The following is a 288,358-nucleotide window of genomic DNA, read 5'->3' as shown; positions in this document are numbered from 1 at the left end:
AAAAATAACATTCTTCTAAAAGCCTGCATAGATATATTTTTCAAGTGGGAGTAATATATGTTAATACAGACCTCTCAGATCAAACCATTTAGAAATGGCTTCTTGGAAAACTAACTGGGCATATTTGACATCTGTTTCAAGCCCTGCCAACAGAAGACTCAGGCAGTCTTACATTAGTACATTAGTTACACTCCTTACAGTAGTACAGATGTAGAGAGTTAAATTGTAGAATGTAAAATTGGTAAATTTAATTTAACTTGCTCTTATTCCTGTGGATGGGGGAGGAGGGAGAGTTCGTAAAAACTTTGGGGATATAGAGCCTAGGGATAAAAATAACATCTACTCTCTGGGTCTGTCAGCCCCCTGCCAGGTTTGGGGGAGCAGCAGTCCTCCCTGCTCCGCCCCCCTCAGCTGAGCACACCGCCTGCTCACGCTACTCCAAGCAACCAAATGGAAAGAGGTTAACAGAATCATTGAGCTGTTTCCGAGGCTGCCATTGAAAGGATGCACGCGATTTGGTAATTATCAGAATTAATTATCAGAAATAACTGGACTGTGTCTTTCATGAAACTGTGGACTGGCCAACAGTCAGGAATGGTCCCAGATGTGGACTTAGAGGACTAAAAACCAGATCCAGAGGTTGTAGATGAATGCTGCCAGGCCACCTTTCTTCAATACAAGGTTTTCTTCAAAAGCATTAAGTAGATTTGCATGGCTGAAAAGTACACATGAAATACTAATCTATGGTTTTTGGTTTTCTCCCAGTATTCTCCTTATTCAAACAGATAGTTGGCACCAAGGTTCATTGTTTCAGGGGAGGGAAATGATGGGACAAAATGACCAAAAAAAAAAAAAAAATTGCCCATCACATTCTCTGGTTCTTACATTCCAAAAGCCTAAGCCACACACATACACATACACGTATGAATACAGTTGTGTGTGGTTTTTTTAGTGGGTTTTGAGGGAAAGATGCCATGGAAAAGCAAAGTCTAGAAAAACTCTCTAGGGTGGAAACATGAGGGGAAAGAATCTCTTCCTCTTTGACTACAACTCAACTCCCAAGGCTGGAAAGAAGAAGAGGTTCAACAGCAGAAAGGCTGCAGGTCAGCGAGGACCCCTGCACTGGCAAAATTGTAGGGCCGAGAGAAGAAGGCCTGCATGGTGTTCCTTTGCTGGCAAAAAGCCTCAGTCCCTGGGGCGTCTTGCAGGGCAGCAGAAAGATCTCCACGCCTCAACTCATGCTACAGAAACAGCAGAGTGAGCAAGGCAGTGGGGCAGAATGGGAGTTTAGTTGAGTCAGAGAAAAATAAAATTTGAAACATGCAGTTGTGGACTGAGATTTATTGTATTTGCTTTTGTAGCAAATCTAAAATCACGTTTTATCTGTTTTGTAAGGCAGTTGGAATGGAGGGCTGGAGGGAGAAAGAGCTGCCCCTACAAATGCAAAGTTATTGCCAAGGAAGCACCAACAGAGTTGTTGGCAACTGACAAGGCCCCACTCCAATATCAGGGGCCCTCAGCATCCAAAAGAGCAAGGTTCCTCAGCAGGTCTCTTCCATCAGGGTCCCAAACTCCCTCCCCTTGGATGTGGAAGCCGTTTTGACAGAGGGGAGTTTGGTTCCTCGCACTGACCAGGGCCCCATTCGCTGCAAATAAACCAAATGTGTCCCCCACCAGGTTCCGTATCCTCCCTTCTACTGGCTTCTGGGGGTTAGGCAACTCCCCTCCCTTTTTGCCAGTGGCTGCACTAGTCCCACTGCCTGCTTTAGCTAGCCAGCAGAAGATGCCTCCCACTAAATGCAGATTAGAACCAAATGCAGACTTAGAACTGTAAATGGTTTCTTTAAATAATCTTCATAAGGAACATAACAGGCCAACAGTTCACTGAATGCCTCACCCTCCATCACACACATACATGCCCTCAGCTACAATCCCTTCTCCTGCTCTAGCTCATGTAAGCACCTAGCTCAGCCACCCTGGACAGTCTCAGACTGTAATGTATGTAAGTACCCTGTGAGTGACTGGTGAACTTGTGGATGTCCGGGCCTGGCCGAAGAATTACTGACCCAGGAAGAAGAGTGCAGGCTCAGGAATCTGCATTTTGACAAGCTTTCAAAAGGATTCTGATACAAAGAGCCTATGGATCATTCTTTGAAAATTATTCTAAGGAGTTTCATCTTATTCTGAGATCCTTACTCTAAGAATCTGGCTCTAAAACTCTGATATATAATCTGACTAAAATTAAAAGCTGTCGGTTTGGTCCCTAAATTGAATAGATGGAAACCTAGAAATAGGTAGTAGTTATGAAAGCTTCCACCCCACCCCCAGGTAGCTTCACTTTAGAACAGAGGTGTGTGACTTGGGGTACACAAAGATAAGTCCATGAACAAGGAAGGGAAAAATTATAGCCTTATTTTAACTGACTTCTAACTGAAATTGAACACGTCCTCCAATTTTGAATGTGAGCACCTAACCAGTGTGATGATGGCAGGCCCTGTGGCTTGTTCCCCATGAAGACCCAAGGCTTCCCCAGTTGCAGATCCCTCAAAACCCTTGCACTTGGGAAGCACTTGAGTTGCTATCAGGACCACGTGGCTCAATCTTGAAACTTAATGCACTAATGGGGAAGAATACATACCTATTACTGTTTCCAAAGTTGAGTATTTAGATAACTACATTGGTTTCCCTTATAATAAAATGTATTTTACCATATGCACTTAGAGTTATTTAAAATATTTAAAGTTATTCTGAAAAGGGATTCATAGACCTCCCCAAACTGCAAAGGAGTCCATGGCACACAATAATCAGTTAAAGAAATCTTGTCCTAGGATTATATCATACACAAGGGCAGCTGCAAATCTGGGGCAAACTCAAAGTCAAAATTAAGCTTGGGACACTTTCTCACATCACCTTATATTCTTTTGAGATCACCTGGGATTCAGCAGCGTCACTCTGAGTCCTAGATCAACACTGCGATTAGAAAGAAGCAAATTGCTTAGGTCTGCATCACATGCCTTCATCTGCCATGCGACGGGGCTGGTGAAGTGATTGCCAGCATCCCCTGAAACATTAAAAATTCTGTTTCCCTGACCACAGTTCTGAAGGCAAGGCAGCTCCTGTAAATGCTTCTGTTTTGGAGACATTCAAATGAGGGACAGTACACAGATTTTCTCCTACTAAGGAGAACTATCTCCCTGCTAGAGAGTAAAGCTTACTAACAATACATTTCTTTATGCATTCATGAATTTCACACACTGCTTAAAATTCCAGTTGATTTGGGTTTTTGAAGACCATAAGAAAAAATAGAATGACCTAAAATTTCTCTTTACTCCCATTTTTAAATGAAAAATTCAATGTGTTCATGTCAAGATTGGCCCTTTAAAAAAACAAACTAGTCTCATGAAAATTTCAAAAATTGCTTTGAATGAGAAATAGTTCAAAAAATAAAAACAGAGCCAACAGTGTTTAAAAATGAAATCAGTGAAGTATAAATCAAAAGAATTTTACATTCTTATGTAGATTCAGTTTGCTATTAATGAATGTATCAGCACTTTAGATGTCTGGCACCAATGTGCTAATTACTAAGCTAATATTCTAAAATATTCAATAACTAATATTGTCAATGATTTTACAAAGAAATCTGATGGATAAATTGTCAAATGTATTTATCATCACAACCTTACAATATTCACCAGCAGACTCTGAAATAAATCTACGGGAATTTTATCTATAGCACCAACAACGGTTGTCCAGTCATTTTTGTCATTCGTTATTTTCACTTCTAAAATGTACTTAGAGACAAGCGAGGTAAGCTTTTCTTAAGAAGGTGAGACTGTGGAAACAGAACTTTCTAAAGGAAGGAACCTGGTTAGTTCCTGTTAAATCTGTCCCAGAAAGAATGTTTCCTGTCTGAATGGAGCATCGGTTTGTAGAGAACCTAAAAAGCCCCCAAGTCCACATCCCCACCCTCTCAAGACTCCATATTTATTCACAATGTGTCCTCTTGTTCTCACCAACTAATACAAGGTAAGCTTCCCAGATCCTTCTTTACAAATGGAGCAAGCAAGGACTCTGAGAAGTGGAAGGGACAATAAGTTGCTGAAGGTCACATGGCTAACAGCTGGTTGAGCCAGACTTTAAACCTAGATCAATCTGACCACACAGCTATGCTCTCCCCATTAAATCAGAAGACCTTGAGGTAAAACCTAAAAGGGAATCAACAGCGTAGATGAAACCTTGCCCAGTGTAGCATCTCCAGCCCCAATCAGCTGAGATCACCCACAAAGCTAAATTCAACCATTTTTAAAATCTGTACTCACCAAATAATTGTGTCACATTAGTCCTCACAATGAGAGACAGTCTGGTGTCATGACCATGGGAAATACAGAATAAATCCATCTGCTATAGGAATAAGCAACACGAAGTTGTATAGGAATACAACTGATGGTTGTATTCCACCCCACAATCTAGCATTTGCCAAAGGAGAACTTGAGAGTGATAATATTCAAGACCAACTTAAAGGTCATTTTAAATATCCACAGTTTTTAGAATTTCTAATTTTATTCTGCATTAGGTTATGCTGTTGAGAAGCAATGTATTCAAACCAAATTCCTTCAGCTTCCTTTAGAAATATGCCTTCACTGAATTAAGATTTAATGTTATGCCCTCAGCTTTTAAAGAGGATCAATATGAGAAATCGCAAAGTTTGTCTGCCATAAATCTATATTAACGGTAGGTGTCCATTACATTACTCATGTGTTTTCTTAGCTAGGGAACCGTGAGACCAGTTTTTCCAGAATTCAAGGCCAGGGTCCTTGACAGCAATTATTTGATCTTGGATTTGATACTGACTCTTCAAAGAATGAGTACTTATTTTTGTTTTGTTTTGCTTTAGCTTCCAGGAAACTCACCTAATGCAGGCTCAAGTTGAGGAATAAGGGAAGAGCAAAACATAGGCACAGGCTACTCTCTGCATTTAACTCTCCTTATGGGCTCATCACAACAATTCAGTGAGGTGGTTTCAATTCATGTCTGCTTCGGTCAAGGAATGTGTACTGAGATAACTTTCCTAAGGCTGTCAGCTAGGAAACACTCAGCATTCAAGCCTGGGTCTGCTTCAACATTCAACTCTTCCAACACGTGGAAAGAATTGTCTCCCTTTCACTCCCTGGTAACAACCATCCCCCTGCTCTTTAGTTTTGTATTGTTTTTATTAATAAACAACCTTAAAGCCTTTTTTTAAGCCAGTAATATATGAGGCCCATGGAAGTAAAATATTCCCTCAAGACATATGTGATCGAGCTAACTCTGTGATACACCAGCATACGTACCTACCGCTTCTCTAAACAATACAAGGGCCACACCGGACACCCGGAGTTTTAGGTCCATACTAGCCAGATACTCTTCAGTGGCATAACCCACAGAGTCGGACACAGGTATCCTTCAATCCCACTTCGGCCCCTCAGCACCCATGGAGAGAGGGAAGGACGGTTTTCCAGTCTCCCTTTAGAACACATTTTTGTCTAAAGAACTGAGACCACCAGCATGAAGAGCTCTCAGAGTTAAATTTCTGTTGAGTTTTTCAATTCTCCTTTAATGATAGATCCAGCATTTCCTATCATCACATTAGCTAATATTGAGCACTTACTAGGTACAAAGCATTTTATTAGAGAGAGAAAGCTTAAGCTTAAAGACATTACCTAACTCACCCAAACTCATTCATTATTAAGTGGTGGAAGTAGGATTCAACCAGTCTGGCCCCAGGGCCTATGCCTTTTACTACCTGCCTACAAGCCTATTCATAAGCCCTTCAGCATAAATAACCTAAAAAGTTATAAAGCTCATCCAACAACTAAACCCAAGTAGCATTTATGTGTAAATTTTAAATCTGTGTTAATCTAGAATAAATTCAGTGGGATATAGTAATGAATATTTAATTCTCATAATGTCACAAGATGGTCTAAATATTCAGAACAGTAAGAAATTAAAGTTATTAAATAGTTTGTCTTACGCTTAACTCAAAATCTAATAAAGAACTATACACTAAATGTATCCCCAGAAAGTTCATATGTTGAAATGTAATCCACAAAGTGATGGTATTAGGAGGTGGGGCTTTGAGGAAGCGATTAGGTCACAGGATGGAGCCCTTATGAATGGGATTAGTGCCCTTATAAAAGAGACCCCAGAGAGCGGTCCTTGCCTCTTGCACCACGGGAGGTCACAGCAAGAAGACGGCCACTACAAACCAGGAAGCAGCTTCTCACCAGACACTGAATCTGCCAGCTCCCTGATCTTGGACTTTCTAGCCTCCAGAACATTGAAAAATAAACTATTGTAAATTTATAAGCCACCCAGTCTGTAGTATTTTGTTACAGCATCCGAACATACTAAGACAGTTATCCTCTAGAGTTGTGCTTAATTGCTCTTGATTCAGTTACAGTGGTGATCTAAAACTGCTCTATTGTCAATAAACTCCCCTTCCTTGCCATTTTTTCTGGACAAATCCCTCCTCCTTCTCACCTTAAATGAAAACTAGTTTTCCTTGATGATTCCGCACTCCTTGAAACCTTCTAGGCATCAGGCCAGAAGAAGTATAGGCTATCTCCAGGCTCCCCACCATCTGTTTCCAGACCATTGTTCTGACTCTTTTACCAACCTTCTCCTTTGTGACATTAACCCACTTTGTTCTCCTGGATGTAGCCATCTTTCTTTCCCCTCACTTAATATTTATCCTGTTTTCTTCTCCAAGATGATTGGACGGGTTGAATAGCAACTAGGATGTGGTCTAATCCTTATGGCACAGTCCATGGCAATTACAAGAATCAAGAGAACATTTCCCCAAGATCTGGTTCAGTACAGGTTGCAATGACTGATTGCCAATTCAGCCACTGTTTTCACCTATAGTAATTATTTAAACAAATGCTATTGCCTGTGTACAAATATGCCACCCCCATCACATCCAGACATAAGTAGCTTAAATTTCTAATTGTATACAGAAAATATCTTGAAGTGATAATGTTACCACAGTTATCAATTTTTTGATAAACAGATCACATCTCAGTCTAAAATTTCTGTCCTTGGGTTAATTCCTTGCAATTCAGGACTTATACTAGGAGGAAGGCTATCTCCTACCACAAAGGGAAGGTCTATCCTAGAAATCAGCAACTACTTAAAACCCCCAAAACTGCAGTTTTCCAACTTTAAGGGTTTTTTTAATACAATCTTCATATTTGTTTAAAAAATACATAATACAATCACACACATAAACACACAATCAGTATATATACTAAAATTTCAAAGTTAATAGAAAAAGTGGTCAGTTAATTTTCTTGTACATTTCATTTTCTAATTCTTGTACACTGATTACTCTGATAAATCAGAAAATTTGTTTTTAACAAGAAACAGTTTTCTGGGCACAGAAGTCCATGAAAAGAAAAAGATAAAATATCTTCAGGGCCTATATTATGCTTATTTCCACTATGTCTGCTCTTTCCTTAACCCAGCACATCCCAGCAGCCTCTCAAATGTTCTAACTCCAGAATTTCCTGTCAATTCATCGTCCACCCACACTGATAACTTAAGATGTTGTTTGTCTCTTTTATTCTGTTTTAAAGTGTAAAATTATGAATTTACTTTTTATTTTTGACAGAACCTAAGTGTGCTACTACTATTGTGAGAATATAATTAACATGCACACTTGTGGCCCTGGGGGCTCAACATCATTCATTAAAATTAAACCAATTTTAATAAACCGTTGGTTCATCCTCCATCCCTGGCCTCCTCCTCTTACCAAGCTCTGGATAGTCATACTACTACTTCTGGTCCTAACCTTCATTCTATGGTACTTGAAAAGCCCATAATTCTTTATTTAATCACTCAGTTTCTACTGAGTACGTACCATGTGCTGAGCACTGTGGTACAGGTTGGACAGACAGCTAGACAGTGGTGCCCAAGAAAGACCCCCTCCTGCCCCCATGGAGCTCCCTGTCAACTTCTGCTTGTCCAACAATTCCTTTAAGCCTCCAAGCCTGCCAGCCTACCAACTCCACTCCAGGTACATCTTGTGCACACAGATACAAACTCACAGCATTTTTCAAAAAGCATGTTTTTGTGGAGGTCTAGGACACCTACAGTAAAATGTACCAATTTTAAGGGTAGATTTCGATAAATGTGACAAACATAAAGCCGTGTAGCCAATATTTCAATCAAGATAGGGAACATTTTCATCGCCCAAACCATTTCCTCAAACCCCTTAACAGTCAATCATCCCCTTCCAACCTGGCCCTTGGTAACCACTGATATGTGTTCTGTCTCCATAGATCTCTTCTTCTAGAATTTTGTATAAATAGCTTCATACAGTATGTAATCCTTTTGCATCTGGCTTCTTACACTAAGTGTAATGCACAGGAGATTCATCCATGTTGTTGCATGGGTCAGTAATTCATTTCTCTAAATTGCCAAACATTCCATTGTATAGATTCTCTACAGTGTTGGCCATTCCTCAGTTGATACACATTGACTTATTTTCAATTAGGAACTTTTACAAATAAAACTGCTATGAAAAGTCATCTATGTCTTTGCATGAAAATGTATTTTCACATCTCTTGGGAAGTACCTAGTTAGTGGCTTTGGTGGATCTTAGGGTAAATGTGGGTTTTACTTTCATAAAAAACCATGAAACTGTATTTTGCATGAGAGCTTGTATAGAACTCTCATTCTCTAATATGTAGAGGTCTAGACACCTATGGTAAAATGTACCAATTTTAAGTGTAGATTTCAATAGATATGCTAATATGAGAGTTCTGGTTACTCCATATCCCTGCCAACATCTTCCATTGCCATGGCGACTGAAATATTTTAAACTCCATTTGATCATTGCATTCACCTCCTCGGGCTGCTGTAACAGAATGCTAGTGACTGGGTGGCTTAAACAACAGAAACTTATTTTCTCACATTAATATCTTTTTAATCTCATCCATTCATTCTAAAGAGATATGTAGTGACATCTCACTGAAGTTTTAATTTGGATTTCCTTCATAGCCAATGATGTTGTCGATCTTTTTATGTGCTTATTTTCTATTTTTCTCTATTTGGTGAAATAGCTATTCATATCTTTCATCATTTCTATATCAGGTTATTTGTGTTCTTATTATTGTGCTGTAAGAGTTCCTCTTATATTATGGGCACAGTCCTTTATTAGATATAAGTTTATCAGTCTTTGCCTTGTCTTTTCATTTTCTTAACAGTAAATTCTGATAAGCAAGTTTTCATTATGATGAAATCAAATTTATCACTTTCAATTTTGGGTGGTTCTTGATTTTCTGTCTTATCTAAAAAATCTTTGCTTAACCTAAGTTCACAAAAAATTTATCTTGTGTTTATAAGCTTTCATTTCTCTTGCATAGATACATAGGAATGTAGGTGCTAGAACCTATAGTATATATATATAGATTTTTTTTTCCTGAGTGAGCTTCAGTCAGAATTTATTAAGTTCAGTTGTCAAATTTATTGGCCTGGAGTTGTTAATAATATTTCCTTACTATTTTTTAAATTTCTGTAGTAACCTTCCCTGTCATTCTTGAAGTTAGCGATTTTTGCCTTCTATCTTTGTTTCTTGATCACTCTACTTAAATGTTAATTACTTTTATTGGTTCTTTTCAAATAACTAGCTTTCAATTTCAGTAATTTTCTCTACTTTTGTCCATTTTCTATTTCTTGATTTCTGTTATCATTATTCTTCTTCTCCTCTGATTACTTTGTTTCATTTACTCCTTAAGGTAGCATTCAGTTTAAAGCATTTTTAAATTTTACTTGTGATTTCTTCTTTCATCTTTGTGTCCCTGAAAAGTGTGTTGTCTAATTTACAGATATTTGGAAATCTTTCCAGATATCTTCCTACTTATTTTTATTTTAAATTCCAGGGAACATGATTTCAACCCTTTTTGATTTATTAAGCATTTTTCTGGCCCACAATGTGGTCTGCCTTGTTGAGTGTTCCATGAACACCTGAAAAGAATTCCTATCTTACTGTTGTTGGGTGAAATGTTCTAGAAATATTAGCTAGGTCCATTATATTGAGAGGAAATGCTGAAACTCCAATTATAAATGTGGGTTTGTTTATTTTTTCTTTAAATATTATACTGTTTTTGCTTCATATGCTGAAACTCTGTTAAGTATACATATTTAGGATTGTTAATATTAACTAACTGACCTCTTTATTATTATGAAATGTCTTTTTAAATCTGTTATGATAATATTCCTTACACTGATATCAATTTATCTCATATTAATATTAACGATATGAATCATTTGGTTATGATTGCATAGTATACTTTTTATATTCTTTTCTATTTGGTGAAATAGATCTTTATATTTGGATAGATTTGGATCTTTATATTTAAAGTTGATTTTCTGACTCCTAAAAGAAAATATAAGCAGTAAGCTCTTAAGACCTTGGCCTTAGCAGTTTCTGGGCATGTCTCATGAGGCAAGGAAAACAAAAGCAAAAATAAATAATTGGGACTACATCAAACCAAAGAACATCTGCACAGTGAAGGAAATCATCAACAAAACAAAAAGGCAACCTACTGAATGGGAAAAGATATTTGGAAATGATATATCCAACAAGGGGCTAATATCTTATATATATATATATTAATATATTTTATATATGTTAAGTATATATAAAAGCTTATCAACTCAATACCAAAAAAAAAATCAAATAATCCAATTTAAAAATGGTCAGAGGACCTGTAGACATTTTTCCAAAGACAACATACAGATGGCCTATAGGCACATGAAAAAAATGCTCAACATCACTAATCACCAGGGAAATGCAAACCAAAACCACAGTGAGGTATCACCTCACACCAGTCAGACTGGCTAACATCAACAAGGCATGAAATAACAAGTGTTGGCAGGGATGTGGGGAAAAGGGAATCCCTGCATGCTGGTGGTAGGAATTAAATTGTGCAGCCCTTATGGAAAGCAGTAGGGAGGTTTCTCAAAAAACTAAAAATAGAATTACCATACTCCCAGTAATTCCACTTCTGGGAATTTACCCAAAGAAAATAAAACCGTTAATTTGCAAAGATATTTATCACAGCATTAGTTATAGTAGCCAAGATATGGAAGCAACCTAAGTGTCCATCAATAGATGAGTGGATAAAGAAACGTGTGTGTGTGTGTGTGTGTGTGTGTGTGTGTGTGTAATGGAATGTTATTCAGTCATAAAAAACGAATGAAATATTGCCATTGTGACAACATGGATGGATGAACCTAGAGGGTATTATGGTAAGTGAAATAAGTCAGACAAAGAAAGATAAATGCCATATGATTTCACTTATATGTGGAATCTAAAAAACAAAACAAATGAATAAACAAACAAACAAAACAGAAATAGACTCTTAAACACAGAGAACAGACTGGTGGTTACCATAGGGGAGGAGTTGGGATAATGGGTGAAATAGGTGAAGGCATAAAGCACAGCATCCAATTATAAATAAATTAGTCATGGGAATGAAAGTACAGCATAGGAAATACAGTTAATAATAATGTAATCTCTTTGTTAGTTGACAGATGGTAACTACACATACCATGGTGAGCATTTAGTAATTATACAATTGTCAAACTATGTTATATACCTGAAACCAACATAATATTGTATAGCAACAATATTTTAAATTTAAAAACATTTTTAAGAGAAAAAAATAAAAATTAAAGTTGGTTCTTGGAGAAAGCTTACCATTGCCTCCAGTCAATTGGGCATAAACAGAAGCCTGTGGAATAGTTGCTCATAGAGGAGACTAAAAAACAACTACCAGTTAGACTGGAGGAGAACAGTCAGGATGTTACAAAATCAAGTAAGCAAGCATTTTAAGAAGAGAGCATTCAGCTAGAACATCAAGTAGGATGAAGAACAGTCCACAGTGGATTGAAAGTCATGATAACTTTCATCAGACCAATTTCAGGGCAGGGGTGAGGGCAGAAGCCACACATAGGAGGAAATAACAATTGGGAGAACAGAAGGCAGAAGCAATGCCCTTTTTATTTATTTATTTATTTATTTTTCAAGGGCACACATCTTAGGCATAGAGCACAGATCTGAGGAACCACCAAAGAGCTCAAGATGTAGGACATTTCCTGCATTCCAGGAGGCCCCCTCAGCTCCCTCCCAGTTACCCGCACTCTAGGGGTCACTGCTAGTCTGACCTCTATCACCATAGATCAGTTTTGCCTGTTCTTCACCTCCATATACATGACATCAAACAGTTCATACTCTTGCTTCTGGCTTCTGTCACTCAGCATAATGACCTGGAGATTCACCTGTGCTTCCTTTAACAGAAGTCTTATTCCTGTTCAGCAATGACCTTTTTAAATTGTGGAGGTAAGGAGGCAAGAACACGGATCATGGGAAGAGGGTCAAAGTTTTAGTTTACTTATTTCAAGATGAGAGATAATCTAATGATTATGGACTGAGGGGAAATCATTTGAAAGAGAGAGGCTAGATAGTCACTACCTGCTAGGGATGGGGAGGAGGGCAGATGTGGTATCTGTGGTGTGGGAGGATGCCACAGGGTGAAGTGAGCATGTGTGTGTGCACGCACATTTTGGAGAAAGAGAACAGATCCCAGGACAGAGGAGATCGGTTGGGTGATAAGCTGGAAGGGAACCTGAGAAGGCAGAACTTGCTTTGGACAAAACGGATAACTCTTCCCAGCCATCCCAACCACCATGAAAAACTGAGCCTAAGAGAAAAGAAGGGGAATTGGCAAAGGATTTATAGAGAGTGGTGGATGTTTGGAAGGAGTGGAAAAGAGCTGATTTCATATATTCATTCCAGAAAACTGGTCCTCACATCCTATTTGGTTTAGAGCCCCTCCTCAATGGTTCCAGTAGCTCTCTCAGCCTACAGCTGCCCAAATGCTTCACACTGACCTTTAACTTCCAATTTCTTGTCTGTCCCATACATAACTACAAGCTTCTTTTGTCAGGGGCTGTTTTATATGTACATGTCATAATACCTAGAGTTTAAAAGATAGCCAATAGAAATGCTTGCTCAATAAATGACAAAAATTATTGCCAAGTATTAAAGGGTCTATACCACTTGCTTCGTGGTTAATTCAGAATTTTAGGTACTGAATCTAGACTCCATAATGCAAGAATCTGCCAAACTCCAGTGTTCTATAGTACAGTGAGTGAGGCATAAAAAGCTCCAAATTTCAATTCAATACTAACTGTCGATTATGTTATAATAATAATAATAACAAATACCTATTTACAGGAAGAATACCAACAGGAGACTTAAAAATATTCATAAAGTATAAGCAAAATATAAAAGCAAGGGATTGAAATATAAGATTCAGCAAAATGTTGAGATAGAAATACTGTTTTTTAATGAAGGGGGCCAGAAGTGAGAATGCAAATTAAAGTAAGCATTTTGAATCCAGTGTCCCCAAATGAAATCACCAGTATCTCAGCTGTAGGTCAAAGAATAGGACTATTAAATAATGCATATTTCAATTCAAAGGCTTTCATCTGGATAAATTGGGTCACGAACTTACTATTAATGCCTTGTCCTTCTGTATTTCAACAGAAATACCCTAGAGTATACAAATATCTTCCTAAATCACCTATAGCCTAACTGTTGGGAAACTACACAGCATATACCTCTAACCAAGAGCAATACCTCTACCTTTTATTGTTTATAACATCAATCTCATTGTTTCCCAATCCCCAAAAAAATCTAAGATTTTTCATGTGTATTTTAACAAGTATATGCCTCAGGATATTTATTTTAAATGTATCTAATAGTGAGACACATCACATACAGGAATATTTTCACCAGGGAAGCTACAGATAGTCCACTTATGGAACTTTCCAGTGTAAGAAAGCACACTGGTTTTCTGAAGTAAAGGATTGTGCCCTGGCTGTGACACTGATTTATTGTGGAGCGGTCACACAGCTTCAGTTTCCTCACCTACTAAATGGAGGATTGAACTAGCTCAGCACTGCTTAAGGAATGTTCATTGAAAACTAAATTTGAAAAGAGTCTTCAAAAAAAGCTCCATGCTCAAATGAGAGTAAGAACTGCTCTACCCTATAGCAGTGCACAGCAGGATACTCAAGAATCTATCTGACAGGCAGGGTGAGGTGACACTGAAGTCAGAGCAGAGACAGCGAGGGAGAGTTGCTCTATCCGTGGAACAGGAAGACTGAGCCTGAGACTCCCAGCAAGGGGGACAAGCTGAATCTGCAGCTCCCACATTTAATCCTGAGTTAGTTCTCCTGCGTGGCTGAAGTGATCCCAGGTCGGTGTTGGCTCCATCAGCACCGAAAGCAAATCGTCTCTAGGGGAAGCATCTTCGATTTGGCATCTCAGGATTCCCACAGGTCAAGTTCAATGACATACGAGCTCTCAATTTTAAAGGTTACAACACACACAAGTAAAAAATTCATTTTCACTCTCCTGAGAGGGAATTAAATAAAAATAAATAAATTTTGACTCAAAAGATAGAGAAATGTAGTTATAAGAAATACTCAAAGGAATGACAGTTTCCAAAACTAAAGGATTTGAGGAATAAGAGACTATCAAAAATCACCAACTATTTTTGAAAGACAAAACACCCGAAAACATCTAGAAATACCAGTGTTGAAATTAAAAACTCAAGGACAGATGTGTTTTACAGCTGATTAGGCTCAGCAAAAGAGAGAATTACTAGCCACTTAATAGATGCTAAGTGTAGCACAGTCAAAGATATGGAACCTGAAAAAAAGTTAAGAGATATGGAGAACAGAGGAAAGAGGTCTAAAATATATCTAGTAACAGTCTCAAAGGGAATAACAGAAAAGGAATAGGAGAGTAATTCTAAATTTTCCAAAGGCTACATGAAAGACATGAACCCATGGATGCATAAAACACAACTTACTGTAACATATCTTCATCTTTAATTTCATAATATTAAAGACCAAAAACAAAGAAAATATTTAAAGGCAGCCAGATAGAAGAGAAAGACTGGTTACAAGCGTATAGCAATTACAGTTATAATTAATTCCTCATCAACAGCTGTTGAAGACAGTAGTATATCTTCAAAGCTCTGATAATGTATCTGTAAATTTGGAAATATTTGCTCAGAAAAGCAACAGTCAACAACAAGCATGAAATAAAAGAATTTCTTTTTCTTTTTAAAGTGACTTTGTGGAAGTCACTAAAGGAAGATGAATAATGATCGCTAAAGCAAAGTCTGAGATATAAGAAGGATAGTAAGCCAAGAAATCTGCAAATCTTAGGTGAATCTAAATAAGAATTATCTGATACAACAGAACAGGACTGAAATGAGCTATCAAGCTACGAAAAGACACGGAGGAACTTTAAACGCATACTGCTAAGTCAAAGAAGTCAACCTGAGAACACACATAATGAGTGATTCCAACTATATGACATTCGGGAAAAGGAAAAAGTACAGACACAGTAAAAGATCAATGGTTGCCAGGGTTTAGGAGGAGAAGGGGAGAATGAATAGGAGGAGCACAGGGGATATTAAAGGCAATGAAAACATTTTCTGTTATAATACTGCAGTGGTGGATACACGTTATTATACATTTGTTGATAATATCAAAATCCATACAATGTACAACAGAGTGAACTTCTAATGTAAAACTATGGACTTTAGTTGATAATAATGTATTAAAATTGGTCCAGCAATTGTAACAAATATACCACACTAATTCAGGATGTTATAAACAGAGGAAATTGGGGGTGAGGTGAATATATGGGAACTATACTTTTTGCCCAATTTTTTTGTAAGCCTAAAACTACTTAAAAAGTATATTAATTTAAAAGAAAAGCACAGAACTGAAATATGAGATCATTCAAGTTGTGGGAGTAGAGCTAAGGTGATCCAAGCTCTTTGTACTCTTTGAAAAGAAGATCAAGTTCTGGTTAACATATTTAGAGCCCTTCAACCAACAATTAGAGAATAGTCATGGTTTTCAACCACACATGGAACACTTAAAAAGAGAAAAGCTAATCACATATTTTTATTATGCTATAAAATTTTACAGAACTAGTATCATACCTGTATGTTCTCTGAGAATAATGAAATTTATTTATAAAACAAAAACAAGTATAAATGAAAATCTTCTGACAGGTAGAAATTAAATGAATGCCTAAATAAGGCTTGGGTCAAATAAAAATAATTGAAATTTTAAAATATTCAGAAATAATGAAAGTTCTACATATCAAAATTTTGGGAGACACAGCTAATGCAATAGTGAGAAGGTAATGTGCTGCTCCATCTCCTATTACAAATTCCCACCTCTCCAACCACAGAGATGCTTATTCTTTTAGACATCTGCATAGTATGCCTTTGTGTGGCAGCATCATAGTTTGATAAACCATTCTCCTATCCATGGACACTTATGTTGTTTCAAATCCTGTAATTTCTCATAAAAGTTGACAAAAATTAGTATACATTCTTAAATTGCTGAAGTCTGTATAATACTATATGGAATAAATAGGACATTCTAGATACATGAGTGTGGAAATATTGCTAAAAGGCCCTTTTCTGCATATACATAAGTTCCTGAAATGAAATAGTGAGACAGCTATAGGTTAATTAACCACAAAAGTAAATGAAGGAAAGCACAGACACATAAAATTCTTATACAATCCAAAAGATCCCTCCAACTAATTTCCCCTGAAATACAATTTTTGTAATTCCTGTAATCACAAACCCACCAAAGATGTTAATCCATTAGCATAAGTGTGTGTTTTCAGGGTTCAGGGTTGGGACTATTTGTTTAGTTATATTAGTTGGGCAAGCTTACATAAGTATTAAGTGATGTTTGTAGGATAAAGTATATTGGGAACCTATATGGTATGCCTTTAATTATAAAACTATTTCAAAAGTGCTAAAATGTTTGTTGAAAGAAAAGATTTTTTGTCTCAATTATTGGGCTACACAAGAAAATAATCAAGATGTCTTTGGAATTCATTTTCTCTTATTTCAAATCATGAAATTAAATCCATCAAGCATTTTCATGTGATAATATTTCTAATCAGAGGTATAAGGTCTCAGTATAAATAAGGACTTTCAAACATGTACTAAAGTCAGAGTCAGTAGTGGATGCTGTTTGTTCTTTTCTATATCCAACATTAGCTCAGCTTATTCATGAACTGTAATATACTTAACATATGCCAGTTACGGTATTTGTTTCATTCCAAACTACTTGCTAAATTTCTTGTTCAATTAAAATTTTGCTGAGCATTCTGGATACTTTAAGTGACATTGCTTAAACCTACTTTATCAGGAACATCTGTTGGAGGACTCTGATGAACTCACTGATTCAAGTTCCAGCAACTGTTGAGTGTGAATGAGCAGAGACCTTCACAGAGCAGGGAATGGCCCTGTGTCTGCATGTAGTGCCCCCAGCGCACAGGACAACCCAAAGGGCTCCCTCTCATACTCCAGGTACGTGCCATCCAATAAAAGCCTCTCTAGTAAGGTTATCTTCCTGACAGCTTTCAAACGGACTCCAGTACTTCGTTCTTCCCAAAGCATTTGAGTGTGTACTAGATGTCAGTCTCAACTGGGCTTTCAGAGAATGTAATTTAAAAACAATTATTTGTCTTCTATTAGTGAGGTAAAGAAAGACTTTCAGACAATTAACACAGAATATAAAATAGGAACAAGTGAAAGCATGTCCGTGACGCAGAAGCAGGGCAGAGGAGGCGGTAGCTGACTGTGGGCTGCTGATGACAGAGGCAAACCATTAAAGAACAAATGATGCTAGAGAAAGAATAGGAGTTGAAAGGCAATTTTTTGTATGAGACTTTGTACTTAGAATCATATAACATTTGCTGACGCTAGGCTTTTGCACCAAGCATGAGGATGCTACACTTACTGAGACAGGGTCAGCCTCGTCATATAAACTCCCTTTGCCCCACAGTGAGGTGTAGGTGTACCCAGACCCAGCTCCTGGAATTGTAGCATCTTGGAACACCTGGGAAATCTTTTCTACAAGATTGTTTAATCCAAGTCTTAGCTTCCTACTCTACAAAATTAGGAATTATTCTTATAATTTAAGAGTTGTAAAAAAAAAAAAAGATAATATTACAATTTAGGTATTAAATAAGGAATTTCCTCCAACCCATCTAACCCATCCATCTTATATATGAGTAAAGGAAAATACACATAGAGAAATTCCATGAGGATATTTAATCTAAATGTATTTTGGTTTTAAATTCAAGAATATTTAATTTCCAAATATTTGTGATCATTATTCTGTTTAAAATATGCTGAGATTTTCTTTGATTCTAGGTTTAGAAAACTAAAGGTGAGATGTTTGAAAATTCCCAAGTTCACAACCAGAGAATACAGTGTCCTTGTACATTTCAAATCCTGCTCCCTGGTTTTTCTGAAGAATTCGGATTTTTAAAAATATTCTTCCATTAGGATCTGAATAGACACTTCTCCAAAGAAGAAATACAGATGGCCAACAGGCACATGAGAAAATGCTCCACATTGCTAATTATCATGGAAATGCAAATTAAAACCTCACACTAGTTAGAACAGCCAATATCCAAAAGACAAGAAGCAACAAATGCTGATGAGGATGCAGAGTATGGGGAACCCTCCCATACTGTTGGTGAATGTAAATTGGTTCAACCAATGTGGAAACAATAAAAAGGTTCCTCAAAAACTAAAAATAGAAATACCATTTGACCCAGTAATTCCACTCCTAGGAATTTACCCAAAGAAAACAAGATCCCTGATTCAAAAAGACATATCCATCTCTATGTTTATCACAGCACTATTTACACTAGCCAAGATATGGAGGCAACCTAAGTGTCCAGCAATAAATGACTGGATAAAAAAGATGTGGTACATATACACAATGTAATATTATTCAACCCTTAAAAAACAAATCCTACCATTTACAACAACATGGATGGACTGGAGGGTATTATGTTCAGCGAAATAAGTCAGGTGGAGAAAGACAAATATCAAATGATTTCACTCATTTGTGGAGTATAAAAACAAAGCAAAACAGAAGGAACAAAGTAGCAGTAGACTCACAGACACTGAGGGACTAGTGGTTATGAAAGGGGAGGGGCTGGGGAGGAGGAAAGGGATTAAGGGGCACTATAATTCACAATCACAATATAGGTAGGTCACAGGGAAGGCAGCACAGCATGGAGAAGACAATTAATGACTATAACATCTTACTTCGCTGATAGACAGTGACCACAATGGAGGGGGTGAGGACTTAATAACAGGGGTGAATGTTGAAACCACTGTGTTGTTTATGTGAAAACATAAGATTGTATATCAATGACACTTTAATTAAAAAAATAATCTATTGTGGATAAAAATTTTAAAATAGTTGGCTGAAGGAGAAGGAAAATTTCTGGGGTGATGGACATGTTTCCTATCTTATTTTAAGTGGCAATTATAGGAGTGAAAATTCATCATACTGAACACATAAGATCTTTGCATTCTATTTTATGTTACTCCTTTATAAAAAGTTATTTTAATCTCCTGCTCAAACTTCCATTTCCATTAAGCACTTATATTTTTCCAAAGCAAAATTCACATCAATAATTTTTTCCTTTGTTGTTGTCATACTTGGTTTAAAAAAATCATTCTGGGATAGTTTCCTCTTTCAGTCAATATTGCTAGTGGAATTATTTGAACCATGTATGTCTCTTTCCTTCCAGATTATCAGGGCCAAAGTCGAACAAAACCAAGACCAGATCTGCTGACCTGTAGATGAACCTGGGTCTCCATGGAACACTGATTCAGGCAGAGAGATCCATCACTGTGCGCCTGCAGCCTACTGATTAGTTTTTCAGTCATACTAATCAAATATAAGCTTATTTAATTCTTATAATAGTATCATGAGAAAATATACTGACCAGTTTGTTAAAATTCAAATGTATTTACTAGTTTAGAAAATAAATGTGGAAAAAAAAATAGGCATCTTCAGTGTGTTTCAATCTTCCCTGACCATGAGTTTTCAGGACTTCTCCATTATTGAACCAGAAGATGAAATATGTATCACAACTAAATCAAACTCCCCTATGTCCAACTGATCCACAAACCAACAGAACCAGAAATCCAAGAAGTCTTGCTAATTCTTGAAAATAGGAAATTAACAATGTTGAGTACAAGGGAATTAAGAAAACTTGAGCTGTCAAATGGATAAAGACAAATGGGTTGAAAGGGAGAGAGGAAGAGAGAAGCAAAAGAATAAGTAGAACCTGGAAAAACTCTTATCTTCTAGCTTCTAAACTACATAGAGAAGTTTCAGTGATAGCTAATCATACTTTCAGACTAATTGTAGTCATAATTTGTAATTAACATCAAGCTATAAAAGTCCTACAGAAAAATCTTAGCTAAAAAGCCCATGGGAACAATAGGAAAAGTTCTGCCTTTTAATGTGGAAAAACATATATAACAATGAGCATATACTATGGAGGCCTTAAGAAAAGCCCTAGATCATTAAAATCTACAGAGTTATAATGTTCTAGAGTTGAAATAGTACGTATGCATTTCTGTAAGAAGTTACAGCAAATTCAGGCTATTGGCTCTATACACTTACCATATACTAGTAAGTTGGAAGGTAGCCAGAGATCATTATTTCATGCAACGATTCAGTGCGTCTGTCTTAAGTCATCTAACAATCCCCTAACTTACTTTTGAAATAATAATAGAAAGCTGACTCGAATAAGTGTTACAATATTGGAATAACTAACATGCTGTGGGAATTCAGAGGAAATTGAAGGAGGGAAGGAAACTGCAGAATATTACAACAAATTGGCTTTTATGTGGGCCTTCAAAGATGGGCAGATCTTGGAAACTATTTTTTCTTATACATAAATAACACATATTCATAGAAATATTACAAAATGTTGATCAGCAGGAAAAAGCATAGCTTCAGAAAAAACTCATCATCCCATCATTTAAAAATGCCATCGTTAACATGGACTTATTTCTATATACAGAGGCATGAAAACATAAAATAAACATACAGCAAAGAATGTATGTTTATTATACAAACAGAATGAAGAAAATTCTGGGGTAGCATCACAATTTAATTAGGTATCTTAATTTAATTAACTTAAGTTTCTCTTAATATGTGGTAAGCATGTTTACATCTTTCTGGTATTTACTTTCAGGTAATAATAACCTTTATAGGTGCATATTTTAACTTATTAACCAATTATTGTTTTATGGGGTTTTTAAATTTTTCCTATTGTTTGTTATTATAGACATTTAAGGTGTGTTTAAACATCTTCCGCCAACACATCCCTTCGAGTATTCATCAGTTTCCTCAGGACAAATTCCTACAAGTGGGATCTCTGAGGGTTGACATACACTGATGTGTAATTCTCTCTATAATCTGTTAATTTGCTCTGTTTTAGTATATAAGTCTCTTGACTATTTCTCTGTCCAGCTCTTCCACCATTTCTTTACTCCCCTTTCAAGCAAAAGACCATAATTTGTTATATTCAGTATCTCCAATTCTTCTCCTCCTTTTCTCTCTCATAACCATTCTAATCAGGCTTTTTCCCAGCCGCTCTACCAAGGCTGCTCTTGTCCAAATAACCAATGCCAATCCTCCCCCCATCTCATTAAGTCAAATCGTAAATCTCATTTAGCCTTTGAGCCTCTTACTTGGTGATACAGTAGATGTGAGACAGAGGATCATGCCCTCCTTCGAGAAACATTTTCTTCCCCTGGATTCCAGGACATTACACCCTCTTGGTTTCTTTCATGTCTTGCTGACCACTCTGTCTCCCCATCCTGTTGACACTCATTCTCTTGGTAATCTCATTAGACCTTGTAGCTTTAAGTGCCATCTCCCTGCCAATGAGTTCCAATTATTATCAACAGTCTAGTCTTTACTCCTAAACTCCAAATTCAAATATCCAAGCTCACACAAGTTGCAAATTTACCATGCCCAAAAATCAACACCTGACTTTACTCCTCTTGCTTAAAAAAGCAAAGCAAAACCAGCTGCCCCATCCAGTCTTTCCCTCTCCCTATAAAGGACAATAGTCATCCATCCTGTTACTCAAGCCTAAAACAGAATCCTTCTTGGTCTTTTTTCATCTTGTATCACCTTTGGATTTTCAAGAGATCTTGTTGGCTCTATCCCTAAAATATATCTAGAGTCTAGAATCTCACCACCTCCATTGCTACTACTCTGGTCCGTTATTTCTCCCCTGAATTATTAAAAGAGCCCCTGACTTGTCTTACAACTTTTGCCCTTAATCCTGATATCCTATTTCCAAATGCAGAGGCCTAAGTGATCCTTTTAAAAGGAAGTTAGATCTTATCTCTCCTCTGCTTAAATGGCTCCTCCATTTTACTTAAAAGTCAAAATTTTTACGATGCTCTATATGCCCTGCACTCTGTGCTGCCCTACCACCTCCCACATATCCTCTCTGACCTCTCCTACTTTTTTTTCTGGTTCTCTGCTCCAGCCATCCTGACCTACAAGCCATTCTGAGAACTTAACAGACATGCTACTGCCTCAGGACCTTTGCACTGGCTATTTCCTTGGTCTGCAATGTTCTTTCCTCCAATACCTTCATGGCTCAATCCCTTGCATCCTTCAGCTTTTTGTGCAAATATCACTTTCTTTATGAGGTCCTGACTTTCCCACTAAAAATGCCCCTTCCCTTCAGCATTTACTCTGTTCCTTCTCTGCTTTTTCTCTGCAGTATTTATCACCTCCTGATATATTATGTTTTATTTGTGTAATTTGTTTGGTACCCCAAAACATACACATAAAAGCAGGAATCTTTGTCTGATTCTTTCAATGCAGGAGGAGGGTCAACATTATAGGTGCATATTTTATGTTTTTGATCTAGACTCCCAATTTGTTTCTCAAGAAATGAAGGCATTTAACTAAGCCCATAAGGTGGGGAAGGAATTGAGTGCATAGCATTGGGAAAGCCACCAGCAGGCGAACAAGCAAAACAGTGCATCGGCCACCAGGCGCTTTGGTGCATCTGTGGGTGGATTCAGGGCTGACTTAAAGCAGGAACATGATCAGTGGAACAAGGCAACATTTTACCTTTTTGAAAAGTGCAAAATCAACTTACTCTATGATAGGAAATAAAAGGATGAAATGACAAAGAAGTTCCACATTAGGATACGGGATTGAAGCGTTGGAAAGCTTAGTGAAAACTTTTACGACAAAGAAGTTTGGCAAAGTGCCAGATTGTATTAGGGAGGGTAGCTGTTTTAAAAAGGTAAGGAAAACTATGGATTCTCCCATGAAAATTCTATTATCTAATATATCCCTGAAACCTATTCATAGACCACAATGGGCCAGTGGTTAGAAATCCTAATTAAGGAAAAAATTCCCAGGTAGGAAATATTATTTCAGCATCATGACAATCACTTGGAAATAATGCTTAAATAAGGAAATAGGTAGCTGCAATATCAAGTTATAACATACTGAGTAAATATCTGAGGCTGAACTTCACTCCACTGAAAGACAGAATCTAGCCCGTGTCTCAGGTGTTAAATTCTCAATAAATAGGTCGAATTAAACATCCCAAAGTTACCACAGTGAATTTTCAAACTGAAAGTTTCTTATTTGAAGCTTGATACCAACAGTTTTATAAAGTTCACAAGATAATCAGAAGGAAGACTACTTAGGTATTGGTGATTTGATTGTTTTTAAAAATTAAAACAGGTTAACATTCCTTCCAAACAATCTGAGCTATTGTCTGTCTGGCTTCTGTACAACTTTATCATTAGCGTCTTTCATCTAAATTATTCACTAAAAGGTTATTAATGAGTCTTGCTTCTCTACCAAATACCCCTTCCCTATGTGCCATGGAATCCAGAAATAATTAGAGGAAATTCAGCTTGGGTAGTTTTTCTTACTCAGCTGTATCTCTGGAGAGGGATGTGGGGAGGGAAAGGAGAGGGTCTTATTTATATCTAAATATAAATAGCTTTTGTTCACTGAGACCATTCATTCCACTGTAAGGCTAACGCAGAGAATTGCTCAGTCTGATCTATTCCATATCTGATATCTGATGCTAAGCCTTACAGTGATAAAGGCCACGAAAACAAATCCAGAGGCACTGAATTTAAATACAGTCAGTCCTGCGAGGTCTTTGCCTGGTTTCGTTCCCCTGCTGCCACTCATCAGAGAACGAGCTTACCAACAGCCATCAGCCGGGCATCTCCAAGCTGGACCCAGGCCAAGAACAGGAAGTATTGTTGAAGTCGGGGCAGCAAGGTGGAAAGGTGACCGGTGCATCAGTCGGATGACAACATGCGGGGACTGACGGGCAGCAGCTGGAGGAAGTTTGGACATGCTGGCAGGGGGACATACGAGTGGTTAACCAGCGAACCAAGCCTACCTCTTCTGGAAACCCAGCTGCAGGTCTGTACCTATGACTTATGCCTTTTCTTCCCCAAAGTATCTTTGTCAGTTTTAAAAACCAAGAATGCCTAAGTTATAGGATCTTAAAACTTAGTGGCAACATTTTGCATTCTGTCATGACAAAAACATGAACTCACTGACTGGCATGGTCTAAGGAAATAACTTGAAAGTTATATTCTCTTGATAATGACAAATCTAAGTGAAACTTGCCAAGATATATTCTGAGAACACCTGAGACATCAAATATAGCACCTAGCACCAGAAGCTAGGAGTTCACATGTTCTTATGCCTTGGTTTTTCAACTTAGTTCTTTGTTCAGTGAGCAGTGTCTACACATACAACCAGAAGAGATGCCCTTTGGCTCTCCGGCTGAATAATAACACAATTTCTAAGAGTTGAAAGCCAAGAATCTCACTTCAGAAAGGGTAGCAGAGGGTTAAGGAGGTTTCATTGCTCACTGAGATACAGCAGCTGTGTTGCTCCATCTGGGAAATCACCAAAGAAGCCTCAAGACCAGGCAGTGTTAAGGAAAATATTCATAAAAACCTATAAACTCAATTTTACGATCAAAAGGAAAGTGAGTGATACCACTTTTCCACAAGAAAGAGGGAAAACCTATTTTTTTGTCATCTGGAAAATAAACTGGTGAGAATGGTATTTAAGTACTCCCAAAACCACCTTTTACAGAAGGTTAAGTAAATACACATATAAAATGACATATCCTTCAGCAGTTACACTTTAACTGGTAGTGCTTTAAAACACTCTCTGAAAAAGCTTGAGTCAATATTAAAAGTTAAGAAATAACTGTTTAGAAACTTATTATCTATATAATTGATGGAAAACAAAACTGAGCTATGCAAAATGGTCCATGTTTATCAAGGTTAAAGAGTGATTAAGTACTAAAAGAAATAAAAGCTTTACCATTTCAAGTTTTTCTAATACCATATAGAGAAATCACTTCCACTGATTTCTAAAATATCATTGGTCCACAAACAACCATGTTTGCTCAGCAAAACCACTAATAATATTCACTTGGCTACTTTGGAAAACCAAAGGGCATATTGAACTTAAAGAGTATAACAGAGTATTTAAAATTTGATGCCCACAACTGTTTAGAAATGTATCATCTATGTAATTGACGGAAAACAAAGAAAACTAAGTTATGCAAAATAGTGCTTATTAAAGTTGAAGAATGATTGTTTTAAGTACTAAAAGAAATAATAGCTTTAATATTTTAAGTGATTCATCTAGAAGGAAGAAATAAACATAGTTAAATTTCTTTTTGACTCCAACTTGATTTCTTAGTAATTGTAGTAAATTTATTTATGAGTTCATCTATTCTTAGAGCTTTTATAATCAGTCCTGATGACAGATTTTGATATTTCTGATAAACTAGATTGCATGTGAGAAAACAGAAAGAATCCATAGTTTAAAAATATAACAACCACACACATAAAATATATTGTCACAAAAATTTTTTTCTGAAAAAACATATTAAAATATAAACTTAGTGATGCTAGATTTCTTATGTTCACTGTATTTTCCAGCTTTATCAATAAACTCCTAGACTTCTGCTTATCCTTAGCATTTTATTTTTATAGTAAATTTGACCATTGAGTCCCTGAGATAAAATATATAAATGTGTACTATACACATTGATTCATTAAATACTCATGCCAATTGCCTAAGAAAGATGTTATTGCTTCCATTTCAAGGAGAAGAAAACCTAGACCCAAAGGGAATAAGTGAATAGTCTGGGGTCACACAGGTATTAGAAGGTCATACTGGAATTCAAAGCCAGAGCTATCAAACCCTAAGATGATGCTCTGATACCCAAGAAAACCTTTCATTTTTATGCACTTTAAGCTAAAATATCTGAATTCCTATCTTACCAAGGACAAGATATCTGGAGTATAAACAGTAAATAAACCACCTAATTTTGAGCAAAAATAACACACATAGTTATAAATTCTTCAGGAAGTAAAAAGGATTATACAAACAACCCTGGATAAGTCAGTCTCTTAAGAGGTCATGATTAGCCAAACAGTTGTCCTTTCCACCAAAATCATGGAGAGACTCCCAGCTCTCAGTTTCATTGTAATTTTATTTTAAATAAGTAGATAAAGAGCTTAGTATTTTGTTTGTTTTAAACAATTGTAAGGTTTTCAATTTTTTTCCTCTGTAGTAGTGGATACAAACATTCATATTTGTTGATGTACGCTTTGTATAATAGAGAAGTTTTTTAATACTTCATTATTTCCTATTAGTTTATTTAAAACAATGTCTGTGCAACTGGCACAATATTTTTTTTGTGTGTGTTATTTTTCTACCTTGCTGTTGAAGCATCATTTCATGCCTATTATTTACTCCACTGGGAACTATCATTATCTTGTGAGCTAACACAATAAAATCAATACCCTTTAGGTTGCTCAAGAATTTATTTGCAGTTCTTTTTTTTATTAACTAGTGAACTTCCAAGAATGTTTTGTTTCAAGTTGACATTAAAGTTTGGGTTAGACTGGAAGCCCCACAGATTATGAATATCATAATAATAAAGCCCCAAATATGCTTGCATTTTAAGGATTTTAGTAGAAGAAAACAACCAAATAATTAGCATATATACCATCTAGAGTTCATCAATGACTTACACTGTCAAAGTACAGGTATTGTGGTGACCTCCTCACTTCTAGTTCAATGATACCTAGACCAGACCTTCGCATTTTGTTTTTTTTTTAGATTTTGTAGTACTTAATTTTTTTCCTCTTTAAACATATGTAAGTATTACGTTGCAGGAATTTGGCTGCAAATAGTTGCTGCAAGGTCACTTAGAGAAATTTTACTCTGCAGTTGGATACAATTATTTTTCTCTTAAAAAGTTCAAAAACTTCCATATTGATCCTACAAATATTGCAAAACCAAACAAGAAATTATAAATACCACAAGCATCAGCTATCAACTCAGATTTCAAATGCTATTTATATATGATATGAACATATAACAATGTCAGATTTCATTCCAAAATTAAATAACTTAAATAAATACTATTGTTCCTTTTGCAACATTAAAACATTATTAGTCTAATGCTAAATGAGTACATAAATAGTAAGAGTTCTCATGCACAGAATGAGTGGTAGCCTAGCAGCAAAAATTTATTCTCACATTTTTACTTTTGCAGAAATATTGTAGTGTTTTGTCAATGTATATTTTTGACATTCTGAGTGTATGCTTTACCACATAAATTCCCTTGATTTCAGGTAGGCCCAAGATCATTGGCATACACAAATGACCACAGTGATTTTTAGAGTGAGTCATGATAAAAGGAATAAAAGATAGAGACAGGCCTTAAAAAGGCAGAGGTCTTCTTTCTGCATCTCCTCACTCGATTTCATTTCCTAACTCCAGGGCACCCAGAAGATAAGCTCCACCAAGGAAGATGTGGAGCCCTTCCTGTGCATCCTTCTTCCAGCCACCGTCCTGCTCTTCTTGGCCTTCCTGCTGCTTTTCCTGTACCGCCACTGCAAGGCCCCACGGCCCCAGGCGCAGGTTTTCAGCGTAGACCTCGCAGAGCACCCAGCCCCCGGGGAGGTGACCGACTTGCGGCCAGGCTTCCCCTGGAGCAGGGAGCCCACCTTCACGTACTCCCCTCTGCCCCGGCAGGCGGCGCTCCTCCCCGCCTGTTTACCGCCCTCCTATGAGGAGGCCACCAGGCAGGCCCCTGGTGCCGGGGCTCCTGCCGCAGGCCCTCCGTGTGGAGAGGCTCCGCCTGGACTGAATGAGCGAATGTAAACACTGCTCTGGGAAACCATTTAAAACACAGCCCTCAACCCTTAACAGAGCCCACCTGCGAAGGGACAAGGTGAGCTAGACCTAAAAAGCTGCTATTCCCTGGCGGACTCCTGGAAGAATGGACCCTTTAAGCTGGGTAAAAGCTTGAGAAATGTCAACCTACCTAGTCCATTTGCAAGTTCCCCAGGTTGTTCTAAAGAGGACTGGGCTCCTCTAAAATGTAGAGCACCCCAGAGAGAAATAGGAAAATTCTATGTGAGCTGAGGAAAAAGAAAATTAGGCTAGCTAGCGGCCACAGGAACTAGCTCTGATGGAAAAAAAAATGCTGATAAGCCAAAAGGAACTGCTTTTGCCACACACAAAAAATAAAACTTTTCTTCCTAAACAGGTTTTTCAGGGTCTCATGGTTTTACTTCTATCTGAGTGCTTCCAGAAGCAGAGAGTTCTAGAAGGATGAAAAACATACTCTAGAGCAGCAGGGGTCAATTGCATTGTAAACAATGGTGATGTTTCACTATTAAGAAATAAACTAGAGACACTTGCAAACATTTTAGTTTAAAAATAATAAAGCTCTCCAAAATTATCTCCTCCATAACGTCACTCTTGCTTGTCTTCTGATTTGCTTCCCAGAAGGGGAGAAGGATGTGGCTTTGCTGCTGGGAATGTCTCGCAGGGATGCTGTCCACCAGTGCTGTAGCAGGACAGCGTTGCTGTTCTAACACGTTCTCTTAGGGGACGCTCTGTCGATGTGCAGCCTTCACCCAGCAGCAGTAACCGAGTAGAAATTAACCTCGAAACGGAAAGGTCAAAATTTGGGATCACATGGTCAAGAGAAACACAGATTAGCTCTAACAGAGACCTGTGAATCATATAGTGCAAACTCTTGCTTCCCAGATGTCAGAACTAGAGCTCAGAGAGGTTAAATACATTGTCTGATGTTAAATACCTCGTAAGGGGCAAAGCCGAGATCAGAAGGCTGCTTCTCTGTCCTGGGCTAGAGCGCCTTCCACTGCACCAGATTTCTTCCAAGAAAATTGCAAATGCGGAATTTCAGGCCATGCTCCTGACTGGGGGTTAGGGCTCTTGATAGGATGAGCGCAGCCGAGTTTGGAACAGATACAAATCTCCCTCTCTGAGTTTCAAATGGAGTGATAGAGGTGGGTCATGGCCCACCTTGGAGGCCTACCAAAATACCCACAGAGGGGTTGGGCAGGAGGGTGACATGTATGACTCTAAGACTTTTGTTAAATACTATTCTTTTCTGGGAAACTTTTTTTACTTCTTTTCCCACTACAAAATGCAAGCCTAGACAACCCTTTGATGGCTTAAAATGAACCAGAAGAAAGGTGGCTTTTTTAAACTTTTTTTGACATGCATGTTTTATGCTACATATACAATGCAGTTTCAGGAAAATAGCAAAGGAAGTCAAAACAGGATACATTTCTTCTCAAATGTAATCTGATGGAAAGAATAATAGCATCTTTGAGGACTGAAGCAAAATATAACCTGTTTGAGTGAAAATCAATAAAGTTTCAGGGAAATTGTATTGAGCAATTCCCTAATGGTCTTTAAGGGAAGTAAGTAAACAAATGGAAATGAGAAGCTCAACAGGCAGGCTTCCTCATATTTCTTTTTAAATCCTAATTAACTAGTTTTGTATAAAACTATGTTGATTCTTTCCCAGCTGCCATTCCTTTTTCTTCTTTGCTAACAGAACCCTGATTTAGTTCTGGGATCCTAGGCCACCTGTGTAAGGTGGACCAGATCCTTCCCAACACCAGGAGATGTGGCACAATAATCATGGTGTTCTCAATTCCCTCACCAGGGATTTGGTCTTTGGAACCTAAAGAGAGAGCCACACAGGAGGAGAGGCTTGTTCTAGAGAAAGTTGTCTCATATTTTTAAAAAGAAAATGGAAGGAAATACTCTGCCTCTTTGCTGGATACTATGTGTCTGCATGTGATGCCTGGGGCTGCAACAGCCATCTTGCAAACCATGAGGCAAGACATCAGCCATGACTTGTAGTGAGGACAGTAGAAAGATTGGCTGATGACATTGTAGAGCAGCTGAATTAGCCCTTTGACTGTCTATATTTTAATGAAAGAATGTCTTTCCTGCTGTTTTAAGCCAATTAAGCCAGGCGTATTACTTGTAGACAAAAGCATCCAAACCGTTACAATTTCTAAGGCTGTTAAGGAAATATGTTGTCATACTTACAAATGTTCTGATAAGACTTAAAAGAAGTAGTCAAAGCTAGGACTTATTTAAAATATTACCAGTGATCTGGGGAAGAAAACATTTTCTCTTATGAATCAAACTGAAGCAGTAAAGCGAATATTAACTGGAGGTCGCCAAACTACAAACTCACAACCTGTTACTGTATATCCAGTGAGACAAGAATGGTTTTAACGTTTCCAAATATTTGGAAAAACAAAAAAGCATCAAAAGACTATTTTATGACATGTGGAAATTACATGAATTCAAATTTTGGTAATAGAAATGAAGTTATTGGAACACTTGCCTACGACTGCTCTCTCAGAGTTGAGTAATTGCAACAGAGACTATATGACCTTCAAAGCCTAAAATACTTACAATCTGTAAGCCCTTTAAAGAAAAAGTTTGCTGCTGTCGAACTACTCGAGGATCATTTAGAAATACACCAGGACCCATGTAGACCAATTAACTAGAAATAGAGCCACTGACTGTAATATGGATGCCAGGTTGTCGTTACTCTAAGGAATGGGAGGAGGCCACAAAATGCCTGTGAGCTTCAGTGAAGCTGAGACAAAAATACATCTGTACATGTAGCTTTGAGCCATCATTCATCACAAACATTCTCTGTCAACTCTTTCCTAAAGCCAGCAGCCTAACACAGCTGCAGTCAATTCAATTCACAAAGCTGGGTTTGCAGGCAGAATATGAGGAGCAGTGTAAACAGTACCTCCTTGTTTAAATGTTGACACAACTGGCAAACACGGGTAGTACTGGTTGTTAGCACTCCAAGGAAGAGTGGAGTTGACGAAAATCCACAAATGAAAGAACCACATTGTTAACAGCTAAGACCCATTTGGGAAAGAAATAAGTGTAACCAGAAAAGATTAAGAATGGGAGGAATATAAGAGAAATAGTGACCTGGATGTGGACATTTTCACTAAAATCTACACCGTGCCAGAAAATATCATAAGGCACCACTTCATAAAAAGGTACACAAGTCCAGTTTTGTAGCCCAGTACATAAGGAGCTTGGAAGTCATCCCTACAGTTTAACAAGACATAGCTGAATGAACTGCAAAATCAACACCTCTTCTTAGATCCTTCAGAGAACTGAGGCCACAGGGCAAACCTCTGCCCCCAGAGGAGAGACAAGCAAACAGAATTGCAACTTACCGGATGTGGATAAAGTGAAGGTTCCTGTGGCCAGGATTCTCACCTGGCCCTGGTTGGCTAGCTCACTACACATGTGTGGACAATACGTTGTTGTTGACTCTATATAAAGAGCTCTGCCCAGTGCTTTGGGCAACACGGTGGAATGGCTGTAGCTGCAAGGCCGCAGGAGAACAGAGACGAGACGAGTGGTGGCAGCACCGAGGACAGAGACTGAGATGACAGCAGGGGCACAGAGGCCCAGAGACAGAGACCAGCTTGCTGCATGCAGACTTGCTTTGAGTAGACGGGATTCTTGTGATTGACGTGCCACCATGGGAATAAAGTTGGGTATAAACCCTTTTGCCCCAGGAACATTCCATTGTCATTCCTCAGTGTCTTGCCAATGGGTTTCAGCCCTGGGCAAGTTCACTATGAATTCAGTGAGACCAAGGAATGACAATGAAACATTCCTGGGGTGAAAGGGTTTATTACCCAGCTTGTTCTCCCAGGCGAGCACTAGAATTACATCTGCATCCAACAGTCTGCAGGTCTGTAATCCTCCTTCATCTCTGCTTCTGCCCAGAGCACTGGGCAGAGCTCTTTATATAGTGACTCCGTCAGTAATAGCTTATTGTCTACAGGCGTGGAAGCAGTAGCCTAGCAGCAGGCCAGTTACATCACGAGGTAGTTTCGGTTCAGGTAAGGATCCTGGCCATAGGAATTACAACCTTCATTTTATCCACACCCGGTCTCACTGAATCCATAGTGAACATGTCCGGGGCTGAAGCCCATGGGCAAGACACGGGAGTGGAATTCCACCGGCACAAACCCAGTCAGGAGCCAGGCAGGGCAGGAAAACCAGAACTGTAGTTGCTGGGCTGCTGGAGGCTCCAAGTGGAGCAACTTAAGAATTAAAAACACCAAAGGGGAGAGAGGGGCGGAAGATGGCGGCGTGAGTAGAGCAGCGGAAATCTCCTCCCAAAACAACATATATCTATGAAAATATAACAAAGACAACCCTTCCTAGAATAAAGACCAGAGGACACAGGACAATATCCAGACCACATCCGCACCTGAGAGAACCCAGCGCCTCGCGAAGGGGGTAAGATACAAGCCCCGGCCCCGCGGGAGCCGAGCGCCCCTCCCCCCAGCTCCCGGCGGGAGAAGAGCAGGCAGAGCGGGAGGGAGACAGCCCAGGACTGCCGAACACCCAGCCCCAGCCATCCGGCCAGAGTGCAGGGCGCTCGATACTGGGAAAACAGGGCAGCAAGAACAGTGAGCAGGCACTGGAGGCTGGGCGACAGAGGGCATAAGAAAAGCGCGAGACCATTTTTTTTTTTTTGCTTTTTTGCTGTTTTGTTTTGGCGAGCGCTTTTTGGAAGTCTTAAAGGGATAGGGACCCCAATACTAGGGAAACAGGGCAGCAAGAACAGTGAGCAGGCACTGGAGGCTGGGCGACAGAGGACATAAGAAAAGCGCGCAACCATTTTTTTTTTGCTTTTTTGCTGTTTTGTTTTGGCGAGCGCTTTTTGGAAGTGTTAAAGGGATAGGGACCCCAATACTAGGGAAACAGGGCAGCAAGAACAGTGAGCGGGCACTGGAGGCTGGGCGACAGAGGACATAAGAAAAGCGCACGACCATTTTTTTTTTTTTTTTGCTTTTTTGCTGTTTTGTTTTGGCAAGCGTTTTTTGGAAGTCTTAAAGGGATAGGGACCCCAATACTAGGGAAACAGGGCAGAAAGACCGGTGAGCAGAGGCCTGAGGCTGGCACCGGAGAATAAAGAAAAACGAACGACCACCCCCTTTTTTTTTTTTTTTTTTTATTAAAAACTTTTTTTTTTTTTTTAATTAAAAACTTTTTTTTTCTTATTTTTTTTTTTTTGTGGTCGTTGTTTTGTTTTGGCGGGTGCTTTTTGGAAGTCTTAAAGGGGCAGGGCGGGTCACTTAATCCAGAGGTAGGGAATCCGGGATCTCTGGGCACCCTAACCCCTGGGCTGCAGGGAGCAGGGAGGCCCCTTACGGAGATAAATAGCCTCCCAGCAGCTCCTGCTCCAACGCGACTCCACCATTTTGGAGTAGCTGCCCGAGCCAGGCCACGCCCACAGCAACAGCGGAGATTAACTCCATAGCAGCCGGGCAGGAAGCAGGAACCCTGTCTGCGCGCTGCGCAGCACAAGCCACTAGAGGCCGCTGTTCTCCCAGGAGAGGAGGGCCACAAACCAACAAGAAAGGAAGTCCTTCCAGCCGCCACTCGTCCCAGTTCTGCAGACTATTCCTATCACCATGAAAAGGCAAAGCTACAGGCAGACAAAGATCACAGAGACAACACCAGAGAAGGAGACAGACCTAACCAGTCTTCCGGACAAAGAATTCAAAATAAGAATCATAAACATGCTGACAGACATGCAGAGAAATACGCAAGAGAAATGGGATGAAGTCCGGAAGGAGATCACAGATGCCAGAAAGGAGATCGCAGAAATGAAACAAACTCTGGAAGGGTTTATAAGCAGAATGGATAGAATGCAAGAGGCCATTGATGGAATTGAAATCAGAGAACAGGAACGCATAGAAGCTGACATAGAGAGAGACAAAAGGATCTCCAGGAATGAAACAATGTTAAGAGAACTGTGTGACCAATCCAAAAGGAACAATATCCGTATTATAGGGGTCCCAGAAGAAGAAGAGAGAGGAAAAGAGATGGAAAGTATCTTAGAAGAAATAATTGCTGAAAACTTCCCCACACTGGGGGAGGAAGTAATCGAACAGACCACGGAAATACACAGAACCCCCAACAGAAAGGATCCAAGAAGGGCAACACCAAGACACATAATAATTAAAATGGCAAAGATCAAGGACAAGGAAAGAGTGTTAAAGGCAGCTAGAGAGAAAAAGGTCACCTATAAAGGGAAACCCATCAGGCTAACGTCAGATTTCTCAACAGAAACTTTACATGCCAGAAGAGAATGGCATGATATATTTAATACAATGAAACAGAAGGGCCTTGAACCAAGGATACTGTATCCAGCACGACTATCATTCAAATATGACGGTGGGATTAAACAATTCCCAGACAAACAAAAGCTGAGGGAATTTGCTTTCCACAAACCACCACTACAGAACATCTTACAGGGACTGCTCTAGATGGGAGCACTCCTAGAAAGAGCACAGCACAAAACACCCAACATATGAAGAATCGAGGAGGAGGAATAAGAAGGGAGAGAAGAAAAGAATCTCCAGACAGTGTATATAACAGCTCAATAAGCGAGCTAAGTTAGGCAGTAAGATACTAAAGAGGCTAACCTTGAACCTTTGGTAACCACGAATTTAAAGCCTGCAATGGCAATAAGTACATATCTTTCAATAGTCACCCTAAATGTTAATGGGTTGAATGCACCAATCAAAAGACACAGAGTAACAGAATGGATAAAAAAGCAAGACCCATCTATATGCTGCTTACAAGAAACTCACCTCAAACCCAAAGACATGTACAGACTAAAAGTCAAGGGATGGAAAAACATATTTCAAGCAAACAACAGTGAGAAGAAAGCAGGGGTTGCAGTACTAATATCAGACAAAATAGACTTCAAAACAAAGAAAGTAACAAGAGATAAAGAAGGACACTACATAATGATAAAGGGCTCAGTCAAACAAGAGGATATAACCATTCTAAATATATATGCACCCAACACAGGAGCACCAGCATATGTGAAACAAATACTAACAGAACTAAAGGGGGATATAGACTGCAATGCATTCATTCTAGGAGACTTCAACACACCACTCACCCCAAAGGATAGATCCACTGGGCAGAAAATAAGTAAGGACACGGAAGCACTGAACAACACAGTAGAGCAGATGGACCTAATAGACATCTATAGAACTCTACATCCAAAAGCAGCGGGATATACATTCTTCTCAAGTGCACATGGAACATTCTCCAGAATAGACCACATACTAGGCCACAAAAAGAGCCTCAGAAAATTCCAAAAGATTGAAATCCTACCAACCAACTTTTCAGACCACAAAGGCATAAAACTAGAAATAAACTGTACAAAGAAAGCAAAGAGGCTCACAAACACATGGAGGCTTAACAACACGCTCCTAAATAATCAATGGATCAATGACCAAATCAAAATGGAGATCCAGCAATATATGGAAACAAATGACAACAACAACACTAAGCCCCAACTTCTGTGGGACGCAGCAAAAGCAGTCTTAAGAGGAAAGTATATAGCAATCCAAGCATATTTAAAAAAGGAAGAGCAATCCCAAATGAATGGTCTAATGTCACAATTATCGAAATTGGAAAAAGAAGAACAGATGAGGCCTAAGGTCAGCAGAAGGAGGGACATAATAAAGATCAGAGAAGAAATAAATAAAATTGAGAAGAATAAAACAATAGCAAAAATCAATGAAACCAAGAGCTGGTTCTTCGAGAAAATAAACAAAATAGATAAGCCTCTAGCCAGACTTATTAAGAAGAAAAGAGAGTCAACACAAATCAACAGTATCAGAAACGAGAAAGGAAAAATCACGACGGACCCCACAGAAATGCAAAGAATTATTGGAGAATACTATGAAAACCTATATGCTAACAAGCTGGGAAACCTAGGAGAAATGGACAACTTCTTAGAAAAATATAACCTTCCAAGATTGACCCAGGAAGAAACAGAAAATCTAAACAGACCAATTACCAACAACGAAATTGAAGAGGTAATCAAAAAACTACCAAAGAACAAAACCCCCGGGCCAGATGGATTTACCTCAGAATTTTATCAGACATACAGGGAAGACATAATACCCATTCTCCTTAGAGTTTTCCAAAAAATAGAGGAGGAGGGGATACTCCCAAACTCATTCTATGAAGCTAACATCACCCTAATACCAAAACCAGGCAAAGACCCCACCAAAAAAGAAAACTACAGACCAATATCCCTGATGAACGTAGATGCAAAAATACTCAACAAAATATTAGCAAACCGAATTCAAAAATACATCAAAAGGATCATACACCATGACCAAGTGGGATTCATCCCAGGGATGCAAGGATGGTACAACATTCGAAAGTCCATCAACATCATCCACCACATCAACAAAAAGAAAGACAAAAACCACATGATCATCTCCATAGATGCTGAAAAAGCATTTGACAAAGTTCAACATCCATTCATGTTAAAAACTCTCAGCAAAATGGAATAGAGGCCAAGTACCTCAACATAATAAAGGCCATCTATGATAAACCCACAGCCAACATTATATTGAACAGCGAGAAGCTGAAAGCATTTCCTCTGAGATCAGGAACTAGACAGGGATGCCCACTCTCTCCACTGTTATTTAACATAGTACTGGAGGTCCTAGCCACGGCAATCAGACAAAATAAAGAAATACAAGGAATCCAGATTGGTAAAGAAGAAGTTAAACTGTCACTATTTGCAGATGACATGATACTGTACATAAAAAACCCTAAAGACTCCACCCCAAAACTACTAGAACTGATATCGGAATACAGCAAAGTTGCAGGATACAAAATCAACACACAGAAATCTGTGGCTTTCCTGTATACTAACAATGAACCAACAGAAAGAGAAATCAGGAAAACAACTCCATTCACAATTGCATCAAAAAAAATAAAATACCTAGGAATAAACCTAACCAAAGAAGTGAAAGACTTATACTCTGAAAACTACAAGTCACTCTTAAGAGAAATTAAAGGGGACACTAACAGATGGAAACTCATCCCATGCTCGTGGCTAGGAAGAATTAATATCGTCAAAATGGCCATCCTGCCCAAAGCAATATACAGATTTGATGCAATCCCTATGAAACTACCAGCAACATTCTTCAATGAACTGGAACAAATAATTCAAAAATTCATATGGAAACACCAAAGACCCCGAATAGCCAAAGCAATCCTGAGAAAGAAGAATAAAGTAGGGGGGATCTCACTCCCCAACTTCAAGCTCTACTATAAAGCCATAGTAATCAAGACAATTTGGTACTGGCACAAGAGCAGAGCCACAGACCAATGGAACAGACTAGAGAATCCAGACATTAACCCAGACATATATGGTCAATTAATATTTGATAAAGGAGCCATGGACATACAATGGCGAAATGACAGTCTCTTCAACAGGTGGTGCTGGCAAAACTGGACAGCTACATGTAGGAGAATGAAACTGGACCATTGTCTAACCCCATATACAAAAGTAAACTCAAAATGGATCAAAGACCTGAATGTAAGCCATGAAACCATTAAACTCTTGGAAGAAAACATAGGCAAAAACCTCTTAGACATAAACATGAGTGACCTCTTCTTGAACATATCTCCCCGGGCAAGGAAAACAACAGCAAAAATGAGTAAGTGGGACTATATTAAGCTGAAAAGCTTCTGTACAGCAAAAGACACCATCAATAGAACAAGAAGGATCCCTACAGTATGGGAGAATATATTTGAAAATGACACATCCGGTAAAGGCTTGACGTCCAGAATATATAAGGAGCTCACACGCCTCAACAAACAAAAAACAAATAACCCAATTAAAAAATGGGCAGAGGAACTGAACACACAGTTCTCCAAAAAAGAAATACAGATGGCCAACAGACACATGAAAAGATGCTCCACATCGCTAATTATCAGAGAAATGCAAATTAAAACTACAATGAGGTATCACCTCACATCAGTAAGGATGGCTGCCATCCAAAAGACAAACAACAACAAATGTTGGCGAGGCTGTGGAGAAAGGGGAACCCTCCTACACTGCTGGTGGGAATGTAAGTTAGTTCAACTATTGTGGAAAGCAGTATGGAGGTACATCAAAATGCTCAAAACAGACCTACCATTTGACCCAGGAATTGCACTCCTAGGAATTTACCCTAAGAACGCAGCAATCAAGTTTGAGAAAGACAGATGCACCCCTATGTTTATTGCAGCACTATTTACAATAGCCAAGAATTGGAAGCAACCTAAATGTCCATCAATAGATGAATGGATAAAGAAGATGTGGTACATATACACAATGGAATACTACTCGGCCATAAGAAAAGGGCAAATCCTACCATTTGCAGCAACATGGATGGAGCTGGAGGGTATTATGCTCAGTGAAACAAGCCAAGTGGAGAAAGAGAAATACCAAATGATTTCACTTATCTGTGGAATATAAGAACAAAGGAAAAACTGAAGGAACAAAACAGCAGCAGAATCACAGAACTCAAGAATGGACTAACAGGTACCAAAGGGAAAGGGACTGGGGAGGATGGGTGGGTAGGGAGGGATAAGGGGGGGAGAAGTAGGGGGGTATTAAGAGTAACATGCAAGGGGGGGTAGGAGAAAAGGGAGTGCTGTACAACACAGAGAAGGCAAGTAGTGATTCTACAACATTTTGCTATGCTGATGGACAATGACTGTAAAGGGGTTTATAGGGGAGACCTGGTATAGGGGAGAACCTAGTAAGCATAATATCCATCATGTAAGTGTAGATTAGTGATACCAAAAACAAAGAAAAAAAAAAAAAAAGGGCAGTTCCTGTGTGGTAACCTCCAACGAGTTCTACACAAGGGTATAAAGGGCATATAAAAGTGTAGGCAAAGGGTCTGTTTGTGTTTATACAGAGGATCAAAGCCTAATTGGGCTACCCCAAAAATGAACTAAGATACGATATGAAAAAGAACTTCCAACATCAGCACTCTCTGGAAGACTCATGCCAGAAGATGATCATCAAAAAACCCCAACAAAGATCCACGCACTGGTACAGCTGTAGATGTACTCATCCCACCCGTTCCTGGACTTGCCATGGGAATGAGGAAGGAGATATCTAAACTGGCCTGTGCATACAGTAAAACAACAAATTTGACTGGATCTATACTGTTGGAACTCAACCAAGAATTTGGAGAAGTGCAAATTGTAGCGCTCCAAAGTCTTACAACTACAGACTATTTACTGTTAAAAGAACATATGGCATGTGAACAGTCCCCAGGAATGGGTTGTTTTAATTTGTCTGATTTCTCTCAGACTGTTCAAGTTCAGTTGGACAATATCCAGCATGTCATAGATAAGTTTTCACAAATGCCTAAGGTGCCTAACTCGTTTTCTTGGTTTCACTGCAGATGGCTGGTAATTACAGATATGCTTTGGTTATGTAACTATACTCCTATTATGTTAATGTGTGTGCGCAATTTAAGTAGTAGCTTAAAACCTATTCATGCTGAAGTACTCTACAAGAAGATATGCCAAAGAAATAATCAATCTTCCCATGTTTTCTTCCGCCTGCTACTTCTATAGCCTTTCTTCTTCCTTCCTAATTACAACCCTTAAATAGAATTCGTGCCTCGTATCAAATTTATCGAGTATCATAATTCTTCCAAGTGGTAAAGATACCTCAAGACAAATGCTGGGCATAGAAGCCACAGGGCATAAATATGCAAAGAAGTAAAAAGCTAACCTTTTCAAACAATAAGGCTTCCCTCTCACTTACCAACTTCACATTTCCCTGTATGGCCCCGGAAGATGACTGGTTAGCCAGAGACGGGTAAGATTCCTCAAGGGAGGAACAACCTAAGACAGGCACAGTCGCAGGGGGGCCATCAGGTGAGAAATTGGGGATCAACAGAGGTGAGGCTTAGAACCTCACCCCCCCTGTTCTGAGAGAAATCTTCTGCATACGTGGATGTTGTATTGCCCTGGTCTAGCTTGGATTAACACATAGTCTACAGGCACACACCTGATCATCTACATTTGCTCTCTTACAACACTAAACTATGTTTTCTACCTTTATCTTGTATCTACCTACCACTTCAGCATTTTATTAAAAATAATAATAATAAAGAGAGAAATGTAGTATCCACACATAAATCAAGTATAAAAACCAAATGAGTATTCATATTTGAACTGACTGTTTAGAGTTCATAGTGCATGAGCAAAACCGAAAGTTTCTGTGATGACTGCCCTTGTACTGTTCACTATGTAACTTATTCATTATGTAAGAATTTGTTCTCCATGTAAGAACTTGTTTGTTATGCCTCAGAAGATTGGAGACTGACGAAAATTAGGCTTGGGGTGGATTAATGATTGTGCATTGAGCATTGACTCCCCTATACAGAATTTTATTGTCGTTAACAATCATTTGATCAATAAATATGAGAGATGCCCTCACAAAAAAAAAAAAAAAAAGGACAGACTTCCAATGGTAATATAAATAAGTAACCGGGATGTAATGTATAGCATAAGGAATATAGTCAAGATAATGTAACAGCTTGGTAGGGTGATAGCTGGAACCTCGAATTATGTATATAAATGTTCTACCACTGTGTTGTACACTTGAAACTAATGTAATGTAATACTGTGCGTCAACTACCCTTCAATAAAAAAAAATAATTATTTAAAAAAAAAAAAAAAAAAAAAAAACACCAAAGGGGTCCCACACTTGGTGAGTTTTGCCTCTAGGAGCCGTGCCAGGTTTTCACAGTGAAGAGCTGAGAAAAAGCCTGTGGATAAAGGGAAGGTTCCTGTGACCAGGATTCTCACTTGGCCCTGGTTGGCTAGCTCCCTACACATGTGTAGGCAAACGTTGTTTTTGACTCTATATAAAGAGCTCCTCCCAGTGCTCTGGGCGACACAGTGGCATGGCTGCAAGGCCGAAGGAGAGCAGAGCAGAGGCTGGAGTGGTGGCAGCACCAAGGACAGAGACTGAGACGGCTGCTGGGGCAGAGAGGCCCAGAGGCAGAGACTGGCTTGCTGCATGCAGACTTGCTCTGAGTGGATGGGATTCTAGTGATGGACCTGTCACCATGGGAATGAAGTTGGGTATAAACCCTTTCACCCCAAGAATGTTCCACTGTCATTCTTTGGTCTCATTGAATCCATAGTGAACTTGCCTGGGGCTGAAACCCATTGGCAAGACAAAGCCCCTAACACACTTCCAGCAGGGACAGAGAAAATGGAACCATTTTGAAATAAGCCAGAGCATTCTGTTCTTCTTAACAAGCTCTGCCCTCCAGAGAAACCACTTTACCTATGTGTATTCTGCTGGGTTTTAGCAGAGCCTAACTGACCTGGGGGGAGGGAAATTCCCGGCCCCAGCTGGCTCTAGCCTTACCCTGGGGAAGGGAAATGTCCACCATCAGCCCCTCTAGCCATCTTGTTTCATTTGAGAGGATGAAGAAAAAAAAAGGAAAAGCACTTGTGAAGTTCACAGCCTATGGCATAGATTCACTAAAAGACTGAGACCTAATCATAGGACTGGAGAACACTTCCTCTGCCTTGACAAGTCACCAACACATTAATAAAGGCCTATCTGCTGCAGTTCCTTTCACCCAGTGCATCAAGCCCACGCCCACCTTTCAACAAAAATTGCAAGGCATCCAAAAGGCAAAAAACACAGTTTGAAGACACAGAGCAAACATCACAACCAGGCTCAGATATACCAGAATCATCAGACCAGGAATGTGAAATAACTACGATTAAGGAGCAAAGGGCTCACGTGGAAAAAAATACACAACATGCAGGAACAGATGCGCAAGGTCAGCAGAATGATGAAAACTTCCAGAATGAAACAAAAAGAATTGCTAGAGATCAAAAATACTGTAACAGAAATGAAGAATGCCTTGGATGGGCTCATTAGCAGACTGTGCACAGTTAAGGCAAGAATCTCTAAGCGTAAGGGTAGGTTAACAGAAACTTCCAAACAGAAAAGCAAAGGGAAAAATTAAAAGCTGGAAAAATGGAACAGAACACCCACGAACTGTGGGACAACAACAAAGGTGTTACATACGTGTCATAGGAATGCCAGAAAGAGAAGAAAAAGGAACCGAAGAAATATCTGACACCATAATAACAGCAAATCTCCCCAAATTAATGTCAAACTACAGATTTAGGAAGTTCAGAGAACACCAAGCAGGAGTAATGCCAGAAAGACAAACCAACAACCCCTGGAACAAAGATAAGAATCACACCTGTCAAGAGGAATGTCAAGAGGAAAAAATCCACCAGCCTGAATTCTGTACACGGCAAAATGATTCTTCAAAATGGAAGGAGAAATAGAGACTTTCTCAAACCAACAGAAACTGGGGGAATTTGTCTCCAAAGACCTACTTTGCAAGAAATGTTTAACAAAAATGTTCTTCAAAGAGAAGAAAAATGATATAGGCTGGACTTAAAGAGAGGAAGAGGGTTAGAGAAAAAAATGAGTGAAGGTAAAATAAACATGTTTATTTTTCTTATTTGAATTGACCTAACAGATAACAGTTTGCTCAAAGTAATAATAGCAAAAGTGTATTCAATAATTATAGCTTATGTGTAAGTAAAATGAATGACAGCATAGATAAAAGAAACAGGAGGGAGAAATGAAGAATATTTTGTTACTATAAGGTACTTGCACTACCCATGAACCAGTACAGTGCTCTTGGAAAGCAGACTTAGATTAGTTGTAAATGTGTATTGTAAACTCTAGGGCAACCACTACAAGAACTTTTAAAAAAGTATAATTGATATGCTAAGAAATGAGAGGAAATGGAATCCAGTAAAGTGCTCAATTAAAACCACAAAAGGAAGGAAGAGAAAGGAAGACAAAAATAGGAACAAAGAATAGGGCAATGAATAGAAGAAAGTAACAAATATGGTAGATATTAATCCAATTATAACAATAATCACTTTAAACTTCAACAAAACCCAACTACGTCTTGTTTACAAGAAACTCACCATAAATATAGAACACATATAGATTAAAAGTAAAGGGATGGAGAAAGACATGCCATGTGAACACTAACTGAAAGATAGTAGAAGTAGTTATATTAATTTCAGACGAAGCAGGTTTCAGAGCAAGGGAAGTTATCAGAGATAAAAAGAAGTATTACATAATGTTACAGGGTCAGTTCTCCAAGAAGACAATAATAATCTTCAATGTCTATACACTTAACAACAGAATGTCACAATACTTGAGTAAGGACATAGTTGAATTCAACACCACCATCTAACTGGATATAATGGAATTCTGAAAATCATACGTAAGAGTTTAAGGGAACATTTTAGCTGCCCCAATTTTTAGAAAATGGCCTGTAATCTAAAAACATTTCCTTAGCTGCATCAAGGATTTAGTTTCTTTTAAGAGCTTTTTGAGAACATGCTAGACTACCTACTCATGGTGTCTTTGCTTGTCTACTTTTACTTAAAAACATAAACTTTTAAAATCTCCTTTTGATAAACACCACGGTCTCAGAAGTAATATCAAGCCTAATGTTGATTAAAATAGATGTTTTAATTTTTAAAACCATTCCCAGCTTTAGACCTTAGCTTTCTTATCCTCAACCCCACATTTAATAAATGTCTCCTTCATTTCTTGTGGTGTATGAGACAGGTGGCTCACAGGTGCTCCTCCAAACAGTCAATCACTATCTATGTGTCTGATTAATTCTGACTGGCATTCATTCAACATTTATCAAGCAATTACATGTCAGGCAGTGAGCAAAGGGCTAAGTATAAAAGGGGCTTCACAGGTTGTTTCATATCTAAATAGTGAATGAATATTAATAATTCTCACCAAAATGAAAGAAGCCAGGCAAAAGAAAAGATTACATTTCTTGTTAGAATACCAAGTTGCCACCCATTTTACAGTTATCACTTTTAAGATAGTGGTAACTATGAAAAGACAAAATATTTCATTGCATTGTGGGTGTAAGAGTGCCTTAGAGGGAACAGTGACCTGACTGTAAAATATGTGAAGACTAGGACCAAACTTTATTCATGGCTAAAATGTATCAACACTTCTCACAGCACTGTGCATAGAAGATACTCTTCCAGTTATTATCCCTGAAAAACAAATCACCCAAACTTAGTGGTATTTTTAAAAAAGTAACCATTTTACTATGATTACAGATTCTGTGGGTAGTTCAGGGATAGCTTGTATCTGCTCCATGAACTTTGGGGCCTCAATCTAAAAGAATCAAGGATATTTGGAGATGACTTGATGGTGGGGAGCTGGCATCATACAAACATTTGATCACTCACATGTGTGGTGGTTGATACCAGGACCTCAGGTACATGACACACCATGGAGCTGCTTGGGCTTCCCTTCAGCATGGCGGGCAGGTTCTAAGAGTAAGTGTCCCAATGAGAATGAGATGGAAATCTTTAATGATCCAGCCTTGGAAGTCATAGTGCTACTTCTACTCTAGTCACAAGCCTCCCTGTTTCAAGGAAAGGGAACAATAGGTCTCCAGTTCTTAATGGGAGGTGTGTCCAAGTCACATTATAAGAACACTGTGTTGGATGGACAATGATGTTGTAACTATCTTTGGGAAATAAAACATGCCACAAGTACACAGTTATAGACATGAGTGCTTCTCTCAAGCACTTGAGTTCTTTGAGAACACAGTGTGATTGCTGCTTCCCACCCTCTTTGGGTCAGTCAAGGCCCTGTGATTGCCTTTGGTGGATGAAATATGGATGGAAGTGACTTATGTAACTTACTGCAGGAAGCAAGGACAGTTGATCTTCATTAGTCACACATTCTGTATTTGCAAATTTACCTACTTGCCAATATATATTTATTACTCCAAAATCCATACTCATAGCACTTTTTCATGATGGTGAACATGTGCATGTGTACAGTGGTTAAAAAATCTGAGTCCCAGATGCAAACATTCCCAGCTGAGGCGGAACAAGGCAAAACTCTGCCTTGTAGTTTCAGCTCACATACAGTAAACAAGTATCCTTTTCATAGGCTATTTAGTGCCCTGTTCTCACATTTTTGTGGTTTCAGTGGTGATTTTGCTGTCAAAAATGGCTCTGTAGCATAGTGCTAAACTACTGTCTAGTGTGGCCAGGAAGTGCAGGAAGGCTCTGATGTGCCCTTTGGAGAAGATATATGTGTTTTAAAGGCTTCATTAAGGCATGAATTATAGTGTTGTTGGTTGTGAGTTCAAAGTTAAAGAATCAACAGTATATACTCAATAACACACATAAAACGAGGTCATGTTTTGATTGGTCAATGAAAATGTTGTACCAGAGGCTCACAGGAACCTGACCGTCTTTCCTCTAGAAATAATGGTTCAGTATTTACATATTCAATGTTCATGGTGACTTTATAGAACACAGCAGTCACAAATAAAAACTCCCTGTAGGGACACTCCAGGGCTCTCCTCCCCTGCTGGGGGTGAATGAGGACACACCTATTGTTATAAACATGTCTCCCTGCATCATCATATGTGCTGTAGAGCCCAACTAAAGTGTCTTCTTCTTAATGTCACATAAACATTAAATGTGAGCTAATAGAAAGAATAATTTTACCACAATTAATCAAGAAATATAGATTATTTTGACATACGGGTATAAAACTTGAGCCTTCCGAATTTTATTAAATTTGTTCTGAAATCCTATTATCGAAATAAATCCTTTTCTTTCCTTCTGTTCCTTTATATGACTAATTAACATCTTGTAAATATAGATAATTAAGCTTAGTCACCTACTGTTATTTTCATTAACTGTATATTCCACAACCTATAAAATGAATGTCTCCAAATTTAGCCTTTCTACCAATAAAATGTCCCCAAAGCATTGATAACTGTAAAAGGCACTCTGCATGTTTTACAATAGGTTTCTTAAACAATGTAAATTGCCTTTCCCTCTTTAAAATAAAAACTTCCTATAAAGTAAAATTATATTCTCAGCCTAGCAAAGTCACCTAAGCAATGTATCACATCTGTTACCTAAGTTAAAATAAACAGGCTATTTAAAAAATAAGTCAAAATTCATTATTTAGGCTTCACTAAATAATTCAGACTTAGCTCTGCATAATAATAGATTTGATATAAACACTAGAAAGTGTCATGTGTCCAGAGGCCATTGCATGCTTCTTTGGGCAGGGAAGGGCAAGGAAAAGAGAGGAAATCAATTGCTTTAAAAACACTAGGACCATACAATGGCATTTCATTCAGCAATAAAAAGGAATGAAGTGGGTGACTATCGAAAATCTCACATTAAATGAAAGAAGCCAGTCAAAAAATATATATTATACTATTCTATTTATATGAAATATCCAGAAAAGGCAAATGCGGAGAGAAAGAAAGTAGATTCGCGATTGCCAGGGGCTGGGAGGTGTTGGAGACTGGGAGGACTGCTAAACTATACAGGGTTTCTTTTTGGAAGGATAGAATGTTCTGAAATTAGTGATGATTGTACAACACAATGAATATACTGAAAGCTACTGAATTGTATACTTTAAAATGGTGAATTTTATGTTACGTAAATTATATCTAAAAAAAAAAAGTGTTTTAAAACACTAGGTACACCAACTAGGATGGCTCAACTCAAAAACCCAGAAAATAACAAGTGCCAGTGAGGATGTGGAGAAGCAGGATCCTTATAACTGCTAAAAATGCATGCAAAATGGTAAAACTGCAAAAATGTAAAATGGTACAGCTGCTTTAAAAAGCAGTCTGTCAGTTTCTCAAAAAGTTAAATATAGCAATTCCACTCTTGGGTATTTGCCCAGCAGAAATGAAAACATAGATTCTGTACATAATTTTATAGCAGCATTATTCCTAAGAGACACAAGTTCGGAACAACTCAAATGTCCATTAGTTAATGAATGGATAAACAAAATATTTATCCAATGGAACATTTCTCAGCCAGAAAAAGGAATGAGGTCCTGATACATGCTACAACATGGGTGAAACCTGAAATATTTTACTAAGTGAAAGAAGCATTAGATGCTGAAAACCTAATGCTCAGTGTGATGGTGTTAGGGGGTGGGGCCTCGGGGAGGTAATTAGGTCATGAGGCGGACCCCCTCCTGAATGGAATTAGTGCCCTTACAAAAGAGATCAGAGAAAGCTGCCTTCTCCCTTCCACCAGGTCCTGAGGATACCACCAGAAGCCTGCCACCAGGAAGGGGGCACTCACACAATCTTGCTGGCACTCTGATTTCAGACTTTCAGCTCCCAGAACTTTGAGAAATGTCTGTTGCTTATAAACTACCAGTCTGTGGTATTCGTTAGAGCTGCTCCAATGCCTTAAGACATTGTAGGATTTCATTTACATGAAATGTCCAGAACTAGGCAAACCTATAAACAGCAGATTAGTAGTTACCTAGGACTGGAATATGGAGAAATGGGGAGTGATCGCTCAAATGTATATGGTTTATTTTTTGGGGGCTGAGAGGGGTTTTTAAGTGATGACAGTATTCTAAAATTGTAGTAATGGTTGCACAACTGTGAATATACTAAAACGTGATATGGGTGAATTATATGGTCTGTGAATTATATCTTAATAAATCTCTTAGAAAAAACAAATAACACTAACCCTTCAAAACTGTAAAACCACAGGGTAGGGCCACTGTCCCCACCCTTTCTCTGCTCTGTCCCTCCCCTCCCCCTCCTTCCTTTCCTCCCGGCCTGGTAGGTAGGTAATGACTCAGAGGTTTGGGGGTCATTTCGGGAAAAGATCAAGAAACCAAGAAAGTTCTCTCCTGGCGTGACTGTGCGGCCAGCCACCTCCTTCTGCGAGGGGCCCTGGAGGCTGCGATCTCGGATACCTTCTAAGTGTGGCTGGGCCCCCGAATCCAACCGGCGCACGGAGCCCTCCGCTCCACGGCTCGCGGGGGCGCCGAGGTTGGAGTCGGCAGCCAGGCTCCCTCCCGCCTGTCCCTGAGTGCTCCCACGACGTCAGGCGGCGCTCTCGCCCCTCCCCAGGGGGAACCCCAGCGGCAGAACCGGCTCCCAGGGCGGGGGGGCCGTGGGAGGCTCCCGGACAGGTCAGAAGCCCCGCAGGCCAGTTGCCCTGTCCTCCGCCGGCTCGCACACTTGTGCCTGCCTGTTAATTAAAAACAAGGGCGCGGGTGGGAGGGGCTCGCAAAGAGGGCCGAGCCCCAGCGAGCCCTGCAGTCCCCCCGCCCTCAGCGCTGCGGAGGGGACGCGGCAGGAAGGCGGGGACCCGCCGGGAGGCGCCGGCCGGCCGGCGCTGCTGGGTGGGATTGGCGTCCCTCGCGGTCGCAGCGCCCCCTCTCGGCCCAGGGCCAGGCGGCGTCCTGCGGACTCGCGCCTCTGGCCCCGCCGGCAGGAGGGACGCGCCTGCGGGGCGGCGGGGCCCGGCGACCACGGCGGGCAGGTTGTGCGCCCCTGCAGGCGGCACCTTCCCGGCGCAGCTCTCCAGCCTCTTTCCCCGGAGCATCGGCGCCACCCATGGCGGAGGGGCTCGAGCCAAATCCCGGGGCGGCCGACGGCGCGGCGGCCCGAGACGTGGAGACCCCGGGCTGGCACGTTCCCGAGGACGCGGGCCCCCAGGTAGGCGCCTGCCGCGGGCGCGGAGGGTGCGGGCCGGCGGCGCGGGGCTGTCGGGCTGATTTGCAGTGCGGTCCGAAGGTCCCATAGATTTAAGTAAAAAGTAAAAAATTTTGAATGGTTTGAGCCCCAGCTCCATTCCTGCACAAACGGGAAAATTCTGTCGGTTAGCTGGAATCTCGGGTTTTGGCCACATCTCAATTTCTTTACTTTGCGGTTAAAAAAAATTTTTTTTTTTTTAAGAATCGGTCACGTCCCAGAACCCGCTGTGGAGCCCTCCGGGTCGAGGGGGCATAACAGAGGCTTGGTTTTTATGTGAATTGAGCCAACACCCCCAATCCCTGGATGTGTGGGCCAAGGCCGAGGGCGTCTCCAATCCAATGATGCGAGCCTGGGGCAGGGGCCCTGCTGGGGCTAAGGAGCCAGAACCTGGGGTCGGATCCAGCGGGGCGCGGCCGCTGGACAGGACGTCCCCAGGGGACCTGAGATCAAAGCACCTGTACTGTTCCTCTCTCCTCCTACCGTTTTAGAATTGCTTCCCCAGGTTTTCTCTGCTCCATTTTAGCCCGGAAGTTACGAGATCCGACACTATGGACCAGCCAAGTGGGTCAGCACTTCCGTTGAGTCTATGGACTGGGATTCAGCCATCCAGACTGGCTTTACAAGGTTGAACAGCTACATTCAAGGCAAAAACGAGAAAGGTGAAGGCAGTTTACCTTGTAATTATATATATTGTGGTTGAGTCCCTGGCTTATTCCTGAGTTTTAGCTTATCAAAGAAATATCCTTTAGAATAGAAAAATAACCAGGTTACCAAACACTTAAATGTTTGAAGACAAAGATTCTGCTGGGGACCCTAGTTCTGGACAGTGCTTTTCAGCTTCTGTTCTCCTCGTCTGTGTTTGTGCTGGATGAACCTGCCCTCTGTGTAACTAGCGTTAAATCCTTTTCATGGCTAATACTTGGGGACAGGTTAGAGCGTGGGCAGGAACGTTCAAAGAACACAAAATCCGGTGTCTCAGGACATAACTTCTGGTTCTGCCTCTGATGCTATTTGTATTTTATCAGGCTGCTTGGACAGGTTTTGAACTGTAAAAAATAAAGGATGGGCTGGACTATGTGATCTCAAATTTCCCCTTCTAGCCCTAAAGCTCTGGAATTTATTAGCCAAGTTTACTAATAGTACAGAAAGTGTTTAATGTGGGCACTTTCTTGGCCTTATTTTTTAAAGATGAAGATTATCTTAAAAGTAAATATTTATGTCAGTAGCATAAAGTCAGGAAACTCAGGTTAAAAAAATAGGGTAAGTTTTTAAAAGTCACCATAAATAATACAAAATCTGCTTTGACAGTCTCTGTTGAATTTAAATACATATTTTCATGGCACAGAGATGAAAATAAAGATGACAGCTCCAGTGACAAGCTATGTGGAGCCCGGTTCAGGTCCTTTTAGTGAGTCTACCATTACCATTTCCCTGTACATCCCCTCTGAGCAGCAACTGGATCCGCCCCAGCCATCAGAGTCAGATGTCTTCATTGAAGATAGAGCTGAAATGACTGTGTTTGTACGGTAAGTGGTAGATAATTTATAACCCTGCTGACTGCTAGTTTTACTTGCCTGCACTTACCGTTTAGTTCCTATGCAATTTCAGTCGACTTTTTGCCCTTCCCTAAAAACAGGTTTAATGCATTTTGCAGTGTTTTCCTACTGGCTTAGTTTTATATGTTAAGGCTCTGTTGCAAGATACAATCAATTCTTCTAATGAAAAGTCTGTCGCATACCTCCAGCAAGTAAGAAACCATACACATTATTCCGCCCAAAGCCTAAGACTATTCTTACCTGCCATTTGGTGAACCTGACCAAAAAGACTCTCACACACAGTACCCGGTACCCCTCCTCACGGCTTCTGGGTTCTGATAACCTCAAACTCTTGCCTTTGTCCCCCAGCCCAAGGGATGGCAGGTGCTTGCTGCAGTTCTTACCTGTTCATTTAGTGGTTCCTTTTTCAGCCTCCTAATACCTGTTTAACTCATTCCTTATATTAAATTCTGTTGAAATTTTAAACAGACACATGGTACATGATAATCGTCTCATATTGGAGTCCCTTTCATAGTGCCTTTCCCTCCCTCTCGTCACCACCGACCCCCTGAAGGAATCTGTCTCTGTCTCTGCTTCCTCAGCTCCCTCGTACTCCTCAGACCAGCAGTCTGGCACAGCCCACACTGCCTCTGTGGAACTGCTCCTGTCACCCTCGCAGTGCCCTGGCACTTGTCGCATGAAGGCAGTCCCTTCCCAGGTGACCCCGGGTGCAGCCTTTGGGTGGCCACTGATTTGCCCTCTGGACACTTGCTTGTCTGCTGGCTCTCAGAATGTCACTCTTGTCCTTCCTGCCCACCTATTTTTTCCTTCTGTTGGCTCCTCATCTGCTCCTCTCCCCAGGAGCCACTGTTGATGCATGTTATTGACCCTGTGTCGGGGCAGACTTGCTCTGAGCAATCTGCTCACAATGCTTCAATTACCTGCATCTAGTGACTCTCAAATTTAGTGTCCCCTGTCCTGACTTACCTACATGTTAAACATTTCCATGTGGTGTAGGGATCAAACTCAGCAGCTCTAAAAATGAGTCTTCCCTCAGTTCCCTATGTATACGGGCAGTGACCTGCTTAGTGCCTGTCTCAGTAAAGGGCCTCATCAGCCAGCCAGCCACCCCAGCAAGGGCCTTCGCGGCCATCATCAGCACACTTCTCCCTGACAGCCGGTCACCATCTCTAGCCCATTCTCCTTAGAAATGATCCGTGATTCTGTTCTCTTCCCTCCTTCCCCATTGTTACTTCCTCAAGTCCTCATCTTATAGGAACCACACCTGTCATCTTTTTATCCCCATTTGCTTGACACATGCCTGACATACAGTAGATACTTGGATGTTTACTGATCTTGAATCTTGACTGTTCACCTCAGTAGGCTCCCAGCTGTTCTGTCTCCACTTTCTTCCTTCTCTGCTCCATGCTGGAACCGATGATTGTTGTTACACCAACAGCACTAAAAACCCAACTTACTACTTAATTTAAAAATCTCTATGGTTTCCTCTTGCCTCGGGGTGATGTTCAGATTGTTCTCATGGTACACAATGCCTCTTCAGTGTGGCCCAACCCTGTCGCCCCTACCAGTTGTTTTCCACTGACCTTCCCACCCTTCCCTGAGTAGGCCATGTTCTTTCAATCTGTTTACCTTTGACCTCAGGCAAGTTACTCAAATTTTCCTTGCCAAAATCTCTTCACTTAGAAATGTGTTTGATCTTGGTACGTACCTACCTATCTCATAAGGTTACCATGAAGTTTCAATGACTTTATATAAAATGCTTAGAACTTGCACATTACTACAAGTTGTGGCTCCTTCTTCTCTTCCTGGAGTCCACTTTCATCCTTCAAGACTTAGATCGAAGGATACTTCATCCTTGATTCCTTCTTCAGTTTCACCAGTCAGCTAGCCACCCTGTCCTTCTATTATTCCAAATTATAATGACCTATTTATAGACTGTAACTTCCTTAAGAATGCAGAAAATATTATTCTCCATATCTTTCAGCTCCTAGCAAGACAGGTGTGTGTGGGAGATTCACATATGTTTGTATACTGTATAAAGCTATGGATAGATCATTGTAGAATAATATGTATTCAGAGAACAAGGGGTTTCTAATTAGGGGGTTCAAGATTTGATTTCAAAGAAGAAGTAGGATCTGAAAACAAATTACCTTTAGGCAAAACATAGGAAGAGTTGGCTGTTCATTAAGGAAATAAGTAATAAATTTAGAAGACAAACTATTTATTAACACATAGTTCAGAATTATCATTAGCAGTCAACCTGCTGAAAATTATAGAACAGTCTTATCAATGCATCTTCAGTGCTTTATTTTATATATGTGTGCATACATAGATTCCTACACTTACTCAACAAGGACTTAAAAGATACTGCATAGCAGGAATGATTCTAGGGGCCTGACAGACAATGTTAAATAAAATAGACACAGTTTGTACCTTTGAGAGCTTACATCTTATCTGAAGAATGGTAGGACTGATCTTTTGATTGGCACATTGATAATAAACCTTATGAGAAAGAAGGCATATTAGAAATATTTGTGTTTCCTGTTCTGAACCTTCAAAATCAAATTCATCATGTTTACACGTCAGCAACTGAGCTGGGTCTGTGTGCTGTAATGATTTAATCTCAGGATATTTCTGTTTATATACTTTAAAATATATAGTTAAACTTTTATTCTCTTTCCCCACTTCTTATTTATTTAAGTCTTCATCTTTTCTTCCCCACCCCCATAGTAACCCCCTAACTGGCTCCTGCCCTCCAGTCTGTTTTCCATCTGTCTTACCTGGATCTGATCAAGTTACTTTTCTGCCCAACATCCTTCAGATTAATCTCCAAAGGCCTCAGGATGGTATACCAGGGGCTTACTTCCGGCTCTGACTCACTTTTCTGAGCTCATTCCGTGTCTCACTATGAAGTTGCTTTGTATTTTTGGACTCTCGTTCCTTTTCTTATCCCCTCCCTGTCTCCACCGAGCAAAACCATCCTCCATTCCAGAGCCAACTCACATAACACCTCTCACTCCAGTGTAATCATGTCCTCAGTGTTCCCAAGCACTTTGGTCCTGTTTCTGTTAAAACTCTTCTTAGCCTATATGGACAGAGCTTCCAAAATGTTTGTCTCTTCCATTAGACTGTAAGCTCTTAGGGTCAAAACTATGTTATACTCATCTGACATACAGTGCAATACTTTTTTCCGAAGGAGAAGGAAAAGGGGAAAATTTTCAAGAGAAATTTTCAATAGAAAAGTCTAGAAGGGAGGCTTCTAAGGGAGTTTCAGTGTGGTCCTCTGATGAGCAATATCAGCATTATTGGGAACTTATTCCAAATGCAGATTCTCTGGCCCTGCCCCAGACCTCTGAACCTACACTTTAGCGAGATTCCCAGGTGTCTCCAATGCACACTGAAGTTTGAGAAGCACAGTTAGGGCACAAGATGGTATAAATCCCAAGTCTGCCTGCCAACAGATGGAACGTGTGCCTCGTCCTGGGCTCCTCAGTGGGTTCAGGTCACATTGTTGAGCCCAGGAACTAGAGGAAGGGAATGGTCAGCTCAGCGGCCAAGAGCCAGGAGCTTTGAAGCTGCACTCTATCCAGCTTTCATGGTATCAGCCTCTGCTTTTTTTTTTTAGACTGACATTTGCATCAGTATTAAAATCATTCATGATTATTTACTTTCTCCTTTGTAGGTCTTTTGATGGGTTCTCTAGTGCCCAAAAGAATCAAGAACAACTTTTGACATTAGCAAGCATTTTGAGGGAAGAAGGAAAAGTTTTCAATGAAAAGGTTTACTACACTGCAGGCTACGACAGTCCCTTCCAATTGCTTAACAGAAATAATGAAGTGTGGTTGATTCAGAAAAATGAGTGCTCCAAAGAAAATGAATGAGAACATGAAAGGAGTTTCCATTGCCAGGGGCAAACTTCTGTTTACTATAGACATCAACTCCACCTGTAAGTCAAATGCGCAGCTAGAATCTCTGCCTGAGAGCACTGCTTTGAATCAAGCTTATCTCCAATGTGCCTTTTTAATACCTGAAGCTTTATCTAGATACACAGGTAACAGGCGACAATATTCTATAACCGTGCAAAGCAGTCATACCTCTGGAGGTCTTTATTTCAGTGAGGCACCAGGGTGAATCACATTATGCCCCTCTTCTCCACTGTATTATAATCATATTGCCTTTTTCTTCTTGGATTTGTGTCAGTTGGATATTACCCTCTCCAGATATTAGTAAAAATGCTGAAGATTTATCCTGTGTGGAACTACTCGGCTGCTAGATGGGGAAGTTGAAGTTTGGTTGAAATAAAAATCAAATTGTCATTGGCGGCTGCCACTGTTAGATTCACTGTTGAGTCCTCTTCATCATTTGCCTGCTACCACCAGCACACAAGAAAATTCTCATAGTACCCAGAAGTGTTGGTAATATTTCATGAAAAAGTAAATTTATGAAGTTAGGGACTTCCTATTTCCTATTTTGATACTCAATGAAGGCTTTTTTTTTTTTCTGAAGAAATGTATACAGTCATTAGTTTTAAAATTCACTTAAATTCTTTAAGCATTTCACATAATATTTCCAGAGGTTGTATAAAAATTAATTATTGCTAAGTTGGTCATAGGGATGGTAGGACAGCATGGAGAATAGTCAGTGATTCTATAACATCTTTCTACCTTGAAACAGTAACCACACTACAGGGGGTGAGGATTTGATAATGTGGGTAACTGTTGAACCACTGTGTTGTACATCTGAAACCAGCATAAGATTGTATATCAACCATACTTTGATTTAAAAAAACATTACTCATTGCAAGAGTGGGTTTCCCCCAAAATCAAGGAGGTTGAAATCCTCACCTAATTGTGTTGGAACATGCTTGTCCTGGAGAAGACAGTTGCATTCAGTCGCCTGGAAGGCCGCTGTGGGAAGGGCACTGACTTCCCTGTGGGCTCTTAGAGGATGATGGTTGTAGGAGTGAAGGAGAAAAGCAGGATGGAGTTCAGTAACTTCCCAACATTACAGCTGCCCATGAATGACACTACTTCCAGGTCGCATCATTGTGTGTTTAAGCAGAGACCATGAGGGGGATTTGAGTATCCAGTGGGTAAGAGGATGAAGCCAGGTGATGATGCTTCAGGTCCCTTTTATCCCAGCATTACATTACATAATACCATTGTAATTTTAATATTAAAACTAACCTCTCTAACCTGGATAAAATAGCCATACCTACGATTAGTGGTTTCCATAGCTGACATTTATGGGTTACCTTCCAGGTGCACCATTCTAAGTGCTTCACCTGAAATACCAGATTTGACACTCAGAAAATGCTGTGTGCTACACTGTATCATCTCCATTTTATAGATGGGAACATTGAGGCACAGAGGTAGTAGATAACTTGCCCCAGTGGAAACTGTAAAGAAAGAGGCTGAACTGAGCCCAAGCGGTGTGACTCCTGGATCCATGCTGTTAACCACTACGCCCACTGGCAGACGTCTGTGCAAGAGCGCAGCTTTCTCAGGCCATGAGGGGGCTGGGATCACGTGGAGGTGTTCTTCCTGCAAAGCAGACATGCATAATCCACGTGATTATAACCCCAGAGGCACCTTTTAGACTGTAATTTTTGATACAAAACCGGGTAGATTTCTGGTTTTTAAATTATTATGGATATAAATCTTTAAATCTCAGACAACTATATCCCCAAGGTAATTGCTTGCATTATTTATTGACTGCATTTTTATGCTTACCAAAAAGAAATTAAATTTCTTTTTTAAAATTCACTTAAATTTGCTCATTTACCAAAACCAACTGGAGAACATCTTCTGGCCCTCCTGATGAGTGTCCACAGTACTAGTTTTTACTGGTATGAGATAAATATGTCTAAGATTTATGCTATAGTCCTATATAAAACTGGCATCTTTTATGAAATAAATTCCATTCTGAATGAGAGAAGCATATTTCCGATGACTAAGATTTAGTTGTAATCTGAAACATGTTCAATTAAAAAATCAATTTTGTGCTATTCAAGGCTAGGATATCCCATTTTTCTCTCTTCTATAAATTGTAAACTAAAACATTTTTCAGCCCCAAATTGATCAGCCCAGAGAGTGTTTCTTACAGCAGTGAATCAGTAATTTTAATTATGTGGCTGGCACTAATTATAAAGTATCCCTTATGTCAACATTTCTATTGAGATTTTTCTACTCATATGATTATGAAATTCTTGTCCAGGCTCTTCTAAGGCCCAGCCTTCCACCTTTGCTGTTAGCTAATTTTGCCCCATCTGGTCCCTCTCCTCTGGTCTCCAGCCTCCCCCCTCCATGCGCTCTAATCCCTCTGCTCATCCACACACTCAGATTCTGTCTGATCCTTCCCACCCCCAAAAATAAAATCCTAGTTCCCTCTAGACCCTTTTGTAGGACAAGAATTCCCACCCAGTTTTCTCTGGAAAGAGTTACCCAAAGTCTTTCTTGGAGCTTTAGGCTGTAAGGAGGTGTCCCAGGGAATTAAGGTGGGCAGTCCCCACCCTCCCCTTTTTCCCACAGAGCCATCCACACTTGTCTCTGTGTATGCCAATTTTTCATAAGATTATACATTTTTAAAAGTCTGAAAACAATTCATTTCAACTCAGTGCATCCATTCTATTTTAGTCATCACTTAACCCCTTAAAAACTTGTTTCCCCCCAAATCTTTCACTGAAATGCCACTTTTTTTCATTCCTTCTTAAATAAGTCAGGAAGGCGTCCCCCCAAGGTTCCAGGCACTGCACTGTGTTCCAGGGGCTGGGATGGGTGTGAACAGAAATGGTCTCTCATCAGTGGCTTCCTAGCATCAAATCCATTGTCTCTCACTCTTCTGTTTCGTGCACCTTCCTACTGAATATCCAGGACACACACAAGGCCCCTGTCCTCCTGGAGTTTACATTCTGGAGAGTGTGCAAGAGTGTGAACACAAAGGAAAGGGGGCACTGCGCTGTCATGGGGCTTGGCAGAGGGCAGAGGACGGCAGCACATGGGGGCTTGGGCAAGGCCTCTCTGAGGAAGAGATATCTGAGGCTTGGCTGATGAGAAGGGGCCAGTCAGGGCAGGTGGGGGCGGGCATCCTGGGCAGAGGTGACAGTGTCAAAGCAGAGGCCGCTTTCAGTACCCGGAACAAAAAGCTGCCCGTGCGCAGGAGAGAGCTGTGCTTGCACGCCGGGGTCTCCCTAGACAAAGGAAACTGCTGACCCTGACGGGGTTTCAGGAAGCACAGAGATCAAGGATTGGCAGGCTTTCGGAATCACGTGGGAACTGACTGAGCTCTGGATTCGGAGGTGTGGTTCCCGGAGCGAGGTTGCTGCTGGCGAGCGCGGTTTAGGATGCAACGTCATCGCTGCTTGTTTCTGGTACTTATTTGTTAACTGTGGCCGAAGAACAGTCATTTCCTTTCCGGACTCGAGTTGCGGCCGGCCAGCAGGTGGAGGTGCGCCACTCAGATCCGCCTTCAAGAGAGGACCAGCTGCCTGGCTGCGAGGACTATGGATAGCTGACCTTTCCCGCTGATACTGTTTTCAAGGTCCCCTGCATATTTCAGTATAAGGACACACTATTCTCAAAGGCAAATCTTGCCTGTGGCCGAGCAAGGCAGTGGGAGCTCGCAGTGGATGTTTCTTCCATCCTCCCGCCAAAGACTGAGCAGGGTGGTGGTACAGGTACAGGGACCTAGCTGCTTCTTCCAAGTCAGGAGCCTTCTACTGAACAGTCTTTGCTCTGGAACTTCCTGGTGCGGGTGCAGGAGCTTTATCACATCTGTAATGTAGTCTGACAGCTCCTCCATTCTCTCCTGCTTTTCCTTTACCCTTGCAGAGGTGTGATTTTGCCATACATCTTCTGTGTCCCTAACTCCATCTCAGCATCAGGTTGGTACAGCTGGGATCAGAGTTGCCCAAGATCATGGGTGGTGAGACAGCATTTTGAGACTGGGTCACACACCATCTGGCTGGTTATGAGGCTCCCATCCCTGGTAGCTAGAGGGTGAATAGCCAGCTCCTGGCACAAGGAGGCTGTCTCATTTTTTAAATTTTTGAATGAAAAGCCTACTGGTGGAGAGGAATGAAATAGCTGGTGGATGATGATTCAGGCATCTCATATGGGGGCAGAGTGCGGATAAAGACAACAAGAACAATAGATTCAAATAGTTAGGACTGACTTGATGCCCTACAGGTAGATAATGGAAACCTGAGGTCAATTAACAATTTACAGCTGAGTTAGAGAGCCAAGGCCCCTTTGGTAACTTGCTAACAAGTCCTCACTCACGTCGTGCAGAAGGCAAGCAGAAAAAGCTGAAGGTCAAGCACAGGACTTAATGGTCAAAGTAGTAACTGCCAACAAATGTTCAACCAAGCCAGGTCTGCTACATCAAGGTCAGGACCAAACCTGGAATATGACATGACGACATCTGGTGAATGCCCCCAACAATTTTGACTCCCTAAAATTCCTGGACATTCTGGGCCTACGCCTTTCCCCCAGTAAGAGCTAGAACTACCCTCCCTCCTTTTTCCCATCCCAGCACGACAAAATGCAATACAGAGGTCTTGCCCCCATAAGGCACAGGTGCCCCTGGAAGCCATCACCATGTATATTATGTTTTTTCCTCTACATATACCTATGAAAAAGTTTAATTTATAAATCAGGTACAGTAAGAGATTAACAACAATAACTAATAATTAAATAGAACAATTGTAACAATGTACTGCAATGAAAGCTATGCAAATGTGGCCTCTTTCAAAATATCTTACTGTACTGTACCCACTCCTTTTCTTCTTGTGATGATGTGAGATGATAACATGCCTAAGGGATGAGATGAAGTGAAGACATAGCATTAAGGCACTACTGACCCTCTGAGCATACATCAGAAGGAAGATCATCTACTTCTGGACTGTGGTTGACTGTGGGAACTGAAAACATGCATAAGGGGAGGGCAATTGTAAACTTTGAAGATTCTGGCATGTGGGTGCAGAAAACTACATGTAGCCACCCAAAACAAGCCTCATAAATAAGTTCCTCTGTTCATTAAAACTGCCACTTACCAGTCTGGAGTGGTCAATGTCTTTCCTGAGTTTATTTCTGCCCTCCAAGTACAGGGGCCAGTCTCAGATTACCCAGGAAGTTCTGAGGAAATTGGGAACCCACAAGAAGTAGCTCTGGCCTCTTCCTCTTCTTGTAAGGACACTAATCTCATCCTGGGGGCACCACCTCATGACCTCATCAAACCTGATTGTCTCCCAAAGGCCCCATCTCCAAATACCATCCCACTGGAGGCTAGGGCTTCATCATATGGATCAGGGAGGGTGGGGGATGCAATTCAGTCCATAGCCATGATGTTCCCCGGGAAGACCCAGAGCACCCACCATTCCCAAGGCGCCCGGGAATACAGTGTTGAGAGGGTGTGAGCAAAACCACATTGCTCAGCAGTGGCTCTCCTCTGCAGGCTGATGGAAAGACTTGGGATGGATGCTGGCTTGCTGACAGGAGTGTGGATGATGAAGCCTTGAAGAGCCCAGGGGACAGTGCTAACCCCAGAGGCCAGGGTGCAATAACCATTAAAAGGTCAAAATGGCAGCAAAGGGGACCTAGACTGTAGAGTCTCACAGCAATGGTGAATAGAACATGGTCGTATAGACAAGCTAGGTGGGGTACCCAACAAGCGTAATGCTTTATATACAATAGAAAGAGAACAAGAATGGATAAGCAGGGGCTGAGATCACCCCTAATAATAAAAAAAAAAAACAATACATGATCCTCTACCCAGTTTCCAGAGTTGAGCCACTTTTCAAACTCAAAACTCACTGACTGAAGAGATGACTGTGTACCGAGGGGAAAGGTCACTGCAATATTACAGCAAGTGGGCACAGTAATTTTTCCCTGAGTGTTTTCATAAAGGGACCTATACCCATTTATTCAGGTCTCCACACATTGGAGAAAGAGAAAGACCAGCAATGATGGGGTCCAACCTGACATTTGGTACCCAGAAACCCAAAGTGTCCTCATAGTTCCCCCTCCTCTATTAAAGTGGGGGCATATTGAGGTCAGAAAATACATAGAATTCTAATCCAAATTTGGCTTACAGCAGGTCCACTGGGTCTGCAGATCCACCATTATTTCCCCAGTCCCCGATTACATAATTGAGATTGACATACTTGGCAGGTAGAATAACCCACACTGGTTCTTTGATCTGTGAGGAATGACTTTAGCTTCTAAACCCCCCCTCTTCCCCCAACCAAGGCACTAAATCAAAAACAGCATTCCTTTGAGCAATGTTTTTAAAGCTCCCCAAATGAACATCCACTTCTGGCAACTATGGCAAAACAGGACCCAGACATTGACAGTGCACAGGACCGTGGTCTCTCTGAAAGACGGGGAAAAGGTGAGTGAAATGATTATTCAAGCTCATGGTGTGGAGGAAGTTTCTAGGCGGCAAACAGACCCGTAGTCTCACTGAGCTGAGGAGTCAGAGGTCAGTGCTAGGGGCTGCCGAGGTGGATAGAATTTGTTGGGCAGTGTAAGGAGAAGAGGAAGAAACAGAGAGAGAGGCCTGCAGATCTGCAGCAAGTCCCCTCGAGTCCTTGGTTGAGCAAAGATCTGTGAAGGTGTAAGAGGAAACTACCCAAGTCAAGAAATGAACGACTACGAAGTAGTAGAACAAATCATCCCCAGATCACCTTTGGAACTGGGGATAGTTTTGTTCCCACTAGCACGAGTGGAATGACTCATAATGCATGGGCATCAGGTAGAGTCCTCAAAAGGCTATTATTGCCCTTAGTAATGAGGTTAAACCGTCTCTAAAGCAAAGGCTTCTCTGGACCTTCCCTAACAAAGATTTCAAGTATTCCTTAAAAGGATCAAACTAATTTCAAGAATCTTGGCTGTGCACCAGAATAAAAGCCCAGTGTTATTTAAAGGAATAGAACAAAATCCATCAATAATCTAATAATCACAGTTCCCAACATTCAATAAAAAATTACTAGAAAGATATGTAAAGGAACAGAAAAATATGACCTGTAATCAGGAGGGGAAAAAATCAGTCACTAGAAACAGACCCAGAAGTAACAGACACAAAGGAATTAGCAGCTTGGCCCATGTGATCTGGCCGACCTTTGGGGCTGGAAGTGTCAGCAGTGAAAACACAAGGTGTGGAATTTATGATAAGAACCAATGGGAGAATCACAGAGCAGGCCTTGGGCTCCTGAAGCAAGGCTATGCTAGCTGCAGGGGGGTATTACATAGTTTTGAAAAACAGCTTCTGTTATGCTACTGGGCCCTTGTAGAGATAAAACCATTCGACACCAAGTGGTTACCTACCCAGACCTGCCCACCTTAGTGAGGTCCTGTCAGAACTGCCACATCAAAAAGTTGGCAGGACCAGCAGCAATTCCATCTTAAGATGGAAAGGACACATTCAGGAGCAACCGTGAGTGGGACCAGAGTAATAAGCAAGCCGCAGGAGCAGGCAGCCTGGATGTCCTTGCTGTCGCGGTTGCACACCCTCCCTCTTCCCCACCCTGTGGTTGTTTGGAGGGCCTGCACTATCAGCTGAAGGAAGAAGAAAAAGCTTGAACTTGGTTTACCAAAGAGCTGGCTTACTATGTGGGTGCAAGCTGAAAGTGGACAGCAACTACATCACATCCTTTTGGGGATGACTTTGAAAGACAGCTACAAGAAAAAAAATAGCTGCAATCTTCCTTTTGGTAATGGACCTGGTCACTCATTTTGTAAGGAAGGAAAGGTGAAATATATATGGAATCATGGCAGTGGCAAATGAGCTGGCCAGCTGGTCAGGAGTTTGGAAAGAAAAAGAAGGGATAATTGAGACAAGGAGGTCTGGGCATAGAGTCATGTGGACAGACATACAGGAGTGGGCAGAGAACATGAAAACCTGTGTATCACCTATTGATGCCCACCAGAAAGCACCCAGCCCAGAAGAGGCACTAAGATACCAAGTAGACAAAATGATATAGCCTGTTGCTGTTAGCATCTGCTGATGCCCGCCCAGTGCTGGCACAACGTGCACACCAACAAAGTGGCAGTGGTGGCAAAGACAGAGGCCATGCACGGACTCCCAATGACAGGGACTCCCAGTTACAAGGCTGCCCTAAATACTGCTGACTCTAAATATCTAACTTGCAGCAAGAGATACCAGTGCTGAGACACTGGTGAGGCTGTGACAAGACCAACTGGTCATTTGATGCCAAAGTGACTGTATTGGGCCCATTCTTTCCAGGAAGGACCAGTTGATTTGCACAAAGGTATCTTCGGTATGCAGTTTCCCTTCCTGCTTGTAGGGCCTTGAAGGCACCACAATCGAGGGCCTCACCAAATCTCTGCTCTCCTGGCATGGATTTACTGCTCTACACATCGTAATGTCCAATCAGGGAGAGTTAGCCTATGGTTGCAGGATCCACCGGTCCTCTCACATGGTGCATCACCCAGAAGATGCTAGCTGGGTTGGAAGCCATACCCTGCCAAGATAGGGCACTGTCTCCTGGACACAGTATCCTTACTAAATCAGAGAGCCTACATAGTGCTAGATCCACAGTAGGAAGGATACATGGATCTGGGAACCAAGGCGTGGAAACAAGTGACCCCACTTACTATCACTTCCTTTGAACCACTGAGGGACATAGGACTTCCCACACTACGGTTCTGGGCTCTGTGAACCCAGAGGTCCTTGTTCTCAAAGGTGTGTATCCACCCTAGGCAACCCAGCAAGGGTCCCGCCGAACTGCAACCTACTGTTGCCACCTGGGACTTTGGACTCCTTGTGTCCAGGGACAGCAGGCAAGAAGAGCCATAACCTTGTCAGAGGTAATTGACCCCGAAGGTCAGGGGGAGGTGAGCCTGCTGTCACATGACTCAGAGGACCCCCTGGGACACCCTTGTTCTCCCCACCCAATTGTAACTGTGAGTGGACATGGGCAGCAGCCCAGGTCTGAGAAGAGTTCGGCTCTCAGGGTCTTAGAGCCCTCAGGAACGAGAGCTTGGGCCAGACCAGCGGAAAGCCACCAAGCCCGGCAGAGGTGGCAGTTGAAAGGGAGAGGAGTGGATGGGGGGCTGATGAGTACCAGATGTGGCCTGAGCCCAGCGCTGTGGTTGGCCCCACCAAACTCCTCTTTCCAAATTCCTCCTCAGGAAAGAAGTCCACCAGAGCCCTGGAGGAGTGGCTCTCTGTATGTTCATGGGGAAGCGGATCCACATGCAGCAAGGGCTGGACTGTGGCAGACGTGGAGATATGCCACTTAGATCCCCTTTCAAGAAATGACTGGCCATCCAGCCTCGAGAACGGTGGTCAGCTGACAGCCTCTAACTGCCGACTTCATCGGGTCCGCCTTAGCTTTCAAGCTGAGGTCACGTTATTCTCTAGGCAGGAAAGGCTGGTAGCCAGTGATTTCACCATGCTGTGGGACTTGAGGGCACGCTTGTCTCAGGGCGTCACTTGCCAAGGCCAAGCAAAGAAGTGGTCGAAGATCTGGCCATTTCTGCCCAGCACAGGACTCCTGCAATGTGCCATCTTCCCCAGCAGCCCTGCCGGGCAGATTTGCAAGGCCAGCACCGCAGTCTGATAGCTCCCCCACCTCATCCGCCTTCCTCCCTTCTCCAAGGTGTTACACTCCAGTAGAACATGTGGCGTTCCTGACTGTCTCTGCCTACTGCCTGAGGAGCCTAAACCGGCATCGAAATACAGGAACTTTTCTTCCCAATAGTTAAAGTGGAGGCTCTGAGGTGGGAAGCATATTCTGTCAAGAAACAGAAAGGAGAATGAGGCCCAATCTTTTGAGTGAGGGAACAGCGACAGTTCTTAAAGGCCTTGCAGATGACAGCAAGGAGTTAGAGTCCTGTTCCAATTATAATATTCAGTTCTGGAGGATTTCATTCAGGGGACTGCTATGAATTATTTTTAACAGCTTATTTTGTAATGTGAACTGAGAGCGGCCGAAGTTGCTTAGTAAAGGTAAGACCAGTTGGGAGGCTTTGGGTCGGGACATAATAGTTTGGGCCTGTGGGTAGCAGCAGAAATGGTGAGAAATGCCTGGATTTGTGAAATCCTCTGGCAGTATGCCTGACATGACTTGCTTAAGGGTCAGATGTGGGGTGGAAAGGACACAGAGGTGACAGGATGAGCCCAGGTTTGGGGCCCGAGCCCTTGTGTGACTAGTAATGCCATTAACTGATAAGGTAGGATGTGGGGGGAAGTATGATTTAGAGATAGTAAATTTAAAAACCTCTAAATGCAGATTTTGAGTAAGCAGTTGGTATACTCATCTGGAGTTCATAGAGGAAGTAAGGACAGGAAATATTCAGGAGCTACCAGTATATATATTTTGCTAATGCTATGGGATTAGATACAGTCACTAAGGGAGAGTGTAGATATAGAACCAAACCAGGTCATATCATTCCCCTTCTTTAAAAAAAACCTTCACTGTTTCCCAATACTACAAAACAACACCCAGATTCCTTGGAAGGACATCCCAGGTCCTCGACATTGTTGCCTGAGATGACCTTTCCAGTCTCATGACCCACTGCTTTTCTAGAAACATCCTTTCAGTTACATGGCTTCCCCTGAACATATCGCCTCGTGCCTTGCCCCTGCTATTCCCTCCATCCAGAGCATCCTTCTTTTGCCAACTTCCCCTGCTTGATGAAGTCATCCTCATCCTTAGTCTTAGCTTCGATTCACCACAACCAATCCCTCCCCCGTCTACCTAGTCAGAAACAATAACATCTTCTGAGAACTGTATGACTCCACTGTGAAGTGCGTGAGACCTGACTTACCCAATGGCTCTGGAGGTAGACAGCCCGAGGCTGGTGTGGTGGCTCTAATGTGATCAGTGGACCAGGCTCCTTTCTCTCCATCTTCCACAACATGTGACTCCCATCCTCATTCATGCCTAAAGGTCGCAAGAATCTTGTTCCTCCTCCAGCCTCCCATCCCTTCAGGGAGAAACAGGAGGGAGGAAGCCCCAAGAGGGGGTGCTGGCACCTAAGTAAGGAAAGGGCCTTTCCTGAAGAGTCTCAGACTACTGCTCGTGTCTCATTGGCCCACACTGTGCCCTCTTGACTACAGAGGAGGCTGCAAGGTACCACGTTTAGGTCCAGAGCATTGCCAGCCTGAACCAATTTCAGGCATTCTGATGGCAAGAACGCATGTTGGGTGGGGGGCCAGCAGGGTGTGTGGTGGGGTCTGGAGTGTTCTTCCTTTTCCTCTGTGTTCACACAGATGGGTCTTGTGGGACAGTTAGTTGTTTGGGTCTTTCTCACTAGATCTGAAGCCCCTTCCTGATACTCACCCACCTTTTTCTGTTCTAGGACTCCCTCATCCTTACTGAGCACATGAGAAGCATTTAATAAAGGGCCTTTTTTTTATTGCTGAACAAATGACTTCAGATTTGGTAGACCTTGTTCTGTGAAGGAAGGCTGGCCTGTGTGGGAGGCAGTTTAGAGCAGCTCATTGAAAGAAACTGTATTCAGTAACACAATAGCTCATTACAGGAGAACAGAGCACAGGAATCAAATGGGCCTCAAGAACCAGGCCCATGTTTTATCCGAAACACCGTCTTCTCCAACAATATTCTAATATTTGCCAAAGTAAATTAGCCTGCTGTGCTCATTTCATGATGGAATCTCAGAAACATAATTGCTCGTATTCGATAATTGTGCTGAAAACACATTAAGGCAGAGCCAGTAAAGCCACCCTGTTCTCCTAGGATGCCTACCATGGAGTTGCTTGTGGGGTTGGCAGGTGGGGAATAAGATCATGATACAGAAATGCCTCCTATTCTTTGCTTGTCATGATTCTCCAAGAATATACTCTCACCCTTACATGAGCAGGGGTGGTTTCCATCAACATTCTTCAGCAACAGGAGGGCAGAAGTCAGATTGAAGTTGAGGCTGCTTCCAACCAACAGACCAAATGGTCCTTGGCTTTCCTCTCAACTCTTAGGAAAAACAGGATGGAAATCATTTAGCCAGGCGTTTCTGTCTGTGACTGTCTGGCACTTCAAGTCTCAGGGCTTCAGGAAGGGCTAACAAGTCTATCCTCACTGAGTGTTAAAATAGGATATGGTCTGTTAAGGGTAGCGAGCCCCCACTGAGGAAACAAGTAGCAAAGCCAAAGATGCTGTGTGTTTCAGGAATGAGTCTAGGTTCCCGTTTCCCTACAACACAGCCATGCTTCTGAAGTTCTCAGTCTCTCCATGTGTCACCCATCTGAGCTATCCATCAACACACTAGTCATATGTTTTCAAAAGTCCATAGGACGTATTATTGAGAGTTGTTGTCCCATATGTCCTTTTAGATGGCACCATCCACAGTGTCTGTGATGTTCTCTCTCCTCTCTGTTGGGTCCCCACCTCCCACAGGCACCGTCTGGTCTTCACTGCTGTTCTGTTTGTATCCAGCAAAGCACTCCACAGTTCTGTACCAGAAGACCTCATTATTCAAAAATGCATGTACAAATAAAAAGAAATAAGGTTCAAGCATTTACTTTACAACTGTTTTATTCAAAGCAAATTTTAAAAACCTGATATATTTTTCCTTGAAAGAAATGGGGGTTTTCAAAATAGTTTTATAATTAGTTTTGATGTTGTTTATCTTACCTTCAACATAAATGATTTATATATTAAGTTAAAGTTTTGTGGTATCCACATACATTCTAATCTTTGTTTAGGTAAATAAGCGATTTCATATTCAAAACAACAATACTTCTCTAAAATTTAGAAGCAAAGATCCTTGTGCCCCATGGAGTAGACAATTGCTCCAAATGGGAAAAAGTCTTTTTGCCTTTGGCCAAATGTCAGGTCTTGATTTCTTGTTGTGTCAAAAGAAGTGTTTCGTTTTCTTCAGAGAACAGAAGGAGCCTCAATTCATTAGGTATGTTTCTGTCTCAAAGATGCATCTAAAATGTCTATTTAAGGTTTTATTGTATAAGCCTTAGGATGATTTGACCTGGCAGTCCAACTTTTAGAAGATATTTTCATACCCAAAAAGCTGAGAATTGGCAGCTGCACTGTAGTTAAGGCCAAGAATCCTGGTACTGTCATCTAAGGTCCTTCTAATGAAGAAGACAAGACTCTGATTTTATTTAACCACAAATAAGGGAATCTTAAGTACACAGCAGTTGGAGGGGAGCGGGGGAAGGAGCCACAAGAATATGACATAAAAATAAATACTTTACACACTTTTTTCCCCCAAGTCTAAAAGTGTTAAAATTCTAACTGGAGAAGATTAGAAGCTAATTAGCCAATTCAATTATTTATAAAAAATATAAAAACTCACAAACCAAATGATGCAAAAATCCTTTTAATCTAAAAACTCATGTCCCAGGGCTAAGTAATAGCCAAACCCTGCCATTTTTAAATCAGTTTTTTTGACCAATGAGAGCTAATCAGCATTTCCTTCAAAGTAAGATAATATATACTAGATTTTGATAAACCTTTCTAGATGAGGACATGATACTGCAGGCAGTTCAAGGAAAAATAGCTGTAACTTTTTCTTTGGTGAAACCAAATGGATATCCAAAAGTTAGCAAATGTTGACATTCCTGGTGATAAGAAATTGCCAAATGGAAATTTAAGCTCTGGTAAGAACAGGTGTAGAAGGAAAAGCCCCACCCACAGTTCTGTAGTGCAAGTTTTCAAATTTAGTTTGGAAAAATAATTTTATTTAACAAGTAGGAAACAAATTCCAGCAGTGTATCACTCAACGCCTCTTCTCTCCTCTCTCCTACCCTCTCTGGATGTGTGCACCATCATTCCAATTCTCAAAGAAGGTCTCAGCCGCTACTCAAGGAGGAAGTTCATTACAAAATTACCCATATTTCTAAACATCAGGCTAATAGTTTGTGTGTGTGTGTGGCTGCACAGCAGCAGGCTCCAAGTTACAGCGTTGCCACTTCCACGTTTGTCATTTTTACAAAAAAGAAACAAAGCCTTTTTTCCCCAGAAAAAAGTACCTGAACCAATCACTGAGCCCTTTCCCAGGTTTTTGGGATAAGCACAACAGGGCTCACCTCAACAGCACACCTGTGCATATACCCATGCGTTCTGCACATTGAGAACCAGCAAACCTACTACCTTTCTCAGAAGTAATGGTCTTGTCCCTTCTTCTGGAGCTCACTAACTTCCATAAACATGACACTTCAACAAAGCAATTACCAACTAGACCAGAAGATTCCATTACTCAACCTAGCTTAACTCTCTTTCTCCTATTTCTGTACATGTTGTATGTGTGTGTTTGTATTTTTTTAACACAGGAAGCATTCAAAACACACACACACATCCACCCCTCCACACATAACCCAGCATTTAGCAAAGAAAAAAAAAAAAGTCTTCCCTAGGAAGCACTTTCAGAAGTTAAGCTTCTACTTGCTTTTAAGCCACAGGGCAAGTGCCAAGTGAGTCCTCAGTAACCCTCCCCTTCCACTGCAGGGCTGGCAGTGCCTGGGGCCGCAGCACAAATGCTGGGTGGGATCCACGGGCAAGGCAGCAAAGGGTACCTGTCAGGCTTCCTAGAGTGAAATGTGGCGCAGCTCCCCCATATCACTGGGGAAATGCAGTCTTGCCCCTAGCTCTCTCCTCTCGGAGGACCTCCGCTCTGTTCCGACGGACCCCTGCCCTGTGCGCTGGCCGTCCCATCTGCAGGGCCGGGAGCCGGTGCCTGTAGCAAGGCGGCGGGCCCCCCTCCACAGAGCAGGCTGCCTTTGTCCATTTCATCCCCCACCAGTCCATCCAGTGAGCCTCCCCTGGCAGCACCCAGGGCCCGGCGAGCCTTGTTGTCTACGGGCTCCAGGGCTTCCCCTTCGCCTTCCGAGATGACGGTCATGGGGCTGCTGTGGATCCGGTTCCGCAGGCTGTATCTGCTACTGGCTGCAGAGGGCGGCGTTCGGCTGCGGCCGTACCTGGGGCCGGAAAAGGACAGACTCCGAGGCATCAAGCCTTCGTTCCTGGCCCACTCCTCCTGGGCCCTTCTGTTCTTGCTTGGGGAACAGCTGGATGGGCTCTCCGGAGTGTCCGGTGCAGGCTCTGACCTTGACCTCTGGAATCTAGGGTCTGTGTTCTTGAGCATCTCAGCAGCTGACATGCGGGCACTGGTGTCTGACCGACTCCCCTTTTTCAGCAGCAAAGCTTTGAAGTTGTCGCTGCTGGTACTGCTCTTACGGACGCTTCTCTGAATCGATCCCACTTGCTTCGGGGAGGCCAGGCTGGGAGCAGCACCGGTAGGCGTCACTGGTGGGGAGGGAGAATGGTTTTGGGAGTGATCATCATCTGAATCTTTACGGCCAAGGACTTTCCTCTTGGATCTAAAATTTAGTAACATTAAGATAAAGGTTAACTCCTAACAGGCAACAGGATGTCAGTCACAACTGCCCAGCTTCTCTTCTCTTACTGAGTATTCAGGTCACCATTTATTAAGAGTTACTGTAAAACACTTGTTTTTACTATGGAAAATCACCTGTGCAAAAATAATTCATTTTACTACTATGTGTGCCCATGACTCCACTATGATAACTATTAACTTACGGCCATCCTTTTCTCACCTCCACCCTCACTGGATTATTTTGAAACAAACCTCAGACATCATATTAATAATGTTGGATAGGACTGTTTCAAAGTTTCTAATAATTGCCATTTTTTGTTTAACTCTTTTATATTGAACTGGTCCTGAGTAAATTTCCCTGCAAGGACCACACTTTCTGCTCTTCCTTTTCATGTTTGGTGTTAGCTTGAACAGGCCTGATAAGTAAGCCAACTCCTCAAATATCCTCTATCCTCAAGCAGGTCCCCACCTTAGGTTTTAGAACGACTCTACAACTCTACATTCTAAGTCACTCCAGAGTTTGAGATAAAACCATTCTTCCTTAGCTCATATGTCAACTTCTAGAGATCCAGTTTTCCAGAAAACAAAGGTGAACCTTCTGCAACAGATCCTGTTCCCTAACTTTAGAGAACCGCTAACTGATCAAGAAAAATCTGAGCAATGTGGGTGGAGTGTGAAAGAGGAGGAGCCTTCAGGGAATGGGAAATGTTCCCTGGGGGTGTTTCTTGCCCTTAGTCTCTAATAGCCTCCCAGTCCAACGGGTTTTCTACCGTGAATGAATCAGAGATAATAAACAGATGAGCCATCTGGACCCTGGTTGGTCCCTCCATAATGTCTCTCAGCTAAGTGTAGGGGAATTGCCTTAAGGACACTTAGTACATTTAATAAAATAAATGCTGTCAAATTCTAGAATGTGCAACAGAGAAAGTTTGAGCGGATACTACCTGTACATACAGATTGAGACTTGAGTCTGGGCATTACCAGATTTTAGCTGTGTGAGCTTCGACCAGTCACTCACCTATGCTGCACCTTGGTTTTCACACTTGTAAAATGGGGATGATGATACTAACCTCACCAGGTTGTGAGGATTCAATGACAGAAAGAAGCCCTGGGCTAAATCTCAGAGATCTGAGTTAAATCCCATATAATATGCCCTTGCTCTGTGACCTTGGGCAAGTTAATGTTTCTGATCCTGTTTCCTATCTAGAAAGAGTAATGACAGTAGATAGCTTGTAGCTTATTAGTAAAGATGAATCCAGTAATAGCCATAAGGTGTCAGGCACAGAGCAGGTACTTGTCATTTAGACAAATATAATTCTTTCTTCCTGCCACCAGGTCAGGCCTCAGTGCTGTCTTCACACAGCCTACACAGCCTGCACAGCCAGGCACCAGAGAGGATGGGCCCACAGAGGCTGCCCTGGGCTCAGCTCCCAGGGTCCTGTCCATGCTTCTGGCCAAAAAGAAGCCACCAAAGCAGAAGACAGGAAGTGGTAAGGACCCTATAATAGTCTGAAGGGTGGCCAGAACTGACATGGTACCGTCCCTTTGGGACTGCAGAGCCTGGCCTATGATACTTCAGTTTAATGTCACTGCTCAGCTGTCACCAAGAGCACTGCTCTGAAATAAGTAAATGACCAACTGACAAAAACCACAGAAATAACAACACCTCAGCATCTGAGAGCTGGGAAAGACTTCGGATGGTTTGGTCTGACCAGAGAAGGTAACCGAAATCTATAGCATGAAGTTACATGCCTTAATGCAAGAACTAGGACCTGATGGAGTTCTACCTTGACCTTGCACTTATAGAGGTTGCTCCTCAAAAGCAGCTCTGCTCATCTCATTCTTGTAGGAATTGGCTTGTGGCATCATTTTTTATTTTGTGTTTTTAAATGGTGAGGGTGTGCAGAGGTCCACAGAAGCCACAGCTATACTTGTTTAAAGCTATGGCCTTTAACTGTAGACTTAGAATTAAAAGACAAGATGGGCATTTATGAAAGTATTGTTGTTTCTCAAGAGTAGCAGCCCTCTCAGATGAGAGTTAAATCTACACCTATGAATACTATGCATATATGCATTGCCATATGTGTATGGTGTGTATGTGTGTATTTCTCAAGGAGATGACTATAAAAAGTGCTTAAACAGTTAACACTGGCTTAAAAACTAATTACTTCAATAAATATAAAAATTTCACACCTCAACTGGTGTTCCACATTTTCCATCTGGCTTTAAATCTGAAGTGAATTAATTTGTACCATAAAATTTGAAAGCTGTGCTTCAATTTAGATACTCTTTTTTCTAGATTATTAGCTTAGGTGCTAAAAGATATAAAACAAACCTTAAAAATCACAGACTTTAGTTGGATTTTTATTATGTCTGCTAATACATTACCAACACTAACACAAAAATTAGCAGGTGTTCTTGATCCCTTTTTGCAACCCCATACCCTACTTGGCTTTTATTTTTATTATGTGTACACAGAACAATATAGGCTGGCTGATTTCTACATCTGCAGTAAATATAACTCTCTAGGAGGAGAAACCACAGATTCTTCAGCACCTTAAGGTGCCCAAAAGAAAATACAGAAGAGACCTTTGCCGTATTTTTAGGAAATGCACATAGAAATTTGGCCCTACAACAGTTGCTTTCTCACTGAGTGAGACCAAGTATTTAGTACACAGTAACCAGGCAACACATCTTTGTGGACTATGACAAATAAATATGCCTGCATAGTTAGCAACCCAGTGCATTCCATACTAAATGAAAGACATCGAGTCTTGAAGGAATGAAAGAATTTCCTAGGAGTTAAATTCCAATTGGTTTCATTTAATTCAGAAAATATTTATTGAGTGCTTATTATGTGTCAAGCATGGTTAGAGTTAGAAACATCTGTGTAAATTTCTAGAAACGCCACTAAAGTTGGTTCAAAGGATGCAACACTGTTCATTTCCTGGTGTTGAGAAATAATTTGCTAAATAGTTTGCTAACTTCGTACTTCTAATGAGATCAAAGAAACCAGTCAGACAATGTTAAAATGGCAGTCTTTAGGATCTTTTGGGATATTAAGCCAATACTTGAGCCAAGAAGTAAAGAACATAATTCTTCACAAACAACTTAATTTACCAGTTAAGTTTTTCCCTGCCAAGTCAGATATGTATATATTGCAAGTGGAAGTTCAGGAAGGGACGGCACTATGCTTTTCATCTCATGTGGTAGTCTTTTCAGTTAGAATCCAAGAATTGGAAGAACAGTCTTGATGCAAGGTTATTAATAGAAAATCCAATGATTTTATAGCATGTTTTGTTTCAGGAGGAAAAAAGGGACCTTGACTCAGGGCAATATAAGGCCTTGGCAGCATAAACGCATTCGTAAGAGTTATCTGAAAATACCATGGTAAAGAAGTCTAGAAGAAAGCAAAGGGTTTATATAGCATTATGGTTTAAAGTACTCACACATATATGTCATTTTTATAATGACACTGTTGTGGGAACACTCGGCTGTTTATAGTAAGAAAAATAAGGCTGTAAGTAAAACTTTGGTAATAAATCATATTCATTCTTCAAGGAGATCACAGGCAAACAGTTCAGGCAGTTATTTTTAAACATTTACATTTTTTTAAGCCCTAAATTTCTGATGCCAGTAGATGGCACTAGCAGTATACACTAACAAACATTTCATTCTTTCTTCTGCTGTAAAAAGATTGTACTCTTGTTTAGAGACATTTACGTAGTCCAAAAAACTGCATTAGAAAATCCTGTTTTTTCTCTAAAATGAAAATAACAATAAAAATAAAACACCCTTAGAAAAGATAAAGTCCTAGAGAGCTAGTCTGTGCGTCTTACATCCACAGAACACAGCCTTCTTTACTGTGGACTAGACCATCCGCTGCTCTAATCCAGTTCTTGTAAATATTCTGTCAACTGATTGACAGACTGCACGTCTTGCCAGCAAGAGCAGCGCTGAGCAGAAGGCATTGCACTGAACCTGTCCCCCACATCATCATAACGATCAGTGCAACGAAGTAAAATGCAAATTAGGAATCAAAGGAAATAAAATATAGAAATATAATCAAGCTAATGAATCCTAACTGGGTGACAGAAGAAACCTCAAGGAAGAAAAATAAATTGAGGAACCATTTGCAAAGGAGGGAATCATCAAGTCGATTAAAATAAGGAGTCTGGGATACCTGTGAATAGCTGCAAAAAGGTCTTCTGTGGTCCGGGGCCTACTGGGGGTCATCACCTCATCGCTCTCTTCCTCCTTAAGGAAGTCACAAGCCTCTGCGGAAGACCCGGCTCTGTCTGTCTCCGGCACTCCAGCTACAGAGGAACAAGCAGACAAGCCCGAGACTCGCAAGTGACTTGGATTTCAGTCGGCAGCGAAGCTCCTGAATACCTCCCTTGCCCTTCCCCACAGGGCGAGACCAGAGGGAGGCGGGTGAGGTCTGCAGTTTGATATTTTACAAAGACAGGAGGAAATGGTAAGAGCTCCTTCTTTTCTGTTAAAGTAGAGAACTCCTGGAGCTCTCTTAAATTTTGTTGTAACATTTCTTTCCAGCTCTCCTGCTGGGCGATTAGTCATTGCTACTCATACCCAGCCTGTTGCAGATCCCCCCCTCCTCTGTTTTCTGACCTTCTGTAAGCTCTACTCTTAGATGTAGATATTTTTTAATTTCATAAAATGCCACGTTGGTAACCCAAGTGTGAGGCAGCACGGGAAGCCCACATACTGTTTGAACATGAACATGCACCAGCCGCTTGCCTCAGCTGCATATGGTCGGAGGGGAGTTAAGAGAGAAAAACCATACTCACGCCCTGGGTCCTGTAGAGATGGGCCGCCCTCCACGTTGTCCCCGCCGTCCGCACTGTTCTCGGGGCCTGGCTCCTTCCTGGGGGCTGGCAAGGCAGGGGGCTGCACCATACGGACACTGGCTCCCACGCGGCTGGGGGACGTGGACCCTGCAGCTCCTCCCTCCGGAACTGAGCTGCCCGCATCGGGCTCATGAGAGCCAGCCCCGGCTGCACAACTCTCTTGCGCCTCTCCCCTCGTGGGGCTGGGCACCGCTTCGCTCACGTGCCCCGTGGGCTCCGCTGGGAAATTGCTCTGCGGAGGTGGCACCACAAGGAACAGTTTGGGCTTCTTGGAGATGGGGGGCGGCTTCCTGCTGGGCGCAGGACCGTCGGGCTCCTGCCGAGGCGCGCTCCTGTGCCCGGGCCCAGCCTCTGCCCGGTCGGCGCGGCCTGGGCTGCAGCTCCGGAGGCCACGCTCGGCTGCACTGTCCTGGTGACCCTGACTCACGCTCTTGGCAGGAGACAGGAGCGAGCTTGTCAGGGAGGCAGGCTGGCTTTCACTCTCCATTTCATTTATGCTATTTCGGGACTTCAGGAGAGCAGATGGCTTTAAAGGATACTGGGGAACGACTGGAGTTAGTTTTTCCTGAGATACTTGTTCATGTAACAGTGCTTCCTGGGTTCCTGAGTTCTTCCTCACCGGCCTCAACTGCACCATCTGCAACACCTCCGCGGTTACCAGAAGCACGGGGGGCCCACCGCCCTCCTTGCTGGAAGGCTGCCTACAGGCCTCTGGGGAGGATCCCGGCTGGCCAGATTTTTTGAAAGAGGGCCTGGCATCCTTCACCAATTTGGGGTCCAGAGGTGGGGCAGGTGGGGGAACTGAGGATGCTAAGGAAGGTGGGGGCAGGGGAGCCGATGAAGCCAGAAGAAGGGGGCTAAGTGCTGTGGGGGGAGGGGCATAGCACGTGGTGGGGGCGGGGCCAAAGGGAGGAAGCACTTCCGGTGGCGGAGGTGGGAAAGTGGGAGAGTGAGGCAGAGGGGAAGCTTCGGGGGAATCGGCTACAGGTGGGGGAGGAGGAAGAAGAGGAGGCTTGTCAGCAGGACGCAGAGATGGCAGAGAAGGGCGAGGAGGGGCGGCAAGGGGGGAGGCCAGCCCGGAATCCAGCTTCCTCACTGTTCCGCTTCCCTCAGTGGAGGTGCTGGACGAGAGAGACGTGGAGGACGAGGAGACAGACACGGAGGATATGAGAGAGGACTTCCGTTCCGGCACCTTGGGCTTGGTCTTCCCCTTCCCATTTACTGGTGACACCGACTTTAAAAACACAGGCACAGGGGTGAGTGCCGTGGGCGTGTTGGACTGGCTGGAATACCCACTGGATGGAGACGTGACTCTGTGGGACTTCTCTGGTGATGGGATCTTTGGTTTGACTGCGCCACTGGGCCCTGGGGGCACCGCGGCCCTGGCCGCGTCCCGCACGGGGCCGTTTGGCCCATTGCCAGCAGGTGCCCCATTGCTGGCTGAAGGGCCCCCGCCCAGGTTCCGCGGGTCTTCCTGTGCGCCGGTGTAGTCAATGTAGTAGCCCCATGGGTCCGTGTACTCGGACTTGATGCTGCTGGTGTCGCTCTGCGAGGGCGTGACCCCACACAGCGAGTGGACGTTGGGGGTGGTGGCGGAAGTCATGCTGCTCGCCGCACTGGCTGTGCTCTGGCTGCGCGAGCGAGGCAGCCAGGGCTCTTCAAAGTCACTGCAGGGGCTCTGGGAGGGCGAGCTGCCGCCCTTGCCCGGCAGGTTCAGCCGCAGCGAGTGCTGCAGCGAGGCAATCAGGCTTTCGTTGAGCTCCTGCCCGTTGGACTGGATGCTCCTCTTGGGCATCCTGCGCAGGGAGTCCGTCCGAGAAGGTGGCAGAGGAGGCTTCTTTGCTTTCTTCAAAGAGATGTTTCTCGAAAGGGGTCTGTCATGATAGTTTAGCTGGTCCCCTTGGTTCTTCTCAGCTCTTCCATCAAAAACACTGACCACGCTGTGCCTGGGGTTCCCAAAGCCATCGCTGCTATTGCACAGATTCCCGGACCCACGTGCAGCGTCCGTGTGCAGAGGTGTGCAGGAGCCGTCCTGGGCCTCTGCATACAGAAACCCGGTGTCATCTTTGTTGAATGCTTGGTCCAAACTGCCACTGCCCATGTTACCTACAGGTGTGGAGTGACCAGGAGTTGCCGAAAGTGGCTTCGGTGGGGACACCTGCCCGTTCCCTGAGGCACTGTACTCCCAGGGCTCTGTGCTGCCATGATGCCCCCTGCCTCCTGAATAACTGGACTCACTCTTGCCATCCGCATCCAGGGGGTGCACTGGGAAGCTCAGGTTGTTTCTACAGTTATAGGCTATGGCTTGGGATCCATTCTCCCGAATTGCTGGGGTATTGAAAGGTACAGCTGAATCACAGAGGGACAACAGCGTCTTTGCATTGGAGGAATGGGAATCTAAGGCTTGTGGAAGAATGGTGGAGTGACCCTCATTCCAGTAACCACAAGGAGCCAGACGGTCATCTTTACCAGCATGCCTGGAGAGCAGGTGGTCTCTGGATTTTATCTTGGGGTATGAAGATGAGCTGGTAAGTTTACTGTCCAGCTGCCCTGAACTCTGGGCAGTGTGAATAATAATAACCTCTGAAGAGGAAGAGAGTGTGGCATTTGGGATGATGCTGGTGGAGAACGTCGCATGAGGAGAAACCACACACGCTGGGCTTGTTACATTCTCACTCTCAAAAAGCCTCAGCTCCTGGGACTTGGGCCTCAAAAGTGCTCCAGTGCCTGAGGCTCCTCCTAAATGTACGAAGTTTTCATCTACTTGTAGGTAATCCCTCTGGTAGGGGAAAGTGCCGTCCAAGTCTTCTGTAGGGCCCAGGGCACCGAGCCGTGGCTCCAGGGGAATGTTTGCCCTTGCTCCTGAGCGTGGGAGACTGTGGAAGCCAGCATCGTTGTTGAGGCGAGAAGGGAACACAATGCCTGCAGAGTCGCTCAGCACAGACATGTTCCCGGAGGAGCCCGGGAAGTGGCTCATCTGGGCAGCAATGCCTTGTCCCTTTTGCGCTCTGATTCTTCTCATTGAAGGGGGTACGACTTTCACTTCCTCAGTCTGACAGCTGGAGTCCCTGGTTGCTGAGCATGGCCCAGGTGACTGACAGCTGTCAAGCCTTCCTAGTGTAGAGTAGTGCTCTGGGGTGTACACTGGGTGACCACCCACATCATCGCAGCCTATGCCGGATGCTGGAAAGAAGGCAGAAAGAGGCTGGTTACCTAAAAATAAAATTTAGTATCTCAGTTCATCACCCTGTACCCTCACCCCCTTCTGGCTCTACTGTACTTAAAAACAAACAAACAAGACAGCACTTTTCTTCCTACTTGATCTAGTTTTTTTTCCTCCTTTGGCAGCTGAGAGTTTAGTTACTGAGAGCTCCCAAAATAAAAACTCTTATTATGAATTTCATGTACTTCTCTTAATTTGTATGTCAAATCCTCTTATTGATGAAGTGGTACAGATGGTATTCTCAGGCACTCCGTCTGAGATCAAGGCCGAGCGCTCTGTGGAAGTAAGCTCCTTTTGGTAAAGATTTCAAGGTAGCCCTCCACTCACTGGCTGACTGCACAGATCATCTGTCAAGCAGTGACCGTCTTCCTCAAAGACAGATGAACGCACTGGTTCAATGACAGGGCTACGGAGATACCATTTATGAGGGATATTGGTAGAAAATGGTGTTAATTACATTAATTTTTTATGTCAGGAGGAAATCCTAAGAAAAGATGATTTACAGGCCCATCTGTGTTTCAAACATCTCATTATCCATCTTGAGCCGCTATCATCTGTCAGTGACATTCAAAATTCAATAGCAATCTGTTGCGTTCTTGTGGGAAAAGAGCAGCAGGAACTGATCCAGTGAACAGTTCCTCCAGTTAGGGTTATTCATATCTTGGAGCTTTACAACCAACCAAACAGAGAGTACTATGTTTAAAAAAAAAAAAGAATCACAAGGAAAGCCAAACCAAGCAGGATGGATGAGAAAAAAGCCTTAAGTGTAGATGATAGATTTCAAGCTACCTGGGAAGGAGCAGATGCTTTAAAAAAAAAAAAATCATCAGGCTAAGAACTTTCCCAATGTGCAAAGAGAAAAAAATCAACCCATGCACAGTAGTCATTAGAACACATTAATTTGTGAAAAATAGTGGCAGAACCATAGTTCTCTCTACATTGTTATCTTCCAACAAGGACTTGGAAAGACCTCAAGCACAGGGCTGCTGGGCAAGGTGAGCTGAACACCTGCAGCATCGCTGCCAACCTGGGCAGAGACGGCGGTGGTGGGGTTGGTTCCCTACCCCACAGAGTTCAGCCACCACCTGCCATATGTCCCTGACTGTGGGACACACACATGGCCTTTTACTCATCCAAATAGCAAAGGTCATTACTAACATGGCAGTAATGTTCTGTATCAACCACACAGATGTCATCATGCAAGGAATAAAGCGTGAAGCCCCTTCCTTCACCATGACGATGGAGAATCGTTTTTACACCTATACCTTTAGCCAAGAGGATCTATTTCCCCTCTGTAGCCTCTGCCAAGTACACTCACTGAAGACACACACCCAGTCATACATGTTCACACAGTCACACATATACACACGAGGTTCTCCCTCAGGAAGAAGGGAAATGGGCAAAAGGGAAGGCACAGAAGAAAAGCCCATTTTGAGGGAAGAAAACAAAAGATGAGTTTTTGCCATTTGGTATTTTAGAAGGTGGGAGTTTGACTTCTGTGGCTGTATCAGTTTGCACCAGTATCTTCCAAATATTTAAGATACCTTATTCTATTCAACAATGGATTTTATTATCTTTTTCTTTCAAAATCATAGTATTGGCATGGTTTCAGTGGTAGACTTTTTAACTGTCTTTAAGAGCCATAAACAAAGTCCTAATTCTTTCAGGTAACATTTTTGAACATGAAATCATTCCAAGGGGGATGTAGCCATTTCTTCACCATCTGCGACCTAGTACAACTTTCTCATAAAAAAAAAAGTTTTCTAAAGATTTAAGTATAAAACAACTCATATGTCATTTATCATAGGGACCACCAATATTCTATTCCCAAAAAGATCCTCCAACATTTTCATAGTACAAAAAGTGTCACAGTATTATAGGACACAGATGAATGTTATATCGATTAGAGTTAAATAGCAAAAACATACAAAAAGAGAAGTACAAACAAACACAGCACTCAGGTGCTGCTAAAAATCTTGATGGCTTTTTATCTGATTTTACAACATAATATAAAGAAATAATGATATATTTTTTCTTTAACTTATATAATACTACAAAGGGATGCCTAACTTAAAAGATACAATCAATGATAAAAATCAACTAGTTAGTTTATTTAAGGTTTAGTACATCAACTTTCAAAAAATCTTGTCAGGTCTCTAGTAATGTTCTTAGTACAAACTATCAAAACTTATTCAGAATGGGATTCCTTTAAGTGAGGCTTTTACTGCTTGGAGAATATGCACGGGCATAAGTTCTGGAGTATCCAAACTATTTATTCAGTAGCCAAATGTAATGATATACCAACAAAATAATCTTATCTGATTCTAAAAGATGAAACCTTTTAACAGGTTGTTCAAATACATTTCTATGTATTAGATAGTAAGAGTAAAGAAAAAATCAGAAATTTTGTCTGATTCATTTAAACGGAAGGGAACAAATGATAAGCCATAAATACATATTCAACAGTGAACATCACACCTGGATTTGAAAGTATTATATACTAGCTAGTCTCTAGATTTCACTATTTATGGATTTTGAAGTAAAAACTACATATAATTAGGCACAATATAACTGTAATTCTAGAAGGATTTGTGGCTAGATTATTTTTGAAATCCTAAGTCCCAACAACTCGGTTAGTGTCTAGTGGACGCTATGCTTCATATGACCTATGCTTCATACTCAGAGAAGAGTAATTATTAAAATATGAAGTGTTTGTTTTGATAATCATTAGTTAAGTAATACAAAGCTTTCAAACCAGACAGTACAAAATATTGGGAGAAAGGGCAAGGTCAACCAGAAGTCATAAAATAAATGAAAAAAATACATGATCCATTTTTTTTACTATATATTACTATATTCAAATGTTATTTTCCCTTACTCTATCCACCAATCCTTCTAACTAGTCTATAAAACTAGAGTCATTGTCTAGTTGTCTTATTTTCTTTTTAAACTAGCTCTAACTTAGATATAACTATCTCACTTGACCTTTAATGGTGATCCATGTCCTATCACCGGCTGTGCAATGACATCACCTGTCTGACGTCTGGCAACAGTTACAACACAGATGATGTGGGGAAAGCTATTTTCTGTCCTCCAGCATTAGTGGTGTTTCTACATTACGTATGAAAGAGACACGAATGTAGGCTCCAGGGACTCAATCACTGATTTAAAAAAATATTAAAATTACAGAATATAGGACTTACTAGCTGGTGATCATCCAGTAAGATCAAAGAGGCAACTGAATTCTTTGCTCCATACTGGGTGTTTCAGTAATAAAGGTATTTTATAAAAGTGTATATTTCTGAGGTTCTAGAACACAGTATATAGATAGATAACTCATATTGAACACTGATGTGTATATGTACCTTTATCTAGGTCAAACTATTTTTGGACTCTTTGCACAAAGCCATCTCAAACCTACTGATTTTGGTTGGAAAGCCACTTAAAATGAAGCCTACCTTAAAACATCAACCTTGTTATCTCACAAAGCGCCTGTCTTTAAAGTCACTCCTTTAAAAGATCTTCTTCTAAAAGATCACATCTTCTAAAAGATCAGTTAAAGTATAAATGTTACCTGGGTGCTATTAAGAAATTAACCTACTAGGCATCTACTGAATATATGAATACATGTTGTTTCTCCAATTAGTTAACAGTCACCTAAAGGAGGGGAAAAAAAAAAGCCTGGAAGAATGAGACACAGGAGGGCTGGCCCAGATCTAGAAGCAGATGCAGGGGCATGAACCAGACAAACTTCATAAATCCTGTGGATGCAATCCTGCCTTTGTAATAAATCCCTGTGTCATGGGATAAGATGAGCACCTGCTTGTCATCTGGGTCACCTGTGCTACCTAGAGCAGAGGCAAAGGGTTACTATTCTTGTCCCATTGCTGCTACAGTCTGGAAGGCACAGCATACCTATTGCAGAAGTGGAATGCAGAAAAGAAGAAAATGCCAGGTAAAGTAGAGTGAGCCTTCCTTCCCTAATACAAGGCATTCAAGCAGGGGTGTTGGGTTAAAAGACACAGGAACAAGGTCTGTAGCACCTGGAAGCTGAAGGGCCACCTCAAATTGCTATAAGAGGTATGTCACTATTATTAGGCTGAATAGGCAAAAGACTATAAGCAAAAGACCAAAAGACAAGCTGGCAAATTAAGAAATAATGTGCTGAGTTTCTAGAGTACAACCTTCAATAGCAAATAGAAGTAAAAGCATCAGGTGAAAGTAACTCTAAGGAAATAAGCCCATAGGTGGCAGAAGAGAAAGAGGCAAATCTCAAAACAGGTAGTCTACGTGTTCCACAATAATTACACTTAGCAATTACTGTTTATTGTAGTACCAGGCACCAAGTGCTTCACCTGTATAAATTCATTAACTGCACAACCAGATGAGGTAGGTTCTAGTAACATCACCAACCCCCTTCTGTGAATGAGGAAGTAGACCCAAAGAGGGGCAGAAGCCAGCTTGGAGCCACCCAGAAGGGAAGGGGCAAAACCAGGCCTCAAATCCAAGCAGTTCGGTCCCAGAGTCCCTGCGCCCCACCCAGGATGCTGTGCTGGGCTGCCCCGGCAGACATTCCCTATGAGCTGTTAAAAACCAGGGAGAAGTGAACAGAGCAAGAAAAGAATGAAAGGATTCTCTAAAGTATATATAAAGATAAGCAGAAACAAAACTTTTAAGTGAAAAATGAAGTAAACAACCCTCCTCACTAGCACCCACTGCCAAATTTTTTTGTTTGTTTTCTGTTTTATCACAGGTTGAAAACTATGAATCAAAAAGTTTCGTGGAAGTACTATGCAGGCACTGTCCGACATAAACGACTGTGTCCTATCGTGCTGGTATTTCCTAATCAGCCCACAACACTACTGTTTCTTTGACGACAAAATGGCACCAAGGTTGGCAGTATAACTAATGGAGTCCATATTCATAATCGGAAGTCCTAGAGTGTGTTTCTGGATTTACCAAAACGTAAGATCTAAATGAAAAGTGCATTTAGCTGTGGAAATACCCAATGCTCAAGGTACGTGGAGATGATGACATACTGTAAATGTCCATCATCCCCGTTACTAGTTTTCGATAAGTTCTTACTCTCACCTTCTCACCAAAATTCAATAAATCATCTGCATGGGTTGTTAAGGTTTATACCCAACACCTCATTCAGGAACGAAGCTGGGCCTTTGGGGGCACCGACGGCTATCAGAATGTATTGATGTCGTAAGCAGCACAGATGAGGTTAGCATAGTAATGCTGAGCAGCAGTGACGGGCAACAGAATACAGTTCTGATGAGCCATACCTAGCTCCTTCTGTATGTTGTCAAGGACGCCTGTAATAGTCTTTCTCCTTTTGACTTTCTTCGGTCGTCTTACCAGAGTGTCTGTGTAAATAAGAGACCGCCGAAGGCTGGCCTGGCGATCGAAATTCTCCCCTAATGCAGAGCAGCAGAACAAGCACAGCAATGTTATTTTCAAGCAAGCTGACACCATGCATTTCTTCCAGAAGCTTGTTGTAAAATGATAAGAAGATAGTAATAATGATGTTAGCCAGTCATATGATGGATGAATGCTGAAGGGAAAAAAGGAAGGGAAGCACATTATCATCATAAGGCTCTTTTCCAATGTCTAGGTGTGTGTCCTTCCAAAGGGAGCAACTTCATCTCATTTCCAAATGGGCTAGAGTGGCAAATGCAAACTGGAGAATAACACACTGAAAAGAGTGACTCTGTGTTCTTTAAAAAAGGGATTATCTTGAAGTGTTTTCACACAGGCCCTCTGGTCACAGAAATCACTCTTTATATCAGCATGCATGTAGTGACAGAAGTGAATATATTTTATTCCTCTGATCAATTCCAGACACCAATATAATGTCTTCTCCTATGTGATGAAACAAATAATAAAGAATTCTTAGATGAAGAGCTTTTTCTTTTAATCAAGGAGGTGGACAATTTGGATAGGCTCTGGTAACTGCTATGGTGTGAGACACAGCTACAATGAAAAACAATAAGCCTTATAATGAGAAAGTACTTTTATCACAATGAGACTCAGTAGCACTGCTGTTACTAAAGCTGAGCTGCTTCTCTCCATTTCATAATCACTTTGTAAAGTTTGACTTTAATCCGGTATTCCAGGTAATGCTGCCATCAACCTGGAATGCCACATCCACAGAGCTTTCTTCTTTCTTTCTAGAGTGCAAGCTTGTGTGATTAACCCACCATGGGAAACTATGATAGAATCAAGTATCAGTTATTGATTGGTTTGCTTTAAATTACTTGCCAACTTAATTAAGTTGGCATTGACCTTGTTAAATGGTTATCCTCCTGAAAAAGAGATCTTAAAAATAAATATATGCACACAAATTATATACTTCCATCATTCTTCTGTTGTAAGACAAGTTATAAGAACATTCACTCTTTTTAGCAATAGACACTTATTCAAAGTGGGTATATTGTGCATAATGTACCTTCTATTTAAACTGGAAGAAAGTTTGAAGAGAATGGTATCTGATCAAAACAGGATAAAAGATCTGAATGATTAAACCCATTTTACCTGCTAAGGCGCTAAGTTAAATAAACACTTGTAAATTTGAAAATGCTTGCAAATTTGTTCCTAATGGAGAAAAACAGAAATGACTGAGAGACCTTGGAACCATCACTGTGATAAATGGGTCACTATGTATAATAGCATATATGGCATTTGGAAGGGGCAAGTCATGACTTCAAAGGTCCATGAATGCCCTGCAACACATGAAAAAATATTCCTTACATCAAGACATTAAGATTGGACAAAACAGTAATAGAGAGTTGCATTTAATCTTCAGTTTCTCTTCCTAAGCAAAAACAAAAGATGAACCACCCAAGCTCCAGGGAAATTAAGAAACAAAGCACGAGGATGGATATCTAAGACACACCATCTAAGGCACCAAATTCTCCATCCTGCATCATGATCTAAAAGGTGTCTCCCCTGCTGGGCTATATATTTTTTTGAGGGTAGGGACCATAATTCATGTACTTTAGCATACCCTGTGGCACTCAGCTCAATGTCTGACACAAAGTACTTATTCAGTAAATATCTGTTGAATTGAGAGCAACTGAATCACTCCCTTGCATTGAAAAAGGCATGAGTTAGCCTTGGATATACTAAGAAATAAACTTAGCTAGCTCAACATCAGCACAAAGCCAGCTTGTAAAAACTGTTTAGGTATGCTTACCCACCCTATTTCTTCTAGGTGAAAGAACTGTCATCCCACATGACAGATTATGGAACATACTCATATGTATATTTTATTTAAAACGTTTTTTTTCCTTCTCAACTCTTATAACATGATGAGGCCCTACTATGACTACAAAGATTCAAGCTATTTTCAAGCTGGCAGCTCACTGTACTAATGTTCTATACCTCCATGCCTACTGGGATTTACTCTAGATTGGAAATAAATCAGCATTTCCCCTGCTGAGCCTTACTGAAAATCAAACTAAAGGGTCAATGTTCACCCAAATAAAGGAACACATAACAATTCCCTACCGGAGGTTACTTTTATCTCAACAAGCTTTGAGGGCTTTAGAAATATATCATTTAAAGAGCAAGAAGCTGCATAACCTATGTCAATTTGACCACTGAAAGTGAAAATTTTAAATTTAATGCTTTCTTATACCAGAATATTAGAAAAAAAAGTCTCTTTATGAAATACATATATGTATATGTGAACACACAGATCCAGAAAAGGGATTGATAAATATGTAATTAGGTTATTACATTTAATTTCTACATTTCTGAAAATGTTAGTTATTGGATTAAAAGTAAATTGTATTTTGACATAACTTACATTGCTCATTTCTGTACTGTCATTTACCTTTTCTGAGTGGCATTTTGAAGCCTCCTTTTAAACTCTGTGTAATTCATATCTACTTATCGATCAGGAGAGACATAAAGTTCAAAGAAATGATACTGTCTATTGTAACAATGTATTTCATTGCAAATAATTCTTTATTTCTGAAACTCTAGTTCCTCTATTTTAAATTTCCTAATCTCATGACAGTGCATTTTATCCTGATTCTATTAAGGATTGTCATATTTCATAGCACAATCTTCTCATCTTACTATGCCATTTATGAGGCATTTAATCTAGCCAATGTAACTACATTTCTGCTGCATATAATCAATCAAATAATGTAATGTATTTTCTTATAGGAAATATGCACCCATGTATTTCATCAAGCAATAAACAATATACTTGTTCTGAAACATAACTACTTACAAAAATAATCTTTAAAAAAATATGATCTGAGTGAATGAGAATCACATTAAGAAAGATCAGCAATGTTATTTGCAAAGGAAGTGGAATAAAATGCAATAGTATTCCTGTAAGGCTTAAGTACAATAAAAGTGGAAAAATGTACAGATTTAAAAACAACTGATACAACTGATACATTTACTAAATTTCTCCAGAATTCAAAATAGAGTTCTAGCTGTAATTTTTAAATGTCTGGTAAGGTTTTAAAAATATTTTTTAGTAACTATCAAAATGCTACTAGTCCTTTATAAGCTCACCTGTGCCATGGCAAAAAATCTAACAGCAGTCAACAGCAGTAGCCTCAGAAGTACAGCAAAGGTGCTCTGGGTTTTCATCCTGATTTTTTTATGAAAACTCATTCTTATTGGTCACATGATTTTATAAAGATCTGGCCCTACAGGCCATGTTTTGTACAGACTGATTATCAATGATGAACATTAGTACTAGTCATTAGACTATTAGATGAATATTAGCAATCTATTTCTCTTGAACACACAGCCCAATGGTTGAAGTTATTAGCTCTTAACATGTTTATTTTATACTTTTTACATTCCCCAAACACTGACCTATCCTCTTTGTGGGCTATGAAAGTGATAAAGCAGGAAAATTTTGGCATCTTTTAGCAACTCTCCTGTTTGTGAAATACCATCTTTGAGCTTTACATACCTTATCTGACTCTTTATTATCACAGATGATTCAAACCTGAGCATAATATTCCATAAGAACTTGAATTTCACATTTGGCAACTAATATTCATACTCCAGCTTAAAGTAACATATTCTAAAAATTTTATATTCAAAGGAATATATTTTTATTTCAAGATCGTAGAATTCAAATTATGGAGACAAAAATATAATCTTACCATCCTATTAAGTCTTTAAAAATATTTTTATAGTTAATACTGTTAATTTGCTTGATATCTTAAAGTAATTTTTCCCCTTTTCTATTTGAGAAAACAAGAAGATGAGAAAATCTACCATTCAAAAATCTCACAGATCTTACATCCTCACTTCTAAAAATATTACATAAAATAGGCTTTTAGGAGGGAAACAATTTTTTTTCTTACCTGGGATCATATTTAGAAGATGTTGCCATATAAACAAAATACTTTTTAAAAGCAATTCAATTTAAAAAGACACGCACTTGAGATGAACGGCTAGACCACTGAGTTGTTTGACATCAGCCTTTAGTGACACAGTCTTCTAATCTAACAAGCAACATACTTGATACACACGATTCATATATGTATATATATATATGTTTTAGTATTCCCTTCATTAAACAAAGAGAAGGAAGCCAGACTGCAGCTATTTACCTTTGATTTATAAATGAAATGCTAAGAGCATACAACAAACAAAAGCCAGTCATTCTCCCAAACACATCTGGGATCTGCCCAGCAGAGCATACCCGTGATGTTAATAGGAACCACATCAGCCTGGACTGTTTGGGCTTGCTGCCGCATCTTCTCTTCTGGTGTCGGCAGGGGAAGTGACTTGGTCCAGTTTGTCTGAGTATTAAGGTCAGAGAATTCACTTGAGGTTGGCGTTTTAGGTCTCCTGCTGGAAATGGGTCTTTCTTCTTCGGACAAAAAAATAGAGCACTGCAGGGAAAAAACAGTGAGAAGAAGCCATAGTGTGTAAAGAGCTAGCAAAAACATTTACAAATATACTTATTAAAAAAAAATTAAACTGACTGAAGGCCAAACATTTTTAAAAATCAGTCATTTTTAAAGAACAGAAGCAATGATTTACAAGAAAACTACTCCTCGTCTTGGACATGACCCATGATATATATGATTAACACTGGCCTTCGTCTCTAAACCATGAGGCCTGCAAAAGGTTTTGCTGATCCACAGATCTTGTTTAAGCTCTTCCTGTTCTTCCTGTATTTATTGTGGTCAGAAAGCATATGGATTTTGTTTAACACTAGAAGCCCAGAGAAATATCACGGCTGTGGCCGTTGGTTTCCATTTTTATTAAAATTTAGTTTTGCTCAAAGTAATTTCTAGCTTCAATCTCATTTCCTTCAAGCTCTGACCTCAAGAAACATTTCTGAAATGATAAAGCTATTGCTCAACTAGTTGTCCTCTTCAGAAACCATTTATATGAAAAGAAAATCAGTGTGAAATTGTTAAATTATAAGAAACTGACTGAAAGCTCTCCTCTGAGCCTTATCAGAATTCCATGAAAACATTTCTTGGCAGTGTCTGTTTTGATACAGATTAACATCCCAACTGGAGAGCCCTTCTTCAATGCCTTTCTTCCCATAACATCTTAAAAAGCATAAGCAAGAAAATTGTTTGGGCGAGCATTTTATGATGGGCTTTACCAGGGTCCCACACACAGTCTTGGAGTTTCTATGACAAGGAAACTCCAAGAACTCACAAACAAACAAACAAACAAACCATAACGTGCTCAGGAACAACAACAGAAAGGGTAGCTGCCTTTTGTTGGAAGTGACAGTTTATAATACGCAATAAATGTCAAAGAACTCTTCAAGATAAAAACATTCAAACTACCACCTGTGAAAATAACGCATTTAAAAAGGTTTTACTTAAGAATAAAAAGGGGATAATAGGTATAAACTTCCAATTATAAAATAAATAAGATACAGGGATGAAAAATACAGCATAGGAAGTATAATCGATATTTAGTAACTTTGTATGGTGACAGGTGGCAATTACACCTATCATGGGGAGCATTTTGTAATATCTGCAATTGTCAAATCACTAAGTTGTAAAACTGAAACTAATGTAATATAGTATATCAACTACATTTTAATAACAAGTTAATTGAAAAATTAAAAGGGGAGAGGTTTCTAGAACATCAAAAATTTCTCTAGCCTCTCTGAAACAAGTTATGGTAGTATATGCTGTGTTTGAGAACATGCAGCTTGCTGTTGGGAGTCCATTAAAGAAAAACAAAGTAAAAAGTCAATGAAACTTCTCAAAGGAACACCTGTTTTAAACAGCAAACCAGGTCAATTCAAACCCCCTGCCCCCATCACAACCATATGCCCCCGGGGCAAAGATAACTTCTCACACCACAGCTTTGTTTGCCTGTATTTGAACTTTCTCCAAAGGGAATCATGCCCTGTGCTCTTTGGTGACTTACTTCGTTCACTCAGCACTATGTTTGTGAGGATTTATCTATCATTGAAAAACAGGTGCAGATGCCTTTTTGGACTTAACTCAAGTTTCTAAGAGGACATTGGTAAGAAATGTACAGAAATGTTTTGGTTAGGAATCTCAAACACTTAGAAGAACACTGTTTACTGCTATTGAATTAATCTTGCTGAAAAATATCTATATTTATTCTACAACTCCAGCACGTCACAAATCTGAAAACGACTCCCCAAGAGCTAGTAAACATAGTTTGGTGTGAGTGAGAAGGTTCTACGCTAGGAATCCAAAGACCTGAGTCTACACACTTAATTCCTTACAGTCAAGTGACCTCGAGGCTGTTCCGAAACTCTGAAGTTTTCTTTGCTGTAAAATGGGACAATATGCCAATCTCCTGAATCCCACAAGAGGTACTCTTAGGATCTAATGACATCTGTATTGTCTGTAACTGTTAAATATCATGGATACAGAGGTGGTGGTGATCTAAATTTGACTTTAGGAAAGCAAAATCATGAACTGACAGGTATCCAATTATTTTCTTTAACTGAAAGGAGATCAACTATAATAAAGGCACTGTGGAAATAAAAAATATAAAATAAATCATTACTAAATATCTCAATATATTTTGACTTTACATTCTTAGTACATAAAACATGTAAAGTGATAACCTAATTTCTTTTCCACTTAAGGAAAATGTGAAATGTTTCTAATTAAGCTGACAAATAAATACACTAAATTTTTAATAAAAATGTTACTGACATCTGATTAGGATACTAAACTATACCATATCCATTCACGTTTCATCTGATTCTGTTAAAATGATTACAACTCCTATAGATTCCTGAAAGAAAATCAAAGCAAATCTTGCTGCTAAGCCAAAAATGGCTACCACTAAGCCATTCTGATGTAAATCAATTTTTTCTAGCCTTTTTGCAGTTGTAACAATCTTGTTAAGTTTTGATTTATAATGTATATTCTCTTCCCTTAAGGTGCAGACATACACACACACAAATAAATTACAACTAATTTTATTTGAGAAGGTCATGACAGTTTGTGTAAAGGTCACATGTCTAAGATTGAATCTCAGTCTAATGAATGAGAAAGTTACTCCAATTTTCTGATATACCAACAGAAATAATTTTTCAGGCAACCTTGCTATATAGCACAAATTTTGAAAGGCCGTAAGAAAACAAATCCTAACCAAAAAGGTTTCAAACAAATAAAAGTAAAGCTGCACCTTGATGGAGAAAAAAATAGCACAGTGACATCCTACAGAGAGGGTCCCCTTTTCTGTGTGACGTCCACCTGGGAGATGGTGTGAAGTGCAGTTTTACTTCATCTGCCCTAGTAACCTACTTTTCTTTTAGTTGACTGATCGTGTCAGAATTAATAACTCTCACAGTGAAACAGTACTTCAGTTTAGCCTCCTCGTTGCCATGGGATGATCACTGGGGACAGCTAGAGTACACAACTGACAAAGATAATCTATTTTATAACTTGCCCCATCATTTGCAAGAAAATGTCCCAGACAAGCAGGGCATAAAGTTATATGCAAATGTGAGTGACTGTTATTCAGTGCCACAAACCTACTGAAGAAAAATTTAAAAACTAGGATGGTGTGACTTCTAGAATGATCCGACTCCCATCCCTCCCAGTATTTAGGGACATAGGAAAAATCTCCTGCATATCAATGGCAGAATATATAATTACATTAAAATGTAATTATATATTAAAATGGATATTGTAACTCTGGACTATTTCCTTGTCCTCTTCACTGGTTTCCATGCTTCTGCCTTTCTTAACTACCTCTTTTATTGTTCTCCATCTCACAGGCTAATTTCTCAACACAGCAGCCAGAGGGATCTTTCTAAAATGTTGCTCTTCTGCTCAAACCCTCCAACATTCTTACTGTGATCTGCAAGACCCTACATGATCTATGAACTGGCCCACTGCTATCTCTGAACCCATCTCCTACTATTCTATCTCTTAACATTGTTTCAACTCTAGCCACACTATCCTCTCTGTGCAGTCCTTGTACATGCCATGTACTCTGTTGCCTCAGGGCCTTTGCACTTGCTGTTCCCACTGAATGAAATGCTCTTCCCTTAGACATTCACACATATTGCACCTTCTTTTTCTTCAGGTGTTTACTCTAGCCCTTTTGTTGAGTTCTTACCTGTTCACCCTACCTAGAATGTCAACTTCCCCCAGTATTTTATATCCCCCTTCTCTACTTTCTTTCTTCTCTTTAGTACATATCACTAGTATTTTAGTTATTTATGTCTCACCCAGGAGACTGTAAGTTCCGGGATGCTTTAAAAATTGTGCACAGAACTATTTCAGAATTTTAGCTACAAAAGGGTCACCATTTACTAAGCGATTACTTATGGTTTGCCCTGCATTGCAGGGTTTAGAGGAATTGGTACCTCATTTAATCTTCACAGCATTAGCCTGTGAAATGGAGTGAAGTAACTTGACTTCTGGAAAGTTCACAAGTGGGCAACTGGGATTAAAACCCAGACTTGGCCTCAAAGTCTCTGTTATTAAATGGTGTAAAATAACGACTGGGCAATATTTGCAAAAAATTTCTAGGTTGTCTGATCTAAAAACATAATATCCATTTATATCTTTACATAGGAACAAAGCCTTTTGAAAATCTGTAAATGCCAGCAGTGTGGTGCAGTGGCTAGAACACTACCCTCTGGAGTAAACCAGGAAGGATCAGCAGCTTGCCTCTGTCATTTGTGAGAGGTTGATTTTGAGCAACTCAAGCTTCTCTGTATTGAGACAGAGCCACCCAGAGAGCTTCACCATGCTTCATGTCATTGGAATTCCTCAGGGTAAGGTGAATTATTTGTTTAAATATTAAATTTAAAGTTGCCCTGGGCTTTTGGAACTTAAATGCAACTTTTAATCCTATCAATTGGCCAATACTGTTCATCAATGCCCCATACCAACGGAGAGTCACGAATGATAAGAAAGCACAATTCTTTGTGTCAAATTACTTAACTTAGAAAGGGAGATCACCTGCCATACCAGCGGTTGTTTCATAAATTTTGGATGCTGTATGACCTGCCTTTCCAAGATGACTAGGTCCCGTCTCGAAATCGAACAAGTTCCCACCAGATGGACAGCAGTGCCTGAAATATGGTCCCTCAGGCAGACAGCCAAGTTACCAAAGAGTGCACATAACTATGAAACACAGATTAGCCAAGGCTTTTTTCTTTTTGTTTTAAATCTGCTATGCTTTTAAAAATAAGAAAATATAATTATGACCAGAGCTAAACTTATAATTCATTTAGCATTTATTACATAAAAATAGATGTAAAACAGACGAACCTATACAGAGCACTATTTAAGAGCACACCAATCTTCAATCCTTTGTGGGTTTTTTTTGCAGTACAGTTACTCAGGCTGTAGTATTTTTCTCCCAGAATTAAACTTCTCCTGGTTGTCTCTTGGTTTTCAAGATTCTAGTTTTATAAGGTATCAAAACTTTTGTAGCCTTTTATGGCTGTAGGTTTCTTCTGCCTTCAGTGTATCAGACATGGGAGAGCCTGACTTGTGTTCTCTCCTAGTCCTTTCTTCCCCACTGAACCAAACAAAACTCACCAAAGCCAGGGGTGGGGGAAAGGGACCCATACAGAAGCACAGTTCGTGGTCCACCCAGTCACTCTACAATGGCCGGGAGACAGTGCCCACATCCGCATCACTAAATAAATTTAACTGTTCCTTCTCTCAGTCAGTACCTCAGTCCCTTTCCCACAAACCTAGCCCCTTTACCAAAGGCTCTAAACTGCCTTACCACATAGTGGATTAAAATGTTTTGGATTGAAACTATCCCATATTAAGTGATCTTCTCCTTAAAGTAAATGAAAATATTAATTAGAGCATGTGTTTAAATTGATACAGTCATTTCTTGCTTTCAATAATATTTTTGTTATATTAAATGACATGTGCAAAGCATTTAGCATAACATAATGAATATTTAAGAACTCACTACCCAACCAATGAGTTAAAATGTTACCGATAATTGCATCTACCTCCATGCTCCTCCCTGTTTCCCTCGAGGTTAACTATTCTCCTGAATCCTGTGTTACTCTTCCCTAAATTTCTGTTATGTGTGTGTATAAAAACATCTAAATTACATATTTATATTTGCTTTGACTTTTATAAAAATGGTATCATTCTCTCTGTCGTTTACTTTTCATTATGTCTCTAAGACACATCCATGGTGTTGCACGAGCCCATAATTCATTCATTTTACTGGAGTATACGTTTCACTCCAATACCACATTTATTTATCTATTCTTTTATCAATGGATAATTGGGTTGTAAAAGTTGACTTTTCTATTATCTCATCAGTACTCTCATCAGAGAGAGGCCAGGAGGAAGGGGCTGTAGCCCAGGTTCAATTACCCATATAGTCATTGTTAGAGGGACGACAGGGTTCCAGAGCCACAGATCTGATTCCAATTCTGGTTCACGCTGGGGGCAAGTGGACGTATTCACTATCTGATTGTGGTGATGGACTCGTGTGCACACATATATCAAAGATTATTGAACTGTATAATTTAAATAGGTGTCATTTATTGTGTGTAAATTACACCTAAATAATGCTGTTTGAAAAAAAGAGAAAGAATCCTCAATTTCAATATTTAAAAACTATGTGATCTTAAGCAAGTGATGTAATCTCTCCAAGACACATTTTCCTCATCTTGGATATAGGCACGATCCAAGCTACCTCGCATGGTTGCAATAGCTATTAAATAGACTCACACACAGCACTGAGTCCTGTCTCTGGCTCCTGAGCTTTCCCATGTGCCCGGTGCTTGGCTCCATGTTGAGAAGACAGAGATTAACAAGAGAGGGATGTTGTCACCAGTACTTAGGAGGGAAGGTGGATATGAATGGGATGCAATGGAATGTGTGCCACAAAAAAAACTGACACAAGTTACTAGAGATATCCTCACTGGTTTGAATGCATAAAGGCCTGGAAATGACTGTCTCCCATCTTCTCATTCTTGCCTGCAACGGTGCAGAGTCACAAGGTGCCCAAATGGCAGAGCAGTGACCACCCAGAGCTAGAATTGACTCCTTTGGGTTTCCACTCTGTCCTGAAATTCATACACAGAGACCCAGTGACAAAAGACTACATTGGGAGTCATCATCTAAATGCTTTCTAGACCATAGGCTCCTCTAGGCCAGGGACTGTGTCCATAGACTGGGACCAAGTAGACTTAAATGGTTTTTTAAAAAACAGCATGAACAAATGAGTACCAGACAAGTTGAAGATGGAATGAGAAATGTCAATAGCAGCATAATGAGAAGGTAATTGAGTAATTGAGTAACCTTGTCCTTTTATTTACCCAATATGGTGCAGTGAACAGAGATGGAATATGAAGTGAGGAGCCCTGTGTTCACATCCTCCCTGATGCATTTGAGCTATGTGATTTTGGAAAAGGAATCTCATAATTCTGTTTCCCAGTAGTTACAAAATACTCCTTCACAGGAGTGTTTATGGAAAATGAGATATAATTTGTCAAAAAGCTCTGAAAATGTTCTAAAGTGTTTCTAGTATCATAAAGTTAGTACTAGTATAACCACGAGTAATTCCACATGGATATAACCTGCAAACATTTCATTGTTTTAGGCAAGAAGTTCTATGTGGGTGGAGTAACACAGAATGATTGGGATAATGGCCAAATTATAAAAAAACACCATCCATTGAGTCATTTTCTTTGAAGTCCAGTTTTTCAAACCAAGCAGTTCAATAATATAATAACATACTAATCTCATTATTTGAGCATATATTATGTACCAGGCACTATACTAAGGATTTCACAAACATTAATTCGCTTCAGTTACACAATATCCCTCCAAAGTAGGTTAGGTTAGCCGTGTAGTTTACCATCAAAACCAGAACTCCTCTGAGAGTGAAAGGGGGTGCTATTAATAATTACCAAGGACAGAACCATTCAGAGCAAACCAGAATATGTGATTTATAACCCCTTACAGGTGAGGAAACTGAAGCTCAGAGGGAAACAATTTACCTAAGGTCACCCACCTTCAACAGGTGGAAAAGATGCCCCAAACCGGCACTGTCAAGCATCATATTATATATAGCCAGCCTCATATTATATGACATTTGCAGTTACAGAGCAAGGCTACTGTCCCTCTTCAAAGTCCCCCTTTGATTTAAATATTTAAATATCTCTTATCATGAAGATAAAACAGAACCTGAGATGCCAGTTCAAAGAAAAACAGGGAGCAGAATAGAAAATTTCAGTTTCTATCATACCATTAAAGCTAACCTTTTATTGCCATAATCCCAGTCTAATTTATCTGTTTGATTTTGGGGGTGAATTTTACACGAAAGATTGAGTAACTCATGATTGACATCCTTTCTGCTGAGATAATAGGGCCTCTATGAATGTTTCCATGACTCAGTGAACATATCATCAAACATTACCTCCAACAATGGCAGTTGGAGAAATGCCCTATTGACCCACAGGAAATATTTTGGCATCTATAACCAAACTTCCTTCAAATACCTGAATAACCTGTTTGGGGAGTAACTAGTACACACTGCAAACTGAAAGAACAAAAAAATGTCGAGACGAGAACAATGCTAAAGCAGTGACTCACCTGTGATTTTGCAGTTGAATTAAAAGGTATTTAGTGAAATTTCTAAATTTCTAAATTTCTCTACAGACAGCGTTTTTAACACAGCATCTTTAAATTTAGATGATATATATAACATAAATAGTTTAAAAAGCTTCAAACAATTTTTTTCTTGCTATACTACATCACCACTTTGAAAGATATGTGTGGGTATCATTAGCACAATACCTTTCTTTGTGCCATGAACACGAGTCCTACTTGGTCATGTTTTGCATAATTATTCCAGAATAATTCTCCAGAATAAACAACCAGAACAGATGTCCCCTAGGTTCTTTGTTCTATGTCCTTAACCTTTGCCTTATTAGTAACTCTTATTTTATGAGTGCTTCTATACTAAGCACATAATAAACGCTTACTATTTGTTGAATGTAAATTAGATGCTTTTAATTCCATGTAACCTTTGATGCCAGAGCATTTGTTATCTAGGCATTTCTTAACTCATGTGTCCCTCCTTCTGTGTGGTCCACTACGCTCCTCACCATACCCCAACTCCCACCACTTGTCCAGGAAATACAAAGAAATTCCCAGTAGGATTTTCCATCTCATTTGACCTCTATATACTCTGAATTTAAAATGATCTCAACTGTAAGAGTCACTTTTAAGAAACTGAATTGCAGTCAGGGGTCTCGGTCTCAACATGAGACCATAGGCAGCTGGGTTAGAGCCGTTTCTACAGTTACAGGAGTCCCACCTGATTTCAAATGCCAGCTTGATCATATGCTAAATCCTGGTAAGATTTAGGTCGATTCCTGCTTTTTAGAAACAGAGTACTTCATATTCTCTTTTTAATGTTCTGTCCTACAGGTCTATACATTCAGGTGCCATGCTGGACAAAGTCCTGACTCATTTATGTTTTAATACCTGATAAGAATAGTTCTGCTTTCTCACTGCAATCTTATTTTACAGCTTTCCTAGCTATGAACCTAAGATTAGGTTTCTAGCCTTCTCCCTCCTCCTCCCATCCTCCCAAATAACTCCAAACTAAAACTAAACTACTCCACTTTTTATTGGTATTGTGTTAATTTTATAAATTAACTTGGGCAGAATAGACAGCTTTTGAGTTCTCTAAGAGCATGATACCTCTTCTTATTTCTTCAAATCTTATTTGTGTTCTTCAGGAGTATTTTAAAGTTTATTCATATAGATCTTGTATTTTTCTTATTAAATTTATCCCTACTTTATCTACTGCAGCATTTTAAATTTTTTCAGTTGTATCTTCTAACTTGCCTTTGTAGATGCGAAAATTATCAATTTCTACATATTTTATAGCTTACTATGTCATTGAATTCTACTATCGATAGTAGTTCAAAATTTTTATTTTCTTGGACTCACCAAGTATACAAACTTACGATGCACAAAGAATGATAATACAATCCCAGTCTTTTCCTATTCTTGAACCTCTTTTTCTATAGCTTTCCTTATTGTGCTGGCTAATTCTTCCCATGCAATGTGGCAATAATGACAGTGAATGTCCCTGCCTTATTCCTCCATTTAATGAGAATGGCCTATAAAAAATTAGTTGAATTTCGTGACAAGGCAGATACATTTTGTTAAATTATGACTATCCACCTGTTCCTGTATTATTAAGTGTTTTTATCAAGAATGGCTGCTAAACTGTTATCAAATACCTCGTCAGTATCTATGGCTTTGATCTGATTTTTCTCCTCACATCTACTAATATGGTTGACATGACTGGAATTCCTAATACTGAACATCCTTACATTACTATTGGAATCCATCCAGGTTGAGTTTGGAGTATCTGCTTTGTAACAAGCTGTTAGATTATGTCGCCTAACATTTTGTTTCTGACATCTAATGACAGTGTGCATGAATGAGACTGGTTGGTTGATTTTCTGCTTTTGTATAGTCTTTGTCAGGTGTTGTTGGCCTCAGTGTGAGACTATTCACTTTTTTAAATTGTACCTTTTCCTTCTTTCTCTTTGCTCTAGGACAGGTGTCAGCACTGGATTACCTGCTCTTTAAAAGCCTTCGCAGAGCCCTCTCTGTGCAGCCACATGAGCTTGGAGCTTTTTGTCAGTTTGATCCAGTTTTTCTTTTCCTATTTTTTTTTAACTGGTTTCATTTCCAGCTTTATTAAGATAAAACTGCCATGTAATATTGTGTCAATTTAAGGTATGTGATGTGATGATTTGTATATGTGTATGTTGTTAAAATGATGACCACAGTAAGGTTAGTTAACACATCCATCACCTCACGTTACCTCATAGTGACCATTTTTTTTCAACTTGGTGCAATGTTTTGATAAAATTTCTTTTTTTAAATAAAAATCATTCTGTTAAAATATTCTTCCACTAGTCAGGTTTGACAAATTACATGAATTAGAAAATCAGTTTCAATATTATCTGTATGTCTTCTAGCAAAAGAAGATATACACAATTTTTATTTCTAATCATAAAATCCTCTGCTTAAAAAATGTGTTGGTGACTTCCTATTGGCTATGGAATAAAAGCTAAGTCCTTCCCTTAGCACTGCTCCTCTATGATCCTACCTCAGCCTCCTTCCGTGATTACTCTTGTTACCACTTTTGGTGAATCCAGTACCCACAGAGCTATTCCATCCACCACCTGCTTCGATCCTTCACAACCTCACCATCACTGCACCTCAGCCATCCACTCTCAGGGATATACCTTGGACTTGATCATTACATGACGTCTGAACTGAGGTTTTCAGAAGTGGTTATATAATTGGTAATCCTATAGAATTTGCTAACTCCTACACAATTTGCTGAGAAAAAAGAAAAAAATCAAGAATGTGTCAATGTTTAATGTTTTTGACCTAAGCATCTGGTAGAATGAAGTTGTGGCTTTCTGAGGTGAGGAAAGGAGAAGGTACTCTTTTGGAAAATGGGTAAGGATGTTAGAATCAGATATTTGGATTTGGATAAGTCTGAGATCCTGGTAAGATATTTAAGTGGAGATGGATAGTAAGACATAAATGCGTGAGTCCAGACTAGAGATAGAAATTTAGGAAACTTCAATGCATGAAATTTAAAACCATGGGACTCAGTGGAATTGCTCAAGGAGTGAGTCTGTTCTGGAGGAGCAGAGGTGCAACATCACACTGATGTTTACATATATGGGAGAAGAGCATCTAACAAATGGCTGGGAAGCAAGCAATGGTTAGTGAGAAGGAAAACCAGGAGTGTGTAGTCTCATGAATGCCTAGTAAAGAAAGAGAGAAAAAGACTAATAAACCATGTCAAATGCTGCTGAGAGGTTGAGTAAGAGGAGACCTAAGAACTGACAATTAGCTCTGGCACGGTAGAGGTGGTAGGTGGGCTTGACAAGAGTGGCTGCAGTAGCATGCTGGGGATGAAAGCTGGCCTGCAGGGGTACAAAGGAGATTGTGAGGCAAGCCAGTATTGACAGCACACGGAGGCAGTTCTTCAGAGAAGTTCTATTACAAAGAGGAACTGAAAAATGTGGCAGAATTTGGAGGGGGATGAAAGATCAAAGGAGGGTTTCTTCAAGATGAAAGAAAATGCAGCATGTTTGTATAGTGATGGTAATAATGCAATAGAGAGAAAAAAATTATTGCAAAAGTGAGTTGAAGTGCAGGCATGAAGCCCTTAAGAGGCTGGCCTTAATCATTCCACTGGAAAAATATTGAGTGCCTAATGTGTACCAGGCCCTAATCTAAGCTCTTTGGATACAAAGGGCAGAAAAGCAGCAAGGACTGTACCCTCACTGAAATGGCAGGAAAGGTGAGTAGATACAGAAGGAACAGATGTAAGCAGTTAGAAAGGCTTGGTTCTGAGAGGACATGTCTTCTGATTGCTTTTTCTTTTTTCCCAGTGTAGTAAACATCACAGTATTAAAAGGAAGCACAGAAAGTGGTGTCTGGAGATTTGAGACGAAGGTGCGAGATATAATTTGGGAGAGTTTAAGAGTGAATTAGTGAGTTAATATAGCAGGATTGCTGGGCAGCACTTGTGGTTTGAGGTCATACATTTATAGTGAGACTAGCTAATAATAGCACCTGGTGTTTTTCTCCAGCCTTAAGCTGCTCAGGCTGTAGTGCAAAGCAGAGGGACAGTTGGATCAAACTGGGGTTGGGATTTCTCCAGGAAATTTGCAGAAGAAGAGAGAGGCCAGCAGAGTTGAATGTGTGTGCAAAGTGAGTACAATGGGTCATGGAATGTAAACTGGGGAAGGATGACTGAGGACATGAAGAGGGTAGGAGTAGAATTTCTCATGGGATGGAATAATTTCTGTCATGGGACTCTGGAGGGATTAAGCTGGAAAAATAGTAGATGGAATTATCCTTGGCTCTTCTTTTTATTGTAACTTCAGCAAATTCTGTGGTCTCCACTTTCAGAATCAACCCAGACTCTCTGCCACTGGTCCCAGACCCCGTCATCTGTATCTTGCCAGGGTTACTGCAATGGCCCACTGCCTTGAAGCTCTGCTTCCCTCTTCTACTCTCTATGGTCTTGTTTCTATACAGTTCCCAGACAAACAGCATTACACACTCAATCAGATCCTGCTACTTCCCACCTCAGTTCCTCCAGTGGCTCCCTGTTTCACCCAGGAACAACAGACGCAGTCCTTAGCATGGCCGACTAGGTCCTATGTGGTCTGGCCCTTGGTCATTTCCCCAAAGTCACTGTCACCTCTCCTCCCCTGGCTCACTATGGGCTACTTCTGTGTCTGGCCATGGCTCACACAGGATGACCATATGACTGTCTCCAGGCCTTTGCACATACTATCCCCTCTTCCCAGAACTCTAGCTCTTTGCAGAGATACTCACGTGGGGTATTCCTACACTTCATTCTGAGGTCTGCTCTAATGACACCCTCACAGAGTCCCTTTTGAACACTCAAATATAAAATAGCAGCCCTGTCACTCTAAACCTCTCTTTACTATTGTTTCATCCTTCTTCATAACACTTACCACCACTTCGTGTTACATTATACTTGTTTGTCTGTTGTCGCTGTCCCTCCCATGGAAGCGACTTTCTCTTTTTGACTCGATCGGTCCTCGGAGCCTACAATGGTGCTCGGCATACTGGAGATGCTGAGTAAATATTTCTTGAGTAAATGAATAAAGGAACAGCCCATTCAAAAAGATCTCAGAGATCAATCTTCTTCCACCCCCCACTACCTACATAAAGGCCCAAATAACACATCCAAAGAAACAGAGCAAGTGGCAAAGCTAAGACCAGAATTTTACCTTCTACCTCCCAGAATGTTACCATCTTTTAACTGCCCCCTTCCTCACCATTCACACAGACATTCTTTTGACCTAAGTCCTGCAAATAGGAACAGCCCTCTAACTATTGTTACATACCTTACCCTCTCCCACTTCCTGACTGCAACTCAGAAGAATTTCTCTTTCACGTTACTAAACAACAAACACTTATTGTAACATGTAATATACATATATATGTAACTTCATATTGTGGTTAGTTCTCCCTACCCAAGAGCTCTAAATCAATCAGGTTACTGATCTTTGTGTTGTGCAGTATCTGGTACACAGCACATATCCTTAAGAAACATGTATTGCACAGGCTGCTGCTTCTTGTTGGAATGTTCTTCGAGGTTTTCACATGGCTCACACTTTTAATCCCTTCACCTCTTTGCTCAGGAAGGCCTACCCTTTCAGCTTAAAACTGCAGCCTCACCTCTGTCTTATTTTGCTGTATTTTACTCCAGAGCACACATCACTTTCTAAAACAACACCACAGCTTTTTTACTTTTGGTACTTGCCCATCCAATCAAAGCACCACCACGAGCAGGCATTTCTTTTGTTTGCTTCACTGTTAACATCTCCAGCACCTAGAAGAGTTCCTGGCACAGGCAGGTGCTTAATTACTTGTTTTAAAAATGAATTACAAATCTGTGCTTGGAGTAGCTCTGTTTAGGAACACATTGAGAGGGAGAAAACAACATATCTGGGCTCCAAATGATATCACTGATGGCCGCACAGCTTGGAAGCATCAGCCCATGACATGATATGTGAACAGTGATGAGGGCCACAAAGATTAATAAATACTTCTGATTTGGGGTGGTAGATATTTACTTAGTAGTAATAGTTCAATAAATGACTGTTGAATGATCTGGCTAAGCAGGCAATCAGGCGCTTCAGCATGGTGTGCGGTACACACAGGTGAAACCCTCGCCTTAACCTGAAGACTACTGAGCACTAGTTAGGATGAGGCAGCCTTAAGAAGTGGTAGAGAAAGCACAGGAACATATAAAGGTTAATTTCCACACCAATTTCAGGACCTTTGTCAGTGAAAGTAGCACTGAGTCCTGTTAATTTTATATAGTTCATAAGAAAAAAGCACATTGGCTGGTAGAGAGCACTGTAATTAATGCAGTAATTATGAATAAACAAAAAGATGGATGATGTGTTCCAAGATTATCAAATTGGATCTGCAATAGTGGGATGGCAAGTGAGTTTCTCATGTTCCATGGAACGAAAAAATTGCAAAAGTTCATGCAACATTGAATGAGATAGCCTAACAGAGAAGAGGATGGGTGGAGGGCAGGGAAGTGAGTGAGATAGTCAGTATGATGCTGTAATTTAGTAGTTAATATTTAATTCATATGTAATTTTTAATGGCATTACATGATTTGATATTTATTTTATTCTGAAAAAAAGTTTCTTAACAAACTGTCTTGAGAAGATATTCAGAACTATGATTTAAGAAATTTTAAACATAATTCAACTTGCTTCTAAATACTTAAGAAAAAAAAGGTTTCCCTTAAATATCACTAATAGTATATCCCAAAGTTTTCAAAATACTTTCAACCAAGAATATATAGCAGTGAAGGAAGGTAAGGTTTGAAAGCAGCTATGTGCCTTGTGAGGGTCCAAATTTAGGAAGGCCATGGGTGCAGACATGAAGGAGCCTGGAACTCAGGGAGGGTCCTCAGTGAGCCCGGGGGGTACACAGTGTGTTCTTCCTCCCAGCACACACACCAGGGAAGATCCTCTGCAGCCCCTCTGCCTTCAACAGAAGGCGCATTTGGCCGCAAGAGGAGATCTGTCTAAGGTCCCACAGTCATCCCTGGCTCCTGCTCTAGTGGATCCCAGGGCTACAAAATCACAGTAAAGTACTTCCTTGCTGTGCTTAGCAGATATGTCATAGGTCACGCTATGTCATATGAAGGATAACTTTTATGCACGTGCGCATACACACACCACACACAATAAATATGTAATCATCTGCCAACTCATTTTCAACCTGACAGGAGCCCTGTTTTCTCAGAAGTAATGATTTGTCCACACTCTCTCACACACGTTTGGGAGAGGACTGGTTACAGGGGCCTGCAGCAATGCACATGGGAGTAGAAAAACTAGCCCATAGGTACCCAATTTCCCTCAGATATGAGCATCATGCTAAGTATATAGTTATGTGAGAATTTAGACACAATGTTTCCATTTTCCAGAAGATCTTAGGAGGTTGTCTTGGTAACGCCAATTTGCCACCAGGGGACTCTCTACTCCTGGACACTCACAACTTGTACAATCACACTGTACTTGAACCACCTAGGCCTCACGGGGCCCCATGATATACTGAATTTCCTTCATCCTCTGAGCATCAGTGAAAGGCTGAGGTATCTATCTGGATAAAAAAGAAAGTCCGGGAAGATGGAGAGATGCTGGTCAAAGGGTAGAAGCCTTCAGTGTCAGATGAATAAGCTCTGGGAATCTAAAGTACAGCATGGTGACTATAGTTAGCAATACTGTGTGGTGTACTTGAAATTTGCTAAGAGAGTAGAACTTAAGGGTTCTCACCACATACAAAAGAAAGGTAACTATGTGAAGCGATGCATGTGTCAACTAAAGTGATTGTGACGGTCTTTCACAAAGTATATGCATGTCAAATCATCACACTTTGAATATATACAATTTGTCATTTATACTTCAATAAGACTGAAAAAATTTTTTTAATAAAAACAAAACAAAATCCTCAGTATATAATCCATCTCCTGGTTTTTATTTGCCTTACTCATGTCAACAGGAGAAAAATAAGTTTTAAATTAAAAACCAGATCAACTTTGAAACAGATGCTTTTTTAGTAACAGACCTTCTTCATACATTTTAGAGACTCAAAGGACTAACCTAATATGTGACAATATCTTTAAAGAAATAGAAAAATGTAATTACATTCTGTAATTACAACATGGGTCCAATCTCCATTACAAGACTCAAAATTTAAGGTAGTAATTTCCCATTTTTGATCAAATGTTATCTACTTTTTTCTCTGATGTTACTTATTTGAGGAAGGATAATCAGTTTTGAATGATGTTCTCCAAATGATAAGACATTAACATATTGACCTAATTCCACTTAAACTTCTTGGATTATGTAAACAATAGTTTCTACACCAAACCCTGTTCATCAAACTTTGTCAGCCCACATTACTAAATAAGATGAAAATAGAACTATATAAGTCAAAATCTCCATATATTTTCACTCTTTCATGTGCATTTATTAAGAAAATAAATGTGTCTTATTGTGCATATCCTGAGATGGCAGGAGAAAAAGGAGGGCAAAGATGAAAGAGCATTACAAAAGTGACTGACCGGGGCTCTAACAGCGAGTGAAAATGCTGCTCGATCTGTACGCAAAACATCCACCACTTATGAAACACGGGCTTTTTGCTGTTTTACTTACAGCTCTTCTTTGTAATCTAACTGGGTTCTTAGTCAAATGAAAATAAAACAAAACAACAGAAATACAACCTTTATTTCTTGGACCCAAAAGAGAATATTCAAAATGCAGAAGCATTCTGATGATGTCTGTTCAAGGAATTCACTGGATTGCGACTTTAACTTTTTTAAAATTGTAGACTACTTTTAGACTTACAGAGAAGTTGCAAGGAGAGTACTGAAAATTCTTTGTGTGCCCTTGTCCAAGTTTCCCCTAACACTGAGATGTCTCCTAATCATGGTGTCTTTGTCAAAGCTAAGACACTAACTTGGGATAATACTATTAACTTACAAACAGGCTTTCTTCTAATTTCACTAGTATTTCAACATATGTTCTTTTTTGGTCCTGGGATCCAATCCAGGACCCCAAGCTGAGTTTAGAAGCCTTACCTTTTGATCTGCTTCTTCATCCTCATCCTGACAATCATCACAGAGCGGGCTGGAGGTGGCTGCGAAGGTGGGTCCCTGGGAGTAGTACTGAGAACTTCGGCAGCCATCCCGCCGCAGTTTATCACATTCTGTGGAGCAAACAGGCCGAGGAGACGAGAGAGGGTGTTAAAAATCACAATGCGTTTACTCTGCTTCATTTACCTTTTTTAGTAATATTTTCCCAGGCATAATAATAGTATGAGTAATGAAAATGATGATAAAAACTACTAAGAATTAGTGAAGCACCTAGTACACACTACATGTCATGTTAACGTACTTTAAAAGGATTACCTTTAGACCGAACACAGCTCCCTGAGTCACTTTATGGTTCTTCAGTTATTTATCTGTAATGTTTTACAAGTAAGCAGTGACTCAGAATTTGAACCCAAGGTCTTAATTACCATAATTTTGGACACACAGCATTTGATTATGTAATTCCTCATCAAAAAATACAAGAAATTCTCAAGCAGTGCTTGTTTCCTAGATTCATCAGCTGTAAGTGACATGAGAAATCATGGGATATAATGCTCCATTTTATTTTTAGTCTCAGCTTCACTTCGATGCCCAACAGCCTATCATCACTGCGAATTTATTATGAAGCCGGTGGTAGTCTGGGATGTCTGGCAGTGTACAGAGGAAGGCATAGCACCACCGGGTGGAAGGTAACTAGGGGCATGGTGCCCTGCATCACAGCGGGGCTGGGGCCCCTGGCTGCTTGGAGACCAGCGATTCCCTTCGAGGAGGAACCAGCGTGCTGATTACTCTCATCAGCAGGACAAGTGCAGCAAGAAAAGTACTGGTGGCTTTTTAAAGCCTCAGGAGCAGGAGCTTTCCTGTTACCCAGACACCGTGACCTTAGAGGAGCACATGCCTTACAAAAGGATTCACCACAGGATTCCTTTAAATATCCAGCTTGCTCAAGGAGTACAAGACATTAGGTTTTGGAAAAGTTTCCTCTTTGCAGAGCTTTACAAAACCATGTACCTAATGGCACAGAACTAAAGGCAGATCATCTTAAGAGTTCCTTTCTAATACTAGGATATGCGTTTCTTCCTCAAAGAGGAGGGGAGCAAACACTTTCATGGAGGGATAAATATTTTCCACCTGGAGAATAAAAAATTCCTTTCTCTCTTTTTGCTACCTGACAAGTGGGAATGCAAAGAGAGCCTCAGACCAGATTTTTAAAAATCCCACAGAAGTAGTCATGAAGAATTTTTAGAATGCCAAACTAACTAAAAAATGCATATGTAATCATAAGATAGTAAATACTATTTCAGTTACTTGTGGTAAACAATGTGTGGCATAGGCTGGAAACCACTCTTAATATTGAGTAAAATGGAAATTTAAAAAAGAAATTCTGAAACTTCCAGAACACAACGTGTTTTTTAATGAAGAGTTACTCATACTATCTACCTCTTTCACTGAGAAATGTTTTCACATTTTCTCCAATACTTGACAATTTCTCTAGAAAAGTAAATAGTACAATCAGAATCTATACTCTCATTCTTCAGAGATATGTTCCATAAAGTATAATCAGTAGTTTTGAAACTGTTCTGTGCAGAGTTTTGGGATTTTATTTATTTTTTTATCCTAGCTTTTCTTGGATCTTCTTTCAAGAAAAGCTAGGATAAAAAAAAATAGCTCTCAAGTACAATAGTTTTACATTTCATTAACTTGTGCTGTGAAACTGACTTTTCTGTGGCCCTGTAAAATTGAGGTCTCCTATGGATTCAGGGTGAATCTTGTAAAATGACTTAATACTGTTACCCCTCAAAGCTACTTAATTATATAATTCAGTATTTTCAAAAACTTGACAAAGTACAAAGTGAAGACCCAGAGGCCCTTTTAAGCTAAGTCCTTCTGTTGTTCAACACTGTCTTTTTTTCCTCACTAAATTATAGAATTTTATAATATTAAACATCTGTTTTACCTGTTGGGTGCCATGTATGATTCTGTGCTTGAAAGATTCCTATGCTAGGAAATAAGGAAGGACTGCTGGGCTAGATCTTCTCTAAGGGCTTGACAATAATGTTAAAAATGGCTAAAATGACTAATACTTATTAAATCTCAAAAGAACAAAATATTACAAACTATCATCCCCATGTTAAAAGGTTGAAAGTCTGGCAGTTATTAGTATCTGCCTTGTACATCACCTTTCGAGCCTAGTTTAAAAGACAATACCTCTTTTTCACACAAGGAAGTTTATGTCACAGAAATGTTTGAAGAGTGGTATGACGAACAGTAGTCTATCAAATGAAATATGATGCTGGGTCTAAGATTAAACAAGGCAGTATAACTTCACAACAGGTGACCAATTTTTTTTTCCTTATCAAATGCCTGAATCTAGTAAACTCATTCCATTGTTACTTATCTTACTCCAGCTCCAGGGGAAATCTAGGAAAATTTTCTCTTGTCAAGTTGCAATGGCTCTTTGAGTTTTGAAAGCTGTGGCTTTGTTCTTTAAAAACTGAGTTTATTGTCTATAGAGTGAGACATAAGTCCATGCAAGCCATCATGAATAAAGAAAGACTTTTCAAACACTAAATTGAGAGCTACTGCAAGGCAAAGCCTAATTTAAAGCCAGGTTATGCCAGCAACTACAGGCTAGAAACAGGATACTAAATGTAATAGAAGATCTATCTTAACACATACTCTTCTTGCAACAGAAAGAGCAAAACCAGGTACTGTTCTCACAGTAATGCTTGGATAAAGGTGTCACTGTTCATTGTGTCCTCTGGTTTCCCAACCACCAATTTCCTCCTCTTTCCTGTCATGTCAAACTATTTTCTTTAGCACAAGAACAAACATTTCTTGGTAGACCAAAGTTTTTAATATAGAAGAGAAAAAATAAATGTCATATTACTGGATGGTCATCTATTCATTTTGTGAATTTAATTCATCTTTGGTCTCCAAACCTTCATGCATTAAGCTATCCTTTAGGATTTTCTTTTTAATAATTTAGACATGTTAACAGAATCTACTGCAAGACACTTTAAAGAGTTATTTTCAAAATAATTTTCTCTGCTGGAAATCCTTGATAAATTTGCACTTTCTAAGTTGTGCTCCTAAATTTGTATAGGAATAAATCAGGCACAGTGAGCTAGAATATGCAGCAGTTACAAACAGTTTCAAAATCCCAGTGGCTTAACCCAACTAGAAGAATTTTTCCCGCACATTCTTCTCATTCAGGCAGCGCTAGCAGGGGCTCTGCTCATCAGCAGCACTCAGGGGCCAGGCAGAGGACATTTCAAGTCAACTTGTGTTTGCGCGATCACACAGCAGTGCCGTGAGAATGCGGCACATCTCAGGCTGGCTCCTGGAACTTCTGCCCGAGTTCCTGTTTCTTTGGACAAAACAAACCACATGGCCAAAACTAGCTTCAAAAGGGACAAAAAGGGCAATCCCACCTCATGAGAAAGGAAATGAGAATATTCAAAACAGCTCAAATGACTCTTCCAAAAAGAGGAATAATACCAAATATAAGACTTTTCAGATTCTTATTCCACTTATTTAATGTTTATTTCCAGTTCATGAAAGAGATTGAGAGCCTTTTGGTATAGAACCTACAGGAACAATGAAAAGCAATCCTTCTGTGTTTTAGGAACAGGAGGTAAACCATTGGGAGGGTCTCTGTATGGAGGAGGTGAGTATCTGGAAGTCAGAGGGTACTGACACCACTTACTACCCACGAAACCTAGCAGGAAGCATTTTAACCTCCTAGAAACTCAGATTCTACCTCTGTAAAGTGGGGACATTACTCCATCTCTGTAGCTGTTATGAGAGTCACTGAACAAGCATTAAGAGTGTCCTGCTCTCTGAAGTGAGACCAGGTACTGCAAGTCAAACTCTGCACAGAAGTATCTGGGTGGCGGGTGCTCAAAAAATGGTCTGTCAGAACTGACCACATAAAACATAACTACCTCAAACTCTTCCACTTCTAAAAGCCAGTAGCAATTCCATAACAAGATGTGGCTTTAAGACTGTACAATTTACCAAGCCTTTGGCTACATCTTTATTAAAATATCATAAGGCTGTATTTCTTTTCCTAAGTAGGTATTAACACCCATACCGGGATTCTCTTACTGTCAGTGGCTGGAACATTTACTTCTAACTCCTCTGAGTCCAAAATAGAGCTAAAATATTTGAACTGATTGAACTGCAGAATTTATAGTTATGAGCTCATGAGTTTTACATGACAAGAAGCCTCATACCTAAGCATGTTTTTACACTGGAAGATTATAAGCCAGGTACTTGGTAAATGTATTTGATAGAGTATAATTATTAAAGCAAGGAGAGGAAAGGTTCTTTGAAAAGCCCAGAATGTATTTTGGGGTGAACTGTGTCCCCCCAAAGACCTGGGACCTGTGAATGTGATCTCATCTGCAAATAGGTCATTCCAGATGTAATCATGTTATAATGAGGCCATTAGGGTGGGCCCTAATCCAATATGACTGACGTCCTTATGAGAGACATTGGCACCATGTGACAACACAGAGACACACAGACACAGAAGGAAGAAAGTCATGTGAAGACAGAGACAGAGACTGGAGTTACACTGCCAAAAAACCAAATGCCTGGGGCCACCAGAAGCTGGAAGGAAAGGAGGGATTCTCCCCTAGAGATCAAAGGGGGCAGCCCTGCCGACACCTTGATATTGGACTTCCAGCCTCCAAATCTGTAAGACAAGGATTTCTAATATTTTAAGCCACCTAGTTTGTGGAAATTTATCACGGTAGCCTTAGTAAATTACATAGTATGGAACCAGGAAATGGTAATATGTGGAAGAAATTTATAAGGATCTTCAAGGAAACAGAAGGAGATTGCCCCTTGGCAGGAACTTCAGAGCATCATGGAAAGAAACTGGGACAGGAATTAGATAAGAACAGATACCCACTCAGCTCCTGAAGAGCTGTGCAACTCTGGGCAAGTTTGTCAGCCTCAGGGACTCATCTCTAAGGTCCTAGAAGTTTTCCTTCATGATGGAGGAAAGCAAGATGTGGTAACAGCTCTCAGCAGACAAAACAGTAACTACTGCATATTAACAATATTAACTGTGATCAAGGGCTCGCTATGACTCTTGGCACTGGCTCTAAGAGACAGGGATTATAGTTATCCACGTTTTACACATGCACACTTTGAGACACAAAAATAAACTTGCTCCAAGTAATGAGGACAACATTAGAATCCAGATACTCTGGCCCCCAAACTGGGGTTCTTTCCTGAAAGTAACAACTTGCAGACTACCCTGCTTATGATGAGAAACTCCCCTCCGCCATTTCTCTCTATACCATACTTAGCAGCTTATGAAAGAACACTAGCCTTTATCTAGCAAATCAATACTTCCAATTTGGGGTTTTAGTGTCCTTTAACTCTTTCCTAAAGAGAAAAGATGTTGAACTAGTGCTATTACAGTTTTTTATCCTACACTTACATTTTCACAACAAAAAGAAAAAATAAGTACAAAATGAAATAAGTATACATTCATCCTAAAGAATATTGGTATTTAAGGTCTTCTGAAATTAACTTTAGGAAAGGACTCTTCTCTCTTCCTCGAGGGGAAAGCAGGGCTGTATCTCACAGGAATAATGAAAACAGCAGACTCAGTCTTTTAAGATGGAGAAGAAAATCCTTTAATTCCCTTTTGGATATTATTTTATAAATTCTTCAATTTTTGCCAATTATACATATTAATATGGGATATATATTACATTATCACTTCCCAAGCCGTCTTACAGATGACGGCAGTCCAGGTCCTACTGGCCTGTAGTGGCAGCCACCGTGCTGGCAGGGAGCTCAACTCACTGTGCTATTTCAAGACAGCTTATTCAAAACGCCACCCCTCCTTTGAGGCTTACCTCAAATCTTATCTCCCACAAAGCCTTCCCTAGTCACTCCACCTTCCAGGCCTGAGTGCTTCGATACTGTAAACCGTATTGCATACTTCCTTAGGTTCTCTGATGTGCCTTACATAGTACAAAGGTTCAGCTCACATAGTGACAGTACAACTACTGCCAAAGAGGCAGAATCATAGTTGCAAAAAGTCACTGGCCCCTAAGATAATTCTCTCTCCTCAGTAACTCATGTATTATGACTCCAAGGCAAAGCACCTTCATCTGCATTTATCCATTAATTCACAAATATTTATGAAACCTCTTCTACCTGCCAAGTACTGTTAGAAGCACAGGAGATGCCACAGTGAACAGAGCAAAACTCCTGTCCTCATAGAGCACAGACAACAAAGAGATGCGAGAAAGTTCTAAGTGCTAAGAGAAAAATAAAGCAGGGAAGAGAAGAGGGAATGGTGCTGGAGTAGGCCTCATGGAGTGGTGACATCTGCACAGAAATGGGTTCATCACCCTGAGGAAGAGCTGGGGGGAAGTGGTTTCGGCTGAGTGAGGAGGGAGAATGGTAGTAGAAACAGACAGGTGGGGAGGGTCAGACTGTAGGGCCTCATAGGTCACTGTGGATTATAAGGACTCTGGCTTTACCCATGAGGCCAAGGGGTAGCTCCTGAAGACCTTGAACAGAGAAGTGACGTGATCTTCTTGCATGTATCACCTTCTTCCTCCCTACCTCCCACCCCAAAATGCTAGAACTCAGCTCAGGAAGAGTTTGAATGTTATCAATATGAGAAAAAAGCAAATCACTTAGTGCTGCTTATAAAAAAACATGGGCATTTTTACCACTGGTTGCTGTAATTTGCATAATTGATTTCCTCACATTTATAATTCCATGAGAGAAAACATACTACACAGTAAAACGTTTTCTGAATTTATTATGAAGATTTTGAAACATACTCTGATAGAACAAAATTCTTAAATGATGCTTAATAAGTCTGACTTCCTTAAATGAGAAGGAGAAGGAGCTAGAAACTGTATGCAAAGTGGGACACGGGGCTTGTTTATCTGTTCCCCAAGGAGATCATAGTACTTAGAACAAGCACTGCTGCATTAAAAGCCAGAGGCCAGTAAAAAAGGCTATTTTGTAATTTTTCAGGTCATACAGGTAGTGTTGGTGTGTATGGATATGAATTGCCTAGGCAAGGTTCGAAACATTCAGATCAAAAGCACAATTTTGGTATTTCACAGCAGCATAGCATTCCAGGCGTACCATATTTTAAAGTCGAATGTGGTTTCTTTTTACTATTATTAAATCTTTCCTCCTGCTATACTTCAAGATCACTAAAAATTGGAACGACTCCACTTACAAAGTCAATCATAAAAATAATGGTCATCATGTGCTGTCTCATTTGACTGCAATGAACCAGTCTAAAAAAATCTTTTTTTTGGATCATTGATTGTTAGAGCCATTACTATTGACACTAAGTAAATATATTATTTTCTAAACTGAAAGCCCTTTGCCATCCTTATTTGATTTTTGTTTAAAATATTTCTGCAGGAGTTGGAGGAAAACAGATATTATATCTGTCTTATGGATTACAAAATTTAGGTGTAATTTCTGGAAGACCCAGGTTTCCAAATTTCTAACCCAGTTATTTATCCATCATATTATCAACAATAGGGTAGAAGGCCATTTCTATTCTTTATCTTTGCCCAGTAGTGGAGTGGTGAGGACCCACAGGACTACAAACATGTATGTTTAAAAGAAAATCAATTTCAGTCCAACAGCTGTAATGGCTATTATATGGCTAAAGAATTTATTTGAAGCTTTCAATGAAGCACAAAGGAAAAATGTACAGCACTCAAATATTTTGCATGGTAAACATTAGAGAACTTATTTACTTAATGATAATTGAACCAAAATGCATTTTAAAATACAAAGGGTTGACCTTCTAGTTCATTAATTTATTGGCAACACTGGAAAGGAAAAAAATCATACTGTCTCTGTCATTAAGATTTGCCAGTCATGCATCTTAGATTTTCCAAAAACACATCTGGACTTTCCATAAACTTTCAAAACAGTTGAGCTTCAGCTTACTTAAACTGTCTTCAAGACTCAAAAATTAGAAAATAATTAAGGAACCATAGATGTTCAAACATTTTTTAATTACTCAGTTATTTGTAGCCTATCAAGTATGTTGCAAGCTGTGTTAAATCTTAAAGACACTATGGATTTAATACAGCTCTTTTCAATTATATTTTCCTAGGTAATTTGGTAATTAGACTAATGATTATTTCTTTTCTCCCTTCTCATCTGCATAGATTTCATGTAGCTGTACAGGAATATTTACAATGGCACAAAAGCACGTTATTTTATGCAAAGTAATAAACTCAAATTTATCTTCCAGTAAACGCATATTTGAGTGCATAAGATTATTTCTTTACCAATCATCACTTCAATGATACTTAACATCTAAAGCACTATAAACATTAGAGGATAAAGAGGAAATGTATGGCTTTAATGATTAAGCCTGAGCCTCTCTAAAAGTTCTGGAAGTAAATATCTCTTCTCTTAACTGTGCACATAAGAAAAAATGCCCAGGTGCTAGAGTATAATTTGCTTTACTATGTGTTAGAAAAAAAGAGAGGGCCAATCAGAAAATGTGTCAGCTATCACCCAGGTGCCCAGACAAAGGAAGCTCTCCTGAAGGGAGCTCGCCTTCAGCTAACAGCCTGAGCAGAGAGGTGACGGCAGCAACAAGAACACAAACTCTGAAAGCGGATAGTAGCGTGTCCGCATCCTGACTTGCAATGAGCTAGACGGGTTGAAGAGCTGTGTTCCAACTCTCGAGATGCTTACCATTTAGCTGATTGATAAACAAGTGCACAAGACAATTTATGGAGCAGAGGTTCTCCAAATGAAGGTGCATCAGGATAACCTGGAGGCCTTGTCGGGCCCACTCCCAGAGTGTCTCATTCAGGCGGTCTGGGCTGAGGCCAGAGAACCTGACGTTCTGGTGTGAGGCTGATGCTGCTGGTCTGGGAGCCACACTGAGAAAGGTGGTCCAGAGTAAGGAAAGGACCTACCGAGAAGAAGAAACAAAATGGAAGGTGGTCGGCATAATACCATGGTGGGTAGAGGGGAAAGTAGAAGAGGAAAAGGTTTCTCTACTTAGAAGAGGTGCCAGGTAAGAGGGAACTAGAATTATGATAGTTTGAGATTTCCTACATATCCCAATGAGAAATGCTGAAAGGCCCAAGGGGAAATGTGGGTTAAACTGTTTTATATGTTATATCACAAATGATCCATAGCCACCAACAGAATAATGTAAGAGGAAATCAGAAAACAAAGGGTGAGGAATTGAGCTGATAGGGTTGGATCAATGTAGAGGGAGAGACATGCTGTATCTGGTGTTTACTTTTAGTTCCTAATACTACTTTGTTTCAGAAAATGCTTTGATTTTGCTACTGTAGGTGTATCTTAACTGCCAAGATTCCCTTAAAATGATCAGAAAGTTCTTGTTTTTAATATCCCATTTCAACTCCAACTGCAAAGGAAGCATCCTGATTCAGGCCAGCACCACCTCTCAACTAGCTAGTGTGGGAATCTCCACCCAGACTCCTAAATCCACCCTTGATCCCCTTACTGTGAATTTCTAACCCAGAACCAGACTGAGCCATTTAAAAACAACGAGTCAGATTATGTCAGACCTCGCCAATGGCCTCCCAGGGCCTGAAAGTAAAAGTCAATGTCCTCCTAAATGGTTTCTAAGTCCTACAGAATTTGACTTAGTGTGGTTGACCAGCCGGTCTCAGTGAGTCCATGAAATGAATGGACAATCAGTATTTAAGAGAGCACTGTGGTTACAAGATAGAGGGGTCAGCCCATTCATCTCCAAGGTGCATTTTACCCTTGGCCACACTTCCCACCTTAATTAACCTAAGACATATGACCTGCCTATTGATCTGCTCTGCCAGCCATGTTCTCAGTGTTTATTAAGGAGTCTGGGTTGGGGCCAGCATCAATATAGCATTTGATGGAGGAGGGCCCCCAATTGTGTGTTCAAGATATTAGAGGAGGGAAAAGCAGGTTGGGAGGGGATGAGATGGGGAAGATTATGATGTTCAGTGCTCTATCTGGTTTATCTGTGTAAAAAACCACAGTCTCAGCAGAATTTCAGGGAAACTGACTGGCTCATCAATGGGTTTCAGCCCCAGGCAAGTTCGCTCCTGATTCAGTGAGACTGAAAAATGATAATGGAATGTTCTTGGGGTGAAAAGGTTTCTATCCAAATTTATTCCCACAGTGACAGGTCAAGCGCTAGAATCCTGTCCACCTAAGAGCAAGTCTGCATGCAGCAAGCCAGCCTCTGCTTCTGGGCCTCTCTGCCCCCACAGCCGTCTCAGTCTCTGTCCTTGGCGCTGCCACCACTCCAGCCTCTGCTCTGCTCTCCTGTAGCCTTACAGCCTTGCAGCCGTGCAGCCATGCAGCCCAGAGCACTGGGCAGAACTCTTTATGTATAGTCAATAATAATGTATTGCCCACATGTGTGCAGTGGGCAAACCGACCAGGCTGAGGTGAGAATCCTGGCCACAGGAACTTTTATTTTCCCTACAATGACTAAATCCAGTATTAAAAAACTAACTGCCTCATGGGCAACCCAAAAGATTTCTGGTCAGATGGAACAAATGCATTGGGAAAGCTTCATTTTCACTGAAAGCTCCCAGAAAATTTGAGGCAGGAAGGAATACGATGGAAGAGAGTAGATGGGTTTGGATGGGTTTCTTTGCCACAGGAGAGAAAATAAATGAATGACAAGCAGACTGCTGAATTCATATTCCCAAATACTATGAGAGCACAATTCAAATGACTTCTCATCTCCATCTACATGGTGTGTTTGGGGAAATAAATTGACCAGGATGGGGAAGGTGGACTACCACGGACAGGAAACACACTATGAACTGTGTCATGAGCACAATGGTCAGGCAGGAAACAAGTTTGCTTCCTAATGTATTAGCATGTATTGCAAAGTCTTCCTTTCCACTGCACATGGCCCCCCACCCCCACCCCACCCCCATATCCTGGGGCCAGTATGTTTCTAGTTGACATTAAATACCACAGGTGATTTCATTTTCTGTAGAAGGGTAAAAAGAAAGGTCTTTTGACTAATATTCTCCTTCCATGGTTAATCCCTATTAAAGTGGAATAAAAACCTCCCCCCCAAATTAGGAATTAAATATTAAAATTTAAGCAGTTGGATAAAACTATTAGCTTTATGTTTCATTGAAAACTATAGAAAGAATTACTCTTAAAATGTTATTTGCCATTTTGAAAAATGAGTTTTTAACATTTCTTCTCTTCACAGGTCCAGATTAATTTAAGGAGGCTTGAAGAAAACTAAATCTGGTTGAGACTGAGGTGAAAGCTTTCTGAGGCCCAAGATTAATGTGAGTGTGTTAAGAGTCTGCAAGTTCTGGTTGCACACCAACAGAGCGCAGCTAAACCGGAGGTGATCTCGTTTCACTGTAGAATGAAAAAGCCCTATAGTTGGCAGTAGTGAAGCATCACCAAGGTTACTCGAGATTGAACAGCCTGCAAAGATTCTAACCCAACACCAGAGACTTCAGATGTGCAGTGAGTGATAACAAACCTTATCCACAGTACCTTCAAGGTAGTGTTTTTATGCTGTGCTGAGCAAAATATAGAGGCCACTCGAGTTACTCACTTTATCAGGAATTAAAATAGAATTGCTGACAGCAGACTGGCTATGGACACAAAAACAAAACAAAAGGCCTACTGTTTGAACAATCATAGTGCTTTGTTAAGCCCTGGATCATTTAAATGACTGTCCTTGCTATCCTAACTTGTGTGTGTGGCTTACCATTACCAAAAAAGAACATGTCTCTTCACCTACTGAAAAAGCAAAAACTGTTCATTTCCTCTGCTCTTTCACCTTACATGTCTGTCACAGGTTAACCACTCTTTCAGGGTTACCATTCGCAGAGTTGGTTAGTATTATGAAAACTTCCATAAGCCACTAAATCCAGCAAGAGAAGTTAAACAGCCTCTTCTGGGTATCAGTTCCTAATTCCTCATGCTGGTCAGCTTTGCCCTTCTCTCCATAGAGAATTTAATCTACTGTTCCGTCAGGTTGGGCTACTTTCCCTAAGAACGAAAATTCTAAAACAAGTCTAATGAAATACCAAACATAAAAAAAAAAGAGACTTTAATAACATTATCATTTCTCTTTGAAAAGCCAGCCTAGCTAAATTCACAAGCACTGAACAAGAGAGCATAAAATGAAGTCATTCCTCTCTCCAAAGAACTAGTTGGGACCACATTTCCATTAAGCCTCCATCACCACTTAAAGAAAAACTAACTTCTCTTTCCTTTTGCTCTATCTCAAAACACGCTTTCCTCAGTTCTCTCTCTAGGAGACATGAGTTGAAACCTGACCTCTGCTGTTGCCGGGCTCCTGGCCTAGGCCTCCTCAGGAGCGCCCTCCCACCCTCCCATTCTCTCTCTGTATCAGCAATCTCTCCCCTCCTGTGGGCTCCTTTTATCTACAACCATGTTTTAATTGGCTCTAGTTTTAAAACAACTAATAATAATACTCCTGCTCTGCCACCACCTCAAAATACTGGCGCTTGTCTCCTTGCTTTGTTGACATCATTTACTCTACTGCTTTATTTCTTAAAACATTACTTGTACTATTTTCTGCTTATAAAAATAATTCTTACCTCATAACATCTGGCTTCTTAAATCCAGACTTACCTTGAAACCACTCTTCTGAAGGTCACTGATGGCCACTTAATAACCAATTCAGCAGCCGCCTCAGACTGTCCCCACCTGTAAGCACCATGCTGACCGCCCATCCTGGTTTACTTTCTTCCCCAACTACTCTTTACCAACGTCTCCTACCCAGCCTCCTAGACAAAGCCTTCTCGAGTGTGCTGGCTGTCCCTGTCCCTAGTCTCCAAGCTCCAGCGTTTTCACTGTTCTGGGATGACGGTTCCCAGACCTCCACTGACAACAGTGTTCACAGTACCATGTACTGGGCTGTGTGCTGGGGTCACACAAATGACAAGAGAAGTCCTGCCCCCAAGTGTCTGTCAGGTGGGGATAGAAGCACGGAGACACAGCATAGTATAAACAGTTTAATGGAGGGATCTAAGGTTCTATGGAAATATGTGGAAAAGTGCAGAAGGCATGCCCGGGTCTGCCATGGGGAGTCCAGCAAAGTTTTGTGGGAACCCAGGCACCCACAGGATGACTCAAAGGGGTAATAGGAGTGGTCCGGGTGTGAGCGGTCATGGTTCAAAGGAAGGAGGAGTCCCCTGGGACATGCATTACAGAGAAGGAGGAAAAGACCAGTGAGCAAGCCTGCTGAAAGGCTTTATTATCCTTGGGCGTGACAGCACAGGTGAAGAACGTGGTGGGGGGCAGGGAAGCATGGGGGAGAAGGTGACTGGGCAGATGAGGCTAGACAAACAGGGTCAGATCGTGAAGGCTCTCCCGCGCTAAGGAGCTTAGGTTTCATCTGGTCAGTGAGAGGAGCTGGTAAAAAATTTTTAACAAAGGAGGAGCATGATTAGATCTATGTTTTAAAGACAACATCCGGAGGCAGGGAGGGGTGAGGCTCAACAATATCACCATCACCAACCTTGTAGGTGAGTTACTCATACAGACACCTTATCTCTCCTGCTGGCTGTAGGCTTCTGCTGGAAAGCAGCCATGTCATTCATCTTTGATGCGGCTACAATATCCAGCCCAGTAAGTTACGTGCAGGAAGCACTTGGGAAATTACTGTGTCAACACGAACTTAGATCTTAGACAACCAGTTTGTTAGAAATTAAGGCTCCACAGTAAGTTATATCTTTGTGTCAATACACTTCACACATATCACCTTCAGCAGTTAAGTGCTGAGAGGCCAATTAGAATTTTAGAGCTTAAAAGGGAACTCAGACATCACAAATTGTTTTGCAGACAAGGAAGCCAAGTACAAAAATGGGATATGATTTCCCAGTGTCCCACAGGCTCCTTGCAGCACAGGAATCAGGGTTCTGGCCCCTCGTCTTATTTCCTTAAATAGTTAATGACAGCAGAACAAGATGACAGCAGAACAAGACAGCTCCACAAGCATTGCCAGCTTGTCCACTGAGGAGCATGTGCTTTGAGAATTTCTTAAGTTGACTGGCTAAAGAATGCTGCTGCGGTTTAAGGAAGATGAGACAATTATATTTCCTACCTCTGTTTAGTGTCTTTTTTCAGAATAAAGTACCACTCCTCCCCTGCCTCCAATTCCATGCCTATAATGTTTCAAGTAGAAAATAAGTTAAAATTCTATACGAATGAGTAAATATAATTTAATGTTTCTTGTCAAACTTAAAAATAACCTTTCTTTAAGCAGTGACAGTTTACCTGCTCCTTTTACATATCAATTTTACCAAAAGATTCTTCAGGAAGAGCACAGGTAAAGAATGAGGCCAGGAGTATATTCAGCTGCAAGTGCTAACTCACTGGTACCCTTATCTTTCTTTCTCTTGTGCCCTGTATGATGTGTGCCTCTTTTTTCCTTTTTTTAAGTCCATTGAGGTACTAATGACCTATTATATCCCTAACAGTATGCACCAAATGCTATTAGAATAAAAGACGGTTTGGGTATTAGCCATAATGATGTCTCATGATGAAGTTTCCTTTATGTCTCTTAAACTTTTTGAATTTCAGGGAAATCAGCAAGAAGTGCAGAGATTTCATAAGCAACAGTGACACCATCACCTTTGGGCATCTGTGGGCATTTCTCAAGTTGACTGGCTAAAGAAAGCAAATCTGCCTTGGGCCTTCAGATTCCCAGACTTAGCCCTGTCCCCACCACCTTTTGGAAAGTGGAGAGCACCAAAGAGGCCTCAAAGGGACAAATCTCCTCAGTGCCCTCAGGACCTGAGATCCACACAGGCCAGCACAGGCTGAGCAAGAAACCTGACTTCGAGTCCCAGCACAGTCATCTGGAAACTGCAAAGTACTATAAAGAGATCCCTTCATGCCTATGGGCCTTGGTTTACCTATCTACCAGATGAAAAGGGGACTTATTAACCAGAGGACCTGGGAGGTCCCTTCCAGCTGATGGTGAGCGGGGAAAAACGGCAGCGGCTTCTGTGGATGGGATGACCTGGCTCTCACGCGTCATGTGACCATGCTCCCTGTTCGCTGCCTCTCACCCTCCTCCCGACGGCTTCCCAAGCATAATGGGTGGGAGGGAAAGCACATCAGCTAAATCACGACAGCCATTTGGGTAAGAGGGCTGAGACTGATAAAATTTTATCTATACTCCACTGTGCTTGAATCAAAATACACCCTTGCCTCCACAAGCACGGCCAGCTTGCCCACTGAAGAGCATGTGCTTTGAGGTACTTGACATAAGTAGTTAATTTTATTCCCATGAAAACAGGTATGATCTTTATTTCATAGATGAGAAAACAAGTGCAAACTGTTGAAGAAACAAACTCAAAATTAAACTCAAATCATATGTATCTAGCACAAAATAGAATCTGAACCTAGATGTGACCCATGTACTTTTCATTAAACCTGGACTTTTCTATTAGAAAGCAAGAACAGGAAGGCGGTTTCTGGAGTTTAGGGCATATTCTATTTTTTAACCATGGTAAATAGATGTTTTCTATTAAAGTGCACATGTTTTACATATTTGTCTATATTATGTGTCATAATTTTTTTTTAATGACAGAAAAGAAAAAGATGAATTCAATGTCATAAGCACAAGGTGGGCAAAACAGATGTTCATCTTGGGTCTGTCTAAAGTGGTGAGCAGATGCCTCATTTCAACAGAGGGAGCTTTCAGTCAACAAACACAAGGCCATACCTATAAAGACATCTCAGAGAAAATCCTGGGAGAAGTGCCACAGGCAGGACCCCAGGCGAATCTATAGCTCAAACCACAGGGCATCTAGGATATCCCAGGGACCCATGTGCTCAAGGCAGACAGATAAGACAGCCGAGGTTCCTCACCAAATCCAGAGAGAACCTTACAAGCTTTCCTAGATCAGGCTTACTCAAAAGGGAACTTCACGACAATGCAACACAGATACAGAGACCCTTAAAGTCTGTTTGTCAGGAACTGCAGAGAAACCTGGCTGAAACTACTTGGAAACCTTGTCCATAATTTTAATAAGGGTGCACCATTCTCTAAGGTGGAACAGGCTGGTGTGTATACACACACAAAAACCATTGTCTTTAATCCCTTGGTACAAATAGTCACTTTTTCACATTGTAAATCCTCAATTCCTACCTAATTCATATAAGCCCTGACTTTGATTCAACACAGGCCAGACTTAACATTCTCCTGTACTTATACTCCTATTCTACAGCCACAGAGCAGGAGGACCTGCTAAAATGTCTTTCTTCAGGATAAAGCGCCATGACCAGGTAATAGTCCTGATGCCAACAGCAGACGCTCTGCGACCTGGTTCAGGCAGAAGTGTACATGGCCACAGCAACTCAACTGCTTGTTAAACATGCTGGGAGAAATCATGCTTATCTCTTTCCCCACCAGGGTTTTTGAAGATGGAATCTTAAAAATAAAATGTCTTTATTTCAGCCTTTAATGTGCTCATAATTACTGAGTGAGGTCTATAGGATGTAAAGAAAGGAAACCTGAACTTTTCAATGAGCCTGAGCATGCCCATCCCCCACCCTTCAATTCCCCCTTCTCCACTTAAGTGGGGCTCCTTTAATACATCGAAAAACTACCCAGATAAACACTGACTTAGACAAAAGTTAACTCATCATCACAACCAACTCTGATGAAGTTCATGAAGGGTTCAAACAACTGCAGAGATTAAAAGGGTATAATTCTTCTGGAAATTCAGTAAAAACCTGAGTGAATTTATTATGGATAATGGGCTCGATCTTTAGAAACTCACAATTCACTGCTAGCCAGATGTCCTGTTGAGCCAAATATCAAAATACTAACTTTAAGTTTAGGTGCACATTTCTGTCATCATTAGCAGTAAATCTTTACCTAAATCTCTAATAAAACAATAAATCAACAAAACCAAATAGTTTGGTTTAAGGTCATGGCCAACCAATTCTATCAAATTCTCTAGAGACTGGCCATCAACAAATTCACAAGGTCTCTGCTCTATGTGTACCAGAACAGAGTGAAACCGCGCACATGGAAGCCCCCTGCCCCAGGCAATCCACAGGCCACTCTACCCGTTGTGAAAACCCATCTCCTCTCCAGGGGGCAGTCGCAGCGGGGAGAGTCTCCCAGTGCTGTGCTTCTTTAGCTGACAGAGCTCTCTCCCTGGGTGCCCTAGGGACTCATAAACTTTTACCCATTCATTCAAAAACTCCTGGCACAGTACAGAACTGATGCTCAAATATTGTTAAATTAACTATGTCTATTATCTGCCTTTATATCTTGTTTTTTTTTATGAAATCATTTTTCAGTAAACTCATACCTTCCTCAATCACTGTACTGACCATAAGTGCTCTCACATTCCTTTATTAGGCAAATGTTTACAACACTTAGTTGTGGACTTATTAGTACTCACTATATCATTTCCCTCCATTTTATGATCCTCAAGAGGTGAGCTATGGTCCCCATAAAAACTGACAGAACAGTTCATACAATGAGCATTTAATGATTATGGAAAAGCATCAACCTATTTAATATTAAAGAACAGTATTCCTTCCTTAAAATTATAGACAGGAAGAACAGAAGGAACAAAATATAATACTCATTGTGAATAATAGCTACCTTTCTATATTTTTAAGTAGAGAATGTTAGAGTCAAGTTAACTTAAACTGATAACCTTATATAACACATAACAGTGCCTTACATTTGGGGTCTGGATTTTTTCTTTATTATGTTCACTGATAATGAGGCAATATATAGTCTGCACTCACGTTGTGTTTATCTCAGGTGGCTTACATGGTGTAGGGAGAGCGTTACAGGAAGTTCTGTATATGTGATTGGTAGTGAATAAATGAAGAAAAAAACTCAAACACTTTCTCATCTCATCTTTCTTAATGACTGTTCTTAAAATTATTTCACTAAAATCTCTTAAGGCATGTTTAAATCTAGTTTAAAAGTCTAACTCCAAGAATTTTCCAAAGTTATTAATTTTATTAGTAGTAAATCCCTTTGATGAACAATTTAGGGCATTAAGGTAATTACTAAAGCATTTACCTTTTCAAAATAAAATTCAAGTGTAGGCAAAACCAGTGGTGATGATATTTCATATGGATCTACTGAACAGTCCAAAGGAAAATAAAACCGGAAAAATCTGTATACAGATGTTTTTCTGAGGGGAGAAAAGGGACCTTCTGATCTGGTGCTTGAAAATAAATGAAAGAGGTAGTAAAGCATAATTTCCTGGAGAGTGATCAAAAAAAAAAGCTGGGCCTGAATATTCAGTCATACATACCTTCCTGAAAGTGTCTACAAGCCAGACCTTGCACAGCTCTGAGAGAAACGTTCACAATGGTGCTGCCCCAGGGGTTTGTCCTGGGAACTGTGCCATTTAATATTCTTATTAATTATTTGGTGGAGGAAGGTGAGCTACAAGTAGAGAAGCTCTTTGTCAAACTTTACTAAAGATAAACCAGTAGGAACCAAAGGGATCTAAAAGAAATTTTGGTTGGATTTAGGTACATCATGCAAGCAACAAAGTCCAACTCCAAGGCCAGGGAATGGGCTGAGAAAAAGAGCCCAAGGAATGCAATTCTTCTCACTTAAGCTTGTAGTCACTAAATAAACAGGTTACTAGGGTAAATGAAAAGGGCAACTCAATCATGTCCTCATTTCTGCACAGTCCAATGCTAAGTCTGTGAGACTCCAGATACCCTAAGATACATATGACATAATCTAAGCATTAAAAGAGATGAAAGGAAGAAAAAATAGGGCTATGATTTTAAATGTTTGTAGAGTTCTGTTCAGAATACCAAATGTGTTGTGAGGTTATTGATAGCTATTCCTTCCTTCTCTAAGCAGAAGTTATCTGCTTTCTTTAATTCCTATACAACAATTTTGGCACACCTGTTTGAGTACTTTTCTCATTGTAATTTGCCCTACAGATAAAAGGATAAATCTGCTGAGAGTCAAGACCCTGCCTTTGTATTCTGCATTTCTGCCAGAATGATGGATTCCCAACAAATGATTGTTATAGGCAATATACTGCAGCAGTTAAGAACATTAGCCTTAGACTGCCTTAGACTGTCCAAGTTGAAATCCTTGTTCTACCACTCGCTTTGAGATCTTAGGTAAGTTTCTAATCTTTGCTTCTCCATTTCATCATCTATAAAATTGGTGTAGTAATAGTAAGCAGCCGGATTATTGTGAGGATTAAATGAGATAATACGTATAATGGGCTTAGAACTCTACTTGGCCTACTGGCAAGTGTTTAATAAATGTGACACGGGAGCCTCGTGGTGGGTTTTCCTGGAAATCAAAACCAGATTTCTTCCAGACTTGAGTCTTTCACTATTAGATAAGACACAGAACACCCAGTTAAATTAAATTTCAGATAAACAGCAACTACTTTTTTAGTAAAACTGTGTCCCAAATCTTGCGCAGCAGAGAAACCTGGTAGAAGCAGCATCTGACAGAGGAGAGTTTTGGTCTGCTGTTTTAAGAAAAAGGCTCTGAATCTTAAGAATCACTCCTTCCTCTTTTAAAAGAACTTCCTCCCTTGTTTGGCACTTCTAGGAAGTCTTCCTCGCCACACATTTACACTTCTTAACATGACCGAAAAACTGAACTAAAATTGAGACTTTTAAACTAGATATAGGAGCACACTCTTCTTACAGTTGCTCCTGACCACAGTGTACTCTGCCCATCTGTTGACTGAATTACACTTGGCAGGAGCCCAGTTGGCTGCTGCCCAAGTTATGATACATCAAACCACTTTGAATACATAGGTCCCCCTTCCACCCAACTTGAACTCAACAGCACAAACCATTAGAAAGTACTCATTTTAACAGATTTGCAGTGGCAAAATTTCCCATGTCAGCATGGGTTTATTTGGATTAAATTAGTACTGGTGGTTTAACCAATGCTCAGGGTTCCTAAGCAGGGCTGGGCTCTTGGAGGACGGATTTGCATATCTGTAAATAGGCAGGTTTCTACAGAGACCAGAACCTATTAGGCATGTAGTACATATTGAGTATGACATCTTAAGAAGAAAGAACATACTATATGTTCATTACAAATAGGTCTTCTTTTACAAATAGCAAATTTATGCTTTCAGATCTAACAATCTGTAATCCAAGAACAATAAGCTTGCAGGGTGAAATCTTACCCCTTAATACTGATTTGAGGTTGAGCTTGGCTTGGCGGTGCAGGTCCTCTACACAGGGGGGTCTTGTGGCGGGAAGGAACACATTCTCCTGCTGGTGCCATGGAGCTGTGTAGTGGACTGTCCATCTACTCTCCTCATCTAGGTTGGAAACCGCTGGAGAAGGAAAGATAGAATAAATTCAAGTGTCAAACTAAGCTTCATTGGCTCCAAAGGTATTACATCAAGATGGGTTTTTGCTGCCTAGCATGTCTATGGGGTAAGGGCCAGCAAGGGGGAAATGGCGCAAATTCCAAATAAGATTTAATCCAAGACTCCAGGGGTCCTTCTTACAGTGTTTTGCCTCTAAAAAAAACCTGAAACTGTCCATCATCCCTCACAATATTTTGGTAGAATTGTTTGCTCCATTAATTGCTTCTCAGTGTTTTAGGCCCTTCCTCCACTCTAATGCTGGAAAATAATTGACAAAATTGATAGAGACCTCCAATTCCTGCTTAACTCTACCACAACAAATGTATTATTCAATAATTATACAATGCCATCAATAAATGTGAGACTGTCAAGACAGAAACAAATTTCCTGTCAAAAGGTTGAGACCAAATCTTTCCCTTCTACTGAATTATTTAAAAAAACTATTATAAATGCAATTAAAATTTTATAAAATTAAACACAAACATTCAATATAATACATTAAAAAGCATAAGTAGAAATCAATTTATGCTACAAAATTTTCTCGGCGTTTCTTGCTTTCATGGTACACTTTTGTATTAAAATGTTTTTTTAAAAAAATCCCAATGCAATTGAGTTCTCCCAACACCCAACTCAACTCAATTTTTCTCCAACACAAAAGAGATGAGAACATTAGAGGGGGAAATGATAGGTAATTGCAACAGTACACTGAATCTCTGTACTACTTTTCCTTTATTCCCCATAAGGCTTAGGCCCTCTTTGTCTCTTAGTTTCCTGACAGCACAACCGAAGATGGAGTAGCAGTGGGGCCCAGTGTGAGGCTGAGAGAACCAAACGAATTCATCAACAATTTTTTAATACTATTCTTCTGCCACTGTAAGCCGGTCATGGAAGAAACAAATAAGTTTAATAGAAAGACCCCATACGGAGGCTTTTACTGGGGTGGCAAGTCTAATACCTGTACAACCAGCGGACACTAGAATCGTGAGTCAGAAGTGACTCTTCCCCAGCTTGGACCTATGCTGTAGGGTTCACACTGGGCACACTCATTTCTACAGCATGATATGTCCCTGGAAATGAGACACAAACTATATTCTCAAAATAAGATCAACATGCATGTCTGAATCATTGAACCTCTTTGAATATATTTCAAAATTAACTCAACGTTCCTAATAGCATGGGTATTAGAGCTATCATAAAGATCAAATGAATGTATGTAAAGTCTTGGCTAATAAAATAACTCATGTAAACCATGGTTATGGCAGAAGCAGTGAAATCACCCTAAAGGAGCCCCTGACTTGAGAACCATCACTGAAGAGAAACAGCCTTTCTCAGCACCCCTGGGAACCTGAGCCACAGATGAGCTCTGACCCCATATACTACTTTTTCTACAGCTACTAAATTCTACCAGCCTTGCCTCCAAGTAACTCATTTCTTTAATCATCCTGCCTTCTCCACACTTTGCTAAATGGCAAAAAAAACACACTGAGAATGAGGAGACATCAGGTTGAAAACAGAAATGTCCTGTGCTGTTCTCTACTTTTAATGTTTGACAAAAGACATGTGTAAATTAGGCACCTGCTATTTCAGGTAACGTGTGCATATAAATATTGATCACAACACGTAAAATCCACAAAGACCTGACTTAGCTCTGATTTGCGTACCTGAGAATCTTGCACTGTGCAGAATTCACCAACTGTCCCCCAAAGGGAAGCCATAGTTAATACAGTGTTTTGTGCTGTGATGTCTACTTATGTGAAAGATTGAACTGCCATATATCACAGTTAGAAAATATTGAAAATTGAAACTCTTCCTATTTGCCAGTTACACATCAAATCTGAGTAATGGTATCTGAGTCTGTGTAATCACACCACCAGCCCCACCGCACAGCTACCAACTGTCTCCCACGAAAGAGCAGTTGTCTCCCCTGGTGGAGCGGACTCTTCCAGCGCAGATTTGATCAGCCCATCCAAAGAGCCTTTAACCAAGGGAGCTGCAGAAAATGAGCCCAGAGTGCCGGTCTTTGTTGCTTCTTCCAAAGTTTCTCTTACCCATGCTCCTGTCTGCCCAGATTTATCTAGTTTATTTAAATCACTGGTCCAAAAGCCAAATAAAATAAACAAAAAACCCATGTATTTGTAATAACTGTATTTTCCAATGAATGAAGAAGCACCTGAATTAAAGAAATTGAAACCAGTGGTAAGTACACAATGAAGCCACACCACAAAAGCTGTGTACTTTACAACAATAACTGCTCTGTCTAGACAGTTTGTCCTCGAGTTCTAAAATACCTAATAGAGAGTGCCAGGGAGCTTTAGAGGACCGTCTCCACTCAAAATATGTGACGGATTACCCAGGGGCTCCTCGAACATTTAGCCAAAGAATTAAAAAACCATCTGTCAAAGTGGACATAAAGTAAACACAAGTTTTCTCTTCTCTTCTTCAGAAATCTTCTTTTGGAAGAACAGAACAAGTTGATTCACCTGAAATTCCAACGGTAAGTAAATAAGACATGCTAAAATCACAGAATTCTGTCCTAGAGTTACAAAAGTCTGAGATATTTGAACAACCTGGTACAGAGTAGAGTTCAACCCATGCTAATTATGCTGTTTCACACTAATTCCACCACTCACGTGGATAAACTATCACACACACACACACCCCACACACTCCACATAGTGGGGAGAAACTACTTACTTTTCTTCTTAAAAAGCTTAATTAAAGACTTGATCTTTGCATTAATGAAAACCACCATTTCCAGGATGCCTGCACAGGCTTAGAAATTTAAAGCACATTAAAAGCCCAGCTCAGCAAGCAGGTGGTAAGCTGCATCCCTCTGCTCCAGATCAGAACTTTCTTCTCCGTCCCAAATCGTTACACATCTGCCGGGGGCCGATGTAACTGCGATTGAGCTTAGTGTCAGGCAGTTACAATCCATTAACAGTCCTTGAACCTGAAAAGCTCCCACTGAAACCTAATCTTAAGAGCTGCCCTGTGACAACGTGTGCAGAAAGAAAGAGAAAGCCAATCACGGTTCTTATTTGCATGACTGCCACATCAGTCTTTCTGGGTTGGTGCTCACTTATGTAGTGTTCTCTCCGACAGATCGAAGTTTTCCTCTCTCGAGTCCACAAATGGAGTGCAGATTTTCCTCCGCAGAAGTCAAGGTGAAGCAAACGTGTTTCTCGTTTTCACTAGGCCACTGTGAACATCCAGATCTTTTAACTGGAGCTGACAAGTCTTAGAGCAAGCCTGTTTTGATTCTTTGACTCTCCAGTTAATTCAGGCATTTGAACTGATTTACGGGGGGGAAAAAAGAGCTGAACTATTGTTTCCCTGACCACGCCCCCAGGCTCTGCCTCCCACACCAAAGGACCGTTTACAAGCAGTAAAACTTTACAATAGAATCTCCACGGAGTTGTAAATGTGACTTGGTTGCATTTTAGTGCAAATTAGTATGCCTGGTCTTCTCACCCAGTGGGGTTTTTTCCCCCCCCAGTGATTGTGAATCAGCTTTGTAATTTAATTATCAGCTAAGCGCCTGGTTTGAAAAATTCCACAACTTTCCCCTCCCTGTGAGGGAGAAGAGTAATTTCAAACAAAACATTATTTGGGTTTCTCTTTAACTCAAATATACTGAACTGAGTTCTCGTTCTTTTGTCCATTTGAAATTGACCTCAGAGAACTGGGGTTCAAATAAAGAGGGAAGAATCAGAAATAATGATAGATAAGCGGGCACTAGAAAAAGATATTCCAGAGTAAAGGGACAGGAACAAAAAGGAAAAGAATGCAGATCAGAAAATATGAAAAGGGAGAAAGGAAGAGAATGCACCTTATGTCTCTCCCCAGTTCCACTTCATGGCAAAACAGTTTTTTGAAACATGTTAGACAAACTCTCATTTCATAGCTTTGGGCCAGACTTATAACTGAATGGAAAAATGTAATAATCCACTAATTCAAAACATTTAGCTTTTAACAGAAGCTCTTAGTCAAAGAATAAAATTTATATAAGGGGCTCCCTCTAGGGAAAGCTTTGGAATGATTCCTCCTCAAAGGTTTCTCCTCCTTAACCTTACTTTTTGAACAACAAAAGCAAAGCAAGCAAATTACAACAAAAAAACCCCACACGTATTATCATACATATTATCACAGATTTCCAATTTGTGTTCTTTCATCCTATACAAAGCTTTACTTAAAAGTAATTACATGGCCAGATGGCAATGAGAAACAACTGAGACGCATTTAAATGATATAGCTGCCTTAAATTAGTGAGCAAAATTCCCTTTAGGAACACAACCTCATAAGCAAGAGAGACCTAGCTCTGCTTCAAGAACTGCCTTTCAATCTCACTTTGATACAGACAGGTAGTTCCGGGTTCTGGACAGAAGCACTCCAATTTACAATCCACAAGTTTCGGAGGTTAAACGTTAGCACACATACTTGCAGCTGAAAACAGCACGTAGCTTCCAGGTACACAAGGGCATGCAAACGTTGATTCATTCATTAAAAAGGCAAATATTTGAGCACATACTAAGTGCTATGCATTTGGAGTTTATCATGAGATCGCTGCCCTTATGGAGCTCCCACTACCTGACAGTAAACTGCAATGATATGGTGTACTTGAAGGGGTGAGTGCAATGGACGTAAGAAAAAAGTTGAACAGGATAAAAAAGGCTTGGGGAGTAGGGAGGTGGCCACGGTTGCACTATTAAATGGGTCTGTCTGTGTATTTGAAAACTGTATTTCAAGTGTATTCATTGAAAAGGTAAGATTTGAGTAAAAATCTTAAGGAGGTAATGGCAATAAAACAGAGATCTGTACAGCAAATTCCATTAGCTTTCAGTTTAAAGAGGGAGATAGAGTCACTGGGTGGTGAGACATTTCCAGTCCACCAGGACTAGTCAGAGTGCTCTCAAAAAATGAACTGTAAAAAGTTCCACAGGTAGTAATTTCTTTTCTCTTCAATAGTAAGACTGATATTAAGTAGCCATTGTTGTGTAAAGATAATGCCACTATTTGGTTACACACACATCAGTGGTAAGTGTAGGGGTAGAAAGCAGGATTCCATCCTGGCATCCAGGGCACTTAATCCTCTGGGCATGATTCTGTGCTGCCCCATAACTCCCTAAATCCGTAAGATCTGCAGGTAGGAACCAAATAAATTATGGTATTTATTGTGTTATATAATAAGGTGTGTTTTGAGAGAGCTTATTAATTACAAAGATTTCTCCAATAATTTTATCTTTCTTTATATCCTGCATATAAGCATGAGAACAAGGAAGTGTTTTCATCTTATAATATGCAGTGGCTCAATGCCATAGTTTATTGAAGAGCCATGTTTTTATAGAAATGTCCAGTATTTTTTAATTGCTCTATTTATACCTTCAACAGAAAATATATAAATCCGTGGTACTGCCTATTCCAAGTTTAGCCCTATAACAGCAGCAAAGGCTTAAAAAAAAGTTTAAAGAAGTTTAGAGCTATCTATAGATATATTTATTACTAAAGCATTATTATGATGTTTAAGTAGATTAGGTTGCTAGTTAATTTTTAGAAATGTCAAAAATCTCTTACTGCTAAATATGTATGTTTTGTGTTATAGGCCAAGGGACTTGGATACTCTGTGCTATAAGGTTTTTCAGTGCTCTCAGTCTGAAAAGTGTAAGAATGAATGGGTATGTCTGTGTATTTAAAAACTGTATTTCAAGTGTTTTCACCATGCATAAAGATAATAAGTACATCTAAATTAACTTAGTCATGTATAAGCTTCTATTTCTGATGTTAAGCTTGATTTAAAAACTTAGCCTGTAACAAATCAACAGTCAGTAAAAGTACTGTGCATAGATAAGGTTGAACTGAAAATTTTCTATTTTGAAGAGCTAAAATTCCTTTGAGAAGTGCTTAAAATTATCATTTAGTACATGGCTCTGATCAGAACCTCATTGTGTCTGTTTCTCTTTTCCTTCCAACTTAGAAGGCCACAGTGATCTTTATTGATTATAGATTCCATTTTCAATTGATCGAGTATTCAAATTTTGAGTAGTTAAAAATGTGTGTATATATTATGTAATCATGCATCATTTCTGCATATAACTTCTGTGTACAGTATTTGAAAATGTTCCTTTTAGTAAATACTGTTTAACAAAGTTTGTGAAAGTTTTTGGATTCAGCATAAAGGCTTTTAGTGCCCAAATTGCACTGAATGTAGAGGAAGGCCTGAAGTTTTGTGTAAATGGGGATGTGGGTGCGGGAAACAGGAGCAGAATTGAGTCCTGGGAGCCTTAGACAGCCCTGCTCTTAGAAGCTTTTAAGTTTAAACATATCTTTTGTCCTCAATAAAAATAATAAGGGTATATTTTAAGGCTGTACTAAAGATGAAAGTATGGGTGGTAAAGGAGCCATTTATTAAATAACTAGGGCTTAATTTAAAAATTCTTATACCTTAAGTATATCCTGCTTCCTGAAACATAATACAGACTGTTAAATACTGGCGGATAAGACCAAAGAAGCTGTAAAAAAATAGCCCTAAGTGAGAATTGATTCTGACATTCTCCCCCTTTGATTACTGCACCAGCCCCCCAGATTCTCTCCCTGTCCCCAGGCCAGTGACCCACCAACTAAAACCTCCCCTCTTCAGGCACACAAGGCCCTTCAGGGTCTGGCCCCTGCCTCTCTCCCCGACTCCCCTGCCACCTGACCCCACACCACCACTGTCTTACACTTACAAGGGAGTGTTTGCAGACCTGTGTGTCCTAAGACTGTGCTTTACCTGATTCCTCTCTTCTCTGTTCTCTAAATGAGGCAGGTGACCTTTGCCATCTTTCTCATTACCGGCATGGTCTTATCTTTCTCCCTATACTTACTCATTATTTTATTATTTTGTCTGGTTGGGTGTGTCATCCCCACTGGACTATGACCTTCCTAAGGTCAGTGAATATGATCTGATTTACTTTTAACCCGGAGACTACCACAAGGCGGAGAATAAGTGCTTGGTGTAAAATTGCTGAATGGTTGAACATAGATGCACAGTTTACAGTTAGAAGCTTTAGAGTATGTATTACTTTGCAATACAGATATTTTGTATGTCTTTGCTGGTATGTTGTATACCTACTCCTGGTAAGTAATCAGGTAACTACAGAAATAATCAGATGATTCCCAGAAGAAAATTTTAAATGTTGGTAGAAGATTTCATTTTGGTGAAAGATTAAGGAGAAATGTTGGAACTTTATGAGTTAAGGATGCATGTACTTATAGAATACTAGTAGTAATAGAATTTCAAAATCCTAGACTAGGATAAACCACCAGGATTACTCAAGTGACATCAGACCATATTTTTCTTGGAATTACCTGGAGGTATTTTTAAAGAACTGTGATTTACTCTTAAGTATTTTTATTCTTTGTGTCCTAATAAGGACTTTTGTGTAAGATACATTAGCTTGAATGTACTAAAAATAGCTTTTCACAACTGAGGATTTGCTAATGCAGGCAACAGGATACCAAGTGCTAAAATGTAGGCACTAACAGTATTTATAATACAATTGAGAGCAGTTATATACAGTGCAATTCTTATCAAAAGAACAGTCTTTGCTGAAACTGCAAGCAAAAATTAATAATATGTACAGATGAATTAATACAATGAATAAATGTATAAATAAGAAATTTAAAAAACAGGGCTGCCAGATAAAATAAAGAATGCCAGAAAAAGCTGAATTTTAGATAGCATTTCATGATTAAGGGTTTTTTTTAATCTACAGTACAATTCATTTGTTAATACAATTACAATTTGGTATTTAAAAATAAACCCTGAAGTATTTGACACAACAGATGAAAAAATACTCTTTACATTATCCAAGACAAACTGAATTGCCTGTAAATTCTTGCCATTTAGCCTTTAATGTATTAGAAACTCTAAAGATAAGTCAGTTGGTCACCTGTGACTGAAGAATTAATCTCTTATTTTTCACATCAGGCATTGCCTTACGAATTTCGACTATTCATCTCTCCATAGCCTAAGATTGCAAGCACTTAAAACATCTTTGATTTATTTGTCAATATGCTACGCTGTTACCGAAGAGCCACTATATAAGAGGAATATTAGAACAGCTGCACAATGGAAGGACCGGTGTGCCTTCTTCCTAATCCAGCATTTGCTAATGGGATAGATAACAAACAGTATGTGCCCACTGGGGTGGTGAAATACCAAGTATAAAAATCACCTATGGTAAATTCAAGTTGAACCTTTTTAACAAGCTAAACTGTTCCCATTCATAGTTATGTAAGAGTTAGAACTAATGAAAAAATAAAAAACAATCACTCAAACTAAAAGTGGAACATTTTGCTGGCCTGACCTCTTCAATAAGTCAATTACATAATAAAATAATAATAATAATAAATAGGAATGTGACAGATTAAAGAGATTGAAGAAACGTCATGCGCAGATACATGATCCTGGATAAAATACTAGTTTGGGATAAACCATCTATTAAAAAAGGCCCCTTTTAGACAAATGGGTAAATTTGAACATATACTGGTTGTGAGCTCATGCTTTTTACAGTTGGATAATGAGGTTAAACACACACAACACAAACACATTTAAAAAGTACTGTTGTAGAGATACCGTCCCAGAATGAAAACATGTGTCAATGACAGACGCTCATGAAGAATTATATTAACTCACCCATGAATCATGTTATTCCACGAAACTACATTAAAAATCACCAATATTCTAGAAACTTCATTGATACAATGATCTTTTCATTCTTCTGCTTCTGAATTAATCTTTAATGATGAATCATATGGCATACTGAAAACAAGACAAATGGAAATCTCTCTCCTCATCAATATCTGGTGGAGAAGCAGGCGACAGGGGTTGAAAAGGAAACCTTAAGAGATGTAACATATTAATTCTTCAGAAGGAACTTGATCTGGCATCCACTTTACCAGTTACTTCTGATGTTAGGAAACACCCTTTCCTCTGCATGTGTTGAAGCTAACGGCTTCTGCTGTGGATCCTAGTTAATAATTTAATCTAAAACCATTGCTACCATCTGCTTGGTCAATTTCAAAACATCTGCTATCACACTGACTAGTTTAGTCGAGCCACAATATTCATGTGACAAGTGTTGAACAAATGAAAGGCAATGCAGACAGAAAACATGCTGTGAGAAAAAGAAACCCCAATCAAAAGTCCAAATCACAAAGGGAGTCCTGCTGACATGGCATTCAAAGTTCCATCCTGCCTGCAGGGATGGAAGGTTGCAATGTCTCACTAATGAGGGGACAATCCGGACACTGTCCTGAAGTGATGGGCATGGGCTGGGCTGCCAGGAGAGGGCTTTATAAAGGGAGTGGGTCCTGAGGTTGGGAATAATGGGTGAGTGGGGGTATGGCAGGGGCAAGTTGGAAAGGGGGGATTTCACAGGTCCCTAGAAAGTGAGAGCTGAAGAGTTCTAGGGAGCATCCTTTTTATTTTACACAATAAGTGACCTGCAGTAGATCATTCAGCAACCAAGAATCTGAGCTGACTCTTCATCCTGTGCTCCAGGTGTCAATGTGCCACAACACCTCTGCCTTCACCACAGAAGGGCTGGTGGGCGCGGGGCTGCAAACATCCACACTCAGTTCTGCCTTTACACCTCTGCACGTGTATCCCTCCACCTGGGACACTAGATCTCTGACTTACCCACTTGGCATGCCCCTATTCATTTTTCAAATTATACTTTAAATGTTAAACTTCCTTAAGGGGCTTCCTTGACGGAGCTTTAGTAACTCTTCATTTCAAAAATATATGCCATTTTACTTCAGGGATAACTTCCTCAAAAGTGAACTATGTCTGTCTCACAGAGAGAGAATAGTTAATTTCATTAACTGTAAGTCTCTTATACTTAAACCGATTATTCTCCCCAATATGCTGTATAGCCCTAATCCACCCACCCAAGTAGTACTAATTCATCTAATTCATTCTACTGAGCCTATATTAGGTATAGAGAGGCTCATTCCAGGAGAGAAATAATGTATATAAGTAGAGCTACAGATCAGTTAGTTCAATTGTAAGGTTCTCCCTTTACCTTTACAAATTCAGTCATTCAAAACACATCTTCTGAATGTATATTAGGGGCCTAGCACATCCTAGAGAAGAGAATAATTTTCAATCACTTGGAAATTAAAATATATTTTCTGTGCTATTTAAATGTAATGTAATTATAACCTTTTATAATAAAAATAATTTAAAGGAAATGAATCTTAAAATTTGAAAAGAAAAAAATCAATGTAACCTTTCTTCTAAAATCTTCAGGGAAGAAAAAAAAATCTCATTGTGGAATGAAAAAGGTATAATGTAATGATCTTAGAGATTTAATTTAAGAGTCATGTGATTAGCTAAAGTGCTTTATACTCTGGGCTCTCTTGTGCTTTTAAAATTGGACAATATTAAGGACCTGTTTGATTGATGGTGTTACAAAAGCTACAAGGAATCTATACTTGAAAAGAATTTTCTACTTAAAAAAAAAAATTAAGGGCAACGGAGACTTCCTAATCAAGACTTGGTGGGAGGGAGAGGGAATGACAAAATAAAGTTGAAGGTTGCCACCTACAGGGCGACACAGGCTCAGTGAAACACTGGTGCCCAAAGGCATGATTCCTGCTGCTGTCTCCTGACAGAAAAGCTTAGAAAGGCTCCATTTAACATGGCTCAGAAGAATGTCCTCACCTTCTCCCACAAGAGAGAGACCATACTCTATAATCTCTGTGAATTTTCATAAACTATCAAGTATCTGCAACCAAGATTAAGGAAGCACCCCTGAATTACATAAAACATTCATGACTCAATAAGGGGGCAGCTACATTTAACTGAATAACTAAGGCTAAGAAAAAAGAGGTCCTCATCAATTGACTACCAAAAGTTAAAATCTTACAATAAAACAATCCAAAGGAGAGTATTTTCACTTAGACAACAGTATTGTCCACGAACACAAAAAAATATATATTTGATTTAAAATGACTGAAGGAAGATCAGATTTATCACTGCCTAAGTTTTTCCAAATAATGATCAGCAAAGATTTAGAGGAAAGTTATCATTTGAGCTCATTATTTTGTAATCAAGAGAACAATCTCACAGACTGTTCAGTTTTTCTTTTCTCTATTTTCTGCGATTTCTTATACTGTTTCACATATGGTTAAGATGAATGCTACAATTAATAAGCTGGTGTGATCAACTGCTTTTGTTAAGAAGCCAGCTGGTTCACATGCAAAATGATAATTAGGCCAATTAAGATAGACCACTTTGGTTTGCTGATTAATTTGCAGCAATACTAGTTAAACGTCTCCAACTGCATTTGGTTTTCTAGTAATGATAAAAGTTGACCTAGGAGAGGATATTAATGTTGAGTTTTAAAAATATATATCTGAATTGTCCTAAACTATTAGACAGCAGCAGAAGCCTTCAAAACAATGAAACAATACTCCTTAATACTATGAATGCTATGAAGGTTTTGTAATTATGCTGGAGGTATTGCAAAAGAGCAAAGGGAGGTCAGCCTGGCATAAAATGAAATTCAAAATTAGGAGAGTACAGAACTTTGATTAAAGCCAGGCAGTAAAACAGTTTTGAAATGAATAAAACCTTCCTCTAAGCTCCATTTTTCATAGTCTTTCACTGATTTTTCAACAGAGAAAGATAAGAATATTTTTACTTAAGTAAACAACAAATGAGAGCAAGAGACAAAAATTAAAAAACACTGTTATACAGAGACATTTGTTCGGTATCTCTAAATTCTAGGAACCTAGTATTTCTAACTCAAGGATTTCACAATGTAGATTTCTGAGCTGACCCTGCAGAAGGGTGTCTCCATGCCTGCCTGTTGGCATTTCCTGGAACTACAGGGCAATACAATTAGGGCACAGCTGGAGGGGAGAGAGGCATGTTGATCGCAGAGCCCACATCATTAGACCCCCACAAAATCTGAGAAATCAAATGGTGATCAAAACAATAATGCCTATCCTGGGTAATGGCTGGCCACCAACTTTGTAAAAATGATATGCTTACCTCCTCTCCATCAGCATCACGAGGGTTTGAAACAGAAAGCAGAAAATACAGTAATGGAATTCTTCACCTCTTAGCAAATAAAATAATATTAGGAAGGATTAAGATTAGCAGTTGCTCTCATATACCTAACTAAATATTCTCAGGAAGCAGCCAAAAATATGAAGTTTGGAACTATAAAGACAGATGTGGATATTCCCTCATTTAGGCCACTATTTATTTATTTTTTGGTTTTTTTTCACTCAGGAAAAAAGGAGTGGAGGTTAGAAATCTCTCTAGGAATTTGACCAACAATGAAGATATATATATGCAGTCAATGTTTTTCTGAACTAGAATAAGAAGAAAAGTGAGATTTGGGGAGAAAATAGAGCAGATATGTTTACAATGCCAAATAGTTCTCTCTAAACTCTCTCAGATTGTATAGCAGCTCCCAGAAGAGTCAGCTCGATACACTTTTATCACCTAATCTGAAACATCATCTCTCTGAGTAGCAGTTCATACATATAAATCATCATATGATAAAACGAGCTCAAATAAAATCTGCACAATCAGTCAGTTCTCATTAGCAAACCATATTTAATTATACATTTAGGACACCAAAGGTGGTCCTAAAATACCTGTACTTCTCTATACTTATCTTGATGTACATGCACCATCAGCTTAAATCTGACTGGAATTTTTTCATTATAGCTGCTTCTGGAGAGAAATACTCACCAACTGCACCCCACTGGATGGAGGAATCAGACACAGACTCCAGACAATATATTACATTCATTATCAAAATAAATCCTAGCACATCTACGGAGTGCTCATTCCAGGAGGTGGTCCCAGGTTGAAATAGGATAAAATTAACTTCTTCACTCAGGAACCTCCCTCTTCTTGTCAAAACAATCACAACTGCCCATCAACAACACTAACTCTATATCCTGAACTTTCTAGCTTCACTTAAATTGTGTTTAACACCACCCCCTTCTCCCCCCACCCCCCAAAACAGCCTCTTCTTTCTGCAGCTGCTGAATGCCACAAATAGCTTCTTGTATAATTTGACTTAGAATGCACCCAAACTAGACATGTTGAATGGCAACGTGAATGCTTCTTTCAGAGAGCACTAAAATGTGTAGAATGTCCGAAAAACATCACAGTGGCAAAAAGCATCATTTGGAAGTCTTGGGGCAGAGGACCGCTTTCAGCGGTAGCCTGCAAATTCTTCTCGGGTCTATGCAAATGGCGAGAGAAATGATTCCAGAAGATTCCCACACTGATCAAAGGAGGACTAGCTAATTCCCCTCGGCCTGCCCTGTCTAGATGGGGTTTCCCTAATGTTGCCTCCATTCTCCACAAGTTTATTTTTCTTCCTGCTTTCCTAATAAAATGTACTTACTCTCAATCTATTCATGCTATAGCATCAATTATCCAGTCTTAGGGTAATTAAAATGTGTAAAGTTGTTTGGCTTAATGCTTTGTGTATTCTCCCCGTGACAAGCCCCTCTCTGGTATTTTTGTAAGCTCTTGGAGGGCTAGGGCCAAATCCATGCAGTTCACTTTGCACTGCCAACCTTGGTGCCATGCAAAATCAATTGCTCTGCAATTAGATTCATTGTGACAATAGGTAACATCCGTGGGCCCATTCAAAGAAAGAGGATAATCATCCATCTTTATGAAATGGGTAATGGCGGCAAAGAGCCTGAAGAATTTGAAAGCATTTGTCCTATGGTGTCATAACTGTCTAACTTCTATAGAAACTTCCCTTAAGAAACTGTTTGCAAATATGAAACAAAAATTTCCACAGAGATAATGGCTATTTCCATCTTGCGAATGCAAGTCATTTTTTGAAAAGCTTCCTTGTGTGTTGAATATGGAATTTATTTTCTGGAATACCAAGTATATTGGCAATCGAATGACTACCAGAGCTGATGGACAGGGAGAAGTATTAAACGAAAAAGTTCTTTTATGGTTGCTATGTAAAAAAAAAATGGGAGACAGAAGAATTTGTGGTTCACTTTGCCTGCTCTGTTCCCTTCATCCTGTGAGTCTCAGATTAATTGTTATTTCTTTGGAAAGCAAACCTTCACTGACCCTCCAACTGTTAACACCTCCTCTTATTCGCTCTCAGTGAGGCCTGTACTTTTCCTTTATAGCACTGCTACTTGTTTTTGTGTAGTTATTTGTTTAGTGACTGTATCTCCCACTAGACACACAATCTGGACCACAGAGCAGAGGCTACGGCTCTCTGGATCCACAGGATCTAGGGGCTGAGCACCAGATCTGATACACAGTAGGCATGCGATTAGTATTATTTTATTAAAGGAATGAACTACAGGAAGACAAACAGTTTAAACAAAATGAGCTGTAGAGAATTTAGTTTTACATTATGGCATCATAAAACAGCTCATGTTAAAGTATCACCGTATTGGTAGAGAGCTTTTAACTAGAGACAAGACTCATTTAAAAAAATTTCACTCATTTCTAGCCCTGACTTGTGCTTTAAAGATGTTACACACCAATCACTACTCTACGTACTGGAAACACTAAAACGAAGACAACTTCCTCTTACGTAGCCTTCCTTGACCTTTTCATCTGGCTTGCCCTCTCCTCAGGACCCACTCCTTGGTGGCTTATCCTCTCCATAATTGTGCTCATTTGTCTCCCTCCCAAGGACCCTCACATCTTGAGGGCAGGAACTGAGTTTTTATTGGCTTTGGAGATGCTGATAAGTTTGGTGGTTGAAGGACAAAGTGAATGAATAGACAATCTATTCTTTATGCATAAGGAATTCCATTGGATGGAAGAAGATTCCATGGATGGAAGAAGATGAGAGAAAATGACGCAGGTACCTGACACCTGATGGTTGAGTAAAGGTTTGCTAGATGGAGAAGGATATGAAACACATTCCAACGAGACAGAAAAACAAGAGCAAAGGCATAGGAAAGAGAGCGAATCATCTGCGCTGGGAAAATTGCGTCATGTGTATAATGGATGGTACACATTGCCTCTCCCAGTCCCAGTTAAGCTGCCATGTACAGTGCACTACATGTGGGTGGGTACAAGCTGGGAACCACATGTCTGAGGCTCCCTTACACCTGGTTTCCAAAACTGGTGCACCCAGGAATCTGATGGGTACCTGTGTCTGTATTCCTGCTGCTTTGGCTATTTCTACTAGTAAGTCTGACTGTTGAGGAATGTCAGGAAGACTGGTAACTGAAGTCTTGGTGTCTACTCTCTACTTGCGTGAGGATGGTAGCCAGGTCAGGTTGCATTCACTTTTTTGGAAACAGTGTGATTTTGGAATAAACTGGGTGCCCTTTTTCTGATTGCAGCAGAGATAATGGTTTCATAGGTGAGCCAATGGTATCTTGGGAGTCATTCCTGAGAGTTCAGCATGGACCTGTTCCCCAAGCTTTTCCAATAATCTTGTAAGTCGAATACTCCCTGTGTTACCTCTGCTGCTTACGGTGCTGTCTGTAATTGAACCTGCCGGAGACAATCTGCTGGCCCAATGTAGGGCTCATAAGGGTGGTGTGGGAGATATGGCTGGAAAAGTAAGTTATGACCAGTTGTGAAGAACCTTGCCTGTCAAGTCAAAGAAGCCGGACCTCATTCAGTTAGTATTAGTTAAACATCAAAAGTTTTCATACAAAATAGCAATCTGTGTTTTAGAAAAAGTTTAGAGACAACGAAAACTGAACTGAAAAAGCAGGCAAATTCTATAAACCCATCATAAATTAATGTTGATGAAAGAAGGAATGGAGGTAAATAGTCTGTCCTCTTTATGTTAATGATCCCCCTACAGCTAACCTTTAGCTGTGTCATAGCACTTTCTGCCTCTCTAAATGCTTTATCTATTCCAGGTGAGACACCAGAAGTCTGGGAGGTAAGATGGAACTCAGGTCAGCCTCTAGTTTCATGAGTCTCTCTCTCTCAGTATCGTGCTGTTGGACAATTCTGAGTGAATATTTTAGTTCTTGATTATTTCCTACTTTGACAGACTGATTTTTTTTCCTTGGAGTAGTATTTGCATAAACTATATGGTCATGCTCACGGACTCTAAATGAAAACTTATATATTCTATTTACTTTTTAAATTGTTTTTCCCCAAGCTTAACTGCATACGTCTCTGAAATATTGCATAAATTCTGATATAGAACGTGAAAGAACATCTAACAATGATCAGTATTTAGGGAAAGAACAGCAGATAATTGAAACGAGACAGGAAGCACCTTGTTAAAGCAGCTATAAAAGGCAGTGACAAGACACTTCCATGCAAACAACAGAATCTATTCATTATATTAAGCAAAACTGAATTTATTAAAGAATATTAAGGAACTTTCAGAATCTCCAGAGGTACGTTTACATGCCCCACTGCCAAGACTGTTGCAATTTTGCTGCCACCTGCTGGTCGTCACTGGTCACATGCTAGTCTGGGTGCCACAGGTCCATAGAAGCCACTGGCGGAAGAGCAAGAAGCCAGTGCTGCTGGGCTTACCGGGAGAGCCGACCTACACAGCTACTACCTAAGGTTACTCAGGTTGGCATCCAAATCCAAAGAGTGGGTTTGGTTGGCGCAGCCTGGGTCATATGCCTGCACTCTGCTGCATGGGAGTCTGGGAAGTAAAGGCATTAGCTGTGCTGACATGACCGGAGAGGAAGTCAGGCTGTAAAGGGAGATGGGAGTTCAGTGAGCCAGTGGCAGAACCTGCTGCAAGGATTTCCAGCCAAGCTCTTCAGGAAGAACAAGCACTAATATGGTCCAAAACCAGCTGGGACTTGTGGTCTCTTATTTCAGTTTTGATTCAAATCCAGAAATGTGGTTATTTACGTCTGAGCTTCCTGAATCAGAGGCTGAGAAAGTTCGAGAATATGTTTACTCAAATTGCCATCAGTGGCCCACAAGAACTCACCAAGTAAGCATTCAACACTGTCACCTGCTAAGCATATCAACTCAGAACAGTCCAGGATTGGTTTCTTTCCATGGACTCCCTTTCTTGAGAACTAAAAAAAAAACAAACAAAAATTACAGCAGGTTTTTTAAAAACATGCTCAAATTTGTATTTAAGAAAAATAATGGCAGTAAAGGTGAGGTGGAAGGCTCACAGGAAAGATTTTCAGGAAACCAGAATACTAGAAGTTTGTTGCAATCTGACTCTACAAATTAAAAGAGCAAATTCAATGAACTCACTTCTCCAACTGTCTTATGTAATTAAAATTGGGGAAAAAAAATTAAAGACCTAGAAAAGTTTATGGTTAGCCTTAATTCTCCATTATATATGTGGTCTCATGGAGAAGGCAATGAATAATCTAAGCAATGACATAGTAACTCCAATACTTATACATTCTAAAATGTATAAGAGATATTTTTTTCTATTGGGAAAATGTAATTTTTCTGAGCACCACTAAACAAATAAACCTCTGAATGAGGCAGAAAAAAATGCTTTAGTATGTAAATAGTAGTATCTTCAGTAGTATTTTTTCAGAGTGTAATTTGTGGTCATCATTTAATAGAAAGTCAATCTTCAAAAACAATGTTATCCTGCTATGCAATGTTTCTTTTGATAAAATGAAAACCTTAAAAATATTTTAACAAGAAGTAAATGCAATCGAATGGAATTTCTGTGTACCTCATTACTCAAAAATATTTATTTCTTCATAAACACTCAAATATTCTAATAAAAGCATGAAATATTAATGTTCCTATCCAGTTTTTTAAAAACTGAGAAAGGAAGAGAGTAATCTGCTGCCACCTCGATACATGAATAATTTAATTTTGCAAGGCTAATATGACATTTGTACAAGATGTTTTTTCAAATGTCCATGATATATAGACCCCATCAGAAGATCAGTAGGGGAGCAGCAGAAATTTTCGTAAACAGTCTTTGAAAACAAGCAGTGTCTGCAGGTTGCTGTCTGGTGCTAGCTTTCCCTCATACTTCAGCAAGGACACTGCACACACACAGCCAGGGGCTTCCAGCAGGATAGCTGGAGGAAGATCCAGAACATACTGGCAGTCTTTCCTATTCCCTCCATTTCAGGGTTCAGACAAGGTGGATTAGCAATTTTCTTCATATTTATATTGCTGAAATGTTTTATTTTTTTTTTAAAGTCTCTAATTTTTTTTTTCCCAGAGCTGTCTATGACAAAGCCTAAATGAAAAGCTGGCCATTTATACTTTTGAGTTCAACTTGTTGCATCTAATAGATGAATTTCAACCAAATCTCTTAGGAGAAGGAAGCTATTGTTACAAACTACGCAAGAAATGATGGAGGTCTGAGTTAGTGGTGCAAAAGAGAGAGAGGGGTAGATTCAGGATATATTTTAGAGGTAGGAACAAAAAGATTAGATGTGGGACAGAAAGAAAGGCAAGAATGAAAGATAACTCCATTTTATTGCTGAAGGTACCTGGGTTGAGGCTATAATGCCACTTCCTGAGAATAGGGCCCTGGAGGAGAAGGGTTGGCGGGGAGCTGGTCTATGCAGGTGGAAATCTCACACAGGCAGTTGCATGAAGTTCAGAGGAGAGGTCAAGGCTGGAGATTAAAAACAACTTGGAAATGAACATACAGCAAGTACTTAAAGCTGCTGGATGAGAGCATTTAGGGAAAGAAGGCAGGTAGAACCTGAAGGCCCTTCGTCAAAAAGAAGAGGAGGAGCCATTTGAGGGAACAGAAGTGGACAGTGAAATAGTGTCTTGAAATCTAAGGAAACTGTTTCAAGTTAGGGGGAAATGTGGTGGTAGACTCTATAGAGAATGTGCTCATAAGTAAGGCAAAGACAGAAACTTGAGCATTGCATCTGGCCATATGGAAGCTGCCAGTATCCCTGAGGCAAACAGTGCAGTGGAGGACCGGAAGCTAACAGTAGTTACTCTGTGGGGAGCATTTCCTGTGCACTATCTCATTTAACTCACATCACAGCCCTGAGGTGTTTGGGCTGTTATTACCCTCATTTTTCGTGTTGAGGAAATGGAAACTCAGTAGAAAGCCAAGTAATTTTCAAAGGCCAGATCCAGATGCACAAAGAAATGAAAAGGAGAAGGGAAAGTGGGGAGATCAGATGTACGCCACTAGAAAATTTTTCTGTGAAACTTAAAGAAGAATGGGTGGGCACTGAAGGGCATGTGAGGTCAAGAAAGTAATTTCTAAAATTCGAATAGGTCATAATAACTTCCTTTCTTAAAAAACATTTGGTTTGTTTCTCTTTGAGCTCTCTTAATTTGTTTCTGAATCCATTGGCCACTGAAAACGCTCTTTTAGATTCTAAAATAGATTCACGTTACAAAACAAGATTCAACAGTCTGGGTTAATGAGTGACAACAATTTTCAGACATTAAGGCTGTGAATTATTTTCTGAATTGAATGAGTCTCAGTAATCAAAAAAAGAAAGGGTCTCCATCCCCCCACCTTCCCCCTTTCATGATCTCTCTGTACAACATTTTCCATCACTATCTTCCCACCAACTAACAGCGGCTGGGTTCAGATTCTGAACAGTTCTGAGAAGCATCACTCATTTGCACAGTAAGTACCCACACAATTATTTACAGGAAGCCCACCACTCTGTACAGCTCACCTAGCATTTTTTTCTGTTTATGAAGGAAAAAATCAACAGAGGGGGTGGAGGTGGGAGAAAGCAATGGATTACTGAGAACTTTTGAAGATAAAGCTGAAGAGAATAGCTTCAGGAACAGAAGACAGTGGACAGACACAGGGCCTCCTGGCTGGGGAACAGATCTGAGGACATCATGAATGTGAAGTACTAGAGTAAGTGGATAATTGAGGGCATGTAATCTTCTCTGAGGGCTTAAGAACAGGCTGCACAAACCTCTGTCTATGCTGTGGGTCCCACCTAGGGCCACAAGGCAAGATTGCTGTGTATTTTAAAAGTGCAGAATAATCTTTAGGGAAACAAAATAAAAATAATAACTAAAAGCTAGTAGAATTTACTCTGAGCTGTGGATTTCATGTGCATTATCTCATTTAACTTACATCACAGCCCTGAGGTGTTTGAGCTGTTATTATCCTTATTTTTCATGTTACTTGGTAAAAAGCCAAGAAATTTTCAAAGGGCATAGGCATGCCAAGTGGAAGAGAAAGAATTCAAACCAGATCTGGGGCGCTGGAGACTCCCTTTTAACTACTCACATGCGATAGGACCTCTGGGAACGAACACCTACGGCAAGAACCAGCACTCAGCAGAGAGCATAGCCCCACCCCCAGACTCACCTAGCACAAAACTGAAAGCTGAAATTAAGCCTGGATTTTAAGTAAACCTTTACTGGTACAGAAAAGTGCACAAATTATAGGTGCACATCACAATGAATTGCCACAAACTGAATGTTCATGTTATCAGTACTCAGGATCACGATATAGATGGTGACCAGCTCCCAGAACTACCTGCTCACGCCCTTGCAGTCACCACCCCCAACCCCAAAGGTAATCACTACCCCCACACAATCACAGACTAGTTTCAGGTTTTGAATTTCATATGCTTGGAATTATACTCTTCTGGGTTTGGCCTACTTCAATCAACATGATGTGTGAGATTCATCTAGGTAGTTGGTTTATTATTCTTGCTGTATGGTAATGGAATTCCTTATTCACTGCATTATTAATGGCCATTCGGTTTTTTTCTAGTTTGGGCCTTTTATGAATAATGCAGCTATGAACATTCTCATATGTGTCATTTGATGAACATATTTATACCTTTATGTTGGGTATTTTCTAGAAGGGGTATTTGCTAGCTCATAGGGTACATATATATTCAGCTTTAGTACATACTGTCAAAAAGCTTTTTGAAGAGGAAAGACTAGTAGAAAAACTAGGTTTTCTGCCATAGCAAGTGGGCACCCCAGTAGAAAGAGAATTTTAAAATATCGATGAGTGTCACCAAAATCATCACAGGGCCATTCTTAAATACCAGAAATAAACTAAAAAGGGAGTCTTTTTTGAGAATTGTCTGAATGATGGATTGCCAAAGCTTCATGTAATAAAAGCTAAAGAGAACACTGATTGAAAGGGTCTTGATAGGGTTGGTGTATTTAGCAACTGGGCTGGCTACAGCTACGGTGGAGACAGGATCGTCTTCGGCCCAGGACTGCAACTTCTAGTTTTCACCTTGCAGTGTAAAGCCTGGAGCCTTAATGTCTGTGGGCCTTCATTTTTTCACATCATCTGTAATGATACAGTCACACTAATTGACTTATAAGTTCTCTTTTGGACACAAAACTAGGTGATACAGATTAAAAGAGAGAATGCATCTGGCTTGTCAGAAACAGCATCCTGTGTTATCCTATACACTCACTATATAATGCGCCCAAAGCCAGATGATATAAAACCATGAATATACTTTTGTTGTAAAATGAAAAACAAAGAAAATATGGAGCTTAGTTGGGCTGATATGTGCAGGGGAATTCTAAGGACAACTTAAGTGCTGGAGAAATATTTTGGGAGCTGATAAGTCTTTTAGAAAAAAATTTGAAAATATTTAGCCAAAATTATCCCCAAATTAAAACTAAAATTTAAAGTGTGCATAATATTAAAACATTATATTTTACCATATTCAGCCCCCACATCTCATATATGTCACTTATATATGCCACTTCCCTGCCCACACTTCTTTTTCCCAGAACACATGTAATAATATGAAACAAATTCAAGTGGACTTACCATTTTTCTCCAATTTTTATTATAAGCTTTTCAATAACTATGTTCCTTTATAAATTTCCTCAAGTCAAGAGACTTTTATTCTCTTTTGTTTAGAATAAAACCATGTAGGTTTACTACTTTTCCTCTGCATGCAGTTTTGGCTACGTCTCATCTGTTTTGAAATTTAACTTTCTGTATATCACTACTTTCTGAAGAGTCTGCTTTTGTATTTAAATAGCCTCTTTTCCTTGCTTTTTAGCTGCCATACTAATGAATTTTAAGATAACCTGACACATGATCTTGAGTTGAATAAAACCAATCTTGATAGTACCCATAAAAGTTTGTCATTCTTGGTACTTTTTTGAAATTCCCCTAGCATCCATCCTGCTCCTCTGCACTTAAAGATATGCTTTAAAAGGTAATGCACCCTGTCATTTGTGTAACATCAGCTTCTTTGTCTTTGCTTTGCAGTGTTTAAACAAGAAAGCAAATTGAGCCAGCTGTATAAGCAGTACACAAATCTACATCTCTCTCCTTGCCCTCCTCCTCTTTATTCTATTGACACAGGAGGTCAAGACTAGCACTGTGAGGTTGCACTGGATTTTGTACAGATAAGTATTTCTTTTGTAGTTATGTATTTCGAAAACTGAAGTACTGAGTGGGGAAAAAAAACACTATGAAACACCAAAAACACACGGACATCTGGAGAACTGTTCTAATTGTGCGCACAAACAGCAGTCCAAAACCAAGAAAGCAAAAAGTGCAAAAAATAGTTTTTCTTTTTTAAATCTGAAGTGACAAAAGAGTTTATATGGTTTTTTAAGCCTTGTCACACCATGAAAACAAATCCCCTTGTTTACATCCATGAACAGCCACTGAATTCACAGCTTCCATTAGGTGTCAGGTCAGAGGGCAGCAGGATAAGCAGTGTCTGTGCCTCCACTGAAGCATTCACACAAGAACAGTGGAAAGAAGTGGGTACATCCCCACTAGGACATCCACGTAGGAAACTAAAAACCCAAAGTGAAAAGATCGTCTCTGATGTGCAGCGTGGCAAACACTAGTTAGATGTGCAGAGGCTACGGGCATTTAACATACGCATGACAAGAAGAAAAATGTCAGTTAACAGCTCCTGGGTCTTGCCAGGCTCCAGGCAGGCTGTACATGCATTAGCCCATGTAAAGTTCATGAAAATCTTATGAGTTAGGGAATTACCATCTGCGTTTTTTGAGATGAAAGAGGTAAGACCTAGCAAAGTTAAGTGACTTGCCCACAACTGCAAGGTCCTGCTGGTAGAACTTAAGCAGAGTGATTAGACCAGATGCCCCAGACAAGAGCCAGAGGACTGGATGCCAGGCCGTCCTCCTCACTTATCCCTCCTATTTTCCTCCTTGGAGGTATGTGGGTTGTTTTCCAATTCATGTTTCATTATTTACTGGGAATTGGTAAATTGTGCATATAAGACTCAGATGAGAAGATTACGGAAAGTTACTTGATACAATTATAAGATTTCATAAGGAAATATCATTTTAGATAACATGATAAGCCTAAAATATCAAGATTTTGTTTCTATATTACTTTTTAAAATACATCCCTGATACTCAGAGAGTCATTGGAGTAGCAGAGCAGTAAGGAAGAGTGACAGAATAGAGAGAAAGGGCCAAAGGTTTCCAAAGAGGTGAGAACAGAGTTAAAAGGAAAAAAAAAAATCAAAGCAGATATGGGTTACCAGTTGTGCCAAGTGTTAGGATTTTGAGAAAGGAAATGGAGACTGACTATTTAGCAGCCAGCCTGGCTTTCAAACACCACTGGGCAGTGGGTTTGCTTGCATACTAAGTAAATGTTTCTTTTGAAAAAATAAATATGCTAAGGCAAAGACAAAACACTGGCTTAGAAAAGAAAATGCACACCGTGTCTAAATGACAAAATTAATGGGCAGAGCAAATAACTCTCATTTCCAAACTAAGGATTACAACTCAAATCATTATGCACATAAAAGAGCCCAAGGAAGCCAAAAATTGTTGCTCAAGTGTGGAAACTTTATTGGCCGCTGTGACTTCTCAAGTCCATAGCCTGCCTTGTTAACTTTCATTCTTTCAACTTCTCAAAGAATTGTCTGTGAGCCTGTTACTTCTTGTTTTGAGAGGGATAAATCTGTAATTCATGATTTGCTCTCTAGAAAGTTGTAGGCAGTAGTTCCTTCATTTCCTCAAAGGTAGGTGATTAAGTAGAGTTATTAACTGTTAAGTTCAGACTCTGCTCTTATTATCCTAGGCGGACACAATTGTTCTTTATTTTGATACCAAGCCAACTTTGATATTTCATATGGGCAAATTCACCACATCAGCAAAGCACAGCCCAGATGTAAGGCTTGGCCTGTGCTGTACATCACAATGAAATGAATGGCTCTTTAGAACTGCAATAGGAGAGTACACTATTTCTTAAATGAAGTCAAAATCAACTCTTCTCTTTTCATTAACAAAAGATTAGTGTATTTCAAGCACTTGGGTTATGAGGGGCCTTCGACAAAGAGAATGGTTCTTGTGAAGGCACCATTAGAAAAACAGAGCTAAAGAGAAGTAAACATTTCAAATGTCCTACTTTTACAAGCACTTGGAAAATTGAGGATGAGCCTTTGATATTCTACTACCAAAAACAACCTTCAGTCCTCTGATTTATTATTGCTAACCTTTCCTGCATGAAGTCAGCCTATAACAATGAATGACCCCCCTTGGTTAATTTTTCCGTTGCAGCCCTTACAGGTCTAAGACACACTCAAGTGTATGCCTGGATCAGTTGTACATTCCAGAAGTCAGGAAAAACTCCTGGATCAGCCAGAAATAAAGACCTTCTTACAGATGTTGGAAAGGGAATTCAATTTTAGGGTTTTCAGACTTGGTCATTCAAGATTAAGGTCCACTGCAGAGCAAGTCTTCCTAAAAAGATGTTCCAAAACCAGAAGCTCCCATACCCCAGCCCATTTTTTATTTTGCTTTTTTGGTGTACTAGTTTTCTACTGCTTTGTAACAAATTACCATGGATTTGTCACCTTAAAACCATACCCATTTATTATGGCACAAGTCTGTTAAAGTCCATCAGGCCTGGCTGGGTTCTCTGCTTAGGGTCTCATAAGGCCTCAGTCAAGGGAACAGCTGGCCTGGGTTCCTATTTGGAGGCTGTGGAGGAAACTCTGCTTCCAAACTCATTCCGGTTGTTGGCAGAATTCAGTTCCTTCTCATGGTTTCCTAGTGGCTCCTTCCATGTTCGAGCCAGCAACTCACTGCATCTTTCTCTCCCTTAGAATCTGTCCAACTTCCCCCTCACCATAATCTGGGACAAAGCCCTGCCCTTACAGGCTCATGAGATTATATTAGGCCCACCAGGATAATCCAGGCTACTTTCCCTTGCTTGAGGTCACTAAGTCGTACCTTAAGTGCATCTGCAAAGTCCCTTTTTGCCATGTAGTGTAACATAGTGACAGACATGACGGCAGGGGATGAAAATCATGGGGGCTGATATTATCCCTATCACAGATGGTAGAATGGAGTTTCCCATTATCTGGATTCCTCGTTCCAGAAGACTCAAACAGACCACTTTGCCTTGATAATCAATTATGGATCAACCATAACATTGTTTATCTGTGCTTTTCTTGAATGGGTTAATATTTTTTGTTTGCTCCACTACTTCAGGTAATAAATACTACATCCCTAGTCTCAGTACCCAGTTTTGGTTGACAACATCCATGTCATTTACTCCTATAGAATATTGTGGTTACTGCATCTCAAACACAGTTTTCCCAGGCAAAATCTGAATTACTTTAGGATTTCTTGGAATAGTTAGTTCTCCTTCCAAGGCAGATAATATTGATTGAAATTCTTTGTGCATTTCAAAACTCCTTAGAAATTATTTAGCAAGAACAGCTGAAAAGAGGTACAGCCTCTCAGGTGTAAACTGTTCATAACTTTATACATGGACAAGGTAATGTTTTCTGTTTGGCTTCTAATGCTAAGCCAGATAATACACCAAAATTCTCCCTCATATTATTAAAGATTTCCAAATGTTAATGAATTAATTCAGCCAACATCTATGTGACTCTTGCCATCAAGGATAATGGAGAATACACATTCCCTGCTCCCAGGCCCTTTTTGCCTAGCACATGAAAACAGACAGCGGTATGACAACCTGATGGGCAGCATATATGATGTGTTATGACAACACAGGAGAAATTAAACACCAGCTTTGGATTGTTAGTTTCAGAGGGCTTCCAAGGGGAGATAACATCAGAACCGAATCTTGTTGGTCCAATCTAAATGTTAGGTTGATGACCAGGGGAGAAAACAGATATTCCGTCTAAGCAGAGGGTTCTGGCCATGCAAAGAAAAACAAATAGAAGTGGTGAATGTGGATGGGGAGGAGGTCAGTGAGAACTGAAGCTGAAGAGGAAAACAGAGAGGCGTTCTTTCGTGAAGGCTCCTCTACGCCATGCCAAGGAGGTTGTTGACCAGCTCCTGAAGGAAGTGATATGGGTGTGAGGTGGAGTGGGGATGGGGTAACTGAAGAGTGTTAACCCAAGGAGAAATGCACAAGCTGCAGTATTCACATTCCGGATAGAGTTTGGAGTAAGGCTAGAAAGCAGTTGACCTAGAATCAGGGAGTTAGGAGCTTGAAATGGAAGAAAAAGCATGAAATACCAGCAGTCACCACGCTACTGCAACACTGGCCCAGAGGACAGAGAGGAGAGATGGGTTCCAGCCCATACCGGACAGGTGGGATTGACAGCAAGTTAGGAGAATAGGAGGAGAGGGCAGAGAGGATTGCCGATTTTCCCCCTACATTCCAGGCACCTTTCTCATTAGATTTCCACAAAATCACCCCAGTGAGCAGGCAGGGCAGTCACTTCTATTTAATAGATGGGGAAAATGGCTCAGGGTGGTAAGATGGCTTCCTCAGAGTCAGTAAATGATAGACTCAGGATCAGAAACTCTCTCTCATGTAAATGGTCATTAAAATGATGGATCCGTCATTCTTATTTTTTTGAGCTGAAAGAGAACCTATAGGTCAAAGTTCCTGTAACTTTTAATAACCGTAACAGTTCACAGAGATAAAGGGGAGGGAACAAAGTCCCTAAGGCAGCCAAGCGCTCAACCACTCAGCAGACATTAATAGAGTATCTCTAGGTGCACTCTGACGTAAGGTCCTGAATAATAACCAGTTTGTTCTCATAGTACCTGATATGGATAGAAAAACGGAGTTATCAAATTGTGAGCATATTTACAGAGAAGATGGGGAACCTGGGTTGTTAACAGAAAGGAATGAAATGCATACAGGGGAACCCTAGAAAATAATCCAGGGGATGTGAAAATTTAGGACAAGAGGGATGGGAAGCAATGAAATAAAATTTCAACAGAAATATTTAAATAGATATTAAATGAAAGCTCACATATTTAAATGATGATGTGCTAAGAGAAAATAATCCCATATTTCTTAAGAAATGTTACTTTTCTTTTTTTGTCTTTGTTCAACTGCTCATTCGCCAGACTATGCATTAGAGTATTTTGGTTTCGCTTTTGTTGTTTTTAATTGAAAACCCAAGAGGGAAGAAAGTGCTTAGATAAAGGTGTGTTTCTACTTAGTGAGTAAATCCTCAATCCCTTGGTCAAGAGAAAGGAACCACTGAGAGGAACCAGCAGGAATTGGCCGTTTCCCTGATGGTGACTGCCACTTCAAACACCAAGAAGGTACCCGAGAAACATACCTCCTCCCCTCAGTCACCACAAAGCCAAGAATCATTTGTTCTGAATGTCTGAATTTCTAGAAACACATTAACCTTTCTCCTCCTTGATGACCAGCTTCCCTTCTTATAAGCTACTACTGCTCAAAATCTTTGCATTAGATTTTTCTATCTGATGGCTATAGAAAATAAAACTCTCAAAGTTAAAACTCTTTCTTGCTCTGCTTATTGCCTGCATATTTTCAGTCCCATTGAAAGAAGAAAAATCCACTTTTATATTTTGAACTATCCTCAAAAAAAGTCCATGTATTTTCATGGAGAGTGATGGCTGAAGTGCTTTTCACCTGAACTAGATGAAATATTACATTTCATTCCTTTAATCCCCAAATAACAATTGGAATTCCTTCTGGGTCAAGTCAGTGAGCTAAGCCTTCAGGAAGCTTAGAATCTAGCAGAGCAGCAAAGGTACCAATCACTACCACACACAAAAAGAGGTACATGTCTCAAAGAAGAGGCAAATCCCACTCAGTGAGTGGGGGCAGACCTGTCACCCATTTTAATAATGCTATGAAAGAAAAAGTTGGGGTATCATGAAAGAGTAAAATACCCTGTTTAACATGAGAGGACTTTGTTATATTCCTTATAACATACCAAAGCTCAGCAAAACAAATTATATGCATAAGAATAAAAACTGAGCTGCTTATTAAACATTTAAGCTGGCTTTCTAATTTGGATAGGCTCCCTACCGTTTTGTTCTAACTTAATCGCCATCAAAAAAGCCATAAGAATCAATTTTCCCAAATTCCAACCAAAACTCTCTTGTCAAACTTACTCGGTAAAGCCTAAAGGTGCATCTTCGGTAGCTGCATTAAGTACACAGATTGCTACCTTCACTGGTAAAATGAGATAGGGTAGGATGATCTTCATTCTCGCTGGCAGGAAAGATGAAGGACTCTCATTACAGATCATACCTTTTATGAGCATCGAACAAGAACATGACTCGCCTGGGACTCCTTTTCCTTTTCTGCCAGACTAAAGGATTTGATACAGCTGCAAGTCCTGTAGCTCAGAAAACAACCTCTGTCCTCTGTGGTTTAGTTTTGGCCTGTGACTGACACTCCCAAAATAAAGAGAATTTGCCAAGACTTGAGCTTTTACTCTGAAATGGAGTTTTGAGCAAAGGAGTGGCACGATCTCATGCTTCAAGGTTCACTCTGGCTACTGGGTTGAAAACAGGCTGTAAAGGGGATGCTATGACAGTAGTCCAGGTGAGACTCAGGGAGGGAGGTGGTGAGAAGTGGTCAGATTCTGGAAAAGATTTTAAAAATAGAATCGATCGGATTTTATGACACATTGAATGTGAGGCATGACAGAAAAAGGGGTCATAGGTGACTATAAGGTTTTGGGCCTGAGCAACTGGAAAGATGGATTTGCCACTTACAGAAATGAGGGAGGCTGCAGAGCAATGGGTATGGGGGCACAGGTAGTGGGAGCCCAGGCGTTGTGATGTGTTGATGAAGTCTACTGGACATCCAGTTGGAAATGTGGAGTAGGCAGCAGGATATTCGTATTAGAAGGTTAGGGAAGAGGTATAGGCTGGTGATAGAAATCTGGGAATTACCATTTTATTACTAATATTAGAGTCGCTTTGGAAAATAGCAAAGGATTCTTGACACTGACAGAACTATTTTAAAGTAAGAGTTCTTGCTGTGCAGTTAGGGAAGCACTCCGCTGGCAAAGAGAAACCTGTTCTCTCATTTTTTTATGGAGCATCCATACAGCCTGACCTAATTTTAGAAATCACAGAGTTGCTAGGGGCCAGTATCAAGCAGGAGACAGAGTAAGGTAGCTGCTCTTCATGCACTGAGCTTGAAGGTCACTTTCCAATGTCAAAGTAGAGAAAGGGGAAATTAGAGTAAAGAAAATTGAGTCAAACACAGTCCAAAATAGCACTGTGGGAGAACCCTTTGGTATGTCATGTGCCAAAGGCATCTCATCTATTTTAGGGGCTCCTGTATTTCCCCTCAGCTCTCAGACACTTCATCTTTTGCAGATAACATGCCAACAGTGGGGCCGTCCTAGGAGTCCATGAAGGTGAGTGAGGAGGGGTGGGCAGCAAGAAAGACAGACTTACTTTCAGTTGACTTTGTTACCAGGAGCCGAAAAGCATACAAGTAAAGATGTGTGATACTTGCCATGCCAACATTAACTTTCTGTGGGAAGCCAAAAGGGCACTGGATGTTTAAGCTTTAGATGTTCTCAGTGGGCGACTGAAAAGAAGCCATCTCTACAAAGGAGTCTTGTAAGCCCAAACCTAAAAGTTACAGCAAATATCAAACTGTTTTATACTTAAATCATGCTTAAAGCCAACAGAAACTTACTCATTTGCATTCAGTCCTTTTGGCATGGACTCCGCATTTTGGAAGGATAGACAATGTCATCTTTTGAATATGCTGCTTGTTTTAAAACTCCATTGTAACTTATTGACAATTTAGTTGGACAGCATTTATTTACACTCACTAACGTATTCTCTCTGAGGTGAAAAAATGGGTGGCCAATTACTGACAGAAGAGGAATATAGTGAGAAGAGAAATGACCTAGTGATTAAGGAGATTTTAATGCAAATGAAACCATTTTATAAAAGGTACCCTATGAGCCATCCAAATCTTATTTAAAATTTTTATTAAGTATTTGTTCTTCCAGGAAACATTTCCAAAAAGGAAAGTTTTCGTCTCAATTGCTGTGGCAGCAAACACTTCTGTTGGAGCAGTTAGAAGAGTATCAGGATACTCTTGCTGGCTTCCATGATTTTATTTGTATTGCTACAACATTTATTTGCCAGTATATGTGACTTATAATACTCTGTATTCATCTGGGTGTATTTATACCACCATGATTCCAGAAAACTTTACAAAAATTAGTATAAATAAGCTGCTATGAAAAACCAAAAAGATATATATATGCCTTTCTCACTTTATGGTTACATCATTTTCACAAATGAAGGCACAAATTAGTCTTTACTTTCACAAGCCCAAGGTAAGTCCAATCAGTAACTTTATGAACCACTTAGAGGTCAAATTTAAATAACGTTACTATACATGTGTGAGAAAATGTCCAGCATTTTGCACAAGATATTTTTCAACCCTCAATATTTTATCAGATAGTTTCTATTCTCACAGCTAAGATCTTTTCTCAAGCTTATAACTAATGGATAGAGTTGGGACTTATTGCATCTTCTTTACTAGCCTTTTCATTACTTTTGTTATTTGGGTCCTGATTAGTAGGCAAACCCTTTTGAAAGTCTCTGGCTTTGCTTTGCTCTCAAAGTCAATCCTGGGGAAGAAGAACCACCCCACCCCGAGTGGATAGATGAGAAAAGAAAAGCAGCTGGAGGTGGTGCTGGTGAAACCCAGGGGGGAAGTTCAGGAGCCCTGGAGATGGAAGGTGTCCTAGGAATGGGTAGGGGCTGGGGGGTGGAGTGTGCATCATTATATGATGAATAAATACACCTCAAATTCTATCAAAACATTTTAGTCAGATATAATGAACTATGGAGGTATTTCAGAATATCAACAAATTTTGGATGAATTTAAACATATAAATTAGCCACTTTGGGATGTTGGCTTTTTTTTTTTTTTTTTTTTTTGCATAAAACTGGGTATTGTGTTACAGCAACATTTTTCCAGGGGAAAAAAAAAAGAAGGAACCAGAGCTTTCCTTGTCCTCTTAAAATTAGGAAAGGGTCTATATAAAGCAAAAATCCGCATTTGTAGGGCATGGCTAAGGAAGGAGAAATGGAGTGCCCCCAGGGACTAGATGCTACCTCCTGCTTCGGCCGCACCATCGCATCTCATCTCATCTCAAGGCATTTTCTGAGGTCCCCTTTACATTTGCTGAGGAACCTTTTCTGTTTCAAAACAGAAAAGTCAGGACTCTCAACTTGGGGTAGAAAATCGGTTTCCCCAGCCAATCTTCTACCAACTCTGGAACCTCCTGGGCTCCACCTGCCCCATGAAGCCGCCCCAAGCAATCTGGATGCCCTCTGCCTGCCTGTCCCAAGCGCACCCCACAGAAGTCAAGGCCCATCCATTCTCCACTCCTCCTCGGAAAAGCAGCTCACGCGGAAGAGCACAGGCATTTGTCACAACTTTCATCCTAAAAGTTTCAGTAACAAGGAAGCCTGAAGTCCTCTTGTGGTCATCAAAGGAGAGGTTTTCTCTTTTGTTTTCAAATCCTGTCTCGCAAAGTGTCTCAAAAACAAACATATACCCTTGAGAACTATTCTCCACTTAAATACAAATTCCCCTAAACTATATTTCAACTCATAGTTCCTAAAGCTCGCTTTAAGTTTTTATATCTTTTTGTTATAAGATGACATCCCCCCAAAAAAGTAGCCATGAGTGTTCACATTTCTCTTACCATGCACACCCTCCACCCACAAGTTAAACCACAGTTCAAGTCAGCATGATCTTTTGTCTCAATGGCTCTCAGTATTAACCACATTTTGACAGTAACAATAAAAATTCTAAACCCAATCTAAGTTAACAAAGCCTGATAAATGTCATGTAATCAGCAGATGGAGGATAACACTGCTAACATTATACCAAATAGTTTGTCATTATATTGCCTGTAAAACTAAGACCTCCTAATCTCAAATTCAATTGCTGTGTATGATTTCATAAAATAACTGACATTTTTCAATTTAAGACTATCCATCTTCCCACCCAGTGTCCCCAGTACAAAAATCTTACCAAGCTGTTTAATCATGCAAAAGCTATTAATTGCTTCAAGACCCTTAGGTTGTTAGCAGTATTTTCTTCTAATTTTAAAAACAGAAAAATACATACCCCTGCATACCTTTGTGCCTGGTTGATGATGGTGACATGACGTCCTGAGTGGTAAATTGCATTTATCACATTGATCCATCTGCCTTCGTCTAATAACTATCACCTTTACTAAAGCGTGTGCTGACTACTGATCACACCTTCGTAACTAGAGGGAGTTCAATCTGCCTTAGGCATAATATAGCTCCCTCAACGGGCAATCAGAGGAGGATGGCGGGTGGGGGGGAAGAGAGAAAAAAAACTAGAAAAGAGACATGAATATCAGCAAATAAAGGAAACAAGAATGGGTAAAAATGGAACAGAGGATATTAAAATGGAGAATTTAACTGAAACCTTCGCCAGTGCTTTTGGTAATTCAAGTCATTTGATTCAGTTCCACCAAATTACCCCAAGCACTAACCTCGCACAGAGCATGCTCCAGAAACAAGCAGACCCCCAGCTCTGGGAGCTTCAGGCAGCAAAGCTCTGTCAACTGCTCTTTCTTTCCTGAAGGATAGCATCCTCTAGTTTATATTATATCATCTATTCAGCATGGTGATCTGGCTTCTACTGCAATATATTTAAAAGCAGGATTTTGATTAGTAGAGGAAGGAACACAACTAGAAAACATGATAATGTTTTCAAGGGAAAGACAAAAGGAAATAAGGGGTTAGCTTTATTAAATTTCAAGGGCTTTGCCCACCAGTTTGAAAAATGCATGGTATCACCAGTGTGTTTATTGAAAGTGCTACTTTAAATTGCAGATTAAGCAAATGTGAATTCCCCTCGGTAGCTGCAGGTTATTGACTAACAATTATATGCAATTTTTAAATGAAAGGAAGGGGAAATTAGGGAGACTTGCAGGTCTATGGCTCTAAAAGCTGCTACTAATTTAAGTAAAACTCAAAGTTCTGAATGTATGGCAGGAAAATGTCCAGATTCACACAGATGCACTATTCTCAGGGTCACTTTGCATTTTGATTGTTAAAGTCTTTTAAAATCATGCTCAAAATCAAGTAGTAAAATAGTATAAACTTTGCTTAGTGCTTACTTGACAGTTTATTACTGGATTTAAGAAGGGGTGGGGACCTTCCAGAGCAAATGGCTGCTTGCAAGCTAACTTGAAAAATGCACTTGTTTCAGCACAGAAATAACAAATCTGTTTCTGATTCCAGACATTATTTTCCAAATGCTGCCAAGAAAAGAATCTAAGGAATTCTTTTACATACACAACATCCATGAGACAACTGGAAAGAGGCCTGTGATCTGTTCCAGGGTACACGATGAGGAAGGAGAGAGTTGAGTTTCTAGTATGAGCTGCCCTCTCGGGAGCAGAAGCACATGCCTGAGATAGTTCATAGCTATAATCTCCAACATAACTCTTTGCTATTATTAGACAACCGAAAGGCTTTCCTAAATCTGCAACTTGTGAAGTAGAAAAAGATATAGACAGGACCTTACCATGCTGGGCATGCAGGCAGCTGGAATACACCCACTCCACAGAATCCACCACTTTTCTGACCCGTGAAATTAGATTTCCAGATCTTGGATGACATATATGAGCTGAGAAAGGGAAAGAATCTAGTCTACCACCAGAGCCAGGTTTAAATCCCTGGAGAGAAATGCTGACCAGGTAAAACCCAGCATTAAATTCAGAAACATTAGGTCCATGATGCTCATAAAACATACTGAAATTATTCTTAGAGCACAAAAGGCCGCATGTACTCATCCATTATGAGCAATGGCACTGTTTTAAAAACGTGTTATTTTTTAAACTCAACTACACAGAGATATCCTGCTTTACAATTTGTAAGATTACATAATGATCAAGGCAATGATTCAAAAGTATGTCACTCAGCATGCATCACTTCTGTTATATTAATAAGAGGAGACTTAGCAACACAATCAGCTTTGAAGAGAAGGAGGATAACAGAATTCTGAAACACTGAGTCATCCAACAAGACTGAGCTATCTAATGCAACTGTTTAAGGTTTTGGCTCGCACTGGGTTCACCGCAGTGAACCCAGTTCACTTTTGTTTTTTGTTTTTCCCTTTCTCAGCAAGATAAGAGTTCATGAAGGAAACTGGATCCTTTATAGGAAACAAAAAGGCAACATTTCTTTTGCATGTCTGATCATACTGGGTACATTGTCAACCCTTCTGCCTACATACACAAAACTTGTCTTAAACTTAAAACTTGCGTTACCATAGGTTTCAAATGCATTATCAAGGCAGCTACCCTCAATCAGTGTGATTTCACACATGGTCCACTCCCGTGGGCTGAACAATGTTCCCCCAAAAGCCATGTTCACCAGGAACCTTCAGAATGTGACCTTATTTGGAAATGAGTCTTTGTAGATGTAATCAGTTAAGATGAGGCCACACACTGGATTAGGGTGGGCCCTAAATCCAATGACTGGTGTCCTTATAAGAAAACCATGTGACATGGAGACGCAGAGACACAGCAGAAGGCCAGGTGAAGACAGAGACAGAGACACTGCCACTAGCCAAAAAGCACCGAGGCCACCAGAGACTGGGAGAGGCGAGGAAAGAGTCTCCCCTGGAGATTTTAGAGGCAGCATGAATCTGCCAATACTTTGATTTCCACTCTAGCCTCTAGAACTGGGAGAGAAGAAAATTCTGTTTTCAGCCACTCACGTAGTGGTCATGTATTACAGCAGCTCTAGGAAACGAACACAGATTTGTCTACTAACCTGTGCCAGTCAGCCCACTGCTTCCTACCAGCCACCAAGATTACTACAGGAAATAAGATTAAATGTTTAAGGGCTTTTATAGCTGTTTGACATTGTGGTGATAACATACAACACATGATTTTACATTTTACAGAATACCCGTGATGGATTTGAAATTAAAAAGAAAAAAATAGTCTTCACAGAGATGCACTGCAAAGATAATTAATACTTATCAAAATGAAGCTTTATACTGTACTGTAACTTAAAAATTTGCATTCTGAATCATCTCAGGGAAACTTAATTTTGTTCCATGCAATTTTAGTGGTAAAATTTTTTATTCTAGTTTTTTGAATAGAGTAGTCCATGAATGGTACATAGTTTATGTATGGTGGTTTGCTGTTAACCGTATTATTATGATTAATTACGTATATTAGGTATATTATGATTAAGTGGCCAGAAACTCACTTCCCAGACCACGACAGATCACTGATTCCCCAGTGAAGGAACACCACACCACGGCTTTGTTAACACAGAGACCTTGGCAGGACATCTGGAGAGAACATCTTCCCAGAGACTGGGAGCTCAGCTATTGCTCAGACAAAATGAACTTGGATGGAGTGAACACATCTGAGCTACTTCAATGGCAACAGTAGAGAGTGGCTGTAAGCAGATGAACTCTTCGAGCTGACAGCAATGACTAAGATGCCATCTTTCTTCTAAGAAGGCACTTCCAGCACCAAAACTGGCCAAAGCTGTCAACAGGACTTTAGAAAATCATCTACATGGATAAACGGAAACCGTGCATCAGTGTGGGAGGCTGTCTGATGTGAATGTTTTCTTTCAACAATTAGAAGATACACAGAGGAAAATGACTTAACCCTAAAGAAGGGTAATCAACTTTCCTTTGATGCCAATGCGAATCATAACCACAAACGCAATAGTCCCTAGGACCTCAGCTAGCCGTAGAAACAGGCCAATTAATGAAAGCCTCTGAAAAATCTCCAACGGAGGGAAAGACAAACACAGTAAGAACACAAAGCACTAGCAAAGAGCCCTTAACATTCCTGTGTCTGATCTCACTCACCACTACTTTGCAATGCGTTTGCCTCATATGTAACACAAAGGGCAACCTAAAAATCATTACTGTAAATCAAGAGGCTATAAATCACAGGGAAAGAGCAAAATGTCAACTGTGTCCTGGCTGCTGGGGGATCAGAAAGTGGGCTTTAAAAAGCACCGAGATTCCTGATTAGAACACACACTTCAGCATAAAAGTACTCAGTTGTCATTACATGCCATTCACTTGACTTTCCAAAATGTTCTCAGTTACCACGGAAACTAAGAGTCCATGAAATTGATAGATTCTTTAATAAAATGAAACTGCTGTTATGGGAATGGGTGGAGACAAATATGTTGAAGCTGCAGAAATCATATCCTGCAACAACTCCACACCTGCATTCAATTAAAAATTCTAAACCTGAAGCTATCAATAGATCACAATGATTTCACCGACACTGTGGAAACCACACCAGGTTAGCACGCATCTTCATTCAGTAATATTGATTTTGGTTCTTCATAGTTACATTGTTTCTTGAGCAAACAATTTTTTAAGAAACATCATCATGAGAACTCATCACCCATTTCCCCTAAAATTATTCTTCAGAAATATTCAAATTCACTTCAGCCTTGTGCAGCGCCTTAGAAATCCACTGAAACTAGATACTCTCTATAGGAAGAACTAGTTGAATTCTTGTCTTTCTTGTCTCACCCCCTCGATTTTATCAAATTTGTAGAACCATATAAACAAATACACCAAGCTCAAAGTTTATCATTAAAGACTTTGGTGGTTTTAAAGGTGTCAAAAGATGATTAAAACTGTAAAGGTGGAGACTAGTGAATCCATGTCTATACATCTTTAATAGACTGAGGGCAATGCAAGCCAGCCAAGACCATTTTATTTCTAAAAACTGAAAAGCTGTCAAGAATTTGACATCATCAGAATGACATACACTTAAAGATATGAACAAAATAGTCTGCTCCAGATCTAAGGATTTTCATTTTAACTCTCCCATTCCAACGTCCTCATAGACAAACACACTCTCTAATGCCTACATTAATTACATTATTACAACAGTTGAAGGAAAATAGAGATGCAGAAAAAAATAATTGCCTCAAAAGAGAAAACACTCCCCAACTAATCAGGGAACTGCTACATATACTCATATACTCACCATCTTATAGTTCTTAGGAAGTATTATAACCCATACATAGCTAGAATAAGAAGTATGTTCAATAGTAATATTTCATTTCTGAATTTACACATAAAGTTTAAAGCAATAGCTTTTCCCTCCTTTCTATTCACTCTGATCCTTTACACGAGCAGCTAGCTCATCCTACAAAAACCTCTCTATTAGGGCTCGGACTACAACTATAAACTATTCCTACTTTTATTCTTCCCCTTCAAGCAGAACTTCTAACTACTTTTGTCTATGCCAAAACACATCCAGAGAGAGAAATATCCTTTCTGCCTAAAAGAAAATTCCATCTCCCCAGCAGGAGGTCTTTCTTCCTGTTTGCAACCAAAAAAAGAACAATGACTTTTTCACTTTCATACTTAACAGAACTCCCTCAAACTTTGATTTTAATGGAAGTAGCACTCTGATTTAGGCTCTGGTGTTGAATGACACCTTTTCTAACGATAACTTCACCACGCAGACGCACCCGGAGCCCCCTCACCTTTCAGGCAGAACATTGTGAAGCGGTTCCATGGAGGGGCTGGTCTGCTCGGCCCACCGCAGCCTTGCAGTGCTAGGCACAGCTGTCTCCCAGCCCACCTCCCCAGCACTGCCGGAGCGGCGGCAGGCAGCCAGCCCGTGCTTACAGGAAGCCACTGCCCAGTCCCCAGCTCTCTGGGCTGAGCTGCTGATACGGGACCTCCCTATCTCTCATACGTTATTTCACACTGGTGAATCAGCCAGGATCATCTTGGAGAAGGAGGGAAGCTGGGGTGAGCAGTCTCTGTCCCTATAGTCCAGCGCAGAGCAGCTCAAAGGCAAGCCCATCTGTTTGTCTTATCTACCAGCATTTTCCATGGCAGATGTGGCACCTCACGTGATCAACAACACAAAAAAGTAACCATTCGATTCAGTTTAACTGTTCCCTTTTAATTATGACTACAGTTGTTTGATTTCCTTATTCCTTTGCTACACACACAGATTTTTTTCTGATGTGGAACAACCCGTATACTGGTGCATAATTAGCACTGAACATTATGATATGACACTACACACAGCGGTCTGACTCTATATAAATGGGTGAATATATATGAAGCACTTGGAACAGTGCCAAACACTACACACTATGGAAATCTTGACTATCCTTATTACTATTACTACTACTACTATTAATAAAATAAATCTGAGTGTTAGGATAAAAACGCAAAGCATGTCACACTTCTAGGGCATTGACATTTTTCAGATGAGGAAACAAAGATTAATATACTTAAATCTGTATTAGCGTATGTGAATTTCTAACTCTCTGCAGCCATAATAAGATCATTAAATTTCTCCCCCTCCACTGAAAAGCTAAATTTACTCTGATGAGTTCAGGGTTTACTGTAAACTCTTTAACACACGTTAAAAAGCAAAAGAAAGACTTTTATTGCAGAGCTGAAAATAAACAGTCTACACAAATGGCCTGGGGGGCACCCCAATTAAAAGTGCTGCTTGAACTGTGAATGGCCCCGGGCCTTCAGAGACTCTCGAGTCTCCAGTCCACAGGAAGTAGCCATTGTTCATAAGGCCCATTGCTCTGTGCAGGTCTTCCTTTTGACTCCACAGGATGCAGGAAACTGACTCACAGAACCAGTCTATCTGTCTGTCTGTGTCCTGGGGTGCTCACTGCAGTCATTGCTATATAGTATGGATGTTCTGTGTATTTGGCTTTCAACACAGGGTTCAGCATGCTCTAGTTGGGTTTCTACTCGTCTCCTAATATCACCAGCAATGCTTACTGAGTAAGTCTGCCACGATAGGACGCCATTGTACGCCATAAAGAAATATGAGAGGTCCTTAGGCAGAAGCCGTTGGGTTGAAAAAACCCTGTACATGGAATGACAGTGATATTAACTCTTAAAACAGAACTGGAAGGAACCTTAAAGCTCATGGGCATTTGGTAGACTGGTTCAGAGTCGAGGTGATTTACCCAACTTAGTAGCCACTGCATCAAGAGCAAAGTCAAATCGCTTGATCCAGCCGTTTTCATCTCACCATGTGACCCTCCCTGTGTATGGTCACAATCATTCCTTGTCCTTTCCTGTCGAGTGGTCTTCCGTGCAATTTATGAGTTGTAAAGGTATTCCTGAAAGTTGTCTTGTGGGTTAGATTCAACTTTTTAAGTTGCACACACAGAGACAAATCCTACACCTTGGGGAGTTAAGACTTTTGAACACAGTTAGTACAAAGTAGGTTGTTGGTTTGGGGTGATTATTTGCTTTCAAAACACTCCATGAATACTTACAGTTAAACCCTTTAATATAGAAAGGACTTTATATGCTAAGGAGAACACTGAGCTGGAAAGTAAGAACCTGACTGCAGCTACATCTTGTGACATTACCTAGCTGGTCTCCACAGAACTTCATGACCAACAAATGCAAGGATTGAATGTGGGAACTAAATTAACTCTAAGAGTCTATCCTTCTAGTCTACCTCATTAATTTTTTGCTCTGACATATATAGATATGTATATTAATACAATATATATAAGGATTTCATTACATGTATTAAATCAGGAAAAGAGACAGACTTTGCCTTCTCGAGGTTGAGTGCAAGAAGTAGGTGGGTGAATAAATAACTACAACACAATTGATAAATTATATAATAGAAGAATACACTAAGTTAATTGCGATCAGTGATAACTTCTTGCCTATTACCATTGAGCTAGGCTACTTTAACCAGCTTAAAACATGTATAATTTAATATAATGGTTTGAATAGTCTCTCCCCTCAAAATTCCTCTCTGCCCAGAACCTGAGGATGTGACCTTATTTGGAAATAAGAGTCTTTGCAGATGTACTTAAGGTAAGGATCAACATGAGATGTCACTGGATTACGGTGGCAGTAAGGATGGCAAAAGTGTCCTTATAAGAAACAGTAAAGACAGAGACACAACAAAGGCCATATAGAGTCAAAGACTGGAGTTATACAAGGCAAGGAATGCCAGGAGCCATGAGAAGCTTGGAGAGACAAGGAAGGATTCTTCTCTAGAGCCTGGGGAGGGAGCACGGCCCTGTGGACACCTCGCTTTTACACTTCTGGCCTCCAGAGCTGTGAAAGAATACATTTCTGTTCTTTTAAGCCGCCCCTTTTGTGGCAATTCGCTATGGCAGCCCTAGAAAACTAACGTATTTAGCAAGGTAAGAATTGTGGGAGAAGAGGTATAATTTTTTTTTTTATGCTAATGTCAACTTACAATTACATGGACCTAAAACCTTTTTTCCATACTGCAGTGGCTACATATTTACTGAAAACAAATCTCCCTATAATATAGTACTTCTAAACAGCTCAGATACCATGTTCTATTCTACTAAATTAGTGCAATTACAGGAATCACCGTCTGAGAAGTTCACAGCATTGAACTCAGGCAGTGGAAATGGAACAGGCTTTTATTAATATCAAATACAAGATCATAATTTTTTAAAATCCCGGTTTTCCCCATCAAACAACAGAATATGTTGGAGAACTAAAACATGAAAAGGCACACTGTTCAAACTAGGGGGAAAAAAGGGAGAACTGTTCATGAACATTACCATTATCTGCCACCACTGATCTATGGCTACAGAGATTGAAAAAATATATGCCTAGGAAGCCTGCACGTAGGGAGTAGGCCTGGGGTGATGCATGCTCGCATCTGGACAGGACAAGGGTGCCTGTGCCAACCATGACCTTCGAGCTGCAACCACTTTCTCCCCTTGTAGGATTACAACATCTAACATCATTTATTATCTTGGCCAGAGGGAGTGGTAGCCATGCACACAGCCAAATTTTTTCAGATTTTGGCTAAACCACTCCAGTGCTATGAAATTTGTGTGCTGAAAAAAAACTGGGGTGGGGAGGGTGTTCAGTAAAACAGTGGAAATATGGTAAATTAGGAATGAAATCTGCATAACGCATAGAATTAGTGAGTCTAGATGGGCTCAAAAATCCTGCTTTGCTCCTGGCAAAACATAACAAAATTACATAAGAAAAACAAACAAACCGTATTTTCTCCCTATGCATCTTGACTCTTACCAAAAGTCAGACAAAAATGGAAAAACACTTCCATACCCCTGTGAGGTTTTGTTTCACATCAACTAGGAAAGTATTCCGCCAGGCAAGGCCTGTTTTCTTACCTGTATCTCTAGGCAGACTTCTCAGTGCTTTAAAAGTCAGAGGAGCCTGAAGACAAATTCCCAACCACCATTTTCCATTTCCCCCTAGACTGCAAGAGACCCAAGGTATGGAAAGCCTCCGATAATCTTCAGGTTAGAATGACGAGAGAAGATACAACTCTGGTGGCCCGGGTTGAAGAGCAGCAGCATCTGAACATCTTACCAAAGTCTTTCTAGAAAACATCCGTTTTTACCAATATTTTGAAATTTCAGAAGAGAGAGAGATTCAGTCTGGGTTTTTCTATATACCTATTATTGCCAAAGGCCCAAGAGAAACAAGGGGAAAAAATTATAGCACGGTACCTTTAAATGGGCTAATTTCACATTTTCCCTAGCTAGTTAAACACTAGTCTCTGATTCTGCGGCCGGCCCCAGGTTGGCCACTTCTGTAGGCAGCGCTAAGTTCGTCACGGTGAAATCTGGAACACAGGTCTTTGTTCTAGATACTGTGTCCTCCCATCACCACCTGACCCTGTATCCTGTTTGGTTTTTCTGCAGTCTGGAGCCAGGACTGACGGACTTGATCCCAAGGGCAACTTCACCCTCTTTGCAGCCATTTTCTCTTAGGTGTCTAAATCTTGGCTCATCCCACAGACAGGTTGCTTTGTGCTGGACACAGACCAAATAGGGAGCTCCTAGAGGCCGGCAAATGCTTCCTGGGGTTCTCCACGGCTTCTGGCCTCAGTGGCCTCATTCAGGTCACCGTATTTCCTCCAGGAACCGTGGGGATTCTGTTTCAACTGGTCATTTAAATATATGCTTTCTTGAGCCAGTTCTTTGGGTTATTTCAAGTTTTTTTTCCTCACAGCCAAGCCTGGACTTCTTGACCTCATCACCAAGAAAGCAGCCTCGTTTGGTTCCTTGTCATGAACTCGGTCTGTGAGCTCTCACGGCAGCCCTAGCTCTAACATCCAAGTGACCTTCTTTTTTCCAAGAACCCCGGGTCCCTCTGGTTCTGTTCTCCCAGGGAATGTAATAATGGGTTTCCAAGTTGACCTGAGCTCTTAGCTGAGATCATCTTACAGCCTCTCCTGATATCTCTTCAAGGCAGTGTAGAGCTGCCTTGAACCCACTGGTGTCCTCCAGGCTCCAGCCTGAAAGGCCACCCTCGTCCCTGGGCACACAGTCCACCTCCGAAGCCACGGCAGCAGGAAGAAGTCCTTACCGGGCAGCCTTGCTTCTCTCATCCCGCCCTTTTGTGCCTTTGAAATGCAGTACCCGAGAGGTCTCTTTAAGCTACAGCACTCCATTAGCCTTTGTAGCAGTTTTGGCTTAGTTTTTTCTTTCTAAACCTGACCTCTTAATCCACCTTCATACCTACTACATCTCTCTAAAAGAGCTCCTATTGCTTCATTCCTTCCCACAGGAAGAAAAAAATCACATTTCCACTTACATAAAAAATGCAAGGTAAGGAGAAATCCCAAACTCTTTATCTAGCAAGAAAGAAAACAGGCCCTTCTGGATTTGGACTCAATTCTTTTCCCAAAATTGTCTGGCCATGGGCTCTGCAGTGGCCCTGTCACTAGGCTTTGTGCCATATTCCATGTGGTCTCCTATCTCCACTATCTTTGATCAGGCCATTATTTCCTTTGTCAAGAATGCAGCCCCTACACCCAGAGCCTGCTTTTATTTCTCTTAAGCCTCCTTTGACAGGGCTTCTCTCCCCTAGCAGATCAAACCTTCCTGTACTATGTCACCATGGCACTTTATTTATGTATCTATGACAGTGTCACAATTCTGTCTGCCCATCTAAAATGAGAGTTCCTAAAAGTAGGGACCTGCTTGTTCACTCCAATGCCCTGTGGGTGCCTGGAACATAATAAACGATCAGTGTTTGTAGTATAAACCAGAATTATTGATACTGTAGTATTTCATCTGAAAGCAACTGGTGGAAAGCATATAAAGCCTGGATACTTTACACATCTAATAGCATAATGATTCCTATGAAAAGTCATAAAAATATTTACCATAGTCCTTAAAACTAAAGAGATACTATTTCCCCTACATACATCTGTTACTGAACCTCACTATTAAATAATAGTTACTGATCATTCATAGAATTTATGGTGGGATTTTTTAAAATCATCCTTTCTTTACAGATTAATAGACTATCATTATCTACAAATATCAAATCATTGTTGTACATCTAAAACTAACATAATGTTACACGTCAATTTTACCTTAATTTAAAAAAAACACCACTAAAAAAAGACCCACAAATACAAACACCATTCTCTCGCAAGGCAAGTTTACCAGAGCAAATTCAGAAAGCAGTTTTTCTTATTCTCATCCACCCTAATTAAATGTTTGAAGGATGATGGTACTAGGAAAAAACAAAGACTTTTTCTGGAAGTATCCATACCAGAATGCTGAAGTCAATGTGTCCAGCTGTAGGGAGGATACCAAGAAATGCCATAATAATGACCCCACATCCCTTTTCATAGTGAACTTACAATGAAACGTATTACAGGAGAAAAACAGAAGAAAAACCAATAAAATCGAACTTTCCTTCTATGAAAGCTTTACCACCATCAGTATGCTTGATATACTGATACTGTATTTTGGAGAGTCTAGGTTAAAGTGCATTAAAAAAACCTCATACCTTTCATGCTGTGTATTTCATCAATGTGCACGCTAAGGGACTTCTCCCAGAATCACACATAACGACGGCAACTCCCCTCCAAAAAACAAAACGCAACTACCCTAAAACACACAGGTCATTTGGATCATTTTCTCCCAAGCATCTGAGTAATCTGAGGAAGTCAAAACAATAACCACCCTTCAACCACAGAAACAGGTGCATCTCTCCCGCCCACAAAATCATAGTCCTAAATTATGCTGAAGAGAAGTCTGTCCACAAATCAGAATTATTCAACATCATGTATGAGCGGACCAGGAGGAACACAAGTTCGGGCACAATTCACTTGTTAATAAAACATAAGCCCATAGCCAGAGGGAGGAATTGGACTATAATTACTCTTAATCCTCAAGCAAAAGTTATAAAGGGTAAAAAGTTAAAAATTAAAAGGAATATGCACCAAGTTAAAATGCCCAGGCTCCTGTCAACTTCTGCACAGATAATCAACATTTCGATATTTCAGTTACTTAAGACTATAAATTTAGATTTAAAAAATTTTAAAGCCAACTATGTATTTGAAAACCTCACAGCCCTGTAAAAAGCAAGAGGATTTCCATAAAAAGGTTAGTTTATTTCTGAAATCACCACATTCTCCAACTTTTAACCCACTTAAACCTTGGTGATAGCACTTAAAGGAAGGAGCTCATCATTTCCCTTTCAACTGCCAAGTCTTCTGAGCAGTCAGGCAGTTTGAAACTTCAGGAATAGTGAGTTATTTCAGGACCCATAGGATTTGCAACAATAATGGTTTAAGGAAACCACAGCATTTCAGCTCCTTCAGTCTTTTTCCCTGTCCTGAGAAGTTTAAAAATAAGCAAGAAAATGATTCTTTAAATTGGCAGGCCACTTTCAGAGTGGCATCTTGCCACAGAGCATGATAATCACAGAGTTACAAGATCCACAGGGAACAGAGCATCCCCCAAAAAGAGTCTTCTCTGATCCTCCTCTGTGATTATGCCCAACAGATCTGAGCCTTTTCTTTTTTTTTGTTTTTATTTTTATTTTTATTTTGGTATCATTAATCTACAGTTACATGAGTAACATTACGTTTACTAGATTCCCCCCATCACCAAGTTACCCCCACATACCCCATTACAGTCACTGTCCATCAGCATATTATGATGTTATAGCATCACTACTTGTCTTCTGTGTTGTACATCCCTCCCTGTGCACCCCACACACATTATACATGCTAATCATAATGCCCACTTTCTTTCCCCCCCGACCTTGTCCCTCCCTTCCCACCCATCCTCCCCAGTCCCTTTCCCTTTGGTAACTGTTAGTCCATTCTTGGGTTCTGTGATTATGCTGCTGTTTTGCTCTTTCAGTTTTTTCTTTGTTCTTATACTACACATATGAGTGAAATCATTTGATACTTGTCTTTCTCCACCTGGCTTATTTCACTGAGCATAATACCCTCTAGCTCCATCCATGTTGTTGCAAATGATAGGACTTATTGTCTTCTTATGGCTGAATAATATTCCATTGTGTATATGAACCACATCTTCTTTATCCATACATCTACTGATGGACACTTAGGTTGCTTCCATTTCTTGGCTATTGTGAATAGTACTTTGATAAACATAGCGGTGCATATGTCTTTTTCAAACTGGACTGCTGCATTCTTATGGTAAATTCCTAGGAGTGGAATTCCTGGGTCAAATGGTATTTCTATTTTAAGTTTTTTGAGGAACCTCCATACTGCTTTCCACAATGGTTGAACTAATTTACATTCCCACCAGCAGTGTAGGAGGGTTCCCCTTTCTCCACATCCTCGCCAACATTTGTTGTTGTTTGTCTTTTGGATGGTGGCGATCCTTACTGGTGTGAGATGGTATCTCACTGTGGTTTTAATTTGCATTTCTCTGATGACTAGTGATGTGGAGCATCTTTACATGTGTTTGTTGGCCATCTGAATTTCTTCTTTGGAGAACTGTCTGCTCGGCAACTCTGCCAATTATTTAAATGGATTATTTGCTTTTTGTTTGTTGAGATGCATGAGTTCTTTATATATTTTGGATGTCAACCCTTGATCGGATCTGTCATTTATGAATATATTCTCCCATACTGTAAGATACCTTTTTGTTCTATTGGTGGTGTCCTTTGCTGTACAGAAGCTTTTCAGTTTGATGTAGTCCCACTTGTCCATTTTTGCTTTTATTTCCTTTGCCCAGGAGATATGTTCATGAAGAAGTCGCTCATGTTTATGTCCAAGAGATTTTTGCCTATGTTTTTTTCTAAGAGTTTTATGGTTTCATGACTTACATTCGAGGTCTTTGATCCATTTTGAATTTACTTTTGTGTATGAGGTTAGACAATGATCCAGTTTCATTCTCTTACATGTAGCCGTCCAGTTTTGCCAAAACCAGCTGTTGAAGAGGCTGTCATTTCCCCGTTGTATGTCCATGGCTACTTTATCATATATTAATTGACCATATATGTTTGGGTTAATATCTGGAGTCTCTATTCTGTTCCACTGTCTGTGGGTTTGTTCTTGTGCCAGTACCAAATTGTCTTGATTACTGTGGCTTTGTAATAGAGCTTGAAGTCGGATAGCTAGATCCCCCCTGCTTTATTCGTCCTTCTCAGGATTGCTTTGGCTGTTCGGGGTCTTTTGTGGTTCCATATGAACTTTAAAACTATTTGTTCCAGTTCATTGAAGAATGCTGTTGGTATTTTGATAGGCATTGCATTGAATCTGTAGATTGCTTTAGACAGGATGGCCATTTTAACAATATTAATTCTTCCTACCCAAGAGCATGGGATGAGTTTCCATTTGTTAGGGTCCTCTTTAATTTCTCTTAAGAGTGTCTTGTAGTTTTCAGGGTATAGGTCTTTCACTTCCTTGGTTAGGTTAATTCCTCGGTATTTTATTCTTTTTGATGCAATTGTGAATGGAACTGTTTTCCTGATTTCTCTTTCTGCTAGTTCATCGTAAGTGTATAGGAAAGCAACAGATTTCTGTGTATTAATTTTGTATCCTGCAACTTTGCTGAATTCCGATATTAGTTCTAGTAGTTTTGGAATGGAGTCTTTAGAGTTTTTTATGTACAATATCATGTCATCTGCAAATAGTGACAGTTTGACTTCTTCTTTACTAATCTGGATTCCTTGTATTTCTTTGTTTTGTCTAATTGCCGTGGCCAGGACCTCCAGTACTATGTTGAATAACAGTGGGGAGAGTGGGCATCTCTGTCTTGTTCCCCATCTTTGAGGAAAAGCTTTCAGCTTCTCACTGTTAAGTATGATGTTGGCTGTGGGTTTATTGTACATGGCCTTTATTATGTTGAGGTACTTGCCCTCTATGCCCATTTTGTTGAGAGTTTTTATCATGAATGGATGTTGAATTTTGTCAAATGCTTTTTCAGCATCTATGGATATGATCATGTGGTTTCTGTCCTTTTTGTTGATGTGGTGGATGATGATGATGGATTTTCGAATGTTGTACCATCCTTGCATCCCTGGGATGAATCCCACTTGGTCATGGTGTATGATCCTTTTTATGTATTTTTGAATTTGGTTTGCTAATATTTTGTTGAGTATTTTTGCACCTATGTTCATCAGGGATATTGGTCTATAATTTTCTTATTTTGTGGGGTCTTTGCCTGGTTTTGGTATTAGAGTGATGCTGGCTTCATAGAATGAGTTTGGAAGTATTCCCTCCTCTTCTATTTTTTGGAAAACTTTAAGGAGAATGGGTATTACGTCTTCTCTATATGTCTGATAAAATTCAGTGGTGAATCCATCTGGACCAGGGGTTTGATCTTGGGTAGTTTTTTGATTACCAATTCAATTTATTTGCTGGTAATTGGTCTGTTTAGATTTTCTGTTTCTTCCTTGGTCAGTCTTGGAAGGTTGTATTTTTCTAGGAAATTGTCCATTTCTTGTAGGTTTTCTAGCTTGTTAGCATATAGATTCTCATAATATTCTCTAATAATTTTTTGTATTTCTGTGGGGTCTGTTTTGATTTTTCCTTCCTCATTTCTGATTCTGTTGATGTGCACAGATTCTCTTTTTCTCTTAATAAGTCTGGCTAGGGGCTTATATATTTTGTTTATTTTCTCAAAGAAGCAGCTCTTGGTTTCATTGATTTTTTCTATTGTTTTATTCTTCTCAATTTTGTTTATTTCTTCTCTGATCTTTATTACATCCCTCCTTCTGCTGACTTTGGGCCTCATTTTTTCTTCTTTTTCTTGTTTCAATACGTGACTTTATTCATTTGGGATTGTTCTTCCTTCTTTAAATAGGCCTGGATTGCTATATACTTTCCTCTTAGAACTGCCTTCACTGCATCCCACAGAAGTTGGGGTTTTGTGCTGTTTTTGTCATTTGTCTCCATAAATTGCTTGATCTGTTTTAATTTGGTCATTGCTTCATTGATTATTTAGGAGCATGTTGTTAAGCCTCCATGTGTTTTTGAGCCTTTTTGTTTTCTTTGTACAATTTATTTCTTATTTTATGCCTTTGTGGTCTGAGAAGTTCGTTGGTAGAATTTCAATCTTTCTGAATTTACTGAGGCTCTTTTTGTGGTCTGGTATGTGGTCTATTCTGGAGAATGTTCCATGTGCACTTGAAAAGAATGTGTATCCTGCTGCTTTGGGGTATAGAGTTCTGTAGATGTCTGTTAGGTCATTCTGTTCTAGTGTGTTGTTCAGTGCCTCTGTGTCCTTTCTTATTTTTTGTCTGGTGGATCTGTCCTTTGGAGTGAGTAGTGTGTTGAAGTCTCCTAAAATGAATGCATTGCATTCTATTTCCTCCTTTAATTCTGTTAGTATTTGTTTCACATATGTTGGTGCTTCTGTATTGGGTGCATATATATTTATAATGGTTATATCCTCTTGTTAGACTGACCCCTTTGTCATTATGTAATGTCTTTATCTCTTGTTACTTTCTTTGTTCTGAAGTCTATTTTGGGTTATACAAGTACTGCAACAACTGCTTTTTTCTCCCTATTGTTTGCATGAAATATCTTTTTCCATCCCTTGACTTTTAGTCTGTTTGTCTTTGGGTTTGAGGTGTGTCTCTTGTAAGCAGCATATAGATGGGTCTTGCTTTTTTATCCATTCTCTTACTCTGTGTCTTTCAATTGGTGTATTCAGTCCATTTACATTTAGGGTGATTATTGAAAGATATGTACTTATTGCCATTGCAGGCTTTAGATTTGTGGTTACCAAAGGTTCAAGTGTAGCTTCTGTACTATCTCACTGTCTAACTTAACTCTCTTATTAAGCTATTATAAACACAGTCTGATGATTATTTCTATCCCTTCTTATTCCTCCTCCTCCATTCTTTATATGTTAGGTGTTTTATTCTGTACTCTTTTATGTTTCTTTTGACTGCTTTTGTGAGTTCTAACAGAAACCACCTACAATTCTGTTGATAGTAATGGCTGATTATTTATTTGTGTTCTATTTTTATTTAATGCCTCTTTGCAAATTCAGCTATTAACAATAACAAATCTATGGCTACTTAAGAGGAAAAAAATTGTATGTCAAAAATAGAATACTAAGTCTAATGTTTTTAGATGCACTTACTTCTTTAAGACAGGTGTGCTTCTAACAGCTCTATTAAGTTACTTATTCAATTGCCCCTAAGGATTTCAGTTCCTACAAAAGAAAGGCAGCAGCCAGGGCCCCTTGGGGTTTTCTGTTTGTGTTTTTGGTTTTTGTTTTTTCCTTCAATTCTTTGTAAACAGAATGAATTTTTCTTTTGTAAGAAGAATAAAAGTGACACCAGAAAGCCTGTTTTTTTCAGGGCTGATGCTTTTGCTATCATGAGTAAGTTGCTTATCTTCTGCACATCTATTTAGAACACTTTCTGTGTGATACAGACTGAATGAAAAGCTCCCAAAACGTGCTCTGTGAGGTCAGCAAAGGAATCTGTCACTTGACCTTCACAGGGCAACCAAGAATGTCAAATTAAAGAAACTAATAGAAAGGAACACATTTGCAATACCATTTAAGAGAAAAGAAAGGAATGCAGGGGCAGAGTCTAACTGGGCTGCTGTCAGTTGTCAGGTGGGTCACAGCAAGCTGACTGACTGTCCTAGGTCCTCTGCTGCTCATCTGTCAAACAAGGGATCACACAGGGTTACCTCCCAAGTTCCTCCCAGCTCTAACAAGCTAGCATTGTTTTGTCAAGGGAATTCCACTGGATCCCTTCCAAACTCCTGTTTAGGGACTATAGACAACATGTACTAAAATGCTCTCAAATGGCACTGAGAGAGGAAAACATGTGCTCATTGCTTCAACAGGCTATCTCTCTAAATAATTGCTAAAGTTGATTTCTCCATTTGAGTATACACAAAACAACCAGAATTCTTTCAAAGTTCACTTCATCCGAAAGAAAGGCAGCTTTACAACTGACATTACCTATGAGACTTTACAACCAAAACACAGAATAACTACACTGGGTATCAAAAGCTTTTGATATCAGGAGTAGGCAAGCATCTTTTACCAATTCTCCAGTGTCTGGAGAATGAGCGAAAAGATAACAGTGCTTTTTGAAATTGTTACTTTTGTCTGAGCCTCATTTCTTGAGTCACAGAAAAAAAAATTTTTGACTCTCTTTTCAATTTACTCAAATTGCACCCAGACATTTTTACAGCTCTCCTATGTATAAATCTGAGTAGTCACGGAGCAACTACTCCAGGCCTCGAATGCAAAATGGGGATTGTAGCATTTCAACCCAGACTACTGAAATACCATGTTACTAATGACTATTGGGATATTGGTGGTTTATTAATAAATTTACAGAAAAGGCACAGGGTCAATCAGCTTTTTCAGTGACATTTTATATACGACTCTATTTGTGTTAGTGATGATCGAATATCATTTGTTTAGCGGAGAAGAACTGTTTTCAGATAATAGAAATATGTGTTATTGTCACCTTTTTTTAGACTTTTTTTTTATAAACAGATGATGTGAAGAAAGACAAAGAACTGAAGATATGGGGAGGCAATTTCAATTATATGAAAAACAAGAAGATACATTTGGTGTCCAACTATCAGATGGAGAAAAAAGCTGAGGGGGAAAGAGAAGGCGTTAGAACTCAACATGTTATTAGAGAAAGTGGTTAACGGTGAAGCCAAAGCTTAAAAGCTGCACTTCCTTTGTAAGTGAAACAGTGCAGTAATCCTACTTGAAAACTCAGAGTGATTTTATAGAAGTGTTTAAAATTTAATGTTTACAAAAAGAACTGGGATGCCCAAATATAGTCACAATTTCATCACATTAATGCAAACATGTGCTTTATTAAACCTTACTGAAAAGAAAAGCCCATGGAAGATAAAATAGCCCGTATTTACGTTACATGTAATTTACATATTACACATTACAATACCACCTCACCAAAATAATTACCAAGAAATCGCTTTTCTGACAAAACCACTCAAAATGTGTCCAAGAAGCAAGAAGCCAAAATTGTCTCTGAACAGATAGCATCACTCACAAGATTGTGGCTCAGAATCTTAGTGTAATTTTCTGGTCAATAAGCTGGATTGCCCAGACCCTCTACACAAGGTAACAAATTAGAAACCCCAAACCAGAGAGTGGTGGGGACAAGAGGCAGCCATAGTCATGGTAAAAAGAGAAAGCTCACAGCCTGATAGCAAAAGTGGAATAAGAGGCAAGCAGTGGAGACCCACTTCATGCCAAAGCTAAGATCCTTATAAACCTCAACAGCCCCCATGAAATCAACAGGCTCAGACAAGATTCAGTGACTATTCTCAGTGACACCAAGGCATCAAAACAAAGTTCAGTCATGCTCTGAGGGTGGAGTAGGGATGCGGCATGGTATCCTAGAAAGCATGTAGCACTCAGTTTTAAGGATCTGTACCATTACTATCTAGACCACTTCTGACAAGTTACGTAATCTTTCAGGAGCTGCTTTTTCACCATAAAAGGGGTAATGCCACCTTCCCCGTCCATCTCACAAGACTGTCATTACAGTGAAATGAGACCACACATATGAGTACCGGGTAAACCATGACATTCAAACAGCCTCAATCTGCAGAAGACACTCCAGGAAGATGTCCATAAAAAAAAAGTTGTGAATTATTGTAGAATTTGAAAGATGAATAAGGCAAGTTCTAATACATGAAAATACTAGTAAATAAAAGCCATATTCCTTTAACATTTTATACATTAACATGTCCATATGATCACAATTTAGAAAAAGATCTCTAACCAACCATCAGTTTCTTACAGTTACTTTATGTTTCAAAGAAAAGGCAGCTATTTTTCCAGTTCAGACAGGATCTCTGACACATACAGGCTAGAGTCCAACAATTCGAAAGTGAAGTTCAATGGACTGAACTTCTCAACTAATTTTCCTCTATGGAGGATAGACAGTAGGCCAGTATGCATAGTAACAGAGAAATCTCCAGAATAAAGCAGAAATTCATCAGACGTTGCTATTCATGAGCTTTCCCTTGGGTGGGTTAGCAGGTGCAAGTAATCCCCTGAGGGCATGAACAGGCTCAGTGACTCTGCTCCAGCAGGGAACAACGTTCACGCCACAAATCGCTCAGCACTGCTTGCTAATTTTCAGACACCTCCCATTCCTCACTAACATGGTCCCAGGCTAGAGGCACAGAGGGAAACCTAGAAGAGGACCTAACTGTGGTGAGTGAATCAACACTTAGATGTTCAGAGTCATTAGTTCTCAGGCCAGATGATTTCCAGAGAGGCACCACTAATCCAAATTTGTGTCTCAAGATACTTCTGGTGTGTGAGGGCTTTCTTTCTACAAAACTGATATCTCAGTGGACTATCTGCAGAAACTCCACTATAGTTTGTAACTTTGAAACATTGTGCAGGAGCTCTTTGATACACAGCATCATAAACCCCTACCAAAAGAAGTGGAGTTTACTGACACCACTGTTTTGCCAATTGAAGGCTGTGACTTCATAAAGCATCATAAAATCACTTTAGTAAGCCAGGATTGACATTTTCTGTCTAATAAAATAGAACAGAATAAAAAAGAAGAGAAAATGGAGAATATCACGTGTAGATGCACAATAAAGGTAAATCATTTCACAACGCTTTTGTTTCATTTTATATATACATGTATCTATGTATAGATACGTATGTATGTGCATAAAGTTGCACTGTGTGAATTAGGGACAAATGCAAAAGCTACTAATCACTCTGGACAAAAATTTTCAAAGTCACTGACTTGAAAAAAAACACAAAAGACACAATTTAATTTCTTAAGCACTGAAAACCCCAAAACATTCACCATACATCCACTGCAGAAGATTCTCCCATTCCAAACAAGCATTCATTGTGGAGAAACCTAGCTCAGTTTTCTCAGAAACTAGAAGAAAGTTTATTAATTGGATTTTCGTTCAAACCTTTGTTAGCTGGAGTTGAAATGTGACCTTAAACAGTTTCTTAAGTCAGTTACATAACCTTTCCTTGGTTACAATGACAGAAGAACACAGATCAACTGGATGAATGAACACATGCCCCAGTGTGTGGGATGTAACCAAGGTCTGATGATCCACAGGAATGTTGAAGGAGAGATTCCAAGCTCTCCAGCTTCATAAACCATCAATAGCGCACCAGAACACCACAAGTGCAACAAGGTGTCACAAAAATGGCTTATAAATGAAACAGAACTGGGATCCTGAGAACAGAACAACACTCAGGCACTCATATGTAAGGACAAAGAAATGAACTTGAAAGCTAGCAAGGAAAAAAGATCTTTTTGTAGAAAAAAAAGTACTTAAAAGATCTTTTTGTAATAGGAATAGAGTGTGTTGATTAACTGCAATGAATTACTTGAAGGTAAGATTCAAAGCTGTTTTTCCAGGAAGTCAAAGCACACTAGGTACTTTCTATTAGTGAAAAAATTATGTAAATAAATAACTACCAGTCAGGATGACCACGGCAGCCAAGCCAACACCAGCCACAGCCATCCACCAAGGTAAATTCACAAACTGTCTTTTGTGTGCTTTGTAAAAGAATCCCCAACCAATCAAGACTAAAGCAATACACACCTGTTCAGGGAGGCATTCTGGTTTATCTCAAAATGTAATCCAGAAACACCAGATACCCAGTTTCTACTTTAGCTAAGGTGTTTATAATTACAAAGTGAAAGAGAACCTTCAGGAATAAAGGCAGGGGAACAGTACCAACAATAAAATTATTTATTCTCTCTTTGTCTTTTAAGTTTACTGAAAAAAAAAGTCAAGAGATACGGTTTACTGGAATCTCAACTGCTTGTGGCTCTTATTTGTAAATGGACTTTCCTTAGAGAAAGATAAACATATTTTGAACCCATAATTCACTTGTACCACTAAAATTATTTTAACTAGTGAATAGATTACCCTTGACCTTTGTTTTGCACCTTTTTCGATCATACACAAATTTAACTTTATTAAACTATGTCTTCAATGCACAATTAGTTGTGCAAACAGCATATTCAAAAACTTGATGGAGTCCCAGTAGACCACCATTTATTATTTACTGATTCAGGAGACAGGATCAGAAAACTGTTAGCGAAGGAAAGGATGAATAGAAGGTGTGGAGACTCAACTCTTTTCTCCTTATAATTTTTCTTTTTCCTTCCTCCAGTCTATTGCGACCTTCTTCCATTATCTCCCATTCATTACCGCCCCAACACAGCCTTTTCCAAAAATAGGAGAGCAGGAAAACAGCAGACTAGTCATTCTTCATTCCACCAACCTTAACGAGTGTCCACTCTAGAGAAGGCCCTGGGTATCAGGTCACTTCAGGTCATTCACAATTCAAGCCACTTTCAACATGAATCTGGGAGAGGATCACTCCTCCATGTACCTTTATGTCAGGTCTCTTGCCTCAAAGACTCCACAACACACACCCAGATCCTGAGAATGAGTCTAGTAACAGGTGGTATTGGAGGGGATGCGGGGCACTAGCTGGGAACAAATAGCAGGGAGGTGGTCTCAGATGCCTGCTTAGCCAGGCAAGTGCATACCATGTATCATACATGTTTAAACAGCCAAAACGTGATGCACCCATGACAGTGATGAGTTCTAGCAAGAAGGAAATAAATAACTGTTGGTTTAACGTCTCTGATGACTAGCCAGCCATCGCATGTCAGCTGTGAATGACAGGGAACACTCTGCAGTGCTGAATTCAATGGTACAGAGAAGAGGCTCAGAAGGGCTGGGGAGAAGCAGACCACAGCGACATCACTGCAACAAGCTTCCGGGTCCCCTGCCTCACACCACACACATCTCTGTATGTGAACAATATGTATGTTAATTATATGTAAGTTTTCCAATCATATTTATTAGATCACCATAAATATCATCTCCAATTAGGAAGTTTAGAAATAAAAGGTGAAGACTATGTACATTTCATAAAGCTAGAAAAAAATATAATGATACCTTTGAAAATCACAGATGCTGTTGCTACACTAACAAGTAATTATTAAACTCTGTGACATCCTTTAATAAAGATAAGTCTCATATGAATTTTGTAGTTCAATAACTGCTTTCCTCAGGTCCCTTATAATCCCTTCACCCAGCACTTGTCTTTTCTCACCCTCTCCCTCAAGCCCCTACGTGACTAGGTTTTGGTCTAGGTTCTAGTCCCTAAGACTCCAGTCCGTCCTGCATTCCATAGGCAGAGTGGTTTTCCTTCAATATTACTCTGAACCATGTATTCACAGAACAAATATTCACTATCTACAAAGTGCAAGATACAGGATAAGACACAAACTAGACTTCAAAGAGCTTCAGATGCAGGAGGGGTAGGAAGCACATGCCCAAACAATCTCAGAGCAGAGCACGTGCCCTTAAACCAGAAGTGACTGGGTCCAAGATTCCAAAGTACACAAAGTACACTAAGTGCTTTCAGTGTCTTTTCTCTTTCTGAAGAATTAGTTTGGTTCCCTGTCTTCCATATCTAAGTTTCTATGCCCAGTTTTCAGTTCTAATGATTCCTCCTTGCTTATCAAACTAACTATTATTTTTATTCAACACTTATGGTATCCAGATAACATTTAATAAATGAGTTCACTCATGTAATGTGTTATTAATAGTGTCTAGCCAGGGCAAGCACTCTTTAAATTTTAGCTATTATTAATACTTACAGGTGGGTTGGGTGACTTAGACATGACTTTAAAATTAGTATTTTAATCACTCCAGGATTTGACATAAAAACTGAGGTATGTATCACTTGAAGGGTTATGTAAAGGAAGCGATAGCTTCCCCTTGGGTTGCCAAGGCTACTGAAGTACTCTAAAAGCACTGATTTCTATACTGAAAAAGTCTCCAGAATAGTATATTCTATACTAGGATAAAAACATCCTTTGACTCAGCTGACAGCTCATAGAGAAGAGACTGCCAACCTCACAGTCAGGACCATTAAAATACAACCAGATCCAATTTGTAGGCTGATAGAGTATCTACAAAACATTTATTCAATAAATAATCTGCACCTGCTACCCATATACATGATGAATAGGTATTATCCCATTTTACAGAAATGAAAACTAGAGCTCAGACTATGTGACTTGCTCCAAGCCACACAATTAGCAGGTGACAGAACACAACATCCAGATTTCCTGACCTACTGCTCTTTGAGTCATTCATTCTCTCTTTCAACTAAAGTTTGTTCAACACCTACTATATGCCAGGCCTGGGAACACATTAATTATCGCAACATACCAAAAAAATCTCTTCTGTCTTAAAGGTTAATTCTAGTTTTAGGAGGCAGACAGTACTGAAAATAAATACATAAAATATGCAGTATATTAGGGGTATTCTGGAAAAAAATACAGATGGCAATAGAAAGATCAGGAGGAGAGTAAGATGTGACAGTTTCAAGTAGGGTCACTGAGATGATCTGGAAGAGGTGAGGGAGGGGACAATGTGCACAGCTGGGGTTCCAGGCAGAGGGGAAGGTCAAGTTGCACAGCACATAAAAACAGCAAGGAGCCTCGTGTGACTTAGAGGACAGTGGGGGGAAAGCACAGTTGAGGCTGGGGAAGCAATGGCGTGAGAGAGGCAGATCATGCAGGGCCCACAGAGCACTGTGAAGACTTAGTTATTAAACTGCCTGAGATGGAAAGCCACTGACGGGTTTTAAACAGTGAAGTTACATGACATGACTCGGCTTGATGTTTTACAGGATCACCGAGGCTGCTGTGTTAAGATCAGCCTGACTTGGGCTGGGGGTGGGGATAGGGGTAAAGAGCAAGGGTGAAAGCAGAGACACTCATCAAGAAAAGACTGCAATAGCATTGTGCTGCTTCTCTGACTCAGGCAGGGCATCACCCATCCCACATGCTTCATCTCTGTTCACTAAGTCAACTTTACTAACGGTCTAAACAGTCACAATCAAACATTTCTACAAAGAACTTGATACATACACATTTTGAGTGGAGAAATGGGAAACAACAGACTGCCACCAAATCACCTTCCCACAAACTGAACCCTCTCTTCTGCTGCACTCAAAACAGCTCAGAGCTGGGAGCACCTGTCAGGGAACATTCATTAGTATGTTTGACAAAGTAAATACAGTGCTCCCTATAACCCACCACATCTAAGCAGATTCACAGAGTATTTGGCACATGGGCTTGTGCAAACAGCACAATTAGCAGTGTCCCAGATGAGTTATGATCGCCCAGTCAGCAACGATTTATTGAACACTTAGCCTTGGGGGATAAAAGAGATAAGACTTGCTCTCTGTCCTAAAAGAGTTCCCAGTCTAGCTCAAGACACAGACAAGCAAATAAGTATAATCCAGTGTTTGATAAATGTAATTTCCAAGGTATGTGGAAGGCAGAGAAAATAACAGAGAGAAGGGATTAATCAGCTGTGCCCTTGGGGGCTTAAGGAAGACTTCACAGACTTTAAAGAGAGTCAGAAGGTTAAGCAGAAGATCCGCAGGCAGAGGAGGGGTCCGGAGCATCCTGGCACAGGGAATGGGAAGCACAGGGAATGCCAGCCACAAAGTGCTGGAGATACCAAAGAGCAATGAGTGCATTTGCTGTTCCTGTTGTTAAAAAGACAGGGCATGGGGCAGGGTCAGATGGTACAGGGGCTCATGCCATATTGAGTGGTGTGGGCTTCATTCTGCAGGCATTTGGGAGCCACAGAGGAGTGACCCAATTATATTTGTGTTTTAGGAAGATGACTGCCTATAAAGTAGACTTAAGGATGGCTCAAAGAGGACAAAACTGAAGATAGCAAGAAAGAGCAGGAGATAATTCAGAAGGCAGGTAAGAACTGATGCACAAGAGTTTGGCCTGAAATAGAGTTTGGATGGACAAGAGGGTACTGACACAACAGACCTAGGGGAGATAAAACTGGTAAGATTGGAATTAACTGAAGTATTTCATGGGAAATATTGTAGTTCAAAAACTTTGATAGAAACTAGTATACTTAAACCCCAAATCTTGAAATTACATGGGAATAGAACACATTCTATAACAACTGCAAGAGACATAAAAATTAACCTTAGTGAATGTGTAGGGCCTTTTAACATTATCTTTAAAATAACTGTTTAAACAGAACAACTTCAAAAGTTTTCAAAACCCAGTAAAGACATTTCAATGGAAAAGACACAGGTCACTTGCTTCTAAACCAAAGCTTGGGCAAGTTACTTCTTTTAATACTGAGGTATTTCCAGGTCATCTAAATAAGTGTCTAATTCTCAAAACAAATCCACAAACTTTTTAAACAAGTAAATAAAAGAAGAGTATTACCTAAAACATCATTTTAACAGAACTTCATCAAGTTAGTAACAAATAAGATCATTTTTACAGTAAAACAAGGCGGCGAGACAACAGAGATTCCCAACCTCAAAAGAAAAAATAATCAAAGGTCAATAAAGGTCAGTCTCAATGAACCAGATAAAATATTAAGAGAGCCCACTGTTTGTCTCTTTCAGAGAATGTCAAATTCATGAGAAAGAAAGAAGGAAATCATTATATTCACTGCACCAAGAAATTTCTCTTATCTCTTTTATTAAGACTCCATTTAGCTATTTTTCCAATGTACATAGTGACCTTCAAAATAAATATTACTCATGTATCTAGCTTTACACTGAAATTTAGGGTCCTTATGTTGACAATAGCTGCCAATCCTTCTTAGGTTTCTTTAGTGCCATGGGGAAGAAGTTCTTAAATCCAATAATTTAAAAGATTTTATGAGCAAAAATAAATCACAGCTGTTTACATGGGAACAGGACCTTGACCTCGCTGCTTTTGGTCTTCCATGCCATTTTTTTCCATTGTAATATGTGAAGTCGTTGCTAATTTAATTATACAGAAGGATCCTGTTTTCTTCAACTATTTTATTAGGGAGGACATTAGGATGAAATTACTTTAAACACAGCCAACTCCCACACTCAGCAATTGATTACCTTGTGTATGGATTATTCATCACCCTTGATACCTACCTAGTAAGGCCATTCATTCTCTGGCCATTTTTGTAGTACCAGTTAAGGGAGGGAATTGAAATTCAAATGATTCAAATCTGGTAATGTTATTAGTGCATATGATAAAGTCCAGAAGAAAAGAATGAAAGCATTGTTTAAACTGAGGCTTTGCATGTCAATTACCCTCTCTCTCTCTCTCTCTGCAGACCTGCCAATAGCAGCAGCATCAATCACGCCTCTGCCCAGCTGAACAGAGAGCTGGAGATACAACAAAACATGCTCTCCTCAGTGAGAGGATACCCCATTATTATTCCACCTCTTTGGTTCTGTTTGACAAAAGAAGAGTAAGTGAGCAAGATAGAGGGGGCACAGAACAAATACCACCAGTCAGTTTCCCTTGAGAACCTTCCACAGTGTTGGAAACAAAGCAGGAGCTCATTAAATATTGTTTAAATCCATGCTAATGGCCAGAAGACCATGCAAAACATTAAAACACTCTCAATGAAGTATTTTATCTGGACCTTCCCATCTAAGTCATTCATTTTACATTTTTTTGTAATTATCCTGCACTTTCTCTTGAATTCTTTCTTAGGTATCTTATCTGCTTCTCAATTTAAGTAGGAATGCCTTGACTTCAGGGCCTGTGTACTATATTTCTTTGTGTCCTACACATAGAAGTCAGTAAGAACTTCTTCAGGAAATGCCTTCACAGGTCCAAGTGAAAAATTACATACTGTCTCATCTATACCTGCCTTTCACTTTTTTACTACACAGGCATCTAATAACACAGTTCATGATTCACTGAATTTAATACTCAAGGATACTGAATCACACCCTTATTTTTTTTTTGGTATCATTAATATACAATTACAGTAGCAACATTGTGGTTACTAGACTCCCCCTGTTATCAAATCCCCCCCATACCCCATTACAGTTACTGTCCCTCAGTGTAGTAAGATGCTATAGAACCACTACTTGTCTTCTCTGTGCTATACTGCCTTCCCCGTGCCCCCTCCTACATTATGTGTGCTAATCATAATGCCCCTTATTCCCCTTCCCCCTCCCTTCCCACACATCCTCCCCAGTCCCTTTCCCTTTGGTAACTGTTAGTCCATTCTTGGGTTCTGTGATTCTGCTGCCGTTTTGTTCCTTTAGTTTTTTCTTTGTTCTTATGCTCCACAGATGAGTGAAATCATTTGATACTTGTCTTTCTCCGCCTGGCTTATTTCACTGAGCATGATACCCTCTAGCTCCATCCATCCATGTTGTTGCAAATGGTAGGATTTGTTTTCTTCTTATGGCTAAATAGTATTCCATTGTGTATATGTACCACATATTCTTTATCCATTCATCTACTGATGCACATTTAGGTTGCTTCCATTTCTTGGCTATTGTAAATAATGCTGCAATAAACATAGGGGTGCATATGTCTTTTTGAAACTGGGCTCCTGAATTCTTAGGGTAGATTCCTAGGAGTGGAATTCCTGGGTCAAATGGTATTTCTATACTGAGTTTTTTAAGGAACCTCCATACTGCTTTCCACAGTGGTTGAACTAATTTACATTCCCACCAGCAGTGTAGGAGGGTTCCCCTTTCTCCACATTGTCACCAGCATTTGTTGTTGTTTGTCTTTTGGATCACACCCTTATTTTTAAGGCTAATTAAAGAAAAACCTCATCCGCTAGTACAGTGGGTCCTATCACACTGGAAAGGTAAAAACTGATCATTGTTGTTAGTCAATTCATTTCTACCTTCCTGAGTACAAATGTCAATACAAGACAGTTTTAAAACTTGTCGTGTGCTGGAACAAAAGAAAACATACAGGTGCTTATATGTGATTGCTCTGGGCTTATCAACACCAATCTTCTAGTCTTTAGGCTCAGGAAAAGTAATCAAATTAGAAAGATGCCACTAATTACCATCTCATCTCATAGAATGTTTCTCCAAAGAAGTCTCATGCACTGCAATTTTATCCTTAGCTTCTTGGGTATAAGTAACAACTTTACCTTGTAAAGTTATGGGTTTGTGTACTAACAGATAACCACAAGGGAACTCACTTAAAAACGTTACTTTAATGCTACTCATAAGCAATTCAGGGTGGAGATTCACTATAAAAACTTCTAAAACAAAACTTGAAAGCAACTGTTTTATAAAATGAATATGCATCTTATACAACACACTCTCCACACGGATGGGGATTCAGCAGGCTAACTGTGCAATAATTCAGTGGGCTTCAATGTGACCTGAAGACAGTGGGCAGGAAGCAGGGAACACTCTGGCATTCCTGCAGCTGCTGGATGGAAGGGAGAAAACTGGGAGGCGGTAGAACCAGATACCCCAGCAGCCAGATGTCCTCGAGGGGTGGGGGTGGGAGGGGTCACTGGACAGGACTGTTGAAACAAGGTTGACTTGTTAAGCTATATTGCCCTACCTCTAGTTGTCACTGCTTGGTGGGAGCATATGCATGGGGGTAGCAGAGGAGGGAGAGGTTTTTTTTAGAAGCCTGTGTAAATCAAAAAACATTGATAAATGGAGGTGGGGTTGGGGAACAGGCTGAAAGAAAAGTGGATCGGGATGCATGTGGTCTTGGCAGACAGAAAAGAAAGATGCTACACAATTCCCTTCAGGCCAATATGTCTTCAATGCATATTTATGTGCAACCAAATCATAATACGGCCATTGGGCATTCTTAGCACTGACTGATAATCCTTGCCAGGGTTTTAGCTTATTTGATACTCCTAAGAAAAAAACTCCAATTTTGCATAATTTTTCTGGAAGAGTTATCCTCTTTTGATCTGCAAGTGTAAACAAATGTCACTTCTGTATTTCTCCAAAGGAAAAAATTATGTAGAATAAACATCAACTGTTTTAACATGCCCCTGAGACAGTATGTCAAAATTGGGAGCCAGTTTTCTTTTGTTAAGTCAAATACAAAAACAGAATCTAATACTATGAATTTTGATCTACAGGAAACTTTTGAAGGGCTTTCCCCTAATACCACATGCCCAAAATGATAATATTATCTATGCCCAATTTTTTCCAAGAACCATATAAATGTACCACTGTATTATGCCTCCATTAATCTTCATGAGGCTACTGTATTCCCTATTATATTAGGATAAAGGGCAAATCTTTTGTAGTGTTACATAAACAAGGCTTCCTCCCTTTCCAAGTCACCCCTGTACTTTACAATGACTTCTTTATTTTTCACAAGTCATGTGTATACTATTTGCTTCATTTCTCAACTAAAATACATGCAAATTCACAGTCTCTTTCTCTTTAATGTTAATTTACATGGGGCATCTATAATATAAATCCTCAAGCCACATGCTCACATGTATAAAGCCGTTAACAAAAACTTGACAGCAGTTGATTTAAAACAAAACAACTAATAAAAAAACAATGTTTGGCAAAGGCCAAAGGCATCAAAACTACACCCTCTCACAACCACAGCACTTCTGTATCCACTCTTCAAACGTTTTTGCTTCAGACATTACAACCCACCCATTTACCAAAACCACAGTTTATTCCTGATTTAGAAAAGTAAAGTTCATGGACTTAGTAAACTACACAACCCCAGCCAGAAAGCACAAATGCCTTTTCTATGCCTAGCAATTACATAGCATCTGAATGAAACTCTTGCATATTTAAGCTCAGGATCAGCGGACCACTGTTGACCACCTCTTGACATAATAACTGACATCTTCAAAGAGCATGAACTTCTTGTGCCAGGGTTTAAAAGACAAGAACAAATGGTTTCACACACACTGTCCATGAAGAAGGTCTGTGTTTAATTCTCAGTCCATGGAATATAATTACTGCACCCATAAGCGATATTTAACATAGTTTATTCTCTCAGCAATTTTGCTTCCCAAAAGAAAGAACAGGTCGCTGAAAGCCTCTAGCAAGGATCCCTTTGGCACAGGAAGGACATGATAAACGGGGAATGTCTGGGGCCCCTTTGTAACACTTAAATAGTGTTCCCCTCCTGGGCTCTGCCACAGCCCCGCAAGGAGAAACCATTTTAGAGCTGAACAATTCAGTCTCTACAGGAAATGTGCTAAGAGGAAGAACAGAGAAATTCTAAATGCAAAAGAGGTGTGTGTTAAGAAATATTGGAATATTTCCTTCCCTCCTGCCAGTACTGGTATTTTTCTTCACCTTGAGGAAGGCAAAACATGCCACACCTGAGAACAGAAACCAACAGTGGTCGGAAAAAGAATCTCAAAGAAATCCAAAAAGTCCTTTGGGGCCATGATATCAAGCCCTTCATGTGCTCATTTTCCTGGATGTCATTCACACCTGTTTAATTCAAGCTCATATAATTCGTCAGTCTTCTTAAAGATGCAAGAAGACTTACCCATGATTTCCAAAGTTTTCCCAGTGCACTGTTTCAGAATAGAGCTCTGTGTCCTAACCTTCATCAAATTGTTGTAAGAGCAGAAGATTCCTTCTGTGATGGTGGTCTACCATTGAACTTTGCACAAGTCACATGAGTCTGATGGGGAAGAAAGTGCTGAGGACAAATAACAGCTATTTTATCCTTCCTAGAAGAACACACTCTCATGCTGAATCTAGTTGGAAGAGCTCTTTTACTTAGAGAGAGGAGTGACACTGGATTCCAATACAAAAACAAAAACTCCTTATGGAGTTTCCCAAAAATCATGAAGGGAAATCAGTGACAGAAACAAAGAATTCTACATAGCAAACTTCTAAGAACGTTTACATTTTTAAAAAAATCAAGTCACCTTTTCTGGGCTGGGCTCTGTATGTCCAGTTTTCATCATCTGCTTCCACCTGCTGCCCGCAAACCGAGAGCTCTCCATCACTGCGGAACAGCCTCTTTGTCTGCCTGGACAAGGAGGAGAAATTTATCCAACTCACAGCACGTGAGAGAGAACCTGAATTTGCCTTGAGTCTGAAGGAACCTGAAGAGCCTTCCTTTTTCATCTTCTTTCACATCAAAATCGACTATAGACAAAGGACAGCCCAGTGAACAAAAAGCTTGGGTTTTTAAGTTCTTGTTGGTCCTTTAAATGAACCTGCTTCTTCCCACGTATTCAGACAACGCTGAGAGTCAGGCACGGCATTATGCAAAAGGACTGCTTCTATGTCACCCAATTGCAAAGAAAAGGAAAATGAGGGGTTAAGAAAACAAAAAACATATATCGTTTTACCCTAGCCACATTTTGGTACTTGGTTTCTGGTCCAAGATAGCCACAGTCCCCAAAATAAAAATAAATAAAAGAACAATTTTAAAAATGAGGCAGGGTGTTCATTTCAGGAACACTTGCCAGGACTTTGCAAAGAACAGAACCAAGGCACTCTGACTCTGTGGGACGCCCCTGGCACCCCACACTGCGATCTGACTCCTCTCCCAGGCATCTTTCCCCACAAGGGTAGAAGGCAGCCGTCTGCTGCCGACAGAAGGAACTCCTCAGGCTGGAGAAAAAGATCCAGCGTCAACCCAGGCGCCCAGTTTAAAGTTCACCCACAACGGTGACTTGGGAGAAATCAGAGTTCGGCTCACTTGTCGCAGCCCAGCGCAGAATCATAAACCGCCTGCTTGTCCTCTTTCCCATCTGTGAAGCGCTCAGGGTCCACAGGGCTCCGCAAACAATAAAACAGGCTGCGTGGCTACTGCTTGGATTACAGAGCAAGCGTTCCTGTGAAAGACGATAGGCTTTCCCGACACTAAAGGCACCTCATTGGAGACGGAAAACCCCGCCCCTCCACTGTCTGTACTTCAGTGGCAGCTCAAACTTCTGAACTCCAGCAAAGCTACAGAAATGCAAGCCTGTGCAGAATACAGACTGCTGGGGGTTAAAAAAAAAAAAAAAGAACTTGGTTATTAATTATCAGACCATACTTCTGAAGGTGGGATTTTGAGAAGGGGTTTTAAAAGAGTGTATAGTTGCATAAACATCCAGCATTCCTAAACTGGCTCAGGGATGTCATCATCTAAGGAAACATATTTCCAAAGGGAATAAAAGTGACGCGGCTATTACTGCACTCCCAGCTTTCAGCGAAGGTGAAATGCAGCCATTCTTGCTTCTCCTGTCATTACCTCTCCCATCTTCCACCGGCAGTGAGTTGGGGGCAAAGGACCCTTTCTGCTTCCCCACTGGCAGCCCCTGAGGCTCATTCCCTTCTAGCTTTGAAAGGTTATCCTATCAGGAAGAGCCATCACCTGATAACTCACTAGCTGAAATCAGCTGCAGGCGCCAGCCCAGAGGCTAGTGTATAACCCTTCATCGTTTTCATGCATTTGGATGCACCACTGCACCCAAGGCCAACATAATTCCACTGCACTAGGGGTGTTAAAAACCCCATCATCATAGAGACTTGGGTCAGCAATCCCTCCCCAAAGTGTCATTCAGAGTAAAACTAATAAACAACAAGGAGAGAACAGGGTCCATCTCACCTTCCTTTATTCAGCACTGAGAAATTATATTAAACCTAACAAACAGCCATAGAAAATTAATGTTGATTAAAAATTATAGACACAGGATTTTGCATCAGACATCTGCTGCATTCACTGACATTTTAAGAAAAGGGCTCTACGAGCTTACCAGGTCTGAAACATTTGTTGTAGAAAAAAACACAGAGCTGCTGCAAAGTACTCAGACAGAAAGCTCACACCACCATAGCCACCAGGACAGAGAATAGGTACCAGGACTGAAGGACAAAGCTGAAAAGCGGTCCAGGTGAAACAGACATGGAACTCAGTGTAAAAACCAATAGGGTCCCCACAAGATCATGTAGGTTAAGCCACTTCATTTACAGATGGAGGAATTCACACCCAGTGACAGTGTGTGACATACCCAGTGTCACACATGGAGTCAGTAATGGGACCGGGTCATGTCAGACACCACCGGATTCAAAGCTTTGCCACCTACCAGGGATGCCAGCTACATCACCAAGCACTTGGACCCTGGCTCAGCTATTACATTGGAATGATACCTGTAATTTGATCACTGTTGTAAGGGCAAGATAATATAATTATGAATAGCACCAATGGCTAATATCAAAGCTCAAACATCCAGTGTTCTTTCCGAGTCAAAGATACTTTTGAGACTCTCAAAATATAAAAGAAAAAACAGACACAGTGACTGAAAATACATAAACATCCCAAATGCTGCTTACCCTTTTAGAGGTTTATGGGACCCCCCAACATCCATGTATGCACTCCAAAAGAATCCACGGATCCCCCAAACATAGGACACAACTATTATTCTTCCCTGATATTTATATCCTGCACCTTTATTTTTAATTTAGTAACATCTAGGCTCTGAGATAAACCTTGCACTGTTATCTCTATACAGGAAATGCTGTTGAATCCTTTTCTCACCCTCCTATGGGTGTACACACATACACACACAACAACACAGATGAACGGTGTGCTTTGCTCCAGTGCCTCCTCCTCTCCCAGTACGCAAACCAGGAGAAAGCTGCTGGGAGGTGCTACAGGAACCCTCACTGCCAAGTGACCAAGAAGGATAGAGGTCCATTCAGGGACGAGACCTCATGACCCCTTCCAAGTAGGTGCATACTTATGCTGGATTTTCAAAAAACTTAATGGATTTACCATTATTCACAAGACTTACGATATATTTGCACAATAACCAATTCCCTATCTGCTAGCTATTCCATGCTTCTGTTATACAGGACCTTGATCAATAATATCTTCATTTATGTAAAAGACAGTCAAATAAATGAACTACTTTTACAACTAGATCAGAGTTCCCATATGGCCAAGGTAGAACATAATGGTTTAAATCAGCTTTGGAGGAAATATTTAGATTTTAATTATCCATGTTAGCTATTTACTCCAATTAGTTTGGAAAATCACAAACAGGCCGCTTAAAATGCTATTATATTCATTCGCACCACATTCATTTAGCAACTACAATGAGCCACATGTTTTAATTATTTGGACCCAAGAGCCATACACATCTACCTGGCATCAGGGTCATGGTTAGCTTGAGCCATGCACTTCATCTGTGTAACTGTTAATTTTAACAATAACCTGGCAGTGGCAAATCCCTCCGTTCGGAGTATAACCTGTTTCTTCAAATAGCTTCAGAAAGACTCTTCAATGGAGCAAAACATCTTAATGTAACATTTTTTTTTCCCATGAAAATCTACAGTAGAATACACTCTTCTCAGATGTTTTAAACATGCTGAACAGATTTTATCTGCATCCCTTACGGTGTGCAGAGCCTCCCCAGCTCCCTCTGGCTGCCAGGCTGTCCAACTGAAACTTCTGTTCCCATCAGATGTGCCAATAACGGCTCCCTTCCTGCCACTTGGCCACCGTGAGCTCCAGGCCTCAGGAGCCAGACAAACAATCCTGCTTGAATGATATGGTTAGTGGGGATTGATGAGCGCTCACCGAGCGAAATTTGTTGCTTTAGCAGAAGGCTCTGCTGGAGTTGCCAGCACGCTTGTCCTTCCACTTGAGAGCCAGTCTGAGGGTTGAAATGGCCTGAGGAGCAGCCTCTGGATTACAACCCCCAGGTGGATCTATACCAGGTTTATGAGATTTATTTTTGCCTCTTTTATCTTAAGTTCTTAGTTACTTGAGGGAAAATCTACCCATTGCTACTGACAAAAGGACAAGGAATTACTCTGTATTATTTCAGGAATGACTTAGGTAATACATTAAGGAAAAGTTGGCTATAAAAACTGGGAGTCATCAGAATATATTACAAAGGGAAGTTCTAGAACCATCTTCTTTGGGAATTTCTGAATCAAACACCCATTAATTTGGTAAGATTTATGTTCCTACCAAGCATCTAATAGAATACATTCGGAAGGTCCTTACCAAAAGACACAATATTTCATATTTCAGTACATACTGACATCCTTAAAAAAGAGGTTAGCACAAATGGAAGGCTCTGATTTAGTAAAAATTGTTAGATGTGACAGGCGATAGGATTAGACAAACCCCTCAACCCACTCAGGCATGTAATTGCTCCTGTTGCCATCTGTGTGAAATGCCAGCCAAGGGTGGGAACTAATTTCAAGTGCCATCAGCTTTTTGGCCTCAATGGCCACAAATGAGAACTGTGACTTTCAATTTCCATGTATACCTTTCCTGCCCTGGCTGTACCCTTTAAATCGGGAAGGCGGAATAGAAGAGGCAGAAGTCCCAAGTTAGGAACTAATGAATGGAGAACAGGGCTGTGCTGCTGGAGCTGGCAAGGTGGGCTGGTTTGGCTGAGGGTGGGGTACACAAAAAGGAGGCTTAGGGATAGAGACAAAGGTGAAGGAAGAAAAATGTGGTGGTGAGGAGAGACCCTGAACTGTGTCATGTGCTAAGCAGCCCCGACAGGGTAGGAGCCATGGAGTGTGCACCCTATCAGGTTTCCACATGGATCGCCCAGACGACCCGCAGGGACCTTTAGCTTCCAGGACAGGGTACAGGAGGTTTTCCAGCTGCCATCTCTCATAAATAATTTAACAGTATATTTACAGGCAAACTTTCTATGAGGTAACTTACACACAGTAATAATAAAAGCTTATCTCAACATCTAGAAATGAGCAGTTTGAGCCAGGCATTTATAACTTAAAAAAAAAAAAATGCGCCCAGGGCCATAGCAAGCCAGCTCCCACAGAACACTAAATCCTCCTTCCTCATCTGCCTCCCATCCCCTAAGGAATCAAACAAACGATTTACTCACGAAAGAAGTCATGGAAGACAAAACACTGCCAGTAACCTATTTTCAGGGTTCCCCTCTCCTACTAATGCTTCAGTATTTAAAAGAAAGAGAGCCTCTACCTCTTCATTAAGCTCCAGCTTTACAAGTCAGAATAGGTTCCTTTCAATGGAATTAATAGTGTTGTTTCCCTCAAGTATAAAGACTAAATGCAAACATTTGTATTTATGTATCATCCCAACCCTAAACCCCACCTTTCAATGTCTTCATGTCTGAAAAGCCCTCCTGAACAGATCTGACACTCTAAGCCTTAGCCACATTGTCCCCTTGGGATCACTTGATACGGGAGCAATATGGCAGCCCATTACCGCCTTCAGTCCCCTGGAGTGGAGTGCACTGCAAGGGCATAAAGCTGTCTCTGGTACAGAAACCATCCCTGATGGACATGTCGCTGATGTGCCCATCAGCAATGAGGGTTGTCAGGGACCTGGTGAGCTGTCAATAACCAATAACACCAACTGTCCCAACCAAAAGCGGGACAATGTCCTAGTCCAAGGATTCAAATGAGAGGGTCCCCTAAAACTGAGCACTGACTTTGAGATTCTTCTGAGATAAGAAGACCAAGAATGAACTTACTCTAAGATTGAAGTAAAATCCTAAATAAGAAGTGTTCAGTCACGATCTTCTCTGTACTTCGTGCCTCTCCTAAGACCTCGCCAATGATCCTGTGAGTACTTTCTCTACCTTCTCAACTGGTTCTTTGCAAACTTTGTCCAGAACATCAATCACAGGAGATCTTACTAAAACGCAGAGTCTGATTCAGGTCTGGGACAGGGCCTGAAATTCTGAATTCTTAAAAGGGCCTAGGCGCTGCCAGCCCCTGGACCACCTTTGAGTTAGCGCAGTACCAGACTATCATTCTTCAGACATTTTACCAATTCAGCTACCTTTCATTACATTACCATTCCATGCTGAACATGTTAGATTCTGCTGATATCATTAGTGACTCCATGAATCAGACAAATCTTACTTCTAATGATTTAAGTAAACAGAACTGGGCATAAAGTACTTCAAGTTCATTCATTAGTGGTACCCATTCCTAAATTCAAGTATGTCTCCAGAGAAAAAAAAGAGACAGAAATGTAAATATATATATATATTTAGGATTATTGCAATTCCCACTAAGCATCAGTTAGAGTATATCTATCTAGAGATGGGAAAAGCCCAGATAAAGGAATCAGTTCGAATATGTATTGATTCTCTGATAGATCAGCCAGACAGGCTGATTCTAAAGCACAAAAGATAGGGAGATTCCTGACCTAGAGCAGTTTAACATGTATTGTAGGAGACAAGATATACACACAGCTACTTTTAACATAATGCAAATAAAGGACATGAAAGAAGCCAGTAGAGGCTTTGACCCAAGCCTTTGAGAGTCTGAGGAGGTTCTTCAGGATATGAACTATTCTAAGATGAGTTTCCTAGAGGTCATGGGGATTTGGCCAAACAGTGGTGTCCTGAACTACCTCTTAGGGTGGCTAGTGCGGGAAGCCCTGATCTATAGTGTTTCCACCGTGTAAAGACTCCCACCATGGCCAGTTTCAAGCTACCAATAATTTCACAACCAGCCTGCTAAAACCCTAAAAGTTTAACAACCTTGGTTCTCACAGCAATTACATGCTGCTCCAGTATACCACTGAATTTGGTCAACATGATAATTTGGAAGAAACAATGCCTTGGTACAAAATTAATAGCCCCCAAATCACCAATTTTTATTATTAGTAATGGGGGGAGGGTGAAATCAATAAACGTTCTCTTATATGGAAAAAGGTTGTGCACCTGTGATTAAGGATCTTGAAATGGGAGATTATCCTGGATTATCTGGGTGGATCCAAATGCATCTCTTAAACATCCTTTACAAGAGAGAGGCAGAGGGAGATTTCGGAGAAAAGAAGAAAAGGCAGTGTGACAGCAGAGGTAGAGACTGAAGTGGTTTAGCTGCAAGCCAAGGAACGTCAGTGCTGGCAGAAGCTGGAAGAGGAGCGGACAGGACCTCCCCGAGAGTCTCTGTGGGAGTGCAGCCCTGCCAACACCTTGATTTCAGACTTCGGGCCTCCAGAACTGAGAGAGAATAAATGTTCATTATTTTAAGCAGCCAAACTTGAGGAAGCCCTGGGAAACTAGTTCGGAGGGGCACCAAGGGAGAGTCTGGCAATCTGTTGGAGCTTCAAGAATTTCTTTTCATTTTGTAAGAACGTTTCTGAGATTTTTTTTTTTTTTGCAGTCTTACACTTTTCAAAATTTTTTATTTCTTTTCGCCATTATTTTGTGCTTTTAAAGAGCAAAGCTGGGGAAACCTGGCCTAATAGGGAATTAGTTGAAGCAGCCAAAATTGCCAATAATTGGCAACTTTTAGAAATATTTGAAAGAAAAAAAACTGATAAACATCTGAAAGTATGTTTACCAAGTGTTCTGAGGAGTCTGCACTGGACTCATGACCTTATGTACTCATACCTTCTGAATCTTTCAGTCTGTGTCATAGAAGCATGCTTTGCTTTCCTAATAAGAAAAGTTTAAAAAGTTGCAAGTTTCTAAATTCTATTTTAAACCAGTAATGCCTGCTTTAGATGCATGAAAAAAATTTTTTTAATTTAATTTGGAGATCACTTTCAGCTGTTTTTTTTAAAGAGCAATTTCAGGTGCATAGAAAAATTGAGAGAAAGGCACAGAGATTTCCCATATATCCCTTGTCCCATATATGAAAATATTTTCAGTGTTGTGTGAGGTAGGTCATGACATGATGAAAGTGCTACTTATTTTTTTGCCAAAGTGCCATCAAAGAGCGATTTTTAAGCAAATGAGAATATATAGATGAATGCAACAGTGATCTTCAGTTATTTCAGAGTATCCATCTCTTCTAAACCAAAGAATCCCTTTTCCCCTGGGACTGGGTGAAAACCGAGTGAAAATGAATAAAAAATTTAAACATTTAATAAGACAAAAAGGTGGGGGAAAGAAAAGTTTGCAAAGTTCTGAAACCAGTGTGCCAAATCTTGCATTCCATCCTTTTTCTGGTCAGATCATTTGCTGCCATCTTGATAGGTAAGTGGTGAGTCACAGTGAAGAAACCACATACCTTCTTGTTAGTTTCTTCCTCCTAATAAAAACCCTGTGAAATGTGTATTCTTATACATATTTCATAGATGCAGACATTGAGGATAAAGGTGATTAACTTACCTAAGGTCCCCAAGTTATCAGGTAGCAGAGTTGAGATTTGAACAAAGGTCCATCCCACAAGCAAACCTTAGCCTTCCCTCCAATCACGCTGACAGATGCTGCCTACAGGCCCCCACCTGGGCTGCTGCAATACTCTGGGGCGTAGGTCACCTGGCCTTCAGATGTGCCCCGCTCACAGCTGCCCTCCACGTGCCAGCTCATACCATCCTCCAAGCCCCAGGCTCTGGATTTATGCTCCTCCATCTGCTGGAACACTTATCTTTTTCACGTGCTTAAGTTTTACTCCCCAGGAGCTATCTCAGTTCAAATGACCAAATGTTTATTGGGCATTCTACCACTGAACTATTGCTGCATGACAAAGCATGCCAAAACAACATCATTTATGATTCCTCACAGGTTGCTGGGTTGCGTGGAGGTCAGCTAAGCTAGGCTGGACCCGTCTGGGGTTGCCTCTGCTCCCAGGCACTGTCCCAGTGTGCCCAGGACTAAGGCATATGCCAGGAGAGGGAACTTGAAAAATCAAGGCAATGCCAGGCAAACCAGGATGGTTGGCAACCCTAGGGGTGGCCTCTAAGTGCCAGTCCAAGTTTGTGTTTCTCAGGGCAACGGCACTGAAGAGCAAAGCTCAACTTCACAAACCCCTGGTGCATCGCAGCTCTAGCATCCCAGCAGCCAAAGCAGGAAAGGGGCAGGACAATACACCAAGCCAAGCAAGTGAGGGGAGGGGGTGCACGCTTCTGAACCTCCTGTACCACAGGCAGTGCTGGGCAAGTTACTGAGGGTTAAAGATGCCGATGACACCATTCCTAACTGCAGGGATTAGACTGCTAGGTGCCCTGCCATGCATTCCCAAAGCACTCCAGGAAGGCAGATGCTATAACTCACCCGATCACATCTGAAATCATGCATTTGCCACTGAAGACTGTAAACTGCCCAAGTGGGAAAACCGGGGCTTCTGTCACAGTGTACACAGTACCTTGCATACAGGAAGGACTAAATCAATTCTTGTTAAACTGAACTGGTCAATTGCATGCCCTTCAGCACCATATTCAAAGCTCTCCTGTTAAATGTACTCCAGTTTCTTTACTGGATTTTCTTTGCTATTCTCCCACACAAAATGTTGGATTACATGCTGGGGTCAGCAGACTCTTTTGTAAAGAGCCAGACAGTAAATATTTTTGGCTTTGCCTGTTTTATGGTCTGTGTTGCAACTATTCAATCTGACATCATGGCAAAAAAGCAGCCAGGCAATATGAAAACAAATCAGGGTGACTAGGTTTCAACACAACATTATTTACAAAAACAGGTGATGGGCTGCATTTGGTCCACAGACCAGAGTTTCCTGAGCCTGGATTAGAAAAAGAAGTATAAATGGTGCTCAGTTGTGTGGCCTGCAAACTGTTCAAACCAGTGTTTCCCAAAATGTGTTCTTAGGACACCTGTACCTGAATCACCTTGGACTGGGGTAGGGGAGTAAGGAGGTAAGGAGGGCTTGTTAAAAATGAATATTCCTGACAGCTAAAGATCCTGTAACATCTTACTACATTGATAAGATGGTAACTGCACTAGAGGGGGTGAGGATTAGATAATATGTTGAATCACTGTATTGTATATTTGAAACCAATATTAAGATTGTGTATCAACGAAACTTTAATTTAAAAAAATGCATAGTCCTGAATTCTATTTAGTATATACATCTGCAAAAGAACCAGAAAATGCACAAGCTTCCAAGATGAATCTTCTTCATATTAAAGTTTGGAAATCACTAGTTTCAATACCATTACACTGTTACTAGAAATTGGATTTTCAAGTAAATATGCAGAGTTTAAATCTCTACTCATAATTTCACTGTAAATGTACAAACATTATACCACAAGTATAAATATAATATCAAGTGAATATAACATAGATTAAGATGAGGTGCTGAAAATGTTATCAGTGGATATTATAAGCAGGATCCAGTACAACAGACTGTTTTACTTTTTTTAAAAATTTTGGTCTATTTTTCCATAATTTGTATGCTAAGCATACACTATGAATTTTTTTACCATCTAATGCTGAATTTTCATTCAGAATTATTCTAAACACATAGAAAAGGAGAGAAATCAGCACAGACTTAACAATTACCATCTGGCTATATTTGCTTCTGTTTTTAAAAAAATAAAATGTCACAAATAAATTTCCCTTATGTCCGTAGTCCCCCAATTATAAGCATTATTCTATTTTGACTTGTGTCATTTCCAAGCATATTTTTCACACTTTTCCTACATACCGGTGTGTTCAAGACATAGTGTTGTTTTGTGTGTTTAAATGGTCTTACATTGCCCAAATTGTTTTAAAAGTTAGTTTTGTAAAACAGTTAATATTAAAAATTTTTCCATTCACTCTATAACTAAAGGAGACAGGAACTCGGCATCTCTTAGAAACCAGTTCACCTGATTCTTTTCCTACAACCTTGTTTGGGCAATTAAAGGAATATTTCACAGCAGGCTATGTCTAAAAATTGATCTCTAAGTTTCTATACTCGATGTGCAAATATGCTTAAGGGCAGGGCCTTTCGTGTTTCTCCCATATACTGTGTCTATTAAAATTCCACTCGTTGCATAAGAGTGTTTTCTTAAAAAGCTGAACAAATTTAAGCTTTCTGGAACATATGGAAACATAACAAGCAGAATATAAAGGTGGCTTTATCTTTATATATTTTTCTCTTCCACTTAACAGTTTTTATAGTAATAGACATTGCCAACTCTCCTGCCAGTCTTCAAAATCTCCAAGTAAAAAGGCTGTTTGGAAAAGGGGAATCCAATTTGACAATGACTGCTTCAGCTGCCCCTGTACAACCAGACTTGCCAGAACCTTCAAATAATTAACTCATCTGGATAGGGAGAAATTTTAAAAGCCAAAGGCCTAAAGAACACTTAGGACATTCAGATATTTTTGGTTGAAACACTTGTTCCCGAGGGTCAAGAATGGGTAGTTAAATCAAGAGAACTTGTGTTTCTATACTACTTCAAGATACTCCATCAAACAGAACTTCAAAGAAGGATGAAGTACTTCTACAAAACACACACAGACCCTTTCCTCTGATGGCAGACTGGAATAGGTTGATGGAGACTGGCAAGCACAAATGAAGCATTACTTACAGAGACTCCCCTTCCAATCTCCTTCCGCCCAGCCTGGCCACTGTCTCCTTGAGACACAGGCTGAAACATGGCAGTGTTGCCTCGAAAGGCACCTAAGTGGGCAATGTCCTGGGATCTCATTGCTGTGCTCAAACTCCTGCACGCCAAAGACACGAGGGACTCTCTGTGCTCAGGTTGTTAAGAAAACCAAACAGAAAATGCTGGCATCCTTAGCACTTAATAAGCAGGTTATTTGCAGCAGCAGCAGCAGCAAAGAGGTAGCCACTGATCTCAAAGGCCTTGAGGCAGATGTGGCTGGTGGACACGTGGAGGTGACTGGGAAAGCCAGGAGCAGGGGATGAAAATGTGCCTGGCAGGGGCGGGGAGGGGACGCTGAGCAGGAATGGAGAGTCAGATTCCATCAGGGAGGTAGTTCACTCACGGTGGGATTGTGAAGGCAAGAACCGAGCACCCAGCCCTCACCTGGAAAGACCAAACTCTCAAGCAACTGCATTTGTATCATTTTCATAGTTCTCTCCCCAGCAGGAGGTGAGGCTGTGAAGAGGTCAAGGCAAAGCGTGAAATCCTCACAAGTTAACAGGAATGCCTACAAAAATAGCACAGGGGTGGCTACTTACCTCATAAGTCATGACAGTTATTTAAAATAGCCAAAAAAAAAACCTCACAAGAAACAATAGAAAACTAAATTCCATCCAACGGTATATACAGATAATCCCCCTCCCTCTAATCCCTCCCGCTCTCTTAAAACACATTACCAGCATTTTCTCAAGTGTACTTTGCTGATAATTTTTCTAGGAAAAAGAAGAACACAGGAAAAAAGTATAGCTTATAAGAAAACGCTTAGCTCAAAGTAGGGTACATTTCAAAATAAGAAAAAAAAAGTTAATGATGTCAAGTAACCTTTATTTTATCACAGAGTACAAAATTGCTTATTCAGCACACAGGAAATTAGCCGGCATTTGAGATCACTTAAGAAAGTGACATCACTTGAGAATTGCCTAAGTCACTTAAGAATTAATACATAAGTATATGCTTGGCCATTCCAGAATAGATGCCTTCTGCAAAATAAGATTACAATGAAGTTTGAGGAAAGATCAATCTAATATACCTAACTAGGGGATAACCTCATAATAAAGTATGATGAAAGAAATCAATAGTCTTACAAAATGTTTTACTACTGGCCTAATAGATGAGACAGAGGGATGTGGACCAAGGGGATGATTGGTAAGTACTCATGGGTGTCCAGGGTCCAGAGCCAGCACAGTGCCTGGGACACTATAAGTCCCCAAAGGGTTGATGTCTTAGCACAGCTCAAAGAGACACAGGATGGGTCGGGCCCAACTGAAACTGTATTACTGCCTTGATTTCTCAACCACAGATGAACATCAGAGTCATGTTCTATGAAAGATTCCTATTCAATAGGCATGCATAGTAGGGTTTGGGGGTTTTTGCTCAGCATGTGTGTTTTTTAAAAGCTTCATGGGCTATGATCCCTAGTGTACATTAAGACCCACTAATCTTTGAGAAAGTTCACATTTTGCTTATAGGTATACAGTTCTGTGTTTTGATCAGTAACATTTAAAAGAAAATGAAACCTACCGTTTTGTTAATTCTAACTTTTAAAATGTTTGAAAGAGCACCAAACGCAAAGCCTGGAATTAGCCTCCTCAGAAGCTTCCTTTCCACACACTGGTGTCAATGGGGCCCAGGGTTTGAAAGCCTGGCACTCAGCGGAAGGACCAAGAGCAGACACTGCCTTCCACAGTCACTGTGAAAACTAGGTCATACACTTCATGCTGTTTAAGTTACAGACACTTGGGACCAAAGCAGGTCTCAGAGACGATCCTGTCAGACACTTTCATTCTGCAGATGAGAAAACAAAGAACTTAAGAGGCTGTATGCTACATACACTGCTCCATGGCTGCAGGAATTACATCTAAGGAGTTTACACAGTGACCCAGAGCCTCACAGATACACCTAACATTTTTAGAAATTGTCAAGTATACATCACTGCAAAGTTGGGACCCAGAACCAGGCACAGTTTAAATAATGCTGATGTTCACTGCAACTACACAGAAAATAAATTGGCCTTGCTAAAGGGAAAGCAATTTTCCAAGAAGACACTTCTCCAATACCGTGGGGCTGGAATACCATCTGTCTTCACCACTAGCTTCAACTGCCAGAATCATCTGTCCATAAAGTAGACATGCAGCATATAAAAAAACATACTTTCTGAGACTAACACAGCAATCTGATCTCTCAAAATGTATTGTTGTTATTAACATTTTAACACCTGGCCTGGAAAAAAGCTCCAGAGAAGAGGAAATTAACTTTGTCAGATTTGCAACATTAAGTGTAGCAGGCTTAACTTAGAGCAGATGGCTCTATTGGAAATAACTTTTGCCTCACCTACACTCCACTGAAAATCATGTTTGAATTGTACCTTATGCATGAAGTCATTCTCAAAACACAACATGGTTTGCCTGTCGTTGACCAACAGGTGGCAGAAAAGAGCAACCCATCTTCCATAAACGCTCCAGGCGGTAGACTAGGCTGGGAGGGATTCCTGGGAAGTGTTTGCATTCACACACTGGCCAAGACTGGGTTAGAGACCAGCAAAAGATCCTGAAGGTATCATAAAATAAAAACAATCAAGTATCCATTCACTTCAATAACTTACAAGTTAAAATTCAAAGCACTTAATAGGCGAGGAGCTAAAGTACTTCAGAGGGCAATGTCTAGCCTTATTATATCACTGTTTCCCAAACCTGCCTGATTATCAGCATGACCTAGAGCTGCTTATTAATATGATCCCAGTGGCCCACTCCGGCCACACTGAATCTCTGGGGAAAGAGCCAGGCAGTCACCTGGAAGGTTTGTCAGACAAGCTGTCCTCTGATCCTCTAAACAAGTCCTGTCTAAGGTGGGGACAGTTCGGGCCCCACTTCCTCAGCCCCTCCCAACTTGGTGCTCACCCTCATCCTTCTGTTAGCCCCTACCCACCTCTAAGTGGAGCCCCCACATCCCCCCACATCTCCCTACTGGCAGTACCCTAACCACCGGGAGGTTACTTACACTGCAGCCTTGAGTGTGGTCCCGAGCTGGGCATTGTCACAACTTGCCCACAGGTGAGGAATCTCTTCCCAAGATTCGGTCGGGTAACCAACCAATGGCTGGGCAGGACTAACCTCTCCCTGCTCAGCACAGGGCAGGAGCCCCATGGCTGCCCAGCAAGGCTTCCATTCAGCTGCGGCTGCACCACCAGCACCTCCCAGTCCCTCCTTTCACCTCAAAACGTCTCGCATCCATCTTCCCTCCTGGTCCGTTCCTGCGTCCTGATCCCTGTCTACAGCAAGAGTGAAATGTGCTTCCTGTTTGCATTTCCCATCTCTTTCTCCAGATACCGTGTTCTCTTCTGCCTGATCCCCTCTATGTCAAACATCAAACTGCCTTCCGCCAGTCGCTCTGCTCCTCAGAACAAATCCTGTCCGCAGCCAGGCAGTCCAGGCGCCCACTTCCTTAGCGCCCCCTCTTCCTTGGCCCCTTGCAACTTGGCACTCACTCTCAGCCGTGAGTTAGTCCCTAACCAGCTCATCAGTGGAAAACGCTGCTTAACCACAAGTTCACCTGCCTATCCCGCTGGGCCCTTGCTTTTTTTTACATTTCTGCTCTTACGTTTCATGTTGCCCTGGTGGCTCCAAACCATTAGGCTTTCTTTTAAGCCCTGCTGCTACCTTCAGACCCAAACTCAAAGATGGCTTCCCTTGGAACTCAACCAAGAACCATCAAAGCGTCCCTCCACCTTTCCTGCTTCATCCCCTAAGGAAACCTCCACAGCAGCCTTGGCTTGATCCATCTCTGGGCTACATTCCGGCCTACACGCCCTGTAAGCCACAACCACAGGCGCAGCCCTGCTCTCGTCAACCCTCCCCATGAGCCACCACTGCTGCTCGAACCCAAACTGCTCAGCCTTCAGTTCAGGCCCCCACAGTGGAGTCCAACCTGCCTTTCTAGACTCGTCTCGGGACCCCATACTCCGTAGCACCATTTCTCACCCTCCGGAGTGGCTACTTGTTTGTTTATTCACTCCATCCTGAGTGCTCCCATGACACCACGAAGCTGGTCATATGGGATCCCTTAGTCTGCGTTAGGTACCTGATGTACAGCCACTCATGTTATCCTTTCTCCTGTCCACCAATGATGAGCAATTCCTTCAAGAAGAACAATGTTTGCTGCCAATTTACTTAATAGATAATGTGAGAATAAGAAACAAGGCTTTATCACTCTCCTAAACTCCCACAGCCCCTCCCCCCAAATATGCTGGTATAAGCACAGAAAGGGAAATAGCACAAATATTTGAATGTGGCAAAACTGGATTCCAATCTTGATTTCAACACGTATTTATTGACAATTTGATCTTAAGCAAGCCTCTCGGAACCTATCTCCCCACAGGAAAAAGAAAAAACAAAAAAACAAAAAAAAACAAATAACAAGAATAGCAATACCGCCACCTAGTGGGAGTATGAGTTAGGTCAGTGTCGCTGTAGTATATGGAAATTATTGTCAGACTATTTGAACTCGAGAACTTGCAAAATATAATCAGGAGAAGGAATAGATAAGGTTCTACTGGTCCCAATTTTTTTAAGAGAAAAAAACACCTTGGCAGTATGTATTACATTGTGGGTTAAGCAAAAAAGATAAAATTACAGAAATTTTCAAATATTATTTCACTTTGAAGTTAAAATTTGAAAATAGTTTTGATTTTTCTTGTACAATCATTCTATGAATATTAATGTATTCTCATGGTGATAATACACCTAAAGAGACTTAATCATGATCCTCAAGAAAAAGGCACACCATGCCCCTTGCTCCCCAAAACATAAAATCAGACAGGCCGGATTATAACTTTCAAAGAATATATAGGTAATTTCTAACAGACACAGTACCAACATCTCAAGGTACCTGTCAAAGTAGCCTGCATGAAAGAAAATCATTGAATGAAAATAGTAGAACAAGAGATTATAATTTTTTTAGTTAAACTTTGGTTTCAAATATACATCACAGTGATTCAACAGTCCCCATGATCAACTTACATTGTGATTATTGTGCCCTTTTATCCCCCTCTCCACCCAGCACCTGCCCCAACCCTAATCTTGGTAACCACCAGTCACTTCTCAGTGTCTATGAATCTGCTTCTGTATTGTTCCTTCTGTTTTACTTTGTTATTATATTCCACAAGTAAGTGAAAGAATATGGTATTATATGGTATTTGCCTTTCTCCGCCTACAAGATTATTTTTAAACAATAATGACTGTGTGAAACTATGTAGCAAAAGCCAAAAACTGGATGGTGTCAGGTATGCAGGTTGCTGTTGTTAAGGAAGAAATGTCTGTTGATGTATTTCAGTGAGGTGACCTAAATACTTTTCTAAAATCATTGTAAGATGTATCAAACAGGATAGCCTTTGAAAAGAAATCTTGGTAGAGCAAATTTCTGCCGGTGAACAAAACTGAACATTTCTCCAACAGTTTCATCTGTTCATTGTTCTATATGCCAAGTACCACAGCCACAGCAGACCAGTTGCCCATCTTATAAACCTTATAAATCAAGGCTTACTTGCTTCCTCACTTTCAGTGATGGACAGCCCAAGTGAAACTCCATCACAGCAGTTCACTTCAAACTTTTTTAAAAAAGGTTTGTTTCATGAAGCCTTCAGGAATCCCATCTGAAGACCATTAAAACGTACACACCCACTTCCACACAAACCAGAAAAAACAGTAGCAAATATTCATTAAATCTTGAAGCTGGAAGACAGCCTAGTAGCAGGTATGCCTCCCAGTGGGCACAGCTGGTGGAGAAGTTTGGTGATGAGACTAGGACTAGAACCCTCATCTCACCCCCATCTGGGTTCTGCCTGTTCTGCCTGTTCCACCACAAGGCAGGTCTGGCTCTGCAGTCAGTGAGTCCCCCTTGATAATTCTTCAAGTACATCAGTGAGTCATGTTTCCGTTTCCTCCCACTGTTCCAAGTGGTCTTTGGTAGCACAGAATTCATTCATTCTAACTCACTGGTACAGAGCAGTAATACGCTTAGGAATTAGGACTTATTACACCACCTCCAAATCAGGGAAGCCAGTGGCTAACTAAATCTAAAAATAAAAAGAGATCTAACTCTTAGCATTTAAAATACTTCCTTTCAACCTACTGTAAAACAACAGTCTATTTAGGAGATGAAAAGTGAGTCATTTCTTTCATCCAGCAGACGGGCTCCCCGGGCACAGACTCATGCACATTATACTTCATGGGGCCTTTTAAATATTTACTTGTTAGAGGTATTCTTCCTTTCAGGTCAAAGATTACAGTACTTAGCAACACAAAGAAAGCAAAGGGATATAGTTATGAATTAGTAAACTGCTTTGCCAAATCTCCCATTTGTTAATTCAGCCCAACTTCAAAGGAGATTTTTTTAAATAGGTTCAGCTGTCAGAAATTCACCCTAAGAAAATCACTGAATCAAAAAGTGACTTGGCCAGTCTTTCCAAAATTGATGTGAAGGAAAAAGTGCTCAGCTGTAGGTAGAGGAGCAAAAGTCTCTTCCTTTGCAAATAAGTTTGTTTAACTCAAGGTTTCTAAAAGGTGTTTTGTTTTATTAACCACAGGACTTTCTCAGTCTTTGATATGCTAATGAATGTTGTAAATTTCCAAGACTTGGGAGAGGGGAAAATTTCGGTTTATTTGATCACATTTATTATCTGGAGGGGGATAAAGAATAAAATATGATAAACCCACAACACTGGTGCGGTAGCTTCCAAGCAAGAGAAGAGAAACAGCTTTTCTTAAAGCGCCATATATTTTTGTTCTGTAGTAGCAAAGAACAGTAGACTCTCACCACTATTCTGCGAAAAGGTGGGAGTCTACTGTGGAATGGGAATTGGGAGAAGGAGCCTAACAGACCAAGTCCTGGAAAGTTTCTGTTGCCAACAGGACTGCCAATTCCCCTGGGCTTCTGAAATCACTCCCTGGCTCTAAGCAAAAACAGCCCCTATTATCTGATCCTGCGGAGTCTCTATTGTCAAATGGGAACTTGGAGGAGGGGCCCAACAGAACCAAGTCCTTGAGTCTCATTGCCAACAGGAGTGCCAATTCCCCTGGGCTTCCAAAATCGCTCCCTGGCTCCAGCGAAAACAGCTCTGATACCTGTTCCCATGGAGCAGTTTCCTATTTTCCCTCAAGTCTTTGATCTAGCGCTCTAGTCTATTTCAATGATTTTTAACCATGGCTGTACATCAGAATCACCTTGGGAGCTTTTAACTCTACAGATGCATGGGTCCGATGCCAAATCTACAGACTCTAACATGATTCCCAAGGAGCAGCAGCCAGAGCTGAAAACCACTGCCTGCTTCTTTGGAAGACAAAGTCACTGGACAAATAGGCGCATGTGCCTTAAAATGAGCACATGGATGTTAATAAAGGAAGGGCTGCATAGCAAGAATGTACTAAGTCCCCAAGTTTATAGATAAATCAATAGCATTCGCAGGTGGCCTTTCTCTTTTCTGGGCAGTTCACAAAGAAACAAAAATGCATTACTTTGATGGGCTCCAGCGCTCAGAACAAAGAGTACTCCACAAGGCTCGTTCACACGCAGATGGCTGGGGCTGGGCATCCAGTGGCTCACAGGAGCTAAGTACCTGTTCTCCTGCACAGCCCACCCAGCACAGGACCCTAACTTGGACTCAACCTTTCATTACATGTCTTGAACCTCTAGAGGTCACCTGAGAAAGTCAAAACCAGGAAGGCTCACTGTGCCAAGGCCAAGACTGCGGTGTGCTACACAGCTACGCAGCCCGGAGCGGGCCTCGAGGGCATCGCTAAGCAGCTCATCACCTACATGAGATAGATTTTTGAAAACCAGTTTTCTTCCAAATTATGTTTACTTAGCCTTTATGCATACAAGTCTCTTAGCAAAGTTATGTCAGAAAAAGGAAGACACAAGGAGTGAGAGCATTAAAATCAAAGTTTCTTTTTTAAAGAAGCAACTTTCATACTAAGAGCTTAGAATTAATTCCTGTCCTTGGAATACTTTCAGTCATAAAAGATCTTGCATTTCAATGGGATTTCTTTTCATTAATGAATTTACTACTCTCCTCACTGAAGGCATTTTCTGTTTTCCTGTGCACTATGATTTATATGGGGCAACTAAAAAGGGTTTTCTCTTTCCTCTATCTTTTGTCAACTGTTTGCTTTGTTCAAAGCTAATGCAATGCCACTTTAGTTAATCCACATTTCTTTTTATACAGTATAACTTCCATGTCAGTTATTGTATTATTATATTAGTAAATATAAATAAAATGCATTTTCAGAATTTAAAAAAAAGCACCTTTCATATAATGGAGGACCCCAGAATAAAATATAAAGAATCTCTCCCTCTTTCCTTTCTGAATGTCTTTAATCAGCAGAAAAGGTATCAATTCACACTGAATGTGTGAAAACAGCCCAGCACAGAGACAGAGTTGAGAAATGGTTAGGAAAAAACACTGTCCTGATGGACATGATGGGCAAGAGAAAGCGAGGGGTCCAGAGTGCGACAGCTGCTGGCTGCCACACCATCCTTGCACTACACATCACAGGATTTGTGTAAGTGGCAGACAGAGTGAGCTCCAACCTGGCCCACCCTTCCTCCTTCCTGATAGCACGGTGACATTTCTGGGTCTTTCCCCTTTCACACTGCCTTCTTCCAACCCCAAGGAGAGAAAAAAAGTCATAAACCTCTCTTGAGAGCGTAAATCAAAAATACCCGCAAAAGTACTTCTTCCTTTATGGTTCCCATGCAAAGCAACTAGAAAGGCATTACTTTGGCAAAGATCTGAAAGTCTTCAGGTATTCAAGGGCCAATCTGATGGCAGGCAAAGAACCTAGGAGTGAGAACTTTCACTGCCTGACCTGTGGAGTCAGTCTGGATAAAATGCCGAAGCTCTTGGAGCATTTGGACCACGGAATGAGAAGGTTATATTAACACCCCTGAGGCTCTCCCTGCTCTCAGTCTAGGGTTCCCTGATATGCCACTTGTTGACTACTTTGCAGTTTCTAACAAATAATGCAACATCTTGACTATTAAACTACAATGGGAGGCCTCCAGGGTCATGTGGAAGTAATTTCTTAAATCAAAGCTTTTTCATCAACTACAGGAAAAGCACTTAATCTAAAAATAGACTAAAAGGATTATGTGGCAAGTCAAAATAGGATTTTGATGGACTGAGTGGGTTACTAAACTATCATGACATATTTAAAAGCAAGTGGAGAAACTGAATGATATTTCATTTGCTCACACGCTTAAAATTATAAAGCGGTGACACATTTGTATCCAAGGTTCTTGGAAGAATCAGCTGCACCACAAAAGGACATCCCCAGGCGTTTGTGGCAATTAACCTGGCAGAGATGCTCCTAAGGGTTACTGAGGCTGTCCGTAAGTTTTTAAGTCGGCTTCCATTCCTCACCTAGATTCACCTGGGGGAGGGGAGGGCAGGGCTCTCAAAGCTCCAGCGAGTTAACCCTTTAAAACAGCCTCTAGAGGCAGCAGCTGCAAATTATTCCTACCTCACATGAGTTAGGCTTAACCAAAAACTCTCAAGGGAAGTTTCAAGGGCACAGGCAGGATTCCTACTTGCAATCAAACACTGAAGACCTCCAAATACTGAGCAGAATGCAAAAGCCTAATATACCTTACTTCCAGCAGGTCCTTTGTAAATGACATTCCTTTTTTGTGGTGTTATTTTAACATTAACATTGCCTTTCTTGCTTCCTTTAGCAGCTACATGTTAGGCAGACCTAGAGGAGAACATTACTCCCACTAAAGCAAGAGCAAACAGCAGGATGCACCATCTCTACTGTGAAACTTCAAAAAGGGGAGACATCTGCAAGTAAGAAAGTAGTTAGGTATGTGCATGTCCCTGTACGCATGTCATCTTTCAATTAAATGTGCAAAAGAAATCAACAAAATATAATATTGTTGTCTTATGTAGCAAATAGCCTTGTATCAATTGGACAAAGTTACACTTAAATATAAAGGTATCTATTAGGTTTTCTAACAGGTCATCTGGGGTTAAAAATAAGATAAAGAGGAGAAATACAGATTTCTAATCAAAAGCCAAGGGATAATAGACATCGTTTCTAATAATGTGAAGATCTAATATAGACTTAAGATTCCCTATTTCTTAGTTTTCTAACTCCAGATATAGAAAAGAGTGTCTATTGAGCTAGATCAAGTACCTAAAATCCTCTAATGAAGACCTTAATTTCTTAATTTTCCTGCATTAGATGGAAAGGAAAGAACACACAGAATTAGCAGATATTTATGGAGGTCCACTATGTACCAGGTGGATTGGAAACTGCTAAGGACACAGAATGAGAAAGATGTGGCTGGGTCCTTGTGAAGTGGATCCAGTGGGTTCTCTTTCGAAGGCAGGGGAATGTAACTTAGTAGGCATTACTACAATACTATAAAAAATGATACATGACTTCTCAATTTGTGAACTGCACACCCTTTTACATATACAAAAAAAAATATTTGATGTGTTCTCATGTTAAACTTTCATTTTGACTTCTCCAATAAGGAACTTTAGTTTATTAATTTCTTCCCTTTTCTCTCTATTGATATTCATCTTGGGGGAGAAGAGTGTCTCTTTATTCTTTCTATTTAACTTTCCTTTATTAATCTTGACTTTCTGATCTCCTAGTCGAGTTTCAAACTCATGCCTTTCTTGCTTTCTGATGCTCATATCTGGGCTGGTTAACTGCTCTCCTAGAAGTGACCTTTATTGAAAGTGCTCAGCAAACTCTCCATTGCCTTATTTTTTTTCCTAATTGCCACCCAAATGAATCTATAACTTCTACTCCTGCTCTTTCATTTACACATTTAACCCTGGACCAATTTATTTCTTAACTAAATGAGATTTCTGTATCTCTTACTGTCAGTCATAATTGTATTTTTTTAACCTGTTATTTAATTCAAAAATGTAGTATGCTTGCCAAATCCCATCTTAAAAATTCCAGGAGATGTCCTCAATTCCTTTTCTTTGTTTTCTTGTATTTAACTAAAAACTTTGAATTCATTTTCATTACAGATTTTTCAGTGGGACAGAGTGGGGGGGATTGCAAGGGATTGGGTGACTCTGGATTCAGACAGACCTGGGCTCTTTATTAGTTCAACATTGTACATGTTGAATGAATTTGAGGTATGCAGAAAATTGTAACCCACCTAATTTTTTTCTCTAAAATCTCATGGGTTTGTGGAAAGGTGAAATGAGATAATGTCTATAGAGCATCTAGCAGACACTGCATGCCTCAATGAATAATGGCTCTTTAAAGTAGCCTATCTTTGGAGGAGAATGGATTTCCCCCTTCGAATACTCCTTCTATCCTGCCTTCCTCTTTGGCAATTACTGTTTTCCCTTCTTGCAATCTTGAAGTAACAATTTATGTTGTTGCCTTAGCTTTTTCAATGCAGGATTCTTGCCTTAACACACAGCAAAAACATCTTCATCACTTTTGTTCCCACTATGCTGATAAACATTTGTTTGGTCTGTTTAAATCTAATTGCTTTATCAGATGGCTGTTCTCTGCCTTGGTCTTTTTGCTGACCCTCCTCTCCTTCAAATGGTGATGTTCATAAATGGCCCTTTCTGGGATTCTCTCTTCTACTCCCTGTTGATATCTTCTAGTTAACATGGTTTCAACCACTATCACATGTCACAATGATTACAGTGCTGTTTCCAGACCCTCACTATGGTTACCAAACCCTGCTGCTTGCCTGGCAATCTTCATCTGACTCAAACTCAGCACTTCCAATCAGAACTCAAGAGTCCTCCTCCAACAGACAGTCCTGTGGACAATTAACACCAAACCCATCAACCCCTCTGCCTAAGATGGAAAGTTCAAAGTCAACACAGATTCCTTACTTCCCTTCTTTCTCTGAATTTCTTTAATCTGTGCCCATAATTCAGGCCCTAATTCTATGCAAGAGTTTATACAGTATCTGAGGCAGTTCAGGCTACGATAACAAAAACAATACACTGACTGGCTAAAAGAAGCAGGTTGGGATCTGCAGAAGTCCTGCTTCTTGGTTTGCACATGGCAGTCTTCTCGCTGGATCCTAACTCGGCAAAGAACAGCAAAAGGAAGCAAAGCTCTCCTGTCTCTTCTTAAAAGGGCACTGATCCCATTCAAGAGGGCTCCACCCTCATGACCTCATCACCTCCCAAAGGCCCAAGTTCCTAAAACCACTGCAGGTTAGGATTTCAACATCTGAATTAGGTAGCAGAGGGGGATGACAAACATTCTGTCCTTAAAGTAAGGTAAGGGGCACTCTGAGAAGGACGGTACACCAACTCCTCTCCACCTTTTCCTCCGTTCCTTCACGATTCCATGACAGCGGGCTTCTAATGGTTCATCCTGCCTCCTTCTTCCAGTCCATCTGAGCAGTGATGGCAAGTTAGAAGGTAATACCCAGGTCCCTAGTGTAGCAGACTACAGTGCCGTCTCAGTTTGGTTCTGTTAGGAAGCATCCCTTGACTAAAAACAGCAACCAGTTTAAACAGACCTGCTGAAGGGGGATGTACTGCAAGGCCACCCTGCTACCTCATAGAAATCAACATTAGGAACACAGTGTGGCTCCAGGAAAAGCTGGAAATGACAAGCCAGGAATCCATGCAGTGATTTCTGTCTATTTCTTGTTTGTGCCTTATTCTTTCTCTCTGCAAATCACCTCCCTGCACTCCCCCGTCCACATGGTAAGATGCTGGCTTAGAGCCCTCTTATGGGCTGAATTGTGTCCCCCTACAATATATATATATACTGGAATCCTAGCCCCCAGTACCTCAGAATTGATTTTATCTGAGGACACAGTCTCTACAGAGGTAATCCAGTTACAGTGAGATCAGCAGGATGGCTCCTAAGCCAAAATGACTGGGGTCCTCATAAAAAAGGAAAATTTGGACTCAGAGGTAGATACAAATAGCAGGAAGACAATATGAAGAGACACAGGGATAGATGGCCAGCCACAGACCAAGGAGGGAGGCCTGGAACAGGTCCTTCCCTCAACCCTCAAACAGAACCAAGCCCACAACACGTTGAGTTCAGCCCTAGCTCTCCTCCCAGACAAAGGGACAAAATTTCTCTCCCTCTCCTTTCCCTCGCCCTGTCTCTCTCTCACTCTCTCTGTCACAATACTAGCTCCCAAGAGGAGAGCCCAGCTGGCCAGCTTGGGATTGGTGTTCAATTTAGTCCAATGCACTGAATCTGGGGATCAGGCTTCCTCAAGAAACTCAACTCTGAGGATCAGGGGTGGGGATGGGACATGCAGAGAAGTGTACCTTCATGAGGTGTAACACCGGAAATGCAACCCAACATTATTTGGGACAATACTGCAACAAATTGCTGTTATTATGCTACAACAAATACTGCTTCTACTTTATCATTGATCTATCTATCCATTGCTAGTACACATTAGTCAAATACAGTAAGACTTTTCATAAATTACAGTCACACCTGGCCATCAGGGACTATTCTTTTGTGATAACCACAGCTTAGGTGGTTGTGATGCTTTGAAAGGCTATAGTCAATAATACTAAATCATTAGGTGTGCTTAGAAACAATTTCAACTAACAAACTCTTCATAATAGTTTTTAATGTAATCTCCAGCTTAACTATGGAGAAAACGAAGTCAGGAAAAGGATTTTTTCAGGGGTGAAAGCACTATTAAGGTTAGAAACCCATTTCCACTGAGAATTAATGCAAAAAATCATGAAAATACTCTATACCACTTCAAATCACAACCTTCTTTCTCCCCTTGCCCTCACAAACAACTACACCTGATGAGAGGAGGAGAAATTAGAAAGCTCACAGAGGACTTTCTTCTGAAAAGCAGGCAAATCCTTAAAGCAGCAGGAAGTGAACAGTAATTCAAGGGGAGTCGTGTCTCTCCCTACCAGGCATCTTGGAAATGTGTGGGGCAGTTCAGGTGGTCACATCAGTGGCATTTTGTGGGCAGGCAACAAGATCCTAGGCATCTTGCAATGTGTAGGACAGCATATTATCCTGCATCCTTAAAAGATTTCAACAGTTCTAGACTTATGTCAGTGTAAAAAAAATTGTTTTTTCGTATTACCAGAGTTTACAAACTCAATTCTATTTTACATAAAAATACAATATTTGTGCTTGACTGTAATGTATGCTAAATTTTCCAGAAAAAATGCTATCATTGAAATTGAAAGATCATTTTAGTTTGCTTAGTTTGGAAACCCATCCAGAATTGCACACCCTGCCTGAAAACTGTACCCCTGACACCACACCACTCAGTGTTTGGGTCGCCAGCTTTCTCATCCGGTCACTCCACGTACATGTGAGCATCTTGCTATTTCATCGCATCTTCTAGTAAAGCAGTGCCTAAGCAATGAATATGAAAAGCTATAAATCACTTTCCTTTTATTTCTCCTCACATTAACACTTAGGGGATCATACTGACTTTTTAAAATTATGTGTATAGCTGGGTTACATTGCATAATAGCCATTTCAAGGTAGTCAAAGGATTTCACAAAACCTTTGTTAGGAGAGCCAACCACACTGATCTAATGGATGTCCTTACACTTCGGTGTAGCTGCCTGCCTGTCCCAGTTCTTCCAAACCTTGTTTATGATTCCTAACAGAACCAGCACAGGTGACACTGCTACCTTCCTGAAGATCATTTGTCGTTCTTCTAAGTACTACTAAAAAAAAAAAAACCAAAAAACCTAAGCATGGACCCTTTCTCCACAATGTTCACAGATCCAGATCTGTCCACAAAGACTGAACTGAGGGCAGCTTTTCCTTGCAGTAGGGTGGGAGAAATTATACGACTCTGCCCCATGCTGGGTCCTGCCTCTACTCCTTCTACAATAACAGCACCCTCACACCGTAAGCACTACAATGAAGATGAAATTACAGTAAGTGACCTCCTGCACATTGTTAATTCAGGTCACTCTTGTGTTTTCAATCATTAGATTGGGAAAGATGTGGAAGTTAAAGCTCAGAGGTCAGGGCCCCGCTTCCCATCAGATGCCTTGTTTGGGTTTCAGCACATCACTGTGTGTTCGAGTTTATCCAGCTGTAAAATTAGGATCATATTTATTTGTTACCTCTCAACAAAGGGATACATTATAACCTAAAAAACATTCTGAGCTACCTAATTGTTTTGAATTGTGTTTTTTTTTTTCAAAACAAATTCTACACAAGATGGTGTTTTAAGGTAACGTGCACTATATGATAAAGATACGGAACTCTTCAGAGTCTTTTTACCCCTTGTATGACATATACAGCTAAAATGGTGCTAATGAAATTAGCATTGGCTTATCTAAGCAAGCGTGTAACCCAGATACCCTAGAAACCTCTAGTTTCTCCTTGAGTGCTTGAGATACCTTGAGATTATCGAATGACAGATGTTCAGTTTGGTCCAATCTGATCTCAAGGCAAGGTCTCAGGATAGATTAGGTTAGTACCCACAGAAAGGCTAGAAAATAACTTTCAATGTCATCTATAAGTATTCCCTGTTGATTGGTGCTGAAAGAATTCAGAATATAATACTCTGGATATCCAGATAAGCATGTAGGAAATTTCAAATGAAGCAATACAAAGGTATTGTGATATTCTCTCACTGCCTTCTTTCAGTTTGGTTTAGCAATCCCTACTGCAAAAATTAAGTGTTTATCAGTGCTATAAAGGGTCATTAAACTGTAGTTTGTTGAGTAACAAAACCTAAGAATTTTCTTACCAAATGTTTTTAAACATTAGCCTTACTTTGTAAAAAAAATCTTATATTGAGGTACACACAATAAGATGCACACGTTTTAGGGTACAGCTTAATGAATTCTGACATGCATATACACTCATGTAACCATCAACCAGATCAAAATGTCAAACACTCTAATTTTTTTTTTCCTTCATCTATCTTAATCAAAAGAGAACATTGCTAAGCAACATCAGTTACAGTCCATGCTTTCTTGGGTTCAGACCATGTGTTTCTTATTAAATTACAGTAAGTTTAAATGGAAAAATAACTTTTGATACTTTATAAACAACCCAGAATTTCATTTAAAATTTTATCTTCATATTGTTAGTAAACAGGAAATTTAAACACTTAGATCTTAATATGCTCATCTGAATTTATATGTTTGGCAATTATAGAGACCAAAGCTTTAATTTGTGGGAGAGAAAATTATGTTTTACAATAAACCAAACCTCCAATATTTCAATATGTCCTTTAAAAAAAATTCATCCCACAAAAATGGCCAATTCATTCTATAACATGTCTGCAGACATCCTATGCATCAGAATACAATATCCACTGGAAAAGAGTTGCCTCCTTCTCTAAATCATTTTTTGATCACCTGAGAAGTATTTTTTCATGATGATTATGAAGGCATTAAATTTAACATAAGACAAAGGATTTCATTCCAATTTTATGTGCCTTCATTCATCTTTTAAGATATAAATGTGTATGACAGAATTAGAATTAACTGGAAAGGAATGACTATAAAATTTGGTTTCACTATAATTTAAATCATTTATCCTGGAACTTTGATCTAAAGTAAACCTCGCCAGGATTGTTAGGCATCTTTTGATTATATTCTTTGGCCTGATTTTAAGTCTTTCATTCTAACACAGCAACCATATCCATTGTTTTTTTTTTTAATCTGTTATGTTCTCCTGTTTTGTGTATACACAATCTCAAGTTTTTATAACACCTAGGTCATTAAGGAAATGTAAAATATTCTTGGTAATCTGTTGGAAAACCCTTTAACCTTTTGTTACGCGTTCAGTTCCATCGCTGGACACATGTTGCTATTGCTCAACTGCACCTGTCATACAGAAACTGGGTGTGAGAGGAACACTGTTTTTAAAAAATTACTTTTTGGTAGAGCTAAAATGATGACTAATACTGACCATAGGACTTTTTCTTAAATCAGCAGGAGAAAAACTCAGGAATCCATTTAACAGCAACAACTAAGGTTTAAAAAGAAGGAAATATATATGCTTTAACTTTTTCATAAGACCATCTATCAGCTTATAAACCCCTACAGAAACGTTAAGTGTATCCGTACTCCTTAGGACTACAATGAGACAGCACCATGCATATACTGAAAAATCACAACTAATAATTTAGCTGGAACTTTTTTTTAAGACATTAAGATGAAGAATAGGGCTTATTTTTAGAAACTTGTTATTTTGAAATCATTATCCACTTACAAGAAGGTACAAAGACATGGGAATCCCATGCACTCCTCTCCCAATATTACTATCTTACATAACTATAATATAACATCAAAATTAGGAAATTGACAATAGCAGAATCCTACATCTTATTCAGATTTCTTCTGTTATATATGAACTTGTGTGTGTGTGTGCCTGTGCGTGTGTATGTGTAGCTCTGTGCAAATTTTATGACACAGCACATTGCTGTGACCACCACAATCAAGTAACGTCACTGTAAGACTCCCTCATGCTACCCCTTTACAGCCACACCCACCCCATCTCTAACCCAACAACCACTACTCTGTTCTTCATCTCTATAATTATGTTATTTTGTGATTATATAAATAGAATCATGCAGCATATTTCCTTTTGAGATCAGCTTTTTTTTTTCCACTGAGCAAACTTCTCTTGAATTTGTCCAAGTTGTTTAATTTTTTTGCATCAATCGTTCATTGCTTTTTATTATTTTTATTCCATGGTATGGATGTACCACAGTTTGTTAAACCACTGAAGGGCACTTGGGTACTTTCTAGTTTCTGGCTGTTACAAATACAGCTGCTATTAACATTCATGCACAAGTTTTCATCTCTGGGATATATGCCTGGGAATGCAACTGTTAGGTCATATTGCAAGTCCATTTTTAGCTTGAAATGAAAGTGCCAAACTAGTTTCCAGAGTGGCTGTACCACCAATGCAGGAATGACCCAGTTTCTCCACAACCTCAGTAGCATTTGGTGTTATTTTAGCCATTTTGAGTGGTATGCAGTGATACCTCATTATGGTTTCAATTTGCATTTTTCTAATGTTTAATGATGTTGGATATCTTTTCATATACTAATCTGCCATCTTATATCCTCCTCTGTGAAGTCTTTGCCTTGGCCTAAGTCCTAAAAATACTCTATGTTTTTCCCTAGTTTTACAGTTTTATGTTTTACAATTAAGTCATGGTGAATTTTGAGTTAATTTTTGTATAAGGTGTTAAGGCTTGGGTCAAGGTTTATTTTCTGCTGACGGATGCCAGTGGCTTCAGCATCATTTATTAAACAGATTATCCCTCCTGGCTTGAACTATTTTTTTCCCTTTGTCAAAGATTAAGCATAGCTGTGTGGATTTATTTCTGAGTTCTCTGTTCTGTTCTACTGATCTACTGTGTACCAATCCCCAATACCAAAATGATTGTAGCAATACAGTAGAGCTGACCATCAAGAAGAGTGATTGCTCCCACCTTATTTTTCCTTTTCAAAGTTGTTTTGACTATTCCTGGCCTTTCCCTTTCCACATGAAATATAAATATGAATTTTAGAATAAGTTTGCCTATTTCTACAAAACAGCTTTGCCAAGACTTTGATAAGAATTATGTTAAATCTATGATCAGTTTGGAAGAGATCCATCTTTAATATGGCAAATCTTCCAATCCGTGAATATAATATGTCTAAGTACTTAGGTCTTTAATTTTTCATTAGCATTTTAGAATTTTCAGCATATAGATCTTGTATGTCTTTATATTTATTATTTTATTTTCTTCAGAGCAAATAAGGGTATTTTATTTTTAATCTGTCACCATAAAAATGCAAATGCTTTTCTTCATGTTAACAGGATTATTTTTAAAAATTTAGTCAATCAAATTAGTTTGTTTTTTTTCCCAAAAATTTGGGGCATTTATCATTTCCCATGGATAATACAGCAAAGAGGATCCACTTGGAACTCACTACGGCATGCAATTTGTCCTTTTCATCATCGGCACACATAAACAAACATTCAGAATTACATCCTCATCATCAGATGTATTAATAATCCATGCATTCAAGACACTGCTGTGCTGTGAGAAAATAAAACAGAATTCTTTCCTAGGCAGTTCATAAATCTACAATGGACATCACCACAGTTGAGCATATGATTTACCACAGAGAAAGTCCTTGCAACAAACTGAGAGAAATTGTCAGCAAAAACAAAAATTAATTCAGTTTGCAGTTATTTGCTGGCCTCAGTTTCCTTTTATAAAAAGAAGAAAGACACCATCCACTGTCAAAATTGGTGGCTAAACCATTCGCCAAAGGGAAACTAGTTTTACGCTTTTAAAAGAAATCATTTGCTGAGAGAAGAATAACATTTTATACTCCTCTAGGGGAAACCATGTGAGGATTTTGAACATTTTAAAAACAAACACCACTCAGCGCTCTAGCCCACAGGATTCTGTGATGAGTGTAAAGATCTCCCATGCATTCTGTAAGTACTATGAAGTCTGGTGGGACCCCCCACAGTAAAAACAGTGCTTACGTGAGAAGATCTTTTACCAAATAATTACTAGACACTTACTGTGTGTCAGACACCATACGAGGTGCTGAGCGACAAATATCACTGAGCTAGGCCTCTGCCCTCAAGCGGCCCACAGTCTAATGACAGGAGGACAATTTACAGATCACCCTGATAAATTCTGACAGGTATAACCAGACCAATTTTAGTCCCAAATCCTCTTCTCTCACTTTGAACCCTAATATGACCCTTTAAAATGGAAACATGTCAGACACACTAAATGTTAACAAAGAGCATAACTATAGTTGCAGGAAAACATAGTTCATTGTAACTTCCAGATAAATCACACACCTGTACCAACCACATACAGAAGAGAGAACATGGAATATATGTCGTGAATTTTAAGCGTCAGCTGGAACTAACTTAAAAGACCACACAGATTCTGAATAGCAGAGATGTGAAAGTACGTTGGCCTCTTGGAATGGGGACAGCGATAATAATGTGTCCGGTGCCAATTTAGTGTTCAGTATTAGGATCATACAAAACCTCTATCAGAAATATTTTAGAAGTTTCTTCATGAGTGTAAGCTTTGATAAATGCGTTAACCATCCTGAAAATGACATTACATTGATCAATTCAACAGCTTTACAGATTTAGTTTAGGAAGTCAGATTTTTTATAAGAACCTGGCACTTTTCCCATCAGTCAACTGAAGAGAAATACCAAGTTTGATAGAAACCTTGCATAGCTGAAGTTTCCCAAAGACAATGGAGCAGGAAGCTAACTGCATTCAGGAATTTCCTATACATTGAGATTTCTTTTTGAAACCCATGCAAGTGAAATAATCATTCAAAACAACAGTCCTTAACCTTTAAAAATATAATGAGTAATAGGATACTTCTTATAGAAAACACATATACAAATAAATGTTACCCCTGAAATACCATGGACCTCAGATTAGGAATTCTGGCTCTATAACATGGAAACAAAGGGGGTGAGACTCTTTCTGACTAACCCTTAGCAGAGGGTACATCTCCATCATTCCACACCAAAGATAATCCCTGACACAAAGTAAAGACCTAATAGATATCTGGTGAATGAATGAATTATGAATTTATTTGTGTATGACTTGGTTGTGCAAATTGTTTCAAACCTAAGGAAAATATCTGATTAACTTTACTGACATATCCTCTTCACCTTTTTTTAAATTTTTGAGATAATTAATAGATTCACAAGAAGTTGCAAACATAGTACCAAGATTGTACCCATCACCAAGCCTCGCCCCATGGTGACATCTTCCGTCACTGTAGGGCATTATCAGAAGCAGGAAACTGGCACAGCACAATGAACAGGACAACAGATAGAACTTGATTTCACCTTTTCTTGCGTGTGCCTATCTCATTACCTCTTTATGTAAACAAAAAATATATAAACTCTCATATTCACACCTCAAAAGAACTGCCAGGATTAAAATACTGCAGCAAAAATAGAACAGATTTTTATCAGCTCAAAGTATGTGGCATGGAACTACTGAGCAGAAAAAAGACAGAGGTGTTAGTTCTCTCAGCCCTGTCCAGCTCCACTCCCCCTGTCTCCCCGCCCTGACATTATTATTTGATTTGAACAGTATTACTAAGACATTAGGCACAATCACAGAAGCAAAATGATTTTGCTTCCAGAGAGTAGGCCCAACACTGCATTCATCTAATTAAGGTAAATTTTTATACTGTTAAGGGTCTGTCCATACAGCAAGGTCTCTGCTGAAGGAAGCTGCCTGCTGAGCCAGGAGGAAAAGGGCCAGGACTCTGGAAGGGCCAGCGAGCGGGCCAAAGTGCAGAAACGTGGAAAGTACATGAGCTCTGGAGTCAGAAATTGGAGGGTTTTATAATAATTGGAATATAATATAAATTTATAAAGAAATTGGAATATAATAAAATATTCTTGAACTAAATAATCTCTTGGAACTTCAACTGTTTAACTCAGACAGAATTATTGTCTTGCTTTTTAAATAGGGATTTGAGGAGCTCAAAATTAATAATACAGATGAAGGGGTTTTCCAAAGCAGTACGGAGCTTCAGGGATGCAAGTCCCTATTGCGTCCTCACACCCGTCTCCTGTGCCTGGTGCCCTCCGACAAATCAGGACCTACCCTGCCGCCTGGAGAGGATACAGTCTGTGCTTCCTTCCTCCTCCTCCTCCTCCTCTTCTTCCCCTTCCCCTCTCCCTCCCCTCCCCCTCCCCCTACTGAAACCAAAATAATTCACTCTTCACAGAGAAGGAACTGGTACCATTGTCTCATTCCCATCTGCTACAGACCATGGTTAACTAATTTATCAGCCATCAGCACAAAATTTAAAAACAATAAAATAATACTAAGTCCCACAATGTCCGCCATGATGGATGTTATAAATGACTATTCATTAACAAGCCTATAGAGTCATGTATTTACTCAGCATATTAACCATCGCACTCCAGGTCAGTTCCACAGGCTGGAACCAAATCTCTGTATGCCACACAAGGCCCTCCAGGACAAGGGCCCTACCACTTCATAGGTCTTTAGCCACCAGCCACCTAGCATAGTAGCCAGAGTCTATATTCCCAGCATACACGATGCTGTTTATTGCCCTCTGTGTCCTGTGACTCACAATGCCTGGGCTCACCGTCCTCTGGCTTACCGAGCTACTTCCTTAAGCAGCTAAGATAGGACCTCTCAGAGAGAAGGTACCCAAAGGGGGACAAAATGCTCTCCATTGTTACCACATACCCTGTGCATCTGCCTATAACACTCCATACTGTTTAGGAATGATTTCCTCCTCTTTATCTCTCTCTTCTATCTCATTAAGAATTTCAACAAACAGTACATGATTAAATTTTGTATGTCTAGAAATTAGCACCACGCCTGACATTCAGTGAGGCAAAAAATTAACCCATTTACTGAATGCAAGCCACCGTGTTAACACAGGACAGAAAGAGGAACCAGCCAGTGCCTCCCTCTTATAAGTTTCTGACGTAGTTGCAATGAACATTGCTTCTAAATATACCAACACCTGACACAACCAACCAAAAGAAAAAAAGAAGTGATCACCCAGACCAGAAGGTAAAAACACCTCATCTGGTCCATGAGCAAAAAAGCAAAGGATATTGTGGCTATTTAATTTTTAATTTCTAAATCACACCTTAAAATAGTGCAAGTTTCTTTCAAGTTGAGTTAGGAGTAAGATGGAATATCATCAGGATGGAAAATTTGATGCTTTAATTCTTTCTCCAGTGTACAAAGCTGGAGGAACTGAAAAAAAAAAAAAAAGAAAAAAGAAACTCGCTTTTTAAAAAAAAGAAACACAGAATAAAAGTAGTGACAAATGCCCCATAAATGTGAGGCTTGTCAGGAGTCCTAACCACAGAGTGGAGTTTCTCTCTGCCCCCCTCCATCCCATATGACTTTAAAGCTAAGTGCCGAGCTCTGTCCCAGAAGGACAACTACTCAGAGGGACATACTCATGAGACATACTCAGGATGCTTCATACTGTCTTTAAACTCATACCTATTATGAAATAAAGTTAAAAGTCCCACCATCAGTCCTCCAACAGTAGATGGCTGCAAGAGGAGGCATGTTGCCTCTGTGGGGCCTTGGAGGCATGGCTCCCTTGGAGGGCCTCTCGGGAGACGTCGTGTGTCACCTGAACATCCTGAGAACAGCTGCTGCCTCCCCAGTTCCACTGAGACTCATATTCAACCCCGCCAGCCCCACTCATTGCCCAGCCACAGGGCAGGGCTGCAGCGCCCAGGCGGGGCATCTGTTCTCCCACAGCGAGCCCCAACAAAAGAATTCTAGACCAATACACTGTTTTGTCCAAATACATATTTTAGCTCACAGGAGCAGAGACTGTATTAAATGAAGGTTTTAGTTTGTTTGAAAGGCACTGACATGTCTGTCTGTCAAAAATCATAAAAAACAATTTTGAATGACATGTTTTTCACATCAAGGAATTTCTGAGATAAAGGAAGTCAGTTTTCAACAACAAAACAGTCTCAAGATTTTTAGTTCTTAGCAGCAATAACCCAAACACAAAAGCTATAATTCACACACTCAACAGAATTCTAACAGTTGATCTTTAAAAAAGAAAAATAGCTCATTTTCTGGTCCCGAATGCAAAGTCAACTCAAACTGGAAAAAGAGTTGAAAATTTTATACAAGTTCCAATGAAGTATGTATCCAAGAATTCCTGTTTTCTCTACAAAATGGACATTGTTATGATGTAATAGATCTGTAGCACAAGCTCATTTCTTGAGCCTATTACGTTTGATGAGACTTGTTTCCCATACTGAAACTTGTATTTCTACTAACTTGTCATTTTATTTCAGTTAACTTTCCATAAAGAAAATTCCTGATCCATTACTATGGACTACAAACTACTATGGACTACTAATTGAAAAAAGGATGATTTGGCAAAAAATAGACAAAGGAGTCTCATTCAACCACCACTAAAAACAAAAGTCTTATCATTTATAAGACAAATAACTGTGAGAGATACATCATAATACACAAATAAATTGAGTATCAGATTGAGACTGTTTCTCCCCTCCAGGGGATTAGGAAGAAAACTTAAATATAGGAAAGATACTTACATGATAGGAACATTTTGTTCTTTCCCACTGTATTATGTATCTACTCTGTTAGTGACTTTAAGATGCTACGCATGCAAAGAAAAACACCAGTTTTCATCTGTGTAAGTCCATGAAACTTACACAAATTTACATGCATATATGCATTTTTCTGTCGGGAAAATAAAGCTTATCCAAGGAGTACACAATCCCAAAAAGATGAAGAATTACTAACAGAGATATACACACCGGAGAGTGCCCAGGAAGTGTTACTTCCAAATAAAGTGACCAAAAAAGTTGAATTAGCAAGTAAGTTTTCTTTCTTCTTTTTTTCTTTATTAAAGTATTGTTAATTAGCAAGTAGATTTTCTATAATCCTTCAAGGAGGCAGGGTTTCACAGGCCAAAGCTATTAGAAATGGTGCATGGAATGGTGGGAGGGTGGGCTGGGGCTCAAAGCCAGCAGAGCACCAATGCCAGGAAGAATGTAGGACACAGCAGAGGCTGCTCAGGCAACCAGGAAATATGTCACCGAGAGTTACACACAGTCCAGGAATCAGACTTCTTGGCTCAAGTCCCACTACTGCCACTGACCGTGTGACCTTGGCCAAGTTCCTTAATTTCATTTTCCTCTATAAAATGGTGATTTCAGTATCACCTATCTCAGACATTGTTATGAAGATTAAATGAGATAATGGCACACAGCAATGCTCACTAGTTACCACTAGTATGACTACTACCATTATGGCTAGGCCACCATCACTCCCGCCCCTAGGAATAACATTTCAAAGGAAAAATGTGCTCAGTTGCACAATGTAACTTGGGCTCCTGGCACCGTGCCACAGCCTCCCTTCTATCTGACCTGAGGACTTACCAGGACACACTCAGCTTCCTTCCCCATTTATCAGCCCCATCTGCTTCAACTTGGATAACAAGAGAGGTTAGCTGTACCAGCCTCCTACGAAAGTGCCCCCAAATTTCTGAGCCAATTAAGCTTAAGAAGAAAGAAAAGTTAGGTCTGGAGGTTACGTTAGTTAGGCATTCAGTAGGAAATAGTAGAAATACAACCTAAAAGACTTAAGCAAAAAGTGAGGTATCTAGGGACAGGCAGTTCGAAAGATGTGATCACAAAACTCTCCTTCTCTAAGCCCCGCTTTCCTCTGTGTTCATTTCATCCTCTCTCTGGATAGCTCCAGACCAAAGGCCAATGGCTAATTCTCCCTGGTTCCATGAACCCAAGATAAGAACTCTGACCAGGCCTGGGGCAGCTGCCCACACTTATCCAGCTGCCCTAAAAGTCACAGAAACCAAGAATGGACAGGAATCCTACCAAAAGAAAGTTGACAGAAAGTGTAGGGACCAGATGTTAGGGAGACACAAACAGCACCTGCCTGTCAAAGGAACACATAACTAGACTCATGCACAGTAATTCCTCACATTATATCCCTATTTGTTCATTTGAATCTGTTAGAATTGTTTTGGCTAAACAGCAAAAATCCCAACCCAAAATGGCTCAAGCAGAAAGACGTTTGTTCTCAGAGTGCAAATATTTCACTAGGAGATAAATCATGCCAGGTCTAATAAACAAATGATGAAAACTGTTTTCCCCTAGGCCTGACACCTGACTTCCTAGTTACCCTTGTGGGCAAAGGCAGTCGTATGACCTCACACTGGCAATGAAATGAAATCTGCTGAGAGGCCTTTGCTTTCTGCTAAGTGGAAGTTGGTTCTCCCTAAAGCTGAGGCAGCCACCTTGTGACCAGGAAGTGACAAGCAAAGGGGGGAAAAGCCAGCATACGGAAAGCAGATGAACTGAGCTTTGATGACATCACTGAGAAGCGGAGGCAAGATAAATGAGAAAATAAATCACTATTTAAGCCACTTCAGTTAAATTTGTTTCTTACAGCTGACAACACTCCTAACTGATCTGGCAGATCAAGGATCCAGCTCCTATCTGCCATCTGCATGCTGTTCTTGTCAAAGATGGAGGCAACTGCTATAGTGTCACAATGAGAAATAACATATGCCTCTTCCTGTGCCTTTCTTTTTACAAGAGGAGATTCTTCCCATTAGCCCTTCAGCAGGTGTCTTGCCATATCTTGTGGGCCAGTACGACATTGTAGAGTTCACATCTAAACTCAAGCGGCAAGCAAAATGGTAGATCAGTGAGTTACTCCTGAGCTGGGGTTGCTTTTCTGAATAAAGAAAAAAAGCAATTCTACTAATATAGGGAATTGGAGAATGGATGCTTGGTAAGCAACTAGCATGCTACCCTAAACATAGCAATCAACAGACAGCATTTTAATAATACTTTTCAAACATACATACCTCACTAAAGGACAGCGTTAAGGCAGATACAATGTCTCAGTATACCTCTGCTGCTTCGATGGGATAAGAACGATTTAACATTTACCACCATTTCAAATGAAAAGTATTACCAAATGTGTGAGTACTAAATGTAGCCCCAGAACATGTCGTATAATAAAAACATATATATAAAAGCTAACCATTAATGGCTGTTTAAAAACACAGAAAAAAAGGCCATATAAAAAAGTATGCTGAAATTCTCATATACTACCCCTATGGGAGGGTACATTAGTCCAGGCCACTTTGGAAGACAACTTGGAATACCTATTCAAACTTAAAACATACAAACTCTATGCCTCAAATATTTTACTTCTCGGTATCTATCCCAGAGAAACACTCACACACATGTATAGGAAAACAAATACAAAAACTGCATCATTTTCTCTAACACCCAAAAAACAAAGCCAAAAACAAAAACACTGGCAACAACCTACATGCTCAACCATAGGGGAATAACTAAAACTCTGATGTATCTATAATGCAGAATACTATGCAGCAATGAAAAAAATGAGGAAAGTATAAATATACTGGTATGTCGTGATCTTCAAGATATATTTTTCTGCTAAATGCAGAAAGTTGTATAGTGCACAATTTAAAACGATATGCACAAAGTGTTCATGCCTTCGTAATGATCTGTCCTTAACTGTACCTGCATTGGCTTGCTACTGAGAACTACTGGCATTAGATGTACATTTAAAGCAAATTCTGAGAATCCATCACACCAGGCCCTTTTTTTTAATGGAAAGCTTACAGATTCTGGAGGGGGACTGAGACTGTTGCAAACAGGTATGGGAAGCTGCTTAAATGTTGGCTAGTATTGTGCTTTTTAGGAAATGCAGGCCAAAATATTGGCTACTAATAAGACAGCCTATCACAAAACCCAGGCCAAAGTTCTAAGTAGTTGTTCCCATGCTGAGATACCTTTCATTATTTCTCACTGGGGTGGAGTTTCACAGATGATGCATCTGGCCTCTTGCCCTTCCCTGAATTCAGAGCCACTGATGGATGTGTGCTGTAAGCAAGTCACTTCAGCAGCGGCTACCACAGATGGGAAACCCCATGCCTGGGTCCAAGAGCGTGAGCCAAGTTTTCCTCTGCTGACAGATTCAGGCAAAGGTTCTTTTTCCATTTCATCAACACTCAGCATGGGAATGGAATGCCAATAAAACTGAGGAAGTACATGGGCCTAAGAATTTGATTAGAGGAAAAAGTGCAGCAAGCAGAAAGCTGGATACTAGGAAATTCCCCAAAGGCACGCAATTTGCTGGCTCTCTTTCCCTGTGGATGACTGGGCCGCCCTGCATCCTCTCTTCAGTGCGGTGGGGGTGGCTGCCAGGCAGCCGCTGCCTCCAGGTGCTCCCCCAAAGCACACTGGAATTTGTGGGCAACAGAATAGAGAAAATTTCTGATAAGAAATTGAAGTTTCCTGGGAAGTAAGAGGGAAGGAGAGGTGGGCAAGGCAGAGACAGCGGGAGGAAGATGTGGCCCCGGTGAGTGCACAGCTCCCACTGGGACAGCCAGGAAAGGCCTTCTACTGGTTCACTCCAGAATCAGTCTCCAGACGGCCTGCAGATTCACAGTGCCTAACTGGGACCCCGAAACCTCTTTCCTCCAAGGTCGCTCTCTCTAGGGACAGCCACATTCAAGGACGCTCTCCGTGGTAATACTGAGTGCAGGGGCAGGCGCTGCTGGTTTGTCTACCCAGTATTCCCTTCCCACTTCTTCCTTACTACCAATAACCACCTTGGTGCTCAGGGGAATGATAATGTACCCAATTTTTTAAAAACTACATTTCCTCTCCTCCCTTATAGGTAAGGCCACATCATATAATTTTGGCCAACAGGATGTAAGTGAAAATTGATGACTGGCCCTTCTGGGAAATCTCTTTATAAGGTGAGCCAATTTAGCTGCTGCTCACCCTTTTGCTCTTTGCCCTTCCTCATCTTCCTTCCTGGAACCCCCTTCCTGCTGGAGATGAGGCAGCCATCTTGTGACTATGAGGTGATGGAGACACACACTAAGGATGGCAGAGTACAAATAGTGGAGTCTGATGATGGCCTCATAAAGCCATCATACCAGCCCAGGGCTGCCTACTTCTCAACTTCTCATAGGAGAAAAATTAAAATCTGCACATGTTAATCAGAATTATTTGGGGTTGCTTACTTGTTGGTGAATGATGACTACATGAAGCAAGATCTTGCTATATTGTGGGCCTTGTTCTAAGTAAGGACACTCAGTGAATCCTCTCTGTAACTCTACAAGGTAGGTACTCTCTACATCCCCTTTTCCAGCTGAGGAAACACAGACACAGCAAACTTTAATAATATAGCCTAGCCTAGCTCACAAAGCTAGAGTTTGGCAAAGCTGGAGACTGAGTTCAGCTAGTGTAGCTCCAGGGCTCTGGGAAAGAGTGAGAAAGCCCAGTTCTCCCCAGGTCTCAGCCTTCAGTGGTATAACTTCTCAGGCCCTGTGTGCTGCTGCAGTTGTGACCCCCGTCAGTACCATCCGCCGTGACCCCTCTCAGGAGCAGAGCCTTCCAGTGCATGCCCTCCGGGCAGCAGATGACAAAAATTGCATGGTTGTGTGGTTCAAGGTCCCTTACTATATGTTTAAAATGTTGCCTTCTAGTTCATTCTTGTTGATGCACCTATTTTACTGGTAAAAATGATGATTCTATTCATAAACATACTCCCAGTCTTCTTTAGCTACAAAAGATATTCAAGTTATATATGAATAAAGATAGCCAGTTTAAGAAACCACTCTGGATATAGACGTAACCCAAGCAAGCAAGACAGGTTCTTAAAATACTATTACCACTAACAACAACTACTACTACTAGAGGGAGGAGGAGGAGACAATAGAGGAAAAGAAGGAGGAATAAGCAAATGATAAACGAAGACACACAAAGTTTATTCCTTACCAATACCGTCTGAAATACACGCTGGAGACCACATGCACACTACATACATTGTAGCACAGCTACATTACTATTTTACAATTGCTACATAAAGTTAAAAAATACCAAGTGTGGCCTCATAAATATTAGATACTTAGCCTGCAAAACTGTATTCTTGAACATCAAAATACTAGTGAATGAACAACAGTTAATTGAAGTAGAATAGTCACTCAGCCGGATACCAAAAGTTACAGGACAATTCTGGCTATTACAGGGTCTCTAGGGAGAGATAGTGGAAGTGGGGAAGGGGGAAGGACAGAAAGAGTAAGGGAAGGAGAGACAGAGAGAGAAAGCCCGCAGAGGAGAGGAGAAAGTTCACCCAGCATACCTTCCCACACTAAGTACTTGGGTCAATGTCTAGTAAGTGCAGGGGTGGTCCTGCAAGTCTGGCTAAACCAGACCAGAGGGCCCACTTGATAACAACCTGAACCTGAGGGGAGAGGCCCAGAACAGGTCTTACTAGATCTTTGGAATTTTTGAAGCCCGTCTATATTCCCCCTCCCCCCAGTCAAGACTCTTAGCAATGGGAGGAAACTCTCTAAGAAAACAGCCTTGTCAGCTAGACCCAGGTCAAAGAAACACAATGAACTTAAGTCACACAAGTCCCTGTTCCTAGGGTGGATCCAGCCTGGGCAGCATCATCCATCGCCTGTCAAGACACAGGCCAAAAGAAAGTGGTCCTGCGAGTTTCCTGGGAGGGCCTGCGCCAGAGCTGGGGGCCAGCTGCTCTCTGAGCAGCAACAGGGAGGCGGAGGCAACCAAAAATGCAGCGTGGCTCTGCACGGCACTTTGCAGGGTCTGTCTGGTGAGATAACTCATTGCACATCAAGCGAGAAGCAAATCGTGAGACTGCTGTAATTACATGTGAAAGAGGGGTTGGGCAACTCAAATACTAAAGTAACTCAGGGGAGAGCAGGGAGACTAGAGACAAGTGGACAGGCGGCCACATACCCGGCCATAGTAAGGCACATACAATGGAAAATGTTGGCTGATCAGAGCAGGAAAGGAGATCTTTTCAGGCCATGGAAAGGAGCACAGTAATGTGTGCATGAAGTCAAGTCAGTGCTCTGACTTGTGAGAAGAACCACCTCACAAGAAACAAGATAAACTGCACAGCCCCCACCTCGTGAAACCTACCTTACTTCCCAGACTCGCTGGGAAGGCTATTCAGTCAACTGCCTCCATGGCTCTTGTTTCTCTTTCCTCCTGCCTGCATCATCCACAAGCCACCCTCACCATTCAGACATTCAGTTCCCTTTTCTTCACCCTCCCATCTATTAATCTATTCCTTCCTCCCTGCACAACTTGTTTTTAGGGAAAACACTGTTCTCTAGCATAACATGTCTGTCATGTTGAGAACAGCTAAGGAGAGAAAGTCATGCTTGGGAAAAAAGAATGACTAATAGAACAAAAAATTAAATCAGACAGGTGTTAGCTAAGCTTGATAGAGCTTCTGAGGATGCCGGAACTCTACAGACCTGCAGATACCTTCCCATTACTCTTGGAAGACAGGCCCAGGAATATGGGAAGGTATTCACCCCCTCGCTATCTGATCCCAGCATGTCCCACGCTGTACACACCGCCTTGTGGCCAGGGCAGCACAGTAAACTGCAAGGTGGTAACCACTTCACCCACACATCTGCGGCTCTACCTGCAGCATCAGTTTTAACTCTACCCACCAAACAGAGCTTTTCTACCAAAGGTCTTGGATTTTGACTCAGGTACTGTAGCAACATAGAGGCAGAACTAAGGAGACATTTCAAAACTAGAAAACACCCATCAGCAAATTCGTTCATGAGGGATATAAGGATACTTTAAAATGGATGTGACTTTGTATGCCACTACAGAGTAAGTGCCAGTTCATAGAAACTTATAATGGAGGTTTCTTTCTGGAGGGAAAAACTATCAAAAACATCCTAAGTAAAGCTAGAGAAGGAACACCTGTTACATCAATACTTGCTAATTAAGGCTGTACATGAGCCACGCACGGGGGTTTTGCTAAGAGCTGTGTGCCCAGGCCCCAATCCCTGGTTCTGATTCAGTGGGGTGAAAGTGATGTTCAGGCACGTATATTTTGAAAAAGTTCCTCCAACTGGTTCCATCACACCATTAAAACCTGGCTTTAAACCATGGTCTTAAATGACTTGGAATGCTTTGGGAAATCTGTTGGACACTCATCAGTTAGCTGTGTTCAAGTCCTGTCTAATTCAAAAGAGGAAGAACCTTTCAAATAATAAATACATCAAGCTGAGAGCAAGCTTAGCGAAGATACCATTTTTTGACTATTTAGATTACTGCAGAAAACCCACTCACCTGCTTACTAGGACAAGACAGGATCTTGATAAGAGAATAAATCAATTTTTTAACATATTAAACTATAATATTCAGAAAAGGAAAGTATAAAGGGAGCTGAAGAAACATTATTATGATAGGGAAGAATATCTTTCCTCCTTTCTTTTGCCTCTACACAATTTTATGTCCTTGTAAAACACTTGTATATGAAAGAAATAATGACCTTCACAGAGAGAGAGGCCAGTAAGGAGGTACCACTCCAATCACTTCTACATGAAACAGGAGGCCTGTCAGACACCTGGCAAAGAGCTGCACAATAATTGTGTGTTAAATCTAATTTTTAATGTTTGATATTAAAAATGCATATATACAATGTCATATGTCAATTCTATCTCAATAAAGCTGGAGAATTCTTTCAATAAATTATAAGGATACATCGCCTAAGAAGCTAATGCCCGTGCATCGTGACCCTCTCATCGCCAGAGTCATTTGCCTTGGCCCCTTGCACCTGCCTCAGGAGCCCTACCACTGCCTCCACATTGTCCCTTTCTATGAGAGCGAGAAGGAAGAGGATACAGGTTACTTAAAGAAATAAAACCAAAAAAAAGTAAATACCAAGTGGTCCGTCAAAATTTCTCAAGATAACTATTTACAGAGAAAGAATGTAATAACAGGATTATTAAAAGGTAGCTAAATTATAACAAAAAAATCGTTCACGCCAGCAGTTTTGGGAGGGATTGAGCAGCTGAGACTTTTCATGCTTACCATTCCCACTACTTAAAGGACCTGCCAAAGACATTCATAATTTATCATTAAGTGAAAGAGCAAGTTTGAACAGTGTAAATATAGTATGTTCCCCATTTAGTTTATTAAAAGGAGTGGAGAATTACAGAGAAACTTGGGATCTGTGAAGCTCTAAAATTACATATTCCCTTTTGGGAAGGGGTCCACCACTTTTCTACAGGACACTTACAGTAGTTGTATGCTGTTAAACTCAAAAAGGGGTTCACCATTCCAAAAAGTCTAAGAACTCCCCCTCTAGAGAGAAACTGAAGGTAAAAATGAATTAACAAAATCAAAATGGTAAATATAGCACTTTGGAGAATTAACGGAACTTAAAATATAGTAAGTGCACCAATGAATGATAAGAATGCAAGATAAATTCATGGACCAGGAAAACCATGCAGATCAGAAAGGCTTGCAAAACTGAACAATATGAAACAAAATGACAGCAATAACTTTTTCTTTTAATTTCTAAGAATTGAAGGGGAAGAGTACATAAGTTATTAAGAAGCAACCTTCAAGTTAAAGCCTCCCAAACAAAAACAACAATAAAACAACCATAACCTAATGGTCAAGTTTTTTAAAACCTGTATTAACACACATACACACACACACACACACACACACACACACAGACATAAAACCAAACACTCCTTAGTTCTTGCCAAGAAAGAAGATGAGATAACATTTAAGATGCGAAGAAAAGAACCTTTTAGATTTAGGTGAAGAGAAAGAAGAGCTTGGAAGAAAATCTTCACAAACGGCATTATCACCACACACCCAGAACTGAGGCAAAACCCTGGTTTTTTTTAAGACAAAAGTGTTTCATGACCTAAATGATCTAAAACAGCTCATCAACAAGCCCAATATCTGAGAAGATCACAACAAAAGCAATAGAGTTCAGAGAGTTTATCAGAGAGACTCATGCACACCCCACAAAACAACTCAATGTTAACAAAATGTTATAATTGCTTATAACATTAGTCCTTGTTTTGAGAAGAACAAGGGGTAACAACAAAACACAAAGGATACAAAGGATTCCATTTCTATTAAGATGGAATATGACTTATTCAAAAATCTAAACTCTGTATAGTTCTAGAAAAGAGGTGAAGATGGTGGTTGCTACTATAAAATAAGAAGAATTAAGTCAAACAATTTTGCTACAAATGTTAATGGAAAAAGTAGAAAGAGAAGTTTTTTGTTTTTTGTTTTTTTGGTCTATACTGCTATTCTAAAAGCATGTTGAAATACAAACATTTAACACTAGAACAGATATACTTTTGAATTGTGAGGGGAGAGGATTCTAGAATAAAAAAACATGTAATAATGTCTGATTATTGTTCCAACAAGTATAGCCTCCTTTGGCCTAGGTGTTCATGGCAATGGTGACTAGCGTCTCAGGGTGGGAGATAGCTACAGAGGCCTGAGACAAGTGGGTGGGCCTCCCAAGGGCCCTCCCCTTCTTGGCCCTGAGAGCCAGTCTTCAATCTTCGAATATCATCTGACCTGCTCAGCATCCAGAGCAGAAGCAGGGAGCAGGGATGTGAGTCCTAAGGACAATCACCCCTGGCTCCATACAGGAGCCACAGTGAGTGACAGGACATCAGTGTAGGCAGCCCTTCCTGACTAGCCCACTAGTCTGGAGAGAACGGGAGCAGTGAGGAGGTGAGTGTCGGACAGATCAGGCACCAACACAAGCGGTCCCCACCCTTCTGCTTCCCCCACAGCCGCTGCTGGTATATTAAGATCAGAGTTAAGAAATTGGAAGACTGAATCCTGAATAGATTGTTGAGAAGGGTTAATTACACTACAAATGGTATGTACGTCAAATACACGAAAAGTTCAGAGCTGCCTATTACCTTCCAGTTCCATGGAAAATCAAAGTTTCAGGTCTACTCTACAAGGGCCAAAGTAAGAAAAGGCAAAAACTTTAAGGATAGTGGAGACTAGCACAAGTACCTCAATTAAATCTCATAGCTTATCTTGTGAAATACCTCAAATGTAAATGAAAATACAAATAGAACGAGTTTCCTATTTTTTAAAAGCACCATTGAAATTAAAAAAAAATTTTTTATCAAAAAATGTACGCAGACTGAATATTAAGGAATATTCCCAGATCTACCCAAAGTGTGCAAAAACTAGGGCAGAGGAACATCACTGCCATTGTCAGGGCAAGGCCAGGTTTTGGAGCCAGCTCCAGCAAGGAGACAGCCATAGGTCTGCTGGGCCCTTCTCCCGTTAGGCACGTGACAAAGAAACATGTCCAGCCTCTGAATGCTTCAGCTTTTTCCTTTCAAATGAGAACAAAGCCACCTAACTTACATGGGCCCTGTGAAGATTAAGTAAGATAAGGTACGTAGAAGTGATTACCACCATATATAGTGGGTACTCAAAACATGCTAGCTAATTGGGAATCAAAGAATCTCAAAGTTTTAAACCAAATCTGTTTTTAAATGTTATGGTCTAGGCAGCAATTAAGTAAATATATAAATGCAAAGCTAGCAGCAATACATACAAAATGGGAGAAGAGGGCTGGAACGACCTGGCAAGAGAGAACTACAAAGGTAACTGAAGACTGGAAAGGCTCCTGCCAGAACGGGACAGCTCAAGCAGACAATAAAACAGCCTTGAATAACCTAACTGCCATATAGGGATAAATGATTAAGACAAAAGAACACACTCCATTTTCATTCAAACCAAATCACTTACAAAAACTGAGATCATGTACTAAGTAAAAACTTTGGCCTACATTAGCAGTTTCTAAGCCACAATTAGAAAAAAAATCAGTCTTGTATAATGTTCAGATATATACGCAAACTAAAAGTCAAAATATCTTAATGGCTGAACCTGGGAAGAAATTCAGAACAGAGTATTTTTTAATAGGTGAGATAACAAATGCATGCAAAGCTGCTAAGCAGTAGGAAGGGAAGCTTACTGCTCTAAGACTAAGTGATTATACTGGTAACAAAATTAAAAGAAAAAAGAAAAGCATTATAAACCACACCTCTTGCTTAAGAACTCAGGAAAGAAACAAAGTAACAAACCAACATAAAATGTAAAAGGCCGAACTCAATGGTTCTTAGATGGTTCTGTCTAAAATTAACGATCCATGCATAAAGGTAATAGATTTTTGATAATAATAGATAAATGAAGAATAATAATATACAAAATAAAAGAGAACAAAATTATAAGTAAAGGTTGTGTGAATTGGAAACACATTAATAAGTTTGATAAAGGGAAAGAAAATCTTTATTAAAAAAGAAGAAATTTCAAAATCAAGAAAATTCCATTCTACAAGAAAGACTCAAGTGCGTTAACTGGAAAATCTGACAGTCTTCCAAAAAACAAATCATCCCTATAATTGAGGCGGATTCGTTTCTTGTCTGTTGGAATGAATGTTTATGTGTGTGGAACAGAAGAGACCAGAAATCAGTGAAGCGTTCCTCACTCCTGGCTCCATCTCCTTCTCTACAGTCTTGGCAATCTGAGTATATGTCATCAATATTTTTCTTCTGTACCCCTGTGGAGCTATCTGGATTTTTCTTAGCCTTCTTATTAACCCATTATCTCAAAATTTCTCTCTAGATTTGTGCTTTTTCACTCCTAGAACAAGAAATAAGCAGCAATGTTACCGGAGAGAAAAAAAAAATCCACAAATATCAATATGTATATTTTTATATAGTAACAATAGAGCTAAGGGAAATAATTATTCTAAAAATTACCACATAGTAATCACATACAAAGAAATGTTTAAATAAGTAATTTAGGGTGGGGGGGGCACGGGGAAGGCTGAACAGCACGGGAGAGGACAGGTAGTGATTCTACAGCATCTTACTACACTGATGGGCAGTGACTGCAATGGGGTACATGGGGGGTACTTGGTGTTGGGGGGAGTCTAGTAAACGTAATGTTCTTCATGTAATTGTAGATTAATGATACCAAAAAAAAGAAAAAAAGTCAAAAACTCAAAAAAAAAAAAAAACTAAATAAGTAATTTGAAATGCAAGAGATTTTTAAAAAATTATATGGTATGTAATGGGGAAATAAAAACAATAATAAAGAGAGCTTGCTCCTGTCAGAGAATTGAAAACCACCAATTCCTCAGTGTAGGAACTGGATGTTGCATTAAAGACTCTGTGTTATAGATTCATTACCTGGCACACAGGGTTTTAATATTCAATTCAAATTTATACCTCCACCAAGTTATAAAATGTTTAAAGAGGGGATGAGAACACTGAGGACTACCCCCCCCCATTTTCCTGGTTAATCACTCTTTCTCATTACAACATCCCTACTATGAAACTTACCTCCTCAATGTTCTTACATACTCCTACTTTCTGCAGCTTACTTAATTTGGCATTTCTATAGCCTGCTTTATTGTGTAAAAAGATGAAAATCACCACATCTAAGCCTACACAAATAATTAAAAAAAAAAAAAACTTAGATGAAACAATGCAAAAATGGTACCTAGTCATCTTCACTCTACTCAAAGTAGCACTTTTTTCTGAATAATATCACAATTTCAAAACAAAAAAAAATGCAGTAGCTGTGTGTGTGTTTCATATTAAAGTTTCAATGAAATAATGGTAAAAGTCATATACATAATGGACAGATACAACAATACTCCTGTCAACGAACTAAGCAACTGTGCCCAACTAAGAGTTTTGACAAAACTACAGTAAATTAATAACATAAAAAACTTAGAGAACATCTAATGTTCAACATTGGGGAAAAGGCTGAATTTTACATACATATGATGAATACTATGTTTCTATTAATAGTACAATAAAAATACATCAGTAAATGTTCATGATCTGGTAAATGGGGAAAAATCCAGAATATCAAACAGTAATCATCTACACATAAATGCATATATACAATTAAATCTCAACTACCCTTCAAAATAAAAAATAATGAGAAAAGAGGCAGAATGTAACAGACTACACCAGCTCCATGTGGTAGGTTTCTGTATTTTCCAAATACTCAGTATTAGCAAGTACTGTTTATGTAATCAAATGCTTTTTTAAAAAAAAATAGTGACTATTAATAATCAATACTAAACAAAAACATTGCCTATCAGATACTCACATTCTTACTCCATCAGTATTCATCTGGAAATCTAAATTTTTGCTGCACATAAAATACCTAAAACACTGTGAGATGTACTTTCTAATTCCCCTATAGAGAAATTTGGAATACTCACTATTTCTTTGCCCTCGAAGGGCAATATTAGGATTAATGAGATGTTTGATGAGAAATAGTATTCTCTACTCAACATTTCTCACTGCAAAAATACCAAGCTAATGTCAAACCTGTTTCCAAGAGGAACAGGACCATGAAATCCTACACCTTGACAGTTCAGTTCTCAAACTACTCCCTATGTGTGGTTTGTCATTTGCTATAGTTCTATATAAGAAAGAAAATTATCTTTTTCTTGGCTTTTATTTTAGGGAAGAATATTTAATATACAAAAAATTTGGTTGATGTATACCAACAATATTACTTACTATATGGAATGTTCCTAAATCTTTTTTCCTTTGTACATGAAAATTAGGTCTAGACTACAATCTCTCATATTTCCTTCCTCTGGGTTTCCCATATAAGACATACAAACACACATACCAAAAAAAATAGAGATACAGAAGGTAATGAGAGTAACAATAAGTTATACACAGGCCACTATTTACCATCTTAGATTACTAAATGGTAGTGGTTTAACTAGTAATGCAGTTGATTTCACATTAGGACACAATATCAGATACACAGACATATACACAATATAAACTGAATGAGCTTTTCATTCATCAAAAAAGGTAAAAAAATTCTTAATTTTCATAGTATTCATCAGAACATATCAGACGTATACTAGTATAAGAAATTCACTTATACGAGCTGTGCAACTTACTTAAAATATTTTTGTCAATATAATTTATCTGGAAAAGCTTAAAGTTACTTTAAACTTTTAAATACATACATACATACATAAAATATATGCACTATACAATCACTCATTATGATCAATATACATTAATTTCCTATTCTCCACCCTTAATATGTGCATCTTGGAGGGTATTTTAATGTTTACTATTATAAACAACAAGGAAAATTTGAGTTGCTATATGGATTTGATGACTAATAGCTTTATCTTCACACAGTAATACATCCTACCTCAGTTAAGCAAATTCCTCATTTCAACATTTCAATTTACCCAATAATTATTCAATAGGAAACACAAAGTACAAATTTTGAATTACTTCTTCCTGGGCAATTAAAGAATGTACCTCCATTCTTTTTCCACAGTAGCCATTGGCCAAGACTAGAAGTCATTTGAAGTCACATTGGTTAGCAGGAACTATTACAACAGAAAATGAATAACTATAAGAAATTTTTGTTCCTGGCATATAACTGGGTGCTTAGTAAATATTTATGGGATGAATGAATGCTAAATAAACGCAACATTTTTATCAGACACTCGCAGAGTTGGGATGAAAATGTTGTTATGGAGATCAACTTCCACTAATCCCTCCCTCAGCCTTTGAGAGGCACTGGCAGAATTCTAACGATAAAACACAGTTGTCTTCCGTGGCAGCAACTTCAAAAAAACTGTTCAATACTGACATAATCTTAAGAAATTACACCATCTGTATGGGTAAGAATATTCTCTTCACAATGTGAGTGAATAAAGTTGGCCTCTGCGGGAGAGAGAACGGTTTCTACTTCTCTCCTGCCGGCCCTGCCCAGAAGCTACTACTGTGTTGCACAACTGAACTTTAAAGAGGTATCTTCATTCTTAATTATTTCAATGATGGCAAAATCCCATTATGACCTGAAAATACCAAGTTTATTTGTTGCTCAATGAAATTCGTATCAATATTACATTTAATTAAAGGGAAGAAATAGCCAGATTTTTTTTAATGCACAGATTTACTTGTGAAAAGCATACAAAAGATTTACTTTTGTTACAAAAGCATATGTGGTAATAAGATTTCCTTCTAACCTTATATGAAACCTCAAATCTTAATAAACAAACATATAGTATTTAGAAGCTTATTTTTATGAAAAGCAGTCTTTGGAAGTAGTATAATCTGAAGAAATAATGACCATTCTCTTTAATTATGCATTTTTTCAGATTTTCTTCAACAGAACACAATTACTTTCTCCTGAAAATTTCTTTTCTAATAAAAGATTCTAAACTTTAAAACCTTGTAAACTATATATGCTGATTACTCTTTTCAAGATAGTCTTTGAAAGAAATAATTATATCTTTGGATGAGTGGCTGTGTTTTTTCAATATGCTAAAAAGGAAACAACTTACTCTGAAGTCATACAATTTTTTTTTGCAAGCAACTTCATCTCAGCCACACTGCTGACATTAATTGTTAAACAACTGAATATTTGCCCATTGTGTAAATATACTTAAGCTAAGAAATGTGTTATGCTTATCTTAGCCTGATTCATTATTTTCTTTTCAATAAGGAAAGCATACTTACTATAAAGGAGGCAGAAAAGTTAAATCCTAACTGAATCTACATCAAAAGGGAAAGGGAAAAAAAAACTTTCTATTCAAATCGGTTGAAAGCCTTAAGCATTCAACTGACTTGAGAAAATGAAACTTGGTTACACTGTTCCTGGGAATATTTGCATCTTTCCTCAGAAAGTCCCCACAGGAACTTCCACTGTACTAACTTCCAGCCCTTTGCTGCCTTCTTAGTCGCTATGGATCAAGCTGAATATTAATGAGTAAAAGCAGCCGGAATATAGGAAGCTCCGCCAAGAATACTAGGGCAGACAAGAAAGGAGCTCACTATTTTCAAGAAAACATCTTTTAAGAGTTCTGGGCTCCCAGAAGTCAGGCCAAAACAGGGAGAAACTGCCTTTGGATGAGGATAAATAAGTTCGAGCTTTGCCCATAGCGGATGGTAAAAGACTTTCCTCTTTCTTTTACCATCCGTTTTAATAAAGTTAAATCTGGGTTACAGCAGATTTATCCTCACATCAGATTTGTCATGAGAGGAGATATGACAAAATTTGTAGTGTTGGTAATCAGGAACTTGAAGGAAATTTATTATTTTTTTAATGACCATCTGGAAACTCTGTCAAATTACTTCTCTCCATGTACTCCTGGGAGCAAATGAGGATATTCTCTGAAAATATCTTCAGGATAAAAAGCATTATCTAAAAACTTGAGAATTTGGCATAAGCATATTTCATCAGAACTGCCAAATAAAAACTTTTTTTACTCACTAACTGTTTAAAACATTGAGGTATACAGCCTATATACAAATTAATTGGATTTTTAGCTACTTTTTTGAAGAAACTCAGCTTTCTGTCCAGAATGCTATATTTCATCATAAATACCTTATAGAGTTCTATCAGCATTTCAAAGTTCTCCTCAGTAAGGCTCATTATATTACACAGCCTGTAATCTCATGGGGAATTGCAAATGGACCCATCTTTTAATATTTGTGTTACTATGCAAATTTCTGGAGCATGAGCATTTGTAACCTTTTCTCTTTCTTACTGTCACCAGGTTCTGTTGTCTAGTTAGGTATATATTACTGTCTTAGTAGGTCTATTGTCTGTAACATGTATCTATTAGTTGTTTGTTTTTTACTATCTTATAGCATCTTAGTGCTCATCTAGTTCGCAACCCTGGTTATATAGATAAGGAAATTCTGAGGCCTACTTTCTCTTACAAAGTGGCATAGCTACTAAGTGACAGGAGCTTGGTATTCTGATTTGGGGGCTGGGGCAACCAAATTCACTCTGTAATTGCTTAGTATTTCTTAATATTTTCATTGCACCTACCAAAACACCTAGCATATACTAGGCATGCTAAAAATATTTTTTGGTTGATAAATCCGAAGCCACCTTCAACCTTGGGCCCACCTAAGCACACGGGCTCATATATTATCAGACTGAACTCTCCAGTTCAGTCTGCTTTGCTGATAAAACCGTCAGCTTTGCTGACACCAACAGACTTCATTTCTGATTAGAAAGTAATGTTTCCAAAATATGGAGACCTGATCAAAAACAAAATCGAAAAGAAAAAGAAGTAGTAGTTCTCCCATCTAGCCCAAACCCGATCACAGCTGATAACCCTTCTTGGACCTCTTATTTGAAGGAAAATAGTGGCAGTCAGAGGAACACCTGCTTCCACTGTGCCTGCTCAAAACACCCATCCCCATCACTGCTTCCCTGAATACCAGCACCCACCCCTCCCTCCACCCTTAAATGATGACGTGACCCTTATTCGCTGCCAAATTCCTCTAGCCTGAGAAGATGTGGAACTGCTTCCAATTCCTATCCAAAAAAATAATCCCTCGCTCTCTGCTCCCACATCCTCTGGGAAGGTGGGCCATCACCTCCTCCCTTTCTCCTATATCATCTACCTCTATAAACATTTCAATGCTTCTTCCATGCAAAAGGGTTTTTTTTTAACGGAATTACAGCAAAGCTTCTTGATTAAGTACCCTAACTCAATGCCATGAGCTTTTTCACCTCCCATTTTCCCTCAGCTGACAATCTGACCTCTACTCCCTTCACCCAAATAACTACTTTTGACACCTTAACTATGGTGTCTCTGGACTTTCTACTCTACTGACCACTCCCTTCTTCCTGAAACTTCTCCCATAGCTATATTAATACTGCCTACTCTTCTGGAAGTTGTTCAAAGCCTGCTTTCAGAGATCAATTGCCTCCAGATGTCTCTGAAAGTAAGTTTTCTCCAGGGCCGGCACTCTGCCTTTTTCTCATGTTTTATGAGCTCTCACTGAGCAATCTCAACACCTCCATAGCTTCAAGAACCACCTACTTCCTGAATGCTTCCAAATCAAATTCCCAGCTCAGATGTTCTGCCTATTGGTAACCAGCACAAAGTTTCTTCAAGCAAAACATTCATTTTTCTTTCAAAATAGCACCAGGTCCTTGAATAGGCTATGCACACACCTCTGGAAGTGTGGTATCTCTTCTCCTGAGACATCCCGCCCCTGACTTGCTATGTAGGTATTTCATGCTCCAAATACTCTTACCTCACTTATCAGTCCACCAGCTATCACTGTAGAGATTTCATTTTTTTTTAAAGAGACAACTTTCCTAGCCACTCTTGCAGCTAGGGATAGCCAAGTAACCCAGCTGCTGTCAAAAAGACATGGAGAGAAGTCTTCTGGGGAGCCATGCACACAGGTGTTCTGGGAACAAGAAGAATATACCTTAGAAGATAAAAGGAGTGAACTTATGATAAAAGTTCTCTCTTGTTGCTTGGCCTCCACACCTCCTAACTTCCTGCCTTTACAGAGGCTTGTAAAGATATAATGTCTGAAGTAGCAGCAGCTCTCTAGAATTGTTGCTTTTGAGCTGCTAAGAACAAAAAAGCCACTATGAGCTAATACCCCTAGTCATACTGCTGACAAAGGACTTATATCCTACCACTCAATAATAAAAAGACAAATAACTCAATACAAATATGCAACAGGCTTGAACAGATTCTCTATCTGTAAATAAACAAATGGTCAATAAGTAGGTGAAAAGTGGTCAACAGGAGGGGAGTGAAAATTCAAAGCATAGTGAGATATATCTTCACACATAATAGAAAGGCTAAATTAAAAAGTGATAATACCAAGTGTTATAAAAGATGGATAGCAACTGGAACTCTCATCCATTCCAAACACACCACTTTGGAAAAAGCGATGGTAGTCTCTCATGAAGTTAAACATTTCTAATTCTTTGACTCACCAATCCCACTTGCAGGTGTTAACTCAAAAGAAATGAAACTATACTCACCCAAAAACTTACATACAAATATTCACAGTAATTTTATTCATAATAGCCCAGAGTGGAAAAAATCCAAATGCCTGTCAATAGGAGAATGAACATACAAACTCAGGTATGGTCACACAGCAGAATACTACTCAGCAATGAAGAGGAATAAACTATTAATACATACAACAACATGGATCAATTGCAAACATATTACATTGAGTGAAAGAAGACAAATACAAAAGAGTATGTACAATATGATTCCATGTATATGAAGTTCAAAATTAACATGTGGTGATAAAAATCAGAGCAGTAGGGGCCTCTCATGCAGGATGTATGAGAGGATGTGGGGCTGTTATCTGGAAAGGGGTGCAGGGAGCTCAGGAGTTTTGGGGGGTCATGGATGTTCTATATCTTAATTTGGATTTAAGTTGCTCATAAGTACACATTTCTAAAGGCCCATCAAACTGTACATTAAGAACTGTACACCACAGTCTTTGCAAATTATACCTATATAAAAAGTAAATTGTAAAAAGCAAACAAACAAAAGAAGTCAATTAGGAAAATACCAAGCACCAGATGCTAAATAATTAGTAACACATGACAATTATGGAAGTCAAGGTAAAGAAATCACATTTTAGCTGAGTCAGGGTGCATCCTTTCCATTTCACCCTCCTCTCCCCCTTTTTATTTCACTTTTATATCAGAAATCTAAAGTATTGGCAAATGACTGGAGAAATATTTCCTTTTCCCTATCAACCTCCAAAATCTGAATTGGTAACAAAATCCATGTTCTCTAACATATCATTTCAGACTACAAGAAGAATGAAAAAACTTATCATGTTTTTACATTTATTCCAAATGAGTATTTTCTTTAAATAGTCTTTCAGATTAACATCTGATTATATTTCCTTTATAAAACATAGGATATTATATTCTCAAATTCATATAAAAATCAACTGAAAAATCTAGAAGTTTTGAGAATCAAATCACTCAAGTGTTTACTGCATAGTCAGCACTTGGCTGTACACTGTTACAGAAAACCTGATTCTACAAGAATTTATATTTCTCCTCAAGATGTAAGATTAAAACAAGCATTTAGTACTTTACAAGTACATTCTGTATATTTTTACTACTGTATACATAGAAAAAAATAACTGAAATCAGAGTCAGAAAACAGCATTATAGAGAATGCAGAACTGTGAACCACCCTTACAAAACGGGCTTGCCTTGAGGCAGAAAAGATGAAGAACAGCCTAATCGGAAAGAGTGGCACACAAAAGCTTCAAGTAAGGAATTCATACAAAATACACAGGGTTGTGTGCAGTCTCTACTGAATGAATAGTTTAGGAATTGTGGAAAATTAAATTGAATATGGAAATAGGATGGTTCCAGACTGAATCATGAACCATGAAGTTTATATGCAAAAGAATTCAGACTTGGTAACAAATAGCCCAAGTGAATTTATCTAAGGAAATAAAAGAAAGGGTAAGGGGAGGGGGCGGTTAAGAAAATGTAGTCTAGCAGCAATGTAGACAGTAGAAATGGGGAGAGGGAGGTAATAATTAGAGGGGACCTCCAAAAGGAGGGTAAGCACAAGAAGATAAGGGCTGTGGGTTAGGGAGCAAAAAAGATAATAAAAAGGGAACTCAAGAGTTCAAAGGATGCCATAATTAAAGGTCATCAATTCTCCAAGTATTGTGCTCAGATTCTTTTAAAGTTTGGATCTGCTTCATAAACACACTCATCAAACATGTAAGTTGTTATTTCAAAAGACTGAAGAACAGAGTAGGCACAGGTAAGCTTAACATATTAGGTAGAAGGCATGTCAAAGATGAAACAAATCAAGCTAAAACAATAGTAAGTGAAATGATTTTTTTATTAACAGCAGTTACCATCCATCTAGGACCTGTTATGTGCCCAGCACCATGCTACACATTCTGCATCACATTCTGCAACATCATCTCTATTCCTCACAATTCTGAAGAGGCAGATAACATTAGCTCTATTTTTTATAAACAGGGAAACTGAGTCTCACAGAATTAAGTAATTAACTTAAATAAAGACACATTTTTAAAACTCACAGGGCCAATATTCAAACTCATACTCATTCACATATGTTTAAAACCTATATGTATTGCATAAGATGGAGATAAACCTGTATTAGCACCCAGACATAGTATGGTAGACAACATGCCCTAAATAAATCTATCGGTTATCAAAATGTGGTATAAATATATACCATTTTAATGGAACCACAGGATTTACAATTTCAGTGAAAAATAAAACATTTCTCATATTTATATGTATTAGTCATTTTTAAAAGGAAATCATAGAAAAAGCAAAAATTTCTCAAGAACACTTTTCTTCATATTATAATATTCAGTAAGAAATTCCTTCCAAAGTGTCAGTATGTTTAAAAATTTCATCTCTACTAAGAAGCTGAAAAATATGTAACACAAATACAACAATGCTTTCCAAAAGTGGACACATGCATTGCTGTGATAATCACTGTCATTTTTTCAAATCTGTTTTTGATTTGGAGGAGCAGGGACTATGAGAAAAGGAAATAAGGTGATAAGAGACAGAACCAAAATGAGACAAAAGATAAATTACTACTTTTTAAACAAAAATAACCTTAAGAATTGACATGTGTTTTCTGTATAGGTATATAAATACTACACTGCATCTTCTAGTTTAAAATTCTGGTGCTAAATTCAGTTAATGTTTGTAGAGTGCTTACTATGTCTGGGCACAGTTATAAGGAATTTTACATACTCTTATTTCTTTCATTCTAATTAGCTGAATCATATGGTCTCTAACTTTGAATACAAGATCAATAGTTTTGATCCCTAAACTCTAAAAAGCCTCTGGAGCCTGACCAAAAATTCTAGAACAACAATTATCTGTCACTGAGGCACTGTATGATTTATATAGGTCCTCAAAACCATTTAAGACAAAAGAAATGTTTCAAGGTCACATCTTATTATGTGGTTCTGGTCATTTTTCTTTATGGTGTTATTTTATGATTTGATGATAGGGTAATGTACCATGTACCATTTCCAAGAAGGTCCACAAACACCAGCATGATCTAGCAGCAATGTGGACCAAGTTTACCCATGAAAGCATTCCTCAGAGGCTGCAAGTCTGGGCACCAGACTCTGCTCTGGCCATTCCCTGCCCCTCTCCTTCCTTCCCCATCCTTTTTTCTCTGGGGAAGGCACTCCTAACCAAGCATCTTCCTTTTTCACTCCCTCACCTCCTCTGGCTTGGCTCAAAAGTAACCTTCATGAGGCCTGCCTGGCCTATTTAAAATTATAACTCACTCTCTGTCCTTGATTTCTATTACCCTGTTTTATTTTTTGATAGCACTCATCACCTGATAACCTGCTACAGTATCTACTTTTTTGTTATTATTTTTATTGTTCGTGTGTTCCCCATGCTGGAACACAAACATCCCGAGCTCCCGAAATTGTGGTCTTTTTGTTCACTGAGGTACCTCAAGAATTTAAGAGGCATCTGGCATAAAATAAGTGTTCAATATATATCACTTAAAATTTTCTTTTAATTTTAATGAGTGAAATAGAGTATGATATAATCTAAGCAAAAAGATAAACTAGAACCAAAATTTCTTATACTCTTTCAGGGAAAGGAAAAACTTAAATATGAACAGTTAATATAGAATCTTAGTAAACCCACCAAGAACCTAAAAATTTTTCTCTCATCATATAATTATAGGAATACAAAAGTCTTTCTAGTGCATCTTTCTTACTCAAGCATCTTCCAACTCAATAATCACAGAAACATCTAAATATTCCTCATATTACCACATAAATAAATTCCTTGCCACACAGGTTTCAGTAGGCAATTATAAGAAAATCAACTACATCAATATTTTTAACTCCTACCTCCTCTTGTAAGGATCAGAAATAATAGATTGAAAAGATACAATATGTTATACATGCTTGAATTAAAAATTATTTAAATAACTTCGAATTAACTATTTTATAGAATTGGGATAGAAAAAAAAAATCAGTGACTATCCATTGAGGAAGAAGTGGAAAAACATGACTCCCTCAACATAATATGCCAACATGGAGTTGTAAAGTTTCTACCCACACCAGGAACTCCTGAAGAAAAAAAAAATGATTAAAAAGCTAAAGTTATTAATTTAACAAATAACTTGAGTATGGACTTATAAATGCTGAGATCTGTCCTATATTTTGGGTTTTACAGTCTTGAGCAAGTAAGATATGATTCAATCCTCATGAAGTTTACAATCTTGCAATTTTCTATAAAATTACTTTTACACAATCCCCAGATTAATCCCAAGAGGGAGGGGACAGTGGTGTATTCAAATGTAAACTGTCTGAGCCCATTAAGAATTTTAATTAAAGTAGAGCATAGTACTACCTGAAAGAAGTAATTTATGAAACAAGAGTGCTTATTCAATGTGAATGTTGTTTTTCTTGTGTGACAGTGATTCCCAGTTCTACCAAGTATCTGGGATGAAGGAACAAAATCTTCGCTCATCGTCTGTATCCACTAGGGAGCAGCATTCAAATGGCAGCCTCTCCTCTCTGTTCTAGTCACTGAAGAACAGTGAGTCCCCAAAGGACCAGCACGGGTTACCAAAATGAATATATTTTGTTCTGTAGTTTCCTGTCCCAGGGGCAAAAATACAAAATAAAACAAAACAAAATGGGGCAACGTACAGCACAAAAATGTTCAACTCAAGGCATTATGCCAAGAAAGCAACAGAAAGTTTTCTACTTGAGCCAGAGGCTTCTTGGTTTCTTTTAAAAATTTAAATCGTGACAATTATCTTGATGTTTCTTGATGAATCAGATCTGTCTACAGAACAAAAGCTTGCTCAGGAGTTTTGTGTACTTTGAGGAATAATTATTTCCTAAGCTTATTCACTTTTTTAAGAAAGCAGCTTACAGACAGATTTAGAAGCTAGTGTGCTTGAGTGAAAACATTCGTAATCAGTCAACCTACAGGGCCACTTAGCTTGCCTGAAACATCAACTGAAAACGAAGAAAGACTCTGGGAGGAAAAAGAACTTAAGAATTCATCACGCCAAAAAATAATACTTTTAATTTTCTTACATATGATTTCCCTTCCAATTTTGTGGTCTAAATTGTTGCCAAATTTTTCAGTCATCATTACTTTATAGAGTTGTGATGGGGAAGCTTGTATTTAATTGTAACAGCAATGAATGACATTCAAATCTCTTCAATGGCTATTTTATTTATTTCCCTCTTGATGTAACAACATTAGTAAATAGCACATAATACATAGATAAATATATTTAATAGTTGATTAGCAATGATTTTTATTTTACTTTTCTAGCACATAAATACAAATTACTGCTAAGTAGCTATTAAAATGTAGTTACCAATGTGTATCAATATAGAGGGGTTTTCACTTAAATAATGCTATAAAACCAACTGCCCTAAAATGTAGTGGCTTAAAAAACAATTGTTTAATTTGCTCACAATTCTGCAATCCAGGCCAGGCTCGGCTGGACAGTTCTCTTCAGCTCACCTTACCATCAGCATGTGAGGCTTCAAGGAGCTGGCAGGGACCAGCGAGGTCACTGGAAGGGCCCAGCCTCTCTCTACCCATGTGACCTCACCATTAAAGTAATTGGCCTTCTTAGATGTAATTACCTCGACTTCTTAAGGCTCAGGCCTGGAATTTACACGGTGTCACTTCTGCTGATTCTGTTGGTGAAAGTTTCAGACCCAACCCACACTCAGAGGTAGGGCCCCCACAATGGCAAAAATATTGGAAGGAGTTTATTGGTGCCCCTCATCATAATACACATAACAACAATTTGCATTCTGCCTTTGGAACTTACACTGTATTTCTTTGGTTTAGCACCATGGAAGAGGTAAGAATTTTAAAAGTTATTAGACACAATATGTGAAAGAGAGATGACAGATGGGGATGGCTGAGGGGGGCATAGGGAAGGGGGGAAATCTTTACTGGAAGGAGGAATGCAGTCTACCTACCACAAAATAGCGAAACTGAACAGAGCTAGTGTAAAAGTCTGTATCTTAATATATTGTGGGCTCTTTTTAATTGTTAAATTGTTTATTGGTAAAATTAAAGAGTTGCATATAGCAACTTAGCCATTGTGTATTATGCATCATATAATCCTCAAGAAGCTAAATGAGGGGAATGATACACCAGGTTATTACAGGAAAATGCAGATACCACGCCCTCATCGGCCATTAGGATGACTGTCAGGCTAACAAGCAGAACCAGTGGATAGAGAAAAGAGCAAGCAGTGGCTCAAACTTTACACCCAGAACTCATAGAACACCATCCTGGTGGTGTGTGGATTCTGCTTGAACTTCTAGTTCCCCACTGGAACAGGCAGAGAATAGCTTCGTGCCATCTACTATTTCTGTTTAGTAGCTTTATTCCTCAAGTGAAACCATTCTGAAACTTGACAGTCTATGGAGCTTCCATAAATTAGACTATATATAATATAAATCATTAGTTCCTTCCATAAAGCCATTGGAAGGAACCACTGAATTCGATTTCTGAAAGGCTTTGTGTGGGCCTTGCTTGATTAGAGCAACTTAGATTATTTGTAACAAAATGGTTTTAAATTGCCTCATGTTTTGAGAGCAGGCTATAAAACTCATCTGTTAAGCCTTAACTACACAAGCCAACCAATTTAATGTGATATCTAATGTTTTCAAGGAAAAAAACATTTAACTGAATTTTATTGGCATTTATTTAGTTTTTTCTAAATGTAGACTAGTCCCTTTTCCTGTAACTTGGTATTCAAACTTAGGGAGGGCATATCTTAGAAAAAGAAGAGAAAAAAGCAAAAAGGTTGTTGAAGAACACAAAGAATTCTATTCAAAGAAACTCAAAATATGTTTTCCTCAATTAAACATACGGAGGATGATGTGTTCTCACATTAGTTTTCCTTTTTATTTCTAAACATCTACTAAGACTTTCTTTCTGCAATGTACAAGATTGTTTCATCAAGCCAACTGGTTAAATTAGCATTTACATCATTTTAAGTTATGACTCAAGTTAAAAAAAAAACAAAACAGACAGGTTGAAGCAGGCACAATGAAACATCAACACTCGCTCAAAGCACCCAAACCTTGTCTTTGCTTTCCTGATGCTACAGCCACTTTCAATGAAAGGTGAATGGTAAGGAGTGTCTTTCAAGGAAGAGGGAGAGTAATAAACACGGTTCTAGAGGATAACTATAAACTCACCTGAAGTATCTCCTGTGTAACTAATGAAGCTTCACAGACACTTGACAGAAAAGTCAATCATTCTATTGACCACAGGCTAAGGACTTAAAAAGTACTTACATATGCACACTTTTTGTTACATTAACAGGAGATGTTGACCCCAAATCCCAATAGATCTCTGTCCATCTCAGTGGTTGGCCTCAGTACCTCTGGGTAACCACTGAGATGGACAGGGAAACTCATGCTCTGTCCCCAGGACGCCATCCCATAGAATGCATTAGATTGAATAAGAATATATATAACATTATTTGAAATTGTTATGGGGTTAAAAGGTTTTACCTATATTTAAAGAAAAAAAAAAAAGTAGAGTCAATGTCAGCCTTGCCTCTCTATGCCTCATAGTAACAATACAGAACATTGGTACCCAGTAATACTGTGTGGTGGCTGATAGTCTTTAAATGACTTTCACTTCCACCTTCTTTGGTCTGTGAAATGATACATTTGCCAAAAATGTATCATTAATACCTCATAAAATCTGAAAGAAATTAATTTATGGTTACATTGCAGAACGTTAAAAGCCCAACTTTGCTAACACCATTATTTCCAAATCCAGAAAATAAAATTATAAGCTTATATCATTTTTCATGAAGATGCTATTATTAAGACTAATTCAAGTAAGAAAATTAGATTTGGTTGAGGTAGAACAAATGAAAAATATAAGCACTTGGGAAACATACATTACAACACAAATTAAGAGTACTCATTACTATTACTCCCTAAATGACAGAAAATATCCAAATATAAAAGGGAAGAAACAAAAGTATGGGTAGAATTTCTAACAAAAAGGCCACTGTTTACCCATAATTTTCACACTCTAGAAATATGAACACCCGCCAGGTAATTAAATACACCCACATACGGAGTGTTTCCACAGGTTTTTTTTTAATTACCAACATTTATTACAATCACCAACAGGTAATTTTCTAAGCAACATAACATTGGGATTGGAACAAAGGGGAGCTAAATACTTGAAGTTAGTTCAAACTACCACTCTTGGGTGATCAGTGTGCACATGTGCCTGCTCACAGGGAGAAAATGTTGAGCAGCAAGATTTCCTCTTCATTCCCTTACTTGCACAGCGACACAGCTAATCCAGGGTCAAGGGCAGCAACTGAACTGGAGGACAGGTCAATTATATTGTCCAGTGAAATTAAGTTTAGTGGGTGTAACTCATCATTTCTTTATCCTGCACACTAGCTAATTTGGCCTTCCACACCCATTATATCTCTAAGCCTAAGTAGGTGACATCTATCTTTAAGCATTTAAGCCTCTCTAAAAGCCTAGTCTTTAATCTTTTGCAAAATATTGATACTATTGGCAATTTATTATTTTTTTAAGTATGAAACTTCTGCCTCAAGACAGAAATAAACTGCTTTGGATAAACTTTTAAAGCAAGGTTCTCCATACCAGCAATCTTCAACTCACAGAGATATATTTTACATCACAATGAGCACTCAGACACTAAATATGCATAGATACATTACATACATACACACACAGACGTATTCAAAACCCATGCAAAAATATGTATGAAATAAATTTCATGTTACATGCCTTCCCTTTACTGCATATGAGACTCATCAATATTTTCTATTCTCTTTCATTTTTTATGCTGCCCGTGATGCTCAATTTGGTTTCATCAACCCACTAACTGAGCAGAAACCAGGATCTGGACAACATAGCTCCCTCTATGCAAACACCAGTTCATACTTCTTCATAAAAATCACTCCTGCCAATCAGTGTCAACTGCTATATGACACTCCCTGCAGATGAAACTTAAAAGACACTCCAAAGGGATGGCTAACTTGTAAAAAGGACATTTCAGAAACATGAATGAAAGGGGCAGCAGGAGATCCAGAGCAGATCAGCACTCTCATCTCCAAAGCGAATCGGTCACTAATCGCATACTGAAAGTACTCTAACAGGCTGTTGGACAGGAAAATGGAAATTTAAACAAGACTTTATTTTTTCTTATTATGTAGGCAAAACATTTTTAACTGATAATATCTGGTACTGAAAAGGATGTGGGAGAATGTATGCAGTTATTAGGGTGGTGATTTTGTACAGCCATTTTGGAGGGTGATTTGTGAGCATATAACTAAATTGTAAACATGCATACTTCTTTGACCCAGTAGTTCTTCTGGCAATTTATGCTTATGGATGCTCAGAGATACCTGTTTAGATATATGTTCCTTACTGACAATCAGGAAATACATATTTATGGCACAATCATATTTTTTAATTATACAAAGAAATGTTAAAAGTACAAAATTGTCTCAAGAGTTTGCTATTGGTTTTCTGGGCAGTATATTTCTTCATAAAATGCCCCCACATATTTAAAAATACTCCTTGGGGGAGAGTGGCACCATTCCTGATTGAGAAACCATTATTCCACATGTACTGAGGGGAAAAGCATCCAAAAAAGATGTTACAAGAAAAAAAAAGAAAGTTGAAGAACAGTACATACAGCATGATTGGAATTATGTGAAAATAAATCAACCACACTGGTGTGTACACATGAATGTAGTGAACTGGGGGACATGTAGAGAGAGATTCAGAAATTCTGCTCTATGAGCTCTGATATCGTTTGATTTTTTAAAAATTATTTTTGTATTACTGGCTTAGCTTTATTAGGTTAATAATTGTATTTGGAGAAACTAAAATCCTTAATATATTCACAAGCCTTAAGTGGCTATCTTGAAAGTTATGATTGAGCAGAGCCCATGGAAAGAGCTATAAAACAAGGAGGGAAAGACAGTACAAGGAATGAACATGTTTCTAATGACCTGCTTGAGTCACAAAGGGCCCTTTCCTTCTTTATTAAATGGTAAGATCCTTCTTTAATATACTAATTAAATGTACATAAAAAGACAATTTAAAACATGGAAATTAATAACACCATGTCCCTACTGTCACCCTCTTCCAACAATACATGTAAACACATTACCTCTACATAAAAAGACAATTTAAAACATGGAAATTAATAACACCATGTCCCCACTGTCACCCTCTTCCAACAATACGTGTAAAAACATTACCTCTAACCTCCATATCCAGCTTGTATTTCATGCTCCCTTTTATTGTCATTAGCAGCTGGTCTATCTGCCCGCCCCCACAGATCAGAAGCTCTATGAGGTCAGAGGCCACAGCTCATCCACTGATCATTCTGAGCTCTACCTTGAAAAGCTGCTCAAGTAAGAGGCTGTTGAGTGATGATTTTTTTTTTAATCTGTGAAACAAATACCTACCTGGGCATGAGTTTTAACTAGTTTATAGTGTTGAGATGAGTCAGAGAAAAAAAAAAAAGGATCATATTCAAAAGCAATAGTTGAAAGTGAAATTATAATTGGTTTTTCCTTTCTACTACAAAGAATACGAAAGTATTTTACATTTAAATAACTTTGAAACTAAAAGAATTAAGCAGTCACATGAAGTACTATCATTTTATGTGAGCAATTATTTCAAAAGGATTATATCCAAATAAAATCATTAGAACAGCAGCTTTCTGTGGCACACATGGCATTGCCAATCTACTATCCATTCCCCAATTTCTCACTAACACAACATCAATTAATTTCGAGGACAGCCACGTTCCCAGATAAAAAACCCCTGCAGCCAATGGTGGACAACACAGTTCCCACCAATGTGATGTAGACAGAAGTACCCAGAGATCACCTCCTCAAAAAAAGTCTCATTAGGAGACTTTTTCCTCCTGCTTTCCTCCTCCTCCTGCTGTGAAGAAGTCCTAGAACAGCAGCAGCCAATTTGAGACTCTAAGCAGGAACCCACGTAACAAAGATGACCCTTCTGCCCCCCCCAAAATAGGAGCTGGTCCTTAACAACACTGCAGAGCAGCTGCATGACGTCGGACTGCCCACTTGCTTGACCTTCTTTACCTAAGAAAAATCAGTGTCTGTTTACCCCAGTACAGGGGTTTTCTGTTGCAGCCAAAAACATGAGGAGCACGCTCAGCACTGAATCCTGTTGCTGAGACTGTATGATGGGGAAATGGAAGATCTGATCTAGGGAAAAAAACTACATATAAATGAGAAGAGAGAAGACAAAGCAGTTAAGGCACACTGTAGTGATATACCCAGGCACACCAGTAATCAACTTTTGCCGTTCAGCCTGAAATAAAATCAGCATTGCCTTTCCAGACTCATTATGTACTTAAGACTTCCATTCTTTTGGAGTTGAACACTTTGGATCACATCAGTAGCACATTCTAATTAGTCTGCTAAGAAAAATTGAGAAACCTGAGGTAGGTTCTCCACACAACAAATCATCCAAAGGGGTGTAACAACTATGAAAAAAACATGTTTCCTTACATACCATGTTGTAAGGACCCATTTTCATGTTATCAGCTGCAATAATCAATTCTCATTCATAGAGGATTTCAACCTGACTTACTGTTCCTTCAATCTGTATGCATTGTCCTTCACTCCATAAACGCACACACACACACACACACACACACTCTTTTATGTTTCAACTCACATCAAGTGGATTTTCATGCTGACCACGCTATTGCATAATCAGGCAACCGCATTCACTGATGAGTTGCCCTTGGAAGGCTTCATGATTTCTAGCCAAAACAACAACTGGAAGGTACATATATCAAGGTATCTGAAAAATTAGCACAGGTTTTGTTCTGCAGAAAACCAGAATTTATACAATTGGGGTTTTGAGGAGATTTGTTTATATTTTAATGATCTATCTCATCATTTTTTTAAAGAAATTCACATACTTGTGACATATGACATTTTCAGAAAAGTTTTATAAGCAAATTATCAGAGATCTTGGATGACATTACAAACTTGGGGACAAAGACTCCTCTTTATAAAGAGAGCAGAGAAAATCATTCCACCCAAGTGGGCCCAGTATCCAAGCATTTTAAAAGATAACACAATTCCTGGCATTAATGTCAGCACTAAAATCAATTTTTAATTTTTTTAAACAATACAAATTATCAAGCATGAGATAATTTAAATTTCATTTCGTATACATCTTATAAAAGGATTTACATTTTATTACATATTTTAACAGCAGTAGAGAAAGATAGATAAGAATCACCAAGGCTGATCCACCATGTCTCCATGAAAGCATGTCTTTAATTTCTGTGTAGAAGTTGGAAGTGTCTACGATGTACCTGAACTATTTGGAAAATGAACAAATCCAAGTACAGAAGAAGTATATGAATAACTTCAATGAGAAAACAACTGCAAAAACAGTTTTAAGATATCATATTTAGAAATGTTAAAAGAAAAAATTTTCCTGAACATATTGTTCAAGAGTACCTGATGAAGAAAAAGTAAAACTATCTTGGCAAAAACTTTTGCTGTCTACAGTCACCTCCTAAAACTGAAGCCTCAGTTTTCACTGAGTTCTATTACGGTCTGTTCAAGTCCTTCTAACTTTAATTGAAATTAAAAGAATCTTAAATTAATTTGACTAAATCCACTCTACTGATAAAGGGCTTTCTTGGGGCTAGAAGGAAGATCTCTGAAAATGTTGTTCCTTTTAAGTTTACAGTGGTACTCTTGTTCCCCCACACATACTGAGTCTACAGCCAGGTACACTGAGTTGTATTCACACCACATCAAGGCTGGAACAACTACTCAACATTCACATGCAGGGCAGCAAATGGCAAGAGTACGGGAAGTAGCATATGCATAATATGCTTGAGATACTCCAGTTCTTAACTTTTTCTTATAAAATCACTCTCATACTTCTGACTACTAGTGAAAGTATCAGTATTTTTAAGACATTTCTGAATGGCAGCTGTGGCGGAGAGTTAATATTTCTCTACAATCAAAGAAAAGCCAAGCTAACCCTGGGCATCTTCTGCCAAATTTTGGATCTGCAGTTAAGAGAATGGTGTTCTAACATCGAACAATTGACTCATTGAGGATTTAAAAGCACAGGAATTACAAGCATACCTAGTAGTAAAAATATTTCATGACATTTTGACTTATTACATGAATTGAATATGATCTGAAGTCAGGCAACTAACATAACAAGCTAATTAAGAGTGAGAATCATTTTCCCCAACCACACCCTATCTAAAATACAGAACTTGTATGATGTCCTTCCTTCACTTAACACCTCACATACCTCTTATTCCTTTGCTGTTTCAGAACACTACATCTTCTGTTAGAAAGTCTGCAGTGTTGAAGGCCCAGGAGCCCCATGGCTGTAACACAGCAGTTGTAACTCTAACCAACAGTAGGAACCACACCTACATAATTTCTCTTCTGCAGCAACTCACCCAGGATCAGTACTATGTTTTAAAATCATTTGTTCACTTTTTACACTTCCTCTACCACTTAATTAGGCTGTGCTAGAACATCTAAGGTTTCAATGATCTATAACTTTGGTCTGAGCACACAAAATTTCAGGTTAATGTGTATCACTACTTTCATTTGAATATTTAAGGAATCAGACTCACAAACTTGATTACACAGAATTGTTTTTTTATGAAAGTATCCCTACCTTGAAATTTGGAAGAGAAAAATACAGGAACCTGACCAAAGACACAGAAGCCAGATGGTTTCAGTCCCACGTGTCCCTTTAAACTTACAGATATCTTGGGAATGACCTCTAATTTATGTATACATTTTCAAATTCCAGTCATTGATATTTCATCAAACATATTTAACCAAATTAAAATGGTTAAACATGAGAGAATTTAAATTTCATTTCTCCTATTACAGATTTGTCTTTTATTGTATTTGTTAACAGCAATAAACAGAAATAAGAAACACCAGGACTGATCCTATACAACCACACCTTCACTTCCTAGCTAAAATTTGAAGTTTCTAGAATGTCCCTGAGCTAAATGGAGCATGAATTAAATCAAGGTGGGAAAAAGAGTCTTGAATGATCTCAAAGGGAAGATAAATGTATTCCTAGAATAAATTGGTTTTTCAAAAAAAATGATCTTAAATGATAGTCCTTTACATTAAATACATTTGGTTTTATGAACATAATCAACCACAAAAACAGGAATAAGCACAAAAGCTTTCATAGATTCCTTTCTGTTCTAAAAGGGTCTTGGGGTATCACTAAATAATATTAAAAGTGTTGCTTAATTGCAAACCATATGAGCAAAATTCAACTTGAGGCTATACTATTACTCTTTTAACATTTCTTGACAAAGATACATTAAGGTACTAACTGAAATGATATCATCCTGGTCCCTAAGAAACCATTATTATTAACTGATAGTTGCATCATTTATCATAGTTTGGGATTTTATGACAATGTATCATGATTTAATATGCTATACTCCATCTCCCAAGGGTTAGGGTTGGAACTAGTCCTTCAGTCTTACATACTATATTATGATTCCTTTAAAGAAGATTCATAGTCATTTGACTTGCCTCCTCCCCTCTTTTCTCATTTCAAACAAACAAGTGAGTCACTCATGAATGCTGAAAGACTTGCTACTCATATTTTGGATGCTTGAGCATTTTGTTCAAACAGGCATGGATATATGATGACTATTAATTTATTATGGTAGAATCACTAATAGGCTTAACAGGTTGAACAAGATCTTATGCAGAATAGTCAAGGTTTAAGAAAAAGCACCCTATCTTAGAAATGAATAAATCAGTCACATACATGTACATGTTTTAAGAACACATTTCATGGACCCTTCATACACCACAGCAATCAGTCTATATGGGTAAAACATTTCTGGAGAGCACTGAAGTAACTAACATATAGCAAAAACCTCCTTTAAAAATAAAGTTGGCTATCTGTGACCCACAGATTCTACTTCTAACAATGCATTCTCAAGAAGTAACAGCCAAGTACACAAACATGTGCAAATATGTTCACTGAGCCCATTTTTAAAATAGCAAAGAGAAAGAGAGAGATAGAGATTAAACATTCAATAATAAGGGGGCTGATCAAGTAACGTATTTCCCTGTAATGGGTACTATGTAGGTATTAAATATAAGGTATAGTTAATAACAGCAAAAGATGTCATGACATGATTACTTGAAAAAGTACCGAACAGCACATATGCTATGCTATCATTGTATATGTTTTGAATACATTAAAATTTCTAGGTAGATCTACAAAAAAATGTTAATAGTTGACTGTGGATAATGAGGTTACAAGCATTCCTTTTTCCTTCTTAATGCTGCTGTGTCTTCTTGAAAACATCTCTATGAAATATTTTTTAAGTCTAGCTTTATCTGGCCATGACTGGTGAAGTAATGTCTGAACAAATACTTGACAAAGTTAAAAGCAAACAAGTACTGAAAAGATAATGGTTCACTGTGGCTCAAAGCACTACAACACATTTTACACCTGCCATCAGGGCAAGGCCATGATTCAGAAGATGCTGCCGATGTGTTTGCCAGCCTCTCCTGGTGCTTCTGGTCCTACTTACTTTCCATTCTGGTATTTCTTTCAACTTATTTCTGTCAGGTCAGAGTTCAACTCAACCCATGGACGTATAGTGACAAATTCTTAAGTGCCAACTAGGCTACCTACCCGAGCTATGCAAGCTACACAAGCTAGTAGGAGCAAATCCTAGGTTGCAGGAAGCTCACAGATTCATCTGGGGAGAGAGACACACATGCCAACAATTACAATAATATAATGGCTCAAAGGAAGTATATACAGGATACTTACTCAGCCACAGTAGAATCAAATAATTGCCTGAGAAGAGACTGTCTATCAAAGGACTCAAAGAACCCAGATGGAGCTAAATGCTCAGGAACAAGCTCGGTAAATAGAAACTGCAACTTGATTCTAGTTATGCTGAAATCTTTATTATAATCAGAGCTCTCCTGAGAAATAAAACCAATGGTGTGTGTGTGTGTGTGTGTGTGTCCATCCATCTATCTAGAGAGACATTAAAGGAATTGGCTCATGCAATTGTGGGGGCTGGCAAACTCAGAATATACAGGGTAAGCTGGCAGGCTGGAGACACAGGGAAGAGTTGACGGTGCAGCTCAAGTCCAAAGGCAGTCTTGAAGTAGAATTTCCACTCCCTCTGGGGACTTGAGTCTTTTTATCTTAAGATCTTCAACTGATAGGATGAGATCTTCCAACTACATCATGGAGAGTAACCAGCTTTATTCAAAGTCTGCTGATTTAAACATTAGTCACATCTGAAAAAATTCCTGCACAGCAATATTTGGACCATGTTTGACCAAACATCTGGGCACCATAGTCTAGACAAGTTGACACACAAAATTAGCCATCACAAAAGCTGTGTCAGAAAAGAAGAATAAGAGACAGATACAATAAAAGTAGGAGTTCTTCAGCACTTCATCTTCAGTTCGTTTTGTCTATTTCCACCCTCCCTTTTCTCTCAACCAAATGCAGTATGCAGTTCTCATTCCTCTCCTCTATTGACTTTACATTAGAGGAGTGCTTTCAAAAATCCCAGATTCTGCATCACACCATAATATAGATAAACTTCTAACAACTCAGAATCTAATTCTTTGCAACTTTTCCATTCTGTGGCTTCAACTATCACCTCTACACAGATTAAACCCAAAATCTATTTCAAAAGAACTCACACTGCCAACATCCTGCTGAATATCCCCTGGCAGCTTAAATGCTACAAGTCCGAAAGCTAACAAAAAACTCTTTAACGAAACCAATTTCTCCTTCGTGGCTTTACAAATGTCTGTAACTGCCATCATCATTCTACAGGTCACCTGTTCTCTGCAGCTCAGCACCCTGGGCTCATGCTTGTCCTTTGTGCCTTACCGCCGATGCCCAACCCACTTCCTGGCATGGTGTCCTGTGTGAGAAGTTAACTGAATGAATGACTGCATGTTGAACCCAATCAGCTGTTAATACTGGCAAACTCTATTCCAAAATATTATCTCCTTTCTTTTTCTATTACACAGACACAAGCCAGACCACTTTAGCCATACCCTTGTTTTCCAACTCCTCCGAAGTTTTTCTGTTGCATCCTACACATTAGTGACACTGAATCTTAATTAGAGCTATAATCCTACCACATCTCTATTCAGACACCACTGGTTTCTGATGGCCTGCTGAACTCAGCACCAAGCTTTTGTATCCACTGACCAGGTCCCTGCCCATCTAAGTCTTGGGTTCTCTCTGCAGTTATCCCCACCAAATGTATGCACTTACGTATTTGACATACACTTTGTCTAGTTGGGGATGAAATAATCTGTAAAATAACACCAGCTTTTAAGGCAAGTGCAAGGAAACACAGTAAAGTATAAACATAACATAACATACAGATGCTCTGAGATGGGCAGGTCCAGGATGCCTCAAGAGTGGTAAGGCACAGAGGTACTGGGGAACAGTGCACAACAAAGCTCAAATGCCACCACCTTAGAAGAGTCAGGAGATTTAGCCAAATTGATAAATCGTAAGAAAAGTTATCCAGTAAAACAATTACAACTTGAGGGGATTGGAAAGTCAATGAAGGAACAAAATATGTTTATTTAACTAAAGGTTCAGAAAAATCACCTATTAAACACAATTCAAAAACCAGAAGTGCTATAATGGTCTGATGGTAAAATAAGGAGATGAATTACAACCCCCCCCACACACACACACGCACACACACAGGGACTGATATATCCAGATCAACATCATCTTGCAAATTAATATCTTGAGGCATTTATTCCAGGAATAAATCTGGAAACTCTCATTCTGTGTCAAAATTAAAAGAGCTTGAACACACACCTTAACACCAGATCTTCTGCCATATAACTTTGCCAAAAATCACATCTATGATCCTCAAAGGACAGCTTTACAATAATGCCAGTTATTTTCAATACTTTTACATAATGAGGTGGGTACAAGGATTTTCACTACATCATGATTTGGAATGGTGAAAATCGAAAAACACCACAAATGCCTATTAATTTGAGGATGACTACATAATGTGATGGGGACTGAGGATAGACATCCAAATGCTGGCTGTGATTAACTCTAAGGGGAGTAGGACTGGTGAGTGTGGGGAATAAAATTCTGTGACACTGGAATCTTTTCAAGGAGAATTTAATCATACAACTAATATACAAATACAACCCCAAAATATAATAAATGTGTTAACAGAATCCAGATTCATTGTTTTAAAATTTTCAATAATGTTTTTAGCATCTCTGGATTTAACTCTTTCAATGTAACTATTATGAAAAGAATGTTTTCACTGTAATATATAAAATAATATTTTTGTTGGGTTTTTTAAAATGTCAAACTGTGTCCTTCTATTTGTAGCTATCTTAGTGGTCCAGAGCTGTGTTCCATGGGAAAACTTGGGGTCCTCATTACTACTGCTGTTAACATCCCTTTAATATGCCAATTCCTTGAAAAAGGCCAAGAACTTGAACTACAACCCCAGTCAGAGCTCTAAATGCAGGAACTGGCAAGCAGAGTCCTGTTTCTTACTGTATAGAACAAGCACAACAAGAAAAATCAAAGGAGAACTTTAAAATGTCTATTCCTGGGCCGTTTCAGAGTTCAAAGTCTAACGACAGTTTACCACATCAACTCTTTAGTTGAAGGTTTTTTGTAGGACATCAAAAGGTATATTCTGTCATATGACAATGTCCTTATTGAAATAAAAGAATGTTTCTTTCTACAACTGGTCAAGAGGAGGTAAAGGGAAGGAAAGAATTTTTTTAAATGAAGAAACTTCTGGCATTGTTGAAAGATAGCTTGAAATAACAGAGAACTTCAACACTAAGAATTGCTTTCAAGTCTACACCAGAAATTTCTGAATTTTCATGTTATATCATAATCTGAGACCATACAAAAGTAATCTAAGTGAAACCTCTATTCTGCTCTATACAAAAATTAAGGAGGATAGCATGACCATCACTCAACACAACATAATTTTTCTTAGAAAGGATTGAATAGAAATGCACCTATTTGAGACAGTTCTAAAGAACAGGGAAAGAAATGGAGGATAAAATGTCAGTGTTTGGTCAGCCACGATGTTTTCAGTTCTCTTCTAGAATTTCATTCACTCACCAAATCCCCACTAAGTCAAACTGCAGAACAGCTAACAGAAAGAATCTCGGACCCTTTAATTGCCTGCTCAAGGACTGTACTTTACTCTGGTTGTTATCTTATCTACTTTCATATCCTTCCCACACACTCATTAACATTAATTTAGAAAGGGAAGTATCAAATGAGGTACTGATAACTGGAAAATATTTGTGATTTTCGAATCCTTTTATTATACACCAACTGCTCATGATAGTTACACATGGAGACCAGGACTACGGAAAAGTTCATGACTTACACAGTTTTACAATTTTAACAGTTATTATTTAACTCTTCCTCTGAAATCAAAAAGAAATATTCTAATATCTTTGTTAAAGACTGAGTGAAAAACTTAGGACCGCTCACAAAGAACTCATTAACAGACACATATACCAAATATTAAAACAGGATGGAACACCTCCAGTTGTTATCATTCTAAATACGGCATAAACAAAAGGTGTGGGGGCAAAAATAAGCAAGTCATATTCACAGACCTGTGACCTAGCTTAACTAGGGAGAAAAAAAAAATGAGTCACTGCTAGAGAAAAAGAGGAGATAAAGTTAGACACTTGTTAATATGAATGAAAAATAAGTTAGATCTTTATAAGAGTATCAGCTCGTAAAGTTTTTAAATAAGATCTCATTTGATCAAGACCCAACCCTGAAAGCTGGACATTACAATCCTCCCATGATACAAAAGAGGAAACCAGAACAGAGCACACACAGTTGGCAAAGGAACGGAACCGAGCAGCCTGTCTGCTGACCCTGGGCAGTCACAGTCCAGGTTAGAAAGTTGCTTGTATGTCAAGCCATTAGACTTTATTTTACAGGTAATGTGTTTTCAACTAAGGATGTGTGAAGATTAATAAAGGGAAACCTCACTGTCGTGGTGTCATAAGGCCTGCAGGAGAAGTTCTCATGCCCACCACTCCTAAATCTCAGACCCCACCAAAAGAGATGGATGCCGTTCTGTTTTAGCAACTTTATTATCCACAGCAGGAAGAAGGAAGGTTTCCGCCTTCTGCACGACAGCCCAGCCAATGAGAGACTGTCACAACTCAGCCAATGAGAAGCCATGACACATGGGACTCTCCGTTATTCCAAAGGGCTTATTACTTAGAACAGCCCTCCCAACTCAGCCCTTTCCTCCTTAAGAGCATTGCTCTCTTGTGTTCTCTGACACATAGCATATCTCAGATTGTAATTCTTTGCTATTTCCAAATAAACCCAGTTTTGCTGGTAAAATGATTTTTATTTTTTAGGTTAACAGGATGACAAGAAGACGGTTTTAGCAACATTCATCTGGAATCAAAGTGCAAGATGAATTTGATGAACCAGGGAATGACTGAAGAGGGAAACCCTTAAAAACTACTAAAACAATGTGGCCCCCAAATGGCAAGGCCTGGATGAGTAGATGACTGGGCCTGGGCCTGGTTGTGATATAAGAATATACATATGTGCTCTCAGTTCCTGGCACAGAGCTTCCAGGACCCTTGCAATTTCCTGAGTGATGAGGTGATAGGTGTATCTTTCATTATTCATAGCAAGCCCCTTTCGATCTGAATTTATGTTAATGAGGACACTGAGCAGATAGGGCTACCAGAGGAACCACACACAGGACTAGAGGGAGGGTTGGAACTTTCAGCCCCACCCAGCTCCTCCCTGCCCCACCCCGACCTCTGGGGAAGACAGGAAATGAGATGGAGTTCGGTCAACAGCCAAATATTTAATCGGCTCTGCCACTATAATGGAAGCTCCATTAAAAACCCCAAATGACAGTTTGGGTAGCTTCTGGTTGGTGAATACAACCACGTCCAGGAGGGTGGCACACCCCAACTTCACAGGACGTAAGTTCCTGCGCTCAAGACTCTTCTGGACCTCACCATGTGTACCCCTTCATCTGGCTGTTCATCTATTTCCTTTGTTATTTATAATAAGCCAATAAACATTGAATAAGCATTTCCCTGAATTGTGTGAACTTAAAAGTCAATTATCAAACCTGAAGAGAGGGTTGTGATTTATAGCCAGCTGGTCAGAAATATGAGTGACAACCTGGGACTTGCAATTGGCTGCCAGGATAGGGTTGAGGGGCAGTCTTGCAGGACTGAGACCTTAACCTGCACACCACCAAGACTAGCTCCAATGAGTTAGTGTCAGAATTGCTTAATGTGAGGGGAAAACCCACAGATTTGGTTGAAATATTGCAAATGGCATGCTAGCCTTGGTTGTGATGTAACAAAACTGCTAAAAAACAAAATGGTTTTTCTCTCTTCTATCAGCCATCAGTGGAGTGTCCACTCGACCCAGAAGACATCATCCAGACCTGAAAGAAAAAATGAGAGGACCTGAAGACCCACCTAACTCCCACCTCTCCTCCTGGGACCAAACAGGACCCTCCATTTAAGAATGGGCTGAGGCTCACAAGGACAGGCTGTTAATCCACTCTGCTACAATTACGGTCCTTCCAGGAATATGATGGTCCTATGACTCATACTACAGAATGAGACAGACCTTGTTCAGGAAGAAATTGTTCAGGAATTGTTGGTTATGTCATGCGGGAAGCAAGAAAATGAAAAAGTCAAAGCTGGCCCTCACATTCTGGCCTTATGGCCAGAGGGATGGTGGCATCCCCAACAGGATAGAGAAGGCTGAGGATGTATGAAGAAAGGTGTCCTGTTGAGGAAGACAGGAAAACGTACACATAAGAAGTGTCCAGGGGCTCTAGGAAAAGGGAGTAAATTGAACCCAAGTATCAAATCTAGATCCTTCTCAAAGCCCCACTAAAACTGCAAGAAAAGAATTGCTATAAGAAGATGAAGAGAATGGTAGAAAAGGTAACAAGAAAATTTGGGGAAGCTGGAGTAGGAAAAAGGTTGGACAGTACCTAACTGGACACTTGATAAAGCCAATCCTGCAGGAGCTCAGAGGAAAGCTAAGTACCTACAGAATTTATACTAAGGATTTCTCAAAGCTCAGACTTTGGTGATAATGAGCACCTCTGCAAGGAGAGGTGAATTGATCTTCTTGGGAAAGGAGGAACAGCTAAAATAAGAATTAGCTGAAAATTGCTTAAGCAGTCTACATTCCCCAACCCTACAACACCCAACCCCGCTCCAGGCTACCAGTGACTGCCCTTCACCCAGCCTGGCAGAAGACTAGAGGTTAATTCTCAGAAGTTAAAACAGGGTTTCTGGCTTGAGAACACAAGGCACAACTGAGAATCTACCAAAAGCAGGGAGATTAAGCATTCTAAATGCTGAAATACCCAGCCTTCTTTCCACATAGTCCCTGTAAAAGCTGACAGCCAGGAACGTACCCTCCAGCTAAGAGATTAGAGGAGTTTTCTCCAGAGAATTTGGCCAGCTTAGGATGGATCTAAAATTACTGACAGGAGGGGTCACCCACAAAATCTGCCCACCCAGTCAACAGGTTCAGACCAAACCCTCCAACATTCTAATCAGCCTTTTCATTCCCCCACTTATGAATGAATAGACAACCAAAGACTACCAGACACTTCAAGGAAACTACTAAAATAAAACACAGACCAAAGCAGATGAAACTATTTGGAAGAAACACTATTCAAGGTAAAGAAAACTTGGCAAAACTCACAAATATTCTGAGAGAGATAAAAGGAGAGAATGCATCAATGAACTAAGAGTAAAGTGTTATATAAAGAAACACTCAGTACACCACCAACAAAAGAGCCCTTGGAAATTAAAAACCTGATAGCAGAAATGAAAGACTCTACAGAAAGACTGCAAGAGAAAGAATAAGAAATATCTCAGAAAGTACAACCAGACAATTAGATGGACAAACACAGGGAAAAGTTAAAGTTGAGGACTAGTCCAGAAGATCTAACATCTGAAATTACAAAAAAGAGAGAAAATTAAGGAGAAGGAGTTAAGAATTCAAAAACATGTTTCAGAACTAAAGCAAAATATTTTCTGGATTCAAAAAGCTCTTCATGTACCCAACAAATTAATATATACACACACACAGACCCAAAGGACATCATGTTAAATGTCAGGATACTGGGATTAAAGAGGTGACCCTAAAATCTTTCAGAGAGAAAAATTAAGTTATACACAAAGGATCAGGAATCAGAATGTCTTGAGCTGCTCAGTACCAACATTGGAAACTAAAGACTAAAAGAACTAAAAGAGTAATGCCTTCAAATTAGAAAAAGTAAAGGATTTTTTTACCTACAATTCCTTACCAGTGGAACTGTCAATCAAATGAGAAGACAGACATGCAAAAAATTTGACTGTACTACAGTTTTTCTTAGGAAGCTATCAGCACAGTGCTCCGCCAAAATGAAGAAACCAGGAGAAGGTGCTACAGGAAACAGGCATCGGAAGAGAGAGAAAAATCTCTAGAATGACAGTACAGGAGATCACAGAATGAGAGTGAAACACCAGCCAGAGAGAAAAATCAATCTAGATTAGATTATATCAGAAAGCTCTGGGAGAAGCTTCTTCAAAAAAGATGATAGAATTCTTCTCGTAAAAAGAACATATTGATGGAGTTGTCTGAAGTTGAGTAATAACAAACACATAAACACACACTCAAACAAGGGTTATTATTAATACCAGGGAAAATAAAAGGTGTAAAGTAAAGGGAAAGTAATCATGTTTGATGACATGGCTCTGCTCTGAAAATTTATATATGCTACCATCATATTGTAAACACTGAATGCTTAACAAAACTACAGGTAAGCTCAACAGGGAAGATGTGAGGACGGTAGGTATACATGTGTGGTAGGGGTTGGAAGGAGAGAAAGACAAAAAGCCAAATCCTCCCCTTGAGAAGTCAATAGACAATATTCAAAACCAAAAAAAAACAAAAACAAAAACAAAAAAGCACATGAAATAACAAAACTAACATGATATTTAAAAGATATGAAAGTCAATTTTTTAAAATCAGCTAAAATTTTTTAATGATTAGCCTTGTCCATAGGCTTTTCACACTAGCCAACCCACAGTGCTCATTTCCATGGCCCTGAAACCAGCTCGTTATTGAGCAAAAAGCATACAGCATGAAATGAATCACCATAAATCCTCCATGGCTGAAAGGGAAAGTCCAAGCAGGTAGTTTAACCGTCCCATCACAGTTACATCTTTGAATGCTAAGGATAATAATACACTGCCTTGCAAGGTGCTGCAAAAACTATTAGTCAATAAAGAATTGTATCACTGCCTCCTTCTCAGGATTTTCTTTCCCATCCTAGTTATTCCACAGATCATCCACCGCTCAAAAATTAAGATTAAAATATTTAATTATTATCTCTAGCCCAGGAAAATAAAAACACTATCTATTTTAAAAAGGGACATAATAGGTAATTCAGAGCACTTTCTCATTATTTCTGAAACAGATTTTCACCAGAGCTCAATTTACAGTACTATATTTTGGCTCTCAAAACATAAAATATATTCCTTTCCAAGGACTTGCATAGTAAACATATTTCTAGATTATTCCTTTTACCTTTTCTCTACTAGCCCAAATAATCAAGAAAAACTGAATAAATGTGCCACTTTGATCAGAATTCTACTGTAAAAACTGTATTTCCTAATTATACTAAATATTAAATTTTAGCTATTCATATGTTTTCAATCATAAAGTCTGAGGAATTTGCAAAGTGATTTCCCAGGGAGGAAATATTTAACTAGGAAAAAAAAAAAGGAAACACTATTGTTATTTGGTCCTGCCCCAATAATATAAAAAGATACTTATGTAACTAAGATTTAAGTGAGAACAGTTTCTCAGACTCAGCGTTTTTTTCACCTCTTTTTCCCTTCCTCTCTTCATTTTTACATCTACAAAGAAAACTGTCAAGATTCATTTCTGGCTACAGAGATGGGGAAGCCCAGTTCCATATAACACAATTACTGCACAGTTCTAAAAGCGCTTCATTGAATTTTTTTCAAAGTTCAAGTTAAAAAACAGAAGTTCATTTTCACTTTGGAAATGGAACTTGAAAGAAAAATGTGACCTCCCAGAATTTAATTCCTTCCAAGAACTCCCTCAAGAACATAAATTGTTAAGACATGGCCACTTGGGAAAAACATTTTCAAGTCATGTTTGACATGTAAAGCTACATGGGACTTGACAGGATGAATTTTTAACAAGCTCAAGTCTGTCTTTTCTTTACATGTTCAACACGACTTAAAAACATATACTTTACCAAAAGCTTGTTGGAGTCTATAAACAATCGAGATCCTTTTATAGAGAATACACAGGGGAAGTGGAAAGGATCTTTAATGTTTTGCATTTTGTTTGCTTAAAAAAAAAACCCACAGTCTTTTAACTGAAATCAAATGTAAATACATGCCCACATATGACAGAGATAAATAAAATAAAAAAATTAAGTGGGCTTTTAAAACTGATTACACTGCTGACCCTCATCCATTTAAACTCCTAGGAAAAAAAAATTAAAAGAGACACTACAAGCAACCCCCTACTTTCAAACAAACATAAATACTCTGCATACAGTTGCTAATTGCCCCACAAGAACCTGTAGGCTCCTGGGAGCTCACCTTTCCTCACCTGGGGCTCTAGAACCTGTAATAAACGCCCACAGCCAAGACTCTGCTGAGCACAGGGCCTAAACTGCTCAGGCTCATTCACCCAAGCACCCTGGGAACTAGCCTATGCCTTGCTACCAAAGCTTTATACTCACACATCTGCTATCATGAAATTAAAGTCCACCCTCCTTCCCCCAGAAAGGGAATTTAGAGGACTGATCCAAATAATTCATGTTATAAAAGAAGCCAAGTTCAAACAGCTTAGATAAGGAGGGGTTGGGAGTATAGAAAAATGTGATCTTGCATCCTGGCTGTTATTTATAATCCATTTTCCCACAGAAAAGTTTGACATTATGATTAGACCCCGCAGCACTTTGGGTCCGTGTCCGTATTTTAGGGTGAACAGGCTTTGGGGGGCTACCCTGTGCCTGGTCATGCTTTGAAAACATGGTTTATAAGAGAAAATGTATCACAAACTCAAAACAACTTACAAATGAACTTCTGTTACTTAACATGTTTCTAAATTAGGGATTACCTGTGGAATAAAACCAACTCATTGGAACTCGATAAACCAAAACCTCTACTTAACTTGATTTTATCTGATCTCAAATTGAAAAGAGGAAAATGACTTCAAAACAAACTCATATCAGAGATGTAACCAAAATACCTTTTTTTTAGGAAACATGCTGCATAAAGTTAATTCAATATTCTAGATCTTCAGAACTGAATTATCCTCATGTCTGAAACAATGATCTGAAGTCATACAATAAACCCAATTATCAAACACAACCATCAGATGTCTAAAAGACTCAGCTAGAATGCAAACACACTCATCACGAAACTTTACACTATAAGAGTCCATTCAAGTAAGTCCAATCCTTGATTCCAACGTCTTAACTTTATTTACATCTGAATTTTAAAATACACATGGGAAAAAATAGTTTAATAAAAATAATAAGGGCCAAAAAATAATAATAATAATAATAAGAGCCAGTTCAAAGAATCTATCAGTTAATTTGCTGTTTGTTACAGGCCAGGGACTGTTTTACATATCTCATTTGATCCACATAACAATCATTCATACAGTGTTCATTTTACAGAAAAGAAAACTTAAAACACAGAGAACTTAAGTAATTTATTCAAGGTCACACAGCTAGTCAATCTTGTCTCTTAATTTATTCAAGGTCCACTATCTAACCACTATGCTCTGCTGTACTTTATCAAATAGTTTCAGTTACCTTTGCCTTGTCCAAATTACAGCAGATTATATTGTACTAACAGCTACTTTAAAGATAGATTGCATAAATAAGAAAGTAAACAACTGAAAAGATGATTTATATTGAGTAAAGCAAAACAGGAGTCAGCTACCAGCTGCAGAACACCAACCACTCAATTACATTCATGCTTCTATATTTTTCTCAAGTTTATTCAAATGCTTATGTTCCATCCACAAGTAAAATTTCCTATATCTGCCTCAAGTTTTCCTTTAGGAGACACTTACTAAAATATTGAAGCGGGGGGTTTATGCAATCAGTATTTAGAAAGAATAATCCTCTCTCCTCAGATTTTGTTTAGAAATTATGTCCCTACCCTATGATTGTGGTGAGTCACCTCCCTGCTCACTAGATGCTGTTTAAAGTTCCTGGGATAAGGGAAAATCAGAGAGGCTGCCCTTAGCCCTGAGGCTGCTGAGCAAGCCTAGGGGCTAGGTTATTAATCTCCAAATAGTGAAGGCCCACTAGCAAGTGTGCCTCTAAAGCACAAAGTGGCAGAGACTGGAGACTTGTAAGGCAAGACTCCTTGTTGCACAGTAATGAAGCCTTAGTTCACAAACCCGAATGGTCCTGGACCAGAGGCAGAAGCTTTCTAAAGAAACCTCTAGGAATTCAGGTTTGGCAGCCCCAGTCACAGCCAGAAGCACACAGCACAGGGCACAGGTCTCTAAGTGGATTCACTTGGGGTGGGGGTGGGGGCCCAATCCGCTGATACTGCAAAGAGTGGTTCTCAAACTTCAGTATCAGAATCATCTGGAGGGCAGTTAATGTGCAGCTTGCTGAACCCACCCCCACTGATTCACATTTAGTGGGTCTAGGGTGGGGCCAAGGGTTTGTATTCCTAGCAAGTTTCTGCTGCTGCTGGCCCAGGAATCACACTTTGAGAACTGCTGATCTAGATTAATGGTTATAGGTCCCTGTTCTCTTGGCTGGTGCCCCCAGCAAGCACCACATAGTTAAGGATATTTTCCATCAAGGAAGGTAAGCACACCAGAGAGTAGAGTAACAACCAGCTCTTTCTCATCACTGCTTCTCATCACCCACCTCTAACAAGTACACTAGGCAACGTCTTTGATGTATGGTTTGACATAAACAGCAATGTAGAGTGCTATAGTATTTAAATACAGCAAGCTTGGGGAGAGAGGGGAAAGAGAATTTTTTCCCCTAACATATCAAATAAAAATTAGCCAGAAATTGAATTTGTTCCTGTATCACCTATCTTCTGACACTCATCATGCATGCCTGGCAAAGGAAAAGAGGCCAGAATGATGGGAAGCATTAACAAAAAGACTTTGTTTATAGAGACTTGAATACCTTTCATCCATGCACTCAAAAAATCAACAAACTTTACTCTCTAAGATTCACAACAGCACTGTCACATGGGCCACTAATTCATCTCCCTGAGTCATGCCACTGAACTAGTGGCATGATGATTTTAAACAACCAAAATAAAATAAAAAATGCTTATTAACCACTACCCACACTCAAACATTTTTCAATGTTAAAATGAACTTCAAAGTCCACAAAAATTAATTACAGTCATCCAACTAAAGCACTTAAACAGATCTCGCCTACACCGTATTTTGTCTTCTACCACTTGCCAGTTGTGTGAATTGGGCAAATTACTTTACCTCTCTGCCACTCAGTAAAATCAGTAAAATGGAGGTGGTAATAATGTTTCTCTTACATAGTTTTTATGAGAATTAAATGAAACTGGCACACAGTAAGTATTCTATAAATGTTACCTATAAATGTTATCCCATAAATGTTAACAAAAATTAGTATTATTATTGAGCAAACCTTACAATTTGCAAACAACTTTTAGATGACGTAAAATGTCCTAGTGGCACTCTGAGGCATTTCTTCTAACCCATTTCACACCTTCATTCCCTGCCACCATTAAAATGGGTGACTTTGCCCATTCCCCCAATTTTTCCATAGACTACTGATTTTTCAATTAAACATCCAATATTTTTAATAAAAGGAGCTTTATTCTCATCATTCCACAAAACAAGAACCAAAGTTGCAGCAAGAGATAGTAAACAGACCTTTGTTTTTAGATCCTGAGCTAAATCTAAGCAGACCCCATCTGTTGCCAACAACAGGCACCACCAAGGTGAGAAATCTTGAGACAGATGTCTGCCATTTTGATGAAGGGGAAAAGGAAATGTTTATTTGTGTTTTGGGGAAATATATCTTCAGAGGAGAAGAGCAACATAATTTATTAGTACAAAAGGCACACTGCTCAACTAAAAATCCAAGAAGGAAGGAAGGAGACAACTATCTTTTGACTCAATGACCCGTTTGCTGTAAAGACACAGAGAACTTTGAGGTAAATGATCTCAGATATAAAATACAACTACTTTTCCCAGAAGATGGAGATAATGTCAAAGACTCAGCAATCTCCTGAGGAACTAATTGAGGAACTCCAAATACAACTTCCAGACCCTACCTCATGAGTGCAATTTAAAGGTTCACAAATAACTAAACAGGAGACATCCTAGAGAAGCACCAGAAGAATAACACACTTCTGTCCACTTGATAACTTGTCTGAACCCACAGGCTCCTGGGAACATAGAAAAGACTTCATTTGGGAGCCAAAGCAAAATAAGAGATCATCAGAGAGATGCATCCCATTGCCTCCCCTATTTAAAACAGCTTCTGAATGTCTCTGTTCTGGGGGAAAGTCTTAAAATATAAGCTAAGTTTTAAAAAATCATAAAACTATATACAGAGAGTGATGTCCCCTGTTGTGTTAAAAACACTCTTGCTATATTTAATATACATGCATCCACACAGCTACCCTGGCAAACAGAGAGAGGAAATGGACAGTCTCTAGGTTGTCATACTATTTCTTCTTTACATGTTCTGCACTTCATGGATTTGAAGTTTGTAATGACTACACATTAATTATAAAATCAGACCTATTTCATGACATACTTTGGAAGACTGATTTTTAGGTACTTTCATTTATACAAAAATTAAACATAGGTTGTGTAATTCAATGACTATATTTCTTAATCTACACTCGTGTACATTGCTTTAATTAGTCATTTCTATACGAATTCAGTACTAACCTTTGGCCTTAAGCAGGTTAACCGGGACAAAAATAATTCAAAAAAATAGAGTTGCTTCATTCAAATGTCAGTCAGTGTCACTGTACTGTATTCTGCAGTCAAGGTACTTATAACCCACCCAGTGAAATTAAAATATCAAGCAGACCTCATGATCAAATGCCTTTCTTTAGCAAATGAAGTCACTACCTCAGAGTGAAACATTCCACATTAAATTCAAATGCAGCCCTGTATCAGTAACAGTTTGCTCCCAAGTCAGGAAGTAATTCACATTCAGCACACAGGACATCCAGATAAAAAGCAGAGAATACCCACTTTTAAATAAACTCAACTTACACCATGTTGTTACAGACATTTAACAGAAGTCCCTCTTTCCTTTTCCTTTCTTAATTCTAGAAAACTTAAATCATCTCTTGGGAAGCCCATATTTAAAATATACCTAAAATCAAAGCATTAGTAATAAAAAAACTTTAAGAAAACTTAAATTAACAGTCCATTTCAATGTTAATTTTCTTACTTTTCCCAAATCAACTGCATTCTCTAACAATAACAAAAAGTTAACTGGGATTTCACAAACAAAAAAGAAACCAGCTAAAAGACATCAGAAAAATAATGAAAATAATCACTTTGGGTTACATGTATGAATAAAGAAGAGCAACAGATACAAATAAAAAAGAGCAACAGGAAAATCCACAAATTATGTGTATAGCAAATGGAAGGAAAATAACAAATTAAGATTTTTATGTTTGCATGAAGAAACCTTTGAAGAAGGAAAAACCATAAATAATAATAATAATAATAAAAGTGGTTATTCCAGGCTGAGGACAGAGCAGGTAAGGGACAGAAGTAGGAGTGAGACTTCACTGTGTAGCTTTTTATATCTATTTTTTTCAACAACATAAAGGTATTGTCTAATCAGTAAACAAAAGGAGAATTTATGCTTAGAGGATTTGGGTTGCATCACGATTTCCCACCAACCTCAGCCCTCATATAACGCAGAGGTAAAGAACACTGGCTGTGGTGTCAAGGTACGTGGAGCTCATGAGCTGGGAAACCCCAGCAAACCTCAACAGCAGTTCTCAGATGGCAACACGTCAGGCATAATTGGATTAGACACAGCATAGGCCCTGCTTAATTCAATTGCCTTCACTACACATCATGGCCTCTGAGTCCTCAGAACACTGTGTTGACTGCCCAGTATTGCCGTTTAGAGAGCCCCCATTCCACTGTATCACACGGTAGTGCAATTTCGACCAGCCAGTTACTGTACAGTCCACTCCATGTTACTGACAACACTTTTACCAGCTTTTCATCAGAAGCAGGAGTGGGAAATAGAGAAAAGTATAATAAAGGCTCTCCCTGCAGGAATAAGCTGAAACCGTTATCTGTCCTCACAAAGCAAGACATTGCTTCTCTACATGAGAGGAAATAAAGGGCAATAAAGCATTACTAACAGAAGAAAAATCCACCATCCCACAGAGGAAAGAATCTTATTCCAGAAGGGCTTATATATTTTTTAGAATATACTTTTTAGGCAAAATATGCTGTGAACATTTCAAATCAGTCTTTTTTTTATTAATGTATCATTGATATACAATCTTATGAAGACTTCACATAAGCAACATTGTGGTCACTACATTCAACCATATTATCGAGTCCCCCCCACACACACACACCCCACCACAGTCACTGTCCATCAGCGTAGCAAGATGCCACAGTCACTACTTGTCTTTTCTGTGTTACACTATCTTCCTCATGACACCCCCACACAGCACGTGTGCCCATCATAAAGCCCCTCAATCTCCTTCTCCCTTCTTCCCCACCCACCCTCCCCAACGCCTCTCCTTTGGTAACTGCTAGTCCCTTCTTGGAGTCTCAAATCAGTCTTTTTTATGTGTAGGAATGTCACTGCTCCACAAACCTACAAGCAGATCTTGTAAGTAAGACATCTTCTAAAAATTCAATTTTTGGAATTCAGAACAGATTTTCTCCTAGAAATAATGTTATTTCTATTCTTTAATATTTGCTTACATATCTGATTGTGCCCACAACACTATAAAGCACCTGAAGAACCCTGTCTTGCTCATCTTGTAATCCTCACAACTCAGCACTAGCAGAATAAAGCAAAATACACTTCGTGAATGGAGGAATATCCTGCCACACTCAATGGACAGGATTCCTAACACACAACACAGACTGGTGTTGCCAAAACTGGTTAATCAGAATCACCTGGGGTACTTGTTAGCCAGGCCTGTTCCTGGCCTCACCCCAGACTCGCTGACTCAGAATCTCCGGGATCTCTGAGAATCTGTTTTTAAGCAAGTCCCTGGTGCAGCTGATGATTCAGAAAGTGTGGGAAACACGAGATGAATGAAATAGTGCTAACATTTGCTCTGACTTCCAAGATGCCCAAGGAAAGCTGAGGTCTAAACTAAGACCCTCAAGTTCTCGGAGGGAACATGAAATCAGTTAGGAGTACGGATTAGATGGAGGCTCAGTATCTCCCTGGGCAACCGAGTTAAAGGGGAAGCTCTTTCAGCTAGGAAGCTGAGTGGGAGCTGAGCCGGGTCTGCAGTTCTTACAATAGGAGGAAATGGAGGTGAAAAGGTCTCTCAGAAAGAGGACATCTACAGAAAGGCCCCCGGAAAAGGGCTCACTTTCCCAACCCACAAGCCCACAAGCCAAATCCCTGGGAGGCAGAAACAGCCCTTCACACACTCCTGTCAGGAGCCACATACACTTCAACAACCCTGCACAGAACTCCCTGGTTCTCAAATTGGAAGCATTTTTATGTTTATCTCTGACACAAGCTCTCCTCTGTACTCAGCCCGCTTTCATAGTGAGGCCTCACATGGATTGGGCCATCCGTGGTAATACGTGGACGTCAATATACCCACACAGGCTAACTCAGCCTTTGCTGTCATCTAAACAACAATAGTAAATGTCAAATACATGTTAGCTATGTGCCAGGCACTGTGCTGAGTAATTTAGATGCCTGTCTCCAATATCTTGGCCATCAGCTAGTAGTTTGAGAGGTTTCAAAACAAAAAAGAGAAGGAAAAGGGAAAAGACCAAAAGATTTAGACTTTCTCCCTCAGATATTTGACAGCCTTTGCCATATCTTCTTTGCACTGGTTTTCCACATCTGAGTACAGAACGCCATAATTTCAAGAAAGAATGCACCACTGAAAGGTTAAGACTGGTACTGGGACAAGCCTGCCTGGATCCAAACCCCAACATGATAGCTCACGAGCTGTGAACGCCATTGAACAAATTACCTGTGCCTTAGTTACATCATGTCAAACAGAAGTAATAACAATATCCACCTCATGGAACTGATGTACGTATTAAAGTGTCTGGCCTATAGCCAAGTGCGCCAACATTATTAGCAGTTGGCATTATCAGGCAATACAAAGTCACCAAAAAGACAGCCCAACACCAGAAAACTGGAATCGTGCAACTGACTTTGACAGCACTATCCGTCTCATCAGTTTTTGTTTGGGTAATGCTAAATGCTTTCACAGACGTGTCATGTAGCCACAAGGGACTGAGGGTTGGACCTGAAGGGACTTCTCTCAAAAGAGCCCCCATTCAAAAACAGAAGCCGGATCTCTTTTGCCACATTGTCTAAAGTGCTACCAATGTGCACATTTTGAGACGTGCAGAGCACAAATGTAACATGAGAAAGCAAGATGGCCATCAGCACCATCTTGTTGATTTTCTACTTCAAATTCTGCAGAATTCATTCATTCCAGGATATAAACCAATCTGAGGAGAAACTGAATTAAATAATTAAATCAACTACTAGATGCCTTAGTTAGGTGCAAACTGTTTTATTTTATACTTAAAACTCAATTTTTGAAGATACTAAAATGATAGCCAGAAGGAAGCAGTACATTATTTTTGTTTCCAAATTTTCTTCCAAAATATTAAGAATCTCAAAGCTTTCTCTCTCATTATTTAAATGTTTTTCATTTGCTAGTCTCAATCCTATGGGATTAAACAATGCATATAGATGAAATTTTATCATTGGCTTTTCCTCTACTATACAAGCAAACTAGACTATTGTCAGAGAAATAATCTCAACCTAAATGTACTGTAAATCCAGGAAGAGGAAATCCCAGGGCAAAATACCTCTAATAACCGAAATCAGTCAAAGGGAGAAATAAAGTTTAAAATCCGTTTATTGCTCACAAACTGCAGTCCCAGGCCATCTCTCTTTCCTGCTCCAGCAGAAGCCTAAACCAGCCCTCCCTCACCTCTCCAGTACAGAAAAGTCCTTTTTGCCCAGGTAATTACCCATAGATATGGAGATCAACTTCTCTCCACCCCTGAGGAATGATGCAAATACACTAAAGCCATACTTCTTTCCACCTCTGAACACCTATTGATAGCAAGATATTCTGGAAATGTTACAATTTTACCCACAGGCCACCCCTCCAGAAATCTCGCCTTACAATTTACTTATTCCCCCTCTTCCGACCAATCTAATAACATACAATAGCAACAGCAATAAAATCTTGATAATCCTCAAGCCAGAGGATTCAGCCTATGCAGATTAAGTAAATGTACTTTCCAGCACAATCTCTCATTAAGCACAAAATATGTTTCTACATTTGTTTACTCATTCCTAACAACCATGCTAGATTGCTCACAAAGCTTTTACCAAACATTAGACAAAGTCAAGCCTCTCCTTAAGCATTTTTTTCTTGACAACAGCAACACAATCATGATCATTCTTAAGCCAGAGGATTCAGCTAGGTTCAAAGTCCCATGCAGATTAAGTCCAAAGCTTGTTCATTTCAGTCATCACATGGCAGCTGCAGCCAGGGGGTGTATCCAGGACACAAGGACTGTATAAGCAAATAACCATGATTGTGGGGGCCTACTTTGCTGTTATTCCAGGAATACACAGGAGGCCAGCTTCTAGGCCTTTTCCCCAAGGTGGCAGAAGAGCCAGCCATTGCCAGTCCATGTGTTGAAATGTCCAGGGCCACGTCCATTTTATCCTTAATTGCTGCACCCATCCTTGCAACGTATGTCCAATAAAGTAGGTGCCTGTATCGCTCTCAGTCACCAGCAACAGGCTATAGGCTGCGAAGAAATGCTCCAGGCCCCTGTTGGTGGTTTGCTGATCTGCACAATGTGCAGTAAAAGCAACCAATAGTCCAGTAGCCATGTCCACCCATGTCACGGCATAGCGACATCCTTCTGATATGGGCAGAGGCCCAATATAGTCTATTTGCCACCTGATAAAGTGTATTGGCCCCCTTACTATTGTCCCATGTTGCTGTGGGACTCGGTGTAAGTCTCTCTTAGAGCACACAAGGCACTCCTTCCAGGCTCTGCTGACTTCTTCAAAGGTCAATGGCAAGCCCCACCTATGAGCTACAGCCCACATTGTCTTTTGCCACGCATGCAGCAAATGCTGGTGTAGCCATTGGGCCACATCACAGGCAGGCTTTCCTTCTAGCCAGTGCACCTAGGCCAATGTGTCTGCTTCATCATTTCCTAGGGATGCCAAAGGCAAATGGCCAGTCACATGATATACACTAACAGTCTTAGTCTGACCAGAGGCCAACAGGTCTTGCCACAACTCTTGTCCCCAAAGGGGCTGGTGACCAACCATCCAGTTGGCATGATACCATGTCAGAAGCCACAGGGTCAAGCCCCCACAGATGCCCAGCTGTCAGTGCAGACAACTACGGGGGAGGGCTCCTGGGTGATCACAAACCATACTGCCCGCAACTCAGCCCATTGACTGCTCTTCCCCTCTCCATCCTCCATTCATATTGTCTCAGTCTTAGAATGGAAAACCACAGCCCTCCACTTCGGGGGCTGCCCACGACTGGAGCCATCTGTGTACCAAGTATCTTCAGGTACAGGGGCTTTTCCCTCCTGATAAGGCATCTCAGCTACCAAGTTCTTCCTTTTTCCACTGGTATAGGTCACTGGCCCCAATAAGCGTTGGAATTCTCCACTTAAGGGACTAGTAGAGAGGGCGCTGCGCTGCTGTAAATATGCGCCTCATTTGGCCAGTGTAGGTGTCTGTGCCATGCCACTCCATGGTCTTTGGGTCCAGTCTCATACCCACCCTGTGATGGGATAGATGGTTATTACCTTGCTCAGAGCTGTTCCAGCAATGGGCTCTGTAGCCAGCAAGGCATGATACACAGCATCCAGTTGCTTCTTTATTAAGATGTACCAGATCTCTGCTCCTTTTCATAGTTGTGACCAGGCTTCAGCCAGCAGCAGAAACAGCAGCAGTGGCAGAAACAATAGCCTTAGGCTCAGGCCACGGGCTGGGGTCGGCACGGCCAGCAGCGGTGGTGGCGCCTCCACAACCACACAAGTGTAGACACACTTCCCTGGGTGCAAGAGGCACTTCTCCCCATCATTTCTAGGGGCAGCCCTCCCAAAGGTTGCACTCATTATGATAGATTTTGGGTTCAGAGGAATCCTGCTGACTATGCCAGATGTACATCCAGGAAAAAGAAATCCCGGGGCAAAATACCTCTAATAACTGAAATCAGTCAAAGGGAGAAATAAAGTTTAAAATCCATTTATTGCTCACAAACTGCAGTCCCCGGCCATCTCTCTTTCCTGCTCCAGCAGAACCCAAAACTGGCCCTTCCCTCACCTCTTGGGTACAGAAAAGCCCTCCTTGCCCAGGTAATTACCCATTGATATGGAGATGAACTTCTCTCCACCCCTAAGGAATGATGCAAATACACTAAAGCCATACTTCTTTCCACCTCTGAACACCTATTGATGTGCAGATGTACTAAAGCCAGGCGAGATATTCTAGAAATGTTACAATTTTACTCATATGTACATAGTTTTTTAAGCCAAGCAATGTATTTTCAATACCCAAGAGTCAATAAGTAGATTGGTGTTTTGGCTTAAATGATACTCCCTTGTAATTTAAAAAGTAAATAATAACAACTCTCTAAGAAATCTGACATATGGCAAATGCATTTAAACAACAATTTTCTGTCCACAATGATATTAGTACTTTTTAAATATGAGGAGGAAGCTACGAATGGACTGCATGCAGGATATACACAGATTTTAAACAAGTGCCTGACTGTTCTGTTTGGAAAATGACTAACCCTTAAGACATAAAGCTCCAATCTTAGTTGAAAGAGTCCATACAGTCATGAAGACTTTGTTTCAGACATAAAGATTTTTTAAATCCCTAAGCATATAAATCAGAGAGTGGATCCTGGTCAAAGTCATATTTCTAAGTCACCTGCACCACTACTATTATCAAATCATAACCCTTACTGAAATCACAAAATGCCAAAATTCAAAAGGCCAGCAGAGGTTATTTATTTTAGTTACAGTCTCTACTTTACAATAAAGAAACTAAGGCCTGATGAAAGCATTCTCAAATCTCCCAATTCTCAATCCATTGAGCTTTCTTGTCTATTTCAGTGATTCTCAAAGGGCTCCAAAAACTCAGCTGCACTTGTTAAACACACTGGAGATTCTGGCTCAGAGGGCTTTGGAAGGGTCTGGGAATCCTTAACTTTAACAAGGATTCCCAGCAATTCTTAAGGTCAGGCAAGTATGAGAAACGCTATTTCATCTTACACAGCCTCATTAATCTGCAGTGCAATCTGGCTGCTTGGCAACTGTCAATATGTTTAGGGACCCTCTAAGGATTAGAGGTGGGCAGAAACCACATTCCCACCCCAACATATTCCCTAGTATGTGGTATATTTTCAATGAAAGCAAGTATTACTCTAATTTTGCAAGAAATACAAACATTTATGAGCAGACAGGCACAAAAGCAATTACATGACCTGTTCTCAGAAGTACAGTAAAGTCTCTCTTCTCTGTCTTCACAGCTCTGACAAGCAGTGTGCATAAAAGGTTCATTCTGTGGAGGAAGCAACTCAATACTCTGACATCTGGACCAACCAGGATATTCTGACATCTGGCCCAGCCAACCCTGTGATTGGGTAAAGGGACAGTCCATTGTGAGGTAGGACATTGCAGTCTGACACCTAGAGCACTCCACAAAAAGAATAAGGCTACAGTGTTTGCCTAATACAGATACTACCAAATTCATACTTTTTTATGCAAAGAGAGTGTCCATACAATCTTTCTGACAACAGCTATCTTGAACACCGTTCATCTCACTTATAAAAATTGTGTACATTTGCCTAAGGCCATCATGTACAGGTGCACAGGTGGAGAACCACACCAATTCCCCGGAAGTATCATTCACATACACTGAAGTATTAACAGTGCCTCCATGGTTGTGCAGCACAACAAGTCTCCTTGAACTGGGGACAATTCTAGAATCTAAGGGTAAAAATCTTCTGTTTCTCTGGAACTATAAGAAAAAAAGCCTGCAAATGCTCTCTTTTTAATTCTGTTTCAACAATCACGTTTCATATTCACCCAGGAAGAAATTTTAAAGTGAAATGGAAAGAGTTTTGGACTAGAAATCAGAAGACTCAAATTGTCTTATGTATATATACTTCTTACTACTTCTAGAACTTCCATTTGTCTGTAAAATAGGTATAATACAATCTGGTCTTCCTACCTCACAAAGTTTCTTGATCTAATGAATATGAAAAACATTTTTTCAATCATAAAGAACTACGTAAGTATATTTTTGTTATGAATTATAAAAAATAAATCACACAGGGCTTAAAAATAAAACAGGACTGTTAAGTTAAATGTCTATTGATTTCTGCATAGCAAAGTCTGTTTTTGTTGTTTACAGAGCTGAGATGTAACTAGCCACATTTCTGCTGTCACTATTTTTGATGAGACTTATTTTTGTCTGCCAAATTATTGAAGTTTGACTTTTACAGAAAGGAGCATACTGGTGGTTGAGCACAAAACTGTGAAAAGGTAAAAGTTAACTTTTTCATTTATTTTTAAAGTCACTGTCTTGTTCACATAGTCATGCAGCAGTCACATACAGCAGCCCTTCCCAAAGGTGTTTGCAGCTATACTTTTGAGCACTAAGAAATTAAATATTAGTTCATTTCAAGTATCTACTGAGTTACCCACTCTAGGTGCTGTTCTGAGCTTTAGGAAAACAAAGACATGGCCATCCTGGACGTCAAGGAGCTTGCTATCTAACCAGCAGATGGGGAGCGGAAATAAATATACAATTTCAGCCCATGCTGGCATATGCAGTGATAGATGTACATCCCAGATGCCCGTACTAGATGCTACGAGGGTGTCAGGGAGGGCATAAGGGGAGTCTTTAAGGATAAGTAGATGAAAAAAAGTGAGGTACAGTCTCCCCATCTTATGATAAAAAAGTTTTTTGGATGACTATCTACCTATGAGTTTTGAGGAACAGCAAACTTGCTGAACCACTTCTTAGAATCATTTAGGCCAGCAGGGCTGGCCGACAGGACTAAAATGCTGTTTCTGTATTGCAAAGGTAAAGTATACATTTTTATCAAATAGTTCTTCTCAGAGCCTTTATTACGGAAGAGACCCATCAAGCAAGGAAACGTGCACAATCTCCCACTGTGCTCCAGGTTCTAGGAAGCTGTTCAGTTCTGTTACTTGCCCTTGAGAGACTCATTAAAAGGTTTACCTGACAAGAAGGATGAAATTAAGGATCGTAGTTACCCTTGGAACTGTTTATGGAATGTATCTGAACTTTGTTCTCCATTCCCACCACAACCTGGAGTGAATCACTTCAACTTTCTTGAAACTTGATTTCCTTTCTGGTTAAAAGTTAATGAAATAGATGGCATTTACAGTCAACTCCACAACTGAAAGTCGACATGTCCATCCTAATGGAGCATGTTACACTGAGGACCTGCCAAAAAATGTACCAAAATGAATTCAAAATGGAGCTTTCATAGGAACAAGGTTGAAGGCATTTTTTGAGAAGAATCCCGACAGAGGGTAAATAAAATGAATACAGGCATTTAATTGCTTCTTAGCATATAAAAAAGTTCAGCGTGTGACGGTGAAAAACCAAAAAAGCTAATGGCTTAGTTATAGTTATATAAGTATAGTTCAGCTTTCTTCTCTGTGACATGCACTTCTGGTCTCAAACATAATTATATTCAATAAAAGTCTTCTTTCTCAATCATAAAAAAAAAAAAAAAAGATGAGCCAGGTTTTCCAGTATCAAATCAAAGCCATTTAAGATTCAGACTTGCGAAATGTTTTAAGAAGTTACTTCAGTCACTAATTAGGAAAACTTCAGTTAACTTAGGAAATTGTGGGGATGTGGGGTTGGCTTTGGGTGTTCGTTTATTGGTGCATTATGCATGCAGAGAGAAAAGTGATTGGCTTAAATGTAACACAAAACCAGCAAAAGTAGGAGTTTTTGACCTTCAGGGTTTTTTTTTCTTGCTCTTTAATTCCCACAATACATCAGTTCACCTAGCAGTCAGATCTGCCTCATCACATTATTCCTCAAGGGTGAAATTCTCATTTACCCACACACACACTCTACACAGAAAAGGCATATAGAAGCAACTAGTGATTACAAAGATGATTGTGACATTCCACTCGGACACTATATCCTGATGCATGAGATCATTATTCACATTAAGTAGGTATATATTCTGTTTATGTCCAACAACTTCATGAGACCATTTTGATTTTTTTTCCCTCTGATGGGGGGAATGGGTAAGGATCCCTCCCACGTAGAGAACTATCTACAACTTATTAAGGATGTGTTGACAGCACAAAGAAATGAACTATAAAATGTAAAACCATCACTTGACAACTCCACAGCTTGGCGAAGATGTATCATACCACACAATCTCACTGGTATTTAAGTACTGAAAACTTGAACTCTTAGAATTCGAAGGTAGTTAAAATATAGCTACGTTTTTCTAGCAAGGAAAAAAAAAGCTGAAACCACCTATTCAAAACTGCATATGAAGTGATTCTAAGAGACAATATTTCATCCAGAGCTGTTGAAATGTAGGTGTGTGTTACACCAGCACTTCTCCCACCATCTCCGATTTACTCTTTATACTGAGGATTCTGATCAACTCATGTACTGAAAAGGGGAGAAACCACTCGAGTATCACCCTGAAGGTCTCTCCGCTTTGAGCCAGCAGGAAATTCCACTTACTTCGTTCACTGGAGCCAGTTAGGCTGCTGAAATGAAATGTGTGCTTGGAGAGATCAGTGTGTCAGGACACAGACTTGATGTTCAGGGTTGGAGGTCAAAGGTGAATAGGATTCAGAGTCTGAGCTCAAGGTCAAAACCCTCTGATTCACAAAGAACTGGTGGTGGAGTGGGGGCAAAAATTAGCGCCAAAAATGAAAACCGTGACCTAAAATCTGCCTACTTTTGTTTGAAGGTAAGAGCACAGGTACCCGGTGCGCAGAGAGGTGACAAGCAGTCCAAAAGCTCACTGGGATCCCCAGAGATTTCTACAGCTCCGCCTGAAACCTTAAGAACTGTAAGCAGTATAATGCCGTATCTGGTCCACCTATTTCCTTGGCTTCTTCAACAGGCTGCCTTCCTCCGACCCTTTTCCCACGACCTAGGCTCCTCCTCTATCTACAGAGCCCCGGGGTCTCCTCTCAGTCTCCTGCACAGACAAACAGGAGCGGACAGTGGGACGGGACGGGGCCCGCCCGATTCCGGCCCTCCGCGCCCGCTCCATCAAGGAGCCCGAGAACCGCTCGCATCCCAGAGCCGCACAGCACCGCACGCGCCGGCCATCAGCGCGGCCGCGCCGCCAGGGGTCCGGCAGTCCCCGCCCGAGAGCCCGGCACTCCCGCGTGCGGGGGCTCCGCGTCGCAGAGCGGCCTCCCGGGGCCGCCAGGGGGCGGGAGGGAGCAGCTCGCCGGGCGCCTCCCTCCCTGGTTCCCCTCCCCCGGCCACTCACGGATTTTCACTCGCCGGTGGTCGAGGCGCGCGGCGGCGGCGTGCAGGGCGTCGAGGCGGCGGTGCAGCGCGGCGGTGCGGCGTCCCAGCGCGGCCGCCTGGCCCTCGAGCTCGCAGAAGATGTCCCCGGCGCAGCGCGACAGGTCGGCCAGCTGCGCCAGCAGGCGGACCAGGACGTGCGAGCTGACCTGCTCCAGCGAGCGGAAGAGCGGCGCGCCCGCGGCCCCGGCCGCCTCGGGCCGGTGCAGCCGCGCGGGCTCCACGGTCCTCTGGTGGAAGGGCATGGCGAGGGCCGGGGGCGGCGGCTCGGACCGCCCCGGGGCGAGCGCAGCCCTTAATCCGCCCCCCGTCTGCGCGGGGCGCGAGTCCGCATCCAACACAAAGAAAAGTCCCGAGCAACGGCGGGGCGCCGCCGGGAAGCCTGGTGGCTCCTACCCGCTGGGGAGAGGAGAGGCGAGGCGGGCGGGAAGGACGGACCGACGGACGCGCGGGCAGGCGGGCGGGGGCCAGAGGTGCCAGCGGCAGCCCGGGGAGCCGCCGGGAAGGGATCGCGAGGGTCCGAGCGGCGGCTGCTGGCGCCCAGCGGCGTCCTCCCACCCGCCGGGGCTCCCGGGCCGCGCGGCGAGAGGAAGTTCAAGGAGCAGCTCCCGGGCAGGGGGCGCGGTGGCCGCGGAGGCGAGCGGAGACGCGAGTCCCGCTGAAGTTTACAGAGAGGCAGGAAAGAGCCGGCGGCTCCTTCCCTCCCTCCCGATTGGAGAGGGAGGAGGAAGCGGGGGAAGTGCCGCCGACACCGGGCGAGAGGGAGGGGAGGCGAAAGAAAGGAAAGGGGGAGGAGAAAAGGGCCGGCCCGGGGAACCACCTGCGGCTGCCTCGGCCGCCGCGCCCCAGGCCGGCGGGGAGGTGGCCGTCCCGCGCCTCCGTGCTCCGGTCCGCGGCACGGCCGCACGGTCCGCGAGCCCCCACGTCGCCGTCCCACTTCCCACCGAAGCCCCCGGGGGGTCCGGCAGAGCTCTCGCCCGCACCCCCCTGCCCCCGGCGCGGGGAGGGGTGGAGCGCAGCGCGGGCGCCACGGAGGCGGAGACGCCCCGGCCCGCCGCGGCGAGCCCCGCTCCGGCTACTCACCTGCGCGCCAGCCCCCAGCGAGCGCGAGTCTGGGGCGCCCCGCCCCATCGGGAGAGTCCCACGGTCACTGGGGGGCCCCTTGGGCTCTCCCAGTGCCCCTCTGGATGGCGGCCACGCTTGTGGCCGCGTCGGTGGACCTAAAAGAGAACATTATTAAATCACCCAGTGGCCAGGGGTTCTGTAGCTTACTAGGAGTGCGCGTCCCTTTCGGAAAAAACCTCTGAGGACCTCTTTTCAGAAGAGCTTCAAGTGAGTTTTTCTTAGCAAGGTGGCTCCTCCCCTCCAATTAAATGGACCCTGGCTGAACTGTACCGATTCTGGGTTTCTTATCCCAGGCATGTAAACTGTGTTGGGGGTGTTGGGGGAGAACAGAACCTAGAACCCTGAATTCGACACCTGGAAGACAGTTTAGCTAAGTGCTATTGAGATCTTGGTCATGGGACACCACGCTAACTCAAACCTTCTGGTTAGAAGTATTTGAGGAGATTGAGTCCAATATCCCTAAGCTAAAATCCCACTGGCCTCATCGCTGTTTGCTCAGAAAAGGAATCTGGGTTCTTTGGTTTCTGCCCCCCAAGTGACCTGAATTGCTGTGCTGTTGGGTTGCCATTTGAAAATCAGTCTCCCAGAGCTGCGGTGATCGTACTACAAGGTAGAATCCCTTTTCTAGGATGTGTGAGAAATGCCAAGACAAACAGGCCTAAGAGAGCATCTTCAGATAAAAATTAGGAGACGGAAATGTTTTTTGGTCTTTCCTCTGTTGTATACAGCAGAGTAGTTTTCACAATATGACTGCCCAACAGTCTCCTAACTACCTTCTCTGACCTCCATCAGGGTGTTAGGAGGCCCAAAGGAACAGCTGCTGTCCAAGAAAAAAAATGCTTTGAAATTCATGAAGCACTGTGTAAACCTCAGGTACAGTGTAAAAGCGTGCTGTTTCCTCAAGAAAGATTTTTTGAGTGCCTGTGTGAGAGGCACTGGCCAGAGAGATGGTAATGTGCAAAGTTGGCGCCATCCCTGTTATGAAGTTCCCGTTCTGGTGGACCACAAATAATGTTTTGAATTCACATATAATTCATCCACTTAAAAGTGCACAGTTTGGTGGTTTGGTATATTCACAGTGTTATGCAAAC

General features: G+C 40.0%; 3 protein-coding genes across 8 annotated transcripts; 2 read left to right on the top strand and 1 right to left on the bottom strand.

The window, feature by feature from the left end:
• Window positions 1–24,244: 24,244 nt before the first annotated feature.
• On the top strand, window positions 24,245–28,203 carry SMIM28 (small integral membrane protein 28). Its single transcript, XM_036903645.2, has 2 exons — window positions 24,245–24,417; window positions 27,820–28,203. Exons 1-2 carry the CDS (start codon window positions 24,307–24,309, stop codon window positions 28,201–28,203), a joined length of 495 nt encoding a protein of 164 aa, XP_036759540.1. The 5' UTR covers window positions 24,245–24,306.
• A 20,273-nt stretch (window positions 28,204–48,476) lies between these two features.
• Window positions 48,477–55,834, top strand: HEBP2 (heme binding protein 2). The gene is made up of 4 exons (XM_036903683.2): window positions 48,477–48,839; window positions 49,402–49,537; window positions 50,224–50,404; window positions 54,117–55,834. Exons 1-4 carry the CDS (start codon window positions 48,738–48,740, stop codon window positions 54,313–54,315), a joined length of 618 nt encoding a protein of 205 aa, XP_036759578.2. The 5' UTR covers window positions 48,477–48,737; the 3' UTR covers window positions 54,316–55,834.
• Window positions 55,835–66,932: 11,098 nt separating this feature from the next.
• On the bottom strand, window positions 66,933–286,394 carry NHSL1 (NHS like 1). 6 transcript variants are annotated; one of them, XM_057489155.1, is made up of 8 exons: window positions 286,105–286,394; window positions 125,220–125,372; window positions 105,022–105,149; window positions 87,551–87,743; window positions 83,151–83,282; window positions 74,577–77,819; window positions 73,952–74,084; window positions 66,933–69,751 (listed from the first exon to the last, which is right to left on the bottom strand). In XM_057489155.1, the coding sequence occupies exons 1-8, from the start codon at window positions 286,385–286,387 to the stop codon at window positions 69,016–69,018; spliced, it is 5,001 nt and encodes a 1,666-aa protein (XP_057345138.1). In that variant the 5' UTR covers window positions 286,388–286,394; the 3' UTR covers window positions 66,933–69,015. The 6 variants fall into 6 exon arrangements, with proteins under 6 accessions (XP_057345138.1, XP_036759570.2, XP_057345140.1 ...); XM_036903675.2 differs by lacking the exon at window positions 286,105–286,394 and adding an exon at window positions 189,516–199,390; XM_057489157.1 differs by lacking the exon at window positions 286,105–286,394 and adding an exon at window positions 163,063–165,754.
• Between the last annotated feature and the right edge of the window lie 1,964 nt (window positions 286,395–288,358).

This window comes from Manis pentadactyla, chromosome 12, assembly GCF_030020395.1.
Source record: "Manis pentadactyla isolate mManPen7 chromosome 12, mManPen7.hap1, whole genome shotgun sequence".
NCBI lineage: Eukaryota > Metazoa > Chordata > Mammalia > Pholidota > Manidae > Manis > Manis pentadactyla.
Note: the sequence above shows the minus strand (reverse complement) of the source record. Positions and strands in the feature narration are given on the sequence as shown.

Coding starts and splice junctions, on each gene's coding strand:
- SMIM28 (XM_036903645.2), top strand. CDS start 24,307: ATGCGGGGACTGACGGGCAGCAGCTGGAGGAAGTTTGGACATGCTGGC. Junction 24,418..27,819: donor TTCTGGAAACCCAGCTGCAG/GTCTGTACCTAT, acceptor TCCTAACTCCAG/GGCACCCAGAAGATAAGCTC.
- HEBP2 (XM_036903683.2), top strand. CDS start 48,738: ATGGCGGAGGGGCTCGAGCCAAATCCCGGGGCGGCCGACGGCGCGGCG. Junction 48,840..49,401: donor CCGAGGACGCGGGCCCCCAG/GTAGGCGCCTGC, acceptor GCTCCATTTTAG/CCCGGAAGTTACGAGATCCG. Junction 50,405..54,116: donor GAAATGACTGTGTTTGTACG/GTAAGTGGTAGA, acceptor TCTCCTTTGTAG/GTCTTTTGATGGGTTCTCTA.
- NHSL1 (XM_057489155.1), bottom strand. CDS start 286,387: ATGCCCTTCCACCAGAGGACCGTGGAGCCCGCGCGGCTGCACCGGCCC. Junction 87,744..105,021: donor ATGAAGAAGCAGATCAAAAG/GTAAGGCTTCTA, acceptor TTTTCCCTGCAG/TGCTCTATTTTTTTGTCCGA. Junction 74,085..74,576: donor ATCTCTACAGGACCCAGGGC/GTGAGTATGGTT, acceptor GTTCCTCTGTAG/CTGGAGTGCCGGAGACAGAC.